The sequence below is a fragment of the Natator depressus genome, chromosome 1, assembly GCF_965152275.1.
Source record: "Natator depressus isolate rNatDep1 chromosome 1, rNatDep2.hap1, whole genome shotgun sequence".
NCBI classification, from domain to species: Eukaryota; Metazoa; Chordata; order Testudines; family Cheloniidae; genus Natator; species Natator depressus.
In genome coordinates, this window is record NC_134234.1 from 188,558,815 (window position 1) to 188,811,483 (window position 252,669).

The 252,669-nt window shown below is 41.7% G+C and overlaps 4 protein-coding genes and 2 long non-coding RNA genes across 6 annotated transcripts; 3 read left to right on the plus strand and 3 right to left on the minus strand.

Annotated features, from left to right (window-relative positions):
- Positions 1–67,381: 67,381 nt before the first annotated feature.
- Positions 67,382–81,807, minus strand: C1H3orf38 (chromosome 1 C3orf38 homolog). Its single transcript, XM_074972556.1, has 3 exons — positions 81,509–81,807; positions 77,576–77,796; positions 67,382–71,347 (listed from the first exon to the last, which is right to left on the minus strand). The coding sequence occupies exons 1-3, from the start codon at positions 81,630–81,632 to the stop codon at positions 70,742–70,744; spliced, it is 951 nt and encodes a 316-aa protein (XP_074828657.1). The 5' UTR covers positions 81,633–81,807; the 3' UTR covers positions 67,382–70,741.
- Positions 81,808–100,080: 18,273 nt separating this feature from the next.
- On the minus strand, positions 100,081–159,831 carry ZNF654 (zinc finger protein 654). The gene is made up of 9 exons (XM_074972583.1): positions 159,683–159,831; positions 139,904–140,049; positions 132,719–132,800; positions 130,436–130,571; positions 118,987–119,189; positions 117,924–118,063; positions 107,500–107,641; positions 102,374–104,672; positions 100,081–101,988 (listed from the first exon to the last, which is right to left on the minus strand). Exons 1-9 carry the CDS (start codon positions 159,812–159,814, stop codon positions 101,981–101,983), a joined length of 3,288 nt encoding a protein of 1,095 aa, XP_074828684.1. The 5' UTR covers positions 159,815–159,831; the 3' UTR covers positions 100,081–101,980.
- A 489-nt stretch (positions 159,832–160,320) lies between these two features.
- On the plus strand, positions 160,321–166,434 carry CGGBP1 (CGG triplet repeat binding protein 1). Its single transcript, XM_074972597.1, has 2 exons — positions 160,321–160,475; positions 161,969–166,434. Exon 2 carries the CDS (start codon positions 161,985–161,987, stop codon positions 162,486–162,488), a length of 504 nt encoding a protein of 167 aa, XP_074828698.1. The 5' UTR covers positions 160,321–160,475; positions 161,969–161,984; the 3' UTR covers positions 162,489–166,434.
- An 8,814-nt stretch (positions 166,435–175,248) lies between these two features.
- On the minus strand, positions 175,249–234,207 carry LOC141984064 (uncharacterized). Its single transcript, XR_012638632.1, has 3 exons — positions 234,175–234,207; positions 178,056–178,162; positions 175,249–175,481 (listed from the first exon to the last, which is right to left on the minus strand). It is a non-coding gene; the product is annotated as an uncharacterized LOC141984064 (long non-coding RNA).
- Positions 180,805–200,881, plus strand: BTLA (B and T lymphocyte associated). Its single transcript, XM_074946988.1, has 6 exons — positions 180,805–180,892; positions 193,126–193,446; positions 194,733–194,768; positions 196,953–197,108; positions 198,214–198,260; positions 200,540–200,881. Exons 1-6 carry the CDS (start codon positions 180,805–180,807, stop codon positions 200,879–200,881), a joined length of 990 nt encoding a protein of 329 aa, XP_074803089.1.
- Positions 226,383–231,197, plus strand: LOC141984056 (uncharacterized). Its single transcript, XR_012638630.1, has 3 exons — positions 226,383–226,501; positions 229,714–229,775; positions 231,069–231,197. It is a non-coding gene; the product is annotated as an uncharacterized LOC141984056 (long non-coding RNA).
- Positions 234,208–252,669: the final 18,462 nt, after the last annotated feature.

The following is a 252,669-nucleotide window of genomic DNA, read 5'->3' on the forward strand; positions in this document are numbered from 1 at the left end:
TGGAATCAAGCCTCTGATTCAGTCTTCCAACCTGACTGAGACAGACCCAGGATTGTTATGTTCGTGGCACACTGAGAAGTTAGACTTAAAAAAAGAAAAAAAAAGAAAAAAAAACGAAAAAAAAAACAGGCTGCTCCCAAAGGCAGAGAGGAACAACTCTGTAGAAAGGAGCATTCTCGCACAGCATACTTCTTTTGTCTTTTTACTCTTGCATTGTCAAGTGAAATGAAATCTAACAGTGTTGTGACTGAAGCCCCAATTCAGCAAGATACCTGTTTGTAACTTTAAGCATGGGAAACTCCCACTGGCTTCAATGGGACTACTCCAAATCTTAACATTACATACTTAAGTACCTTGATGAACTGAGATTTAAGCTGAGAGTTTTGGTTCAAAGCCAGTTAATGTAACATTTAAGTAATGGGTTAAGAGAGAAAAACTGGTCTTTTGTCCTGCAATTTTCCCTGCATGTTAAGTAAATAGAGATATAGGGGCTGATTCTGTCCTCATTGATGCTATTTATACCAATGTAATCCCTGTGACTTCAAAGGGCTTTACTCCTGATGTAGAATGCTGAAAGGGAGAGCAGAATCAAGTCCACGAGGTTGAAACCTCAAGAGATCCCTGCATTTTTAGCACTAGCCTTTTTGCACTAAGCAACATCTAATTAACCCTTAAACCATAACAACTAAACAGATGTAGCTCAGGAAAGCTTATGCTCAAATAAATTGGTTAGTCTCTAAGGTGCCACTAGTACTCCTTTTCTTTAAACAGATTTCTGTTGCTGCTGATGCTGCCACACCTAATTCATTTGCAAGAAAAATGTGGCAATTAAAAAACTGATGAGAAATATTATAGTTAGCGTATCCTAAACAGCTTTCTTCACAAGATTCAAGAAAAATTCCATCTTTGAAAGCATTGACATGGCTCCCACCGAAAAATAGAAGCCAAGCATATGAGAGCAGATGCGGCCATTACTTTTGTGTTTAAAAGTGCTATGGGGCTTAATACCCAGTTCATTTGCACTTCTCTCAAGTGCAACTCAACTGACTCGGAAGATTTACTTCAGACTGCCATTAGCATAACAGAGCAGGATGAAGGCCATACAATGAAACTCAAAAGATTTTGCTCAGCTCTACCTCTGAATTATCCAACAGCAACTGATGCATATGTACATATTTACCTGGCTCTTGCAGGAATCTTCAAACAAACACTGACCCCTCCCAGTTTGGAGCTATACACCAGGTTTTTTCCAAACTCAGTTTGTCCCCCACTCTATTCTCAGAATTAACGTTGGGTAGATACAGCTAGATTAAGCAACCCTTATTTTGCAGCACAGTTTTTACTGACCACTATAAAGTAGATTTAGTATCTGTTGCTGATACAGTGCTCATCAGTCACGAATGGCCTCCTCTCTGACAGTGACTTTACTCACTACGCCTAGGGAAGGGGAAATATATCTCCTCTTTGAGGGAGCTCGTAAAGAAGATAGTTATGATGTATAACCTAACCCTTAATATTTTAAATAATAAAAATAATTAATAATAAATGAGTGGGTGTATATTACTGGAGTAACTCAAGTAACCAACAGCAAACCAAAAAGCTTTTTAAAAAAAGCTAACCAAATAATTTTCCTTCCTGAAACATACAATAGTGAGAGAAACAACCATTGGTTCCTAGAGCTCACCACTTGTGTTACTCTTAGGTTTATTCCTGTATTCACTCTAATTTAGGCCCCCATGCAATGAAGTGTCAATTCACTATCTCCGAGGATAAAATAGTAATATAAATATAGTAGTGGGATGGGGGGGTTAATTTGTATATTTCCCTATATTCCATGTCTAGTGTGCAATGAAATCCGATAACCATTTTCAGCATTTTTCTTTGAAAATCTCCCTATTGAGTCTATGCACAACTGTCCCCAATACTTTATTATTCACAGACTGGCATATTCAGCAAATGCTGACACTGCACTGAGTGCATTCCTCATAGTGACACCTCAGTAAGCATTTCTGTACACAAGGGTGTAGCATAATCACTAGCAAATCTTCATCTACCTAGCAACACCCTAGCAAACAGTGCAATTATGAACATTAGGTAAACTCAGGAAGAAATACCAAATTATCCATCTCAGACTATTCCATTACTTCCAAGCACATTGACTTTTTTCCAAATATATCCAGATCTGCACTGTAAAAATACATTCCATGATCAGTATAATCCTCTGCTTAATATTCTACATGGCTTTCTCACATCAGTTGCCTGCTGTTTTCATTCAAACATTGTCTTATTTTAAAATGGAGGGGAAAAAAACAAACACATGAAATCCACAGCCTGATTTTGTGTTTCTTTTCCTTTCCTTTCCTTAAGGGAGGCAGAAATCCTAGCAGATGATTAGTGCCTACATGCTTATGGAGGAGATAAGTTAGAGGGATGTAGCCTAGCGGTTTGAGTACAGGGGATAGAGCTGGGAATGCCCAAGTTCTAATGCTGGCTATGAGACAGATTTCCTCTATATGCTTGGGCAAGTCACTTAACATCCTCTACCATTTCCCTCATCAATAAAATGGGGGTATAATACTGTCCACCTAGCTCATAGGAAGGTTTCCAAGTCTTAACTCATTTACATTTGTAAAATCCTTCAAAAAGGGTGACAAAGACTGTAGATTAGGCAGCAACTCTATACAGGACAGACCACTAAAAAATTTGCTCATTCGATTACAACACAACACACCCTTGCAACAGTATCTCAATATATAAACCCTGGTTTATTAGGCAACTGTACACATACTAAGAGGATTGTAATGGGGCAGGTTTTGTGTCATTTATCTTTTGAACTACACTACTGTAACTATTTTGACCATTTTTAAACTGCCAAAAGATTCTGGCCCAAATGATCTGAGAGGCAAACTTCCACTAAAAATTGTTTAAGTCACAGGAGCATAAAAAAAATCCATAATTATTCAACTCCTGTTTTATGCATTCATGTAAATTATGGTATCCCTAGAGACTGTTTTTAAATCTACACTATATTTTTAAGTGTTCAAAATAAATTTCTCCCTTTCCCACATCCTCATACTGAAGCAGAGGTTTCTACAAGAAATATTGACAGACGTCAGGGACACTAAAATGCGCAGGTTTCATCAAGTGACTTTGGATTTGAGTTTGTTTTTTTTAAGACAACTAGGAAGAGGAGATTTTTTTCCCCTTACATTAGTGTTAGGAGGATTGTACTTGTGTTAATGAGAAACATTATCTTACCAAAGAGAGCTTAGTATCCTCATTTCCATTTATATAGGAGATTGATTAATACTTGCTAATTGGCACATTGAAATAGGGATTAACTGAATTTGCTTTTCTTCACAACCCAACAACTATAATTTAGATCCTTATTTAGATTTCAATCTTATTATTTTTGAAGGTAATCATCTTCCTGTTGTTAGAAATAAAATATCAAAGTATGACATTAATTGTATTTTACTTATGTTTCAAATTAGCTAATTAACATTACCAGAAAATTAAGTACAGTGCGCAAAGCTTAAATCCCCAATTTTGGAGTCAAGTCTTCTTCATAATACAGTAGAAGGAGGTATATGTTCTTGAGGGTGTAAGGTCAAATAATTAGGAGCGGATATGAACTGTAATCGTATGTTTATAGTACTGAAGTAACGGGATGATTCACTACAATACATCTGGAAGATTTTTCTAATATTTTGGCTCTAAATCCACAAGTTGGCTGAAGATGTGTAAAAATCATATGCAGGGAGGTAGCTCCTTTCAGTTGACCCATTTAAAGAGATCTGGGTCTGCACAGTTGATTACAGCAAAGGTTTAACCCAAGTAACATGTATTACGTTTGTTCCAAAATTCATATCCTACCATCTGAAATAAGCTCAACTGGTGAGTAGGAATAATTATTTTGGTCTAACCATGCCCCATTTTGAAGCTCTTTAGACACAAAGATACAACTTTATGTAAACTGTGTGTGTGATCAGCAAGCTGTCAGGAAATGGCAGGATTCCATCAGAATAGTAGATTTGAAGGGCTAGAAAGAGACTCTTCACCAAAGCATCAACTACTCCACATTGGGTGATAAATTCAAGATTAGAGGCAGTATCAAGTTCTTAAAATTAAAGCCATCGGATTCCACCCCCACCACCAAGCATGCATGAGTGCACACTTGTTTGAGCAAGAGGGTAGGTGATTTGATGCAGAAGTTCAGAGAGCCCACATTACTAAAACCGTCCAAAGAATCCTGCATAACTCATAGTTACTGCTATGTATGTGGTTTTGTTGATTTCATGACCACGCACACATTTTAGGTAGCTCTTTTTTAAAAGACCTATCCTCAATCTTCCTACATGTTTACCATGATCTTTAAGATTTAAGTGGAAAAGGGGAGGCAGTGTTGCCTAATGACTAGAGCACTGGACTGGGACTCGACAGACCTGGATCCTATTATCAATTCTGCCACTGGCTTGCTGGGTGACCTTGAGCAAGTCACTTTCTCTCTCTAAAGCTCAGTTCCCCCATCTGTAAAAGGGGGGGGTTAATTATTCTGCCCTCCTCTGTCAAGATCTATTTATAAAAATGCTACATAAGAGCTAGATATTATTATTACCACACTTCTCAGAAGGGGTTTGTGTGTCTGAATTTTTCTCTTGTAAAAAATTTATTGAATGTTTTCCACAAATACAAATAGGCCAGACCAACAGTATCAATTTACCTTTAACATTTAAGCTCATATTTTAAGGTTTTGAGGGCAATCTTAACTGAATCCCCTTCTAGAAGAGGTAACGAGGTAAGCAGAGGTAAGAGGAATTACACCACATACACACACACAGGTAACCTGTAAATGATTCAGCGCCTTGCAGGCCCACAGTAGGATTATTTTAATTTCCTTAAATACAATGTATTTGGAGGATTCAGCTACAGTTCCCATCAGTCTCCATTTTTCACAGGGCACTCCTACTGTAAACTGGAGCATCCCACTTCCTATAAACCAACAACCTCAAACTGCAACCCTGCTTCTACTAAAGCCTACTCAGTTTGAGTAGAGGTTGGTTATCAGGCCCTAACTTAAACTCATAAAATACTGACGACATCCCAGAACATCTTCTGGACCAGCACAATTTAAGGCCCTCCCCACCAGTCTATACGAACACAGCCAGCAAGGTCATTTTCTTTGCCCATTAATGCAAAACACACATCGCCCCTCTCTTGGAATGCCTCCACTACCACACATTTGTCCACTGCAAGAAGTTCAGACTACTTGTCCTCACCTTCACAATACTGTCAATCTCTCGCCGTCCCTACGCCTCTGCCCTGATCTCTTTCAGTGATGCATCCACCTCCTCCACTCTGTTACTGATGCCTATTCAGGATGTTCCACTTTATGCTTTTCCAGTACAACCTCGTGGCTTTTTTCTGTGCTACCCAATGATTTGGAATGCCCTTCTCCAAAGTTGGACTACTAAACTATTAAGGAGAAACTTGAATGAGAAGTTACCACCCGGTTTCCCAAGTTTTCTAATATTTTGCCTCTGAATCCACAAGTGGACTGAAAGGGTGTAAAAAATAAATAAATAAAATAAATCACATGTGGTGAGAACTTCCTTTAGTGGACATGTTTATATAGTCATTAACAAGAACATAGTCCTCAAAAAACAAGCATGAAAAAAGTAAAATGTTTACTCCACTGCTGAATGCCTGCAACACCCCTAAATATTTTCATCCAGGCAACACCCCTTCTTCCAGTATTTGGGGGAGGAGGAATATCACAGGGGAATATAACTCAACCTCGGTTTAGGATGCCTAATTTCTCAGATACCCTTACATCTTGTCCACAAGACAGCTTGGGCACCACCCTTCCACTAGACTTCCTGTTCAGTTAGACTCTGCTTAACACAAACCAAGAATGCAGTTTCAAGGTAACCAACCCAAGGTTTTTGAATTAAACAGAGCACTCTAATTAAAAAACACAGCTGTAAAATGTAACAAGGAGCATGTGAAACGGAACACCCATATGGTTTGCTTCCTGCAGAAAACTCCATACACCCTCGAGGGTTGTGTTCTTCTCCCTAGAAGGTGTTAGCACATATCCATACTGCCCCAGAAGTTTACAAGAGCCATAATTGTGCCACCAGAGGAGAATTCTCTCAGGGCAATGAAAAGATAGGGCTGTAGTACTGAACCTTACTTTGCTCCCCACAAAAGCCCCAGGATGGGAGGTATCGACAGCAGGAGAGAGCGTCACTGTAGTCAGTGTAACGTATGACGCTACAGAGATCCTATGCTGTGATCATCAACCGGCAGCCCTTGAAAAGCTACCAAAATAGTCACAAGAACCCATAGGCCCACTCGAGTTCACACCAAAAGGCTACACCTCTCGCAACCTCCATCTCAGAATCCAGGCGGCATAAATATGGCTTAAAAACACATCTTGACCCTCATCCCTCCAGGAAGCACAGCACTGAATCAGAGCCCATTATTTAATATTGCTGCCCACCCATCCCTACACGTTACAGTCTAGGAAGGATCAAGCACAACCAAAGGATAATCACCTCAGGGCAGGGATTATGTTTTTGATTGGCCAGTAAAGTAGCATGCATGTCTCACTCTCTCTCTCTCTCTCTCTCTCTCTCTGAAAACGTCAAGCACCAACTGTCTTGACTCATATCCCTTTGCACCCCTTCTGCTCCCTAAAAGGTGAGTAGCTTATGCTGGCACATAGGTAGAGTCCTATAAAAAAAAAGAAGGAGTTCCAAATAAAGGAGTTTATTTCATGGTAAATGGGTGAAAAGACAAACAGTTCAAGGGAATTAGAACTAGACAAAAAGTAGAGATCCCATTCAGTTTCCATACACATAATCAGCCACAGCCGTGGTCCGAATTAAATTAATTTGTCACAGGTATTCAGAACAGATCATAACCAAACAAATCCACTCCCTTGAAAATTTTCAAGACTTCAGGAAAACACACATGGGTTTCCTTAGAGCTCTTTAAAATTAAGTAAGCAATGAACACTGAATAAGGAAAAAAGTCAGAATTTGTCAAGAAATATTAACATACCTCGGAATGTGCTATTGTACAGTAATCTTGCGTTGGTTTGCCAGATAGTTAACACTTCAAGTTTCTATTCTATTACTTCAGGCTTTTCTAGAAGTTCTTATATCTATGATAACAGCAATTCAGCATGAGGAGTAAGAAAAAGAGTAATGTTTTATCTCCTATTTAATTTCATTTTCCCCCCACAACGCATTCTATACCTGCTACAAATTTGAGTATGATTACAGCAACTCAGATAAATATGTAATAGTATTTACATTGTGTACATTTGGGGGATCAACTTTGTGTACATCTAGACAATAGTAGTTTTTAAAATACTTGGGTACGAATTTAATCAAGTCTTTTATCCCTCTCTTTCACTTTATTGAAGGTTGGATTTGATAAACCTGTGTCACCATATATCATTAAAAAGTACATGTTTCATCATTAATTTTTGCTGGTACATTTTGCTCCAATCCCACACGTGCTTATGAACTTTATTAAAAAGTTAAGCACATCTGTAGTTTTTTCCATGTAGTGGGGTGCATTTACAACATTTAAGAATTAAACAGATTGGAAATTAGTAGGTCTCTTGATGCCCTATGCATGCTACACACACACACACACACACACACCATATAGCCAACAAAAGGCAGGAGATTCTGCCAGGAAAGTGATCACAGTGGTTTACAAAACGTCTACCACATGCGTGAAACTGATGTTCAGTTGCACCTCACACTGTCTATCTCAATTCTTTTGTCTTGAAGGCAGGAAGATTTTGAACTGGTCAAACAGCAGGGAAGACCAAAAGAAAAATCATCTTACGGAACACAGAACTGACTATCCATAAGTATCTGTGGTACAGACACCATATCCCCAGAGGTTACTGGGCAGCTTGGCTGATAAGTCATGCTCTTTAAACCTGGCCATAATTTATGACTATTTTTTCTGGGAACCTGAATCCTGCGGCTGTGTTTTAACTCTCATTAACTGCACTATAAATTAGAATGAATAAATGGTTAGTTAAATAACTTGCTAGAAACCATCAGGGCCATTAGCCAGATAGCAGGGTTTATAACCTTTCCTCTGCCTCTGGGAACACAATATCAAATATTGTATTTTATTATCTCCTGCTAGTTAGATATTTATTCAGCTTTAAACACTGGTATTCTAAAGGTTGACAACAAGCAAAAAGATGACAGTCATTGTCTTATAGCCAGCTGTATTCACTCCACATTTTAAAAAAAAAGATACTTCAATTTACTTGAAATATTTTTAAAGCTTCCTTCCAAGATCTAACCCACTAATTAGATATCTCATGTTTGTTTATTAATAGGGAATAGGGTGCATGTTAGATGTCAGGTTACTATAGAAATAAACACCACCACTTGATTTTTGCTTCAGACTATAACACAGGAGAAATCAGAAACAAGCAGGTGACAAGTCTTATTAGCATCACACTCATTTTAAAAAGACTGTTGAACCAAATACTACTCAGGACACTGAAGGGGAAAAATTTTCAATAATGCGTAGCCTAAGTTTAATTGCAAGTCAGTGGAGTTTGTGTATTTGAAAAATTTACACGGTATACTTTTTAAAATAAATACACATACACACCCTGTACGTAACCTTGCAAGCACTTACTACCAGAGAGAGAACTTATTACACTGAGCAGTTCCATTCACTTCAGTGGGCTTACTCACAGTAGAATGCACTGTGCCTCCTAGAGTTGGCAAAATTGGACCCTTTAGAAGGAATCATGCCTCTAGAGTCAAAGAGCAAGTAACCTCAGATATAGTTCAGGTTTGAAACACTTGTAAGCAGAAGCAGGAAAGAGCTTAGCAGAGTGCATGAGCAACTAAAGAAGGAAATGGTGCCAATGCACTAGAGGGGGAAAAAAGGGGCTGGAGGAGTTCGTGGGGGGGGGGGGGGTGTTTGACATCATGAGAGCTAGATGAAGCTTTCGTTTCACCCAATAAAGCAAATTTCAGATTAACCTGAATTTTTTTCTTCTAATTTTTTGGTCTGGCCACTGAACCAACCAACCAGAACAACATGGCTATTTGCACAGCACTGCAAAGGATAGCTTCTGGCAATATTGAAGAGGAAGTGAAGACTTGTCGGGAAAAACTTGCTGGAGGAGGAGCTGTTCCATTGCTCTTACTGGATGCCCTCAGTTCCTAGTGTAAGGGACCTCTACCTACCAGCCCAGCAAACAACCTGGAATTTGTAAGTGAAGCTGCATTCTTTCCTCTTTATTTGAGCATGAGCTTTCGTGAGCTACAGCTCACTTCATCGGAGCTATGCATCCGATGAAGTGAGCTGTAGCTCACGAAAGCTCATGCTCAAATAAACTGGTTAGTCTCTAAGGTGCCACAAGTACTCCTTTTCTTTTTTCTTTTTACGAATACAGACTAACACGGCTGTTACTCTGAAATCTTTCCTCTTTGTGCATCATTGCCAGTAAGAGATGCAGTGTACCTTCACTTACATCTGTGCAACCCCATTAATTTGAATACACAAACAAATATAAAACCAAATTCTGCTCTCCTGTACACCCATCCATAAACTCTGGTTCCAAGACCAGAGGGTAGTATTGTAAGCATCTAATCTGATCTCATGTATAACACGCGATAAAGAATTATTTTGGAGATCTAAGAAAAACAATCTGGATTTTAAAAATTGCACATGATGGCAAATCCTCCATGACCCTTTGTAAATTGTTCCAATGGTTAATTACCCTCACTGTTAAAAGTTTACACCTTATTTTCAGTCTGAATTTGTCTAACTTCAAATTCTAACCATTGGATTGTGTTATACCTTTCTAAGAGAGAGAAGTACAACTGATTTAAATGGAACTGTACCAGTGGAACCAGGAGCAGAACCTAGCCTAAACAATATTAACAAACACTCCCAGGGGTTAATTGTTGGATTAACAAAAAGAAAAGGAGACTAACAAATTTATTTGAGCATAAGCTTTTGTGAGCTACAATCCACTTCATCGGATGCATTCTTCCCCCCCCCCCCCGCCCCCATCCTTTGCAAACCTGTTTTGCGCACAAGCACTAGCAGGGAGCAGGGAGAAGCAGGACCCGGCGGTGCGCTCCGGGGCGGAGACGGAGGCAAGGTGAGCTGGGGTGGGAGCTGCTGGGAGGGGGGGGAGGGGCGGCAATTATTTCAAGGCCTAGGGGCAGCAAAATCATTAATCCGCCACTGATGATTACTCTGCAATTTCACACACGCACACAGTTCTGTATACACTTACATTGGTTCTGATGATGTTTAACAGACTCCTAAAATCCACAGCAGGCTTCTGTCAGGCCTAAATACTCACAACAGCAGTGTTGTGGTTTTAGAGTCTAGTTTAAAGTAGAAAAGTTGCTTCTAGCAGATATTCAGTTCTACCTGGTCACTTGGATAATCATTTAAGACAGATCTGAGAATTACAGGACTGAAAAGACTCTTGCATATGTTTGTGTATAAATATACAGCATGCCCCCCCCCACACACACACACACCCCCACACACCCCACATTAGTTTTTATAGCAAGATTTTCTTTACCCTAAACATTCAATATTTGTCAGATAACCTCATAACAAATATTTCATATAACATCTTATTGATAGTATGTTCCTTGGAAACCAAACAAAAAAGTTACACAGGGAGAACAAAAACACCAGAGTTTCTTCCACAAAAATTCTTCCTTCTGTTTCCATCCTAGGGATGGAATGTGGGAACTGGACACTCTCTCATAGCGCAGTGTGAGGGCACAAGTCTGTTTTTAAGTCAGCACCAAGAAGAGAACAGGCTACAACCCAATGGTGTGTGAAATGCTGACTTGGGAGCATAGTCAGTTCTACTCAATGTATGGTACTATTTGCAGAATGTATTGGAGGAAAGGGCATACTCAATCTTTCTGGAGCTACGGTACAATGCACTTCACAAACGCCACCGTGCTTAGCCATCCTGCCCTGTACGTGACAGACCCGCAAATCTGATCTATTTTGCTGCAAACAGGCACCAGACTTTTTGTTTTTGACTCTGTGCCCTGCTGGGACCTGTATGCATTTGTCCCTCTCTCTCCAGCTTTCCCCACAAGAGGGTGTTAAGTTGATTTACAGACCATGCTTCCTGCAGCCAGAAGAGGATCAAGGAGCCAGAGCTAGAGCCTAGCTTCCATCCAGGGAGCAGGGTGGGGAGCCAGAAGTGTAGACTGGTAAACTAAGCTAGCAGAAGTCTAGGGAACCAGCGAGAGAAGTCCATGAAGCTGGCTATAGTCTCCTCTCTTCCCTGTCACACACAAGGAAATTAGGGGTTCTGAACTCAATTGGCTGGACAGCATCACAGGAGCATATGGTCTAAGCAAAATTGTTCAAGATAGTGGAGAAAACCCCCATCCTCAAAAATAATCACTTTAAAACAAAAGGCTTCAGAGTAGCAGCTGTGTTAGTCTGTATCCGCAGACGTGAAGTGAGCTGTAGCTCACGAAAGCTTATGCTCATATAAATTTGTTAGGTTCTAAGGTGCCACAAGTCCTCCTTTTCTTTTTAAAACAAAAATAGGCAAATTTTACATGTTAGTGTTTCTGAGAATGAGCTATAATTATGTGGGTTTGTGTGGAGGTGGAGAGGGTTGGGAATAAAGTGTAATTTCACAGCAATATAATAATGTATTACTGCTGAGGAATTGACGGTCCCTTACAGAGTCTCAAGTACTGTACAGTAAGAGTGGGATTTTACTCTGTGGTGTATACACTGTACATAACAGTGTATTTGGAGCCTGGCGGAGAACACAACAAACTCAGTAGAGGTTTGTTGTTTTACTGCCATCATATTTTTTTTTGAAGGGAGAAAAAGTAAGCTTCCCGCCCATCACCACCACAAAAAAGGGGGAAAAAATAAAGGTTAATAAAAAAAAAATTTACTGGAGTCTACAAAAAGCTACACTAATTTTTAATTTCAAATTTTTAAAACTTTTTTTTTTTTTGCAAAGCACTCATTTAATCAAAACGCCATTGCTGAATGATACTCTCTCTGCCCCCCCAGCCCAAAACAAAATATTTCAGCCAGTTCTACTAAATATTATTATGCCCTATGGTTCCCTCCACTGCACAGCACAGAAGGTAACAAACATGACATGTCTGGTGGAAAGCATACAAAGCAGGGGAGCATGGCATACACTGCCTATTACCCAAATCCCCAGGCAGGCAGAAATCCTCCCATGTGAAATCCACATAGTTAAAATGTTTAATTGGAAACAGCATGACCATCTGGATGACTGGTAGAACCAGAAGCAGCTTCTGTAGATGGCATGATTTACTGGGATACTGTGTACTCACCTACTGCACAGCTCCTCTCTCCTCGTCTCCTTAGTTCAATAGCAAAGCTCCAGGTCTGATGCCTAAACCGGACTCAGCTTTTCTCCTTCTCACCTCTCTTTTCCCCAGAGAGGGCTACTCCTTGACTTCTCCCATACTATTCACCAGCCTCTCCCCTTACCCTGGTTCCTCTCCCATTTCCCTCCTCACACCCTCTTCCATGGCCAAACCCAAACTTGCATGAAGAGATGCTCCATTGCACTGCTGTAATCCCAGAGGCAACCACAAAGTCCAGGTGCCACCATGGTTTTGGTAGTTTTCTGCTATGTAGGGAAGCATGCCTCACATCCATTCCCTAATTAAGCAGCTGATTGGGGGCCAGCAGAGCCAAAGCTAAGTAGTACAGTATCTGAAGAATGTCTGTAGGGAGGAGGGAGATCGGGGGCTGGATTTTATTTTTGATGGGCTTGCAAGCAGGATCTAAGGAAACTCTGAAGTCATCTTTAAGTCTTGGGCCTCCAGTATCCTGGGAATTGGAGTGTATGTATTCTATGCCCATAGGTACAATATTCAATGGCTATATGTGAACCATGACTCTCAGAATTTGTTCAATAGGCATTTTGTACGTTATGTTTTTATTTGTAAGAGAGTGTGTGCATTGCAATGCAAGTTTAATGTTTAGTATAGCTCTACGACCAGGCATAAGACAGCACAAGGAAAATCTCTATTTCCCCCCTCATTTAGTTGGTAGAAACAGCCACTTAATCATGCAAAGAGCTCAGATAAAGTCTCAAACATCTTTTCAGATAACAAGTATTTACCATTTCACACTTCAGTCACAGCTGAGTTAGCCCAAAGCTAAAAGAGTTGTCATCATACAGATAAGCAAAGGATCCAGAACCTAGACAAACATCTTGTTAACATTTAAAGTCAAGTAACACTTTCTCCTTTTAGAATGCCTTTTAAAAATGAACTAGCAAGCTCCTCATTAAAGATATACTTCGGGGAAGAGTATGATTTCCTGTGCTTTTGAGTAGCAAATTGGTGACCCTACGTAAGGTGCCTGGTTCTTCTCTCACTTATCTAAGTATCAGGACCTGGTCCTGTCTTGGATCTGCTAGCAAGGACCTCCGCATCCATGATTAGTTCCATTGATTTCAATGCAACTCCACTTGAGTGCAGAAGTCTGCATTAGTGGACCAGAGTGAAGGATTATGGACAGTTGTGCAAGTAAGCTGGTACGGTCAGGTACGCTGTACCATTAAGACATTTATTGCCGGTACACTGTAGCAGAAAGTCATTTTCAAGAATGAATTGTAGAGCCCAGCACAGATATAAATTTATACCCATGGATGCGGATATCAGCGGATAGAAATCGGTATCCACTAAACTGCAGGGCTTCCCTGGGAACCGCAGCAGTGAAAGGAGCAGAATGTGGGGCCGCCACTCCCGGGAGCCAGCGTCCCGCACTGGCAACTCCTCCAGTGTGGCTGTACAGTCCCAAGCCCTGTCCTCCGGTGGGGCTGCACAGACTCCAGAGAGGAGAGGCAGCTGCACGGAAGGAGGGCTGGGGGCAGTACAGCCGTGCGGAAGGAGCTGGCTCTTGGGAGCAGCAGCCCCATGTTCTGCTCCTTTCACCGCTGCAGGTCCTGGGAGAGCTCTGCAGTTCAGCAGATACTGATTTCTATCCACGGATATCCGCGTCCATGGGTATAAATTTACATCCGCACATGGCTCAAGTCACAGAACATTTGTGGGGGTGGGGGCGAGGGGGCCGGGCCATACCGGTATGAATTAATATCTACTAGCACCACTGATTATGGCCTAAACCAAGAATAAGTCTTTTGAATTCAAATATTTACACCAATATAACCCTTGTGCAAATAAAGAAATCAGGCACAATCAGTGGGCATTGAAACAAAAAATTTTTTTGAAGACCTGGATCTGTAAAGGAAGGAAGAATAGAGAATACAATTGCAGTTTCACTGAAAAGTTCACCACCACACTAACATGATGATATCAGTACTGCCCCCCGATTAACCGTACTGCACAGAGTCTGCCAGTGGAGATAAGGCAAGACTTATTAATTATTAAGCTGTCTTTTTGTTGTTCTTGAGCTGTTCAGGTTACCATTAATTTACTTGGCAGTTCTGCTGCTCATCCCAGAATTGGAAACCACCCCACCAGAGGTCACATTAACCTGCTTTAGTTTTTTTTTTTCCCCCTTTAAGAATATTCAACAGGCCAGCTTCAAAGATTTGTTTAAACACAAATATATGGACAAGATAAAGTGCACCAGAAATACAAATCTGTTCTGTCATTAACTATAGATGTCTTCGGTTTCTGTGTTTTTGCTATTGTGTCATAAGCTGACAGTTTTATTTTGTTTTTAAAACCAAGGTTCATTTTGGTGCCCTGCAGCATATTCTGCATGGACTGAAAAGATATATATAACTTGTGGTGAAAGACTTCCTGACAATGAGATCTATTAGACTACCACTTCCCTCAAGAGAATGTTTCGCAGAGACTCCATCACTTGTGACATTTAAATGATGCACTAACAGCAGGACGACAGAAATTAATAACTACATGCTTACTTCTTGCAGTAGTTACTTTTGAAATGTAAAGTTTGCCATGGTTACTCTCAATGTAGGGCCTGAGTAAACAGACACAGTGAAAGCCAGCTAGAGACCACAGAAGCCCACAAATTTATTTCATGGTTTCCACAGTCTAATAGGTTTTGTAGTGTAGGAACCAGATGTACTTCATTTTATTGAATTAGAACCTTAAATACTGTGTAATCTGTATGGCCAAAATAGCCACATAATAGTGGAATTACTGGGGAACAAATCTATTTATTATATATAAGCAAAAGCTAGCCACAACTGTCATTTTCCAATTTTTATTTTCATACATGGAATGAAACGTATGGAAAGTGGCAGCATGACTTCAAAGTGTGAAGGACTTAATCATGTTTTAGGAAGAGAGGACACGCTGGATTAATATTGCTGGGTCCAATCCTTCTGCCAAATGAACAAGGAGGAAGACACCTTCCTACCCACGCATCCCCACACATAACCCCTTCCAAACACCCATCTTCCCCTTCTTGTGCAGAGGAGGCATGTATCTTTGCAGCACCATTCCTCCTCTGGCCTGGACCCTGCACAGAACCCTTTGTAGAGTTAGGAGACAGGGACGGTTATTTGTATTACCTAGTATCTCGATATCCCAGCTGACAGACTGGGGCCCCATTGTGCTAAGCACTGTACAAACACCTTAAGAGACAGCACCTACCCCAAAAAACTAAAACAAACCAGAAGAAGGGTGAGAGAGAAGCAACAGGGGCAGAGAGAGAGAGAGAGAGAGAGAGAGACTTGGCACCAGGTCCACGGCAGAGTTCCAACTCCCAGTCCAGACCAAACGCAATGGATCACACTGCCTTCACAGTATGCATAAGGATTGGCCCACCATGCCATATCCAGCTCCCTGGGGAAAACGGCAGAAAGTTAAATATCACACTGAGATTGCCTAGACTTTTCTACCAGACACGGCAACTTCCTGGATCATCCTTGAAGGAGGATTTCTACAGCAGCCCCTGGTTCAGCTGGAGAACTTCAGTGGGCTCATAGAGTCTCCACACAGATAGCCATAGCATCCAAGTGCTTTGGTGCAAAACCTCAGCTCTTCCTGTAACAGAGACAGTGTTTCTTCCCCACCTTTTCCCTCAAGGAAAAATATATATCAGGGAAAATCACAAGGAGTTACATGGGGAGTGTCTTCTCCCCAGGGCTCTGTCATGCAGACACTTCTGCAGAAGGCAGCAATCCATGTGCCTCTGCATTGACAGTCCGTGCTCTCTGGCTTATTAGTGTTGCTCTTTGTGGGATACGCACCTTGCTTTCCTCATGTGCTACATTTCTGTACAACTTTCTAGGACTACCTATCTAGTTCAAATGAGCCTCTTATTTAAAAACTTTTAAATCAGACGGTATTAGGCCTAACTAATGCTTTTGTTTCAAATTGTGTGCTAAAATGCCTCAGCTGTATTTTCATCATTTAGATAGCAACCGTAGTATGTCAGACACTTCGCTTTCTGTTCTTCCTTGTCCCCTTTTACTTGCTCCTATGGGCATCAGTGGAAGTTTTTGAAGTAGTGACTACATACTAAAAAATTTAGAAAATTTGGCAGGAAACTTTCCCTCCGACGGCCCCACCCCCTGCAAATGCATAAAGGTCCAAATCTCTAGATGCAATTACAATAAAAGCATAAATACACATTAAGAGTCAGCTGAATTGGCAAGATGCCAGCAATTGGGGGGGGAACCTCTTTCCCTCACCATCTACAGAAACCAAGCCTTCCCACGAACTCCATCAACTCTAAAATATATATAAGCTTTGCAACATGCCCTGAGGTTATCAAATTGTGGTCAGACCGAGAAGCAGAGGAAGTAGTCTCCTGAGCTAGGGTTCTATTCCAAGTGTGTCCTGTCACCAGCTCCTAACTATACAAATGTAGGGAAAGTAAGCTCAAGCGATGCATCTTCAAACATATCAGGACAAAAACCCCAGAGAGCTTTATATGTCAAAGCCAACACCTTGATTTTTCTCCAAAACTAGTTGGAAGACAGGGTGCCCAAACCACTGGCATAATGTACTCCTCATGAGAATCATTACTCAATAATATTCTGCATTCACAGCCCTATCCAACTCCTATAGAACTCATTGGAAAGTCTCCCAATAGTTTCAATGTGAATTGGATGCGTCCACATGTGCAAGGTCAGTAGTCTTCAAAGTAAGCCCAAAGTAGAGTTCAACACAATAATCAAACCTGGACATGAGGAAGGCATGAACAACTGCAGAAAGGTTCACATCCAAAAAGTACACTTAAACGCTCCAAACCAGATGGAGCTACTGCTGCATTTGGAACATCCAAAAATAGCTGATGTTACAAAGGAACCCAGATATTATCTGTGTTGCATTTAAAAAAAAAAAAAAGAAAGTAACCATATTTATGTATCTCCACCTGAAACAGGCTAAAAACTCTAAGGTCCGCTTCCTCCTCCCCCTCTACTCCCACTGGTATGAAATGGGAATTTCTTCCTTTTTTCTTGACAGCACTGTTCCACTGTGAGCTAAAAGTACTAAACCAATTATTGATTTATTTCTGCTTTGCTTTATTCATTTTATTGAAACTAAAGTGAAACATTCTGACAATGAAGGCTGTCGGAGATCCATTGTTGTGTGAAACAGATTATGAAACTAGAGTCATTTTCTAGAAGGGTCTTTTCTAGTACGTTAACAATGTTTCCTTTTTAAAATAAACTTTAGAGCACGAGTGCCCACAAAAGGGGCCAGATTGACATAACTGACAACTGAACTCCTCTATTTAACCATGGAAGAGATAAGGCCAGAGTAACAGGAGTGCACATTTCCTCATGCTGGTCTACCAATCAGCCTCAATCCTACCTGAAAGATACCACCTTTACAGTTTATTGAATAGTCCAGGTTCCATGCTGACTCACCTCTTTTTTCCTCCCTGTTACACTACCAATAAGGGTGCCATCCACCTGTGCCAAGTGCGATGTAGCTACACATCCGCCATGAACCGGACATAGATCACCAGCTCATTTCACACAGTCAACCAGAGAGTCATCAAGAACTTCTGGTCACCTCACCAACCCACCTGGCTCTGACTCAAGAAAGCAGCCAGGAGGTAAAAGGCTCTGTATCCCAATGCCACTCCCCCGAGCCAGCTGCGCCTGCCAACAGCCACATATTTAATTGTGCAGCAAACACAAACAAGAGCCTGATTCTTTGTCACTATTCAAAAAAATCAATTCCATGGAGCACAACTAGACCCTCTAAAGAAAAGCTAATTATTCATTCCACATCAATGCCCTTCCTGCGAGCTCCCATACATCACGGAATGTTGGAGGCTTTTAATCAAAGTGCTTCATTATCATATTGCCATGTATCACTATTTTAAAAGGATGACATTTTTATAGCTGTAACCTTAAACTATTCAGCTATGCATCTTACTTGTTACGATAGTATTACAACTGATATGATAGTAAAATAAGTCACCCTTTAAGAGAGGACATCCATGTATTTTTAATCATAAAAGGACAGTGGTGAATCACTTTTGTTCATCACCACTGGAGTTGCTATGCAGGTGTTATTGATTTTAACCTAACTTTGCCCTTTTTCTTGTCTGACCAGGCTAACTAATTACTGTATCAGCAAGGAATCAAGCCACAGACCAAAAACATCTTCAAAAACAATGCTCCATGTTGAGCTCTACAGGAATCGCAAGCAGAACTGCTAACCACCAGGTAATGGATCATTCTACAACAACGGGGCTGGTGGAGTCATTGCCTTCAGTGAGGAGTGTAATTTGCGTTATAGAGCTGTGGGAGCAAAAGGGCTGTTTTACATGCATGAGTTGGGATATTCAGCCTCAGTGTACATTCCTCCTGACCACCAAACCCACACAGCCTAACCATTAGCTTCCAAGGGCTTCTAGCTACAGGGGAACAGGCCACCTAGCTACCCAGGCCGCACTCCTGCAAGATATTTCCAAACTTTTTAACTGTGTTCAACGCAGGGGTGGGGAGGGCAATTCACAAATTTACTTCAGAAGACTGATACAGTCATTATAATTGTTAGAATATGCACCATGTGAGCAATAGAAAACAGTGATTATTCTTCTTTTTGAAAATACACATTTTTAAAAGCATATAGTAGGTTAACATTACTTTGAGCAAATTTAACTTCTGTAGGCAGAGTTATGCACTGCAACATGGCCATCTGTAAACACAGTGTGTCTGACCTAAGTTCACTTCATGTTACTATAAACCAGGGGTAGTCAATTTTTTGCCAAGGTCCAATTTTCTTGGTCAAGGTATAATCGAGGTCCAGACTCCAAAGAAAATAATAATAATAATTAAGAAAATAAAAAGATTTCAGGGTCTTACAGTGGCTTCACTACAGAGCGGCAGTGCAGCCTCAGATTGGACTCCCAAAAACAGACACCCAAAGTCACTAGTTAATTTTGAAAAGCTTGGCCTAGAACTAAAATTTGTCACAGGTATAATTTGCACAAATGTGATGAACACTTTTTTGCATTGCAAAAAATCATGGGTCTGTTCCCCCCCCCCCCTCCAATCAGAGTCTTTCATTAATTTGAACAATTTGTCTCATTTTCAGTGGAGATTTTTGCTACCTTTATATGCTTTTACACTAAGAACAACAACTTACCACTTTTCTAACAGAAAATAAGTGTAACTGAAATAGTGTACTGTGACTATTCTTTTTTAAACTAGAATTCTTACTTTCCCTTTTTTTGGCAGAGCAAATGCATGCAACAGACCACTGAACACACTCCTTGAATGTGTATTGTTATCATCCACTTTCACATCCTTCACGATTGCCAGAAAAGTCATCAGTAGATAATATTGAAACCATAGCTTTACAGCTCCACAAGATTATCAGAGTACTGAAAAAATTACCAATATTTAGGCTGGACTGACCGGATTTATTAGAGCCACTGAAAGTAAGGAAGTACAGGATTTTTTTTTTCCAATTGTGCTACAGTCCAAACCCCACCCCCACCCCCACTTCTTCCCCAGGGAGATAGATAAATGGCACTTTACTTCCAGGCAATGATATGTTGCTTACAAAGTATTTTGTGGGGCTGATTATGCACAGGATCTGCATATTCTGACACTTTGCTAAAGTACATGGCTTTTGAGCATGTTACAACATAATAACTGGTGTTCACTACTATGTTGTACCATGTCAGTGCAAACTGTAGATCTATGAACAAGTAGGTCTTTGACATAATACTCTTTAGAGCCATTATGGGGTACTGTGGCAGTCAGTACTAGAGAGCCATTACAATGTGGATCTTTGACATGATCCATCACAAAGGCTCTGGAGGAGCCATTACAGTATGCCATGTAAAAGCTTTCTATGAAGCCATAAAAATAGATCTTTGACACAATACACTACTATGGGTTTGACCTCGGGGATACATAACAAACCCATCACCTGAAAATATCCTTTTGTTTAATAGCGGTTTTAAGTCACTGACGATCAAACAGTAGCTTAATAAAGCAATGGAAACAGGCTGGAACCAATACAGAAGGATTTGAAAAGTGACCTGCAAATGGAAAAAGAGGTGGATTTGTGCCCTTTTTCCTTCTGTACGATATAAAAAAAAATGTGTTATGGGGTACACTGACTGCCAGAGCACCATCATGTATCAGCACTCTGCATTGAATGGGTTCTTCCATTCTAGCATGCCCTTGTCTGTCCTCCTGGTTCCACAATGGTCTGCAGGTTCCATAGTCTAGCCTACCAGCCAGGTCATCTCTTAGTCTAGTCTCCTTCCAGAATTAACAGAAGAGTCCTAATCAGGAAAACCCAAAGTGTGGTGGCCTCCATGCCAGGTCTTTGGCCCATCTGGGACTAGTCAATCTTTTCTTCTGGTCCTGAAACCTGTTCTCCCTTTCTTGGTCCAGGGGAGCAGTAGGGGAACACAGGCCCACCTTGTCCTCTGGGTTCCATCACAAGGATCCTAATTTAATCAGGTAAAGACTATTCATTCAATTCCTTGCCACTTCCCTGGGCTGCTCCTGCCTTTTCACAGCTTGTCAGCATCTTCCAAAGGTTTGTGGACTTTATTGCCAACATGAATTTGCAGCTCCTCACAGTTTCTTCCCAGTCAGCTGCTGAGAAACTTCTGTCATGCTGCCTGGATTGGCCCTTGACTGAGCACGCCTACCTCGGGGCAGACTGTCAGAAACAAGTCAGAAACCCCAAGCTGGTGGTGTGTTCTATAATTAGATTTCAACAAGCCAGTAATGAAAGTGAATTTCTGGATCATAACAACAGTCTAAGGTGCCACAAGTACTCCTTTTCTTTTTGCGAATACAGACTAACACGGCTGTTACTCTGAAACCAGTCTTACCATGGAGTCACAGATAGTCCCCTTAGACTTATCCAGTCTATCTTCCCATCCAAACAAACTGGGCTTAGTGACAAATGGTCACTCACACCCAAACTAACAAAAAGATATTCAGGTTCCTTCCAGTCTCAAGAAACCAGCCACAACTGGTACTCTAGATCTTATGCCAAAGACAATGCCTGTAACCAATCCTGTAATAAACTATCTAAAAGTTTAACAACTAGGAAAAAGGAATAAGAATCATTTCTAGGTTAAAACAAGCAAACATATACACACAAATGAGTTACCATCTGAGAGTCCTAAAGAGGACAGATGTGGTAATCTGTCATCTCAAAAATGTCTTCCAGGGCAGACCATGGGATAACCCTTGGGGATATCTGCCTTTGTTTAAATGTCTCTGGCCTTGTGAGAGTTCAACCAGCAAAGAGATGACAAGTTTTCTTGTGACCCTGTCACATTTGGCCTTCCAGTCCATGAGACGAGCTCCTTTGCACATCGCATTTCCAAGGCACGATAGGGACATTCACCAATGCTTTCTATTATGATGTTTCTTAATGGCACGTTTAATCTTGATAGGCCTCCTTAATGGGCAGCAGGGGAGATAAGAGATCTTGTGCCGGACTTCACAAGTTCAAAGCAAACATTTTCAAAGTTATAAAGCAAAACTTTCATGCTATAAGAAACTACGTAACACAGGCATTAGAAGGGACTAACGCATGTAGCAAGTTAAAAGCATTTCACAGAGTCTAAATATTAAATACATTCTTGTAAGACTAATAGCTATCTGAACAAAACTAACATGGGGTGAGCTAGTTTGGTTTCCAGCTATGAGTTTGTCAGTTCTTAGCCAATGCCTGTGGCCTTGACAGAGCTGGCACTTGGTTTAGCAGCAAACAACATCCTTAAAGCCATTCCCAGCCTCTCCGGCAGCAGCTGGGATACATTTCCCTCTTTAAGAATAGAGTCTGCCCTGGCCCTCCTCCTGGAGCTGGGGTTGTGATTCAGAAAGTCCCTCAGTCTCTCCTTAAGGCAGGAGTCCCCACCAATTCTATTTCTTGAAGCTGGGGTTGTAATTTAGCCAACCCCTTTTTCAGTTGACCCCTTTCCTCAGTTAGCTCCCCGGCTAAAAGATGCTTCAGCTTCAGAGAAGATCTTCTCCTGGTGTACTGTGAGAGATTAAGCAGTATATTATGCCTGTCCCCTTCTCCCAGCTTGCCCTGACCATTTTGAAAATTTCCTGGCCCCAGACCTTAAAGCAAGAGTAATGGGATTTCCTCCTGAGACCTTTGCCTCTCTCCCACTATCTCTTAGGTGTGTAGGTGTGTGTGTGCACGCGTGCGCACACACACACGACCTAAGAGATAGTGGGAGATATATTATATCCCAAAACCTTAAAGGTTCACGCCACATGATGGGGAAGGATTGTCCCTTAGGAACCATTGCCCTTAAGGGGACAGACCACCCCATCAAAGTGACATGAAGGTGCTCTCACACCTTTCCTCACAAAAAGGGGAAATATCAGCAACTTTGAGTCTGTTTCTTACTTGAGAATAATCAAGAACATCAAAACTGGTCTTTTAGGTTTGCTAGGTGATGTGAGAAACCACACAACATGCAACATCACTGAAGATGTCGGTCTCTGTTAAAAATACTGTACCCACTGTGATGTTGTTTAATTAAAATATAACCATGCAAATCATTATTGCTACCACTGTTCTATAATTGCAACAAATCTTATACAAAGTGTAATGCATGGCCAGAAAGGGTTAAGCATCCTGCAGGCTAGTTGTCCCAGAGTCAACCTCTAAAGACATATTAGAAAGGCATGTAAACGGTAATTAGGGCCATTACATGTTGGATAGGCTAGAACTTTTAATTTCTAACAATATAGGTTTGCACTTCAAGGTAATACTAATTGTTTGCTTTTAAAACTTATATCTTGTTTAATGATTAGCTGTTGTGACAGGGTCAGGCCAGATGGCTACAGGAGAATAATAGAAGGCAGATATATTAGCCCCAGGTTAAGTAGGTCCCTTTTCCCTGGGTAAGGTAACGGGGAAGGTTCCAGAACAATCAGGAACCTTCTGGAGACAATTAAGACAGGCTGATTAGAACACCTGCAGCCAATCAAGAAGCTGCTAGAATCAATTAAGGCAGGCTAATCAGGGCACCTGGGTTTAAAAAGGAGCTCACTTCAGTTTGTGGTGCGTGTGTAAGGATCTGGGAGCAAGAGGCACTAGGAGCTGAGAGTGAAACACGGACTGTTGGAGGACTGAGGAGTACAAGCACTATCAGACACCAGGAGGAAGGTCCTATGGTGAGGATAGAGAAGGTGTTGGGAGGAGGCCATGGGGAAGTAGCCCAGGGAGTTGTAGCTGTCGCACAGCTGTTCCAGGAGGCACTCTAGACAGCTGCATTCCATACGGCCTTGGGCTGGAACCTGGAGTAGAGGGCGGGCCTGGGTTCCCCCCAACCCCCCCAACTCCTGGTCAGACACAGGAGGAGTTGACCTGGACTGTGGGTTCACGAAAATGGCCAAACCGAGGGCTGCAGTGAAGCTGCAAGGTGAGCAAATCTGCCAATAAGCAGAAGACCCACCAAGGTAGAGGAGGAACTTTGTCACACTATGTAAACAGACAGTTCCTGTCTGTCACCATAGCTATTGATTCAGCGATCAAAAAGGGAATATTAACATTTAAATGAACTGTAAACATAGGATATTGCTGTGTTAGTCTCTCTTTGAAATGTATAACAAATCTCCTGAGAATGATGAAAAATGGGCAATTGCCTTATGTTAATCTGTTTGGATAATTATCAGTGATGCTTAGGAAATGGGTCCACTTCTAAGTCCCCATGAGGCCTATTGTTCGCCTAAGGACTCCCAGCTGTCACAAGAGGGCCTGAAACTGTATAAAAGACCCCTGGGTCCTGTTCCTGTTATCTCAGATCTGCTTGAGGTTTCATGCAGGGGAAGCCGAAACTGTAAGGATCGAGATCCCAGTCCTGGACCACCCTGAATATAAACATTGAGCTGTAACCTATGAACTATTTATGAAAAAACTCTTTACAGCTACAGAGCTCACCATCTCTGCTATGAATCTGAATCTCAAGAATTGTACTCTTATCTGTATGCATACTGATCTTTTAACCAATGTTCTCTATCTTTTCTTTAATTAATTCTAGTTTAGTTAATAAGACTTGGCTGTAAGCGGGTAAGATCTGGAATATTCATTAACCTGGGGGGTAATGTGTCTGATCCTTTGGGATTGGTAGAACTTTTTTATATGATGAATAAGATTGTCAGTAATCCTCATCATATCTGACTTGAGTGTCTGGGAGGAGGCCTGAGGCTGTGTTGCTTTCAAGGAACTGTGTTGTTGGCTTCTGGTTAATCCTGAGGTATTATAGACACTGTTTTGTGCTAGCTTGGTAAATCTAAGTACTGGAATATCCACCAGCTTTGGGGATTGTCTGCCCCATTCTTTGCAGTTCACCCTAATTGAGTGACCTCAGTTGACTCTCCTGGGGCCCCAGTCACACCAACTTTCTCCCAATCTGGTTAGGCAGTGGAATTAAATGGGTGTTCACCACCACCACCACCACCACCCACAAAACACAAACACTTATTCTCACTGAAACTATTATTTGTCTGAGTAGTCCCATAGAAGTCAATGGACTACTTGAGTAATGGCTCACTGATGAAAACAGGAGGTTCAGAGTGTGCCCCACAGTGTATCCAAGAGTCCCCCCTTCCCTACCATGTGCTAAATTTTTCCAACAAAAAATTCAGCTGTTACAAAAAATTCAGTTGCAAGTTACGTGGAGAGGCACCTATTTACACCAGAGGACACCTAGTCCACGGTCTTGTGTCCCTTATGTTATCATAGTAGTATTTCTCCAGTCAACCATAGATTTCAAGAGTGGATGAGATGCAATGTAAAAACGTAACATAAAATGCAAGCACAAAAATTACTAAAAAAACACAAAAACAACAAAAAACCCACAAACTTTCAGGCTGTCTCCTTACGTCTTAAAGTAGCAAAAACAAAGCACAACCCTCCTCCCTCCCCCAGCACTTTGTAGGTCACCATTAAAAATATGTCATGATCCAAGAGTTGAAAAAGGACAGTTAAGTCAAATCTAATAGTTATGCTACAGGTTTAGGTTTCACAAGACTTCAAAGCAGGGTTTTTCCTAGAAAGCTTCAGCACAGACTAGCCTAAAAGAGAACACATTAAATAAGAAAGCATAGCGACATTTTTTGGTACTAATTAAAAGAGATTTCTACTCTGGTAAAGGTCTGCATTGCCTAAGGACCTGAAACAGATGTTAAGACAGCCGAACCTAGAACCTGTTGGAATTTGATTTCATACACAGTGTTCAAGCAAAGCAAAAATTAGTCAAACATTAATGAGGGCATTTCTAAAGTGCTAAAGGATTTCACACACAAAGTACATGGGTTGCAAGAATAAATATACTTCAGACAGGAGCAAAATAAAGCAATTTACAGAGCTATTAAAAAAAAAATCTAACATCACAGGTAAATTCTAAATATCTTCATACCAATTATCTGAATTTCAGGTATGTCCCTGAATCTGGGTTCACCTATACTTTGCACTTTACGCAGTGGCTTCACACAAAGATCTCACAGTGCTTTAATAAAGGAAGGCGGTAAGCATTATTGGACTAAAATCATCCCATATGTATGTTAGCTACTGAGATCCTAAACAAAGGAATAGTGCCCAAGGCAGCAGAAAGCGTCACAAATGGAAGGTGGTGGTGGTGGCACAAAACAGCTTCAACTTTCCTTCTTCTGGATTAGCCCAATGGGCTGCTAATGTACCTCTCGAGTATGCTGTGCTATCGAGGGAGCACAGCCAGGATCTCTAGGGGATTCAGCCCATATCCACAGCAGGTTCAATTGGCAGGCCCTGGCAGAACTTAACTGCCTTCCCACTGATATAAACCCTGAGCGCAGGTGATAGTGCAATCACCACATGTCTTTCCCAGGAGTCAACCCCTCAACTGCAGAAAGGTGTGGTTTGAATCTCTGTCTGAGAGGGCTGAATTCAGTTCCTTGGCCCCATTTTACAGACTAGGATGAGTGGTTCTTTCAATGTCACCCAGGAAAGTCAGAAACAGAACCTAGAAAACCTCTCCAACCACTAGACAAGCTGCCTTCCTAACATGTAAATGGGGCAGATGGAAAAGTTAACGTCCCATTCTCCCTCAACTACATACCAGCCAGCAGGGTGGGGAAGCTGCCCAGCCAAACAAAGTTTAAACAGCATGCATGTAGCCTCTTGGCATCTAGAAGTTGTGGGGAAATTTTTCAGAAAATGTCTGTGTTCATATGCAGTTTTGCACTGACCCTTGCTATGTACCTTTTAGTCGATCTAGCCCTAAGTATTAATATTTGTTTTCTTCACATTATTACTTTGAACACCAACTTCAAGCCCTGATTAGTGACTCTTTCACTGTCTTGCGCACCCTTAGCACAAACTGACCTTAATACTTTAACTGTGTCAGATGAACAAAAACAACATTTCACAATCTGAAAGAAGTTGCTATTCAATAAAGTACACTTTTTAAACATTGAGTTCTGAATCGTGAGTAAGAGGTTACTGCCACAGAACTGAAACATTCGGTGAAAGGTCAGCTAACCAATCACTGTCTGCATTATTTTACATTAAATGCTGCTTTACAGCTTACATTATTCATATCTTTTCAGGGTTCTCTTCTGATTGCCAGGCAGAGGACTATGAATAATTTTATAGAGCATAAGGCCAATTTTCAAATTGTTGGAAGATTTTGATGGTGAAACTCTGTTTAGTAAGCAATGATCCAGAAAATATTTATATTATTGAGCTAAATCAATTCTTCTATATTCTCTCAATATGAGGTAAGTCTGGCTGTGTTAAGGACAGTTTCAGAACAGTAATTAGATGTTTCTATACTGTTTGGTGTTTAGAGTTTGTAAATCAAGGAACCAGAACATTTGTTAACTCCAGATTTTGGTTTACAAACCTCAACTTCACAATAGCTAATCAACTAACATTGTTTAGCTGCAAGTTCCTTTCAGATGAAACTTCAAGTGCCATGCCTGTAAACAACAACTAGGACTAAAAGTAGTGACCCACGGGAAATGCATGCTATTACTTGATCTCAAATTATGTCTTGCTGTCCCAATAATTTGCATCCTTAATATGGAATTAAGATCATTATTAATATAAAGCAGACTTGCATCGCTATTATTAATATAGCATTTTAAACATACAGTGTTTAAAAAACCAAAGAACACAAGGTCTCTCCCTTGAAGAGCTTATGGTGTGTAACTGCCTATTCAACTCCTCTTTGTAATGAGCAAGACAAAGCTTTTAATTTCTTCCTGTGTTATAAGGCTTTAGCTATACTAACTAAAAATGTATTTTACCTTTCACTTAGCTAATGTATAGTAGAAATGCCTTAGATAAATCAGTGTTGAGATCTTGCAGCTATTTCATACTTTGGACATAAAGGTATTTTTTGTTTATTTGTACCTGAATGTATTACACTCTTATCAACTGAATAGTACATAACGCTCAGTATTTGGGGAAACTTCCTGAGATAATTGGATCTGTTTTGACTGGAATCTAGTATATAACCCCTGCATGAAACCTGAGAAAAAATTAAACACCCCCCTGCCCCCAGTATATTCTTTTGACTTGAGATGGCTATTTAATCTGAAATGCATAAACTCCAAGCAGGACAAGGAAAAATTACCCTTTAAAAAAAAAATTCAAACATTTTGCCTTCTTTCAAAAAATAAATAAGAAGAAGATAAAACTGCACTCAAGCCAAAAGGTTAGCTATTGGTATTTTTAAAGTGACATGAAATGTGACAAGCTTATCAATCAGTAGAAAAGACTGCATGCGTCTCCCCTTGCATTCATCCTGTACTGCCTGAGGGTTAATACAGCTATACCAAGTCCATTATTTTTGACTATAGGAATGAAAAGTGTCCTATTTAACAAAGTGAACATCAGCATCCTGAAGAGGTTCCACAGCTATCTGTCTTCCATCTTTAATTTTAATTAACAAAACAAATGGACAGTAAATTCAAAGCAAAGAATCAACATTAATCTCTAAATCAAAAGGATTTACACTGAGATTACAATCAATCACATGCATGAAATATTGTATTTAATAGGGTGATGCCCTCAGTTACTTTGGTAAATCACTAAAACAATTCAATTTCCAAAGTTAGAATTTGGATCCCTTCCAAACATATCCCATTAAGATTATCAATTCAGTAAGAACAGTGACACTAAACCTTTAAAAAATAAACTCTGAAAAAAAACTTTTCCCATTTGATTAATTGCTAGTGTAAAATATATTTTCAGCCACAACGGTCCTCAACGAAACAGAACCCAAACACCTAATGGAGGAGCTGTCTTGACCCCATGCAGCTCTACCGTTGGTGGCACATTAAATAATCCCATTGGACTTTCTCCTCAAGCACCGCACAGACCAATTTTATAGGACTAAATTTATCCCTCCGGTAAGCAGACAAACACCACTGATATATCAATGGAATTCCATCCATTCAGCACCAAATTTGGCCAATTTACTTTGATAGGATTCTTCCTGCATAACGGGTGCGAGATTGGGCACATCATTTATTAATGTGAGGTATAATTTTGTTCTAAATGCTATGTAGAACATTACACTGAGAAAAGAATTTGGCCCAGTTACCCGCACCTCAACGACAACTGAATTTAGCCTTCTATGTATTCATATCCCTACAGCAATCTGGTGTACTGTTATTCTTGGGAGCATTTTATTGTAACACCTGCCTGTTTCCCAGTGACCTTATCATTCAAGCACAAGTGGGAGAATTGCTTTCTATGCTCTTTCCCCACCCTCACCCCATATGTCAGTAAGGCTAGTGCACTAACCTCATGAACTCTCTTTTGTTCTGACACTATATCAGATTTTACAAACCCAGAATTGTTAGCATGGCAAATATATGAAACGGGGCTGGCTTTACCAATTGCCAATATAGGCAACTACTTAGTCCACCACCTCGATGGGTGGCCCTGAATAGCAAGTTCTCACAATAAAATTTTAGTTATTTTACACAATATTAAAATAAAAGTTATTTTACACCCAGTAAAAAGATCCCTGCCTTCACCCAAATGCCCCAGAACTCTTCATTCCTTTGCATCAGTTGTTGTGGCACTGCCTTTGGAACATCAATGCAATATCACCTCTTACCAGAACAAGAAGTCTGCCCTTCTTTCAGCCTTTGTTACTTCTCTCCGCCTACTTAACTTGAGCTCTGTGGAATGATTCATTTCTTAAAGGTACAGTACATGGTGGGCAAGATTGGTCTGATCATTTATAATGTGTTCTTGTACTCTTAACACCATGCCTTCTGTTGTGTCAACTGTACATTTGATTTGTTTAGTTATGCTGGGTCCACAATCATGGTGGTGGCACAATTTCACATTACCTGATTGAAAAAGCACTCACATATAGAGAAATAAGCAGGATACTATGACTCATTTAAACTGTATTTCTGCTCTGAAAGGTAACTTCTTAATATCTGCCAACTTCAGTAACTAAAGTTAGTTTTTACTACTATTTATTCCTGTTTGGCTTGCAGAGTCCCCCCAGCTGAGGAAAACTGAGCTGGATTCTACTAGTCCTTGTGCTTCATCAACGGCATTGTTTATTCAGCTCCAGTCAGTTACAAACTGCACAGACCCACCAAGAGCAGCAGAGTGACATCGGTGTCAATGAGCATAACCTGAATGCAGTGGAGCATGAAGACGAGGGCATCATTTGGCCTGCAGAACCTGACGTGCAAATAGTAAAGAATCCCGCTTGATGTAAAACCCCATATAGAGTTTGCAGGATCACGGGCTTGATAATATGCCAAACCTTTCACCTCTAGGTCACCACAGTTCAAATATAGCACATGCCGTAGTGAACAACATTTGTTACCAGAGCCATCTCTTTGATGGTAGAAATTTAAATCCTGGTGGATGCAGCAAAACACACTATTCTAGTTCAACTATTAGCAATCTCATTGTCAAGAACTGACTGGACAGGGACAGTCAACTACCTTCAGATGGCAGTTCCTCAGATTTAGGCTGGAGGCAAATTTGCTGAGTAGCATGAGGAAACCAGTGCTGCTCTCTGGGCTTTAACTGTTCGGTAAATATTAACTTCAGGTTCTAGGGATACAAATCTAGTATGTTTCTTAAACCCAATGAAAGGTTTTTGTTGTTGTTGTTGTTTTTTTAAATGGTTAATGGGAGATGAGAGCGCACCTCTACCCTGGAAATGGGAGATTTTCATAAAGGCACAACGTTTACCATGCACACACACACACACACACACACACACACACACACAGAATACTAGCTGTTCACTACATCACCCAATATAAATTGCGAGAGGAGCAGGAGAATTCCACAGGTGAGCTGGTTAGTGAGGTGGCAGTTACGCCACCTCGCAAAGCTTGTTTGCTTCACGTATAGGTGCAATGTGACTGCCACTACATTGCTGAAGTTCCATGAGTAATTAAAACTTTTCTTTTAACCTTACAGCTTTGGGGAAAATGCTATACTTTATTTGTAAATCTGAGTTGCCTCTGGCTGTAGATTCAGAGAGAGAGAGTGAGAGAGAGAGAAAATGAGAATTATATACATTGATATGAAAAAAAAAATTACATAATTCAGAGATGTAGCTCCAACAAACTCTACTGAAATCCTAAAACAGAAGAGGAAATCGAGTTTTCTTGTACGATATTGTTAATATAATAAAGCATTATAGGGTTTCTTTGAAACTTCTGTTTATTCTTGTTGCTCATTAAAAAGGTAATTAATATTAGATGGATACCAATGGCTTTCGGTACCATCTATTTAGGAAATTTTCAGAAGCCACCTATGTTCATATGAGGAGTAAGATTATTACTACTAGAGTGGATTCAAAAAAATTGAATTCCCATCTCCTGAGAAAGTCTGGGTTTTATTGTTTCATCCTGAATCAGGATTCAATCAAAATGTCCAAACTTTTAGTGGAATGAAAAGTTTTGCAAAGGTTCAGTTCAGAAGTGTCCAAGTGTTTTATTTATCTGGGTCAACCTGAGCTCCTGTAGTGCTGCACAGGAGTTGCGGTTTCAGGTCCCCCAGATCCCCATTCTCTTCAGCAGGACTGTGCCTCTCATCATGCATCACAATGTCTCGTGGGGCTGATCCACCACAATACCTCCTGTGACAGGAAAGTACAGCTTCCATGAGGCACCATGACAATGCAGGCAGATGGAGAGACAAGTGGCAGTTTGGAAATATATTTTTTCCCCCCAATGGAAAATTCTGCCTATAGTCTTATCTTTTACTGTACAATATTTCAGTTTCAAAGAAGCCTTGTTTTCCAATGGAAAACACTTGGTTATAAATTTTTCACCCAGTCCTAATAATTACAGTAGGTATGTGGATACATCATACGCCCTTGTGGACATTTCAAGTTATGAACAGGTCAAGTGACTTGTGCTTCTCAGGTGGCAGAAGTATCTGAAATAACTCTCTTCCAAAATATAATGTGCTTTATTGTCATCACAATTAGCTGGCTTTTGTTGTCATATCAGGTACCCACATTACTTACCAGTCAAATTAGTTTTCATAACACCCCTTCTCCAGATGTATGTACCACTGTGCCCATTACACAAAGACTTGGTTAGCCCTTTTGCTACTGTTTTCTGCAACAGTGGAATAGGCAAATGCTGTGTCTTCATTCTTGAGTGTCAGTTAATTTGAACCAAGTGAATGCAAGTGATATAAGTGATGCGACAAGGGCACCGCCATGCTTGTACTCCCACACCATATCACGCAGTATGTAGGGCCGTGCTCAAGGGGTTAATGTGAAAGCAGCAGTACCAATGTAAGAATATGAAAGAAAAGAGAGGCTGGTCTTTTAAGTAAAGCAACTTTCACAGCTAACTCTCTGCAGCTTATGTCCCTGATGCTTTCAGCCATTAGGCTGAAAATAAAGAATAGGAAATATATCAAATCCAACAAATGATCCTTTTCACATGCTTTTGGAGGAGTGTATAGAAAAGACAGTTTGTTAACTGGTTCTTTTTTGCTGCTAAGTTTTGACATGCACAAAGGCATGAGCACAGCACTTTGGGGTGCCTTAGAAATCACAAATGAAACAGGGGTTCAGAATCACAAGCGGCATAGGAACAGCACAAGAGGCATGAAATCGAGGACACAAAGACCTGAAGAGATTGCAGAACTCCCTCCATGTCACAGAAGAAAAGATAGTATATAATGAAAGAGCTGGATGGCAAAATGTATACCCTACGAGACTGTGAAGGTTGTACAGTGCCAGCACCTAAACTAGAATAGGAATAGGGGAGATATTCCCCTTTCAGTTACATGTATTCCATGTCTGTGGAATCTGTAGGATTTGTGATCTTCCTGCATTCTACTATAAGGATAAATTATTCTGTCAGCTAGCTTTTGTTTTTCAAATTGCCTTGGGAGGTGGGGGAGGGAGAGAAGATCGCCCCTTCACAAACACCTAAACTCACTCTCCTTTAAAGCTGCCCTCAAAACTCATTCACTCCAATAAAACCTTCACACCACAAGAGCACATATTCTCTCAGCGCGCGCGCGCACACACACACACACACACACACACACACACACACACACACAAAATCGGGAAGAGATTTTGAAAAGCCTTCAGTGGTGACCTAATGTTGCTCCCATTGAAGTCAATGTACGTATTACAGGAGGAGCAGTTAGGCAAACACTGAGGGCTTTTGAAAATATCACACTAAAGTGTAGTTTCATACACTTCTGGAATCTGTTGGTCATTAAAGTTAACCTCACCTGAGTAGTTGGGAAAATAAAAAACCACCTGGCTTTTAAAGTAAGTTGCAACTTTTCCCACAGCAACTCCCCTGTGCTGAATAATGTTCTAAAAATATACCAAGACAGTGCTAATGTTGAAGTATTTCCTTCCCCAGCTGGGCAGAGGTATGATCTGTTTCTCACAAAGGACTGACATATGGTGCTGATAGCTCTCTGATTATGTCAACGTTTATTAGTTAAGTAAAAATCACAAATAGTCTTTAAAGGAAGGACCCCAGATGCCTCCAATTAATATTTCTCAATACCACTGAAGAGAATGTAACTTAATTCCTAATGTCTTTACTTTAAAGAGCTCAAAACTCACAAATTATGTCATTAGGAACAGCAATGGCTAACAAGAGGATTCAGTATGATGTATTTTTGTTAGCTGAGGCTAATTGGAGCCAAATGAATAAAACAATGCTGTAAAGGCAAGCAGCAAAAATCCTTGGGTCTTTAGGAGCTGAAATAAATTAGGATAATCAGCGATGTATGCAGAATACGGCATGTTCAATTAATATAAATAGGACAGCAGTCAACTGCAAAGCTCCACCGATACACAGATGAGTTCTGCTGGGCAGCAGATGTCTTATTACATTGTATAAACACAAACAGCCCGGCCGACTAAGCCAGATCAAATAGTAGGCAAAAAGCAACAGAACCTGAAAGCTAATGACATGTAAAGACACAGGTAAAGACACAGGGGGTCTTTGCAAAGTTTACTGGTATGTGTTTAAAGAACATGGTATGGTTCTTTATTAAGTGGGGCTTGGGCAAAAGGGGTGGGGAAGAAGTGAAGGGGTAAAAGCACAGGAGACAAATGTCTGTCACATCGGGTAAAGCTAACAGTGTACCCGTGGCAGCTTGTATGCTTTAAAACTGCCACCTGCACATGCAGATATTCTGTGGGGGTGGATGATCTGATCCACCCTCTTCCTGCCGTCTTTTCATAGTGACAAATTAATTGTTACAGTAACTACAGTCAATTGATGTCACAATTTTAGCTTTCAGACCTTTCTGAAGTGTGAAGAAACAACTTGTCTTTCATTTCAATCTTCTGCTCAATAAGATCAAAGCTTCGTGTTCAAGTCCCTCATTTTTTCTCCCCTTTTAGCAAAGGGAATCATGACGACTACATCACAGACAAATGCTAAGGAGGTTATCTATAGTAGAATGCATGTTTTCGTAAGGCAAACCCCATTTTTGTCGTTTAATGTTAGGATTTAAGGGTTGTAAATTGTTGCATAGATCATAATCACAAGATACAAATATGTCTCAAGTTCCAACTTCCTGTAGGTTTTATGAAACAATGGCCCTTTAAAATAGAATTATTAGCAATTCTTATTCATTTCCCTCCGATTATTATAGTCAGCCCAGAGATTTGTGTGAATGTCTCCATGAGAAGGACTGCCACAAGTCATAATAGCCACTTGAGTTGATTGAGGGTAAATGTGGCTTTTATGAACAATCATCCATAATCACTGATGAGCAAGCTGTTTTAATCATTACTTGAGACAAAAGTTAAAATGATAGGATTGTCAAATAATGTGTTAGCTAAGGGCAGGTCCTCACTACAAAATCAAGTTGACCTAAGTTACATCCACTTACAGCCACTGCAGTAATTGAACTGCTTTTGAGCGTCCACACTGCGCTCTTTGCATCAGCGGTGCACATCCTCACCTGGAGCACTTGCACCAATTTAACTGTCAATGTGGGGTATTGTGGGACGGCTTCTGAAAGGCAGCAGTCGATGTAAGCAATGCAGTGTCTACACTGATGCTACATTGACCTAACTACACCTGCTTAAGCACCACACCTCTCGTGGAGGTGGAGTTATTAAGTCGGTGTAGTGGGCAAATTACATTGGGGGGGGTTGCATTCTAGAGCAGACACTTACACACTAGGTCAGTATAAACTGCCTTATGTCAACCTAACTCTGTCGTGCAGACCAGGCTGAGTCTCTATTGGGAGTCATCTTTGCTTTCCTTCAATAATGCCATGATGGCCTTTGGAACTCTAGTGTGCTCTATGTTACAATAATCACATTTTTATGTCATTATTTGCAGTAAATCCATATGCATTTGCTTTGTACCCTATGTCCAGTCTTGACCTGCAAGGCACATTTTTAGATGTCTGATTTCCAGACCTTGCACAAAAACAGAAGGAAGAAAATTCTGGAAAAAACTAACGATGAGATGTTGATACACTGCCTCTGTGTGTAGCCCCAAACTTGCCTTTTCCCCCGCCTTTTGTGCCCTATTGCATGGCCAGCACCTATCTAAAGCATAAAGATGAAAACAGACAGCAAATGATATAGGACCTGGCCATGTAACCTGGCCCAAAAGGGGAAAAACGGTCAAGTTTTGGGCAGCACACAGAGGCTGCATATCAAGAATTGTTTAGTATGTGGAATGTTTAGCACCAAGATATTACTAGGAATAGTGGAATGGAAATCAGAAAAGTAACCGTTTGGCTAAATCTTCTGGCATGACTTCCCGAGCAACAGAACATGTGTACCCCTTAGCTACATCTGATGCTTTCGGAGTTCCTACAGGTAGTCCACCAGCTACATTTGTGGGACCCAGTCATTAACATAGTGTGGTAAATGTGATTCTGGGGGTCTCCCACTCATACATGAGTACAGCAGCCTAGAGCCCAAGCTTACCCAGTAAGTGCAAATGAGCTCTGGTACCTACAGTTCTTCCCTTCAGGAACATAGGTGTGAACATAGTGACCAAACCCAATTATGGTTCTTAAATTTGAGTATTGTTTATTTTAACAGTAGGAATAAAGCATTGAGAAAAAAGGAGTTTAAAAAAAAGTCTACACATGTCTATTCCCCTTAAAGGCCCATCCCCCAATACCTAGTGGGGCCTAACTTCCTCAGACACCTGCAGTGGGGAATAACGTACCCCAAACTCCCCCCTCCCCACACACACACACACACACACACACACACACACCTTTGACAGAGTCCCTTTTGAAACTGCTATAGGCCTTTTGATCAATGCTTTCAATGAGCCTTTTCTCTTAACATCCCTCAAGTGTTTGCTAAGAAGGCACTTAACTTGAGCCATTCTGTTCCCTTTCCACTCGGTTTTCTTAACAGCCTACTATTAAACTCCACCAGGACAGCCATATAGCAAACATCCCAAACATCAGGTCAACACACCGTATTTATAAATTACACAGCACCTCCAAATCCATCACAGCAAGGCCTCTGCTTGCAAAAAACATACGATTATAACGTTCTAGATTCCGGTTCAAAGTTAATTTTTGTTGCTGCTGCCATCAAACTAAAATTTTAAGAGTAAGAATGCCCTGACCCCATTTAGTTCATTAAATGCTTCACCAACAGCAAGTATTGATCTTTTACTTGAGTTTTTGCTTCATTTAGCATGCGCAGGTCAAGCGATAATCCAAACCTCTCAGCACAGTTTGGAAAGGAAACTAGTGGACTCACCCATAGTTGTAAGATAATATTTTAACTAGTTTGTCCATCCAGTACTTGAATACAGGAATAAAACAGAGCGGATATAGGTATATAGGTCATTCCAAAATACCACAGGATCCCTCCCTGAGCTGATCAAGTTCTTCTCTACAAGAATAGAGATGGCTAGACTGAATCATTTGTCTTAGGTAAATTCAAGATGATCAAGGAGGACAAGTCTTTTGCATTAATTGGAGTTCACATGGCTGTAGTGACACAGGAGAGTCCCAGGTGCTTTCTGTTCAGCCCGTAGACTCTTGAAACTTTCCATGTACCTAAAATCAATGGCATTCTTGTGCCTAGCCTATATTTTAAGGAGTATAATTAAACTAAGTTAACGAGTATTACAGCCGACTGTTTGGATTGTATAGGCTAGGGACACAAGAAAGTAGACAATTAACCAGTAAAAATCAACAAACAAGATAGAGGTGCTGAACCAGTACCCTCACAAAAGCCAATTACATGACTTCAGATGGACAATTTAGAACTTGGTCTCCAAATGGAAATTTACCAGCCTATTTATACTGGTATCATCACACCAGTAAGTTTCCCCTGGTACAGAAGCCCTAGCTGCTCATCAGGCATTAAAGTAAAGCTGCACACACAAAAACGCTGCATCCCCTCCTGTGCTTGAAGAAGCTCAGCTCCCCCACCACCTTCTTCATTGGACTGATGAAATCAGGATTCTTCAGATGAGAGAAACTGATGTGGGAGCAGGAAGAGAACTCTTCCCTAGGTGGGCAGTTTCTCGTGTTCTTGCTCCAGTAGGTGGAGCATCACAACATGAAAGAAGAATTATCCAAGATGGGAATACTATATCCACCTCTTCCACACAGGAAGATCTGTCACCCTAGCTGATTTTCTCCACCCGCTCCCTGGAAGAGAGGGAGACTGTGCCACCTTCCCTCCCTTAGCAATAATCCAAGAGAAACAGAGCAGTCCTGCCAGTTCCCTGTCACCAGTATAAGCCAGAGAAGAACTGATGGCTACATTACAGTCTCTACCAGGATCTATCTTGCTTTGACATGTTTAAGAATTTCCCTTAGAGAATATATGGTAAATTTCAACATCATCAAGAAACACAGAATTTCTTCCTTCCGCTACTCAGGAAGTGCGGTGCTGCCATGGAAGGGTATACGGAGCTCAGGTTACAAACTTAGACCTTGGCTCAAATACCTGATTTGTTCTCAAGGTACTCACTGCAATGGTTTCTCAGAGCAACACTGATGGTTCTGGAGGGAGAAAGATGCCAGAGTTTTCCAGAAATATATATTACGTATTATGCTGCCTTGCTCACCTCATTAACAATTAAGTGGCTGTGAACTTTTGTGACATTATCCCACTCCTCTACATTGATTCATGTAGCTTATTATGTCCCTGAACTTGTCTCCCAATTAGGAGCACTACCTTGAAACCCATACTGCAGAGCAAAGGAATGTTTGTAATGTTGTAGTCATGTCAGTCCCAGGATAGGACATGTTGACAATTAATTTAAATGATAGGATGTTCTTTTGACTTCTGAATTATCAGAATACAGTATAGACAGGGACTGTTGATTACACTGTCGACCCTACTCATTCATATGTAAATACACAAAAACACAAACATTATGCCTCCACATGTCTTTTGGGATTATTTATTTTGCAGGATATTTAATCCTTTCTAGCCACGTGTCACACCCTGCATTATCACCTTGTGATGCCTGGTCACCTGAGCCAACCAAACCCAAATCCATCCGTCACCTGTGAAACTGATAACTAGGAAGAGGTGAGTCTGAGTCTTAAAGGGTCAGTCCAACTTGTGACACCAAATGTATGTGTATAGGGAGCAGAGTGGGAAGAAACTCATGCAGCATAACCCTCTCCCAACCCCAGATTTCATGGGGCCCAGAGGAATCCACTGCATGGGGAGGAGACTCTGAAATTTCACGTGAGGGAATTATGAAGAGGCTGTGGCTGGCAGAGAGAACAGGCAATTACTGTTTTGCATGGTCATCTCCCTCCAAACCTGCGGAATTTGCTGCACAAGTTAATGCTGTTTACTGCAGCACTAACTCCTGCATTTCCTGCCTCCAACCTAGGGTTGTCAGGTGTCCGGTTTTCAACTGGAATGCTGGTTGAAAAGGGACCGTTGACTCTGGTCAGCTGGCTGCTAAAAGTCCGGTTGGTCACAGCGGGGCAGGCAGGCTCTATGCCCAGCTCTGCACAGCACCCAGAAAGTGGCCAGCATGTCCCTACAGCTCCTAGGCGGAGGGCGGCCAGTGGGGCTCCACATGTTGCCCCTGCCCGCAGGTGCCGCCTTGAGCATCACCGGGAACCATGGCCAATGGGAGTTGCAGGGGTGGTGCCTGTGGGCGGGGGCAATGCACAGAGCCCCCCAGCAATGCACGGAACCCTCTGGCCACCCTTCTACCTAGGAGCTGGGAGCCGTTCAGATTTCCTCCATCCCTGGGAAACGAAGGGGCCACCTGAGGTCAGTGCTGCCCAGAGCCCAACCCCCTTGGCCCAGCCTAGAGCCCTCTCCTACACCCCAAACCCCCCATCCCAGGTCCCACCTACAGCCTGCACCCCCAAGCCCCCACCCCCAGCCAGAGCCCTCATCCCCCTCCCACACCCCAATCCCCTGCCCCAGCCCTGAGCCCCCTCCCACACTCTGAACCTCTTGACCCCAGCCCAGAGCCCCCTCCCACACTCCGAACCCCTCAGCCACAGCCCCACCCCAGAGCCCTCTCCTACACCCTAAACACCTCATTCCAGGTCCCACTCTAGAGCCTGCACCCCCAGTCAGAGCTCTCATCCCTTCCCACACCCCAACCCCCTGTCCCAGCCTGGTGAACATGAGTGAGTGGGGCGGGGGGGGGGGTGAGTGACAGAGAGGGCTCAGGGAAGGGAAGGGGCAAGGGGGTTTGGTTTTCTGCCATTAGAAAGTTGGCAACCCTACCTACCACCCTCCTGGAGGGGGGATGCAGGGGACAAGCTCAACTAACATCAGCTGGGGGAGGGGGCGGCTGTCCTCCAGACTGATATCCCAGGACAGTGGGACTTTAGGGCCAAGAACCCAGTGCCCTTTTGCAGAAAGTAAACTCTCTCTTCTTGCAGGAGGAATTGAGCAAGTTTAGACTCATTTTCCATAGCCATCTACCCCCTGGCATGGAGTGGGGGGGTGGGGAGGGGAAGGAGGAAGAGAATGATCAGTGCTTTAATTTCTGCTTAGTTTTCATGTCATGTTGCAGTTTGTCACAGCTATTGAAGAGACAGCCCTGAGTAGTGATGTATGATCTTAGGCAACAAGATACTAATGATTATTTCTTGGCAGGTTAGCGTATACACACACACGCCATTTCAGCCTCAAGAGCACTCTGCAAACCATTAACTAATTAATACTCAACATTCCTGCCCTTCCCTTTTACAGCCCCCTTCCTCCAGTCTTCCTCCTTTGTGTTTTCTTTCCCAGACGCACACTACTACCCTCTCTCTACCTTCCTACATCTTTCCCTCTACCTCCCTAGGGAGTCTCTTCCTTCTCCCACCTCAAGCCACCTCCTTGGGAAAGTCTCCCTTTCCCAGGCCACTGGTCCTCTCTTACAAGCTCATTCCTTCACCTTTAGTCATGTCTTCCATTACCCAACCCAGCTGGAGCAGCAGCAGGAACACTGAAGACCCTGAGAGCAGCAGGAAGTTGCAAAAGGGATGGGGGGGGGAAGATACGGGAGGGTAGGGGAGGTATTCAGTGCTGAAGGAAAGACAGAACAATGGGGGTGGCAAGCAAAAATGAGGGCAGTAAAATACTCAGCAAAGAAGGAGCCAGGGGACAGAGGAGGACACACTATGCTAGTTGGAAAATCGGTCTTTTTTTCTCCTGATCAAGAAGTTCCTGGGTGTGGTAACCTCCTGCAAGTCTATGTGCAGCAGAGAACTAGACCAAAGCAGAGAACAGCTAGAAGCAAGCTGTCTGGAAATATGACTCCCCCCCGCCAAAGAAAAAAAACACAACTATTTTCACTGAACCATGACTCTTTCTAAAAATGGACATTTTCACCAAAAATTATCTTTAAAATATTTTCCTTTTTCAACCAGACCTGAAAAGGAAAATCTGTTTCCCCCACCCCCTCAGTGACAACATGAACACACACACATACCCACTCCACACCAGGAAAATCAAAACCAAAAATTTTCTATGAAAAGGTTTGCAAAAAACAAAAACACACACACACAAAAAAACAAATAAAAGGTTAATCCTTCTCAAAACCCAGAGTGAAAATTTTCGTTTTCAGAAGAAAAAAAATTTCCCCTCCTTTCACACCAACTGTACTTCTTAATATTAATAAAGATGGCTTGTAAAAGGAAAAAATACGTTGCCCTCTTTTCTCATTATTTATGGTATTAAAAAAATGAAGCTACAAAAGGTTGGGTTCTTTCCCTTTGCAAGTATAAGGACTAGCAAGTCTGGTGGAAAACTCTTCAGTAATTGTGAACTTTTCCACAAGAGCTTTTCTCAGCATCAGAGCCCAAGCCTCAACTTCAAACAGCTGCCCACACAGTTATTTTTAGAGCACTCTTGTGAGCCTGAGTCTGTTGATCTTGATTGGGAGCATCGCTGCCCCGGGCTGTGTAGACATACTGTAGGAATCCTAGTCATGGACCAGGACTCCATTCTGCTAAGTGTTGTACAAACACAGAACAACTATAGTCCCTGTCCCCAGAGAGCCTACAAACCTCAATTTCTAATGAACACCCCCCCCCCCAAACACAGACACACAAAAACTGCTGTTTTTTTTTTTTCTTTTTTAGGAAACCTTGAAGACTTTTTAAAATGAATCATGATGTTTTCAAGTGTCTACAAGCTCTTTAACCGCACCTTTAAGGAATGGCAAGAGGAAGGGAATGAATAGAAAGCAATAGGAAAGGAAGGAGGAAAAGAAATAGAGAAGCAACAAGACGACAAAAACACCAAGAAAAAAATGCCTTTGAGTCCCTTGTAAACTGTCAGAATCACTCCGATATCACGCTGATGTGCAGGGGGAGCTCTGTCAAGAGAGCTATTGTCCAGGAACAATCAAATGGGTTTAAAATGAGGGATTTCAAACGGGGGGGGGGGGCAGGGAGGAAGGCCAACGTCAGCTCAGATCAAACCACTCGTCTTTGGGAGATGGCTAGGTTGTGTCAGGGAATGGCTCTCCCTTCTGAAGCTAGAAATCAGGCATTCAAATCCCCATGCAGCCTTAACAGGGGAGAATAAAAATTGTTGCCTTCTTTGAGGCTCCCTGACTCTTGGTGACTAATTCACTATACTCTCTCTCTCCCAAGTGACTCTCCTTATAAGGCTCTTTGATTTAAGCTCTTACCTACTGACCATGCCCTGCTTCAATCATCTCAACCCTTTCCACCAGTTTGGATGTCAGCAGCAGAAAGTAATCAGGGCACTAACTCCCTGCCCCAGTGCTAGGGAAAGATTTTTACAGCTTCACACACCCCTGCACCAGAGACTGCTCCATGTTGTAAGACTTCCCAGGTGTCTTTCTGCACAACTGACTTTGCTAGGGCCCACAACACAGAGAACTGTCTGCATTCTGGCCGTAGGTTGTCACTTTATTTCACATTTGTATCCTGATCACACAGATGCACTAATAACCAAAAAAACCCCACAACCCAACACCACTCCAACCTTATGCAGGATATTCACATTAGCAGTGACAGAAATACTTCTCTTTTGGAGTGGTAGCCGTGTTAGTCTGTATCAGCAGAAAGAATGAGGAGTACTTGTGGCACCTTAAAGCAGGTATGCTTTCTTGACTGGGCCTCTGCACGGAGCAGGCTCGACTTATTAGGGACTCTGAGGCAGGGGATTATAAAATTAGTGATTCTGGCTTAAACAGAGAACTGATGATTGAGAATTTAGGTCAATAGATCTCTCCCCCCTATCCACATCCCCCTATCCTCACCAAAAAAATAAATAAATAAATAAATCTCTGCATGTTGCTGGCTAATTACAGTAGCCAATACACAAAATCAACTCCTTTCCCTTCCTGTGTGTTAGATATATAAAGGGGTACAAGACCTTTGTGCCAGCCATACACAAGCCAAGTAGTGTGAAATTATCAGTCTTCCCTTCGCAAGAATTCTCATGTGAAAGGAATATTGTGAAGAAACTGTGTAGTTTGGAGAGGGGCAGAGGGAGGGGTGAGCCAAGGTGAAAGCTCACCATCTCCAGTGGTGAATTCTGCTTTTCAGTGTGAAAGTTGTGATATTCTACTTTCAGAATTGCCAGCTTCCTTTTCACAGCACCAGCGCTACTAGGATTTTGCAGTGGGATGAGGAATGCAGCGTGAACATTAGTGAGCAGATTTCAGGCTGATACTTCAAGCAATCATTTTTAAATTTAACTTTCATTTAAATAGTTGTCAATCACTTTAGCCTGTGGTGTATAAGCACCGTCGTAGGGAGATATACCAGGTATTTAACAGTTATTCAGTTGAGCAGAGAAAGGCATAAGATTCAATGGCTAGAAGCTGAAGCTAGATAGATTCAAACTAGAACAAATACAAATTTTTAACAATGAGAGTGATTAACCATTGGAACAAACTACCACAGGAAATGATGAGCTCTCCATCTCTGGATGCCTTTCTAAATGATATGCTCTAGTCAAACACAAGTCACTGTGCTCAATACAGGAGTAACTGGAGACATTCCCCAGCCTATGTTATAGAGGAGGTCAGAGGAGACCATCTAATGCTCCCTTCTGGAGTTAAAATTTATGAATCTATTGATCGTTTTCTTGGTAACCAAAAATGGGGGGGAGAAGCATTTTCCTCCCCCCCCCCCGCCCCCCCAATAGCTGTAGTCACAGACAGAGTAAAGAATACCCTTAGCAATGTGTGATATTGCAAAAGAACGAGGCTCCATAGGGCTAGAATTTTAGCAATGGTATTTGATATGGCCTCTTACTTGCCCTTATCTCCTCCTTCGTTGGTATACAGAGCCCTGATTGTTATCAGGTAAATATGGTAGATTTGTGATTATTCAAGATCATTGTAATTGTATTTGCTGAAATACACAGGCATAACAAATACAAACAACAAGTAACGTTGGAGGCAACGTTGCTGAGCAATTATTTAGGTCTCAGCAGGTGGGTAATATACACATGCTGCGGGGGCCATTCTGCAACTGGTTTTGCATGCTTCCTTTGGCCGTGTGGAAAGATGCCACAATTAGGCCTAACTAAAAGGTGTGGTCAGCATCCCTTCCTTCCATTCTCTCCAAAGTAGGACACCACATTCTCTCCCTGTGCTGCTGGTATCACCCTGCATGCCTGTCCTCCGAGAGTGCTGTCCTCTGCCGAGAGGATGCTGTGAAGTAACAGACCAGAACATCACAGGATGCACTGATAAAAATAGTTAGGCAGCATGATAGGTGTGAAGTCACAAACTCAGTTGACAGATTGTGATGATGTAAAGCACGCTGTTGTGAGGACAACTTTTAACCATGTTTGCAGTAACCAGGTCGGGTGACAGTCAGAAGCAGTTACAGAAATACAGTTGTACTTGCAGTACATGTGGAAGCTTAAATCTCCCCTCATTTTTCCCCCTTTGTGATAAGCAGTGAAACAAATTTGATCAACCATAGGTAGCAGTTCTCTTTATCTCATTCCAGCAGTGTTTATTGTTAGATCTCCTTAATTGCAAAAAAATAATTGCGTTTGGACTTATTCATGGTACTTTTTGGAGGCTGTTCGGGTTTGTCTGCTGTCTTTTTGCTCTGTGTGCCTAGCCCGATAGCCCTGAGCGGGGTTCTTTACACACAACTGCAGTACAAATTATAATAGGATTCAATTCTGAGCACCTGCTGTGGAGCCACGATTCCTTCCAAAAATCAAAAGATGACCCGATTCTCTCAGAATTTGACCCAAAAGCCTCACACACTGTTTGGCGAAAATAAAGTGTAACATTCAGGACACACAAAATTTGATGCATTTCAAAAGCTCTTTAATTCCCCAATAAGTCACATCTTAGTCTGTAAATGTATTTGAAAATTACTTTTAGAAGTTTTTTTTTTTTTTTAAAAAGTAATGCTCAAAAATCTTTGCTGCAAAAAGAGGGTAAAAACCTCAGAGGCACATCCAGTCACTTCAGTAAGATGCTTTAGTATGCAAAGTGGCGTATGGAGTTTTGCCATGTAGCGCCCATGATTTTAAATGGGAATTACATGGTTAAAAAACCCTGAATGATGCTTTGAAGGCATAGGGGGATTATGGCCTGTTACCAGGGTTGCCAAATGCACAAGAACATCTGTATTGTACAAAGGAAAATGTGTGCCATATGCATTTATTAGTTGAAACAGGAAAATAGAGCCATTTCTTTATGATAGGAAGTGATATAATTGACAGGAAAATCAGTGGGGCCTGTGACAATCCGAGACCCGACGAGACCATAGCGTAACTCAGACATTGCCTACGTGGGATTGTGTTGCAATAGCTCCACACAGCGGTTACGACAGGAATTGTTCACAATTACAAAGGCCGTGCCAGCACTTTTGTTGCAGACAGCTTTTCTCTCTATGGCCGAAGGGGAATGGAGTGCAGCACTCTCCATACACAATGTTCTGCTCAAGTCTTCGTCTTAGTAAGACCTACCAAATTCCTAAGCATTTGTACAGAATGCACTAGGCGCTACCAGAAACAACAATGAATACAACTGGCCTGGCTGGGAGCTTCTCAGAGTACTTTTCACCAAGACAGTGTGAGCTAGAACAAAGTAGTAATGTATTCTTCTGGTCTCTTCTTCTCCCATCCCTCTCTTTCCCTACACTATTTTTTCCTGCTTTTCTTAGTTCCCACTCCACCACTGATTATACACCTATTTATATTTAGAGTCAAAAATTCTCACACAAATTGCTCACTTTCCCACAAGTCTAGCTGTAGTTTATAATTCCTCTTTAGTTTACCAGGCAGCCTGGGATTTCACCATCAACCCTGATAAATCTCACCCACCTCGATGAATCATATCATCTTACCATAAATGACAAACAGGATACTCTGAGTTTGAACTTTCTTTTTAACCTTTATTGAAACTACTGTCTGAACTCTCCCTTGGTACAAGGACCACCCCCCTTGTAGCTCTGTCATCCCTCTTTTTTTTTTTAAACTGTATATTTATATACAAGACATTATATCATAAAAAGGGGCTTCACAAGACAACATCACTTATGCAAAAGAAATCTCACATCACTGAATGCTTTCTGCAGCCTTGTTTAGTAATTGCATCCCTCATTTTCCATCTTCGTTCCATATATGAACTTCAGGAACTGGAGATAAGTGTCTTTGATATTCTTCTGTATTCGTATGTGCAAAGCTATTCATTCACGAAACACCTATGGACTTCACGGTCATGAATAGTATTTAACACACATGATCTGCCACATCAAAAATATCACACCACCCAGTTCTGATTGTGTTAAAGGAATCACTCCCCTAGTTGTAATATATCTAGAAGCCCAACAACTAGTGTGTTGTACTCTCATCTACAATACTATGTACTTATGTTAGGATTTACATATTTCAGAAATTCTGCCCCACAGAGGGCAGTGATGTGTACACACACCACCCGTGAATGACACATTACATATGTCAAATCAAAGTTCAGCACTGGTACAAACAGGCACAATCCCATTAAGGGCAATGGAATTGTGTCCATTTATGTTGGCAGTCAGTATAGCCCATTCATCTTAAGTATTACTAACTTTTCCCCCATTACTAGATGACAAGATATTCCTCTCCCTGATAAATTACCATTTCCATTGAAATCCTCTATCTTCCCTGCCGCCTCCCCTTTCCGTGTAATCACAACAAGCCACACCCTCTTCTTACTCCTTCCTCAGGAAGCCGCATGCTTTTGTCATCATCTTGTTGCCTTCAACAGATCCTCTCCTGTATGATCAGCTGCTTTTATGTTTGAAAAACAACAATCAAACTCCCTAAACAACAAAGAGTCCAGATAGCTTTTAAACCTTAAGAAATAGAAAAGCTTAAATAAAGGGGAACGGTCAGATACTCCCAAGGATTGATTTTCCTCCCTTTCTCCTCCTCTCCCCAATGTGTTAAAATAAAACACAGCACTGATGGACACAACAAATTTTTACCGTCTGCTTGAAGACTTGAATGAGGGACAATAATGTTCCACCAGGACGGAGTAAAATAAATTCGTGAATTAGAGCACATGTCCCAAAGTGTAAAGGCCCATGTTTTGCATTAAAAACAGTGCTTTAAGAACACGCAGAGTACTCTAATTCCACCTGCACTAATTCGATTCTGCCACGCTAGTTGCTTTTATTACATTGTTAGAGTTGATCTTGAATTTGGTTTTCCACATCCTGAAGCACAGCCATGCTGTTTGCAGATCTCACTGCAGCTGTGTGGGAATTTGGCTTTGAACAGATAAATGGCTGAACTCGAGTCAGAATTCTGAGGTTTGGCTTTGACTGATATCTTTTAGAAACTGAATAGTTAGAAGAAAGCACCACTTTCCTCAGCCAGTGCTATTGCCAACTTGATTACTTCTTCTCCAGGGCCTCTTCTGATGGTGGCCCAACATGCCTTGGGATATTGAGGAGGCTTTTCAGTCTCTCCTCCTGATGGCCAGTCCTGGTAAGATCCTCTTCCAGATGTTTCTGCAATACCCACTTTTCTGGTCTCACACCGTCCCCTCTGCTTAGGGGTGAGTAAGAAACTTGAGATCACAAATTGGATCAGAACTCTGCTTATAGGGCCAGATCCTGCACCACTGAAGTCAACTAGAGTTTTTCCATGAACTTCAGTGGGAGCAGGATGAGCACCGAAGTCTTCAGAGCAGCTACTAGTCTCATTCCTTACTCTTGCAGTCTGCATGTTGATAGCAGCTCTTTACCACCATTAAACCTCTACTTAAAGGAGGCAGATTTGAACACCCTCATTTAAACTTACTTATATTAGCCCCCTACTTCAATAGTACAATCAGAAGAGCATTTTAAGTAAGGTCTTTGAACATTCCAGAGTGCATTAGTCTATTTTATTGATCAAATACCAAATAATCACAACATAACAGTTGTTTTTATAATTGATAGAATGATCAATTGTCTTTTTTCGGTAAAGGGTAATAATCGTTAATTGTGGTTAGGGGTGGTATGAACTTTCCATATAGCAAATCTAATTGGTCTTAAATTGGTATCTGCTATACATTTTTTCACTACATGTTACAATTACAACAGCAAGTTATTAAAGTATAATAGAAAGAATTATCCTGAATTCATACATTTGGTTTTGTGTGGTGATGTGGTTGACTAAATATTGACTGTCAGTCAATTGACTAAAGATTATATACCATGCAGGTGACCGTGTCAGTCTGGCCAAAACCAAATAACTCAAATATTTGAGATTTGGACAAATGTCACCCTAATTACACAAAGAAATGAACACGCAAACTCTGTGTAATATCTTTTCTATGAAATGGAGTTGAATTAGCATCCACTGCTACAACCTTTGTTTGGTCTCTCTCTCTCTTTTTTTTTTTTTTTAAATGTGCACATTTTGTTTTTCAGTTTTATCTACTTTGCAGTCAGAGAACTCAAGATGAACCAAAGCAAGAACCATTCCCCAGACACCAAGAAACAAAATCTCAGTGGTTTGAATTAACAGGACCTGGATCTGAATCACTCCCAATATAGACATTTGGATTTACCTTTGCCAACAAAATTTTACAAAACCCAGTTTTCTCCTTTCTAGTATAAAGGGGGTGGCATTCCAACCTTGTTCCTAGCATTGTATATGCCGACAGATCTCATCCAAACTTACCACTTTCCTTAAGTTTGCCTCTGTTAAGTGAAACAGCAATGAAAACTTCAGCTCACAATTTCTCCAGAGCATGGCTCTTCCTAGAGGTTCTCCCTGGCTGGACATCTCTATACCTTGCCCCTAATTCCCTGTACTTCCAAACATTCAAACCCTTTCATGCTCCTGGGTTAGAACTAACAGAACTACCTGGTCTGCATCTCTGTGCGGGGTCCTAGCATCTGAGATGAAATGGAGTCAGCAGAAGAACTCTACACATCACAATGCAGATCCAAATCTTAGCACAGATGTGAACTGTACAGCACTGGGAGAGGAGAAGAGAGAAGATATACAATAAGAGATGCACACAGCCTGGAAAATCCTGCATTTCTTGCACCCACATCGCATAGCTTCTTTTTAATGAGAAAGTGTTTATTGCACTTCAGTATTATTGTTTTCTCTACTTGGGGCGTGTCAGTTACTGGACAAACTGCACCTCTGACCTGCTTCCGGTCCCATCAAGTTCACCCCCTCTATGTCTCAAGCTTTGGGCCATCTCCAGCTCTCAGGGTGTAATCATGTTATTTTTTCCCATTCTCAGACTGGGCCCTAGCGGCAGTCCCCTGGTACCAACCATGGCGACCTCAGCAGATCAGGGCTCAGACTCTTACTGAGCTAGCACGAGTGTAGATAGCAGCGTAGTCGCAGTAGCAGAAGTGGAGGCATGGCTGAGCCATGAGCTAGCATGAATATGTGTATACAAGCAGGGGAATCAGACTCCTGGCTCGTAGTGTAGACACAGCCTAAAAAGAACAAAGTAACTAATGTGATATTAGGAGGTACTGCAAAGGAGAAAGAGCACAGCTCCTGTGAGTGATGCAATGACGCTACTTGATAAGTTTCTGATGTCTTCAAAGATGCAGACTGCCTACAAGAAGAGAAAGTAGACACACAATACTGTAAGAAAGGTGTCAGTAGGTATAAAAGGCAGGTTTTGCAAGAAGCTTGACTGACTAATAATGTTGGGACAATGAGGGGAATAGAAAAGTGACTGGATAAATTTACTATTTTTAAGATGAAAAATGGTGACCTAAGGCTGTATGTAGACTGCAAGGATCAGAAAACTAAGACAGACATTACCAGTGCTACAGCAAGACCAGACTTACTTCCTGTGTCACTTCCAACGTGAGGCTTTTATGATACATCTCTGGCTAAAAAAAGCAGAAAGCCAAATTGCTTTCGGTACACAATTTGGCATTGTGTCCTGAGAATGTTGTTTGGCATGCACCCCTCAGCTGAGATATTCCACAATAAACAGGTAGAAATTGGAAGAGCATATTCAGAAGATATTCAAGTCAATAAGAAACCCCAATCCAAACAACAGCAGATGGCACAAATCAAAAAAGCATGAAACCAAGAAAATAGATTTGAAATTAAGCCACATTAAAGACCAATCAGTTGAGAGTGCAGAAACTCATTTACTTCTGAGACAAGCTTGCAACTAAAAATAAATAGCTGGACCATGAAAAGTTAGCTGTAAAATAGACATTTAACTCAACAGCACTAAACAAACCTTCACTTTATGGCTTGGGAATTAAAGTTTATATACCTATGCTTGATTCGGATGTTTGTTCAGAAACTGTACGCGATTAGAAAAATCACCTGTATTGCTATATACGTCTACAGGCAACACAATTTACCCTTTCTACCACTCTTCTTGCTTTAGTGCAGAGGCTCTTAACCTTTCCAGACTCCTGTACCCCTTTCAGGAGTCTGATTTGTCTTGAGTACCCCCATGTTACACCTCATTTAAAAAACTACTTGCTTACACAATCAGACATAAAAATACAAAAGTGTCACGGCAACTATTATTGAAAAAGTTCTTACTGTCTCATTTTTACCCATGTAATTATAAAATAAATGGACTGGAATATTAATATTGTACTTACATTTCAGTGCATAGTATATAGAGCAGCAAATTTTAGCAACTCAAGGACCCCCATTTTGATTTAAAATTTTTTGCAGACCTTGAAACCCCCACTCAGCCCCAGGCCCAGCCCCCACTCTACCCCTTCCCTCAAGGCCCCACCCCTGCCCCACCTCTTTCCACCCCCTGCCCTGAGTGCACTCCATCCCTACTCCTCCCAGCACCTCCTTCATGCTGCTGAACAGCTGTTCCCCAGCATTCAGGAGGCACTGGTAGGGAGGGGAAGGAATTGAGGGAGGGATGGGGAGAAGTTGATCAGTAGGGCTCATGGACCCACTGGAGTACTCTCACAGGCCCCCAGGGACCCAAGTCTGCGGAACACTGGTATAGAGAGCAGTATGAACAACTCATTGTCTTCATGAAATTTTAGTTTGTACTGACTTTGTTAGTGTTTTTTATGTAGCCTGTTGTAAAACTAGGCAAATATCTAGATGAGTTGATGTACCCCCTGGAAGACCTGATGTACCCCTGGTTGAGAACCACTGCTTTAGTGCATCCGAGAAAGCTTCTCTAACCTGGTTCAGATTTTCCAGGTCAGAAACAGTAAAATTTTCAGAAGTGCCGACATGACTTGAAGAGTCACTGTTCAACTTTTCTCTCTACTCATACAGATGAGTGTGTTGTTTGTGTAACATGCCTCTGTGTGTTTTTCATGCCTCATTCTGACTGAGCAGTCCAGGTCAGACAAACATACAAGTCATTTTCTTACTGGACATGACATAGTGACTGAGATGTTATGTGAAGGGGAGGGGGAAAGAACCTACCGCCGTTGGCTGAAAAATTAAAACACTGGCGATCTTAGCCAACACCTACATTAGCAGAAAATGTGTGTGCGCACATGCGCGTGCACACACACACACACGTGTTCAATCAGATATATGTTCATGAACATAGCTGGCCATTAGCTAATTCCCAGTTTGCATGCACACAATTTGCACATGCATGCTGAAGTTAGGCACACACAAATTTTGGCATATACCTAACTGAAAACCCTGCCTACAGAAAAATACATATAATATAGCAGATAACTGTGGTGGATAGTAGCAGTTAAGAATCTCACTCTCTACCCAAAGTGCTACACTACATCCATCTCAGTAGCATCTGAATACCAGGTGATCAGAACTTACTTAATTACTCCCTGTTTATCACATGTTCATAACTTTCTAAGTAATTAAATTTAGAATTGAAATCTTTCAAGCTCTGTTTCAGCCCAGAGTGGATTTGGGAAAATTTGAGCAAAAACTTTGCACTTGATTATGACTTCTGTATTATTTGAGATTTTCAGAACAGTCCCTTTTCATTGTGGACCCTTTAATTGCTTACCATAAAAAAGAATTAATTACTGCATATGCTTTCAGATATCTGGTTTCACCAAAATGGTAGTAACTTTTAGTAAAATTCAAGGGTAGCATTACAGTGCAAGCAGAGTTGCTGGTCTAACAAAATGTTAGAAGCAGCAAACCAGTATATGATTGTGTTTGAATGATTGCAGCCAAGTAAGCAGCACACATTTGCTGATTTGCCTAGGTCCTCCTGCTAATGCTTTAACCAGGGAACTCAAACGCCAATTCTGGGCACCTCAGAACGCTTGAAGGATTGAGACCTACATTAGCTCTGAAGATAATGTTTACAAAGAGACACAGAAGTTTTCTCTGAAAACAGATTTCCATGCAGACACAAAGGTTCTGATTTTCCTCTCATTTATGCCCATGTAAAAAAGTTAAAATAAGAAAAAATAAGGGAAGGTTCCCCCTCCTCTACTCAAAACAGACTTCAGCTCCCTTGTTCTCTCTGGTTTAGGTAGACAGCATTCCCTTCATCGACCCCTGTTCCTTGACAAGTGTGGCAAGAACTTCCCCTCCTATCTCAATCTACTTTAACAGCCATCCATGGAACTCAGCTGACTTTGGTAGGTTTACACCTAACTTTACACTGGAGTGAGAAAAGAATCAGTCCAGATTCTGTTATGAAATCTTTATGTTCCTGCACAGATTCTAAACTTTGATACAAAAGGGAGGCCTTTACAAATGCATCATCACAGGAATAAAAGAAAACCAGAAAGAAAAAATAACAAGAACTCAGCCTACTCACCAGCAGGAAGGCACAGCCCACAGAAATCACATGCAATATGGCTACCTTAAGGTAGAAAGTGCCTGTTGCTCCCAAATTTAAAGGACTAGCAACCAGAAAGGGATCCTGGGAAAAGTTTTTAATAAGAACATGTAGGTATATTGGGGAGATTGGTACTTAGGGATGGGCTTGATTTTGAATCTTTCTCAGGCCAAAGTAGTTAGGTGTGAGGTAAACTAAAGCTTTAACAGCTGGAGCATGGGTAATAGTTTTGATTTTAAGTCTTCCTTTGATAGTTATGTTTCTGTAATAAAAACTTAAATGTTTTTTGGACTTTCCAGTGCTTCTTTTGCCAATAGTTTACCCCACTCTACTGTAGAGTATTTCCTCAGTGGTGCTTGTAAGCACTACTACTGAAGGAAGCTCTTTTGTGTGGCAGTTAGAAACTCCAGTACAGCCTTTTCAGTTTCACAGAGGTAATCACCTATTCCTAGACAGCCCATAGTATTAGGCAAGTGCAAAGCAACATCACTGGATCATCCTCTCTGCCATGAAGAGGAGGCATGCCTGCTACTACTTCCCTATGTGAACTCCCCAGGGAAGTAGAGTCACAGCAGGCCCAGTGTTGCTGATTCTTGTGATTTTTACCTGTCTCTCATGATAGTTGGTGTTTTTCTTGAAGCTGCAGCTCCTGAAGTCAAGGGATTACGTGAGAAACTCAGCTTTGAAATTGTGACCTAAAGGCTCAAGAAGTAGAAAGCAAAGCAAATAATAAATAATAATACTAAAAGTATTATTTTTAAGAAATCTGGAGATTTTAAGCCAATCTCGTGATTTTTGAATGCTTGAGGTTAACATTAGCGCAAGCCTGGTGGTTCCAAGTGCAGGGATTGTAACTCTGCCTGGCCTGCTTATAGGCTGTGTGAGGCAAAGGGAATATAAAAGTACCTGGTGTGTAACATTAAAACTTCCCTATTTGGATCCAACCATAACCCATTAAAGGGATGTCTGATCATGGTGATGACAGATGTGGGTAGCTGTCCAAAAGCACGATCTAGAAAACTGCAGTAACTCATTGCGGAGGCATAGGGGCTGCAACTAGCCTGTCAGTTGTATGGATGCTTCCATTTTTGGATGCCACACACTGGTGGCTCTGAGGCCTGGCCTACACCCAAAAATTAGATTGACCTAGCTACTTCACTCAGGACTGTGAAAAATTTTACACCAAGTGCGACATAGTCAGGTCAACCTAACCCCCACTGTAGATGCAGCTCGGTCGACAGAAGAATTCTTCCATTGAAAAAGCGGTCGCCTCTCCAAGAGGTAGATTACCTACATCAGTGGAAAACACCCTTCCAATACACCAGCATAGCTGCAGCACTGTAGCTATGTTGCTGTAGCTGCTGTCGCGTAGACGTGGCCTGAGAGATTAACTGAGCTCTGAGAGTGTTAGTGAGACCAGGTGGGTGAGGTAATATCTTTTATTGGGCCAGCTTCTGTTGGTGAGAGAGACAAGCTTCCGAGCTTACAGTGAGCTTCCAGAAGACGAGCTCTGTGTAGCTCGAAAGCTCGTCTCTCTCACCAACAGAAGTTGGTCCAATAAAAGATATTACCTCACCCACCTTGTCTCTCTTATGACCTGGAACTGACACAGCCACAACGACACTGCATGCAACTCTGAGCGTGCTGTCAATGTAATTCTGAAGGAAAGTATTGGAAAGGAAAGTTTTAGGACCCTGTTAATAACCAGGATCAGATGAACATCTAACATTCCGATTTGAACACGATATAGCAAACATTCCAATCCTAGAATGCAAATATATTTCTATCTTTGTGGGGACTAAGGGAAGTCTCCTCCCCTATCTTCTACCTGCAAACATTTCTTTTCCCTGTTCCTTTAGGAGGAGCTGTGAAAGCTAGATCTTCAATTCTCTCCCCTTTGAAGCCTAGGGAGGGGAGCACAAACAGACGGAGATGCCCTGGAGGTATTCTCTCCCCTTCTCCCAGTAGGAGAACCACCACACAGGCAGAGATAACAAGAGCGCTGACCTGAACTCATACATTGAGTTTGTTGCTATCAGCAGCAGACTGATGAATGGGTGACAAGAATATACAGCAGTCAGATATTTTCAGAATGGGATTTACTTATTCAGGCAGTCTAACAACATTGATACCCATGCTATCTAGCAAATGCATGAGTTAGCTCATTCACCCCTATTGATAAGCTAGAGGCCAGCCAAATGGGGGCAGTGATCTGTACTCATTTCACCTGCTCTATTGGTCTGTTTTACACGAAGGAAAATTTTTGAATCATCTTTGGCTCCTTATTGGATTAATGCGGTAGCATAATAAGCAGGTTCTCTTGGCTGCACCCACTCAGACTGAGCTTCACACAAGGCCTTCCTTTGCTGAAATGGGACAGAGAATTATGAGAGGGCAAATCAATCATTTGTATTCCTAGTACTAAGTTGCTTGAGGTTTGTTTTTCCTTAATGCAAAAAAATGTTTTACAATGTTTACAATGTTTTAATTAGTTCTTAACAAGAATCTTCTTATTATGACCTAATTGTTTTATTGTAATTGTACTGCATAATTGCCAGATTGCTTAAGTGTGTGGTTACTTGTTTGCCAGCCACTGATAAATAAATGGTACATTGGACTGAAATAATTGCTGTTTTGTCAATTGCTTTCTTCTAACTTCTCTCAGAAACGGAAGGTGGGGGGAGGAGGAGGCTATTTTCACTAATAACTGAACTGGTTAATTAGGCATCATTGATTTTAATTAGTATATAATAAGGCCTGATAGGCTCCTTTGAAACTCCCAGCCTAAGCCAATGGTGTGAGGTGCCTAACTCATACTGTTATTCAATTCACTGGGAGTATGGTCTCTAACTCCCTTCTACACCTTTGAAAACCCCAGCCATACTCATTATTTACTATTAGTTGACATTGGAATATGCTGCATAATAATTAATTGTAGCTGCAACAGGGTTTTTTTTTCCCTTCCTTGTGTTTTAATATTAGTGGTTGAGAAAGCTGGTGACTAAACAGCAGTGGAGGCTGACGACTTCTGTTTCTATAGCCACACACAATAAGGCTTTGTTGACAGTAGGGAGTTGTAGAAGAATATTCCGATGAGTTCCATCATTGACTCAACTGCACCAATGGCAGCCCTTGTGTAGACAAGACTCTGGTGGTTTATTGTCTGTATTTGTATGATGGGAGGGATCGTGGGATCCTATCAGGACCCCATGGTGCTAAGTGCTGTACAGAGACAAGATAAGAATTTGTTCCTGCCCTAAAAAGCTTCCTGCATATCTCCTACTGTGTCAGTTAAACCTTTTCCTCAGAAGCAAGTCTAAGTGACTGAGTACTGAAAACGGTGCAACAGCTGACACCCAGTCTAGACTGGGACACTCAACAGAACAAATGTTAGCAAGTGTGTAAAATGTTCCAAACGTTTCCTCAGCACAGACAGGGCTCCAAATAGAACAGCTAGTCCCTGTAATGCAGATGGGGCATGGAGATGGAACTTCCTGTTCCATACACATTCTCTGTTGAGACTGCCAACAAGGGGGACAAGTAGTGGTGGTAATTTTTTTATAATTACTTGTCCAATAGGAACAAGACTGACCCCACTGCCTTATTTCCTATAAGCCATTATAGAGAGTTCAGCAGCACATAATTTTTGCTCACAATCCATCTGGTTTGGATTTGAACGAACTATAGTTTACAACATTGTCAAATCCAGGTCCCAGCCCCAAGAATTTAAAAGTGAGAGTACTCAGTATCCTATAGCAAATTCTACACCTCAAAGGCCTGATGCTGAGCGATCTCCACTGCTCTTGACTTCACTATGAATTGAAGATGCCAAGACGCTCACAAGGTTGCAGCCCTATTTACAACATTTGCTTTTTTAATTTAAAACTAGCTCCCTGGGAAGCATGCCATCCATTTACCTTGGAAATAACATATTACAAAATTCTGAAAAATGTCTATTCATGTCAAATAATTGTCAGACACATGCCATGTCTTGTGAGTAATGCAAGACAGAAAGTCTATTTCAGTACTAAAGCTCTATGGTGAAAATGCAAGAATCAAATGGATTAAAGAATATCCTAAAGTTCAAGGTAATGCATCACACTAAGCATCAGAGTGGGGTTTTCTCACCATTAATCTTGTCAGTACTTGAGGCATGGTGTAAATAGATCTAACCAGTAATTACTGAAAAGATGTTACAGAAGACCAATCCATTTCAATAAAAAATGCAAACTGCTATAACCGTTCTTTAATACTTGAAATCAGGACCAGCAATAAATAATATTAATGAACTGAGAAAAGAAATTAACAGGTGAACAAGAACTGACATCCTGTCGCCTGCTTATTGCTATTGCAGAAGAATTGGCTATTACTGTGTTTGAAGTGAAGTTCTATTGAGGAAACAGCTGGGGAGTGGGAGTGAAGGCTCTTGTTAAAATAAATGATTTAGTTCAATATATATCAAGACTCAACTAAAGGGGAGGTCCAACTAATTAGACAGCCGACCAGTTGAGTCTTAATAAGAATATAATACAATTTTAGCATATTAAGAACCACAGATGGTTCACATCGGGGGCTAATTTTTTTTAGGCACAATTCATCATATGGCACAGAAATTTGAATGAACTCTATGTCCTATAGCATACAACCACATCAGTTGGATGTTCATATGATGGTGAAGGGGTTTGTAATAGTCTTTCATCTACTGAATGGATGTGGATATTGATGGAGAGCTGATGAGACAGATCAGAGAAGGCAGAATGATGTTTGCTCACCACCTCCAAATCCTTGTGGGAGCCTCTGCAGTGAGTGAATCCAGAACTAAACAAAATCTGGTCTGGTATTTTAGAAATAAAAAACGGCCCTATGTGATTGTCTTTAGATCTCCTCAAATTCTGCTCAATTGAGGAACACATTGGTAACTTGCCAGAGGCCCTTAGAACACACCAAGCTCTAATCAAAAGTCCATGGAGTCAATAGTAGTCTACGTTTACATCTATGGGTTTTGGATTAGGTCACTAATTTGCATAAAATAGAACTTGTAGTTGCTGTGCTCGTCTGCACTGCCGAGGCGTGGCGTGTGGCAATGACAGATCCCACGATGCGGATGCTCAGCCTTGATACAAGCAGGAGGATCACGTCATGCTGGGACACAAACTGTCTGTGGGACACGTTTTTCTGCTAAGGCTGGAGCAGCTGCGGATTGCAATGTAAAACGTTCTGTGCCACTTTCCTCCTTTCTTGAGAGCATGGGAGGATAGAAGTGCTGATCTGAAAAAAGATTGTTTCTGTAAATAGGTGAGAGTGGTCTATTCTTATTTCTAACACAAGATCCACTCTATCTTGTTCTGATTTATTTGCATTATTGGTGGTGCACAGGAATCCAATCAAGCAACAGGTCCCTCTCATGCTAACTGCTGTATAAATAGCAAAACAAACTGTCTCTGTCCCAGAGAGCTGAGTCTAGGATCAGAGGGGAAGTGACTGATGGACAAAAAGAAGAAGAACAGGGTGGGTTTGGGTGTGAGGTCAAGGTAACACAATGTAGAGGATTCAGCACACACACAAAAAAGGGAAAAAAGCATCTCTCTCATCCCTGCTCTCCTACGTGCCTTGTTATGCAAGATTCACCTCGACCACTTATGTGTATGCTATTGTGGTTCTTCTGCATTATCTCTGAAACACAGTTGCTATGTTATCTCTAAATGGTGGGTGGGGTGGGGTGGGGGAGGCATGGATCAGCATTCACATCGCACTCCCCATCAGTACCCAGCCTGGGCCGGGGAAGCTAATGATCCAACTAGGGGACCAAATTAGGTGATGAATCCTGGTCATGAGCCACCTGAGGCATGTTGCGCATATGCTAAGAAATGTGTGGGGGGGGAAGGGCTGTTTCAATACTTTATGGCATCAGCAAAGCTGGAAGGCTGGAGGTCCTCATACTCTAAGTACTATTCTGTGTGGTTTTGTCAGGGAACTGACCAAACTGCTTAGCGATGAACATAACTAGGTTTGCCGTTTTTAAGACTTTGTGTTTGTTTTCTCATTCATAGTTGTTGTGTAGTTTAGTTTTAGCAATTGTTTTTAATCACGGCTTGACAAGTTCACTCTCTCACATGTTAGTGGTGAGTAGGAAGATTCCTCTGGTGAGTGGGGAATTTACCCATCCATTTTTGAAGATATTAGGCTTTCATTAAAAAATAAAATTGAAAAATAAGTCTCCATCTCGTGCAGTTGTGAACAAAACTGACTGAGGAAATAGTGCAGGGTTCTCATAGAGAATCTGCAGAAAGACAACATTGAAACATTAGAGGAGGCAAACACTGATGACTCCAATTCACAGCCTGAGCACTACGGGTCAGATGTTCAACAGTATTTAGGCACCTCACGATAGAAATAGGCACCTAGTGGATTTACCAAAGTTCCAAAGTGGTTATGTGCTTAACTCCCATTGACTTCTCTGGTTACATGCTTTGTTAACCTGATTATGTACATTTGAAAATCCCAGTGGGAACCTACCTGAATCTTTAGGTACCTAACCTTTGAGAATCTGGTCCTGACGCCTCAGAGCTGCAGTAGCCTCCACAATACTTCCCTTGCAGTACAAGAGGAAGTGACTGGTGGATCCAAATAGCAGCATATCCACCTAACCTGCCCCTCACATCACCAGTGGGCTCTAGCACACATTCCCTGCACAGACCTCCCAGGCTGTGCACAGGACCCACACCTGATCTGCTACAAGAGGGCTGTCTGCTTGACCCCACCAAGGGACTATGTTTAGGGTCGAACAGAGATGAGAGCTGTTAACTCTGAAATCCCTGCATTTGTCTTAATTTTCCTTAAAACTGCTACATGTCTGGAACTTCCAGGTGGCTGCCATGTCCCCCTTCTGCACAACCTGAACCCAGCCTGCACTTTGAGCATTGGCAATTAATAGGATAAACCACCGAACTAATGACCTACTGTGATGATCTGGAAAATGTGTACAGTTCATGAATTCTGTGTGATATTATGAACTCTGTGTGCACCTTTACCAGACAGCAGATTCCATTTTGTAAATGGGGTTCTTCCCCTTCTTTGTTGTCCTGTTGCCGCCATGTTGGATTAAAATTCCACAGGTTGGTATCAATGAGCTAACAAAAGAGTCACTGACATTGGTAACCAACCCCTGAAAAGTAAACACACTGGATAAATGACTTGCCTTGACCAGGAGAAGCGATGTGGCAGGGGAGATTTTTCTAGAAATGAAGTTACTTGGTAGGACTTTACGGTCACCTCTTGAGCCTGACCAGGTGATTACCTGACTGAGGAGAGTCAAAGTTTATAAAGGTAGAAAATGCTCTGTTTACTTTTTCGGCCTTTATTTCACCAGTTTAAGAAGAGGGAAGCTGCTGCAGGAACTGGATGAAGCAGGGGGTGGAGGGTGAAAGCGATGGGGACATTGGCTGCCTACCTACTTGAAAACAGATGGTCCCCCAAGGACTTGCAAGGGAAGGATGAGCTAGAGTGAGAGGAAATGTGTGTGGGGTTTTTTTAAAGGATGTGTATTTCTCATGTGCTTACACAAAAAGCAGCAGGGTTGTAGAACTCTGTGCAAAGTGCCTGTATGTGTTATATGCTATATACACCATGTGCCCTCTGACACAGTTAAACAATAACCCAGAAGGATCAAATCTTCAGTGGATTTCTAGGAAAGGGTGTGTTTAAGCTATAAGGGGCTCTAAGGAGTCAGCGCTGCTCCCAGGGCTTGGACAGGGGACTGCTAGAAAGAGGATCTGTATTCCAAGAATGTGCCTAGGAAACAAGACTGGGAAGGTATCTTGGGCTCTGTTCAGACTCCAGACTTAAAACATGCAGGGATTCAGTGACTGGATTCCCCTCACAGCAGTCTTGGGGGCAGTCAGCTGGGGAATCTCAGAAGAATGGCCATACAGGGTCAGACCACAGGTCCATCTAGCCCAGTATCCCATCTTCCAACAGTGGCCAATGCCAGGTGCCCCAGAGAGAATGAACAGAACAGGTAATCATCAAGTGATCCATTCCCCATTACCCATTCCCAGCTTCTAGCAATATGATATTTTCTGTCTTGTTATCTATCCCTTTCTTAATGATTCCCAACATTCTGTTTGTTTTTTTGTCTGCCGCTGCACATTGAGTGGATGTTTTCAGCGAACTAGCCAAAAATGACCTCAAAAATCTCTTTCTTGAGTGGTAACAGCTAATTTAGACCCCATCATTTTGTATGTATAGTTGGGATTGTTTTCCAATGTGCATTGCTTTGCATTTATCAACACTGAATTTCATCTGCATTTTGTTGCCCAGTCACCCAGTTTGGAGAGATCCCTTTGTAGCTCTTTGCAGTCTGCCTGGGACTTAACTATCTTGACTAGTTTTGTATCATCAGCAAACTTTGCAACCTCACTGTTTACCCCTTTTATGAATATTTTGAATAGGACTGGTCCCAGTACAGACCCCTGGGGACACCACTATTTACCTCTCTCCATTCTGAAAACTGACCATTTATTTCTACCCTTTGTTTCCTAGCTTTTAACCAGTTACCAGTCCATGAGAGGACCTTTCCTCTGTCCCATGATAGCTTACTTTGCTTAAGAGCCTTTGGTGAGGGACCTTATCAAAGGCTTTCTGAAAATCTAGGTATACTGTATCCACTGGATCCCCCTTGTCCACATGCTTGTTGACCCCCTCAAAGAAATCTCAGCTGGAGCTGTGACACCTACAGTATCATAGAATTGTAGGACTGGAAGGGACCTCGAAGAGACCTGCACTCAAGGCAGGACTAAGTATTATCTAGACCATCCCTCACAGGTGTTTGTCTACATTGCTCTTAAAAATCTCCAATGACAAAGATTCCACAACCTCCCTCAGCAATTTATTCTAGTGCTCAACCACCCTGACAGTTGAGAAGTTTTTCCCAATGTCCAACCTAAACCTCCCTTGCTGCAATTTAAGCCCATTGCTTCTTGTCCTATCGTCAGAGGTTAAGGAGAACAATTTTTCACCTTCCTCCTTGTAACAACCTTTTTTGTACTTGAAAACTGTTATCATGTCTCACCTCAGGCTTCTCTTTTCCAGACTAAACAAGCCCAATTTTTTCAATCTTCCCTCATAGGTCATGGTTTCTAGACCTTTAATTATTTTTGTTTCTCTCCTCTGGACTTTCTCCATTTATCTACAGCTCTCCTGAAATGTGGTACCCAGAACTGGACACAATACTCTAGTTGAGGCCTAATCAGCATGGAGTAGAGTAGAAGAATTACGTTTGTGTGTCTTGCTTACAACACTCCTGCTAATACATCCCAGAATGATGTTTGCCTTTTTTGCAAAAGTGTTACACTATTGACTCATATTTAGCTTGTGATACCCTATGACCCCCAGATGCCTTTCCACGGTACTCCTTCCTAGGCATCATTTCCAATTTTGTATGTGTGTAGTTGATTGTTCCTTCCTAAGTGGAGTACTTTGTATTTGTCCTTATTGAATTTCATCATATTTACTTCAGACCATTTCTCCAGTTTGTCCAGATGGTTTTGAATTTTAATCCCATCCTCCAAAGCACTTGCAACCCCTTCCAACTTGGTAGCGTCCGCAAACTTTATAATGATGGTATGTCAAGGGCTGGTTTTCTGAATATGATGACTCTTTGGTAGCATGTACAGTAAAACTCCACTTATACAAACTAATTGTGGATTGAGGAGTTCATAAAAATGGAAAAGTTCATAAAATTGAACATCTCAAAATTTCAGTAGGTATGGACCTAGGGTGCACTATGGTACATTGCATCACTTTCTTTTCGTCTTTCAAACCACTGCAAAGACATTTTCAATGCATTAAAGACATCAGAACATCAAGGGATCTTCATCTATATTACCTTCCTTACATATTTTCCCCCTCCCTTCTCCAGTCAGGAAAAATGGTTCCAGTAACTGGTCATTTGTAATAACAATGTTTGTAAAATGGAGGTTCTACTGTATGCCTTTTACTGTTAATTAGTGTATTCAGTGACATTTTAAAATTCAGAAAAGGTAAGAAAATATTCAGAATAAAACTTATGCTGCAGGACAAGAGCATCCTGAAGCAACAATGCACACACACACCCCCTGCCTTGACTCGCAAACATTTCAGCCTAGTGACACAATAATACAACACAAGGATGTTGCATCAGCTCTGAAGACACTTCAGGCTGGCATGACCTACATCAAATCTAGCCTGCGGGGTGGAAACAACCAACCTTACATACCAGCTGGCAAAACTACACAGATATGAGGATTAAAAACTGGAACAACTCTGATGCAATTGTGCAGGTAACTGGCACGTTACAGGGCAGCCTGCTAGTGTGCCCTATACTTCAATTGCCTAACACTTCCCATTATAATTATCACAACTTTTTTTTTTTTTGAGGAATTTCAACACACTCCATTGTTTGCAGCAGTCCTTAGAAATCTGACAGGGAGACAGCCCTTGCACTAAAGAAAAGCCTTTGCTTCTTTCCATTATTCAGATTTAGCGGAGTTACAAACTGTTAAAAAATGGCCATTTCCTCATCTGTCACTTGCATTGCTCAGCAACATTTTGTTAACATGCCAAAATAAAACTGAGGTTACAAACTCAAGCATTTGAAAGCTAGGAAATGCCAGATTTACTTTTGCCCATGCAACCTTAATTTGCCTCCCTGGTGCATATGCATTGTAAGTCCTCAATTATAAGACATCTACTATTTTCCCCTGCACGACCTCTGGCTCCTTCAGTGCACAGGAAGGATGCACAAGTGGATAAAACTAAGACTGTCTTGGGGTCCACCTCCCCTTCCAGTTGCAGTCCCTCCCACATATCATCTCCCCTCCCACTTGTGATTGCAATTACAGCAGCTGCTTACATAGAAAAGTAATACTAGCGACTGTAAATTATTAATAATAATTGTAAAGTATTTAGTGTATTGTTAGCTGTCTTATAATGCAACTTAAAGGCTGGAAAGGAGCAGGAGCCAGTTCAGCTGACCACATAATTCTCCACACTCCTTCAGAAGACCACAATCTCTACATTACTATGATCACTAATGATCATATGGCACTAATGATCTACATATTACCTGCTCTCTCTCTAAATAGGCCTTCAGAGGACAGAACCTAGTAGCTCTAGTAAGTCATGGCTAAATTCTTTCTAAATCTACAGTCCTAAAAACAAAATGGAAAGGACTTAACGTGTCACAGTCTATCCTGAATGTGAGAGTATATTTTTTGTTAGGTGTTCCTGAGTATGTGTTTTGTCAACTTCAAATAGTGGAAGCATCACAATTGTATACCATATCAGGTACCCCAGCCACTTGCTACCACTGACTGACAGCAATTCCTCTTCCAATTTAGTTTGAGAAGCAATTGTGAAGATCTGCAGGCACGGAAGTAGGCAGGTGAAGGAATATCTATTCTATTGCCATCATGGTTCTCTACATTCAGTCCTGACATCCTAAACCTACTGAGAGCCAGACTCTAAGAAATGTGTTTAACAGGCCAGTTGAAATTTTGTTGCCAGGCAGCCCTCTCTTTGACAGCTGTCACAGATAACATTTCCCCACATGACCCTAGCAACACCATGTGTCTCCTGCTTATCACAGCTTGACTTCATTGACCAGAAGGGAGCAGGGCATATCTTTAAAACAGTGAGACAGTGTTATGATTTTTATCAATGGCAGGTGGCTTGCCTCCAAACGTTCGCTCTGATAGGGTAGAAATATCAGGCACTTGACCAACTGGAAGGATAAAACAGAATGTCGTTCCTGCAGAGAAGCCTCGTGCTTTTCTTCTGATCCAGCCTAAAGACATTCCAGTCATTTTCCTTGCTTCTGCTCTCATGTCAGCACCAGAGATTAAAGATGAGCCAGAAATATAAGCACACAATGAAACTGCCACAAGGTGTCACCAAAATACCATTATGCATATTGTAAACAGCTGGGGGTCAATTATTCAAGATTGCTTGCTCTCCATGCAAGGAGTGGAGGAATGCAGAGTACAGTACAACTGTTCTCCCTCGTGTGCATTGGGCCTATCTTCCTTCGTAGTTCTGACATTTGAAAACTGAATAAAAACCAAGTGTGGTTCTTTGCTAATAGTTTGTCCTAGCATTCAGCAACTCATTGCCAACTCATTCGGAGCAATTTACGTAACAAATTCTAATTAATTCAAGAACAATTAAATTAGTATAATGATAATCAAATCCAGGTCAATGACAATTTCAAAATGTTACAATCTGGGATGAACTATTCAAGGACAACGGGTATTTTGTTGGTATAAATAGTCCATCATTTAATCATTGTTCTCCTTCCCTCTATGATAAGAACTATTGTAATAGCAGCATTCTGATCCCCACCCGATCTTTCATTCTTGGTGGCATGTTGCCTACATATATATCACTTAAATATCTGATGTGTCCTTAATCAGAGAATGTAACTGCCCTGGTAGATGGATGGGCTCTGTGCTCTCAAGTCTTTTCATCTCTAGCTCCCAAGATCCTGCTGTTACCAGTGTGGGCTGTTTAGTGCTCTGTAAATCTGCCGTCTTATCTGTTCAAGTACAGCAATGCTTCTAAGTGTTGCTCATACAAGATAAAAAGAAAACAAAATTGCTTTATAACTCAATAGTTTGGGCTAGCTATGAAATATATAGAGCCCCATTTATTTGATGAAGTCCATGTCAGCATGGTGTAGGGGAGAAAAGGTACATTTTAGCCAATGCTTCAGCTTTGTTATTAAAAATAAGAAAAACTTGGAAATCACAGCAAGGCATCCCCCCACAACCACACAGCTCTTTAATGCTCACATGTTTAGCATGAGCCACCAGAGGCTCCCATTCTGGATTTTGTCCCCTCTCACTGTACAATAAGCTCCTTTCAGGATGTTTTCTCTCAAGGAAGCAGGATAACAGCTGTAAATTTAAAACCTGAAGGGCCACTATGGGTGAGAGGTAGTGAATGCTACCATATGTGAATGGTAATGCCAGCAGGTGGTGGAAGTGTGATGACAGTGGGAAATCTGACAGCCTCCAAGCACAGTGAAAGTGCTGGAATAGAAAGATGTCAGAATCAGGAAGATGAATAACCCTTAAATTTTTTGCTTTTAATTGAAAGGCTAAAGGAAAAAATCTTTTAATTGTGCACTTACTAATACATTGCTTTGGGGAAAGCTCACTGACACTCTGGCAGACCAGGTGCTAGCACATGCCAAGGCCCCTAGGCCTCACTGAACACTGACAAATGCATTGCTGGAAACCAGTCTGGCTCACCTGTGTGCTAGCATTGATAAAATAGATGTTAAGTTTATAAGAATGTGTATTATGTTTGAACTTTATGAACTGCTAGTGAGTTGCTGCATGCATTAATCTCTCTTATACTATCTGTTTGCCATGTTATAAGGGAATCTTTAAGTGTTTGCTTTGAAACTGGAAAGTCCCACAGTCAGGAGAGAAGCATTACCAAGTGTGAAATACTAGTTTAGGACGAGAGTTGTCATTTCCTGCCCCAAATGAGCAGATCTCTATAGATACCAGACAAACCATTGTGGAACATCAGTGGACAAAAGACTTTTTTGATAGCTCCTTGACACCCACGAAGAGGGGATATACACAAACCCTCATCACATCACAGTTTGAATTCTGGGGGAAGGGAATAAAAGTACCTGATCGGAAGGAATTGCATCACTATACTGCTTGGAATTTGGAGATGGCAATACTTCTAAGCTTAAGCAAGGAATCCCCCAAGCTGTTTAGCTTGGGTTAGCCCTAAAAGACATGTAGAGCTTGCATAATACAGCAGCTTCTATTACCTTTTTAAACCTAAGACTAACTCATTTCTTTATGTTTACTGGCTTTAACCTTGTAAACCATTCTCCTATTTTGTTTTCCCAGTTAATAAATCTTTAGATAGTTTATCACAGGATTGGCTACAAGCATTGTCTTTGGTGAAAGATCTAAGATACAAGTGACCTGGTGTAAGTGACTGGTCCTTTGGGACTCGGAGTAAGCTGAATATTATTGATTTCTGGTGTAAGGGAACATCTATCACAAAGACAGGCTTGCCTGCACAGCAAGACAGACTAGAGTGCCAAAGAGGACGGTCTATTACTCCATGTTAAGGCTGATATAATGCTTGAGGAGTTCACTCTTGATGCTTGGCTGGTGAATCAAATTATAGAACACACAACCAATTTGGGGTTTGTGCCCTGGTTTGTAAGTCTGTGCTGAGTTTGGCACCTATGTTTGTGAGCCATTCCAGACAGCCTGCCACGCACTTTGACACTCACCTCAACTATTGTGATGTTCCTCTCTGGTGTTATCTGGACTGGTGATCTGCTAGGTCACTCCAATCCTTGACTCTGGGAGCCAGCCTTACCCTGCTCTGCTGTGAGAACCCCCACTCCTGGGGTGTTCACGCACAGCCTCGGGCACATAAGCTGCTCCCAGCTACTTGTAAGCAAATGACACTCGCCAATATCTCCGGTCCCAGACCCAACCCTAGGAACCTCCGTCTTGCAGTGTCCAGTTATGCCCGCTGGATGCTGCAAGCTTATATAAGTTCGTCAATTTAACAAAGAAATTGATATGTACCGGGCTTGTTCTCCCAAGGGGAGTCTCTGACACATTGTAAAACACATGCACTGCTTCAGGGAGAACAAACAAAGAGATTTATTAACTATAAAGGTAGATTTTAAGTGATTATAAGTCAAAGTCAGATTTGGTCAAATGAAATAAAAACAAAACACATTCTAAGTTGATCTTAACACTTTCAATGTCCTTAAAAACTTAGATGCTTCTCACCACAGGCTGGCTGGTTACTTTTCAGTCAGGCTCTCCCCTTTGATCAGTGTTTCAGTCGCTTGGTGGTGGTGGCGGTGGCGGCTGTAGATGTAGGTAGAAGAGAGAGAGCATGGCAAAATGTCTCTCCCTTTTATGATGTCATTTTTTTCCCTGAATGGCTCATTTCTCCCCCCCCCCAGCCCCAGAGTCAGGTGGGCATTACCTCATCACAATCCCAAGCTGCCCAAAGGAAGGGGGTGACTCCCTTGAGGGTCTAACAGATTTGTTTGTTGCTACCTAAGCCAGTGTCCATTGTTCCTGTGAGGCTGGTCTGGTCTGTCCCATCCATGCCCTGACAAGGTGCAAACTGCCTCTCTGTTCTTGGAGAGTTTTTGCATGGGCTTGCTTTAAGCCACGAGGACACATTTTCAGCCTCGTAACTATGTACATGAAATTATAATTATAACCTATAACCTTACTATACTATTACTGTAACAAGTACTATAACCTCACTATAACAACCATGCTCGGGGCATTGTAAGCCTTCCGAAGGACACCCAACATGACAAACTTTGCAATGGATATCACACAATCATTTTATAAAGATGAACATGGGGGTGTAGGGTGTTCCTCCGAGGTACAGAGCATCACACCTCCCCTCTTAGTTTACTGCAAGAGGGTTAGTCACTGTTAGTTTGTTATCGTTCTCTTGGCATCCAGCAGTTAAGGCCATGAGGCAGTGTGCCTCAGTTTCTCCACTCTCACACAGCAAACCTGGGCTTTTTTTTTTTTTTTTTATAGTTTCTCTGCTGTGATAAGCTTTAAACCTGTTTACAGGTATTAATTGAAAAGTAGCATCATCATAAGGTTTAACATCAGTAACAAAATTATTATCCCAAAACTTAACATTAATACCAAAATTTTTATCTCAGCTGTGCGTTTACAAGTATCTTTATGATACCATGCCCTCTGTTCAGATATTTTAATTTGAGGCTAGTTTGTTCATTACCCATGGTGTCCTTTGACTCTTTCCCATGTAATCCGTCACTGACTTTTCCTTCCGCAAAAAGGTGGTTAGCAAAGCTGAAACTAACAGCAGACAGGCATATACAGAAAGAACTGAAGGCAACCACTCCCCCCTCAAGTTTGTATGGTAGTGTTGCTCTCTGCTTTCCCCATTCCCTCTTCCTGGGAAAAGTCTTAAACACCAGAAGGGGAGCATAAAATGCTTATAATGTTATGTAATGGAAGAGAGTTTTGTACATGCTTGTTAACACAAATATAATTGTACAACATGAATTTAATAGAGAAGTTCCGTTTGGCTGTATTCCTCTCTTCTGAAGTTGTTTGTGCACTTTCTGTCGATGTGAGTGAAGTGAGTTCATAAAGCATAAACACTGGTATAATTTTAATTTAGCAAGGACAACTAGTTACATTTTGAATGTAATGTTCATAAAGTCATGTTCATATTAGTGCATGTTTAGAAATACTATGAATTTTAGTAAGAAGGGAAAGCACAGTACACTTCTACAGGAAACAAAATATTTGCTTTAATTAATATTCAGCGAGGTAGTATCGCTACATAATCAAAAGAGGCACTGTTTTTAGTCTTTGGTTTGCAGTTATTTCCTCCTCTGCACTGCAAAAGTCAAAATTACGAGCATGTAGAGACTTCCCCCACTCTCTCCCCTTTCATAGGTATACATGGCTACCAATCAACTTGAAACCAGTAGATTACACATGTGCAAGGAAAGGGAAGTGCTTCACAGGAATTTCAGAATGAAAGCGACTTTTTCTTAATTAGGAGCTGAGAAAGCCCTCATCTCAACAGTTCACTAGGAAACAATGTTTCAAACATTGTCCTTCATTCAGTATATAATCACATTCTTTTTAAACAAATCTTGTTGTTGTTGTTGTTGTTATTAAAGGGACAACTAGAAATCAGTTGGTTCACAAAAGTGAGTTCAAGAGTTGTTTTTTTGGCACCACACTTGCCTCGTGTCTCCCTGCTAATTATTACTAGTTTTAACCACATTTAAGCATTTCTTTAAAGTGCATACTTCTCTCCCACGTTGTGTGAAAGACCACACAAATAGGAAATAATTATTGGAGAAATAATGAAATTGAGTACACAAACAACTGTCAAATACTCGAAGCAAGTAAACAGAAAAGATTTTACGTGATCTTTTGTGTTACCTTTAAACACATTAAGAAAACAGAGAAGTGTAGTTATTGAAGTTACCTGAATTCCCTTTAACCTCTGAATTGCTATTACTTGTGGCAATGGAAGAGCGAACTTATCTGGAAAATCTACTTCTTGTTCCAGCTTCCTTGTTTTAAAAAAACTGACATATCCAGTTTAATAAGTCTGCAGTAATTGGATACAATTCTTGATTTTGAGAGAACGTACAGGAACCACCACATGTAAGCTATTACATTAAACTCTCCTGTAAGTTGTATATAAAACAAATACCCAATCAAAGCATCTGGCTTTATATGAAGCTTAAATTGACTAAATTCCAATGTTAACTCCTTGATCCCACAGAGAGTCAGAGCAAGAAATGGATGCAATGGCAACCATTTAATTTTGGGAGCAGGGGTTTTTTTTATTGCAGAGGTGAGGTAAATGCTACTGGAAAATGAAAAATAAATGACAACTATTGATTCAGAACAGGAAAAACATTGCAAGCAGCAGGGCTAGCTTCCCCACATCATCTTATTAAGTTCTCTCTATTTTTTAGTGAAGGAATCAACTTTAGGACAAAGAGAAAAAATCTCTTCATGCATTCAGTGCTTGACTTCTCCCCTGAAACTGCCAACAAGGCTGCCAGTTTTCTGGGGGTTATTGGCCCATTAAGAAATTAGACCAAGAATCCTAATGCACTTTTAAGCGGCCACTTGAAGGCAATGACTTTCCAACACAGTTGGGGTCCAACTTTAACTAGTGGCCTCGGGAGAAGCCCCATATGCTGTAATAAGTCCCTGTGGCATCCAGTTCCTCATAATTGTCACAACCCACATTCCAATACAGCCACATTTTTTGTAAGTGAAGAACACATCAAATAGAAAGAAAAATAAAGTTACTTCATTTCTAAACATGTGTTGTGCAGTTCTAAGTCCTGAAGCAACTTTCTCAATTACATGTTAGTACGGAAGATGGGTACCCAAAAGCAGTGGAGCTCTTCAAGTGTATTTCACTCAGTACTTTGGCATGTCATCAACTTAGCAAATCTGACTAAAGAAACAGACATCACCACAAGTCTGAAGTCATTTAAACATTCAAATATGCACAACTGCTGTATTGTTTTTCAAACAATCGTTATTCCCCCAATTCTGTACGCACATTGCTCAGAATTTGAGGTTCAAGCAAGCTCAGTTCTTTCCCGTCGTATAGCTCTCGCAGTTCGTTCGATTCATATTTTATGGACGGCTTTTGCACTTGGGTCCCAGGCTCCAGAGCATTTTCTCCAACTATTTTAAGATTCACTAATTTTATTTTCCAGGTATTCTCTCTAACTGGACAGCGGATGAGTCCAAAGATTTGTTCAAAGATGCCCAAGCAAATGTTGCCTCTATGTACTGTGCCAGCTACAGCCACCACTACTAACCCATGTGGAGAAATTACACACTTCAGTCCACCAGCACCCAAGTTGGGGTTCAGTAAGAGATACTCTTCTTTCACCAGTGAGAGTAAACGGAGGCTCACCAATTCTGCACCAACGTATTCTTCCATGTTTTTTTCTAATGTGTTGTAACAAAATTTCAGTTTGACATCCTCCCAGAAATGCTGTGGTCCCCACTGTTCTTTGGATTGTCTCCCCAAAGGATGCTGAGAGTTGAGAAGTTCAAAGAACCACTGACAGAATTCTCTTCCTAGTCTGTGCCAATCATTCTCTTCCTGTTGTTTTTGTCTCTGTTCATAGCTCTGTAATCAAAGAAAAAAGATTTGCTTATTTTTCTTAGAAGAATTTAGCAGCTGTTAATACAGAAGCTTGGTAGTCACTACACACAAGTCTTTAATACAGCTCAAAAAATTTGATGTGCTAAAATTTTCTATTTTGCACATTCCTGAGTTTTTCAGACAGAATGCCTGAGAAGGAATAAAGCAAGGAAGTCCAACCTAAACCTCTATTCTTAAATAATGAAGATTCTGCGTGCTTGTCCATAGTTGGTGCCCAGAAACCTCTTTAATAGTCACTTTAGAAATACTTGAAGTAGTTACTCTTCAGAGAAATGAGACAGGTACTTAAAATTGGTTTGAGGAATAAGCTCAACAACTCTGGATGAAATCCTAGCTCAATTTAAGTCAATGGCAGTTCTGACACTTACTTCACTGGGGCAACATTTTTCACACAGTTTCTAAAGAGTATGATTTAATCTTGCTGCGTAAAAAGGAGTTGTCTGTACAAGTAAATTCTAGCTAAGATTTACACTTAAAACCTAAGATTATGGAAATACCTTGTCAAACCAAGATAAAATACAGAACCAAATGGCTTACAATACATATCCTCAATAAACAAATATCCCCATTTACTTGAGAGCAATGGTAGCAGTTCTCTTACTAAAGGTGGCCACAGTAATTAACTCTACCCTCAATGTCTCCCTTTATTGTATTTGTCTTTGACAGATACTAGCAAGCTACCTTTATGCTTTGGACCCTCAAATGACCAGATGGACAAAACAGTCCATCAGTCCTGATCAGTATCAGCCATTTTTTGTGTGTCCTTGATGCAACATTTGAAGCTGCTGGAGTATCTCAGAACCTATCTGATATTTCAACCCGAGGCAGTAGAAGATGCTAACAAAAAGAAAATCTAACCCAGGAAGAACTGGATAGTTTAGGATTATTGGGAGATAAAACTTTTCACCTCTAGATTACCTACTTGAACCTAGATCGGTTTTATTAGTGACAGAAAGTCAATACCACCGGAAAGCTGTCTGGTCACCTATGTGAAGGGAGTCTGATCTTCACCATGTTTCTAATAGAAAAGTGTCCAAATCACAGTCTCCCAGGGTATCATAACTGCACCCTCAACCCAGCTCTAAGACTACTGGAAAAAATATTTTAAAATAGTAACCCAAAACAAACACTGGCAGCATGAAAGAATACAAAAAATAGTCTGAAGCGATCAACACAGCTCCTCACACAAACTAAGTTTAATTTGTTTAAAAATCTCAAGGCAGCATGGTCCAACAGAGGACGGTATTAAAACTAGGTTCTCCGCTAATTCACTGTGTATCTTGGGCAAGTCACTCAACTTCTGTATCCCTGGTTTCCCGGTTTTTACAGGTGGGAAATTAAACTTACCTGCCTTTGCAAAGCATTTCTAAGACATAGAGGAGGAACCTATGTAACTGCTAAGTATTAGAAACAAATGGACTAAACCAATACTAACCTGAAGGGTTATTTCCTTGAAGCAGCCCGGCGAGGCTGCAGTCTGTCCTGCAAATGCAGCTGAGAATGATGGAGATGAAAGCAGAAACTAAGTTGTTATATGTAGCCAGTAGCAAGGGGAAGATCTCGTTGAGGATAGAATAGGGATAAATTGCAATACATTTAATAAAATGAAACCAAGAATAGCAACTGTTAAGAAAGGTATTGGGGGACAATGAAAATTGGAACTTTAAGTGTTTCATAGCTGTGTATGTTACCATGTACAGAGGAGGAAGAAATATGAAGACTTAAATATTTGGGAAATAAGTTGTTATATTTTAAGTACAGACTGGCGGGTTACTTTTAAAGATACATTTGGCTGATACTGGGATTCAGAAAAGGAAGTTTTCTGTCATCTAGAGGAAAAATACTTTCCCAGATAAAGGGAGAGTGAATTCATGCAAGTCAGGGATCTGTACAGAGGAGCACTAGACAGTTATCCATTTGTCGCCCAGGTAGGCACATCTCTCGAACCAACTTTGTTCTTAGGGACATATCCTTTGCTTTCTCTTACAATACAGGCTGGTTTTTTCACTGAATATTTTATGACTGAAACTTTGTGATGAAAAGATCCTTAATTTTCCATTAAGTTCTAGCCTACTAATGCCAAGCCCCATATTACGAACAGGAATTAGATCTATAGGATGAACTGCTCATTTTTTCGTCTGCATTTGTTGAGTGAGATACCAACAACGCACATCTACATCTTTTGGTACTTGCCAATTAACAGCATTCCTTAAAAGCAGATCAAGTCAGAAGCAAGTTCAACAAAGTTACTCCTAAGGTCGTGATCATTATCTTCTGGAATCAAAGTTCGGATAATAACTTCTGTGTTTGAATTTCATATTTTAGATTAAATATATACTCCAGATTTTTGATGCCATGACTTCTCACCCCCATTCCTGCCGCAAGGGGTAAGTGGAAGGAGAAGCCTGACCATAAAGCACAGCTGAATTTCCCATTCTTTCTGCATTTCTCTGAATGAGTATTTAACTCACTTTACTTTTACTGTATCTAATTTCCAGTCATGTATCCTTCACTGTCTTAAATATTGCAAGTTTTCACTTTTGCTGCTTTATAGAAAGCTTCCAAAACAGAGTCACAATAACACAAGCCTTATAGTATGGTACATTATTGAGACAACAGAAGAACTAGGTTCCTTAGCATTCCCATCTTCTGGGTCTGTCTTTTAGATTGTAAATTCTGTGGGGGCAGTGAGTGTTGTGCACAACAGCAAGCATATTTTTGCCACTTAAACAGTAGCATATATACATGACAAATTAGTTTCCCCAAGTGAACAAGTCAGCAAAATTGCACATCAGTAGCTACAGAGCTCTTTGATAGTCAGATTGATGACCATTATGTCTCTGAGTCACATAACTGCTTAATAGTAATCATGGCTACCTCAAGTTAGAAACTTTAGATCCAAGAAGAATGATAAACTAGAAAAAACAAACAAACAAACACAAATATTTTGCAAAATAAAATGAGGAGGAAGTTCAGATCACACACAAACTTACTGATAATGAGGCATATCTAGTCACATCATATTAAGCAGAGGTTAGAAAGAGACCTGTTCGGTAGCAGGGGTAGCGCTGCCGCCAGTCCTAAAGTTTCAGAAGAGTGACAATTTTTCAACATCCGTCGTGCATTTCACTCTCCACTTTCCATACATACCAAAAATGGAAAGGAAGATTACTTTTTGCAAGCCAACAGCAATTGGACCATCTAACCAAATGATTTGCCATGTGACCTGTTACTTAAAAACTAAGGGCAGCAGTGCTGTTTTGGTGCTATTGTCACTTGGCAAAGTGGGAGAAAAGCAGCTTAAAAAAAAAAAAAGAGAGAGAGAGAGAGAGAGAGAGAGGGGGGGGGGGGGCACAGTTTATTTTCCCAACAATTGAGACTAAACTTTCAGAACACTTCTCAGAACATTTGTGACCTTGAAGTTTATGGCACTTCCCATGTCCATTAACTTTATGGGAGTCACATGTTCATCTTTAGACTTATCCAGACTCTGATGTACTATTTTGTCTTAATTTGTGACCTACTGATTCCACTCATTGCAATTCAAAGTAGTTGTTGTGAGGAAGACACAACACGTTAATTATGTACTCAGACACCAATGAACAAAGGGCATTTTATCTATCAAGATAGTTACAGAATTTCCAGATATGAGATTCCGATGTGCAAATAGGAGAGGATAATTTTTTTTATTAAGTGAAGCTTTTAAACCAAGAAAAATTTCAGTTCCGCTACAAACACAGGAAAACACAACCATCCTCGTGCAAGTGCTGGAGGAACCAACTAGGGGCAGAGCTCTTCTTGACCTGCTGCTCACAAACCAGGAAGAATTAGTAGGGGAAGCAAAAGTGGATGGGAACCTGGGAGGCAGTGACCATGAGATGGTCGAGTTCAGGATCTTAACACAAGGAAGAAAGTAGAGCAGCAGAATACGGACCCTGGACTTCAGAAAAGCAGACTGACTCCCTCAGGGAACTGATGGGCAGGATCCTCTGGGAGAACAACATGAAGGGGAAAGGAGTCCAGGAGAGCTGGCTGTACTTTAAAGAATCCTTATTGAGGTTACAGGAACAAATCATCCCGATGTGTAGAAAGAATAGTAAGTATGGCAGGCGACCAGCTTGGCATAACAGTGAAATCCTTGCTGATCTTAAACACAAAAAAGAAGCTTACAAGAAGTGGAAGATTGGACAAATGACCAGGGATGAGTATAAAAATATTGCTCAGGCATGCAGGAGTGAAATCAGGAAGGCCAAATCACACTTGGAGTTGCAGCTAGCAAGAAATGTTAAGAGTAACAAGAAGGGTTTCTTCAGGTATGTTAGCAACAAGAAGCAAGTCAAGGAAAGTGTGGGCCCCTTACTGAATGAGGGAGGCACCCTAGTGACAGAGGATGTAGGAAAAGCTAATGTACTTAATGCTTTTTTTGCTTCTGTCTTCATGAACAAGGTCAGCTCCCAGACTACTGCACTGGGCAGCACAGCATGGGGAGGAGGCGACCAGCGCTCTGTGGAAAAGGAAGTGGTTCGGGACTATATAGAAAAGCTGGACGAGCACAAGTCCATGGGGCCGGATGCGTTGCATCCGAGAGTGCTAAAGGAGTTGGCAGATGTGATTGCAGACCCATTGGCCATCATCTTTGAAAACTCATGGCGATCGGGGGAGGTCCCGGACGACTGGAAAAAGGCTAATGTAGTGCCCATCTTTTAAAAAGGGAAGGAGGAGGATCCGTGGAACTACAGGCCAGTCAGCCTCACCTCAGTCCCTGGAAAAGTCACGGAGCAGGTCCTCAAGGAATCAATTCTGAAGCACTTAGAGGACAGGAAAGTGATCAAGAACAGTCAGCATGGATTCACCAAGGGCAAGTCATGCCTGACTAAACTAGTTGCCTTCTATGACGAGATAACTGGCTCTGTGGATGAGGGGAAAGCAGTGAATGTGTTATTCTTTGACTTTAGCAAAGCTTTTGATACTGTCTCCCACAGTATTCTTGCCAGCAAGTTAAAAAAGTATGGGCTGGATGAATGGACTATAAGGTGGATAGAAAGCTGGCTAGATCGTCGGGCTCAACGGGTAGCGATCAATGGCTCCATGTCTAGTTGGCAGCCGGTATCAAGCGGAGTGCGTCAAGGGTCGGTCCTGTGGCCGGTTTTGTTCCATATCTTCATTAATGATCTGGAGGATGGCGTGGACTGCACCCTCAGCAAGTTTGCAGATGACACTAAACTGGGAGGAGTGGTAGATACGCTGGAGGGTAGGGATAGGATACAGAGGGACCTAGACAAATTAGAGGATTGGGCCAAAAGAAATCTGATGAGGTTCAACAAGGACAAGTGCAGAGTCCTGCACTTAGAACGGAAGAATCCCACGCACCGCAACAGACGAGGGACCGAATGGCTAGGCGGCAGTTCTGCAGAAAAGGACCTAGGGATTACAGCGGACAAGAAGCTGGATATGAGTCAACAGCGTGCCCTTGTTGCCAAGAAGGCTAACGGCATTTTGGGCTGTATAAGTAGGGGCATTGCCAGCAGATCGAGGGACGTGATCGTTCCCCTTTATTCGACATTGGTGAGGCCTCACCTGGAGTACTGTGTCCAGTTTTGGGCCCCACACTACAAGAAGGATGTGGAGAAATTGGAAAGCGTCCAGCGGAGGGCAACAAAAATGATTAGGGGACTGGAACACATGACTTATGAGGAGAAGCTGAGGGAACTGGGATTGTTTAGTCTGCAGAAGAGAAGAATGAGGGGGGATTTGATAGCTGCTTTCAATTACCTGAAAGGGGGTTCCAAAGAGGATGGATCTAGACTGTTCTCAGTGGTAGCAAATGACAGAACAAGGAGTAATGGTCTCAAGTTGCAGTGGGGGAGGTTTAGGTTGGATCTTAGGAAAAACTTTTTCACTAGGAGGGTGGTGAAGCACTGGAATGAGTTACGTAGGGAGCTGGTGGAATCTCCTTCCTTTGAGGTTTTTAAGGTCAGGCTTGACAAAGCCCTGGCTGGGATGATTTAGTTGGGGATTGGTCCTGCTTTGAGCAGGGGGTTGGACTAGATGACCTCCTGAGGTTCCTTCCAACTCTGATATTCTATGATTCTATTATCTCAGTTTGGCTGAGAAAAAAATGTCAATGAACTTACAAGCAATAGTTGTTCCACATAGGCAATATTCTTAGGTCTTTCAGAATGTAAAGCTCACCTGTTTATTCGGATTAATATCCTCTGTCTCTGCAACACGATCTGTCAGCTGCCCACTCCAGTACTGCTTTGCATGATGAATGAGCTGGTGTTTTTCAGAACAAGGTGGCACCACAACTCCTTCTTTTGCCAGGTATTTAAAAATTATTTCTCGATAGACTTTTCTTCGTTTCAAGAGTTCTTCTACACTTTGACTGTAAACTAAAATTGCATGAATGGCTTCTGGAAATAAAGGAAGTTAAGTCAGCAACTGCTTCTCTCATTAGAAAACCAACCTGTTGATTTTCTGACTAAAGTAAAAATTTCAACTTGAACATTTTTCTCAGTGATGACCAGTATCAAACTCATGCATATATCGTTGAAAGACATTCAGCAAGCCATATGCAAAAGCCTGAAATGTATCTGTTGCCTCAATGGCCTAACAGAAACTGATCCTTGAATCAGACCTAACTGGCTGAAACTAGAGCTGAACAGTTTGTTTGGGGGCCGAATTGAAGATCCCCAAAAAATCAGTTGAGTTCAAACCTAAACTAATTTTTTTAAAACTTTCCTCACCAAAAAGAAAACCTAAAATATATATATTCATTTTGGATTAAACAACATATTTTTGTACTCAGAAGGATTTCTCCTCCCCACCCAGTTTTTGGGAGTTTACCACCATTTTGGCTGTTTTTAGTAAGTAAAGCTAAATTCCTAAATGAAACATTTTAAAACAAAAAATCAAAAAATTGTTTCAAAACAGTCAATACAGTTTTGATTTTTTCAAACAAATTCTCTTTTTTCCAGCCAGAACTATTCACCAAATTCCTCCATAAGATGCTAACAGTTTTGGTGCCCTGAAATTGCATTTTTGGGCAAACTATTTGCTGGAAAAATAATTCACTTGGGTCTAGATGAAATTCAAACCATGCAAAACAGAGACAAATGCTTATAGGTTGTGGAAGCAACTTGGCTGTAACAACTCCACTGGCTCAAATTCTCTGCTTGCATACATTAATCATGTATGCAAGCAGAGGGTCTTGCCGGAGCCCCCAGTTCCTTCTGGATGTCCAGTGACTGCCAAAGGGACTTTATTTGAGCTTGTCAAAAAGGACAACCCTTTTAGGATGTTTATCTTGCCATTCATAGAATGTGCTCCAAATGGGGCTACACTTTCAAGTGATCTGGAAACTCCAGCTGCTGCAGGACACAGCAGCCAACTTATTTCAGGCAAAGGGAGCCCTGCACATGTTCACTGAGATGCATTTGCTAACAACTTACTTTGGGTTAATATTTAAGTTGGCTTTGACCTAAATTATTTAGCTCGATACCGCAACCTTCCTCCCCACAAATGATACTGCAACAGCTGTGATCACTTGAATCAAATCTAAAGTCACTTCCACCATTGGTCTGACTAAACCTGGATCTGATGTCCTTCAGAACATGCTGCAAGGCTTCTTTGTGTTCCCAGGAAAGGAACAGTATAGATACAGGGTTGAAAGAGAGGAGAATTTAACAGAATAGAGGGCCTTTTATGGTCTTTCTGAACAGTTGAGTTTTTAATCAATGTATAATTATTTTACTAGCCTGGATAGATACTTTTTTCTGCGAGGTTACAGTCAGAAAAGTATATCTTCAAGAGGGAAATCCTAATGTTCTAATGTCTGCTTGCCCTCAACGACTTCCCTATTTACATTTTATCGATAATACATAACATTTTGGTTAACTACCAGCCAGTTCTGTAAACTCAAATTGGGATTTAAAAAGCTGTGTTCTTTCTACCTCACATGTCAACAATGCAGATTTCTAGAATCAGAACTTAGATGGTGATTCTGCCAGCAATAAACAGAACACAGTTCAGTGAGATTCGCCTTCCATAAGCCATTACAGGTGTGAAGGCTGATGAAAGTATAAATGTTTACAATGTATAATAACCAAATATTTAAGATCCAGGGGGATGCACTGTGCAATGTAGGAAGGTGCCATTTTTAATATACAATTTTTCTGACAGAAAGCACATTACGATTGGAAACGCTTATTTTTCAGGGGTTTATTGCTCAGGAAATATTACAAGCTGAAACTTGGCCTTTAAAGAAGTCAAAGTAGCCAATTCTAATTTTAGCTGATGTTACACATCAAGCACTTTAGTATTTGATTCAGAACACCTTATATTTAGGAAAAGACTGTTTAGTTAAAGTTAACTTTACTTATCCTTATTGTATTCTATAAGTACTACAAAAATCCTTAAGTTAAAGCAAAGCAAAACAGTCACATAAATAAAAATGAGTCCTCAAAAAGGAATGGAAGATATACAAATGAAAGATACTTTGCCCTATGGGCTAGTAACTTATTTACCACCTGACTGTGCATGTTTCTTTCAACAACTGAGAGTAGAAGTTACTCATGCCAGCAGCAGCATTAACTGGTGTTTCAGTTAGTTGTAATGCAGACCTGCACCTTACCCTCCCCCCCGCTACTTTTTTTAAAGGACATAGAACTTACATGACACACACACACTACTTCATAAAGTATGAAAAGGCATTTCATTGTCAAACATAGAAGACAGTAAGCGTTGACTATCTTGGTAATTTGTTCAGAAGTCTGAGTGCCTCTCAGAAGAGCACAATCCATGATTTTACTCATTGAAAGCTGCTTTTGGTATGAACATCTCTCCTGCTTGTTTCAGAGTAGCAGCAGTGTTAATCTGTATTCGCAAAAAGGAGTACTTGTTCACCTTAGAGACTAACCAATTTATCTGAGCATAAGCTTTCGTGAGCTACAGCTCATCGGAAGTGAGCTGTAGCTCACGAAAGCTTATGCTCAGATAAATTGGTTAGTCTCTAAGGTGCCACAAGTACTCCTTCTCCTGCTTGTGTAGAGCCTAGCATAATGGAGTACTGATGCTGTTTGGATACCACCACAATACACTAATAAAAAACAGACTTAACCCACAGAAAGATCCATGGAGGAAAGAGGCTCTAAACAGGGATACAATCAAATCAAGTCTCGAGGGCTCACACATGGTGTAATTTTTGGGCTACAAAAACAACTATGGCATTTACCTAACCAAGGAATTATGAATTATTATTTTCTTTGAAAGCGGCAACGACTCCTGTGGCACCTTACAGACTAACAGACGTATTGGAGCGCAAGCTTTCGCGGGCCGACCAAGTAGATATTCACCCACGAAAGCCCACGCTCCAATACGTCTGTTAGTCTTTTAGGTGCCAAACAGGACTCTTTGCTGCTTTTACAGATCCAGACTAACATGGCTACCCCTCCGACATTTTCTTTGAAAAATATCAGAAATCTACTTAGCAAATGAAAAAAAAAATCCAGAATGTCTGTTTACCCCCCCCCCCCCAGTGTTTCCTATTTCAATACCGCGTCATGCTTGAGAGTCTCAGGCACCCGAGCGGCGCGATGACTTGACAGACCGGCATGAAGCCAACAGCTGGGTAACCGCGCAGGCCTCAGAGATCAACAGAGGCTTCAGCCTCGTCCCCGCCCCCGCCCGGTTAACAGGCGCGAGGCAGCTGACTGGCCAAAGCGCGGGCCGCGCTGGGCGCTGCTCTGGGCGAACGCGGCAGGGCCGCCCAGACGCCGCGCACCGGGCGGGCGGGGGCAGCGGCGCTTGGGGGCACAGCTCGCAGCGCAAGGCTCGTACTGCGCCGGCGCCCAGGAGCCCGCGAGAGCTGAGCGGCGGCTGGAGCCCGTGACCGGCCGAGGCCTCGAAGCCCAAACCTCAGGGAGCCGCTTCAGTGGGCGGGGCGTTGGCGGCTCCGAGGGGCGGGGCACTGACCCGCCGAACCCGGCAGCGCGAGGCGCCGCGCGACCCCCCGGCTAAGGCAGGGCCCGCCTGACAAAAGGGGCGGGGCTAGCGCTAGGGCCCGCCCCTTCCTCCCCCTCAGCGGGCCCCAAGCACCGCCTCCGCCTCAGCCCCGGCCCCACCCGCCTTGTCGGCTCTGCGGCAGCACCAGGCGGTTGGTGATCGTGTCCGTCAGCGACGTCAGCTCCTCCGTCTCCAGAAGCTCCAGCAGCGCCCGGCACCCGGCCCGCTCCCGCTCGCTCAGCCCCATCGTCCGCCCAGCGGCAGCCGGCGCCGGGCTGTCGGCAGCCCCCGCGCTCCTCGGCTCGCGCAACCCTGACAACCAGCCAGCGGAAGGGACGAAGCTTCCGCAACCTGCGTGGGCGGCCGTAAACAGCCCCTCATGGGCCGCCTGGGAGCAGCAGCTAACGGGGCCCGGCTGGAAACGGGCACCTCCCGGCACTGTGGTTCCGCCCCTTTCCTAAGCCCCGCCCCTGGAGGCCGCTCGACGCCGGCTGCGGGGGAAGGAGCTGGCTGGGGCGGGGTGTTGGTGCTTTCATAGGGGAGGGGAGACCATGCAGACACCCCCACCCTGACCCCAAACCAGGGCAGCTTCTGATACAACCCCCCTGTCGCCTCTCACCACTAGGGGAGTGAGCCTCAGCTGCTCTCTCTGCGCAGAGAGTAGAGGTTTAAGGACAAAAGGGCAGGTCTACCCTGCCGCGCTAGACCGATGCTGGGCAGGGGTGGGAAGAAGCCACACCTTGGAGTGATGTAGTTATACCGACCTAACACCCCCTATAGACAGCCCTGGCAGCAGAAGAGCTTCTCCCGTCAACATCGCTACCGGCTCTCAGGGAGATGGATTAACTACGCCCAGGGGAGCACCTCTCCCATGAGTGTAGGCGCATCTTTACTTAGGGCATGGCTACGCTTGCAGTTGTAGAGCGCTGGGAGCTAAACCAGCCTTTGGAGACCGCAGCAGGGAGAAGGCTGCCACGTGTTTACACTCTCAGCTGGAAGTGCACTGCTGTGGCTATGTTAGCAGCACTTGCAATGCCACAAAGAGCAGTGCATTGTGGTAGCTATCCCAGCTTGCAAGTGGCTGCAGCGTGCCTTTCAAATGTGTGTGTGTGGGGGGGGGGCGGGGAAGACGACCGTGACAGGGCCTGTGTTGTGTGTATGTAGAGGGAGAGAGAGTGGGTTTTGGGGGAGCTGAGAGCAGCTCAGCATGCTGTCTTGTAAGTTCAGACAGCAGCAGACCCCCCACCCCGCCTCCCTCTCTCTCTCACACACTCAAAGCAAGCAGCATTCCTCAGTAACGGTTCCTTTGTCCCAGAGTAGATAAGCAGCCAGCTGTCAGAAACAGAGCTTTGAAAGGGCATATCAGCATTCCTACAGCACATTCAAAACAATGACAAGAGTGGCCACTTAAGGGGATTATGGGACATTTCCCGAGATCAATCAGAGCACAACAATGCAACACCTTGTTCACAATAGCGCCATGGCGCTCCAGCAGGGGGGGGGGGGGGCGTAGCAAACATTATTCCACTCGCTGAGGTGGAGTACCAGCAGCGCTGTAGCCGTGAAGTCAGAGTGCTCTACATACCTTGCCAGTGTGGACAGGTAGCGAGCTAGTGCACCCGGGGCTCCTTTATTGCGCTGTAACTCACAAGTGTAGCCAAGGGAGTAGCATAGGCGTACAGCTGGAGCACTGTATATGGAGACAAGCCCAAATATTCTCCTCTCAGAGCTTTGGGTTACGGGCCGAGTTCAGTTCTGCACAAAGGCAACAGGCAGGCACTCCCTGTGCCACTTCCCTGGGAAGCCAGAGGCTAGTCCAGACCCCTGCCTGACTCTCACCTCAGCCCTGCTACAGCTACCCACAAGGGCTTCATACCACGGTGGTATTGTTTTTGCTCACGGGGCTACTTGTCCTGGCCCTTGGGAGGAAAGAGCCACCTAATAATTGTAGGCTTTGAGGTGGCACAGTGCAACCTCTCTCTCACTTGTTTGGCTTACTAATTCTTGGTCACATGACCAGGGTCTAACTGATCACCATGTGTAGGGTAGGGAAGGAATTTTCCCCAGGCCAGATTGGCAGTGATGCGCAGGGGGGGGGGGGGGAGAGAAGAGAGAGGGGTTGCCTTTCTCTGCACTATAGGTCACTTGACAGAATTTAATGATTTTCTTTCCCTTGCAGGGGCCTTGGGCAGTGGTGCTTCTCGGTCCCTACCTGTTGCACGGAATAGTTTAGTCTCCTGGGGGTTGTACTACTTCTGTGTTCTAATTTCAGATGTTGGGTTAGTGTGTAGATGTTGGTGGCCTCTAACAGATAGAAAGTTAAACTTGCTGATCATGTGATCTCTTCTGGCCTTAACCTCTATGCATCTAGGTCACTTTGGACCTAACCTTGATTTCAAGCACCTCGTTTCAGGTATAGGCTCCATACCCCATTACCAATCCCTGGCAATAATGCATCTTCCTAATAAACTAAATTTTTAATCATTCAAATGGTCTAATGTTTAATAATGATCATTTAGAGAGCACCTTCAATCCAAATCTATTCCACAATATTTTCCCTACACATTTGTTCAATTATATATACACACACAGGAATCACTTCTTCAATAACTGAAATTCAAGTCTCTGGGTAGAAATTGATAAACTGGTAAAATAGGAATAGATTGTATCTTAATGTCACCTTTTCAGCACCAATGAAAACCATATGCAATGGTTTTGCTAGTTTAACCCAGTCTGATGATGGACAACGTAACTATACTACCTCATCAACTCCTGTTTAATTACTTCAGTTACCCTCTTTTTTGCCTCTCAGACATCCACGTTGCCTTTTCCATTGTATACAAAATGCCACTATCTTCCTTCCTCTCATTTCAATATGTCACATTCATGTACCTCAGTATGCCACACTACCAAATGAGTTAATTTGTGAAAACAATTAGAGATCATTGGATGAGTTGCAAAGTACTATGTATTATTATCTGAGGAGGATGCATTTTGACTATTACAGAAGTTGGGCAGTATGTGCCAAAAGCAGGAACAGTGGTTCTAACCAGGTAGTGCAGTCATCCATGACAGAACCAAAACAGAAATATAGCTCGATGAATAAACTGATTATCTGGTCATTATGGGAAGAGCACTCAATCTTCTATAGTTTAAGTTGCAACGTTCTTCCTGCTAAAGGATGAATTGCAACTCTACACTATTTAACCTAGTTTATTAGTGCATGTTGCTCTTCAGATGCTTTGGAGAGCGTTTGTAGATTGTACTGTATGTTCATATTCTGATGACCAGCCCTTGACACAAACAAGAATTATATACAAGATGATGGTTGAGGAAAAAAAAGGTTTGAGTAAAGAAATTCCAGAAATTGATGTTTTTATGGTTATAACTTGTTAATATTGCACATGAACTATGTTGCATAGTACAGGTTAAATTATAGACATATGGTTATAATTCTATAGCTAAGGCTTTTACTCCCTTTCCAACTAAATTTTGCAATCTCCTGCTACTTTATTTACAAAAAAAAAAAATCCTTTCCATCTTAAACTTCACATGTGTGGGCTCTACCAAGAGAATTTTGTAAGTAATTTGGGGGTTATCTAGATGAGGTATTGAGTTATGGGACCCTTCAACAAGTAAAGTGTACTTAACTGTTTTGTAAAACAAAGAGGTAAAATTTAAAATGAGTTTTATTCATTAGTCATGTATGAGATCTAGTTCTCATGACGTCGAGCACAAAATTTGAGTATAAGTATTTTAAGCATTGACCACCCATCAGATAATGGAAGGTTTTATAAGGTTTTTACATTTTGACACTGTGCTAATAGAGTTTGTAAAGCGTTCTGGCACTGGCTGAAATGCTCATGTTAAAAAGAAGTTACAAACTCTGTCACAGACCATGTGTGTTTCAGTGACTGTCCTCTCTTACATTTTAGTGATTACAACAGTTGTTTTCAAACTTTGTTTCTGGGGACCCAGTTGAAGAAAATTGTTGATGCCCATGACCCAATGGAGCTGGGATGAGGGGTTTGGAAGGGAGCTCTGTGTTGGGGTGCAGGCTCTGGGGTGGGGCCAGGGATGAGGGGTTTGGGATGCAGGAGGGGCTCTGGATTGGGGTGCAGGAGGGGGTCAGGGCTCTGGGCTGGGGAAGAGGGCTTGGGGGGCAGCTCAGGGTTGGAGCTGGGTGTCAGGGCTCTGGGCTGGGGCAGGCGATGAGGGGTTTGGGATGCATGAGGGGGGGTTCCAGGTTTGGGGGGGTGCTCAGGGGTGGGGCAGGGGATTGGGGTGCAGACTTACCTCTGACAGCTCCCGGTCAGCAGCACGGCCAGGGTGCAGAGGCAGACTTCCTGCCTGTCCTGGCACCGTGGACCATGCTGCACCCCAGAAGCAGCCAGCAGCAGGTCCAGCTCCTAAACAGAGGCATGCAAGTGGCTCCGCGCAGCTCTCACCTGCAGGCACTACCCCACTCCCAGCTCCCATTGGCCAGTTCCAGGCCAATGGGAGTGCGGAGCTGGCGCTTGGGGCAGGGGCAGCGCATGGAGCCCCAGGGCTCCCCTGCCTAGAAGCTGGACCCACTCCTGGCTGCTTCCAGGGTGCAAGGCGGTTTTGGAGCAGGTAGGCACTAGCCTGCCTTAGCTGCGCAGCACCGCCGATGGGACTTTTAACGTCCCAGTCAGCGGTGCTAACCAAAGCCGCTACGGTCTCTGGGCATACATACTCTGAGCAAGGCGACCCAGTGCCTTACATGCTGCCACCCAGTACTAGGTCGCGACCTGAACTTTGAAAAACACTGATTTACACAACCTTTCACAATTCTAGCAAAATACTTTAAGAAGTCAGTCTATGCAGTTTCCAGAAATGTTTTTAATTACTTTCTAAAAAAAACCTAAGAAATTCTCAGAAGTTGCATTGACGTAGAGCTGACGTAGAGCCACTACAAACTGTACCGAATAAAGTTATTACAAAAAACAAGCAATTGGTAACTTGAAAATTAGTAATTAAGATTGCACAGCCAAACTTTGTGTAAGAACATAATATAATCTGTATAGCTCCTCCCATGTTCAAAGCACATACATTAACTACTCTTCAAAGCCTTGTGAAGTAGGCATTGTTGAAGCATGAAGGCAAAACTGGCAGAGAAGTTAAGGGACGGCCCTAGGCCACAGAGGGAGTCTATCAGAGGCCGAATAAGAACTTGAACTCCTGATTCCCAGTCCTGTGTTCATACCAGCAGATTAACATCCCTCTCTATTTAAGGTAGATCTGTTTACACCTGTCCATAAACCATTCGTCTTACTCAAGATGTCTGTTATAAGCCACACTCCCTCCCTGTCAAGTTATCTGTTTCCCTGTGCCCTCTCTTCCCTGTGGACCTAAGCCCCTTTCTATCCCTTTTTGGATAGCAGTAGCTGTCTTCACCAATAGCTACCATATGAGGAGATAAGTCAATGACTGGGAGATTGAGGAGGCTGCCAACTAGTTTCCTTTTCCTGTGGGATCAAGAGAATCAAAGTCTTCCTGCATTGGGTAATGGGGATGTGCACAGGGATTTGCCAGCTTTGTCCAACGTCTACTGTTTCTGCTCTGATTAGGCTGCAACGTAGTGGAACAAAGTAAATGAGGCTAGTACTGGACAGCATGGGATGGATCATTTGATAATTGTCCTGTTCTGTTGATTTCCTTTGAAGCACTTGACATTGGTCACTATGGGAAGACAGGATACTGGGCTAGATGGACCATTGATCTGACCCAATGCCAATTCTTATGTCAAATGGTGAGGGAAAAACCTTGCAGCCAGATCTTGGTTCTTTGCTTCAGTAGGAGCCTCCTGTTGGGCTCCTGCTACTATTGTGGGGACAGGATTTACTAATGACTGTCCTTATGTTTTATCCTCTACCTATCTGCCATCAATCTACCTACCCGCAACAGCCAATCACCAAACGACCATAAGTGATCTACACTTCCCATACAAACCCTGAACTGCCACACTGAAAATATAATGAAGATAAAGAACTGGCACTGAGATTAGTTATCAGGATCAATACTGGAGTGACATTTTTGGCTCCATTTGGTCCAACATTACCTTTTATTACAGTAGATAAAACACCTACCCTCCCCTTCCACATATTTGTGAGCCAACTGACACACACTTGGATCTTCCAATCCTATTGCCCATTAACACAGAAGCTCACCACTTCTCTCTCCATTTATCAATATAATCCAAAAGTACCATTTCTTAGCCTACATTCTTTGATTTGATGAGGAGTCTCATTTACACATTAAAATACGCAGTCTTAAACACCCACATATTCTGATTCCAGTACCACAGTTAGCTTAATTTGGAATTTGATTTCTCAACTCAGTGCTGCCTATATTTTTTATTTTAAACTTACCTTTTTTCCTGAAAGGGAAGAGTGCGGCAAAAGCGTTAACTTCCAAGCCTTAACTGAAGACACTTGACATAATATGAAAAAACATATTATGCATTATACTAGGCATTTCACCTAGGTCTCAATGTGCTTCACAAGTATTATCACTAGAGCTAGTCCAAACTCAGGATTTCTGTTCTACAGGAAATGACATTTTAAAATTTCCCTTCCCTTCATCCCAAATCAGAACAAAAAGTTAAATTTCCTATCAAATGAAATTTGAAAACATTTTGTTTCAACAATGTCAAAGCATTTCATTCAGATTTTTATATTGTAAATTATTATCTTCCACAAACTGGAAATTTCAAAAAATAGTTTCGGAAATATCTAAGTGACCTTATTGAAGTACTCAGAAATGTCTCAATACTTTTTCATCAAAAATATAAACAAAATTAGTATGCTCCTACAAAACATTTCAATGTCGTCAAATCAGCATTTTTCCGTGGAAGTGTTTCCTCTGAAAATTTTCAAGAAGTTCTATCACCTTCTTACAGAATAGGAAATGGACTCAGCTTGCCAAAGTTCACACAGGAAGTCTTTTGACAGCTATTAGAAATAAATCCTAAGCCTTCTGACTCCTAGATATAGTTTAGACATAGTTATATCAGGTTATAAACAGATAATTAAATCAGTACAATCCCCTTACATGAACACAGTAATATCAATATAATGGTACTTATATTTACATGAATAAGGTATGGAGAGATAAGAACCTTTATACGCACTAAGGTCTCTATTGATTTAACTACATAGATTTCTAAACAGATTGTGTTTGTACCACTATAACACTAAGCATAGTCCTGAGTCCAGACAAGGGAATCTTCCTCCACCTTAAACCACTCCAGGTTAAAAGCAACAGGAAGAAATCAAATTGAAAATTCTAATGCACAGAAATGCTAAATCTTAAATAAATATTAAAAATATTAATGTGATAATAAAAGGCATTGCCTACCCTGAAGACTTTGTAACCTTCCATTAAGTTTTACTTAGACAAGTCAGATGTCTTCAAGTCTGCAGGGCCTGACAAAACGCATCCTAGAACACTTAAGGAACTGGTTAAGGAGATCTCTGAGCCGTTAGAAATTATCTTTGAGAAACCGTGGAGAACAGGAGAGATCCCAGAGGACTGGAAAAGGGCAAATATAGTAGCTATCTATAAAAAGGGGAATAAGGACAATCCAGGGAACTGTGGACCAGTAAGCTTAACTTCAGTACCTAGAAAGATACTGAGCAAATCATCACTTTGTGAGCACCTAGAAGATAAGGTGATAAGTAACAGTTAACATGGATCACATCAAACCACACTAATATCCTTCTTTGACAGGGTAACAAGCCTTATGGATAAGTGGGGAAGCAGAAGAAGTGATATATGTATACATTAGTAAGGCTTTTGATATTGTCTCACATGACTTTCTCATAAGCAAACTAAGGAAATATAGCATAGACAAACCTACTATAAGGGTGTGGGGGTGTGTGCGCACAACCGGTTGGAAAACTATACAAAGTAGTTATTAATGGTTTACAGTTGAGCTGGAAGGAAATATCCAGCAGGATTCCACAGAGATTTTTCCTGAGTCCTGTTCTATTCAATATCGTCATAAATGGTTTGGATAATGGCAGAAAGAGGACATTTTAAAAGTTTGTAAATAATACTGAACTGGGATGGTTTGTAAGCACTTTGGGGAACAGGATTAGAATTCAAAATGATCTGCCCAAACTGGAGAAACGGTCTGAAGTAAACAGAAATTCAATGAGGACAAATGCAAAGTACTCCACTTAGGAAGGAACAATCAATTGCACATATAGAAAATGGGAAATGACTGCCTAGGAAGGAGTACTGCAGAAAAGGATCTAGCAGGTATGGTGGATCTCAAACTAAATGAGTCAACAGTGTAATTCTGTTGCAAAAAGAGGAAACATCATTCTGGGATGTGTCAGCAGGTGTGTTGTAAGCAAGACAGGAGAAGAAATTCTTCCACTCTACTCAACACTGATAAAGCTTCAATTGGAGTACTGCATCCAGTTCTGGACACCACACTATGGGAAAGAGGTGGACAAACTGAAGAAAGCCCAGAGGAGAGCAACAAAAAAAGTCTAAAAAACATGACCTACAAGGAAAGATTGTTTAGTCTGGAGAAGAGAAGACTAAGGGAGGACACGATAACAGTCTTGATACATAAAAGGTTGTTATAAAGAGGAGGGTGATAAATTGTTCTCCTTAGTCACAAAGGTCAGGACAAGGAGTAACGGGCTTAAATTGCAGAAAGGGAGATTTAGGTCAGACATCAGGAAAAACTAAGTTGTTGAGCACTGGAACAATTTACCTATGGAGGTTGTGGAATCTCTGTCATTGGAGGTTTTTAAGAACAGTTTAAACAAATATATCAGGAATGGTCTAGATCCTGCATCAGTGCAGGAGACTGGACTAGATGACCTACTGAGATCCTTTTCAGTCCTACATTTCTTTGATTAGCACAAGTTGTTTGCTATATACCATGCCCAAACTTTGTTTAAATCTATACCTACTGTAAGAGTCTTTTCACTGTCAGGGCAGCATAAAGCAGCATTAGTGTAAATTAGAATCGGGTTCACAGTGTATAAAAGCAGCATTAACTCATCCACTTTGAGCACATCATACACATTTCACAACAACAAAAAAAGCTACAGATTCAACTGGAAAGGCAGGAATAGAAAACATTACTTATGTGCAAATGAGATGACTGCTGTTGAGACCTTCATTTTTGCACTTCCATACAGTTAAAACTAACTGTGCAGTCTTAAGGTTGCATTAAGAGATGGTTCTGCACAGTAATTTTATTTATATATATATAAGCACATATATATAAGTGCTCAATAATGTTTGCATTTAAATGTTTCCAGCTGGGTGTGGGTACTTACATCTAACTTTAAAAAATGAAGACTGATTCTGAATATTGTAGAATTCAGCAAAAAAAAATTAAGACCCCATTAAAAATCAAGTGATTTCTGGTCTTTCCACACCCATAATTTTCTTGTTCTGATAAAGACACTTTTTTCAGGAGAAGATTATGCAGTGTGTTAATAAGATAGTCATCTTCCTCATGCATATCGCTCCAGCAACACCCCATCCTTGCCTTATCTCACATAGGAGCTAACGTGCATTGGTGACACAAAGTAGGAAGAGCTTCTTTAAGTTCTTAGATGACCATTCAGCATGCTGATGTTCAGAAGTGATTTTTCTAGTGTTTTAGATAGATATTTGAAAGGCTGATTTAAAAAAAAAAATTAAGCAAGGGCAGTATTCCTTAGCAGGACTATGGCAATATCTACTCACTAACCCGGGGTGGGCAAACTACGGCCCGAAGGCCACATCCATCCCTTCAGACATTTTAATCCGGCCCTCAAGTTCTAGCCAGGAAGCATGCGGCTCCCAGAAGCAGCAACATGTCCCCCCTCTGGCTCCTACGGGTATGGCCAGCAAGAGGGCTCCGACACTGCTCCTGCCCCAAGCGCTGCCCCCACAGCTCCCATTGGCCAGGAACTGTGGGGGCAGCACTTGGGGACCAATGGGAGCTGCGGGGCATTGCCTGTGGATGGGGCAGCATGGAGAGCCACCTGGCCGTGCTTCCGCATAGGAGCTGGAGTGGGGACATGCTGCTGCTTCTGGGAGCTGCTTGAGGTAAGCGCCACCTGAAGCCTGCACCCTTGACACCCTCCTGTGCCCCAACCCCCTGCCCTAATTCCCCTCCCACCCTCCAAATCGCTCAGTCCCAGCCTGGAGCACCCTCCTGCACCCCCAACCCCTCATCCTCAGCCCCATCCCAGAGCCCGCACCCCCAGCCTGAGCCTGCACCCCAGTCCAGAGCCCCCTCCTTCACCCTGAACTCATTTCTGGCCCCACCCTAGAGCCTGCACCCCCAGCTGGAGCACTCACTGCCTCCCACACCACAGCCCTGAATTTCATGAACATTCATGGCCTGCCATATAATTTCCATACCCAAATTTGGCTCTTGGGCCAAAAAGTTGGCTCACCCATGTACTAACCTCAGCTGTTTCTGCTGTAGCCCTCTTAAAATAACTGGTTAAAATTTTTACAACATGAAAAGGATTTTCCCCCCACTTGCCCAAACTCAAAATTGACTATAAAGACTTTGCTCAAACTTTACATTAAAAATGCCTTTGGCTAGTGACCAAGAATGCAAAACATGTCCAAAGGTGAAAGCTATGGAAAATTATTAACCTGTAAAAACAAGCGTGTGTTGAAGAAGCTGTGTTGAAACTTCAAAGTGCACTTGTGCTCTGAAGAGTAATTACAAATGGCACTCTTATTAAACAGGTAATTCCTGTTCTTATTCAGTCATATCTACTTAAATGGTCAACTTGTCATTTATTCCTGTTGACGCTGCAAAGCTTACTCAGATATAGACTAGCATTGGACTTAATACTAATGCAGGAGAATAAATATAGTTCCAAATGTAGGAACAAACACTGCTGTTTCATGTGTACATCCCTAGTGACGTCAATAAGGTTACACAAATGTATCTGAGGGCAAAACCAGGCTTGTAGTATCGTATCAGTTACTGGTGGTTATGTTTGAGAAGAACCCAGCTTGACTAGGATGCCAGTTAGAGTGCAGACCTTGCAATTTGGAAACAGCTTTTTATTTGAAAATTAAGCAAATTTGATCTGGAAGTTACTGAAACTAAACAAATATTGATCATGTCAATTTTACAGTCACTGTTAGAGTAAGCATTGTACTTTACAGTGGGCACAATTAGGGACTACAACAAATGGCGTAAGTGCAAAATTTTAGGATATTACATGGGAACACATTTAAATCATACTGGGATTTACATTAACCTTCTCTTTACCGTTTTGTTATTCTATACGAAATGTCCAAACAAAATGGGTCATACATCTATCAGTCCACATTGTTTATATTAATACCTTATTTGTTGAAACACTGTATATCATCTGCAACTATGTACTATGTTAAAGCTCAAGATACACTACTTTGTTACTGTGCCCAACTTAACTTACAGACTTAACTTCTTTTTCATGTTCATTTTTAAATTGACCTATGTTTATAGCAGCCAAACTCTGACATTCTATTAACCATTTTTCCAGTATCAATGTTAATAGGCAATATAGAACACACTTTCAAAAACAACCTCCTTCATTGTATCAAGCCTAGCTTTTGCTCTTTTCACAACAAGAAATCTAGTCTTCTCAAAGCCATTCATGGTCTTCTATCTACCTACCCCACCTCCTACATCCTTTTTCAGATCAAGGCTGCATTTAACATTATCATAACTTTCTCAATATCTTTGATACTTTACTAATTGTTAAGAGCTCCACTCTTCCAAAACTCTACCACCTTCACCTCCTTCCTTGACTCAGATCTCACATTTGCCCCCTATAACCTGGAATTTAGGTATTTGAATCAGAATTAGAAAACATGCCTTATAGTGACAGACTCAAGCTGCTCGATTTATTTAGCTTAACGAAGAGAAGATTAAGGGGTTATTTGATTACAGCCTGTCTATATGGGGAATAATATTTGATAAGGGACTCTTCAGTCTAGCATAGAAAGGTATAACACGATCCAATAGCTGGACAAATTCAAACCGGAAATAAGGCATACATTTTGAAAAGTTAGATTAACCAGCCATTGGAACACTTTACCAAGGTCATGGTGGATTCTCCATCACCGGTAACTCTTAAATCAAGATTGGATGCTTTTTGAAAAGATCTGCTCTAGGAATTATTTTGGAGAAGTTCTGTAACCTGTGTTATACCAGAGATCAGACTAGATGATCACAGAGGCTCTTTGTGGCCTTGGAATCTATGAAAATAGGAACCCCCCACCCCCGTACTCTTTTGCCACATCTCTAACAGCTCTAGAAATCTGATGTTAAGTTAAATGGGAAATTTGGCATGCAACTATGCATTTGACTGTATGGCCAAGAGGTAGTTCATATTTTTTTGATGTTAAACTACTGTAATTCTTTTATATGCTTTTTTTTTTTTGGTGCATCTATATATTTATTGCCCTATGTATGTTGAAACTAAAGTTTTGTCCTTCAACTGAATCTAAAGTGTGAAGGGAAGATTAACCCAAAAATGAAATGTAATCTTTTAACCCAGCTTTTTTGTCCTGATTTTACTAATATAGTTCGGGAGCACAGGGAAGAGATCCCTCAACCTGATGAGAAGTGTCTACAGAAGGTTATAAACAAAACTGGGTGACTGAGAAGAGGTACTTGTTATTACAGATGATGGGTTTTATAATGGTTATGACCCTTGAAAGATATTTAACTCTTTAACTGTTGTTTGGCGCAGCTGTTAGTAATAACTGAATTGTAGATTCCCCTTTTTACTCAAGCAGGTAAACAGAGGATCATAAAAGACATTCGATGAGTAATTAGAAAAACAGTATACATGGTGAAATTAAATCATGGGAAACTATTTCTCCCCTCAGAAAAGGAGTTTGTCTCATACCTTATAAAAGGAAAGAGGATTGGAAAGTTAGTTTGGGAAATGAATACTGTCCACCAGGTACAGAGGAAGGGAACAAACGAACTTCTCTTCATCTACAGGACTTGGTAAAGTAGGTCTTCTTTCTGCGTTCTTTATTGTGCTCATTAATCTTTGATTAATAATCTGATTAAATAATTCCATTTGAGCCTGTTATTTGACAATCTCCAATCCTTATTAAATTCAAACACACAACAAGATCATTTTCATTTTTGTAGACAAAAGAGTGGGTGAGATAATTTGGAGATTAGAACTTCAAGAGGAAATATTCCAGTTAATTTTGCTAACCTGGGTTATTACTTTAGTGTTTGTTCTTCAGATGCTTTTATTTTCCAAGCCTACTTCAAGTTGCATTTTCCTAGTTTTGCATTCTCGTGAATAGGTCAGTAGCAGTGTAAGACTAAGCTAGTTAAATACTTACCCATTTTCCCCACCACAAGAGACTACTTTGTTTTAAAGAATGGGATAGAAACTAGAATAAACTCTATAAGCAAGAATCAGCAAGACTACCTTTACCAGGGGAAAATTTAAACACAGACTGTTAGGGAGCCATGAAAGCAAGTTATTTTCCCTATAGTAAAATCATCCAAACTATCATGCAGCCATCTGAATAGGTCATGGGCATGTCTGTCTCCAGAACATAGCCCATATGAAACACTTTGGTAGCCCTCTTCTGAGACTGGTTATTCAAGCCTTCCTCTGGTCTTCAGACAAACTCTGTAAAGACATGAGTTTGAGTAACTTCCTTTGTACACATGCAGAGAATGTAAATATCCTGCTCCCATTCTCGGATATCTATACTGACTTCCTTTCTATTTCACAGCATTAATGGAAAGATCTACTCTAAAAGATTCTCCCATTTGCCTCCAAATCCTCAATCTTACTTTCCTGTACATTACCAATGCTCTTTAAAAACTGGCTTTTCTTCACAGTGGGGAACAGATCATGGCTTTTCAATAGCCTTGCCTGCTGAAACAGCCTTTCATTGCAACCAATTTAATTTCAAGGCTATTCATATCTCAGGATTCATTCTCTCTGGTGTATAATTCTTTCCCTACCTACAAGTCAAATCTTATTCGCTTATCCTACTGGTTAACCTATGTTGACCCACTCTCCTTCATTTAGTATTCAGTTACCAGGCAAGCTGCACCTTAGTCCATTTTTGTTCCTCAAGCGTCTGGTGACAAACTTGGCTTCCTGCACCTCTCTAGACGGAAATATGCAACCCTACCACTGGATATCTTGGCCGCATCCCCCATTTCACAACTATGTTAATCTGACTGGCCCAAATGGGTATGACACCTGTAAGTTTTCTTCTTCAGAATCCTGTGACTGTGGTTGTTTAAAGTAACAAAACCCAGCTTCTTTAAAACCAAGCATTATTTCTTCACCTAAATATACACAGCATGCAGAGCAAAAAGTTAAAACAAAAGTCTACGTGCATGATTCCCCTTACCTAATCCTTAATCTTATATTGTAAACGTTAATGTGTTTCATCTAGACCAGCTACATCCATCTCTAATTGGAAGAAGTATGTGCATGTGTGATGCTCTGCATGCTTGTCAGCTCTCACCTACTCACTGAGCAGCTAAGCCCTGCCGCACCAACCACACATACACTTCCCAAAGGAACCTTCAAGGTTTTGGATCCTCTTTGATCCTAGTCTTAGCCACGGGAGAAGTAAGCCATTCTATTCTGAATGGAGCCAAATAATTGGCATTCGCCAATAAACTCTTTCCCCCTGTTTTTCCTCAAGAATTCTTATCCATTTTTCATTTTGTCATTCCTGTTAGGTTCATTTAACAACCCTTTTGATTCAACTCTATGCACTCAGGCAGGATAATATCACACAGGTAATCTGAGAGGTATATGACTTGTAAACACCAAACAAAAAGCCCCAACACATTCTCCATATCACCACTTTTCACTTCTATATGCCACAAGTTTGGTTTGTACTTGCACAATATACTCTAATCCAAATCTTGTGTTTGCACATATAAGTGCTTCAGTGTAGACACTCACAACCGGGTGGGGAAGGGTTCTCCCATTGCTGTAGTTAATCTGCATCCCCAAGAGATTGTAGTGAGGTCGACAGAAGAATTCTACCATTGATTTAGCAAGTCTACACTGGGGGTTAGGTTAGCATAATTACCTCACAGGGTGTAGATTTTTCACACCCCCTGACACACAAAGCTAGGCTGATAAGTTTCTAGTGTACACCATCCCATCGACCAGGGGCTCTCAAACGTCATTACACCGCAACCTTCTTCTGTCAACAAAAATTATTTTATGATCCCAGGAGGGGGACCAAAACCTGAGCCAGCCGGAGCCCCACTACCCCAGGTCAGGGGGCCAAAGCCTGAGCTTCAGCCCTCTGGGTGGGTGGGGAGGCGCAAAGCTGAAGCTCAAGGGCTTCAGACCCTGGTAGCAAGTCTAAGCCAGCCCTGGCGACCCCATTCAAAGGGGGTTGCGACCCACTTTGGGATCCCAACCCACAGTTTGAGAACCACTGCCAGACAGACAGACTGAGGAGTGCCGATTTAGTTTTGTATGGATGTTATACAATATAGTATCACACTGCGTGCCAGTAATGCTAGATACTGTGGTCAAATAATTTTATCAGGCACATTCCCAAAGAGATCACAAGCTCACTTAATATTAACAACAAAGACAATGTTTTATTGAACAAATCTATGTACAGTACAAAAAGTTTTTTAAAATGAAACACTACTGTTGATTTATTGCAGTTTGATGGCTCAGTTTTAATTTGTACTCTTATATAAATGAAAAGTAAAATAATTTAACATTCAACAAGGAAGCACTAATTTCCTTTCTTGCTGAACCTTTAATAGCTTTTACAAATTAACAGAGTCCCAAAATGCATACACTGCATTTAGTCAGAAAGGTGTTATACAGTACCAAATAAATTAAAAAAAAAAACAATACTACCCCTTAAAAGTCTTTCATCCATACCACTGATGTTAAACAATACAAGTAAATGAGTACAGCTGAACCTTCATTGTGATATTAAAATCACAAGTTTAATGTTATAAATTATCCAAACTATACAATTTATAGGTTTTTTTTTTTAAATGAATATGGCTAAATAACCCAAGTACCAGTAACCTTTCCCCACAGATATGACCATTTTCAACCTACTTAGCTCAATTATTTGTGGAGGGTGCCTATCAAGCAGCAACTTTTGAAAATTAGAATTTACATGACCTTTATAATGGAGTGTGTTCAAGTAGTAACAGATGAGCTCTAAAAAGCTAACTGCCAAGTCAAACCAAGTTTAGTCCACTTGGAGGAAGATGATTAAAATACGATAATCTGCACAAAAAGCACACAGACCTTGATCCAGCAAAGCACTTAAGTGCATGAATAACTTTAAGCACATCAATACTGCCATTAACTTCAATGGGACTATTTGCATACTTAAAGTTACACACATTCTTTGCTGGATCAAAATCAATCAATCAATGTTGGAGTAAGTATTTTAAATTACACAATATGACACTTAGTGTTGGAAAAAAACAAACCCTAAAAATTGCCAACTCAATTTAGGATGGTGTCTTAAATGTCTCTGAATCCCATAAAGCATGTATAATAATCCCACACATTAGAAATATTTTATTTTCAAATTATTGTTGCTTAATACTTCAACTGAGTATGCCAACAGGTAACATTTTACAGAAGGGACAACAACATGTCTTTTGAACGAAAATCTGTACTTCAAAAAGTTACCTGCCACTTACTCCTTTAAGTGTTTGCCTAAGTGAAATAAAAATCTAGATTTTTCAAAATTATATATACTGAACACATGTGATATGAAGACTGTTGTGTGCAACACAAACATCTTTAAACAAAAAATGAGTTTAACAGGTAGAAAAATTATGGTCACAGTTTTATGCATGTGAATAGATGCACATAAACGACACACTTTAAACCAAGAAAATACAAATCCCTATCGTGTTTTTGAAGCAACACATGGCGCTTTAGTACCGGCGAAAAAGCATCAAAGATTAAGTACACTTAAAGATTTAATACATTTTTTTTTTAAATCTACTGACCAAGTTTTCAAGTTTTTATAATTTAATACTCTAAAATAAAGGTTATTTTTTCGAGATGCATTTAAGCTAAAACTGAAGCTAAAAAACAAAGATGAGCCTGGGAATATTCTAAAGAAGATAACCAGGTTCTTAAAAGTTAGTTGGGTAAAAACTTTACAGTAGATAAGTATGGAAATACATTTGACCGACTTGTTTCCTTAGTTTCATTTATTTAAAAAAACCTAAAATTTTATACACGATGCACTTTATCTTTTAAATATAAAACAAAAAATGCATTCTTTGGTGCCTCAAATGTCATGCAGATCTTTCTAGAAGTGCCCCAGTCGTTGGTATTAATGTAATGCACACATACCTGTGATCATAATTTTATACCCTTTTACTTTTGGCCAAACCCAAGTTAGAGAACCATTTTCTAGGATTCAAGAAGTAAGAATCTGAGTTAGCATTCTTTTTTCCCCTAAGCAAGGGGAAAAGGAAGGAGAAGTTATATGAACATCTATTTGATTTTACAGAGGATTACTAGCAGAGTCATTTTTCAACTATAGTGTTTCAAGTGTCAGAACAGCCTACTTTACAATGAAACCTTTCTGTGTTTGCAAATGTGAGTTGTTGCTACAATGAACAGATCCTGTATCCATATTTTTAACTGGTATCAATTCTCATAATCTGTTGAGTAAGTGAGCCAACTGCCTTACTGTACTGTACACACATTGTGATGAATCACTCAACGAGCAAACTAACTGAGCTGGGAAAGCCCTTCTGTATTGTCCTAGGTTACTGTGAAAATCTGATTCATGCCTCCTGTTTTTATCAATGATAGCTTCTGCCTCTCTGAATGTACCCAACCTTCTAGTTAACAGCACCAAGCAGGGTTGAAATAAACATATAGTTTGTGTAATCTACAAAACAAGGTAGCATAGTGAGTGGGTAATTTTTCATTGCAGTTGAAAATCTGAGCACTTGCAACATTCTCCTTTGATGAAAACTCTACTCCTGGGGGAATTCTGCGCCTCTGTGCATGCACAGAATTTATGTCCCCTGCAGATTTCTTTGCTTCCCTGCAGAAAAATGACTGACAGGGAAGCAAAAAGAGCAATCATGAGACCCTGCCTAGCAATATGTTTCGGGTGCCCAGGGCAGCCAGCAGAAAGGTAAATCACTGTGGGGGAGGGGGCAGGACTGGGGAAGCCCCGGCTGGTGGCGCCTACCCTGCGTTGGGCTCAGCTGCTAGTCCCAGCTGGGTTGGGGAGGACGGGACTTCCTCTTACCCTGCATGGCATCTGGGGCCATGTCAGACCCACACCCAATTTCTCCCCTGGCTGTAGGAAGCTCTGAAAACTGTCCCCGCTGCGCTTCCTGAGCCCATCGCTCCTCAGCTGGGGGAAGGGGTGAAAGGGGAGGTTAACTATACAGGGAGCTGCTGCTGCCCCATCCACACAACTCCTTTGCATCCAGACCCCCAGAGCCTCCCGCCCCAGAACCCACTCCCTCTGCACCTAGACGAACCACCAACAGCTGGATCCCCACCCCACTGAGCTCCACTCCCCCAGCATCTGGACCCCCTGCTCAGCCTCCCACACCAAAACCCTCCTGCCAAGTTCTATTCCCTCCCCACACCCAGACCCCCCTCCACTGAGCCCCAACCACCTTCACCCGGACCCCGTGGCAGAGTCCCATTACTGTTGCACCCAGAACCCTCCAAGAAGCCCCTGTGCATCCAGATCTCTTCCACACCCGGATCCCCCGCTGAGTGCCCGCACCCAGAAACCTCTCAACCCAAACCTGGATCCCCACACACTAAGGCCCTCCACACTTGGATCCTGCCTGGCTGAGTCTGCCTGCCCACACCTGGTGCACCTGGCACAGAGACAGGGCCCTGGGCTGTTTCTGGGGCAGGTCCTGTCCTTGCACTATGTTACGAGTGGGTGCAGCCTCATTGCCGAGTCCGTATCCTGGGGTGGAGGGGGAGCTGCACAGTGATCTACCACCTCCGTGCAGCCAGTGGCCTCTGCTCCCCAATGCCATGCTGGAGCCTCCACATTTTTTTCACAAATGAAATCTGCAGAACATTAATATATTGTGTGCAGAATTTTTAATTTTTTGGCACAGAATTTTTGGCGCAGAATACTCATGAGTAAAACTCAGAAATGCCTTTTTGTTTTGGGTGTCTTTAGGTCTGTTAGGTGACATATTGAAACTTTCCATCCTTACAGACTCATTCTCGATGTCACTTTTACCAGCAACCTTTTGCTGGCCAAAGTACTTAAACACTTTGCTTTAAATTGCTGAGCTCTTTCATTGGTTTCTGATAAGGACCACCACCTTTTTCCAGAGAGACTGCTACTGCTGGCTGTACTGTGTTTTAAGGTTGATCTGTTAAGATTTTCCCATTCCTCCTTTACATGACAGAGCATTACTTGGTAAATCAAAACTCAGTGCTGATCACTGAGGGATGCTGAGTGGGTATAGAAGTTTCTTCCTGATCTATTTTTGCTAATAACTGACATTCTTTGCTTTGTTCTCTGTTGTTCTATCTTCACTTAACTCACATTTCTGAGAGAAAAGCATCTCTATTAAATTTTATCCATCAGTCATACTAAGAATTAAAGGACCTTTATATTTGGATATTATTTTAGCGCTATACTCCAGTTCAAATTCATCTTTCTTCACTCCGGGCATACATTTATTTTTTAGCCTCAATCTGTATGGGTTAGTACCAGCAGCTGCTCTACCCATACGCCTTGTGTTAAATCTCACAGTGCCTGTAATGGACTTTTTATTTAACATTTCCAAAAAGTCAGTATGTGTCGTTTTGCCCTATACTTTAAGTGGGCTTTTAAGTGCATCTGAATTGTGTCTTGTACAGCTGATATATCTAATATCAGACTGTATATTCTGTGTTTTAACTTTCTGGTTATTGGAACACACTGTCCATCTTAGACTTCTCTCTCCACTCTTCATTTTGGATTCTGAACACAAGTTTATTAAATGACCTCCGTGAGTTTTCGTTAAAGACACAAACTTTGAAAAAAGAATGTCCATTTCCTCTATCAAATTTTTATCCATACCATGAAAAAAAATGTAATGTTTCTTTAAATTAAATCTTTTTAATAATGTGGAGTGACACCCTCTGACCATGCATGGATAGGAAGGGTCTCTCATTAAAACTTTTTAATCCAGTGAACAGGTTACAGTGGTGTTTCTTTCTCTAAGGCAACAGCCACTTCTCTTCTCGGCCTGCTCAGCTGAGTGTTTTATTTTTCTTAAGCGCTCATGCCAGACACACTGTGCTGCTGTTCTTTGATCATACACTGAGAATTCATGGGGCTTTCTGGATAACTGGTACTTTGGGGAGTTTGTAGCAACCTTTCTGGACTCAAAACCTGCACAGCTCCTACTATTCCTGTGTGAGTTCTATCTCGAAAATGTGCTTTGTCTTTTATCAAGGTCACATTTTTCTTTAGTAATCTGAGTCTGCTTTATGATTAAGGCCATCTGGGAAACAGCAAACTGATGCTTCTTCATGTAGTGTTTTCTCACACCACTCCTCAATTGATACATCTTCCCGCAACATTTAATCAGGCACCTGTAAAACAGATTAAGTTTGTTAGGTTTCATTTTGTTCCCATGCAAATGGTGCTTTAAATTGGAATTTTGCTTGAGTTTGTCAACATGCCTAGTTTTGAACATGCAAGTACAAAATGCATAGATTAAACTACCCAAGTCTATCTTGTCTGAATGCTCTCTCATCAAAGCTGTCTGGCTGATTTTCAACTCTCATTTCTTTTCCTAAACACTTAGTTTGACCGAGTTTATCTTCTGGTTTATTAAAATACTTGGTTTTTATTCAGGTCATTACCACTCAATGTCTTTTTTAAAATCTGCTCTGTCTTGAAGCCTGTTTCCAAGGACCATTTCTCTGTTAGTTTCTATCTGTAAACGTATGCATCTAGAAGCATTGTAAGACTTACTTTCATCATCTGAATCGAATCCAAAGAGCGTCTGACATTTCTTTTGTGCAAGGTGAGCCTTAAGTGCTTCTGAGTTACAGTAGATGGTCAGGCAGTTCCCACATCTAAATCTTTCTGCTGATTTGCTACAAGCTTTATCTTGCTCAGAATGGGCATCTATTTTATCAGTGACAGTTTTTCTACGTTTTGGCATGCTAATGTATCGTTCATCAAGGTAACTTGGAGGCAACGGTCTAACATATGGTTTTGTCACAATTAAGCCATATGAAGTATTTTCAGTTGTCTGATTTGGTTTGGAAGGTGACTGAGAGACTGCAGCAGTATTGTTTTGTGGTATATCATTGCAGTTCTGTAAAACTGGTATTGACCCATTTTCTGTCCTTGTTTCATCTGCCACTCTGTCCAAAGCTGCATCTGATGAAGCTGAACAAGTCTGCTCTAGTTCCATGTGCCCATTGACCAGTTGGTCACGAACATTACAGTTTTCAGAATTTGGCTGTACTATAGGCATCTTTTGGTCTATCAAGCTTAAAACTGTAGCAGTAACATCAGATGAATTTTCACTCCCATTCTGAATTACATTGTATGCTTTCTTCTCAATACTCTGGATATATGTCTTTGGTTCTGTAGAGTCTTTCCTTGCCTTCCAAGTTGGAACTGGTAAATCTACAGCTTCTTTTTCACTACTAGATGCATCTTTTTCTTGAAAACCACAAAGTGACTCTGATAGCGTATCTGATGAATTTTTTTCATTTACTTCAGAACACTCTGTTTTGTTTAAATAATGCTGAGCCTCATGTTCATACAGCAAAGGAAGCTCTTCAAAAAGCTCACAGCACTCTGCAAAATTGCACTGAGCTTTAAAAACACTATGACTTTTTGTATGTTCCGCAAGCTCAGTGGACAGCTTAAATCTCTGATTACAGTTAAAATGTAAACAAAAGTAAACATTTGGATATACGTGTCGCTTCAGGTGGTCTATGAAATGCTGAGAATCTGCAAACTTTCTCTGACAGAACCGACATTTTCCTTTATTCCACTTCATTATATGCTGCTGCACCTTCAGATCAGTTGGGTGAGCTTTTCTTGCATGTTTATTGAGAAATCTTATCTTTTTAAACACTCTAATGCAACTGTTGGCAGGGCACTTGAAGTTACCTTCTTGATCCATAACATCCAGATCCTTTGGAGAGCACAGAGCTCCATTTACTTTGTGAAGTATAGGAGACTCTTGACTCGGGCTATCGCCACCCTCAGGCAAACTCTCCGTAGTTAAAGGTTCAGGAGTATTATTTAAACAGTTGTCACAACTGCCATTTTCAGTAACATTATCCTGTTTGCTTACATGATTTTCAGCCACATCCAATTCCTGGTCATGGTTTTGTACTTCCGTATCAGTACTTGGAACTACTGCAGCCTCTGGTTCATTATCTTTAGAACAGTTAGAATTCCCATTTTCAAAAGAGACAGATGCATGAGAGCAATTTACTTCACTTAAAGCAGGGGTTTCCTGATCATCATTATGGGTAGCAGCAAGATGCTGTCTTTGTATTTTCTTGACATGATTTCTTAAGTGCTTCAGCATGATTCCTCTTTGCCTGAATTTCCTACAGCATATTACACATGAAAAACTGCCCTTTTTCTGGTGAGCCTGTGCATGCCTCACAATGTGACCACCAAGAAATTCCCTGTTGCATAACGCACAACGGTGTCTTGGTACATTATGATCTATTTTAGATGCTCCAAGAGCTGCATGGTTCTTTCTGGCATGACCTTTAGATTGATCTTCAGAGGGGTCTTCAGGGTCAAGCTCCCCATTACTTAGATCTGTTAAAGAGACAACTTCTTCACTCAAAGCCTGATGTTCCATCGGCTTCTCTGTATTAGCAATAGAATTTTCCAGTGTACTTTCACCTAAGCCAACAGATGCTTTATCCCCCAACAGTGATAAACAATTCTGCTTGATCATCAAAAAATTCCAAAACTCAGGATCAAAAAACAAACCTTTCTTCAAAATTGGAAGCAATTCAAAACGTACACGGTTCTGAACAGAACTAGTGTGCTCATTATACTCTTCATCTGCACATTTATATAGATGTTCAACATTGTAATATGATTCTAAGGTGCGCTCAAGAAAAAAGATAGACAGCGCACAAATTCGGAGTATCTCCAAGTCATTTGGCAAAAAGTGAGCAATCGTTTTATATATGAGACATTTCATGATTGGATCATCACGAAGGTCCAACTGCAGAGCACATCCACATATTTCAACACAAATCTGCAAACCATCTTCTCCAACCTGCAGAAAAGAAATTAAGATTAATTATACATCATCCCCTGCTTTTATTGTTGGCTTGCGACAGAGGCATGTTTGAATGCAAAATAAAGCAGGAGCAACAAACAAAAATTCAGTTCTAAAACAATACTTGAATTTCAACATAACTTTGTTTTAAAATATTTCAAAGCTAAGCAGAATTCAGAAGGCATCTTAGTTGCAAAGTCCTCCAAAGCAGATTTTATTAAATTATATATAAATAAAGCAATAAAATAAACTACAGCTATGCCGAGCATAACATTTGGTTTGCACTGCAGGCTGCATATCTAGTGCTGTCAACAAAGCTTCAGATACTTTTGTACTGCACACTTCTGTAGTCAAAGAGACAGCAGTGTTTTGGTTAAGGTTTGCTGAAGCTTGGGCTCTCTAAATCGGTCTCCATCTTGACTCATTTAACTTGTACTGCATAAAAAATGAAAACTACAAAACCTTTCAAAGGTGAAAAGTGATTTTGGGTGCCCAACTTGACTTATCATAATGGCCTGACATTTCAGAAATGGTGAGCTATCACCCTGAAAAATACTAATCACTTGAAATTTAAACTAGGCCCTTAAGTGAAATTTATAATTAACATGTGTTTCTGAAAATTCTTCCTATCTGAGATAAGATATTTTGATAAAGGAAAAATTTGGGAACAAGTTTTTATTATAGCTATATGTTGCATACATCTTCAATATCTATGTATTAACAAGTATATACATATTCACATATTTGTTGGGGAATTTAAAAATCTAAATGGCACTTGAGTGTTTAGTTAAATCTTACTAACAGAGCACTACTAGATTAACCTAACCATCAGGGATATTTTTTGGAGTATTTACTTAGAGTCAAGACATGGTGAACATAATAGAATTGTTTCACTTGTGTATAACTATACTGTAACATTAACAAAATAGGTTTACTATGGTTCAAGTGAAAAAAATGATTACACTCTTCATGCACCTAAGTCTCAGAATGCCAGGAAGACCAAATACATTTCCACTACTATAAAATCTGCTGTCAGCTGTAAAGTCAGTCAGATATTAGATGTGGAATTTGAGCTATTTGGCACATTAGGATGTGCAATGCTGCACTTTATTACAAACTTCTGTGAGACATGGGAAAGCACATAGGACAAGTACAGGCTGAACCTGGTACCAAATGCCATCAAATGAGTGTCTGAAATACAATGGGTTTTAACATCTTGGTTTACTCTATTAGCTCTTTTGCATGGAGCTTGTAGTACTTTTTTTTCCAGGATCCAGGCTTGATTAATAATCCCTCATGACACTGCCACTATCATACAAACTCAAGATTCATGTTAAAAGAAAGAGAGCTATACCTTGGCTACAGATAAAAAGGCAGAGAACCAACTAAGTTTACCATGTCTTCTGCTTAGAACCTTGTTTAGCCAAAGGTAAGTAATACTACATTAAATAGTCCAATTCTTCAGCAGATATATTGCCAATAACAAGGCTACAATTAATCATGTCAGTTTCTTAATTCAAGGGGTCTCAAATGTACATAGTGTGGGACTTGTCTTAGTAGAGGCTGCCTCATAGATCACACTTTCTCTCATTTGAGATTGCATGGGTCATCGGCTCTCCCATCGGCAAACAAGTAACATCCCTCTGTCAACTGCAGCAATTGCTTACATTGCAAAGGAATATTAGAAAAGCATTTAGAGTATTTTTAGCTCCTTTTAATACAAACAATGAAAACAGCACCATGTAACCAGCCAGGTGTTTGCAGACCACCAGCAAGTGCTGCAGGAGCCACTTGTAGTGGATGGACGATAGTTTGGCAACTACTGATTTAACGGATAATACCTGCCTGGAGACCATTCAAAAATCTCTATTCGCCTCCTGAATGGTAAATATATACAGCTTGCTTGGGAAAGTACTTCAAAAAGCTTTAGCAGATGTGCTCTTCTGGAATTAGGATGCCAACGGACACAGGACAGATATGAGAGGCCCAGCGAAAGCCATTAACAATAAATGGTGACACATTTAATCCAAGCGGAAAGCAATTCTATGGAAGATACTATTTAATCAAAATGACAACTGAATCTCAGCCACAATGAAGAAAACCCAACAAAAATACTGCAAAATGATCTTCTACTAATCTTGATCTAATACAAAAGAAATCATCCAAACTCATCTTCTCGGTGAGAAATAAGTCTACAATGTTTTCATTCCCATATTCTTTTGTAAGTCTACAGATGCTTTGATCATTTAGGTCACTGGAAGTTTAACTCCCCTCCGTGTGCTACAGATAAGTTACTTGTATTGATCTATTGACACCTATTGTGTTGTAGTATCCCATTATAGCTTATTGTAGAGTGGCTGTTGAGGAAGGAACTCTTAAAGGTATCTGATTTCTGCATGTTACTATCGTTACAACACTTAAGATTATGAGAACAGTAATTAAATTAGAAAACAAGTAATTTTTCTTTTTCTAGTTTGTTTACTTTGTGCATTTATTTATTAGAAATGGCAACATTATGTTGTGTCAATTTCCTCTTTTATTTATGTGGGCTCCTCCCAACCCTATAGAAATAGGAGAGAAAAACAATTTAAATAATAGGAAAAAGTGCATTTGTAAAACCACAACAATGGACAAGGGAACTCAGGGTCATATGAAGTACCCAGAAGTTCTTTTAGCTAGTTTTTTGGGTCTTGACTTAATTTGAAATTAATGTTGTCTAGCTATCCCTTCTTTCCCCCTTTGCTGCAATGGACCAGCACACAAAAAAATGAGGTCGCAATGACTAAGTTAAATTGGTAATACAAGAAAAAATACCACCACTTACTTCATCCTTAATGACCTTCATGAAAGGGAAAATTACTCTGACATTCGTAGCTATCCTTAAAAGTTGGTAGCACTGATCAACAAATACTTGTTTCGAAGGGTTAGATTTAAGCTGCAGTTTACTCCACATAAATATCAGGTCCCTATAAATATAAAACAAAACAGCTTTGTTAAGCTATGTTTGAAATAGAGCTGGCCTTAAGCAAGATGTGTTTCTATAAGCAGCTTGACTATGCATATTGTTTGCATGCTAGTAATTCTGTAACTATAATCATATTTGACAGTTAAGAGCAAAACTAATTAAAACCACAAATATATGCATGAAGTTACATGATGGAAAATGTCATTTTTAAAGCATCTATGGTATACCCTATCACGGACCAACTGCAATATGCAACAGAAGATTAATGGATCCAGCTTAGTATCAGAGAACTGGACAACAAAACAAAAAGCTTATAGCATTTACCCCTCCTTTCCCAAGATTATAGGGAAGACGACGGTCAGGATGGCCATGCCAATATATCAATATATTCTGGGATTAAATTACATTCACTTTAAGGTGGGGAAGCTTTCAGGGGCACAAATGTCTGAGGGAGACAAAATGAAAGGATGGTAGGGACACGCTCTCTAGTCCATTCCATTATTAGGGGAAGCCTATGGGTTACCATTTAGAAGATATCGATGTTTTCCACGTGCAAGTCTATATCACTATTGTACTGTCCTTTTCTGACACGTGACATCTTCTGTACTATGCAATGTTGTTGTTGCCATGTCGGTCACAGGATATTAGAGAGACAAAGTGGGTGAGATAGTATCTTTTATTGGACCAACTTCTGTTGTGAGACACACAAGCATTCAAAAATTTGTCTCTCACCAAGAGAAGTTGATCCAATAAAATATTACCTCATCCAGCCTATCTTCTGTACTAGCCCTTTTAGCCTGGAACATGTATATGGCAATATCAGGCCATCTGTTGAGGATACATGGTAGGGGAAGTCTCTGGCCTGCATATTCAGGATGAATATAGAAAAAAAAAAAGTCTCCTGCCTTTACATGCAGCTTGACATCTTTGATGTTCTCCATCCCATAGTTGGGTGCAGGGGGAGTGGAATCTTGTGAAGAAGGAAATGAGGTCTGTACCATCTTGGTTGACATCCCAGTGAACCTCTAATGAGCAGGTACATTTGCAATTTACAGGATCCTATTGGGATCCAGGAAGTGGGAGGGTGGGAGCCTGCCCACCGCTAAGGGGTCCCCCCCCAGCCTAAGGGGGAGATCCACAGGACCTGAAAGCCAAGTGATTTCAGGGGCCAACTAATAAAACAGGATAGTAGGCAGAGTTTTCACTGGGATACAAGCTTCACAGCTGAAAACTGGTAGAGCACACAGGCAACAGGAAATAAAGACAATTTCTTCCAACTTTAACTATGGAGTCACTACTGTGACTTCCTGAGAGATAGATTCAACATAAGATACCTTTCAAAAGAAAGAAGACTAAAAATAAAGTATAAGGCACCTATACCCCAGAAAGAGGTTCTTGAACACCTAAGCAATCACCCTGTGGTGGGGCAGAGCCCCACCCCGAGAAAAGGGCTGAACCAGGCCAGAGAGGCTGTGCGAACCAGCAGCCAATCAGTGAAGGCCCGGAGAGAGCCAAATCAGGGTGGGGGAAGGGGCAGCCAATCAGGACCGAGCAAGGTCCTATATAAAGGCTGCCCAGCTAGGGCGCAGGGCAGTCTCTCCCTGACTGGCAAGGGAGGAGGACTAGCTCTTGAGTGGAAAGGTAGCACCTTGGACAGAGCAGTGCTGGGGAAGGGCAGAAGGAGCTGGGGCGCTCCAGCCAAGGAAAACCCCAGGCTGCAGGCCTTGCTACAAAGGGCTGAGCAGGTGCACAGGACCGAAGAGGAAGCGGCCTAGGGACAACAGTTTGATAAGGGGAGAGGAGGGCGGGCAGACAGGCTGCCACTAGAAGGTCCCTGGGTCGGGACCCAGAGTAGCGGGTGAACATGGGTCCCCCCCTTCCCCCTTGTACTACACCTGGCTGAGGAGGAGCATGGCCTGATACAGGCTGTGGCTGAACCCTGCGACAAAGGGGCTCGACTTTGAGGCTGCAGTTGGCCACTAGAGCTGGTGTAGACAGAAGACTGTTAACACCACCAAACCCCCGGAAGGGGGTGAGACTGGAGTAGTGGGCACTGCCGGATGGCAGTGTCCTGAAGAGGATGCCGCCGAGCAGGGAGCAACGCAGGTCCCCAAAGCAGCAGAGCCGATGAAGGGCAAGGCACCACACACAAAAGGTGCTCCATGATTGGACAGAGCTAATTCCTGGAGTAACCAGTGGGAGGCGCCAGCAGTGGGTCCTGACCCCGTCACACACCCTTAGTTAATAATTTAAAGAATTACACAGAACTACCTTCCAAATCTCATGGATTAAAAAAAGAGCCCAGATCGGCTGAATCTCAAACTTATGAAATGAGCCTTGTCATGACCAGGTTGCAGTCCTGTCAAACTAACGATGAGATGCAGTCAGGCCATTTGGATTTTTTTCTAGTGAATCCCACAGAACCTAGTGAATTAGTATAAAAAAACCAAAAGGTTTGGCTGACTTTTTAATCTGTGCCAGATGTAAGTCTAGCAAACTGTTTGACATCAAGCTTCTGAAGAACAGCCTCACTAAGCAGAGGAAAAAACATTGCCAGGATTGACTGAATATGGATAGAACACAGACCTCACTTGAGAATTTGGGATGTTTCGACAGCTCCACGGTACATTTAAAAAAACAATGCAAGTTGGTTCCGATACTAGATCTTGAATCTCACTTATTCAGAACTTAAGTCACTTCCCCCAGGAAAATTAAGTTCCAAGTAAAACCTGAGCTCACAGGTAGTGGACTAAATTAAAAATGAGCTTTCCTCAGTGTAATCGCATATCTTATCATTGTGTAAGTGCACGAAGCTTAAAAAAAAAAAGACCAATAATTTTGGCCTCTTTGCATTTCGAACTACCTATACCGTGAAGCCAGCCCCCAAAAAGAGCCTTAACTGATAGCCATTTTTATGCACAAAAATATTGTTCCAACAAATTTCACGAGGGGAAAAAACCTCCTGCCTTAAGGATTAAGCAAAATGTATGAACCACTCATGCTCAGCTTTGCCAGGATCATGAATATCTCACAAATACATCAAGACACTTGTAAAGCTTGTGAAAGCACAGAGAAACTGATTATCTTCTGCATAATCAAATAGCTATTTCAACCCTTCACAAACGTTGAGATGTTCAGAACCTAAACATCCAAGAGAAGAAAGCTGAGCAGCTTGTGTGGGGCATATAAAAGTATTCATATGGGCCTTTTAGCACAGGATTTTGAAACTTTTCCCCTCCAATTCCTATGTCCACCAAATAGAATACTCATTGTCAGTTTTCCTGCTATTTATAAACACCAAGGGTAAAATTTTCAAAAGCATCCAAAAGACTCAAGACCCTAAGTCCCATTTTCAAGCCATTTAGGCACATAGGAACTTATGTCTAACTGAAAGTGAATAGGATCTAGACTAAGTGGCTCGGTAACTTTTGAAAATGGGACGTAGGTTCTTAAGCCACTTGGATGCTTTTGAAAGTTTTACTCCAAGCTTCTATCCCCTTGGGGGCCAGACTAACAAGAAGTGTGAACATAGGATATGGTGCAGAGCTTCCCTGGTTCTCTGACCAATGTGGCCAGACATTCAGCCTGACGTGATCAGTTATCAGCATCCTTAACAAAATGCTGAAAACAGTATTTGCCACTGCAAACAGCATTTGAGGCTCTCTCTCTCTTGACTTAGACCTAAAACCTTTGCTACCTATGTTAAGAGGAAAGGCAAATGTGACCTATTTCCAGTAAATGGAAGAAACATCCCTGCACATAGATATTGGTAACACTAGATGTCCATTCTGAATGATTGTAAGTTGATCCCTCTGGTGTACCCTACACAAAAGATACTGAATTAACTACCAAGGAGCCAAAGGTCAACAGCAGATCAGATAAACAGATCAACAACTGTATTTCTTTCATGCCAAGCAAGTGACCATGACAAATGTCTGGAAACTACCAAATCACACACCTGGAAGGTGTGATCCTGTTCTAAGTTTGCTTAGGTCAACATCCTCGTTGTCAGTTTGAATCATGACTACCTTGCTATACTTAAAATGGCCGTAGAGCAGTTTTTAAACTGAGGGCTGGGGGAAAGCAGACAAGTGCAGAGGACCAAGATGGGTAAACTAGAGTTCCTCGTATTAAATAACGATATTGATATAACAGGCAACACAGAAACTTGATAGAATGAGAATAATCAATGGGACACAGTAATACTAGGGTACAAAATATAGCGGAAGGACAGAACAGTTCGTGCTGGTGGGGGAGTGGCACTGTATGTAGAAGAAAGCATAGAACTAATGAAGTAAAAATCTTAAATGAACCCATATACTATACCATCTCTATGGATTGTAATTCCATGCCTGAATAATAAAAATATAGCAGTAGGGATATATTAAAAACCACCTGACCAGGATGGTGATAGTGACTGTGAAATGCTCAGGGAGATTAGAGAGGCTATTAAAATAAACTCAATAATAATGGGGGATTTCACCTATCCCCATATTGACTGGGTACATATCACCTCAGGAAGGGATGCACAGATAAAGTTTCTTGACACCTTAAATGACTGCTTCTAGAACCCACAAGAGGAGAGGCAATTCTTGATTTAGTCCTAAGTGCAGTATAGGATCAGATCCAAGAAGTGAATATAGCTAGACTGCTTGCTAATAGTGAACGTAATATAATTCAACTTAACATCGGGGGGGGGGGGGGGGTAAGAGAACATCACAGCAGCCCAACACTGTAGCATTTAATATCAGAAAGGGGGATTACAGAAAAATGAGGTTAGTGAAACAGAAATTAAAAGGTACAGCACCAAAAGTAAAATTCCTGCAAGCTGCATGGAAACTTTTTTAAAGACCCCATAATAGAGACAACTTAAATGTATACCTAAATCCCACAAAGGGTAGGAATAAATGGTAAATTTTCAGAATGGAGGGGGGTAACTAGTGGTGTTCCCCAAGGGTCAGTCCTAGGACCAATCCTATTCAACTTATTCATAAATGATCTGGAGAAAGGGGTAAACAGTGAGGTGGCAAAGTTTGCAGATGATACTAAACTGCTCAAGATAGTTAAGACCAAAGCAGACTGTGAAGAACTTCAAAAAGATCTCACAAAACTAAGTGATTGGGCAACAAAATGGCAAATGCAATTTAATGTGGCTAAATGTGTAGTAATGCACACTGGAAAAAACCCCAACTATACATACAATATGATGGGGGCTAATTTGGCTACAACTAATCAGGAGAAAGATCTTGGAGTCATCGTGGATAGTTCTCTGAAGACATCCACACAGTGTGCCGCGGCAGTCAAAAAAGTAAACGGGATGTTAGGAATTATTAAAAAAGGGATAGAGAATAAGACTAAATATCTTATTGCCTTTATATAAATCCATGGTATGCCCACATCTTGAATACTGCATACAGATGTGGTCCCCTCTTCTCAAAAAAGATCCTGGCATTGAAAAAGTTTCAAAAAAGGGCAACTAAAATGATGAGGGGTTTGGAACGGGTCCCATATGAGGAGAGATTAAAGAGGCTAGGACTTTTCAGCTTGGAAAAGAGAAGACTAAGGAGGGGGATATGATGAGGTATATAAAATCATGAGTGGTGTGGAGAAAGTGAATAAGGAAAGGTTATTTACTTGTTCCCATAATATAAGAACTGGGGGCCACCAAATGAAATTAATGGGCAGCAGGTTTAAAATAAATAAAAGGAAGTTCTTCACTGAGCGCACAACCTGTGGAACTCCTTGCCTAAGGAGGTTGAAGGCTAGGACTATAACAGGGTTTAAAAGAGAAGTGGATAAATTCATGGAGGTTAAGTCCATTAATGGCTATTAGCCAGTATGGGTAAGGAATGGTGTCCATAGCCTCTGTTTGTCAGAGGTTGGAGATGGATGGCAGGAGAGAGATCACTGATCTTTACCTGTTAGGTTCGCTCCCTCTGGGGCAAATGACATTGGCCACTGTCGGTAGACAGGATACTAGGCTGGATGGACCTTTGGTCTGACCCAGTATGGCCATTCTTATGTTATGTTCTCAAATTAAAAAACAGCAAGAGAACCAAAGAAGTGCTACCCTGGCTTAACAAAGTAAAAGAAGCAGTGAGAGGTAAAAAGGCATCCTTTAAGAAGTGGAAGTTAAATCCTCATGAGAAAAATAGAAAGGAGCATAAACTCTGGCAAATGAAATGTAAAAAAATATAATTAGGAAGGCCAAAAAAAATCTGAAGAACAGCTAGCCAGACTCAAAGTAATAGCCAAAAAAAATGTAAGTACATCAGAAGCAGGAAGCCTGCTAAACCACCAATGGGGCCACTGGACGACTGAGATGATAAAGGAGCACTCAAGGATAAGGCCATTGCAGAGAAACTAAATGAATTCTTTGCATCGGTATTCACAGTTGAGGATGTGAGGGAGATTCCCAAACCTGAGCCATTCTTTTTAGGTGACAAATCTAAGGAACTATCCCAGATTGATGTGTCATTAGGAGGTTTTGGAACAAATTGATAAACTAAACAGTAATAAAGTCACCAGGACCAGATGGTATTCACCTAAGAGTTCTGAAGGAACTCATATATGAAATTTCAGGACTACTAACTGTCATCTGTAACCTATCATTTAAATCAGCTTCTGTACCAAATGACCAGAGGATAGCTAATGTGACACCAATTTTTAAAAAGGGCTCCAGAGGAGACCCCAGAGATTACAGACCAGTAAGCCTGAATTCAGTACCAGGCAAACTGGTTGAAACTATAGTAAAGAACAAAATTGTCAGACATAGATGAACATAATTTGTTGTGGAATAGTCATCATGGTTTTTGTAAAGGGAAATCATGCCTCACCAATCTACTAGAATTCTTTGAGGGGGGTCAAGAAGCATGTAGACAAAGGGGATCCAGTGGCTATAGTGTATTTAGATTTTCAGAAAGCCTTTGACGAGGTCCCTCACCAAGGCTCTTAAGCAAAGTAAGCAGTCATGGGATAAGAGGGAAGGTTCTCTCATGGACTGGTAACTGGTTAAAAGAAACAAAGGGTAGGAATAAATGATCAGTTTGCAGAACAGAGAGAGGTAAATAGTGGTGTCTCCCAGAGGTCTGTACTGGGCCCAGTCCTATTTAACATATTTAGAAGTGATCTGGAAAAAGGGGTCAACAGTGAGGTGGCAAAATCTCACATACAAAACTACTCAAGATAGTTAAGTGCCAGGCAGACTGTGAAGAGCTACAAAAGGATCTCCCCGAACTGGGTGACTGGGCAACAAAATGGCAAATGAAATTCAATGTTGATAAATGCAAAGTAATGCACACTGGAAAGCATAATCCCAACTATACATATAAAATGATGGGGTCTACATCAGCTGTTACCACTCAAGAAAGATCTTGGAGTCACTGTGGATAGTTCTGTGAAAACATCTGTGCAATGGCAGTCAAAAAAGTGAACAGAATGTTGGGAATCATTAAGAAAGAGATAGATAAGACAGAAAATATCATATTGCCTCTATATAAATCCCCTGGTATGCTCACATCTTGAATACTGCATTCAGATGTGGTCGCCCCATCTCAAAAAAGATGTATTGGAATTGAAAGGTTCAGAAAAGGGCAAAAAAATGATTAGGGGTACAGAACAGCTGCTGTATAAGGAGAGATTAATAAGACTGGGACTTTTCAGCTTGAAAAATAAGACAATTGGGGGGAGGGGATATGAGAGGTCTATAAAATCATCACTGGTGTGGAGAAAGTAAACAAAGTGTTTACTACTTATAACACAAGAACTAGAGGCCGCCAAATGAAATTAATAGTCAGCAGGTTTAAAAAACAAAAAATAAGTATTTTTTCACACAACACACCATCAACCTGTGGAACTCTTTGCCAGAGGATGTTGTGAAGGCCAAACTGTCGCAGGGTTCAAAAAAGAACTAGATAAATTTATGGAGAATAGATCCATCAATGGCTATTAGCTGGGATAGGCAGGGATGGTGTCCCTAGCCTCTGTTTGCCAGAAGCTGGGAATGGACGGGGTGGATCACTTCATGATTACCTGTACTGTTCATTCCCTCTGGGGCACCTGGCATTGGCCACTCTCGGAAGACAGGATACTGGGCTAGATGGACCTTTGGTCTAAACCAAATATGGCCGGTCTTATGTTCTTGGGCTCTGAAGGTCCTTAGTCCTCTAGTGTGTCAAGGACTGCCCTCTCCTCCACAACATCTATGTGCAGTTGATCCTGGAGAGACCAAGTGCAGCTTTGTGTAAAACACCTATACGTGGGTGTTTTTATTTCAGGCAGGATGCATCTGTATTAACTACATTTGGATCAGCAGACTTTGTTCATTCTTAACTGCAGATTAGACTGATGGCAGCCAAGAGATGGACTGGCTCAGAGGCCATCCTTCTGTGTGAGGGTATGAGAGTGAATGGCTCATATTAAGAGATCTCAGGATAGACCAGGCTTGCTTCAGGTGGAGGTGTGCCACAGATACTGACAATATATGTGGCCATCAGCCCAACATCCCTGCAGATACTTGTTGGTCCTGGCAAATCCTCTTTGCTAGATCCATAGTGCCCTGGATCCTGACTGGGGGCAAAATGGTTTCTTGCTACACATGACAAGCTGAGGCATTCCAGTAGCCTCAGAGAAAAGCTGAGACTTGGGTACTTTATCTTTATGGTCTCCAGCCCTCTAATAATGGCACTGTGAGTCTCAGATCTCTTCACAAATGTTGCCCGTGATGACTTAACTTTTTGAGGTCTGAAGAGTTATTTTGAAATGTGCGCAGCTGAGATAGCTAAGCGTTTTATAAACAGCACAGTAATTATTCCAACTGTGGACAAAATTATTTGCCCCAGTACCTTTAGAAAATTCAGAAGCTTTTGCTGCTTCTGGTTAAGGACACCAAGCACCAAAAAATGGTAAAGTGTTGCAATTCTGAAGACAAGTGATAAAGCATGAAGCACCTTTACTGGAATTTCTGACCCTGAATGCAGAAGCAAACATGAGGATGAGGAGATCTTTGGTTATAGTTTTTACAACTGACTAAGCACAGTGGCTAAGCCAAAGATCAATTGTATGAAACTTTTAAAAAACTTAAGGTAAAGGAAACAGAGTTAAAAACATGTCTGAAACCCAAATAGTAGACAAATTATTCATTTGTAATCATGAATTGTGGGTAAAGTCTGCATCTGTATCTTTGTATGAATGCCAAAAAAATAATTTCAGGTTCAGAATTAATTCAACTTTTTTGCTCCATCATAAGTAGTAACTTTTACATATGAGATATAATACAAACTTTAACCAGAAAAAAAAGTTTCCACATAATCCTTGTGAACTCCTCTTTAAAAAGGCAAAACCTTCTCTTGTCTTTCTCATCTCCCTTGATAAGACATGAAAATACTGGGATCTGAGGATCCATATTTGAATCTGATTTTAAACCCTCTTTTGATCAGTCACAAAGCAGATCAGTAGGATTCAGCAAAACTAACTGAACCTTCTTGCTTCACCACCATGTTAGACACACAAACTAAGTGTACTTTAATAAATGTGTCAAATTTTACCTGGTTTAAGAAGAAATTTCAAAAGTAAAACAGATTATTCTCTGCTCAGACACCTTTCAGACCTCAGAGGTTGGAGCAATACTTGCTTTGATGTATTCTAGAGAAAACATGTTATCAAAAAAATCTCAAGCCCTATCTTTTCCTCTGAAGGCATGGAGATTTTTTTTAATTATGTGAATCTTATCTAAATGGGTACATTTAACTGTATGATTCTGCAGGTTCTTTGGATTTGTAACACAATCACCAAGGGAATAAATTAAATTGGAATTAAACAAAATTCTCAAACACAGCAGATTTTCAGAACAGATTACAGATCCCCTGTTAGATATTAAAGCATACATCCATGGGATGCTATACGTAAATTACAATAATGTTGGTGCGGCTATTTAAAAAGCTGGATAGCAAAATACTTGTGGTGCCAGAAAATTTAGAAGTAGGTTATATTTACTGATACTGACAGCAGTGCAAGTCTCCAGTTTAGACACTCAGCCTTCTGCTGCTACTTTGAAGCTATCATCAAGTACAATGAATGTAGCATGCATCCACTACAAGAGCTACCTCCCATGTATAACTATATAGAGACAGGCTAGATATGCATAACATGCATACTAGAAAAGAAAGAACAGTTACAACTACAGTTTTAAAGTTTAGATGCATCTTAAAGTTAACACACTTCACTTCCATCTTGGCAATAAGCATTTATCTTCTAAGCTCCTTAACCAGAAAGAAAGTATTTACCAGATACAATACATGTCCCCATTTTGGAGCTGTGGGACCAGGAACGACTCACACAGCTGTAAGGCTAAGGTAGTCTTCCCTTCTTTTTCAGTGTTGCAGATGATCTCAATTCCACTCTTGCAATCAGTCCTCAATAAGTGCTATACAATTAAAATAAGACCAGTTTAGATAGGTTTGCTAATGCAGGGGGGGGAAGTTGATCACACCTTGCTATACTAAAGTAGTCACTGATATCTCCAGGAATTGCTACTGACAGGGATTCTTTGGCAAAGGTTTCGTGTTTTTCTGAAGATAGTCATCTAAGACAAGTTGTCTTATGCCCAAATAAATTTGTTAGTCTCTAAGGTGCCACAAGGACTCCTCGTTTCTGCTGATACAGACTAACACGGCTGCCCCTCTGAAACCTAAGACAAGTTTATCTGTTAGACATCAGATATTTAGGGTAAAGTTTTCAATGGGATTTAGGGGTTAGTACATATAAAACGTATTCTTTCTAGGCATTGTGTTGCACGTATCCTGGAAGCCCACCTGAAAGTTTCAGCTTGATTTTTGACAAATTAGACACAAAATGCACTCAGTTGTAACACGTACTATCAATATTACAAGTTTCTCCTATTAAAAGGAGAAACTATATAGTGCCATTTCACATACCAGCACAAACAAACAGAAAGAAACCACTTTTTTAGAAGTTTAAGAAATTTGACAAGGCAGAAAGAATTAAACTGAAAGTAATCTAAAATTAACTTCTTCTAGTATAGCCACATTGTTTAAAACAACTATTCTACTTTGTTACAAAACGTCTCTGAATCTGTTAGAGAATATCTGGGGAAAATTGTGCCTTCAGGTAGATATATGTAAACGACCAGTGAAGTCACTAGCAGTTGTAGGTTCAGACTTTAGCCCTCAGAAAATAAATTCAAGTGGATACCAATTAGGTCACCTGCTGTTCGGACATTTGGCTGCAGTATGAATAAAAAGTTTCATATGTTTCTCTTGATGACTATACAGGAGAAGAGTATAATATATTACTAGAGGCATAAAAATGTACACTGACACACAGTACCTCCTGGAATAGCTGATCTTCTACTGGAGACATATAAAGACAGGTGAAAAAAGCTTGATGGAAATACAAATCTTTACTGATTTCTGGATGATTTATGCAAGATTTGATAAGAGCCATTGCCTCTGGGATGCGTTCGCAGGCAATAAGGTATCTGGCACGTAGTTCAAAGAACAGTGGATTTTCAGAGCTTAAATATTTGTTAACTGTATGGAAAAGAAAAATTTAGAAGTAATTAGAATCTCAAGTCCCCATAAAAATATTTAAATTACACACATTTTTACAGGCCTTATCTACAAGTTGTATAATCAACTATCTGCAAATGAAGCCAATCATGTATTTAAGTACCATATTCTGGTATTTAGCTTCAAGTCTGGAGTGAGAGGCATTACTACACTGACCAAACTAGTGGTCTTACTCATTTAGTATCCTGTCTCCAACAGTGACCAGTATCAGCTGCTTCAGAGGAATGTGTAGTAAACCTTGCAGTAGGCAATTATGGGATAACTTGCACTCAGACTTTCTCCCTCACCCCCAATAGTTAGAGTGTGGCTCATGTCCTGAAGCATGAGGATACATCTACCTTCCAAAACATTCTTTAAAATGTCGAACAATCCTGGATGTTCTTGTTATTCATAAAAATGGGGAAAGTGAGAATGAGAGAAGATAATCAAATATAATTTAGTTTCAGTTCACATACTGCATGTTTTAGTTTTTAATACAAATGTATTTTATCTGCTTAGATAGATGGAAAACTATAGCTTCTGACAACTATTTTTAAGATTCTGATTTACACGGGGCTCTTTTCAGTAAATACGGTGGGGCGTGGAAACATTTTGAAGTTGAAATTCTGAACTGTTACAGAGAACTGAATTTAAATAAAAGCTAGAAACTTCCAGAACTGTTCAAGCTCTGTTATTCCCACAAATACATTCCATAAAAAGAAAAGTAAAAGCTAGGGCATTTGTGCAGTATTAAATGACTATCTACAATGTTATGCTGTGGTCACCAGATTTAATGAGTCACACAGCAATTCCAAAGCTAACCTAGATCAGTGGTTCTCAACCAGGAGTCTGGGGCCCCCGATGGGGCCACAAGCAGGTTTCAGGGGGTCCGCCAAACAGGACCAATGTTAGACTTGCTGGTGCCCAGGGCAGAAAGCTGAAGTCCCACTGCATGGGGCTGAAGCCTGGGGCCCTGAGCCCCGCCATCTGTGGCTGAAGCAGAAGCCTGAGCAACTTAACTTCATGGTGCTCCCTATGGCATGGGGCCCTGGGCAACTGCCCTTCCTGCTATCCCCTATCGCTGGCCCTGGCTTTTATATGCAGAAAACCAGTTACTGTGGCACAGGTGGGCCGTGGAGTTTTTATAGCATGTTTTGGGGGCCTCGGAAAGAAAAAAGTTGAGAACCCCTGATTTAGATCACCCCAGCTCTACTGTCAAAATGCATTTCTATTTGAAATTATAGGATAACCTCAGACTTTAGTCAATATATAGTTCTCATTAATATCTCCACAAGCCACAATTCCCTCACATATCATTTACAAAAAGACAAATGTTTAGATATACAGTTTATTTCATTACTTCATTGCATCAACCCAAGCTGTCCTTATAATTAGGATTAAGTTAATCTCAGCCTTAAAGGTGCACTAAACAACAAAGAGTATGTTATGGTTTACTTTCAACAAGGACACTAGAATACTACTTACGTGCAACACAACCAAGTTACAGTTGCAGTAGAAACCTTAGAACATATTTCTAAAGACATTTAGGAGCCTAAAAATGCAAAAAGGCACTTTGTAGACTTTCAAAAGCACCTAATTATCTTCAAAAATCTGGCCCCCTGAGTACTCAATTTTCAATCTGAAGATTGTTCTCATGCTAGATTTTACATTTAATTTCTTCAATTTGAAATGGAAAAAACTTAAGCGTGTTAATAAAAATAGGAAAAACTAAAGCACACGTGTAACATAGCAGATTTTAGATCAAAGCTTACATTAACATATTCTCTTTAAACTTGAACAGTTTAAGACTCATTCCAGACTACAAAATTGCAGTGTGATGCTTCTAGTTTGAGGAGCATATGTTACATCCTGTCTGTTGTGTACATTGCGAGTACTCTGGGGCGGAGACTGTGTTTGTTACATGTCTTGGACAATGAGGCTGATTTTTAGAGGTATTCTTAGGTGCTATCAAAACAGAGAAATAATAGGGTTTATCATAATAGTGAAGTAAATTACTTAAGTGTACACAGTTGTATGACAATCTTATATAATGCAAATAGACTAATTCTACCTCAACTTTAAAAAAAAAATCAAAGGTACCTGTATGAGAAAGTTATGAGCAAGTGAAAAAGGAGTGGGAAGGATTTAAATGGAAGGCAGAATTCAAGCATGAACTACAGTAGTTACTGCACACTACCACTAGAATCAAAATCACTGATATTTCCAATTAAATTAAAAACACTACTTGTGTAATGCTAAATCTGTATTAAAGGTAACCCAACCCTCAACCACCTATTTTACATGCAAAAAAAAAAAGTCCCTGACAAGCTATGAGATTTCATATTTAACTCCTACCTCTGCTCATGTCAAAAAGACTGAGCATAACGATTTGGTACATCATCCATTTTCTCTGAGTAACGAATGGAAAGTCTGCAGTACTATTTCAGCGAATTTATAGAGTTCCCTTTTTCAGATGATACAGCCCTGGGTCACCATGCCCCAACATCCAAAGGTGAGAGAGTTCAATTTCACAGCAGGAACCCTTGACTACTGACTGTCACCTACATGGGGACTGACCACAGCCATTCACTTCTCAGACTTTTAGGTGCTTTTTGGCTGATTAACCCCACCTGTTTTCCTTTCCTCTCCTCTCTAGCATAGAGGGCCCTACCTTCCCAGGCAAGAATATACATGTTGCTGATCCAAGCCCCAAAGCAACAGATAAATCCTAATTACAGGCGCAGTATTTTAACAGGTGTTAATTTAAGAACGGTAAGACAAAAATAAAATAAAGCATCTATTCTTGTCCAGACAAGGACTATGCAGAATCTTGCTTGAATTTATTGGATGTTCTGATTATAAAGGTTGGTAGCAGAAAGCTTTTATGTCAGAGTCTCTGCCCCTTTTAATTTTAACTCCTCCTGCAATTCATGGCAGGCTGCTTTGGAGACTCAATGGTCTGCCAAAAAGGTCTATGTATCTCTGTATCCAGGAAAGCACTTTCCCCCCCCCCCCCCAATAGTAAAGCCTAGATCTTTTTCTAAAGATTGCCCTTCTGCATGGCCATTTGGAAATACTGCTGAAATGCATGAGAGCAAGCAACCATTGCTTGTCCTAGCCTACTCCTCTGTCTACAAATTGGGGGACCCAACACAGCATAATAGGATTTATTCACACAGTACATACTGTCCAAGTGATTTTCATAGATGTAATACTTAATGATAAAACCTAAGTCCATAGACAGATGGATGACAGACAGCCGTCATGGGTTAACCAAAGGCAAAATGCATAAAAATCCATGATTTTAAAAAACAGGGCTTTTTAAATTTAAATTGATTTTTATTTATTTAAATACAGGTGCTTTTTAAAAATAAACCTACTTAAAGTAATGACAGCGTATAGAAAGATTTAAACTTATATGATCTATTATCATTTAAACGAAATACAAAGAATAAAATAAGCAGTAAGTTTTTTTTTAAACTATGTATTTAGGAAGTTTTAACCAGTTTACAAATCCTTGCCAAGTAAATATCAGAACAAAACAAAGACTTCACTTTTGTTTCAAGAGACATATAGGAATATAGCCATCAGATCTATTTAACAGGGTATTACCATATTACAAAGTAAGTATCATTACAATATCTATGACATTTCTAGTGATATTAAATTGAGTGAAATCTTTACACACACTTAACAGACCAGGACCAGGTATGTCTATCAAATGTTAAGATCCAAAAAACTGGATTGGTGTGCTGGGTTTTTTTGGCCACATGCATGCAATTTGAGTACTGACAAAAGGGTAACCAAATATCTAAGTATTTATCTGTCCTCTGCCTATTTTACTGAGTATATAAATCGTGTGAATTTTTCCATAACCTCCCATTTTTTGAACCATTCCATGAGAGGCTACCCAGAGCTGAGCAGCTACGAGCAGATGAGAGATTAATTCTTCTTGTTCTTGTGTGAGACCATTTCCACTAGGAAGCCCCAGGAGCATTATCAAAGGATCATTTGGTAATAAATATCCAACAAGTTGTGACAGATAGTTACCAATTGTATCCCAATACTCTCAAGTGACTGGACATGTCCATCATATGCATAAAAACTCCATTTTCACCACAATTTATTCCAGTTCGTTCAGTCTATTTATATTTTTTAACTTGGCTGGTGTGAAGTAGCACTGAAACAGTATCTTAAATACATTTTCTTTTATTGTGCTGCAGACTGAGGTTGCTGGTCCTCTTTTCCAGATCAAACCCCATTCCTTTGGCTTGATTTGTCTAGCCACATCATTTTCAAAGCATAGAGGGACATTTTTTGGTTAGGAAATCTGTCTGCACAGATTGATATAAATTAGTTACAATTTTCTGTTTTCAAATTGACTAGATGTCTTCGCTTCCATTAAAGTTAGCTTACTGTATAAAAGTTTTTTCTGGAAAGCTGATTAACTGTGTCTGACTTGAAAGTACTGGTACCAGGGAAGAGCAGACTAGTTAAAGTTATCCTTAATCTCTAAATAAGATAGAAAAATTTACTGAATAGCTGGCCAACCATGTTTATTCCAAGACTCACCCAATCTTTGAAAATCCCTGGTTTGCAATTTGAGTTAAGATCTGGTTTATTTGCAATGGGTGTCACTGATGAGGAAAAAGAACTGATCTTATCTCTAGTTCTATGCAAAACCCATACAGAGTAGCCTTTGCTAAGAGATGTGTGTAAATTTCTGGCAGATTTGATTTTTTATTAATCCATAATCGCCCAGCAATGTTTACACTGCCGCAATTTTCTTGTTCAATACAGACCCAGTGTTTGGCTGGGCTAGAGCACCCCCAATCCACTACTGCTTTGAGCTGGCTAGCTTGATAGTACCATAGAATATTCTGAATAGCCAGGCCATCCTGTTTAATGGGACCATACAAAGTATCTGCTCTCATTCTTGGTCCTTTCTGATTCCATATAAATTCTAACAACATCCTCTGCATTCCTGCTAGGGCTTTGTCTAGGATAATTACAGAAAGATTTTGAAATAAAGATATCCTTGGCAGAATATTCATTCTCACTGTTGCTATTCTTCACAACCAAGGAACTGCATACTTTTTCAGCAAATGAACAGAGATCTGGAGTGCTGGGATAGTGTTTGACATTTAAATCATCGAGCTCTTCTAGGTTGTTTTGAGACTTGAATTCCCAGGTCTCTTATAGAATATGTTGCCCATTTGTAACCAAATGTTTTCTGGAGGAGGAGCTTTTCAGAGTCTGGCAGATTTATAGCTTTATTTTCTTGAAATCCAGACAGTTTCCCAAAGTCCCGAATTTCTTTCTAAACTACTTTTAGGGAAATATTTGGTTTAGATAAAAATATTACATCACTTGCATATACTGCTATTTTCTGATGTGTTCCTGCAACTTTGATTCCTGTGATGGATCCATTGTCTGTTATTCTCTGTACGAAAAGGCTCCACAGCTAGTGCAAAAAGTGAAGGAGACAATGGACATCCCTGCCTAGTCCCTCTGTAATTCAAGAAGAGGAGATTTATTCCCATTAACTCACAAACTTTGTTGCCAAGTTTTGAAGAAAGTCAAACCACTGAATTGGGGAAGTCACGAGGTAAACTCCTGGAACCAGTCTACTGAAGTACTAAACTTCTGACAGAAGTAAAAAAAGGTTATCAACCTTTCGTAACTGTTGTTCAAGATGTGTTGTCCATGTGCACACACATCAAGCATTGAATGGACGCCATGTGCACAGTTGCCGGTTATATTTCTCTTAGTGGTATCCGTAGGGCCGGCCCTCACACTTATGTGCTGGTATAATGTGCACCACCAGCCCCGTGCCCTCTCAGTTCCTTCTTGCCGGTAACTCCGAGAGAGGAGGAGGAGTGTGGGTCATGGAATGGACATGAGCAACACATCTCGAAGAATAGTTATGAAAGTTTGGTAAAAGTTTTTCTTCATGTGCTTGCTCATGCCCATTCCATGTTAGGTGACTCACAAGCAGTACCACTGGAGGTGAACTCCATTCACGGACGTGCTGATTGCAACACTGCCCTTTCGAAACTGGCACAGTCCCGGGCCTGCTGGGTGATGGCATAGTGGGACACGAAGGTATGAACTGACAACCATGTTGCGGCCCTGCAAATGTCCTGGATTGGTACTTACATGAGGAATGCTGCTGACGAAGCCTGAGCTCTCATAGAATGAGCTGTCAGGATGGCCGGAGGTGGAACCTTCGCCTGCTCCTAGCTAGCCTGGATGCAGGTGGTTATACAGGATGAGATTCTCTGGGATGACACTGGGAGACTTTTCATCCTGTCTGTTACTGCTACAAAGAGTGTTATGTTGACTTGTGGAAGGGTTAGTCCTTTCAGTGTAGAAGGGGAGGGCCCGTCAAATGGTATGGTATGCAGCCAGCATTCCATATTGGTTCCATGAGCCTTCGGAAAAGACAGGGAGAAAAATGTCCTGGCTGTTGTGAAACTGCGATACCACCTTTGGTAGGAAGGCTGGGAGGGGAAGTAGCTGAACTTTCTCAGACACGGTATAAGGGGGTTCTGAGGTCAAGGCTCTGAACTTGGAGACCCTCCTGGCCAAGGTAATTGCTACAAGGGAGACAACCTTCCACAAGAGGAACAGTAGAGAACAAGATGCCAACAGCTCAAAGGGGGATCCCGATGAGCCTTGACAGCACCAGGTTTAAGTCCCATGGTGGAATCAGCTCGCAAACCTGCAGGTAGAGCCTCTCTACACCTTTCAGGAACCACACCATCATCTCGTGGGAGAAGACTGATCTACTGTGGACCAGAGGATGGAAGGCTGAGATGGCTGCCAAATGAACCTTGATCAACGATAGAACCAGACCTTGATGCTTCAGGTGATAGCCCAGAATGGACTGTAGGGACAACCGGCACAGAGAGAATTTCCATTATGAGGCCCAACAAGTGAAATGCTTCCATTCTGCCAAGTCAGTCACATGGGAAGAGTTTCCTGCTGCTTAGCAAGATCTGCTGGACCTGCTCCAAGCAGACTTGCTCTTCTGGGTTCAGCCACACAGCAGCCATGCCATGTAGGGAGGAGAGGTTCAGATGGGGTAACTGGCCTTGGTTCTGCAAGATCAAGTCCGGGGGTGGTGGGAGCCCCAGTGAAGCCGCTACCGAGGGGTCCAGAAGCATGCCAAATCAATGTTGACGAGGCAATGCCAGGGCTATTAAGGTAACCTTTACCTTGTCAGTCTTGATCTTTAAGAGAACCTCGTGAACCAGGAGTATTGGCGGAAAAGCATACAGCAGTCCCCCCACAGCCCAGGACAGCAAGGTGGTGTTGGAGAAGGAGCCCTTGCTGAGCCGAACTGATATTTTCTGTTCTGTCTGGTGGCGAACAGGTCCAACTGGGGAGTCCGCCACTTCTGGAAGATGGTGCTGACCACCTGTGTGTGAAGGAACCACTTGTGATGAGAGGAGAAGGACCTGCTGAGGTAATCTACTAGCACATTCTGATCTCCTGGGAGATGCGCCGCCTTGAAGTGGACTGCATGATCCACATAAAAGTCCCACAACCAGAGGGCCTCCTAACACAGGGTTGAAAAGCCATCTCGCCCTTGTTTTTTGATGTAAAACATGGCGGCCGTGTTGTCCATTAAGATCTGCCCTACTCCACCTGACGGATGGGGAAAGAATACCTAGTGGGCTAAGTGTATGGATCTGAGTTTCCTGACATTTATATGCAAGGAAAGTTCTTCCTGGGAGGAGAGGCCCTGGGTTCCGAGACTGCTGAGATGGGCTCCCTATCCAAGGTCTGAAGCATCTGAAACTAAGGTCACTGAAGGATACAGGGCAGCAAAGGGCACTACGTTCGTCACTGACCATGGGTCCACCCACCAAGTCCAAAACACTAAGATGGCCGACGGAATTGAGAGAATCATGTCCAAATGGTGCCTGCCTGGAAAACAGACTGAGGCCAGCCACATCTGCAGGTGTCTGAGATGCAGCCACACATACTGTACTATGTAAGTACACGCTGCCATGTGACCTAGCAACCTGAGCCACACCCCAGTGGTTGTGAGTGGGTGCGCCCTGATGAGGGGATTAGGTTTGACACAGTTTGGAACCAGGCCTCTGGTAGGTTGGCTCTGTTGAGTCTAGCATTGCCCCTATAAATTACCTGAACAGGGACTAGCGTTGACTGTTTCTCGTTTATTAACAGGCCCAACTCTTGACAGGTAGTCCATACTAAGTTGACGTTGCACTGGATTTAAGCTTGCGAATGGCCCTTGATCAGCCAATCGTCGAGGTACGGAAAGATTTGGATGCCTTGATGTCTCAGGTAAGCTGTAATTCCTTGGCCTGAAGCCCCTCAAGATCTTGCACTTGTCTTTGATGTTAGCTTCCCTGAGGCACTTTGGGCAAGCTGAATGCATGTCGCTCACAGGCATGGCTTTACTGCAGATGGAGCACGGCTTGAAACGTGGAGACCGGGATATGCCAGTCTTTGGGACAAAGTCCCTTAAGACCAGGACAACTATCTATACTTTAACACTTACTGTTTTAACTAAGATAACTAGAGAGAACTATACATAACAGAAACTGGTCCAAACCACCAGGGTCAGAAAATCATACGAGAGCAAGAAGCTGTTTCTGCAACAGTCATGGACAGTAAGAAGGAACAGAGGGGGGCCGGTGGCACCCCTTATAAGAGTGCATAAGTGCGGGGTTCCCAGGGGCGGTAGGGCCCGACCTGAGACCATTAAGGGGAAAATCTCCAGCAACTGCACACATGGCATGTGCACACCTAATCAACATGAGCAAGCACTTGAAGAATCTCATTTCTTCATTTCAGTTTATTCAACTAGTTCAGTTTGACGACTAGTTCATTCAAAATTAAGAAACCAACTGGGAGTTGAAGAAAATGCAGGAAAGCTTGTTTTCCTCTTCCAATCCTTATGAATAAAAAACTAGGTGTTGGTGAGATCTATGGGCTCTAAAATCTTGAAGGACATGATGACCAGAAACAACCAGTTCATTAACTAGAGATAATACTGCCTTTGATTAGTCAAGTCAGTTTTAAATGCAAATCATGTTAGTTCAACTTTTTGAAACTTTTAATGAATCTAACACCTTTATTTGAGAAAAATGTTGCAGTGCTTTTTGTGCATTTTTAAACTGAATTTGAATTCTAACTAGAGCTTAATATAAAATCACAAGAAAAAAGTTAATCTAAAATGCATGGTTTGCCATTTTGTAACAAGAAAAATGCAAAAATTAAGAATCTGAATAAAGGTAACGTAAGCTATTTAAATTGTTAACTAAATGTGTAAAGATAAAGTATCCTCCTGGTTAACAAAAAGTGTTACACCACATTTAGTGTAAAGGCTATATTTAGTTGCAAACATGTTTTAAATTACCAAATAATGAAAATAACGAAGTACAAAGACAAAACTTGGTTAAAATTGATTATTTAAATCAAGGTTTCCTGCTTCCTGATGTAACTCATGATTTAAATCAAACCACCCTGACCAAAAGTACCCGCTGCGGGAGCAGTTTGGTAATGTTTAGAAAGATAAATATAGCCTAAATGTATTATTTTTGTAGTACTGAATTGCTCACACTAAGGATTCAAAAATCCTCCTATGCTCACTGAAAGCTCTTTCCAGAAGATTTGGGCTTTAGAGGCAGCCAAATTTAAGTAGCAATATGTTTTTTTTTTTTCTTTTTTAAAAACAAGGAGATATTTGCCTGAAAGGAAATAGAAAACAGTATAAGGAAGTGCTACCACCTCAGAGATAGATGTGTGAGAGAAAGCCAGTAGAAAATATGAGCTAAAATACTTAGCAACAGGAAGGAAGGGAGATCCAGCCTGAAGTCATCTTAGGTAAAATGATCAGCTAAAGGCTACAGCTAATTTTATTGTGGGCGAGACAAAGAACCAGGTAGCAGGAAAGTATGCCGGGGAAAAGCTTCTACATAATGACTAGCCAGACAAATCAGAAAATAGATAGCTCTTAGGGAAAGGACTGCATTTATTTTATTTATTTATTTTGAAGGTCAAGAATTTGGACCAAGCCACCTGAAGTGTCCAAAATTGAAGTGAACGTGCTATGTATTGGAGCACTCTCAGAACATCCTGTTGATATTATAAAAAGCCCAGATCCTTTTGGACTTCTATCCCTTCCATTGCTTCTATTACTTCCTTTACCATCAGATCAGTACAAGCAGAAATCCTGGTGGAATTTGCAGCGTGATACAAAACTCTCAAACAACATTTCCATCCCACCCATCATTATTCCACTTTCAGACAAATTTACCTATAATGAAAGGTACACTACTGACACCTCTGAAGACCCAAGTCCTTTTGTCCACAGACAAGGTACAGCAGTCAAAGCTTCCCCACATTATCTTACTAAATTCCCTCCACTTTGTTCTGGAACAACCATCTATGCTTGAGGGAGGCAACTCAGTTTCCATGGCCTTTCTGTCTTTACCCTCTTAATTAATGCTACCATAAAAGGTGAGAATTATAATGTACACACTTGTCCATTGAGTGAACCAGTTTGTCTCAAGAAACTATGGTGACAAGTAAAAATTGGAAAACTAGTGAAAGATGGTGACATCCTTTAGTCTATATCAAATTGAGCCACTTTTGAACTAGTAAGGAAGAGGTAAAAAGGTGCCATAGACCACTGCTAGTAGACCACATTCCCTAGGTTAGCAAAGACATTTATTTAAAATAATTTGTTTAATATAGTTCATAAGGTTAGTGGTACAAACCTTTCACTAATCACCTCAAAAATCAGTTTTATTTTCTTGTATAAAGCTATGCATACTTCAATTACCTTGATGTCTTGTCTTGATAGAAATTTAATGAAGAGCTTGCCCCTCCTCCCAAACTATTGTGTTGACAGGTAAATACCTGGCTCTAACAATATTATATGTGATTACTTCAATTAAAAAAACAGCCTCAGGGTCTCTCGCATCAACATACATCAGAGTAACTGGCTCATTATTCCCCACAGGGTGAGCTAACAGTGAACAAGTTTTTCAAATTAGTACCTATTATATAGGACACCAAGTATAACATGTATAGTAAATTATATCAAAAGTACAACTTGAGTACCATTGACACCACACTTTCTCTGTCAGTATTGCCCCAATATGCAAAAGTATTTTATAAAATAATACTTAAACATGCATGTTCTAAACTCTTTTTAAAATGTGTGTGTGCGTTAAATCAAGTACCTAACTCCTGAGATACAGGCTTTGCTTTAAGAACTGCTTGTAATACTGGATCTTCCCAAGGCCCTCCATCTCTGATAATTCGAGTCACTAATTCCAGGTTCACATTTCCGTATCTGCTTAGGAGGTTCTGGCATTCCTAGGAGTAAAAAAGTGCATTAGATTTAAAACTGTCAAGAGGTCTGACAGACCTGGTTTAGTCATTTAATGGCTAAAAGAAGTCCAACTTCATGAGAAGGGTTTGAAAGTTACCATACAAGTTAAATACATTTTATAAAATATTGTAAACAAGTTTTAAGAAATACTTATTTTGAGTTAAAACTATGATTTAGCATACATGTTGACTGAAGCTATATATTAAAACAGTACCCATCTAGCTTTTCTGTAAACTCCAGGTTATACACAAACCCTGGTAAACATCCTAACAATGCCGTCAACTAAGTCTGACAAGTTTGTGCCATTTCCCAAACATTTGGGAAGCTGTCTTCTAGACTCCAATTAAGAGATATGTAAGTGGCACACATAGTAGGGCAGCTCTTCAGCTTGCATAAACCAGCCCTGATTTACAACAGGTGAGGTTTGGTTCAGTCATGCAGTCTATACTCTGGTAAGTTTATTCACTTCTGCCATTAAGATTAAAACAGTACAAAAAAAAAAGTTATCCTGGAACAAACTGGTGATTCTGGAATGTCCTAAAGCAGATAGGGTTTTAAAACCCTATAACTCTTATATCAAGCCAAGTTTACTTACTTCCAAACGTTTACTTATAGTATCTGATAGCAGCAGCCACAATTTTTATACTGCCCAAGTTATTCTTTCCTTGTGATTTACTGGTATAAAGTAGCCTTTGCCACCAGCATCAATTAATAACTTAACACCACAACCTGGTATCAGTCATCTGCGAAAAGAAACAAGGTACTAAAAGGAAAGTAAGATGGTAGCTGAATTTCTTTTCAGATCATTCTATTCAATAGGATTTATCTACCATTCCATTTTATTGCATACTGAAGTGTCTTTGGGACAATCCATATATTTCATGGAAGCTAGAAAAACAGCTTCCAGGCATTTACAATTCACTGCTTTAACATTCATTGCTGCTTTAGGTTATTTTAGCTACTACGCTCTTCAATTCATTCCTAAGTTTGTCTATTATGTTTGGGTGAGTTGTGTTTGATGGTCAAGGAACTGAAAATGATTTTCATCAAGACAATTTGCATGTAGGTGTTCGGTTGAAAAACAAATCGTACAAGTTTCCTCATTAAAAAGACCATTTTGACCATTAACGCACTATTGATTTAAAAGAAAATCAAACTAATGTGTGTCAAAATGCAAAATGACAACTGATAGGCAAATGGTTTAAGTAAATCAAATAAAAAGGGACAAACCCAAAAAGCGAAAATAAAAACAATTTAAGGGTAAAGAAAAAAAGGCCCATATTTTATCAGTTTCCTCATACATCCCCTCTCTATTTTATAAATTCTTTACGGCAAGGATTAGTCTCAACTTGAATCTGACATAGCAACCACACCTTTAGGTGCCCTAAATATTAACAAAAAACAGTCCCACAAAACTTAAGCAAAACAGACTACACCATGACATGCTGCATTCTTTAAGTGTCTAAACCGGCCCCACCCAATCCTGCAGCATGTGCCTAGGTAACTTATGTCAGATGGTTAATGAGAACATTACTGTTCAATTATAAAGCAGTTACTAGATGTTCGCATCCTATAATACTAAACACATAAGCCAATTAAGTGTGAACACAGCCTAGTCCTAAGCAATAAAAGAAAACAGTTTTGCTTTTTCAGTCCACTGTCTAAAATTGTGGATGAGGAAACTGTAGATTTAAATCATAACCTGGAACACCTGATTACTTGAATGACACTAAACTCTGGTCAGATACTTAAAGGAAAGCTGTCAGAAATTAGTCTGGTGATGGTATCTGTATTTGATTTTTTTTTCTGTCTCTTCCTAAAGAAATTCACAAAATAGAACCTTATTAATAATCAGTCATCATTACAAAACAAGGATTGTGCTCTAATTTATTTAGGCTTTTGATATGAACAGTAGTACCAATGGCAAGCGAACTAAAAGATTTTTCCTCTGATAAAATTAGAGAGGGGAAGTGTAAATAAAATGACTATCTTTCTTCACTCTACTGAAGTGTTCTACCAATGCTTGCATCCTCCAACACTCATGAAAGCATGACTTTCTACAAACAGGTTGATCTTCAAAAACCAAAAATTGTGTTTTACAAACATAGAAGCAAGCAGCAACTGTTATTACCTGGATTGAACCTAGAATATCTTTTAAAGGATCTTCATAGAATTCATCTTTTCCAAAGAACAGCAGCAATTCAAAAAAACTCCTACAAACACAAGTAATGACAAGTCAAAAACCAAACCAAAGCAAATCATTTCAGCTGTCTTCAGAGCTAGGGATCCTGAAATTATTTGGTACGTAGGCAAACTACAAAAACTCTATTACAAACAGTATTACATATCACAGCAGTTAAAATATAGAGTGTAGTGTTTTCCAAAGCACTTACCATTTGTTTGACTCTGACCCAATTTATACCAATAGTAAGAGCTAGGCAAAAAATGTTCAACACTGAAAATCCCACCCATAATGTATGAAAGCTATCCTCAGTTCTGCACCACTTAATACTTTTGGCTGTAAATGAGAAACCTCAGGTCTGGCCCACCCCTAAAAACTCAAACTACTGTGTAACTCATACGATTGTCAAAATCACAGGCATCATGTAAATGAAACCAAATTAATTAGAGATTTTTACTTCTAGTGTTAACTCGAACAGCTGCTGAAAGCAAGAAAATAGATTGAAGAGTTGATACTTCCTCAACTTTTGGATCTGAAAATTCCCAGTATGATTATGATCTCAGGCCACTCTTTTTGCTAGAGAACAAAGGAATGGACCTATCTGATATTTCTAAACAAACAGAAAAAACCCTTTGGGGACAGAAAATGCTTTTGATTTCCTTTATATATCAAGGTGATGCTATAAATTAAAGCAGAACTGTGTACAACACCTTTAACTTGGTTTCTGCTCACTCTAGGCATGTGACGTGGAGATGGAAATTGAATAGAATGAGGTGAAACTGTCTCCCTTCCAAATACATAATGTGCCATTGTAACAAAAACATGGCAATACAATTGCATAATTTATATTTGAAACTCAAAGCCACAACACTCAGGAAAAGATTCACAAATTTCTTATTTTCAGATTTTTGAATCTCATTAACAGCAGCTGCTAGATGGGATTAATTTTAATTGCACTGCACAAAGATTTAGCCCTGAGTTATCACTAGTCACAGCTAAGACTCCATGAAATCCTCTGAAGCTGTATTTCTACAAGTCTGAGTATTTGAGTGTAAGAAAAATTAGCAATTTGAATTTTCACAAATACTAGAATATACTTCCACGATGTGTAATTCAAGTCCTTGTGAAACATACAACTCTTGTCAGTTAGCCTGATAACTTTGCACAGGACTTTGGGTGATAGAGACTTAACCCTTAACATGTTCCTTTCTATTAAATGTCAAAGTCACAAGTAATTTACTCTCTCACCCACAAGTTTTCCATTCCTTATTTTATCTTGTCACTACATACTTATTAATTGTCAAGGTCATGTGTGATTGAAACTGTTGTACCAGAAAAATGACTAAACAGTTGATAAATTGTTTTGTATTGTCTATGGAAAACTTTTTAAGGTGTTTTCAAGAATAATGTTTTGTTTTTACAACCCAATGAGACAATTTAGCTTCTGTGTAACAAAATTCAAACTGGCATACAAATGAATACAAAATTGGTAGGTCTTAATTCTGACCTATTTTCACTGCTCCTCCCCTATATTTGTATAGTTTCTATGTCTTTCCCCTCACTCAATCCCTTTCCCACAAAAAAAATTGATTTAAAATTTCTTTTTGTAAGGAAAACTGCAGAGTAATAAGATACTGTGCTCTACTCACAGCTCAATCCTTGACAAATCCTGCAGTAAGTCAGTCACTAGCTAGAAGTAACCCACTTGCCACTATGTGAGCAGAGAAGGAGAGCAGTGAAGTATCCCGTGGCAAAGCTCCCACCTCTGCAAGATGCAGACTAACTTCCCTCCTGACACAGAACTGCTGGAGTACAGCTAAGCACTGCTCTGCCACTCTACTCTATTTTAGCTTACCACGTAACTTGAGCGGATTTCTGTAGGGGTCCACTACATCTAGTTCTAAAGAAGAGTCACTAAATTTTTTTTCCCAGTACCTTAAAGATAAAAATAAATGTACAGAAATTAACCATCTTAACTGCTAATAAAATTCTGCTATTTGATAAGGCAACAGGACTAAAAATCACCCTCAGTGTTAGAAATCTTGAAAAAACTCTAGCAGAATGGTTCAAAGATATATCAGAGGTTGTCATGAAAAATTAACACACCAATGAAGTACCCAGCAAAATAGACAGAGGACAAACATATTTGGTTTACCATTTATTCAGTGCTCCAACAAAGTACATTCATCAGCCAAAAAAAAAAAGCATAATTCTATTTTTTTTTGGGGGGGGGGGGGGGGGGGGGAATATTAACAGTCAATAGACATGCCTGGTCTGTTAAATGTGTAATCATTAGAAACACATTATGGACATTGTAATGATACTCACTAGAACATGTTACACAGAGATCCGATGACTATATTACTGTACAGTGTCTCTCAAAACAAATCTTACTATTGTAATAACTATTTTCTTTCTGATATTTACATAGCAAGGATTTGTAAACCTGTTAAAACTTCCTAAACAAACAGTAAAAGAAAAAAATAATGGCTTCCAAAATCAGGTTACTGGTATGAGAACTGTAGCAAAAGGGCTGAGGACCTGAATCATCAATTTGGCTGATTTTAAGATTTCATTTGAAGAAAGTTAAATTTCTAGCCTTTGGGGTTCCAAAAGTAACTTTGCCAATACAGCACACCATTGCTGTAACAAACCCAATGGGATCCATGCCATTTGTTTGTTATAGTCAGGGGTTCGTTATAGTGAAAGAGCCCCACCGCCCTGAGGGGTGGTACAGCTGATAGCTCCTCCAGCGCTGTTGCAGCCCTGGGGCTGGAGGTGGGATCCAGGGACCAGGTTTATTATAGCCGAAGATTCATTATTAGGAACAGTGTTATCAGAGTGTGAAACATCCGCACCCCTGAGTGATGTAATTATACCAACCTAAACCCCCCATGTAGACAGTGCTACGTCAACAAGAGGGCTTGTCCCATTGACATAGCTACTGACTCTCGGGAAGGTGGGATCACTACACCAACGGGAGAAGCTCTCCCATCGACGTAGGAGCATCTTCACTTAAGTGCTACAGTGGTGCAGCTGTGCCAATGCAGCGTTTTAAGCGTCAACCTGTTCTAACATTCTGGTCAGTTTCACTCTGCTGTTCAGAATTCTTTGGGAGTCAGAGGAATTCCTAAGAATCATGCCCATATTACATGCAGCTCCTGATTGGGAAAGTTATGAGGAGTACTAGAGCAAGACAGCTGAATTATTCATTCAGAGGATGCAAATTCAGAGTAGCATGGAAAAGGGAATAAAGTAATGAAGGCACTAAGCGTTTCAGCCACAAAGCTCTGGAGCATGGCCAGAGTAGCAGAGGTCCTTTCTCTCACACCCAAATAGTTTTATGTACCCAAGACCAGACAAAGCTCCATTTTCATTAGAGAAGCTAGTGAGAATGGAGCTTGAAGTTTATCAGACTGATGCCAATCATGGGCGGTCGTGAAATATTAAGGCCCAAACAGGGCTTCTGTGCAAGTCCCAGCATCCTCTGCCTTTGCAGCTGCTGAAGGTAAGAGGGGACTGATCTTAGAACGTACTGGTGGAGACAACTTATCCCTGTCTTTAACACTTTCTCTGCCTGGAACATTTATTCCTTCAACTGTAGGTATCAGATAAACTTTAAGTAGTGAAAGACTGTTTCAGAAAATTATTATAAAACAGCTTAGAAGTTTTGGTCAACTTAACAGCTCATAAGTTACCTAGAAAATAACCAATTAAAATTCACTTTCTATAGTCACTACTTTTGAAATTCATTTTCCAAATATCTCCTAAAGTAAAAGCAAATTGTTTTACTCTAGCTTCAACCCTAAACCAATTGAAAGGAATTAAGGTATGTACAAATGCCAAGAAAATCTAAGGTGAACAGTAAAGGCATATCTACACTACAGGCGGCACAGCTGCACTGCTGTAGCATGCCGTCTTTTCATCAATGTAGGTAATCTACCTCACCAAGTGGCAACAGCTAGGTTGATTAAATAATTTTTCAGTCTAGTTAAGTCATTTCTACGCTCGAGGTTAGGTCAGCTTAACTTCAGTGCTCGGGGTATAAATTTTCACACCCTTGAGTGACACAGGTAGGTTGATCTACATTTTAAACATAGACCAGGCCAACAAACATTTCTGTAAAAGTCATGTTCTTTATAAAGGGAAGTATGGTTGAGCTCTTTCTACACTAAGTTGCACCTAATTCTTCTCTATCCAATGATGAATCAAAAAGTTACTTTGAATTTGTCAAAAAAAAATATTTAAGATATTCTACATTAGAGTCTCTGTTTTTAAAAGGGCATGGTCAATTTTTGTACCTTCCTTCATACTAAAAGCTGTAGTGGTTCTTTTGCACAAGGGCCCTTTAATCTCAATCCTAAAGGAAAATCAGACCAATTTTGCTAATTGAAACAGAAATACCTCCTGCTAACCACAAATTCTCATTGCCAATCTGAAGTGAGATCAGTAAGTTTAAGTCACGTGTCATGTGACTGCTTGGAAAACTACCAGCCTCGGGAACTCTCACACTGCTTGGGAAAGACTACACTAACGCGAGCTAATTATCCGTTTTTATTTGGTTTCTGACTGAATTTGGGATCACCTGCAAATACCTTCATTCTAGTTTTTATTAAAAGTGAATCGTAGATATAAATTTTCACATTTCTTCACCTTCAACATGTGCTGCATGCTTAAATCAGCAGGCTCAGACGGCCAGTCAAAACAAGACTGAAAACTTCCTTCCCCATCAATCTTTTTACATACATATCAAAATTACAGTAGTTAATTTCATCTCTCCTGATGCTCCAAAATGTGATCTGACACACCACACCTTTTTTAAATAGGTATCTACATTCGTGTTGTTTACTGCAATTTGCCACACCATCTTTTCAGACAACATCGGTGCTACAAGTCAGCGCTTGTATACGTTTGTTTACCAACGACCCCAGTACACAGCTCCTGTATTAAAGTGAATATAGATGTTGCCTCATTTATTATGAATGGTTTGCTTAGTAAGTGCACAGAGAGAACAGCAGTCTCTGCTCTCAGTAGTTTACCATCTGGTTACCAAGGAAACCCTGCTCAAGTGTAGAGAAAGCCCATATGGGGTCAGGCAGATTCCTGTTTTTTCTTCTCTTCCCCCCCCCCCTTCCCTCCCTCCCTCCCTTTCTCTCTCCTTTCAGAGCTAGGACTTTGTATTATGTGTGGTGTATTTTCTGAAAGACTGAGACTTCAACACCCTTAGGGCTAGCATACTTCAGCAATGTTTCCTTGGTAACTGTTATGCCCCAGAATCATTTTGTGACATCACAGCAAAACTAAGCCAACCAAAGCATTTTTTTTTTGGGGGGGGGGGAAGGAATACTTTGTTTTGTGCTCAATGCTCCTAAAATTCGTAAGCTGGGGGTAAGCAAGCAATTAAGGACAATCCATTCCCAAACTCACGTGCATAGGTTTAACGTAAGGGGTGACAGATTGAGAAACTCATTCCACCCCCTTCTCCGGCAATTAGCCCCAATTTCTGATCAGTACCTAATCGAGACTAGGACAGACACTAAATTTGGTGTCACCGTTATTTATTATTTGTGTTGTAGTAGTACCCACAGGCCCCACTCAGGATCGAAATGACATTCTGCTATGTGCTATACAGACACGTATGAAGGTATTGTCCCTACTCTGAAACACTACATTTTTCTTAGAATGTATTTTGTTTTTACAAGATTCACAGTAGCTAATAAGCATCAACTATGAGCCAGGTATTAAACAACTTGAATCATGCTTCAGAAAATAACTGATCTTTCTCTAAAAGGCGATACTATGACTATATTCATTCTACTCTATAGGGGCAAGTAGTTTATCCTCAGGTACATGACCATCATACCTTGATAAATCTATTTTTTCTGGTTTCGCTCAACAGTTATTCACTTTTAAGAGTTATATTTCCACAAATCTACTCTATTCTTCAGTTTCACTTTTTTAAGTATATCATGAGTGCACAAAATAAAAGCTTCATGTCTCCTGGGATCAGTGATGATAGTTCAAAGACTAGGTAAAAAAGGTGGGTCTACCAGCTCACACTGAAGATACAAGCAGGAGATGTGAAGACCAATAAAGTGTTCCCCTACAGATATTTTTCTAACCCTCAGTTCATGGAGCTAACACAAAAACCCACATTGAGATGACTAATTCTGACCAAGTAAAACTAGTAACAAAAACAAACTAAGAACAGTTAAAACTAGAGATCAGCAAGACAGAGCTGTTCCACCTGCTGGACAAAATAATTAACTCATTTACTCAGCCAGAACTAGCTCTTATTTGTGAAAGCAACACTCAATATGCTTTCAAATTTCCTCTGTCCACCTACTGATGACAGGAGCCAATATCTACAGGATACAAGAATTGTTTGTTTTTATTTTGACATTTTCAAGTTTTTGGCATCTACTTTACTGAGTCAGAAAACAAATGTGATGGTGAGAAGGATTTTGTTAGGGCAAATTAATAGGATAACAAAATCAGTTCAAGATGTGTATATTAACCCTAAGCAAATCTTTTCCTCAAAAGAAAAATGTTTTCTTAACTATCTTATGTAACAAACTCTTCTCCAAAAAGTGTTTTGTTGAAGAATCAGATTTAGAGTCACAATTTAAAGTTTTTTTCCTGTTACATAAACCTTAGGCCATTACAATAATTTTTAATTTATTTACTTTTTGCATTTCACTGCTTGGACAACAGAAATATACCAGTCAATTTCACTTTTGTTCATAGCCATTTATTGCCACAATGGTTGGTTTGCAAATATTTCAGGAGAACATAACATTTAAAATGTCAGTGGAAATATAAAATGATCACAGGCACACTTCTATTGTTAATTAGGTGGTTTTGTTAAAAGAAACCCCACAACACTTTCACAAGTTTGACCTGAGCATGTTCTTTGAGTAAATGTGATACAAAAAGAACACGCTAAAGTCATCCCTTTCAGAGCTTCCTTTATTTAGTTCACCAGGGATAAGTTTGGTCTTGTGTATTTAAATAGTAGAAAGTAAGACTGCCTTTACAAAACAGGATCTCTTATGACATGCTGCTTTCACTGCAAAAGTAGAACACTAACAGTTAGCCTATAAATGGAGTTAATAGGAAAAAGGATGTACTTACAAAGCAAGGCTACTCAAAACATATTGTACGTGCTCACATTCAGCTGGGAATGATACACAGGCAGACGTGAAACAACAAAGAGCTGTCTGAAGCACCTGAAGCTGAGGCAAAGGAACCTGCCATCTTCCAGCATAGTCTTCAACAATCTATAGGGAAAACAGTCACAAACCTGTATTACAACAGAGAATGTTCTCTTATGCCAGAAATAGTAAAAAAGGTCTGTAGTTTAAAGGGAAAAAAAGGCTTTTAATTATCAGATTTAATAGAGGATATCAATATAAAACCACAATTCATTCTTCTACGATGCAACAGTTTTAAAATGTTTCATATACGTAAATTTTTTCGTGTTCTTTCATTTTGATAAAGCAAAAATATAAAGGAAGAAGTCCTGTCCTTCTTACACCACAAAATATGGACCAAAAATCATTTGACTGATTCTTTTCAAAAAGCAATGGACGAAGAATTCTTCTCACATGCTATCAGATTAGCAATTATGCTCTACGCTTAAATACAAGCTTTTGTTTTGCAACAGAAGAAAAAGGTATAGTCTGCAGCCATATTAAGACCTACCACTTTAAATGTCACTAAGTGGGGGAAAAAAATGGTTGTTTTCTGACTGACATTCCTTATTCCTAAAGTCAAGGACATGTCTGGACTTTTTCCCTGAAAGGCACAAATACATGGAGAATTGGAAGTCTCACCGCTTCCAAGGCAAGGGGGGCAGAATTTTAGCTAACGGGCTTTTCTTCCAAATAGACTGGACATTTCAGTTAACTGTTTATGAAAAAGCCCAAACAGGATAAACTATGTTTGTTGGTTGGTTTCATGGTTAGAAAACCCTTTAAAAAGAAGTTCACATCTTGTGTGCAACATTTTTTCTATGTATGTCACATTTAAACTTATTGACTACTCCAGTTTTGTAGGAGAAAAAGTACAATTAGAGAAAGGAAAACAAATTTAAGAGAGAAGTAATTAGAAAAAGAAATATATACTGCTAGCACAATGTACTTTTCTGCAGAAATGACTCTTTCCTAAATATGAAGTACATACAAGTAAAAATAAAGGGTTTGATAGCTAAATGTATTCATCATTATAAAACACTTCTTAAGTGCCCCTCAGTATAAGCATGAACAGGTTAATGTGTCCTCATGGTCAAGTCTTGTATGTTCTGCCAAAGCATTATTGACAACTGGTTCACCTTAAAAATACAAAGAATTCAAGTGTATGTACGCACACTATATACCCCTCCCTTGATAAATTAGTTTGAACACACCAGTTCAAAGCCTTGGCCAGTTAAAATATGAGGCCAAAATCATCCTTGGTTTAACTCCTCTGCATTAATAGAGTTATCCTAATTTTATTTATTCTGATTTGTGTCTGCATGCAACATGTTTACAACTGTTAATTACTGAATCCTAAGTAGTCCTGGCTTTTTATATTTTTACACTATTAACAACATTTGTAAAACGTAGCCCGTCCAAACTAAACCCCAAACAATTAAAATGGAGACTGTGGCCATACTAGGAACACAAAATAAACTCTTGATGAATCTTATATAGCACTAAAGTATTACAATGTTCTAAGTAGGCTTTAGAGAATTCTATTTTTTTTTTCAATTTTTATCAATGTCAGTTTTCACACTTGTGGGAAATTATGGGGAGGTAAGAATTTTTAATTAAAGTAGATATTGGGATTTAAAAAGTTAAAGCTTTATAACCATTAAAACACAAACTATCAACATCACATATCAGAATATACAGAGTAAATATCCTTGAATAAAACCCTAGTAAGTTCTTAAGTGGCATTTTTTTTTTTTTTGGTCTATCTGTAAATTTCTGTTATCACTGATGGAAATTTGTGTTTTGTTATTTTGTGTGTGTACAATGAAACTGACATTTACTGACATTTAATTGATAAAAATCTAATTCTTCCAAGCCTAAAGTTATCAGAAATGGAACTATAATGATATACTACTGTATCTAAGACTGTATGCAACACAAATTTACAAATACATCAAAAATATCCCTTAACTGATTAAACTTAGGATAGGTCATCAGCACAATAAAGAATGTGAGATTAAAATGAAGATCATTTAGTTCCCATCCAAGGCCATATCCATGCTACAGTTTTCAACTGTAATCCCCATATCAGGTAGAAGCATGGCCACATTAACCAGTGACCAATAACACTGTTCCATTTGTGTCCATACAGTACCATTCCTGCTACAACAGTATTCATGCATTTACAACTACCATATACTGTCTAACTATGTTCTTTTCAGGGCATCTGGGAAAAATCAGAGCAATTAAATGAAGAAAAATAGAATGTTCAGAAAACATGTACGCTGGGTGGCAGTGCATTCGGATGTCCTACCACTGTTCTCACAGCTCTGTGCGGACCAACCAGACCAGCTACGCAAATGCGAATAGGGTATCCATTCTACGATACAAAAAAAGGCATGACCATTTACAGGAAGCCAACCACGTGCCACCTACATCTCTGACAGGCAAAATATTGTTAGCCGATTACCATTAACAGTTCTAAATATGCTGTATGCAAATATAAATGGTTAGAGCCAAGCCAAAAATGGCAGTGCAGAAAAAAAAGGTGATGATACCTGGTGGCCAAAGTACAGGACTGATTTAAAAAATGCAGATTCAAAATGGGCTCTGACTCAGGCTGTATCTACACTGCCACTTTCAGCACTAAAACTTTAGTCCTTCAGGGGTCTGAAAACACCCCCCCCGAGCGACAAAAAATTTAGCGCTGAAAAGCACCAGGATAGACAGCTACCACCGTTCGTTCAGGGTGCGGTTTTTTGTTTTACTTTGGTTTTTTAATCGCTGGGAGAGCTCTCCCCCAGCGATAAAGTGTGTCTACAGTGCTGCAGCACCGTAAGGTGGGCAGTATAGACATACCCTCAGACTTCTCAGATACCTTTGGACAAATCACTTGACTGCTCTGTGCCTCAATTCTCAACTGTAAAAAGGGAATCTTACTTTTGTGTGTCACAAGTATGCAAAGAATAAACTCCTTTATTTTTTTTGTGGTGAGCAGATGTTACAGTGAATCGTAACATAAACAGCCAAGTAGAATGGATGAGGTCCAAAGCTGTGATGGGGTTCCTTTTCATTTCAGATTATAACACATTCAGAACAGATCGAGTCTAGAAGAAATTGTGTGCGTTTCCTACTTTACTTAAATTAGAGTGGACTGGGTGATGGGATATGAAAATTTTCACTTCTGCGCCTCTGGATCAAATCAGTAGTTACCAAAATCCATTCAGACTAAGATGTTCAGTGGCCTATGGGATATGAGTAGGTGGCATCGGTCCTGGTTGTAGCAGATATCTGTCTGCAACATGAACACCTCAGGCACAATTAGCGCCTTTGGCAGATGGCTGAAGGACTGAATAGTCATGGAAACTAAACTATGTTTTCAAATTAAGATTTGGTCGCATACAGATCAGGACTGGGATTTAAGGATGGTGTGGAGGGACGTTTTCTGTTTCTACTCTATAAGCAAATGAAGATCTTCCATCTCTAGGATATTACACCAGTATGTTTATTTACACTATTCTATTAACTTCCAAAAAATGTCATTCATTTGCAGATAAACCGATCGTAGTATTACACTTGTTTATAGACTTTGACAGAACTGGCAAAGGAACATATGAATTTTTCACGCTGGATCAGACCAGTCATTTAGTTCCATATCCTGTCTAAAACAGTAGCCAGTATCAGTTCCTTCAAACGAAGGTAGAAGAAACCCCATAGTACCACCTTATGGCATATCATGCCCAGGGAAGGTTTTTTCCCTGACCTCCAATAGTTAAAATTTTGATTTATACTATGAAACATGAGACACTGAATAGCTTTCAATACTTGGGTTTTTCATACTCATTAGATTAATCCTAGATATTTTTATCATCACTATAAATGATGTCTGACCCTTTGTGAATCCTGCTAAGCTTTTGGGCTCAGCAACATTTGTAGTACTGAGTTCCACATGCTATTGTGTTGTGAAAAAAAAGTGCTTTTATCCATTTTGAATTTGCTACCTTTCCATTTCATTCTAATTCACTTTGTCTCCCCTCTATTTGAAAGAATATGTATGCATAAATAAGCACGAGAGAAGTGAAGTACATATGTCTAGTGCAGGGATGGGCAAACTTTTTGGCCCAAGGGCCACATCTGGGAATAGAAATTGTATGGCGGGCCACGAAACTTCACAAAATTGGGGTTGGGGTACGGGAGGGGTTGCAAGCTCTGGGGTGGGGCCACAAATGAGGAGTTCAGGGTGCGGGAGGGGGGTCCGGGCTGGGGCGCTGGAGTGCGGTGGGGGGGGCCTCTGGGGTGGGGCTGATGGGTTTGGAGGGTGGGAGGGGGATCAGTGCTGGGGCAGGGGGAGAGGCTCAGGGGTGCAGGCTCCAGGCGACGCTTACCTCAAGTGGCTCCCAGAAGCAGCAACATGTCCCTTCTTACGCGGCTCCTTACGCGGAGGCGCAGCCAGGCGGCTCTACACACTGCCCCATCTGCAGGCACTGCCCCTGCACCTCCCATTGGCTGCGGTTCCCGGCCAGTGGGAGCTGCAGGGGCGGCACTTGGGGAAAGGGCAGCGTGCAGAGTGGACGCCCCCGACTGTCCCTACGTGTAGGAGCTGGAGGAGGGGGGCCATGCGGCTGCTTCTGGGAGCCGCATGGAATGGCCCGCAACCCCGTTCCCCAGCAGGACCTTGAGGGCTGGATTAAAACGGACAGTAGGCCATAGTTTGCCCATCCCTGGTCTAGTGAGTCGAGCATGCATTCATCACCTCCTGCCAAAATTCCTGTCCTGCCACCCATCCAAAGAGTAACTGTAAATAACCAACACTCAAGAACAGCGCAACCATCAAAAGGAGACATGCTTTAAGTACAAAGAGTAATATGCTTAGGTACAATCACTATCACAGAATAAAGGAAAAACATGATCGAAAAGGATGAAACGTGGACAAACAAGAGAAATGTAGACAGGAAGACAGAAGTTAGCTAAACAAAACAGAAAGACTAGAATAGCGGTCCTGTGTTCCTTTTTTCATTTTTCAATCTACAGTTGTAGGTCTCCATAAGCCCAAATCTATGAAGTTAGACATTTTCTTCACCCAGCTAACTGGAAGCACCAGTACACAGAGGGAAGAAATATACTGAAGTATTTGTTAAGGAAAGACATTCCAGACAAGATTGAATATTAGTTTTTTGGGGGAAATGATCCATATTTATTCTAAACTTGCTTGTATACTTAAAGTTTGAGCTTAAAGCCCTCTCAACAGCTATGCCTCCTATATAAAAAACCTGAATTTTTCAAGCTGAATATGCTGAATTAGCATGCCATACATTGCATATCTTGAAACTGTCACACTACTATGACCTTTAAAAATAAATTTGGACATACATTTATAACCCAGACTACAAAATGACTATTGGTTTACAAACACTGGAGAAAAGAAGAAAGCTGTAATTCATAGGGTCTACCAAAATTCCTGGACCAAAGAAGGTATCTGCTACCTAGTGTTTAGGCACTGCTTAAAACAGAAAGATTGGTTCTCCTGACTTCAGTATTCTGATCAGTTTCTCAAAAAGAATGACAACTAAATAAAATACCATCAGAGACTGCAGCAGACAAAAAAGCCTGGCTAATCACTTCAAATTCCTGTACTTTGGGAATGGTTCTACTCTAGTACCAACACTAATTTTAATTACAGTAACTGATGACTAATACATGGCCAGGTCAGCTTTATGCCGGAGTAAGGAATTATGGCCCATTTCCACTACAGGTTATTAAAAATGAACTATTTAAGTTTAACTGTAGTTTTAGTTGGAGAAGTTGCTCGTTGCCACTCCTAACATATGCGTAGTGTTGTCAGTGCAAAATGGATGCAAATTTTCACCCCGGAGTTCAGTACATTTTAGCGGTGAGTGAGCACTTAGTAAGACCTTTTAGGACCCTTAAGAAAGAAATGGGTATTATCTATGTACAACCAACTTTCAATTAATGAAAACACTGTGAGGCAGCGCTGCACCTTCCCTTTGTGTGCAGCAGTCTGGTCTGTGCCCACTGTGGATCAGCTTCCTGAAACCACCAGCCGCCGGCAACTTCCAGGCCTTGTTCTCTCTCTGTAGGCACACCACCCCCAAAAACTTAAGAGGATTCCCTGCAGCACCCACAGAACTCTCAGAATTACCAGGCTTACAATTTGCAAAGGAACAGTACATCACAGTTTGTAAGATTCAACTCAGGACCATTTTGCTTAACACCACAGCACAGATATATTTATTGTGAAAATGAGTAAGTTTCTCATCAAAGAAAAGAGATTTGAGTAACAGTGAGTAAGAACATTGGAAACAAATGGTTACAAATAAAAAAATCTAACATTTTCTGCAGACTAAATATAACTAACAAGTTACTCTCTTCTCTAAAGAAGCTTATCTCACCCAAAGTTCTCTCCAGCATTTTCAACCAAGCCTCGTTAAAATCTTTTTTTAATTAAGCAAAAGCGCTGTCCTCTTACTTCCTCAGTGAAGCATGTCTGGGTGTCTTCTAGGCTCCCAAATATAGTCAAGCAAACTTTGGTATGCACCTCAAGATAAATTTATCTACCCCATGCTGTTTTCCCCCTTAGTTTCTTTCTTACAATCCTACATTTGTATTCAGTTCAAAGGGGTGATCCAGGGGACACACTGTGAACAAGACAACAGTCAATTTAAACGTAAACAGACAGATGACTAAATACCTCCTCTGACAGAAAACCTGTTTTTCACCATTGCTCGTGACCATACCTTGATAAACTTTAAGAGTATATTTTCCTGTGCATACACACAACTTCTTATGCAGTATCTGTACATACACTGGTCATAAGTATAGTGAAACGTAACACAAGCTATCATTTGAGGTCCCACATGACATCACTTGATGGACTATAATGTACACACCAGTCTCATGAGATTCCCTCTGCATCACCTTGCGAATTGTCATTAAGAGGTCTTGGGTCACAAATTTTTTTAACAGTAATTTAAGATATTAATTTGAGGAAAAATCTTAACTTGTTAAAGTGCATGCAAGCTAATTCTAATAAATCAAATGCCAGAACATTTCCTGCCCTGCTTCCAATGCGAAAAGCTGCAGGAGGGAACACTTTCCACAGGATTCCTTCACGGAAAGGATTCCTGCACTTTCAGGTGAGGTTTGCCTTCCTCCCATAAAGGCTGAGCAGCTTGCCCCCAGCCTTAGCCTCCTGTGTAAAGGCCTTAGACTCTCATGCTGGCTCTGTACTCCAGGCAGCATGGCTCGATACAATATTACTACTAGGTGCTGCAAGATAATGAGTAATAAGAATAGTTCCAGTAACCAATAAATAGCAGTAGGTGGACAAAGAATATTATCCACAAGAGTGTTCTCATTTACTGGTGTTTACAATTACTTTTTTCATGACCGTGTACTTCAAATTATAATGGAAAATTTAAGATTTGATTTACTTTATTTTTACAGCCTAAATTAAAATTATAGTTCAATTTCTATTAAAAATTTTCACCTATGACTGTGCTGCTGTCTTCAGGAATTAAGAAAAAGAATATTGCAAACATTCTGACTCAGCAGGTATTAGAGGTCAAATTCTGCTCCTAATTACACTCGCCTAAATTACGAGTCAACTCTACTGAAGTCAACGAAATTATTCCACATTAACACTCCTTCACTATGGAGAAAACAGTGTTACAAGATACATGCTAAGGTAAATTTAACATGACAAAACAGAGGCACAGTTTACCTACGCTGTGCTGCGGCCGCAATTCTTTTTGGAAAAGTGGCATTTAATTTTAACTTGCTGTTCTACATGTAAAAATGAGATATACTGGTTAATCAGTTTTTAATTTGCCAAAGTAAGTCTCTCCTTTTGTACTTGAAAAAAGAAGTAGTTATTGGCTATTCTAAAAAAGACAAATTATACAACTAAGTTGTCATGGGTGCAGGCCCTTAAGGTATGAAAACTAAGTTTCGCCGTAAAAAAAAAAAAGCCATCCAGATGTTCATTGGCATGGGTATTTTTCTTGGGACAAAGTTTTGTTCAGTGAAAACAAACATGGATTTCAATATTAGTGTCATTTGACTAAATATTTATACTTCTGAAAGAGTAAAATCATATTTCCCCTCACCTTATTAATATTAATTTTAACCTTTTTTTTAGGCCCAGTTTGGATTAGAGAGCTGTTGACATTTTTATAAAATTGGCTACTTTATACAGAGTAACTGATTTTACAAAGATGAAAAAGGCAAATGCATCTGAGATCACCTCCAAATCAAACAAGAGGGTGCAATGAGATTGCTAGTATTCAGATAAGAGGTAGAGGGGAGGAATGGAGTCCCATGGGGGGTTGGGGGAAAGAAGAGACTGACAGGCCGAACCCCTCACTGTGGCAGGGGGGCACATCCCTGACTCCACTGGCTGCAGTGAGAGGCACAGCCACAGAGGGCACACAGCCCCTGCTCCAGAGCTGGCCCAGCTACGGGACAGGGGTGCGTGGCCCCCAATTCAGCCCCCGCCAAGCCCCAGCCGTAGTGGAGTGGGGGCACACACGGCTCTGGGAAGTCGCAAGGTGGGCGCTTGGCCTCCGGTTGCTGTCCCTGGTGAAAGCAGCGGGGCTGGGGTACATGGCCCCTGCCAAGCCCGGGATGCAGTGGGTCTGGGGTGCCTGGCCCCCGCCAGGCCTGACACATGACAGGTTCCGGCCCCAGCTGCAGCCCCTCCCCCCTGGATGAAACAGCAGGACTGCAGGGTCCTGGTTCCAGCCAGTCCATTGTAGGGCAGGGGTGTAGTCCCGCCTCCTCCTCCCAAAGCCCTAGAAGTCAGGGAGGTCTGGTAAAGTCACGGAATCCCATGACCTCCGTGACTAAATCGTAGCCTTAAACATAAGTAATGGTTTTGTAGAAACATTTGCTTCGGAAAAAAATATATTAATGTACTATTCAAGTTACCTTAGGGAAAAAATTCATTTTCCATAACTTTGGTAAAGGTTGCATTCGCAACCTTACCTCTGTACTACTTGTATATATCCATACTGTAGTTTTTGATTACATGATCACATGGTATTTCTGCTTAACTTCCATAATTTTCCACAACTTCATATATGTTTTTCATTCTTGTTATTTTGTTGCATAGTTGCTCAGTAAAATTTCTTTTAGACTTTTATGCTAGTTCTCTTCCAGTTAAATCATTGCAACTGTCACCACCTATATATTATGTTTAACATGATATTTTTCATTCTTTTGGGAACAAATCCTGTTATAGCAGAGATATATTTTGCAAACTGTTTTTCAAAGAAGCAATTAAAAAAATACAATGAAAGCGGTCTTAGAGCATATAGTTTTAACATAACCTAGCTTCTAATCGTCTCAAAGCCAACTGATACTTCTTTTGCATATAGGATATACTTTTACAAAAAACTGGGTATTCCTTCTTTAATGAGTATTTACATACAGAATACACGATTGTACTTTCACTGGAATGTTATCAATATCTGACTTAAAAAATAAACAAAAATGGATTTCCCCCATAAGGTGAGAATAATTTGTTTTCACACAGTAGCATTAAATACCAGTTGTTTCAGCAGCACCAAAAATGTACTTGACAGTTTTTTTAATTTAAAACCCATAATTTGTCAGCCCCTCTATCAAAAAGCTAAATCCTAGAATTTTACACCTATAACTGGTTAATCAATATTAAAATATTTTACACTAATAACTTATGTTAATAATACCCTAATGAATCGTCATTACCACAGCTCCCCCTAAACTGTGCAAGCATGTACTTATGCACCTTGCTGGAATGTACTACACGCTGAATAATGCAGTGGTTCTCAAACTTTTTTACTGGTGACCCCTTTCACATAGCAAGCCTGTGAGTGCAACCCCCTTTATAAATTAAAAAAACTTAAATATTTAACACCATTATAAATGCTGGAGGCAAAGTGGAGTTGGGGTAAAGGTTGACAGCTTGCAACCCCCCATGTAATTACCTTGCGACCCCCAGTTTGAGAACCCCTGGAATAGGAGTGTTACCACACAAACGAACTCTTTCAGCAGGAGACATCTACTTTGTAGCTGGGGAGGAGTTGGCTTTGGGGCTCATTTTCCTCCCATGCCAGCAGCTCCTGGCCAGGAAGAGGATGCTGGTTCACCTGCTCAAAGAGATGCCGGTCCCTTCCTCCAGCACCCATTGCGACCCCTTTTTCCCCTCAGCCAGGAAGTGAGAGCTGTAGACACAGGAGTGATTATCTAAGGCTTGATTGCCCCTTCCTACCAGACCTTGTGGGAAAAGAAGAAAAGATTCAAGCTTGACCTTTCCCTAAGCTTGTGGGATAGGAAATAAAGAGCGAAGATCCCAGTGCCAACACTATAGAACAGAAGAGGAAAGAAAATCCTAGCACACAGGTAGTGTATTTTTTGTCAAATCCAAATTTCAAGGTCAAGGTCTCGCCAAGATCCAAAACTCCCCCCGCCCCCCTCCCACCAGCTCCCCACCCAGAGAGTAAGGTGACCTTATTTCCCTAAACTGAAAAGGGGACACACGGGGCAGGCGCGAGCTGCCTGGTGTTGCCACTCCCCCTCCCTGTCCTAAGTTCCTCTGTGCCCCAACTGAGCCAAGTAGCAGAGATGGAGGCAGAGAGGAAGAGGAATGGGTATGGGCTGGGATCTGGCAGCAAAGCAGGATGTGAGTACTTTTGAGTCAGAGCCAAGAGATGAAGCTATTGGACTATGATCCAGCTAGCGGTGCAATGCCCCTTTGGGAGCTGGGATAGCAAAGGGGCAGGAAGGAATCTCCAGGTAGCAGGAGGGACCAAGGAGACTTCAGATACCAGCCCTACGCAGATGCGGGGAGGCCGGGATGTGGCAGAAGCTGACTGGAGGTGGATTAAGGAAGGAAAGAGACCAGTTGGGGTGGGTGGGAGGGACTGGAGAGGGCTCTGGGGACTGGCTCCAAAGGACAGGGGGTGGAGAGCACATGAGGACAGGGTGGTGGGCTCCAGGGACCACTTGTGGCTGAGGTGAGGGGGGCTCAGGGACCACATGGGGGCAGATGGCATGAGGCCAGGATGAGGAAGGGCCCCAGGTACCGCTCGGGGGTGGCAGGGGGGGGAGGGTGGGCATGAGGCCAGGATGAGGGGCACTGTGTTGCACTCAGTGCCCAGAATCCTGTCAGGCGCTTACCAGCCGGGTTGCCTACGGCCCACGAGTCGCAGCTCCATGGCCCAGCTGGCCTTGCTGTCTCCAGGGGAAGAAGACAAGAGTTTGAATGAGGGCCTGGACAACACTGCCCTCAGATCGAGCACGTGACACCCCACTGCTCCCTGACTGGAGGGGCAGGGTATATTGCAGACACATTAGGCTGTCTGTGGGGGAGGTGTGTGTGGAGACATCCCACTGCAAACATTGCCACTTATCCCTCCCCCACATCACTGTGCTGCTGCCCGTGGGGCTGAGGCTAAGGCTGCACAAACAGCTGCCCAGTGGACTGCATGGGCTGTGCCTGCTCCCCAGTGCAGGGCCTCCACCCCATGCCCCACAGCCCCGCCCAGTAGGGGGTGGAGGCCCTGCACTGGGGAGCAGGCACAGCCCATGCAGTCCACTGGAAAACATCTGGCGGTCCAGATCTGGCCTGCAGTCTGCCTATTGACTACTCCTGTCCTAGCAGCTTCCCCTGTCTCCTGGTACACAGAAGAGCAATAAGAATAGAGACTCCAGACACTCACTAAGGCCTGGTCTACACTACAACATTAGGTCGACCTAAGGCAGTTTACATCGCCTAACTCTGTACGAATGTATACTAAAAATGTAGATCCCACCAAAGTAACTTGCCCACTACACCAACATAACTCCACATCCAGGAGAGGCGTAGCGCTTAAGTCAATGTAATTAGGTAGACGCTGTGTTACTTATGTCGACTATTGCTGCCTTTCAGAAATCATCCCACAAAGCCCCACACTGGCAGTTAAATCTGTGCAAGCACTCCTGGTGAGGACACACACCATCAACACAAGGAGCGTAGCGTGGACACGTAAAACCAATTAATTCACTGCAGTGGCTGTATGCTGACGTAACTTAGGTCGACTTAATTTTATAGTGTAGACTTGCCCGTAGACTGGAGGAAGGACAAGCACTAGTTTATTTGGGAGTGGGAGTAGCCAATTACCAGATTTGGGGGGTGGGGGTGAGTGTACAGGGTCATCAGCAGTTAACTGACTTGGGGATAGGCATAAAGCAAAGATGAACTAGATGGTTAGGAGAAACAGTAGGAAGTAATTGAAGGGGAAAATACTAAACAAGCAAAAGATGAGTGGGCATGAATGTGGGGAGATGAGTGGGGAGAATGTAAACAAGGATAGAAGGACTGAATTCAGGGGAGGGTAAATAGGAGCAAGTGAAACAAATGAATAATTTGGTAATATGAATGTGAACAGTTAAGGGATTATGCCCACAGGTATTAAACATTTCCTGCATGATGTTTAGAAATCAGTAGTGACTACAATTAGGCCGGCTTTCTGGGAGGAGTCCCAACAAAACAGCAAACCAAACAAACTGCACCAATGTAGTACAGTAATTTTATTTTTCATATTAACAGTGATTTGCACAAGGTTTGCAAGTATCTGAGCAAGAAGCCCAGAGTTCTACTACACCAAGTTTCCTGGGCAAGTTATTAAATGGTTGTTTTTCCATTTGTAAAATGGGGCTGCTAATTTACACCCAAATAGTCATTGTTACGTAAAGTGCTTATATGAAAAAGGGTTCGTAATGGACATTTTCATACAATCTTTAAAAGTGGCGACAAATCTAAGTTTAGAAGAAGTAAGATTTTCTAAAATTTAAGACCAAAAGAAACAATTTAAACCAAAAAAAAAAAAAAAGAATCTCATTACAACCTTAAATACACCCGTACAATGCTTAACTACGCAGAACTAAAAAAATTGAATGTTTATTATAAGTGAAATGAACTTCATTCCTTTTTATTGACCAACCTGAGAAAAATGCAGCAAATATGTAAAGTGAACTGACAGGTTAAATGAATTTTTAAATTCCATTGGCTTCCAATAATCCAAGATGTTACACAGGTTTATTTGCAACATATGATTTTCCCTTAGTAGGTTTCAAACAACTGTATTAGATCCATTCAAAAATAAAATCCAATAATACTTATTCTGAAATTGGCAAAATTAGCTTCTATTGGACTTCTGCATATGAAACAGCCCGAGAATCAGGCCCCACACAAAAAGAAAAGCATGTTAACCTGAGTGAGTGGCTATAAGAACTTTGATAGATTTTGTATTATCAGATATTGATACATAATTGATACAAGGGGCTGTAACATACATTCTGAAGCCTTGAGAACTACCTTTTTATTATGTGAGAGGGTTAAGATGCAGAGTTATGCATAGGGATTGAGCTCTGTAACTCCCTAGAATGTCAGTGAGATTTCAGTGGTTAAATTGCAATGCATAACTTTGAAAAAATATTAGGTATGAGACTCATGAAGGCCCCCAAACACATGAAGGTAACTAGAGGTTGACATAAACCCACTATACTAAATTTGTTTTTTTTTTTTTGGGGGGGGGGGGGGTGTTGCATGTTTAAAAAGTGAATACACTGTTGAGTCTGACTCTCTAGTTTAAACTGAAAAGTTTTTTAAAAAGTTGTATTTAATAGAAGGGTAATAAATGATTTACCCAAAACAAAAACAACTCAAACATTCACATTTTTCCTACATTATGGACATATCCAATGTCTTTGTATCTAAATTCCACATGAAAATGAGGCACACTCAAAACAGATATAGATAAAAACAAGACACTACCGTAGCCATTTTATTTCCCGTGAAAAATGCAACAGGTTACACTATTTTGGCCTAAATGCTTACCAAATTCTCTTTTTAATCCCTAGCCTTTTATTTTTAAATTAGAAGCACTGACCAAGTTTTTCCAGTAGCGTCTTAAAAGGTTTTATAAACGGTATTTTCAAAATTGCTCCCTGGCTAAAACATGTATTAAACCATTTCAGCACGTAAGTTTTCACTACTAAATTATTATCTGAGAACAGAAAACCATCAGACAAGCTGGCATCTGCAAAAACAAAACAGAACCAAACTGTGGTGCAAATGGTGCCACCTCCCTCTGTGCAGTGCTGTAAATTGATGCCACAGTAGAGGATAGCAGGCACTGTTCAGTCCTTACACTCCTTTGCTATTTAAGACCAGTTTTCAGAGTAACAGCTGTGTTAGTCTGTATTCGCAAAAAGAAAAGGAGTACTTGTGGCACATTAGAGACTAACCAATTTGAGCATAAGCTTTATTTATTTATTTGAGCATAATCCGATGAAGTGAGCTGTAGCTCATGAAACCTTATGCTCAAATAAATTGGTTAGTCTCTAAGGTGCCACAAGTCCTCCTTTTCTATTTAAGACCAGAATCATTTAGTAATCATTTTAGCAACATTTAAAATAAAATTTAGTATCTTTACACAACCGTATAGACAACTATATAAACCCAATCACAAAATACTAGCTATGGTGAACTTGAATTTAAGTTATTAACATATATGCTGTAAACTGATCTACAGAGCTCCCTTTAACCAAGTCATTAAATAATAAAAGATTTCCACAAGTATTTCTTAGGAACACAGAAAGTAATCTTCTCAAATTTATACACATTAAGTGACCTGAAAAAAAAATCAAGTCAGTCACAGCAGTGTTGTGTAACATCAAAACATTACTATGCACTCAGGGGGGCTTACTCACTACAATGATAAGGCATATCTCAATATTGTTTTCACCATAATTGCAGTGATCTGTCAAGATACTTCCATTTTTATGTGCTTCCACAGTTTACCTTTAAGGTTTGTTTTCAAAGCAGCTACCACTGGAAATACTTTCTTTTGCCAGGACAACATCCATAAACACACTTATAACCCTCTAGAGAGTTGCCTTAACCTTCTACTTTAGCCTATCATTTGTCTGGAGCCACCATTTCCAGTTTTGCACCCAGAAGTAACAACTTCCAAATGACTGTTGTCACTGAAAAGAATAAAAACAGAAGTCATTGAAAACAAAACATGCGTTAACGACTTCAAATTTTATGTGCACCATTACTTGTTTTTGTAAAGCTCTTTCAGATAGTTAGAAAGATACTACTGAAGGGCCATGTATAAAATATCAAGACGACTTTCACAGAGGTGGTCACTTTCAGCCTGTACTGGTATACAGAAGCTTTGAATTATAGATCTTTAATTTTACACAGTTAGAAAGTTTGAATTAGCTCTTCTATACGAAGAAATCATGCTGTGCTGACATAAAGAACAAAAACAGCAATCCAGGGCACAAAAAAATAGTCTAGAAGCAATCCTTTGTAAGTAATCCATTGCAATAAAGGAGTGGTCCTAAATGAACAGTGAAACTAACAAAAGTGTTTAGGTCCTTGTATATATGTTTATTGCTTTACGTTACTAAATACATTCTACAGAGCTTGAAGAGTTAGTTGTACACTCCTTTGTTTTCTACCAATTTGGTAAATGAGCACAGATGTACAAACAGAGATATGCTATAGATCTGTGTATTTTAATACAGATTTAATGGATATGGGTGAGTATTGCAATAAGTCACACTGGAGTAGGACATCATTGGGTACTAGGTGCAGGCTACCTAAAAGGCTGTCTTGGGTACACTGTGAGGCACAAGACTGAATACCTTCAGCCACCCAAGAAATGCAGCAATTGCCTACTAATACACAATCTGGATGGCTGACTGCTATTGAAATATGGCTCATTCACTTCACATTTTTTAATTTATTTTTTCAAAAGCTTTTTTAACATGTGTAGGTTTAAGCAACTCATTGCCACCCTATAAAAAGTACTTCAGAGTGAAAGAATAAGAAATTAGCAGGGAAATTATATATACTCTCTCTACTATTCTGAAAACAATTATTTTCCTGACTTTTTTTTTTTTTAAAATACCTATTCACTATCACCAGAAGATCATTTACCCTTTCAGCAGCAAGTGTTAACTTGCTTTCTTTTATAAATTTAAGTCCCCTGGTCTGCAGCAATCTCCACCTACCCAGAGCCTTTGTACCCTGCAGAGCCCCTCGCAGAAATCATGACCTACATGTAGAACATAAAGCATCCATACTTTACCTTTCACCCTACAAAGTCTGGCACAAGTGGCTGAAATGGCTACAAACTGCTTCAGAAAAACCATTGTCAGAGAATGAGACAGTTTTAAACTGTCACTTACTACCTCAACCTCCTATTGCCTCCCACTCCCACCAACTGCTGGTTTTGTCTTTCCCCAACATTCCCCACCTCTATTCCACATAATGGGCTCGGGTATTTTGTGAGGAGCTTTTTTTTTTTCTCTGATCAGATCCCAGCTGCAAACTATTGCATGCTGGCGCACATCTATGACATCATTAAAAAAAATCAAGCAATTATGTCATTTTAGAGAATCTATGTACCACCACACTAATCCCTTCTTACCCTCTTAAAATGTAGGCACACCTATCTAGAAAAGCACTATTTGATATAGAATATACAACAGAGATATTGTCATAACTGCCTCTTAAGCCAATACCTTAAATTGAAATTCCAATACAATAAAGCACACTTCAACAGAGTAAGAGGTCCTTCTGTTCCAACACATGGTACCTCTTTATAACATATCCCAACCATAAAAATCAGCTGTGTACACATTCCTCAGAGTGCTAGGATTATACCTGAACCAGCAATAATATTATTTGGTGACGCTGATTTATACCACTGTCCATATTAACTTATAACCTAGTTATTTTAACAGTTTGCTTGCTATTTTGGAAAGGAACAAATAGCTTCCTTTAGACAGTTCAACCTCACAGCATCTTTTCTAAGTAATTACCCACACAGCTGCTTTTTCTCTTTGACCAAGGAACAGGAATATAGTGATATTAATTAAATTCCACACTACTGAAGAACTTTAGAAAGGAGAAGTACAAGCTTTTTTTATTGGTACAAACGGGAGGGAGGAGGTTGTGAAGTGACCTGTCTCTTGGTTGAGCACAAAGCTCAGATCAGGAGTCTAGAATGTTGTGATGGGTTCTGAACTGAGTGAAGAGAAGATATTGTTTAGAGAATGAAGAAAATATCTAAATGACATAAGGAATGCCAAAGTAACATAGCATTTAATAGCAAGATGGATTGTTTTTGAGTTAGTTTTAAAAGGAGAGAACAAATTGAGAGAATGCAAGTCATTGGGATCTAGAAAAGTAGTAGCAGGAAAACGATACATTTATATCATCATTCTATATTAGTGAGCAGTTCTGCTGCACACACACTGAGGTTGAGGGCTTTTTGCACCACTGCAAACCTCACTATAAATATTCCGCATTGATTTAATATGGGGCTTGTACCTATGCAACTTAATCTGTTTCCAAACTATGATAAATCATAGCTGCAAACCCTGCTTTACACAGCTGCAGCTCCTCTATGGTGGGGATTTGGAATAATGCAGCTACACAGGAATAGAAATCCCTTATGCCAGTGGTTTTCAAACTTTTTAGGCTGTGTAACCCTTTCTAAATAGTGTGGTCCACCTTGTACCCCCATCTGAGACATGTAATGACCCTAACAGTGATTGGATTGCCAAGTCTTACTAAATAAAGTACACTGTCCACCCATATAGGATTTTTTTCGCATATCTCTTGACAAGTGCTCAAATATCCCAGTGTGAAAACCACTGCCTTATGTTGACAAGCCTTGAGACTCAAGGATACTTCCACAACACGCCAAGGATTATACCTTGAATAAGAACACAAATTTGCATTTACTGTTCATCTGGCCAACACTAAAAATCAGATAGAATGAAAACAAGTTCTCACACTTTGATTTGGATTATTGAAAACTTGTATACTGCCTGAAGAAAAAAAACCTGAATCCTTCACACACTCAAAATTAGCACCCACCTCCACTCTTCAAACAGAAGAGTGAGAGGGTGGGAAAGTTTTGCAAAATCTCTAGCCAACAAAACTGCAGCAAAACCCAACTGTTTGGTGATTTAAAACACTGTATTGCTAATAAAATGGATTATACATTTTTTGTATCCAAGTTCCCTCTCTGGTCTTGGCCTCTTCCTCTTGTCTATTTATTCATCTCCCTGTGTGGGTGGTGGGATTAGCATATACATCTATCACCTCACCAGCACCTCTTCCTGAGGGAAGAGGGTGCATTACAAAACAAGTTTCACTGGAAAGATTTAAGACCAAACGCCTATCCTTGGATAAAGAAGTATACCATTCCCTGTCAAAATTAAGACAGCCCATCAATTTCAAAGTCACAACTTCTGTCTGAATATTTTCCCTACTATTGTTGCAAGCAACAGTTAAATTATTATAACTGAAATATTTGACAGATTTTTCAGTTTGTACTTTTGACATTGTGTGCTGGCAGTTTATGTTTATATGAGTGTCTCACAACAAAGGAGAAAAAAAGTTTGAACAACAGAAATATGGCTGTAAATCCACTACCAAACTATTTTCGACTCATTTATTATTTTTATTTATACTACCATAGCACACAGTCATGGACCATGCTGTGCTAGGTTCTGCACAAACACAGAACAAATGGGCAGTCCCTGAACTAAAGAGCTTGCAGTCTAAATCTCAATACACTCAATGTCAAGTTAGTGTCCCATTCAACGAAACAACAGGAAAGCAAATTACTGAAAACATAAATTATCCAGCATTCTGGCAATATCTGCTGAGAAAATATGGAACTTTGGTAGACGACCCCCCCACGTCCTAAAAATCTCCCGGAGCTGTATGTCAGAAGTTTAGAAATGAAATACATTCACGGACATTTTCTAGGCCAGATACTAGATAGCTGGGTGGCACTTAAATGGGACAATGTTTCCTCAGAAGGTACTGTCTGGTGTCCAATTAAAGGATACAGAAAAAAACTACCTGCAATTTTCTGGTTAGCTAGTCGGGAAGCTACTTCAAGATGAATGTCGGAGGCAACCCAACCATTATGAAAGGCGTTAAGAAGAGGCCCCTGGTAGTACGCTGGGAGAGACGCTACATTTAGACGAGTGTTTCCTACTGACGGTCAGTGTCAGAAATCCTCCCCGCAAGGATCCCCGGTCACTCAAAAGCCACACAACCTGTTTGGCCCCCATCGCAAAAGAAAACAACTCAGCACGTGCTGCCATTTCTCTGGCCAGGGGGGTGCCAACGTCTAACCTGGGGTGGCTGTACAGCCTCCCACCCCCGCCGCGGCCAGACCCATGACCCACCCCTCCTCCCCCCCCCAGGCCTCACTTCCCTAGCGTGGACACGCCCGAGCCCCGGCCAGTCCTCGAGCGCCCAGCGCTCCCCTCCGACCCCGCGCGTGACACCGGGGAAGGCCGCGGCAGAGCCACGGGGCGGTGGGGGGAGCAGATCCGGCAGCCAGGGGAGGAGGCCGCAGATCGGATGGGGAGAGGGGCCGCCCCCAGCCACCGCCAGGGCTCGGCCCCAAATCGACCCCTCGGGGGGAGGGCGAGACTGGGCTCCCCGCTCTGGGGACGGGACGACACCCGCCGGACGCGCCCCCTCCCCCTTCGCGGGCCCGCGGGAGGAACCGAACCGCCCTCCCCCCTCCGGCCTGTGGGAACCGAACCGGCCTCAAGCCACCGGACACCCCCCAGGCTGGCGGGGGGAGGGGCGAGGAGCAGCCCGGGGGCGGGGCGGGGCGGCGCTCACCTGGCAGAAGCGGCGGCAGTAATACTGGCTACTGAGCGCGGGCGAGACCCCGGCGAGGAGGCGCGGCCCCGCGATGGCCTCCAGCTCCTCACCGAGCCGCTCCGACTCTTGATCGCTCTCGTCTTCCGCCATGCTGCTCCGGCCGCCCTGCGCGTACCGAGCCCCCCTCCCCCGCCCCGACACACCGGATGGCCCGCCTGCTCGCCCCTACCTCACATCCGGCACCTCCCACCGGCCGCGATCTCACGGGCTACTGAACGTGCCAATCATCGGCAAACGGGAGGGAGGGAGGAAGAGCAGCCCACGATCTTTCACCCTTAACTCCTCCCTTCGCCCTGTCTCGGATCGCTTGCGCTTGATTGGATGAAAACTACCGTCGTTACTTCGGTTCTGCCTTGTGATTGGTAAGAAGTGAAGTCAATCAATTTCAGAACACAGTGTTTTTTTCCTACATCTGATTGGGTTTGATATCCGTCCCTCATAGTGAGCATCCCTCCCCCCGCCTCCAGATTGGACGAAAGAGCTCTCAACCATAAGATTTTTCCCGCCCCCAACTCTGCCAATGGACGGTAGCTGTGCCCATCTTTTTACAATCTCGCCCGGCGTCCAGTCCCTGACATGTTTCTTTCGGTTAACAGCTCACTGATTGGAGCAGACGTCGCTCGGTTGCCACGTCCCGCCTACCGCGGCGGGTTGAGTGGGTGAAGCGGTGCGGCCGCTGGTTGTGCAGTGCCCGCTCGCCAGGGGGCGGAGATCGGGGGCTGCCCGGCCGGGCCCCGGCCGCCCTAGGGTGGTAAGACGCGAGATGGGTGGGAGAGGGGGGCGCCGCGCTCTTGGCCTTGCGCGGGGAGCCGGGATCAGGGTCGGCTCGCGGCTGGGGCGGGTAACGGGGGGGGGCGGAGAGGGGGGCGGGTTGTAAATGGGGCGGGGGGAGAGACTAGGTGGGGGGGGGAGCATGGGGGGCCGGGGCTGCGGTCGGGCGGGGGGAGGGGTGTTTCATTCCGGGGTGCCGGGTCCGCTGCAGGAGCGGGATGGGCGGGCGACAGCGGGTGAGTGGGTGTTAGCGAGCGAGCCCCCTGCGAGAACCAGACACCTCGCCCCCCGTCATAGCTCTCAGCACCCCCTGTTTCAGTCTCCTTTCTTATCCCTCCCCCAGACACCCACCGTTTGCTGCCTTTGTGACAGCAAACTACTTATTGTGAAGGGTTTAGGCCAAACAGAGGTAACATCTGTGCATTCGTCTCAGAGATACATCACCCCATGCTTCAAAAACCTAGGCCCCACTTTTGCAATGAGATGGATGCAGGTTGTCTATTGATTTCAGTGGGGCCCTGTGAAGGAACAAGGGGTCGCCTGTTCCTGTCTAATGCTGTGATCAGTAGGGCTTTCTATTGGTAATCCCTTAACACTCTTATTTTCAGACTCTAATTTAAATACATACGTATTTGGGATATGAGTGGATATTCTCAAATTAGTTCTGACAAAGGGTCAAGTGTTTCCATTAGCAATTTTTGGCAATGTCTTGTTTATACTACATTGAGAAGGGTGTATTTTCTGGAATAAAGGGTATTGATTCGAAGGAGGTAAACAGAATGAAGCAATGTTTACTCTCAAAACAGTAGTTATGCATCAAAATCCAAAGTTTGTCTAATAAAAGTAGTTGGGAAGAAGCTACATTTCTCTAACAGTAAAAATCTCTTCTTAAAGTACACATCTAATTTCCAGTGATGAGCAGTTTGAATTTATTTAAAACTGGGTCCTGTCTCCTCTGCAGCTATAGAAACTTTCCAACATTTTACCCTCGTTCATGAGAAATTTCTGCCTCAACAGAAACCTTTTCACCATGGCATGAAGCTACACATTCTTCCATTCATGTAATTTTGTCTCAGCTCCTGGAAATTTGTCTGTTGTTCAAGATAAATACCATGTCAGCCAGTTGGTGTAAACATTTTAAAATAGATAGCTGTAGGTCCTTGTGTTTCCCACAGGCTGTTCAAGGTGACTTATTAACCAAACAAATCTGAATCATAAGTAAAACTCTGGATTCCCCAGACTAATGTAGGATAGTTGAGTGGGATATCTAAATTATCTTGACGTTTCTGTATGTTGTTTTTTGAGTACACGTCTCTCACATTGGCTTCCTGGTGGTCATATCTAGCATGTACAATATTTTGCACGACAGTTATATCTAAAGTGAATAAAATACATCTAGATATATAAATGTGGAGCCTAGGCCACTTGACTTACATGAATCTGATATGTATTTGTCTTGTTTTTTAAAAAAAGCGTGGTGAAAACAACAATGGAGCGATTTGGAGTGAAAGCTCCTCCTTCCCGTAACCGTTCTAAGACAGCTTTGTATGTGACCCCTCGGGATCGTGTAACCGAGTTTGGGAGTGAACTGCATGAAGATGGAGGGAAATTGTTCTGTACTTCCTGCAATGTGGTCCTGAATCACGTTCGCAAGTCTGCAATCAATGACCATCTCAAGTCTAAAACTCATACAAAGCGGAAGGCAGAGTTTGAAGAGCAGAGTGTCAGAAAGAAGCAGAGGACTCTGACTGCTTCTCTCCAATGCAACAGTGCTACTCAGACAGAGAAAATCAGTGTCATCCAGGACTTTGTGAAGATGTGCTTGGAAGCTAACATCCCACTTGAGAAGGCTGACCATCCATCGGTGCGAGCTTTCCTGTCTCGCCACGTGAAGAATGGTAGTTCCATTCCGCAGTCAGATCAGCTGAGGAAAATGTACCTGCCTGATGGATATGAGAATGAGAACCAGCTCCTCAGTACAGAAGACTGTTGAGAAGATGACTATTTTCGGGATGGAGTATTAAAGTTACATATTGGTGGTGTGGTTTATTTTTATATTCATGCATACACAGTGTTATATATTGGTTTTACAGCTTATTTTGTATTACTGTCGAAATGACAATCTATCACCAAAATTAATGATGTGCCACAGACTCTTGATAATCCTACTGTAGAGTTTATATCCACTGTGATTCAGAACTCATTTTCAAGGTAGGGAACATCATATTGCTGACTATGTAAAGGCCAACCATAACTGTGACATTAACAAATGCTCACTTGTGCATGGGAGACTTTCTATGCCAACTCAATCACCAACATGACATCTTCATTACGCAAGAAAAGACCAAACAGTAGGAATTACTTTACTACATCAGACCGATGGACCATCTTTGTCCAGTATTCTGTCTCTGTCAATGACCAGGAATAAGTCCTGTACTGTTAGAGTGCAAAAAGTCATATAATGGCCAATTACATAGTAACCTGCACACAGAAGCAAATTCTAACTGCTGGTAAAGGTTGACTTATGCCTTGCAGCATGGGGACTTATATCCTTTTTAAAAACACTTTTTATCCTATCTCATGTAACTCTGGATGTTCTTGTCTATCTAAATACCTAGTTATGGCTTCACTCTTCTCTTAAAGCAAGGAGTTCCATAGGTTTGTTACACATCGCATAAAAGAAAAAGCAGTTTCTAATCTCAGTTTTAAATTTGCTGTCTTGCAGTTTCAATGCGCCTCCTTATAGTAAGCCGACAGACTAGTGTCTTTGAGCAAGGTGCTGGCCTATGAAACACATGCCTGATCACAGTCACTTATACTGTATTTTGCTATGTGTTTTCCTAGCATGGCAGCAGAAGCAGAACATCTTTTTAATCTGTTACCTATAAACCAGAACCCAGCTGGAACTGATCAGGACAGGGGAGCTGCAGTTCAAGAGCCCTGCTTGAGGATGGGGTCACTTAAGCTCTTGCACTCATATCCTTTTCCTGGGTCTTGTGCTTGTCGCAGACTAAGTGACCTCAATGTGTTTTTTAAAACAGTTAATGTTGATGCCAAATAGCTCATGTAGCTATGAGGTAAGTGTACCGAAAAGGACGCAACAGTAGAATAAGTGTTACCTGGGTTTCAGTTCCTTTTCCAAGCCAGTGCCACATTCACTGGATCATAAAAAAAGGGAATTACTGTGTTTCAGTAATGTATTATCTCTTTCTCTAAATTGTGTAATTCTCAACCCTTTTCACATCTTTTTGGGGGGAGTTGTGTTATGCCTAAATTAAGTATGGTGGTAGCCCACTAAACTTTAGGGTCCAAGAAAGCTCTTGGGTGAGGAGAGAGAGAATATTGTGCAGAGGGAAGTAACACAACTGCCTTTTCTGCCTGCCTCCTCTGGGCTGGGATTCTGTGAGGTGCTGAGCATGTCCTAGGCAGTGCAGCATGCCCTCCACTCACCATAAGTGTGCTGTCTCAGGTTTAGCTCCTATTTTGCTGCTTTTTCCCTGTCTTGGTTTTCACTAACTGTATTTCTCATTTTTCTTCATTTTGCCCATTTAGTGCTGATAGTAGCATTAACTAATTGCGCTTACAGGTGGGGTTCTAGAGGGACACAGATTAGCCTATTAATTTGGTTGGTTTCTGCAGCTCGGTAGTGTAAAATGCACATCAGCTTGAAGAGAGGAAACAGTTTAACGTGGACTATTTTTATGCAATCTTCAAGAACTTGTCAGATGAATGGCTCAAAGTGTATTCACACAATTTAATCATTTCTTTCTTGCAACTGGTTGCCTACTGTGCAAGGTGTCTTTGTATAGACACAGCAAACTAAATGAATAGCGTGCAGGCAAATTGTTGCACCGGTGCTGAGCCCCATTGAAGCCAGTGAGGCTTGACACAGAGCAGTCTCCCCATTCAATATCAATTGCTGGCTTAGGACTTCAGAGAGAAATAGTAGTTGAAATCTTTCTCCTCATCTTGAATGTCTCAATTTGCCTTCACAAATGTGATTAGCTATGGGATGTGTTTGTTCCAACTTAGGATCATGCATTGTCTGTTTCATATAAATCCTCTTAAGACATGAATATAAGTCACCACTGCCAGTAGCCTTTTCTATTTTAAAAAATTTTTCTGTTCTTCCATGACAGCTCCTCTTCTTGTTTCAATGGAGTCGTGCTATCTGCACTTCATTAATCAAAGTTAGATATCTTTGAATTAATTTTCTACTCCATCCATACAGTTGTGGTAGGGTTGAATCACAGAGGGGAACAGTTGTAAGTATTGAGAAAACAGCTTGAGTATGAATTTTTGAAGTCAGTCTTCCATTAAAACAAAGAAAAAAGTGCAATTTTAGGTGCTAGTTTGAGATGACTAATTCTGGCCTTGATTTTTTAAAATCATTTTACAGGCTATTGTTGAAATTAAAGTCACTTTAAAAAGACCTAAACAGAAATGTTTTTTCTGCTCTCTACTATCAAACTAATAAAGCCGCTTCAAAAAGCTATGCTAGCATTATGATTAAGGATACACAGACTAATGAAACAAAACAAAAAAGGCCACTTCAGTCTTGTGTTGGAAGAAACAAAATGTGTCAGACAACTTTGGTAAATAAATTATGTTGTTTTTCAAGTATCTAAGGAGATTACTACAGATAATGGAAAATAAAGCTCTTGATGTCAGCCTTTTAAAACACTATATTTGTCTATATAATGTGATAAAAATCTGTGGTCTAAAATTAGACTTCCATTATATCAATTTACAAGTTTGATGTAGTTCTTCACAGGCTTCCTAAAATACTTCAGTGCCAATTTTTCTTTTTTAATGAAAAGTCAATGCTAGCAGCACACCCTTGTAACAAACCTTAGGCGTGTCCAGATATCTTGGTGTCATTAAGTTTTCACAAATGTCCAAAATAATAATTGAAATACAGTGGGTGTTATGAAAAGAATAAATAAACATGTTAACTACAAGGCACATACTGTCTATATAAGATAACAGGGGCTGTATAGTGAAACCTTTTTGAAGCTTCACTGTAGCTGTACTAGTGGAAAAATGATAACCATTTTTCTCTCTTGAAACTTTGGTTCAGAAATACCAGACATCCGTCTGTTATGGCAAGTATTCATAAACAAAAATATTAAAAATACAAGTGGCATTCCAGGCAAATTTGAGTCTTGAAAAAGTAAGTGTGACAGGCATGTGATATGGTAGAGCTAGGGGTCTGCTGCATGTGAGTTAATTTATTATGTTTCTTCTGTAATTCTAATCCAAAATGTGGATTCCATTTTAATCCAAATAGCCTTTGAGACACTTGTTTTCTTTTAAAATTAGAAATGGGTGCCATGCAAAGTCCCAGAAGACCCCTGCAAACTTTGTCATGCTCAGATAAAAATTTTGCCCTTGTCTAATTACACTTGATTTTGGGGGGAAATTTCAATCAAAACTTCAACTGGAGCTCATCTCTAACTTTCATAAATAAGAGACTATCTTAAGAATTCAGTATTTTATTAAATAGTTTATTTAAAAAATCCCATGGGTTTTCCTTACTTTTACAAGAAATCTGCATTATTTTTCCAAATGCTTCCTTGCGGGGAGAACTCTTAGTCAGTGGGGTGGGATGGTAGAAACTTCTGGTTTTCAATTACCTCTAATATGGTAGAGTTAGGGGTCTGCTGCAAATGGCTTTACCACTGTTAAAATATTTGCTTGTTGTGGTTGTTTTTTAACCTTGTAAATAAACTAGATTATCTAATTGGCATCTGGACACTACTTTGAAATGCATTTTTAAAAGCCAGTTTTCAGAGTAAGAAGGTAGGCAAAAACAACATTCCATATTTCACAGTCGTTTGTGTGTTTATGCACCAGGTTTATTGTAGTTTGTTCAGGCAGTTTGTGTGTCACCAGGACACAACCAATTCAAGTTCTTGATTTTTTTTTTTTTTTTTTAAGCTCTAATTATTTTAAAAGCATTTAGAAACCTGTAATTTGGCTGGTCATTAGTTCATAGGAATCATGAAACATTTTGCATAGTTGGAGAGAGAATGGTTTTCAATTAAAAAAGAAACTTGGTTCTGCAAAGTGTTGGACAATCTCATGACAGAAAAACTCATTAGCCTGAAAAGGATTATTTTAGTCTGGGTTTATTTTTGTATTTTATTTTTATTTTTTTTACTGCTTGTACGGAACTGAACAGTAAAGCACTCCAGCCCTGGTTTGTTTGATACCATATTGACCTAGTTTTCAGAGAGTCTCTGGAAGTCTGGCAGTGAGATATATTCCTTGTTTATTGTGTTCACTTTGTACTCATTGCTAACTTTTATTTGCGCAAGCATGTAACCTGAGCACTCATTGTCTGTGTAAGATTTTAAAGTTGTGTGTTGAATTCAATAAATTTTTAAGCAAAAAGAAAGTTGACATTACCAGCTGTTTGAATGCACCATTACATATGAAGTTCTTGAGTCACAGAAAGCTTGCAGTGATTACTAAAGAGGCCCTCCTATGCCTGTTTTTAAAACTGAAGATTTTATACTCAGTCAAAATGGCATGGAAAGAGTTTAAGAAGTTGATGTTCAAGGAGGAAGGATATCCCAGTGATTAGGATGGTAGCCTAGGACTGGAATTGGACTCAAGTCTGCCAAAAGTCACCTAGTCTCTCCATGCCTCAGTCTGCAGGTGTAACATGGCGATAATGAGTGTTGTGAGGATAACTATATTAAAGATTAAGAGGTGCTCAGATATTATGGTAATAGGCTATAGATATAGTCCTTTCGTTGCGTAAACAAACACACTTATGTATAACCTGCATTATCTTATACAGCTTAAATTTCTTCATTTGTAATGCTATTTATAAAATTATAAAGATAAATACAGAATCAACAAGAGTCACTAGATATGTAAATATGTCTGGGAATGAATAAAATATTCAGAAGTTGCTGCAGTTCAGTGGCAAGGAAAGGCCGCGGCCTGTCTCTGGAATCCTGAAAGAGGATGGCACCGAGGCTGGAAGTGTTACTGAAAAGTAAACGACATTGTCAAGTGGCATATCCCCCACCACAAGAATCACACGATTTGCTACATAATCCCATGACTGTTCTAATGCAGTTTAACTATTTGAGTGCCTATGCAATGACCTATGAATCAGATGTTTCATCCATGTTTATAAAAAGTCCTACTTCCCCATTATCATCATACTGTAGTCCTGGTAAGAACAAGTATTGTGCATTTGCTGAAGCGGACCACTTCTGGTATGACCCAGGAAATGTTATTTTAATTAGCCTGTGTTCTGCTTTATCTAGTGATAAATGGAAAGATTTTTATATTTTGTACTAGTTTTTCATAATGTAGTTAAAATAAAAGCAACGTTAAAATTACAAAAGAACGCTTTAAGAGCAAATACTTATACTAATAATACTAAATAATACTTAGTCCTGCCGTTAATGCAGGGAACTGGACTAGATGACCTCTTGAGGTCCCTTCCAGTCCTATGATTCTATGAAAGCCATCCCATAATGTGGGATTACAAGCTGGTGGTTATACCAAAGGAGGTGAGCTTGTGCACGCTGATGCATACTTTAAGCCTAGTTTTTATAGTGGTTCAAAAAATTACAACTATTGCAGTTTTGCTGGGTGATAATATTGCAGCAAAACAATAATATAATGCAAATAAAACAAACTGCAATATAAAAAAGGAAACCAAAAACAGTGGAAGGTAGGCCTGGCTTGACATGCATAACGACATGGGTGAGGTCTCATTTCTTAGGAGACAGGATTTGGGAGGTAAATGAATCAGCAGCCTGGAAACAGAATGGGTTTGCTAATTAGGATACATTAATGGGTCGGTAAGCTAAGAGACAGAATGTCTGAACTAGCTAAGATAAGGGAAGACACTCAAGGAAGCATTTATAATAGACAAGATAAACCTAGAACACAAGATGAGGTACAGAGAAAGTCATGCATGGACAGTGCTTCTATTGAGCATGCTATAACGGGCTGGTTCCTACAAAGTAACCAAGTCAGTCCCTAAGTGTGTGATGCTCTGTATATGCAATGTAGTGTGTAAATGTACACAAAGGAAGAGGTTTGCTGTGTATTTTTACATGTATGGTATGCCCTACACCCACACCCTATGCTTGAGTCTGATCAACTCAGCATAGCTTTGCTGTACGCCAAATAAAGATATCTGAGTGACAAAGTCTGGATTGAACTGACTTCTTGGAAAGCCGAGTGGAAAGAGGTGTTGGCAAGAATCCCAACATGTAGGTTCCTCCTCCTACTGTCAGAAGCAGTCCCTGAAGCATCACCTCCATCTCAACTGAACATTGAGTGAGTTAAGTCTAAATGCCTGAATTTAGGTCTGTTGTAAATGTTAAAAATAGTGTGCAGTGTAGTTGTAGCCATGTCGGTCCCAGGATATTAGAGAGACAAGGGGATGAGGCAGTATCTTTTACTGGACCAACTACTGCCTCACCTACCTTGTCTCTCTGATATCCTGGGACTGACCTGTCTACAACTACACTGCATACCACAATACAGAAGTTGGGCCAGTAAAAGATATTACCTCACCCACCTTGTCTCATTAAAAATAGTAATTAGACAAGATGAAGAATAAAGATTAACAATCATAAGTATCTCCAGGCAGGTGATGTGTGTACTCCTGGTACCTCAGAAGCAGTCATCTATCAAAAGAACATGTAACTCCATGTGGAAAAGATGTGTGATCAGGGGCAATTTAGTTCTTCATATGACCTGCCAAAAGCTGTTCATACCTTCATGACCCAAGTCTACTAAAGATTAACTTCATCCACTCGTAAATTGAACAGATATTTCAGCCAATCATGAACTAATCAAAGATAGGTTAGTGCCTCATCAACCCCGTGTTATGAACTTCACAATCTATTCCCTCCCCTCCCCTGTTTTTGTTGTTGTGGTATAGTAAAGTGCTTCTGACATAAGCTCTTTTAGAACCTTTCAATTCCTGTCAGTTTAAGTTTCTTGGAAGGTCATTCTCTTGGCGGCAGTGACTTCAGCTCCTCATAGAGGTCTTTTTTCTCTCACAATAAATTTTTCTGTTTTCTTTGAAGTACATTTTTAATTCTTACATTGATCTTATTAAATGTGCTACTTTGGGGGGTTGGTCTTCACTCACGGGTTGAAGAAACTAATTGCACCACATAAATTAGCAGGGAGTGTTGCTTGTGGCAGCCGGGAGGGGTCCTGACTTGTGTGCTTCTCCTATTATTGCTACTCTCAAGGTTCAAAAACATGAAGATCTTGGAGAGTTTTGCCAGTCTTATATTAAGGAGCTAGCACACTGGAGAGAGCATCTCCAGCAAAACTCAGTGTTAAAGAGCAAGGGGATATTTTCAGGGAAGCAGAATCACAAGGCAAATACTTGCTCCTTTTTCACATAGATTAATGCATAGTTGGTTAGGTACATTATGAGCAACAGTTCACTTATCTCTGCTAGATTTAGGGGAAGAGACTAGACAGACTACTGGCTTGAGCTGGTGTGTAAATCTTGTCTTTAGCTGAAACACTTAAGAAAAGGGGAACTTTAATCCTGATTTCGGTGTGCACAAAGAGCTAGGTATTATTATTTTTACTCTATTCATAACAATAAACTTCTCCATCCCAATACTACATAGGAAAAAAGTGAAGTTGGATGACAAAACATACAACAATGCTTAAGCCTCTCAGCTCCTCCTACTTTTTTGGTCTTTTTTAGACTATGCTATTCCAGGCAGGGACCAAGATATATCCAGTCTACAAGACGTGTCAGGAGTAGGCTTCAACCCTGCTCTTACTTTTGAATGTAGTATTGTAAGGAAAATGGCTTTTGGAACCGAACACCTTGGATCATGCCCAGACCAAGGACTCTATACACATTGCTGAATTCATTCTCAAACTTCATAGCATGATATGATTATCATGGGACAGGATTACAACTGACTTTACATTTGTGTCTTCACAGCACTAGAGAAAACTGTTGGTACTTCATAAATAAATTGAATGAACATGAGCTCATATTCTCTAGTAACACCCCACTCCCATTGAGTGCATACCAACAACATTTTTAACGGACCTCTAAGCTGTTTCACTTCAGTGAGACACGCTGCATGACTGGGAGAAAATAATGGCTTTAGTTGATCCATTGGATCACCTATGCTACAGAGGAAAAGTGCACATTCCTACAATTATGCTCTGGCAACATGAGAAAAATTGATTCTAAAAATTTTAGAGCTATTGAACTTTCTTGTACGTCCCTCAGTTTGACTCTTAATGTTATCTATCTCTACTGTCCTTCACTGTGTCAGATAGTTTCTTCATCATGAATCCAATTTTCAAATCCAGCTTTGGAACAGTAACAAAAAAAATCTGATACCTCCTTTTCTTATATCCATTTTGCTGGACTTTGTTACTGTAAATACAGTATACTACAATAATTGGTTTTAAATAACTCTTTTATTCTTCCACCATTTGTCAAGTTTGTATGGCTAACCTGCCAGGAGATAGGATGTTACTACTATAGAATAAGATCAATAATTCAAGTAAGGTATCTTATTAAATATTCAGGATTATTAAAGTATGTTTTCTGTGCAGTCAGCCCCTTCAAAATAACTCCCAAGTCAGTCTAGATTCTAAAAACCCACAAAACTTCTAAGTCACTTATGGAAATATTGTCAGATAAAATTGCCATTCTCAAGTCTAATGAAAACCTGCAGCATAATGCATGTGTAACATACTCTTGCATCAGAGTTTGACTCAACCAGGAGGGAGGATACCACTCACCCTGCTAAATACAAAGGAAGTTGGTTATATCTACTGAAATTGCTCAATATTAGCGGGGGTTGCAAAGTGGCCACAACTGTAGGGCAAGAAGTCGACGAGTCATATATAATTGAGATTTGTTGGAATTTGATGAGATCAGTCACCTTGAGATATAGCAGAGAAGGGATTTGCAGCTAGTGGTAGGCAGTAGCAGTTTTATTTAGCTTTTGAAAGGACTCTGCTTGAGGGCTTCTGATCAGTCCACATCCACAGTATCTTGTTTATCTCCTGCTTTTCCAAAGCTCCAAGTACAATTATCAATACAGGAACTCCTCACTTAACGCTGTAGTTCTGTTCCTGAAAAATGCTACTTTAAGCAAAATGATGTTAAGTGAATCCAATTTCCCCAAAAGAATTAATGTAAATGGGAGGGAGAGGGGTACGGTTCCAAGGAATTTTTTTTCGCTGGACAAAAGACTACACACACACACACACAGTATATGTTTTAAACAAACAATTTAATACTGTACACAGCAGTGATGATTGTGAAACTTGGTTGAGGTGGTGGAGTTAGAGCGTGGAATATTTCCCAGGGAATGTCTTACTACTAAATGATGAACTCGCTGAGCCCCAAGGGTTAACACATTGTTGTTAATGTAGCCTCACACTCTACAAGGCAGCAGGAATGGAGGAAGGAGATACAGCATGGCAGAGAGAGACAGAGACACACACAGTGTGTGTGTGTGTGTGTGTGTGCGCTGACTCCATGGATGCTCCAGGGCTGGAGCACCCACAGGGAAAAATTAGCACCCACCGGCAGCCAAGCTCCCCGCCCCACCTCACCTCCGCCTCCTCCCCTGAGCGCACTGTGTCCCTGCTCCTCTACCTACCTCCCAGCGCTTGCCGCCGTCAACCAGCTATAGCAAGCTCCGAGAGGGAGGGGGAGGAGCGGGAATGTGGTGCAATCCGGGGAGGAGGCGGGGATTTGGGGTAGGAGTAGCAATGGGGCAGGGAGGGGGTGGAGATGGGGGTGGGGACTTTGGGGAAGGGGTTGGAATGGAGATGGGAGGGGGTGGGGCAGGGGTGGAGTCGGGATGGGGCCGGGGGCAGAGGGAGGTCGAGCACCCACCGGCGCCAGTAGAAGTCGGGGTGTGTGTGTGAGTGAGAGAGAGAGGGACATACATCATGTGTGAGAGAGACGTGCATTGGCCCATTATGTATGCTGACCCCACTCTTAGTATACTGCCTTTTTAAGTAGATCAGCAAGTTGAGACAGCAGCTGCTGCTAGCAAGCTCCGACCTGAGCCCTGTCATATCCCACCCCTGGTCTGTGGAGATGGGGTACAGGAGCGGGGGGCAGGACAATTGAGATCAATTGCGAGATCAATTGCCTTGACATCTTCCAAGAGGGCACATAGCTCCAGGGACTGTCTGAGTACCTCCGATGCCAGAGCTAGATAAAGGTCTAAAGACCCTAACCAGTCAGACCTACACGTGTCAGCACCATCTCTTGGCACTGGAGACTGAGACACGACACCTTCAAGAATGGTGCCAACCGCCCAACCAGACCAACTTTGAGCACTACGGCACCGGCATCGACAGCTTTACCAGTGCTGACATCCATTTCAGCACCAAGCAAACCCTCAGCACCAATCAAGTCCTCAGCACCGAGAAAGTCCTACACCCGAAGCAAGTCTTCAACTCCATCTGCTGGCTGCTCAAGAGAATGCACCTTTCCCTCAGCACTGATACCTGTGCAGATGCTGATGATGCTCCTCCCTCCTCTCTAAGAGTTCAGATAGCCCAAAGACATACTTGTATCAGATATGCCTGAGTCAACACTACTCAGACACAACCTCCCTCCACTTCTGTGCTCCTCTCCGGAATCACACCATTCTTCCTTTTCCCTTCTGAAGATGGCACTGTCCTTCCCCAGCGATGCAGAGGAGGAGGAGTACTACGTTACACTCTCATACTTGGGACTGGCACAAAAGTCATCCTCTACACAGCTTCACTATCCACAATTCTAAATATCCAATTATGAGGCTCTCATGAACAAGTACAATTATCTGAACTATTATAAAATACAGACTTTCCTACCAAGACCTTCCTCAGGACAAAAAAGAGCAACTCCAGGCCCTCTTGTCTGAAGGACACCTCTCAGCCTGTACAGTTTACAAGACTCTTTGGACTCTGTGGATACTGCTGCCCATTCTATTAGAATTGCTGTATTCATGAGATGAGTGTCATGGCTGCACCTCTATGGCCTTCCTAAGGAGGTATAAACCACCATTGAGAACCTACTCTCTGAAGGTCCCAAATTACTGAATCTCCACACTCCCTTAAGGACTCTCGAGCAACTCTCTGCTCTCTCAGTATTTACACACCAGTGCCAAAGACATACCTGGGGAAATACCAACTTCCCTCATGACCCCAATCACCACAATACACTCTCCAGTGACACTACGATACTCAACACCGTTGGCAGCAGCCCCCTACCAAGCGCAGATATACGACTCTTCAAGGGGCTACCTCTCATGCACGATCGACCAAACAACAATTCTGAAGGGGTGGTTGAGGCCCCGAAAAGCCTCCTCCTGTTCCAGTCACAATCACCATCTCTCTGACATCTCACCAGTCTGGCGACCGCCCAGCCCCTTTCTTTCCATCATGGCAGCTAATTACCTCAGACAAGTGGGTCCTAGAGATCATCAAGGAAGGATACTCCATCCCTTTCCTCTCTCTGTCACCTCCCTCTCTTTCCCAGTCCCCCTTCAGGGACCCTTCTCACAAACCCATACAACGAGAATGGAACTGGGAGCCATAAAGCCAGTCCTATCCCAGCACAGAGGGAAGGGTTTGTACTCCCATTATTTATTTATCACAATACACCCTGCCCACATATGGTTCCTCTGATCCATCATGGGGATTGGTTTCTCTCAATACTAAGTACTGCCCTTCGGAGTCTCGACAGCCCCTCATGTGTGCTCTATGTCCTTGTGGTAGTGGCTGCCTACCTACGCAACGAGGGCATTGTCATCTTTCCATACTTAGATGACTGTCTCCTCAAGGCCACATCCAAAACTGATGCCCTGTATGTCGTCCAAATGACAACGGACCTTTTCTTGAGCTTCAGTCTTTGCGTACACCTAGAGAAATCTACACTAACAACCATGCAACACTGGAGTTTACAGTCAATTTTGTATCCAAGGAGAGAATCTGCCCTCACGTCTTAGACAGGACATGTTTCCAGCTACTCAACCACATGGCAATGGTCATGTTCGTGGTGAAGTACACACGGTTATACATGAGGCTTGGCTATGTACAGTCTATGTACCTCACAGACATAGCCTTCCCAAGCTCCTATCCCTGCTTATTAAGGTCAAGGACTCACCCCTCTGGTGGACACAGTTCAAGAACATCTGTGTTGGGGTCCCTTTCCTTCAACCAGTGCCATCCATGATTCTAACAACTGATGCCTCCTTAATCGGTTGCCTCATACAGTGCAGGGCAGATGGCCCTTAACCGAATCCACCCTACACATCAACCTCCAATGCCTGCTGATGCTTTCTCCCGCTGATCACACATTGCCACACAGTGATCACACATGATCACACACAGAATCATGATGGACAATATTGCCTGCATGTTCTACAGCAACAGACAAGGTGGAGCGAGTTCCCATTCTCTGTGTTTGGAGGCCCTGAAATTATGGAACTGGTGTATCCAACATGGCACATACCTTCCTGGATGCCAGAACACCACCGTGGACTCATTAAGCAGGAGATTCTCCCACGATCACAAGTGGTAACTAGATACGTTAGCCCTTCAGCACATCTTCAACCGCTGGAGATTCTCCACCATACATCTCTTTCCCACACTGGAGAATGGCCACTGCCCTCAATTTTGCTCAAGAGCGGGCTTAGGACACAGATCATATGTATTCCTCATCACATGGGATGCACTGCTACTTTATGCCTTTCCTCCCTTCCCCCTTCTGTTCCGAGTATTCCACAAGATCCCAGGGTACTGAGCCCATGTCATCCTTATATCTCCGCAATGGCCACAACAGATCTGGTATACTTACCTCATTCACATGATGGTATGCCTGCCAATCTCTCTCCATCCGACTCTGCAACTTCTTTCACAGGATCCATCCTCCATCCCAATGCACAGCTGCTCCACCTGAAAGCATGGCTCCTCCATGGTTCCAGGATTCAGAAATAACCTGTTTAGAAGCAGTTAAACAAGTACTCTTGAACAGCAGGCGTGATACGACTAGATGCACTTACCTCCACAATTGGACTACATTCCAGTCCTGGTGCACCTCCAATCAGGTCAAGGCAACAAGCGCTCCATTGCTACTTATCATGGACTATATTTTACACCTTAAACAATTGGGGTTATCCAGAAGCTCCATTTGTGTGCATTTGGCAACCATCATGACTTTTCACTATGAGATAGATAGCCACTCCGTCTTCACCCACCCACTCATGAAACTATTCCTGAAGGACCTCCAAAAATATTTACCCTCACATATGGGATCTAACTCCAGCTTGGGACCCCGACCTTATCCTATGCTTTCTTACTAGACCTCCATTCGAATCAATGGCAATGTGCTCCTAATGTCCATTAGGGAACTCAAGGGGAGGGGGGACAGTCCGACTGCACAGCATTTTATATATGTTCCTCTCATGGCGTGAGATGGGGAGTTGTGCACGTGTGGTCAGATGGGCCCTGCTGATGAAGATCCCCGATCCCAGGTGCAGAGGCACTGCCACACCTGCAGTGGAGCACCCATAGAGAGATATCTCCAAGAACCTCAGTTATTTCACAGGATGAGTAACCCATCTCTTTTAGTGTTTCACAAGCTGTTTTCTAAAAGAAATTCACATAATTCAGTCATTTACATTTAGAGGCCCAAAAGATGTAGAAAATGTCAGAGTCCAAACAGAGTCCAGAAATGCCTCAGGATGGGCAGATGGTCTAACAACTGCCCAAAATGGGTCAAAGAGATAATCAAATGCCAGCCCCCATACAAGTTAATGCAAAAGCCATCACGGAGAGAGATCCTCCACAGTCAGCTTAATCACCAGCTCCAATGTGATCCCCAATAATCGTCTTGAGCAACACAACCCAACAATCAACCCCCAAAATACTCCCAAAACCACACACGCTACACAGTCCAGGAGATGTCGCCCCCAAAAACCCACTGCCCATATAACCTAGTTCAAAAAGACCAAATGCTAGTCACTAAAAACTTCAAAAATAGCCTGGAAGACCACCCCTAAACAGCACAAAAGAAAAAGACTCCCACTGTTCCCTAAAAAAAAAAAAAAAATTAAAAACAGAGGCTTAATCAGTCCCCAAACACCAAACCCAAATCCAGCTCCAACCCCCCTTCAAAATGTCCCTATTAGCAGAACATTCCTCAAGTTACTTAAAGGTTAAACATGACAAAAATTCATCCAAAGAAGTTCCCCAAACCATTGAAATAGCATAAAAAAGTGAGCTAAAGCAAGTCAAAAAGGTACCCAGAGTATGAGTACAGTGCTTAAGAGTTTGAAAAGGTCCAAGAAGTGCCCAGAAATGCCCAAGAGGGTTTATTTGTTTTATAAAAATATCAGGAAATGGTCCAAAATGATTTTTTGTTTTCAAATGGGGTAAAGCAAGCACCCAATAGCACTCAAAGGGTCCAAACATAGCCCAGTGGGAAAGAAGGTGTCAAACCCTATCTAAATTGTATCATAAAAATGTCAAGAACTCATGCGGTCCAAAAGCTGCTCCAAAAGACCTTACCCTTTTACTTGCTGAATTGTTTGGACAAATAATTTTCAGGCTATGAGTTGCTTGCCAGCTGTTCACTTTAGGCAAGTCACTATTTGAATGGTGTGGTTATTCACTACACCATTCAGTTATATTATTTCTCCTCCCTAATTAGATAATTGAAACTTTAGTAGAAAAAACAGTGATAAAACAGCAACAGCAAATATTACACTTCTAGTATAAATAATCATTAACACTAAAATGCCTAGAATTTTCATGATCATGAGCATTTTCCTTAACATCTTTCTGTCCCATGTAATAATGTGCACTTGCAGTATATTATTTAGTCACTAGATGTCTTTGCGAGCCACACAATTCTAGATTGGGTCCTGTCACTGGTAGACAAGAGACAAAACTAGTATTTAAGCTAAGTGGAAGCCTTCTGTATGTGTCCATAGTCTGTGGTTGTTTTCTTTAATAAATGGGTCCTGTTTAGGATGGACTGAGATTCCATATTTCAGAACATTCCTCAAATGCACGTGAACAACAAATTACATGGATCGATAAAATCGTAAAAAACTGAGCTAAGCACTTTTTTCATGAACATTTTGCAAACTGTTTTTAAAATATTGGATTAGTATTATTCCTAAATATTTTATGCTATTTTTTTCCCCACTGAAAGATTGCCTTGAAAACTTGTCTGGATTTAGATCTTCATTAGTGGATCATCTACAAAAAGCAGTCTTTTCCTGCTGATAAATGTATTATATGCAGAGCGGGCAGTACTGCTTCTAGATATAGTTGCCTTACAATTCCCCTTATAAGACCATGTTTGTTCAGTTGCTTGTAACCATGCTAAAACTTTAACTGTTTGGGCTGAAATTTTCATGCCAGGTATCTGTCTTAGGTTGATTTCTTTTCTTTTTTTTTTTTTTTTTTTTTTTTTTTTGAGAAATTTCAGCTAAAATGGTTCTGTTGGTTTTGAGACTGAGGTTAGAAAAAAATAAGTTTTACCCATGTTAAAAAAAATTCTTACAATTTTTTAGTTGAGGAGCTCCTGCATCTCCGTGCTTGGAAGCAATGTCTTGAATTTGGTGCATCTGTGGGCAGGGTCTGGTGCCAGGAATATGCTTTTGGCCATCTCTGCAAAAATTCACCCAATATGGGTCAATTTATAAACCATTGAGAAATTGCTGTTCACACACACTCCAAACCTTGTCAGAATTTGGCAGCTAAATTCTCTGAAGATTCCATTTGTACTGAGCATGAGGAAACTTACGGTTGATAAATGCAAAGTAAAGGACATTGGAAGGAAAAAAATAAACCACTCATATGCCTTATGAAGTTCTAAAGTACCTGTGTCAACCCAAGAAAGGGACTAGAGCATCTCCGTAGATAGCTCAATGAAAACCTCTACTCAGTGCACAGCGCTGGTCACAAAAGCAAACAAGAAGTTACAATGGCTAAGAAATGGAATAAAAGATATTATCAGAAATATTAGAATGCCTTTATATAAATCAGTGGTGCTGCCTCATCTGGAAACTGTGTGCAACACTGATCACCCTATCTCCAAAAAAATATTGCAGAACTGGAGGGAGTTCAGAGAAAAGTGACACAAATGATCAAGGGCCTGGAAAAAACCTCTTCTCAAGAGAGACTGAAAATATTGAGTGTTTACCTTAGAAAGGAAATGAATAAGAGGGGACATACTAAAAATATATAAAATAATGAATGGTCTAGAGACATGAGACAGGGAATATCTGTTTTCCTGGTGTCATAACACAAGATCTGTGGGAATTTCAGTGGAAGTAAAAGGTGGGAAATTCAAAACAGATAAAAAGGAAATACTTTCTCACATGTGTGATGGTAAATGTAAATGGTGGAACTCCTTGCTACAGGAAGTCATTGTGGCCAAGAATTTAGCAAGATTCAAAAAGAGATTGAATATTTATATGGATATTAAGAATTTGTGGAGTTGTTATAATTAAATGTCAATGAATGTTTGGAAGGGATTTTAAACCCCCTGGCTAAGGGTTTAAACTAATCTCTAATTATCAGAGACCAGGATGAGCATATGTGGGGCAAGCAGATTATCCCACATCTGCTACTTCAGGGGTCTTACACCTTTCTCTGAAACTTCTGGTTTTAGCCACTGTCAGAGACAGGATATTGGATTAGATGGACCTTGGGTGTTAATGTTCGTGATTCTTATGTTCATGCTCCATCCCTTCACAGCTCTGACATGTGACTGCAAAATGCCTGTTTCATCTTCACAGAACAAGTGAGTATACTCCATCTCAGGGGCTGATATATATAACTGATGTTTCTACGTGCTGGGGGGCCTCTGGGTGTTGGAAGTGAGAGCAGGGGGACTATCACTTCTGTACTTTCAGTGGACCCCCTGCAGGCATCCAGGCAGCGAGGAGGCGAAGGAGGCACCTGCCTGATTGGAAAGCACAAGGGGAGAGTAGGTTGCAAGACCCAGAGGGTAGTGAGGAGAGAAGAGGGAGGCAGAACAGGAACCAGAGTTTTCAGGGGAAGCAGATGTAGAGGGAATGGAAGCTTGTGAGAAGTGGCTGGTGGATACGAACAGCATTGGATGGGGGAAGGGACTGTGGGCATATACAGGAGCTGAGGGAAGAGGGTTCTGGGGGGAAAAAGGTAGCATGTGCTCATGTAATTACAGACCGTATCATTATGCATATGTACAAGGGAGCCAAACTGAAGTTGCACAGGCAACCTTAATTCTGGCATTTCCTAAACTGAGTGCTTGACTTTGAAAGAAGAAGTTACTCACCTTGTGCTGTAACAATGGTTCTTCAAGATGTGTGTCCCTATGAGTGCTCCACAACCCGCCCTCCTCCCTTCTACTTCAGAGTTCTTGCCAGTGACTCTGTGGTAGAGAAGGAAGTAAGGGGCAGGGGGCCTTGCCCGTGCACGCTGGCTAGCCTCATGGCATGGCCCAAGGAGGGATAGCGCATGTGTGGGCCTAAAGGCTACTGGTACCAAAGTTATCAGTTCAGTTGTACAGGGACGCAAGCCAGAAGTGGCGGAAGCTCCCTAAAAGTGTGGGGGGGGGGGCACCAGAACCTGAACTGTGGCCCTGTACCCGCCACCGACCGCTCTTTCTCCCCAAGGCCCCGCCCCGCCTCTTCCCACTTTTAAAAGTGATGGGGCCATATCCATGTTCTGGTTCTCCTGATGCAAGCATACCTACAGTGGAGCACCCACTGGGACACTACTCAAAGAACCACCGTAATGTTCCTTTAATGTAGGGTTTTTTTTAAAATGTACTATGAAAATAAAATGGAATAAAGAAGCGATCCAAAAGGGTTGGAAAAAGTGTGGGGGAAGAAACCCTACTGTGCAGGTGTTAGCTTTGAATTTACTGATGTTTGTAAGATTAAAATCTCAGCCTTAGTGTTGCACTAACCGAGGATTTTCGTATAGTTTTAATTCTGTAGTTCCACTTACTGCACTGAAAAAGCACGCAGGGGAAAAAGAGAAGTTTTGCAGTTCAGAGATTTTGAAAGTAAGCAAGTGATGGATAATGATACAACCACATAAAAGTACACCATGTAACCTGTCAGATTTTTGCATAGTATGTTACAGAAAACTTCCCCGCCCTTTTCCCCACCCCCAAATCTCCTTCCCTGTCTAAACTTTTCAGTCAAGAGAATCCGTTCAGAGACACTATGGGCAATCACAGACGGGTGTAAGTATCTACACAAACTGCACTTCTTTAACCTCAGAGGAATTTCTCCCATCTCCACCATGCTGATGAAATGAAGGCTCCTCCAGGCATGCGGGCGAATAGAACTGTACTGCACATCCTTCTTGTGGTGCTATCTCTGGATCACTGTCAGGTTTATGGTAAGATGCTTTATCAATCTAATGTGACTTAAGTTACTAGCCTTCATAGACAGCCGTGTACTCAAGTGATTTTCAGTGCAGTCTGGGTGAGGAGAAATTCAGACTGTGAAACTATGGTATGCTGGATTATGATGGAATAAGATACAGGACGTGAATCTAATAAGGTAAAATAATGAGCACATGGATTATGGATATTAAAACCAGGCCTCTAAGTTACTGTCTTGACTGAAATTCAGCTAATTGGTACGGGGATCTCTCCAGTTCCTGACCAAAGCCTCTGCCAGCTGTGCAAGGGTAGAACCCAAGCACCTTGTTGAAGTCCTAAAGTTCTACCAGGTGTGGTTTGACCCCAGAGTGTTGGCAGAGTGCTTGCATGTCCATACCTAGAAGTTACCAATGTGGCCTCAGTCACATGTCCTAAAATATCCAGGGCTCTAATTTTCCTCTCACTTTCTGCAGTGAAACTGTTGACTTTAACAGTGGTTCTCCTGATTTATACCAGTATAAGGGAGAGCTGATCCCTGTATTTATAAAGACATTGTGCCTAATTCATCTATGATAATTTTTCTGAACTCAGTGGCATTACAACAGAGACTTTAGCCCATGGTGATTATGGAAAGAGAGGTTCTGGGTTATCTCACAAAGTAGAACAGCCCTTTAAATTTATCCTTTGTGTTCATGGTTAAAAAAGAATCTAGTCAACGATGACAAAGACAAGCACATCTATTACAACTGCTTATTGCCTCTCATGTGTTTGCTACTTTTAATTCAGTCTGGATTAGTCCAGTCCATTCCATTTGTCCAAAATAGTGTGAAACAGTGCACATAATATGCTGTAAGCATTAAACTGATTTTGAATAGTTATGCTATGTTAACCTTAAAGTTGTATTTCCACCACTGCTATAATTTACTGCAAGGTACATAGTCATAATATTGATGAAACACTCCTATTAATAGCATGAGACAACAAATTAAGTTAAAGTGCATGTCATTAGCAGTTTAGCCACAGATCATGGGAAAGTCAGAGGTGTGGGGTGAAGGACGTGCCCTGCCCGGTTAGCGATGTGATCGTCTCTACCGCTGACTCAGTGTGTGACCAGATTTTGGGCAAGTCACTTAATCTCTCAGTAGTTTGTTTTACCCATTTTAAACTAACAACTCTCTACCTCAAAGGTTTTGTGAGCTTCTACAGCTACTGACCATCTCCCTCAGGGCTCTGTGGAAGTCTACTCTTCCCTTCTTAAGCTTCCTTGTTGAACTTAGTGTCACTCTGCCATTGCCCACTCCCATGTCTGGCAAATGGCCAGTGTCTCAGATAATCACTTCTCTGCCTTATTCCACAAGGTCCATGTGCACGGGTCAGCCTCTCCAAATTCATCAGCCAGGCCCCTAGCCCCTCCACATTTAAGTCTTGTCAAAAATCTATTTCTGCTACGTGGGCTATAATGAATCTTGTTTTTGTTCCCTTTCCCTGACTCTACATCTAATGCTGTCTGTCTGTCCTTTGTGAACTCCTCAGAGCAGGGGCCATCCCTTCTTATGTACTTAGAAAGTGCCTTGCATATCATGCATGCATGCAAACAAATAACAGAAAGGCATCAGAAATATTACACAGTGCTGAAATTTGCAAAAGCAGTCTCCATTATTGCCCCATGATTTCACACGTTCATAACTTTCTGACACATTTACATTTTGGCCATGAATTTCTTATGCTTGTTCTTCGCCTAAAGGTGCATTTATCTGAAGAGTTTAAGCCAAATTGCTTCAGCCATTTTTGACATAGGACTGAAAATGTTTCCCCTCCCCTAACACGGACAAAGACTGACCCTTTTTGCCTCTACAGAGGCAGTCGACATTGACACTTGATGTAAGGAGTCATCAGTAAGGAGTGTATGCTTTCTTAAATTTGGAAAAAGTAGTATTACCTCACAGGCACAAAATGTCAAATGAGTGGAAAATCTCTGAACGTGCTCAGTATGCCTCTATTATTTTTAGCCTAATAAAACCACACCAACTCTGTGACATGAAAGTGTATTTTTTCCCCACCCAGCCTGATGGGCACAGGAACTGCTGCTCTCAAGCAGCTGCTGAGGCAATCTGCACGGAGAATACTATAAAAGTCTCCCTAAAACAGAGTCCTGCCAAAAGGATTGCCTTAACATCAGGGAAAGGAGAAGATTGGATGGAAAAAATGAAGGACTCATGGTTTTTGACTCTCATACCAGTATGGCTGCATTGTACACTACTCTGCAAATTCTAAACTTCTGTTAAAAAAAACAACAACTTATTATCAAGCTGCAGCCAAAGTGATTTCTTTCCATGGTTGACATGACCTTGCAGAGAACTTTTACCAGCCAGAAAACAGCAACGACTGTCTATCAATCAAGCACCTCAGTGGAAAGATGAATTTCAAACAGTAATTGTTATTGCTATTCACAGGAAAATTTCTCTTTGTAGATAAAGAAGTACGTTGATGAAGCATTAAGAGAGCTCTGATAAAAGTAAGCAAAGAAAGGCAAAAAATAAGCATCTAATAACAATATTAATTCAACCATGTTGCATTTGTGGAATATTTTGTGACGTTTTAAAAAATATCATATTGGATATTTAGCTATATAGAACACTACATTTGTGCAACATGACTGAGATAGTTCTGCTGTGGGAACCTTAATGTGTGCACTCGTGTTTTATCCATTAGTCCACTCCAAACGTCAAGGAAATCAACTAGAAGAGTGCCTTCTGCAATACTCCTCTCTTTGGTCCCCTTTCCCTGTATTGCAGATGGGAGCAGAAGCAGATTTGCGCACGAACTTCTCTCTCTCTCTCACTCTCTTTAAGGTAGCAGATTAGCATAACAAATTAGCAGATGTCACTGCCACTCTATATTCTTTAAACCAGAGGCTCTCAACTTTTCTAACTACTGTGCCCCTTTCAGGAGTCTGATTTGTCTTGTGTACCCCCAAGTTACACTCACTTCAAACTACCTGCTTACAAAATCAGACATAAAAATACAAAAGTGTCACAGCACACTAGTACTGAGAAATTGCTTACTTTCTCATTTTGACGATAAACTTATAAAATAAATCAATTGGAATATAAATATTGTGCTTACATTGCAGTGAATAGTGTATAGAGCTGTATGATGTAAGTTAGGTCGACATAATTTTGTAGTGTAGACATGGCCTGAGTCTTTCTAGAGTGCCTCTTGCCATAGTACCTCTCTCGACACTTACAGCTGTGCTGCTGTAGTGGTTAATGAAGATGCTACCTATGCTGATGGGAGAGCTTCCCCTATCAGCACAGGTACTCCACCTCCCCAAGAGGTGGTAGGTATATCAACAGGAGAAGCCCTCCCGTTTACATAGTGCTGTCGACACTAGGAATTCAGTTGGTGTAACTGCGTTACTCAGGAGTGTGGATTTTCCACACCCATGAACAACATAATTATACGGACGTAAGTTTATAGTGTAGACCAGGGCTGAGCATATAAAGAGTTTTACATATCAAGAACACAAATATTCAGAGAGTTGGCAAACTGGTTTTCCAAAATGTAAGATCACCCAAGCCCCAAACTTTTGTCCCAAACTTTATGTTTACATGTGATCTTGCAAAGGGGGGTTGGTTTGTGCCCTTTGTTGTTTCTTTATGATGTCTAAATGTGGCTCAGAAAGTTTGCTAAACAAACAAAAATGTTCTTGCTTTTGTTCTGCCTTAGAAATATCAATCATGTCATAGAATTTAAGGCCAGAAGGGATCACTGTATCCTCTAGACCAGGGGTTGGCAACCTTTCAGAAGCGGTGTGCCGAGTCTTCATTTATTCACTCTAATTTAAGGTTTCGCGTGCCAGTAATACATTTTAACATTTTTAGAAGGTCTCTTTCTATAAGTCTATAATCTATAACTAAACTATTGTTGTATGTAAAGTAAATAAGGTTTTTAAAATGTTTAAGAAGCTTCATTTAAAATTAAATTAAAATGCAGAGCCCCCTGGACTGGTGGCTAGGACCCGGGCAGTGTGAGTGCCACTGAAAATCAGCTCACATGCCGCCTTTGGCACGTGTGCCATAGGTTGCCTACCCCTGCTCTAGACTGACCTCATGTACAGCACTGGCCACCAAACACCACAGAGTCTGTTCTTAGAAACTAAGCAGCATCAAGTCTAATTAGTACTCAGATGGGAGACCACTTAGGTACTGGAAGACTCAGGAGGAATTGCTCTTCCCACCTAGTCAGTACCCCAGAATGGAACTAGGGGTTGCTAGCATTGCTCTTTTCTTTAGATAAAAGGTAAAAGCAAGCTCCTGGCCAGCTGTGGTTCTTAAAGGGAGTGATTTTTACAGGAGCACAGGGTCTTGGCTTCACTGTTTTTGACAACGGATTCTTACATGACTCAAATGTAAACTAGCACCAGCTGTTAATTGAAAGATCAGGATGGTCAATTTTTAACACAACTAACTCAACCCATGGGTAGAAACTCTAAGTGTTGCTATATCTCAATTAATCAGATTCCACCTGCATGATTAATCATAAACACCCAGTTCTCCTTAATGTTTTCCAGGACAAAAACAAGGGTAAACAAAATTGAATTTCTAATGTAACCAAACGAACAACAAAACAAAATAAAAAAAGTAGGGCTGTCGATTAGTCACAAGTTAACTGACGCGATTAACTCAAAAAAAAATGTATCAAGATTAAAAAAATTAATTGTGATTAATCACACTGTTAAACAATAGAATACCAATAGAAATTTATTAAATATTTTTGGATGTTTTTCTACATTTTCAAATATATTGATTTCTATTAGAACACAGAATAGAAAGTGTACAGTGCTCACTTTATATTATTTTTGATTACAAATATTTGCACTGTAAAAATGATAAACCGAAGAAATACAGTAGTATTTTTCAATTCACCTCATACAAGTACTGTAGTGCAATCTCTTTATTGTGAAAATGTAACTTACAAATGTAGATTTTTTTTGGTTACATAACTGCACTCAAAAACAAAACAATGTAAAACTTTAGAACCTACAAGTCCACTCAGTCCTACTTCTTGTTCAGCCAATTGCTAAGACCAACAAGTTTGTTTACATTTACAGGAGATATTGCTGCCTGCTTCTTGTTTACAATGTCAGCTGAAAGTGAGAACAGGCGTTCCCATGGCACTTTTGTAGCTGGAGTTGCAAGGTATTTACGTGCCAGATATGCTAAACTTTCGTATGCCCCTTCATGCTTTGGCCACTATTCCAGAGGACATGCTTCCATGCTGATGATGCTCATTAAAAAAATAGTGTGTTAATTAAATTTGTGACTGAACTCCTTGGGGGCGAATTGTATGTCTCGTGTTCTGTTTTACCCGCATTCTGCCATACATTTCATGTTATAACAGTCTCGGATGAGGACCCAGCACATGTTCATTTTAAGAGCACTTTCACAGCAGATTTGACAGAATGCAGAGACAGTACCAATGTGAGATTTCTAAAAATAGCTACAGCACTCAACTCGAGGTTTAAGAATCTGAACTGCCTTCCAAAATCTGAGAGGGATTGGAAGGATGGAGCATGCTTTCAGAAGTCTTAAAAGAGCAACACTCTGATGAGGAAACTACAGAACCCGAACACCAAAAAAAAAGAAAAGCAACCTGCTGGTGGCATCTGACTCAGATAATGAAAATGAACATATGTCAGTCCACTCTGCTTTTGATCGTTATTGAGTAAAACCCGTCATCAGCATGGATGCATGTCCTCTGGAATGGTGGTTGAAGCATGAAGGGACATATGAATCTTTAGTGCCTCTGGCACATAAATATCTTGTGACGCCGGCTACAACAGTGCCCTGCGAACTCCTGTTCTCACTTTCAGGTGACATTGTAAACAAGAAGCAGACAACATTATCTCCTGCAAATTGTAACCAAACTTGTTTGTCTGAGTGATTGGCTGAAGTAGGACTGAGTGGTCTTGTAGGCTTTAAAGTTTGACATTGTTTTATTTTTGAATGCAGTTTTTTTTGTCCATAATTCTACATTTGTAAGTTCAACTTTCATGATAAAGAGATTGCACTACAGTACTTGTAAAAGATGAATTGAAATATACTATTTCTTTTGTTTTTTACTGTGAAAATATTTGTAATAAAAATAATAATATAAAGTGAGCACTGTATACTATGCATTCTGTGTTGTAATTGAAATCAATATATTGGAAAATGTAGGAAACATCCGAAAATATTTAAATAAATGGTATTCTATTATTGTTTAAGAGAGCGATTAATCGTGATTGATTTTTTTAATCACGCGATTAATCACAATTAATTTTTTTAATCGTTTGACAGTCCTAAAAAAAAGCCTTTAAAGTATAAAGCATTGGAAGGAGGATTTTCCTCTCAGTGAGGTTATGGCATGTGCATTAATGTGAGTGGAGATATTTACCTCAGTGACACAACAGAAAAAAAATATCCTTATTTATGAAGAATTCATTCTAGCCAGAAATTAAAGTTTGGATCTCTGCATCCAAAACATTAGAGCAATCAAATGATCTAAAAGAATCTCTGCCTTTTGCAGTATAAGTTATTAGAGGACTACAAGGAGTAGTTTGATACACAAGCAATACATATTTTATAGATTCCTTTGTCCTCTTTGAAGTCTGGCATCCAAGTACTGATCATGTGTGGCCACCCCTGTTTAGCTTTTCAAGACACGAATTCCACTACATCTGACATCAACAGGCCAGCTTTTTCAAGGCCTCAACTAATGACTCTTGAATTACCATGCACTCACACATCTACAATATCATTTCTGGAGTTGGTTAGTTACACCACTATTGTGAACTGTTAATAAACCACAGCACAGGAAACAGGCAGAAATGTTCAAGAGATATACTCACAGTAAAAGGAAGGTGAGCATTATTCACTCTCAGTAAAGCTTGTAAGAGCTATATAAACTCTGTATAACTGCACTAAAGTCCAGAATTTCCCCTTGCTAATGGATACTCCGGTTAATAAAGAAAAAAAGTCTCCCACTTCCTAGGATGCTGTGTTTTATTTAGGCGCTTAAACCAAAACAAATCAAAACCCGAAGGCTTACCTCAGACTACTTCTTCCCTGAGTCAGAGGCCCACTACTGCTTTTTAAAGAGAACCTGCAAAGAACTTTTCAAAAATTGGCCTTATGCCCCTTAATTACATATAAGGCAGGCCTGAAATATATTTATGGTTTTTTTTTTTACTGCTTGTTTTTCCGCTTAGAAAAACCTGGAATGTCAGATCTGATTTTCCACCGGCTTTGTGGAAGGGCTATTGGGAGGTCTCAAAGCATATTCCTTGTAGGCTCCAACCATTTAACTGAAGGAGAGAGTATGCTGGATTTGAACAAAGACTTCCTTTATCCCAAGTGTTTAGTTATTGCAGTTAAATAGGTATAAACCAAAACCCAAAACTGGAGGAATTTTAAATAGTCTGTCCAAAATTGTCTTCCACTGCAATACCTCAGGTTTCGCTCATCTGATTCTCATGATGTTACCATTGCACTAGCTCTCCACTCTTCAATAGCATCTTTCAGCCTAGACAGGAACTGAATCTTTAACATTAAAAACCAAGCAGACGTGGCTTTTTTGTTTTTTTAAGGTATACACACACGACATTATGCAGTAAAGAAACAAAAAAGGGTACAAGCCCATTTTCTTTTTGCAGATCACTATTAGCAGCAGCTGGGTGACCTTGGGCAAGTTACTTCCCTCCTCTGTGCCTCAGTGTCCCCATCCGTGAAATGGGGATAATGATACTGACCTCCTTAGTCAAGTGTTTTGAGATCTGTTGATGAAAAGCACTAGATGAGAGCTGGGTGTCATGTTATTACTATGCCTCACACTTATGGGCTGAAGGAAGTGGGCATGGGAGAGCAATCCTTCTGGCCTGTGAGGAGTCAGTTTTGCCTCCCCAGCACTCTCATCACTGCAGCAAGCCTGATTGTTGTGGTTTCCTACAAGTGACGCTGAATGAGCAAATAGCAGTACTTGCATTGCAGCCAAGGAGAGCATCCCACTTCTCTGAACACTGACATCAGACAGGAAAGAAAAGGATACTGCCCATGTTCATCACTTTGTGCCTACAGAGTCCTATTTGTACAAACAAGGCAAAGAAATTGTTCCATAGTGAGGGCTTTCTGCTGCCCCAGCACTTGCTATTGTTCAAATGTTAAGATAAAGATGTTTTGTAGTCACAAACACACACGCTTTTTTTAAAAAAGAGGGGAAAACGTGAATCACATTCTCCTGGCTGAGAAGCAGATGAAAACATTTTATTCAAACTCGATCTTTAAAAAAAATAAATCACCTTTTGGATGAGAGAAAGTATGAGCACTCTCAATGCAAATGGAAATTTGTGTAAAGTTCAAAGCAAGTGAAACATTTGTGTTAAGCATGGAATGGCTCCTTCTGTCTTAACTGATAGCATTGCAGGGAGTTTACAGGAGGGGAATTTCCCTCGGTGATCATCTATGTAGGCTGGTTACATTTGGTCTGGAAAACTGAAGTCCTCAATCTCACAGCAGGTATGGCACAAGCAGCAGAAGTGCAAGTTTTCCATGTTTCAGTACCAACTTGCCTCCATCAGACTGCTTCTGTGTCAAGAGCTCCCTTTCCTGGCTTTTGCTTGTCAAACCCTGTTCAGGAAGACAGGACTGGATTAACTCTCTTGTGGGCCCGGGGCTATTAGATTTTGTCGGGCCCCTGGGGGTTGGGAGTGGGCTCAGGGCTGGGGCAGGGGATTGGGGTGCAGCTCCAGCTGGGGGGGTGGGCTCTGGGCTAGGGGTGCAGCAGGAGGTTCGGGGTGCAGGCTCCGGGTGGGAGTTTGGGTGCAGGAGGGGGCTCCAGGCTGGGGTAAGGGTGAATGAGGGGGTGCACGGGCGGCTCCTGGTTGGCAGCACAGCAGGGTCCCTGGATCCTTGCCTGCCCTGGCTCTATGCTGCTCTGCTCCCCAAGGTGGCTGGCATGTCTGGCTCCTAGGCAGAGGGGCCGCCGCTCTGTGCGATGCATGCTGCCCGTGCCCGCAGACACTGCCCCCACAGCTCCAGAGCTGCGGAGCCGGCACTGGGGGCAGCACGCAGAGATTCCCTGAATGCCCTTCGCCTAGGGGCCACAGGGCCATATTGGCGAGCCAACACTCGCAGCTCCAGCCCCAGGGGATGGCACTGAGGCTCGGGGACTGGTATCCGGCCCGTGGTGTGGAGACTTGCTGCGGGTCGGATGAAAAGAAGCAGCGGTCGCATCCGGCCCCATTTAACCTGAGGCTCTGGGCTGCAGCCCCTAAAGCCCCTGCATTAATCCGGCCCTGCAGGAGGATAGCTCAGCAACCTCTTTAAGGGTCTGAGCCCAGCTAGGCTCATCCACACCTCTTTGCCACAATCCAGGGTGGTCCTTCCACTGCATCAGGGTATCTTGTCCCGTCCTAGATGATTATTTGGGTGATGTCTGCTTTTTAGTTAAAAACGTGGTTGAAACGGAATGTGGTTTTACGAACATTTACAGGAATTAATCTATGTTGTTCTTTAGTTCCCGCTTAGAAGAGAGTCCCCTCAGCTACATACATCATCCCTTAGGGAGTGTTTATGAAACGTTAATTGGCTGATTCTTCCTCAACTAATAGTGAATGGTGATGTTTTTATTTCTATACCACCATAAAAATGCATGATGATTTGCAGACAAGGAGAATACCACATCCCTGCACTGAAGAGCTCAAGATCTAAGGCCCTATTCCTCCAGAAAAGTCTGCGTGGGCAGACCCCCGCGAAGCTCACTGTAGGATCAGGAGCTAATTTACAACAAGACAGGGAAGTTATTGCTGGTGTGAAAGGGGAAAGAAGAAAGAAAAAGCTACAGAAATAATATAACAACGTTGCTTTTGCTACTGATGCCAAAGTAGTGAGGGTTACTAAAGGTTTGTGTTAAAGCTGTGTCAAAGGAAGGAAAGACTAGACTGCGTAGGCCTCCTAGAAAAATAGATTTTGAAGAGAAAATGGCAGGAGCGGAGTTGGTTTGTGTTACTGACCATGGACAGCTATTTGGATGAAGGATAACACATTTAACATAAAAAGAAAAGGAGTACTTGTGGCACCTTAGAGACTAACCAATTTATTTGAGCATAAGCTTTCGTGAGCTACAGCTCACTTCATTGGATGTGCATCCGATGAAGTGAGCTGTAGCTCACGAAAGCTTATGCTCAAATAAATTGGTTAGTCTCTAAGGTGCCACAAGTACTCCTTTTCTTTTTGCGAATACAGACTAACACGGCTGTTACTCTGAAACCTGACATTTAACATATTTAGGGAAGAGCCATCAAGTATATGCAGTATCAGACAGGCTTACTACCAAAAACTATACAGCAAATTTAACATTCTGATATAGGCATCTGTCACACTCAGTGATAGCATCGAAAGGGCTGCTGGTAAGGTGTGATCATTGCAGGTATTTCTGGAAGATTATTATAGATGTTTTAATTATTGTTCTGGTTGAAACTTTCTGCTTTCTAATTCTAGCTCTTTGTTTTTATTTTCAGACTATTCAGCCACGCGCAGCTGTTGTGCACTGCACACTAACAGTCTATTTGTATTTTCCTTTCCTCAGAAATGGAAGGGTCCGAGCTACAGACAAAGATGATGATCTCACTTTCTGATTTAGGCTCCATTCCTGCAAACACTTTCACATGTGCTTAACTTAAAGCATATATTTAGCCCTATTGAGTTCAATGGGACTAGGACTGCATACATGCTTACAGTTATATATGTGTGCGATTGCAGGAGAATATTAAAAACAGATTAATATTTCGTAGGTTTAGAAGGTTAATAATTTATTTTATTCCAAGGCACCTGCTCTCAAAGTCCTCTGTGTGCCTTAAAAAAAGTAACCTGAAAACACAGTTTACAATAACTGGACACCAGTATTAGATAGTAAGCTATTTGAGGCAAAGATTGTTTTTATTTTTATATACAACACACTGGCAGCACGTTGTCATGACTAACCAAACCACCAGCACCTCAAATAAATTCAGAGTAGCAACAAAGTCTGAAAGGAAAAACGGGGGGGAACCCCTCCCCCCTAAACCCAACGCACATAATTGTGTCCTTTCTTCCTGACAAATAGGATTCCAAATTCAGAAGTAAAATGTGAGGGGCAAATTACACAACAGTGGGAGGAAGTGGGTTTAAGGGAATCTAAACTGGCACCACATTCACATTCTTCCAGATGGTATGCTCAGCAAGTTACCATAGCTTAGACTCATTCATACATCATCTGTAAGGGCTTGTCAACACAGGGGGAGAGCGGGAGGTTAAATCCACAGCTTTTTGAGTTTATCTGCTTTGACCAGACTTGAGTATACACAATGCAATTTATTGTGAGCACTGACTCTGCACTTATCTCAAACTCTGGATTCCTCTTTCAAAGTGAACTAAACTTTGCTATGAAGTGAGTTAGTCTAGTTTATTGTTCGTGTGCACACAATGCTGCTGCTAACTACTTTGGCAGTTTTCCAAAGGCTATACCACACCACTTTGGAGGCGACAGTTACTGACCTGTCTACCTCTGTGCCCTGCCCTACTCTGGAGTCAAATTGATCAGATGTCCCCTTCCTTGTTTGGATTTAGGAGTGGTGGACAATGTTGGGGGAGAAATGAGGCCAGATTTAAGATACTTTCCCCCTCTCTATTTTTCAATTAATGCACAAAACCTCTAAGTTGTGTGAGAGCTAAGGGGGCTCTATACATAACACACATAACAGAAAACCACAAAAGCAAGGAAATGAAGAGTTAAGGCATCTAATAGTACATTTCTCCAATCAGAGAGGCACAGCTCACCAGTAGTGCAGCCAGCATAACCTTAACTCTGTCCCAATTTTGCAGAAACTGCATTTTCCATCAAAAATCATTTTGACAGAGAATTCTTGGCCTACTGTAATGTCACAGCTGGGCTAGATTTGAACCAATAGACAAAAGTTGCATCACATTACCAGTCTTCTGCAAGAGCCAGTTCTGTGTCCCTTGAGATGAAATAACCCATACTCTGTGCTTTATCTTCTTTCAGTGACCCATATAGAAATAATGAGGAGATCCCATAAAAGCAGACAAGGCAGAGAATGGGCAATGACAGTCAGAAGAGTAACAGTAATACTAATTCATAGTAATAAAGCTATAGGGGGAAGAGACACTATGAAACAATGATAATCTTTCAGGTTTTTCTTCACTTCCAGGAGACGCGACTGTGAACTGTACTGTTGAACTTCTGGTTACAAGAGGTTACAGATACCCGGGAAAACCTGGGGATTCCCTCAGTATAGAGTGTCCAGTGAAGTACTGCACAGAAAAGCCGGCCATGAACTGGTGCAAGATACAGGAGATGCACTGCTCACTTTTGAAAGATGGGCCAACCAGACATACATCCTGGAAAGACGGGAATGTGTTTGTTCTGAACTTTGTACCTGTTCATAAGAACCACAGTGGATTATATCGTTGTCAAGCTACTGTGGGAAGTTTAAGGAGTGAGAGCCATGCAGTAGAAGTTCTTGTTCAAGGTAAGCATTAGAGGATAACTAGTTTTGAGGGAATTTCTCTTTATCAGAACTGATTCTAAAGGTTAAAAACTCATTCTACCTGGAAGTCTGTTTCTACAAACAAACACACTATTCAGTGGCACAGTAGTAATCCAAGTGGCCTTCTAAATATGCTGACCTTTCCCATTCTGCTCCTGTTAATGTCTGCCTTCCCTCTTTACAGTTCTCTTAATGGTCATTGGGAAGAAATCACGAAAGACCCAAGAGGATCAGGAAAAGAAAAACACAGTCATGGGGGATTCTAAAACTCTTGGGATTTAGGATGATCCATGAAAGGCCAATCTAGTAATAACAAATATAAGTCAGTCAAAGCCAACGAAGGTCAGGAAAGGTACAGTCTGGTCACAAGCTGCACAAATCAGTCAAAATGCAAAAAGGTGCATGTTACTGGACAAGGTCAACACCGTACAAGGAATGAAATGGCTTAGGAGAAAATTATGCTGAAGACAGTTGTCTTACAGAGAGTACAAAAGGGAGCGTATGAGTTTGTGCTATGCCTCTTGGAGGCATAGAATACAGTACAGTCCCAGCAGCAAGAGGGATATGCTGCCCTTGGGATCCGGGCTTGGTGCGGTTCCCAGAAACACCTCAGAGGTTTCCTCTAATTCATGGCAGCTCTGCCTGGGCTGCTTATAAGCAGCTCTGCAACCAGGAACTGCTCAGTATGGCTCCGGCACAGTCCTGGCCTGGTCCAGCTGTAAGGCTGTCTTACACAGTGCCTGCACCAGGAGAATTCTCTCCTAGCGTGTTAAGGAGCTTTAATGGCCCCTGTTCATTGCTGCAGCAGTGTACCTAGGGTGCAGGGATAGAGAAAATCCCTCACAGCATTTATTGCTGAACCTTGCGAGGAGGTTTAGCCTGTGCCCAGCTCACACTAGTCTCTTGGTGTGAGCTAAACTCTAATAGAAAGCGCTGAGCAAATAAGAAAAAAAAAAGTATTCACAAAAGTGTTTTGAAAAAGTGACATAATATCTATTTGCAGATGATTCACTTGGCTGGTTTTTTTAAATGTCAAAGAAGACTTTGAATAAAATGTATGTGTATTACTCAAGCAGCCTTAGGAAACAAGTTCTGTGTCCTCCCACCAACTGCCTTCTTTCTTGTTTAGTTGTTCCCCTTAATCGAAAGTAGAAGTCATGGAGACTTCACTATAAGATTGCTCTTTGAGTATGGAAAACATAACCGGGACATAAAGTTTACCAAGTTCTCAGCTCAGTTTCAATTCTTCTCCTGCTTTTCTTTTTCAGACGTGACTACAAATGCCCCTACAAATCCACTATCAAGTAAGTTATGATCTTCTCTTGTAAAATAGGGGAACTATCTCGTATTTATATGACTGTGTGTGGGGAGGGTCATATATTTTTGAACATACTGAAATACTGTTTAACCTCATCACTAAATCACTGTTGCTCACACCATAGCTTGAATGCTTCACTTGGAACTAAACAGCCATCACCTACGCCAGAATCCCCTGCTGCTGCTAATGCATGAATATATCAGCGTAAGCGAGACAAAGCGAATTAGACACTCCATCATAGTGTAACAGATTGTTCAGTTCACACATATTTCTCTAATACTGCATAATACATGCTACTCATGCTGTTCCAGGAGTCACACTGTATCAGAATTGTAGTCTTTGATTAATTTACAGTGCAAAAGGCACAAGTCACCGATAACAGGTTCTTTTACTCAGGTGACTACTTAAATATTTGTTAGAGGAAATGAGATTGGTGAATCACATATATAGAGACATGAAGACTTTATTTAGTACCCAAATGCAAGCAAGCAAGGATAATTACAGTCATAAAAAAGTCAGATGAGGATAGAAAAACAATTCCCTACAATGTGCATATTTACAACCTTATGGAGATCATCATGAGTGAAGATGGAATGAATAGTACATGGAGAAGCACTGTAAGTGGGAGTGATGACAAGGTTTCCAGCCTGATGTTCCAACTAAGGACTGAGTGTACCTTTTTTATACATCTTTCCATTACACCCACACATGTATGGGACCTTATTTGATAAAGTCTCAGTGCCCTGTCCTTGTAAAGCAGGTGTCAAAGGCTTGCTATGTGAAAGGGGTCACCAGTAAAAAAGTTTGAGAACCACTGTTGTATAGCATTCTAGGGGGCCAATGTCAGAGTTCGGGCTACTTGCATGGCCAATTTGCGTCAATGTATTTCACAATAGTTTTGATGGGTAAACTTAGTTTTGCTGCATGGTTACATATACCAAAAAGCCCCTAAAATGCTATTATTTTAAGTTTAGTCTATTCCTTTGCAGTTTACTTGTTTATCACAGGATACATATTGCTAAAAATTATAATTGTAGGTTAAGTACTTATGCTAAATATTTAAGCCTTATGCTATCTACTAGTCTCTGTTAGGTGTTAAACTTGTTGCAAAGCCTATTTCAACTATTTATACATGTTGTTCTTCCCTACTTACATTACAGCTTTAATATCCGCATTTATAAGCATGTTAGCTTTTAACATATAGATTATAGTTTAAACACAAGCATAAACCTTCCAAGATCAGTTCGGGGTCAAGGATCAACAGAACATAAATAACATCTTAAAGAGTGGTAGTGGACAATAATTACCCAAAGCCACAATTTGTTTAGGCCTATTCAGGGGTGTCACACCCACACACTATGAAGGGCCATACACTCTATAACCAATGATGCACAGCTGTGACCTTGTCAACAAAAGAGGATGTGTGCACCCTATACATTACATGGGTTTTAAAATAGATACGGGGGAAATAATCTTTACTATCTTTGTCACCCTCATTTAACATACTGTTCTCTTGAAATATTACAGGCAGCAAAGGTACAAAATCTCATAGTTCCCCACCAATCTGACTCCTCTGCCAAGACCTTCTACTTTCTAAGCTTTTCCTCCTGCCGTCCCTTAAAGGGAACCCAAAGCTCCTGAGTCCATAGTTGTGCACCTAGATATGTGGCCTGATTTCCAGAAGTTCTGAGCACCCAGCAGCTCTCATAGACTTCAGTGGGAGTTGCTGGGTGCTCAGCACTTCTGAAAATTAGGCTGGTGCCAAAGTCTGGACTCAGGAGCCTGTCTTTAGGAATCCATTTCAGAAAGTCTTGGGCTTTGAGTTTAGTTGAGAAAAAAATAAAATGGAACCTCCCAAGTTAGTTTTTTCTATGCTGCAAAAGTACAGGAAATGAAAAAGAGAAGAGGAGGAGAGAATCTGGAGCAGAAAAAGGAAGTTTTGAGCAGCCCCAACCCTAATCCCCCTTAGAATTTCAGACAGCCTTTCACCCCTCACTAAATATATTTCTAATGAATACTTCAAAATGCTTGGTTAACTAGCTTAATTCAAGTTATTCTAAAAAATGTGTGGTTAGCAGATTAAACAAATTGGTACATTGAATTTATGAACTAATCGGATGGCTCAGAATAATCCAGCCAACATCCTATATCATGTACTAATAAATCTTAGAGGAATTTGCAGGTGCCACTAATGTCACAGAAGCTCCTCAAGGACCTAGCAGCAACAATAAGAAGTGGATTATTTATGCCCTATCATCTCTGGGGGCATTGTGTCTCCTCATCCTTATCTGCTTATGCCTGTTGTGTTGTCTGCGGTGGCACTCAGGTGAGCTCTCATACCACCTCCTGTTCTTCCTTGTGCTCCTGCGGGCAGAGTCATTTTTTCTTCTTTGGTTTCCACTATTTAAAACGTCTTCTTTAAGTACTGTTAAAATGTCTGAGAACAATCATCCCCAACTGACAGTTGAGCTAGCACATGGCCAAGGCCTACCTGGTTATGATGATGATTTTTTGGCAGTTTTATTTGTCACCCGTGCTATTCTCATCTAGCAATAGTGCAATAGTTATGAATAAAATAAGAACCCACCCAAACCTCAAACTCCACTTCTTTAATAGTTTGAAACACTGTGATTTGCTCTTTGTCTCTCCCTATCCCCATTTTACAGAAAAGACATTAAACAAGAGTCTTGACCACTTTATCCCTTGCTACAGTTCATAAGAATGGGAGAGTTAACCTTGCAGTCCTGATCACACTCCAACTAATTACATTCTGCTTCCCTAATTTCTCTTTGTATTTTCAATTAGATACAATATTATTCTTCCCTTCTAAAATGTAGTGTCTTGGGCTGTTACAAAGATGCTATCTTCCACCTCAGAAATGGAACCTACAGTTCCACTACATTGTCATTTCGGTGGTGGGAAATGATGGGTCATTTCCCTTACCTATTTCTCAGTGGCTTTCTGAGGGTTAGTTGGTTAATATTCGAAAAATGCTTTGAGACTTACCAGTGAAAGGTGCCGTAATTGCCTACTAGGTGGCTCAAGTTTATCGAGTGTTTTCCATGCCTGATGCCTATGGCTAGTATGTTCTTGTTTATGACTAGAACCGCCTCCCCTCCAGGTAATCTAGGAGAATCTCTCCCCCCCTCCGCTCCCCAATATACTAGGAAGATATTTTTTCCACATTTCTGGGGCTATGGAGGGACAGTCATATTTCCCAATAAACTGTAGAATATGTTTATTACCCTTTGTCAAAATAGATCTTCCTGAATCCAACCTGGGCATACTCTAACTGGATTTTCATGTTTTGAGGTGTATCCAGTAAGGAAAGGGGTATTTTACTGATGTCCATTAACCCTTTTCTACTAGCAGAAAGACAATTCTCACAGTTGTTTTATTGATACACCATCTTCTTTTCTTTTTCTCTCCAGTGAAACCCAAGACAAGCCCAGTAACCTCAGAGAAGGAAATGAACATGGTGTGTTTGAGCTCTGTGCTACCAGGCCTTGTCATATCCTGTACTGAGTGCTGACAGAGTGCTTAGTATTGTACAAACATATAGGAAGACAGTCCCTAGCTCAAGGAACTAACAGTCTAAATAAAAGACAGAGAATACCCCTCAGTCATGTAACACCACATAGGCTGAAGTTTCAAAGTTCAAGTGAAGTAGTTTTGTTTTATTAGTCCATGTTCTATGGTTGTTGGGTCGCAGCTGTATAAGGACTAGCGGAAGAAAACTGCTTTGAATAGGGTTTTGAAGGGACAGAGGGATGACATTTCAAGTATATGGGAAGTGCGGAAGCAGATGCAAAGAGGATACAGATGGGGTTTTTAGGACAAGAGCCTGGAAAGGGAAGTGGAAATGCATAGAAGCAGAGATCCTGGTAAGGTTGGAGCTGGGTAACGCAGTGAAGGTGAGGACAAGAAGTTTGAACTTGACATGGAAAGTGAAAGAAAAATTTTTAAAAAATGTGGCTATATGTATTACCGTAGCAGTTAGGAACCCCAGTCGTGGACCTGGACTCCATTGTGCTTGGCATTGTACAAAGGACAAAAAAAAAGACGGACCCTTCCCAAAAGATCTTATAGTCTAAGTATAAGACAAGAGGCAATAAATGGGTACAGACAGGTGGGTACCAGGAAACCATATTCATTAGTATGACAGGCAATGGCCTCAACGCACCAAGAAGCCAGAGGCCAGTGATCCGATCAGAGTAGCAAGCGAAGGAAGATAGCGTTAGCAGCAGCAGCATTCTCTGCGGACTACTGGGGGACTAGAAATGACAGTAGGCAGCCAATGTGGAGTAGATTGCAGTAAGCAAGGTGAGGGAAGACAAAGTGGGAAGGAGTGAGAGGGAAGAGTGGATTTCAGAAATGTATAAGAGGAACCGATAGATTTGGAGAAGAGAGAGACATGGAAGAAAAAAAAGGAAAGACAGGAGTCACATTCAATAACTTAACAGGCTGATATAGAAGATGGCACAGCTGTCAAAGGTGATGGAGAAAAGAAGGGAGGGGGTAAAAAGTAAAGAAGGGGCGTTTCAATTTTGTCACTGTGAGCTTGATTTGTCAGTGGAACAGCCCAGAGATGGCATAAATGTGATATTGCAATGAGGGGAAGAAGGCAAGAGATTTGTGAATCATCCACCTAGTGATGGTAGCTGAAACTGTGAGACTGGATGACCTTGCCTAGTGAGAGTACAGAGGGATAAGTGGAGGGGACAAAGGACAAAACCCTGAGACAAAAGGAGAGGGGAGAAAGGGAGAAGTTACTCATGGAAAAAACAGAAAGATGGTGGAGAAGAAGGAGAAAATTGAAGCCCATGGAGGAGAAGTGTCAAAAAAAAAACAGTTTTCAGAGTAACAGCCATGTTAGTCTGTATTCGCAAAAAGAAAAGGAGTACTTGTGGCACCTTAGAGACTAACCAATTTATTTGAGCATAAGCTTTCGTGAGCTACAGCTCACTTCATCGAAAGATGAGTGAAGAAAAATGGTACTTAAATGTGGCCAGCATGAGGTCATGTGACACTTGCACGGACTGTTCCAGAGGAGTTGAAAGGTCATAAACCAGACTGCACAGGATTTAACAGGGTGTTACAGGAGAGAAGATTGAGATAGCAGGAACAGATGTCCCACTCAAGGAGGGAGATGGAATTTAGGTGGATAGGCAAGTGGGGTCCTAAGGAGGGTTTCTTTAGGAAAAAATATATGAGTGAACTTGTAAGCAGACAGAGATGCTGGACAAGGGATGAAAGAAGGAAAGACAGATTCGGAGATGGAAGGATGGGGGCAAATAGAGAGAGTCTTGCAATGTGAGACTGGATGGGTGATGGGCAGGCAGAGCCATGGAAGTGAGAGGCACAAAACGAGTGAGTTAGGAGAGCTCCTGCAACGCGATGTTCAATTTTACCCTGAAACTGATGAGATCACATGGAGAGAGGGTAAGGGGGGAAAGAAAGGAGACAGAGAGTTTGGGAAGGGAAGTAAAGTTAGAGAAAGGCTTAAAGATGCAATGATTTCTAACTTTATCCCATAATTTGGTGCATTACCCGAAAGTATATTCCAGGGAACCTGGTTGTCCACCTTTGCTCCAACGTTTATCCATCATTTTTAATGCAATTTTGAAGTGGTAGAGCCCACCTGAATGAAACCTTATGCCGCATCTCTGTTACATCTCACATGTGTGCTTTGTCCAGCTGACACATATCTAATACACAGTTCCACACAGAGCTGAACACCATTCTGTTCTCTTGCAGGTCAGCAGAGCTACATGTGCTCCATACCACACCGACAGGACCACGCATGCCCCCAGTGAAGGATCGACACTTTACTATTGCTCCATGGCTAGCCTGCAGCAGCCATTGGATGACAGCACAATTTATGATAATCATGTCCCTCACTGGAATGGTAGCAGGGCAGCAACTGGCAATGCCTGTGACAGTGCTGCTGTTGATTCCTACCAGCCCTCATCTGAGAGCGAAGATGTCCTTGTTTATGCTTCATTAAACCATTCTAGTATTATAGAAAAGCTCCCGAGAAAGGAGCAGAATGTGGAAATTGAACTTACAGAATATGCCACCGTTTGTGTGAAGAAATAGCCCTGGCAATGACATCTCTTTAACTCGGCCAGCACCGTAATGGTTCATGTCCTGCAGTGACTCAAGCGTTACAGCAGGAACATAAGTACACCTTCTTCTAAACAAAGAGGAATTCTCATCAATAAAAGCATACTGATTCTTATGATATGTTCTGGAATTCACACTTAAGCGAAGCCCATGTTCGTGGTTGGATATTAGCAACCACATGTTTGTTATCTTCCACATGGATTCATTTGAAGCTTTCATATTCCAGGAACGCCCCCTGCTCTGATCAAGGCACTGCCCAGAACAAAGTCAGAGTTTGGACAGGATCAATAAAAACTGAATAATAAAGGTTAGGAGCATTGGAAAAGAAAACAAATTTAAAAGACAATGAGCTCTATTAGGTCCACTGGGGGAAATTATGAATTATTTTTGTTGAAGAAAATTGTTGACAATAAGAATTTTGCTTGAAGAACATATTTAAGCATAAGACTTATGCACCACTGGGCGGTGTTCTGTGACTATGAAGAACATATTAACCTGCTACTAACCAAAAAGCAAGCTAATGGTTTTTTTTTTGTTTTTGTTCTCAACCAGCAGCCTATCCCCATCAGTGTAGGTCGGGTTATCTAGACAGTATGAAAAAAGAATATAAAAGAAAGAGATCATATTTGCAATGACAGACAAAAAAATAACTATGTGAGGTTAAAGAGGCAACAAAGAGGAGGAATGTATTGATAAACTGCAGGATACACAAACAGGGTAATAGATGCATACATTAATTTATGCATTTACTGATAAACAGATGTCGTGTTGATAAGACTCATTACAGATGCATGGATGGCTCAGTCTGTTCAGATGGAAGCATAGACTGTAGGTCAGGGTTTCTCAAACTGGGGTTTAGGACCCCTCAGGGAGTTGCAAAGTTATTATATGGGGGGTCGTGAGCTGTCAGCCTCCACCCAAAACCCCGCTTTTTATCCAGCGTTTATCATGGTGTTAAATATCTAAAAAAGTGTTTTTAATTTTTTTTGGGGGGGAGGGGCAGTTGCACTCAGAGTGCTATGTGAAATGGGTCACCAGTACAAAAGTCTGAGAACCAGTGCTATAGGTGAACATGGAATTCATTTTTCTATGGAAAATTCATTTCTGTGGAATTCATTTTTCTGTGGAAGCCAAACACCAGCAGTTTGCTGAATGCTGCTGTTCATCTTCTTACATGTAAAATGAACGGCCACCGTATCACCCGATTCTCACACAGCTCTACTAGCTTCCCATTTAGTTCAGGATCTGGCTAGAAATTGCCCTAATTTTTAAACACTTTCTATGGATTTACTCCGACCTACTTCTCTGACACTTTGTTCCTCCCAACCAGGCTCTTTTCATGGCCTTCTCCGCATCCCATCCCATCATCTCAAAACGGTTGGCAAAAAGAGCCTTCACCCTTCATAGATCCTGCCCTCTCCGTCCTCTTTCAAAATCCTATCTGAAACGTATTGTCTCCCTTGTTTATACCAACTGATTTCCCCCCACCTCTGATTTCATGTTTAACTGTACTGTTTATTTATGTGGAGAGCCTGGGACATGATTGCATGAAAGATATTATACAAGACCAAGAGGTATTGTGCTGCTGAGGTGATAAACAAACAGGAAAAAGGAGTAAGTGTATATCTACACAGCAAAGAAAAACCTGTGGCTGGCTCGTGCCAGCCAACTCAGGCTATGGGGCTGTTTCATTGCTGTGTAGACTTCCAGGCTCAGGCTGGAGCCTGAGCTCTGGGACCCTCCCATCTTGCAGACATACCCTAAGTGTCAGTTTATTTATTTCCTATAAATATTTCATTTGTGAACAGGCTGATTTTTTATTTATTCACTTTTCCATAACTATTTGATTAACAGTGTATGTGGTCAAATTTCAGCGTACAGGTTGTTCACAAATCGTTCCCTTAAAACAGTGTTTCCCAAACTTGGGACCCCGCTTGTTCAGGAAAAGCCCCTGGCGGGCCGGGCCGGTTTGTTTACCTGCTGCGTCCGGAGGTTCGGCCGATCGCAGCTCCCACTGGCTGCGGTTCGCCGCTCCAGGCCAATGGGGGCTGCGGGAAGCGGCGCAGGCCAAGGGACATACTGGCCGCTGCTTCCCGCAGCCCCCATTGGCCTGGAGCAGCGAACCGCGGCCAGTGGGAGCCGCGATTGGCAGAACCTCCGGACGCGGGAGGTAAACAAACCGGCCCGGCTTTCCCTGAACAAGCGGGGTCCCAAGTTTGGGAAACACCGCCTTAAAGTATTCATAATTGGCTTTCCTGGGATTCTGATTGGTTATTTAAGTCACATGATACTGCTTTTGTTCGCCGACTAAAAGATGGAACTTCTTTGAACAGGATAACAATGAATGATGAGGAATGAATGTTCTTACTCAGGCTTGATCAGCTTTTATTGGCAAGTAAGTGTGGGTAAGTAGCGTACAAACAGCTTTTCTCCAAACACTGGCACAAACAAAAAGCCATTCATGTCAAACTTTGTGAATACAAAGGGGACACCAGAATGCCATTTTAAATTTGAAAGAATGTTTGCAACATTTGATCAGCTCTTGCTCGGATACCATGCATCTGGTGCTGCAAAAAATGTACTTAGGAAGAAAATTACTCATAGCAATATTCGTATCAACAGATTAGTGCTGCAACAATGAGAGTCTTCTAGCTTGGTTAAAATTCAGACCACAATTCAAAAGGAAGGATGTACTACTTCTATCGTTCGCAGGGTGCAAGTAACATACCAGATGATTTGTGCTCAAGTTAATGGAAAAGAGAAATGCTTGTATCTTATCTCTGTACTATGTCAACTAGCACCACAGATATTAACAGATTCTTGATCATTCTTTTCCATTGCTAATAAAGAATATTTATTATTCTTATGGTACATTCTTCTGTGTTAATTTCACCTGCCTGAGCTAAATCTGCACCGCTAACAAAGCTCTCATTGAAGTCAGCGGCAGTTTAGCCTGCATAAAGATTACAAGATCAGGTCCTTAGTTTTTAAACAAACACAAGCCATAAATCATTGCTCTCCTTTGTTAAAATAGAGGTAACCACACACAGTTAATTTATTTGCCAGAAGAATTTTACTATAAAATGTTCTGTTTTATGCTGAGCCAGATGAAATAGTATCTATCTTATCCTGGGAGAGGGGCCACTGAATTCAATGGGACTATCATGGAGTAAGGTACACTCCTTAGGCTGGCAGAAGTGGGCCCCTAATGACATCAGGTGTTCAGTTAATGAAAGTAAAACGCTTTTCATGAGCTACAAGTAACTAGGGTGACCAGATTCCAAGTGTGAAAAATTGGGATGGGGGTAATAGGTGCCTATATAAGACAAAGCCCCGAATATTGGGACTATCACTATAAAATTGGGACATCTGGTCACCCTATAAATAACTATCACAGGGGGCGTAGTTACATGCGTCTCTGGAGTGAGTTCTGCCATGTTCATCTCAGGAAGCATGTGAAATGGGAAGCAGAAACTGCCATTAAATAAGATGCAGGTGCAAGACTGGGAGCTGTGGGTTAGTGTGCTCCCTGCAGCCCCACGTTTGCTTTGGAAAGTAAGATCTCTGCATATAAACAGGAAGTGCCTTACCACCAAATTTGCTAACTGCAAAAAATAGTAAAAGGAGCTGGCATGCACTTAAAATGGGTTCGGTTTTTAACAGAAGACCAGACATCCTGAAGCAGTGAAATGTAAAGAGCTGAGAGCACCTACTATTTAAGATGGAAATAATCTGTGCAGATAAAATGCAGTCTGCTCAGCCTCCATGGGCCTTTCTTCTCCTGGGAAAGATTGAAACTGATTTCCATTTTCAGTAATCCTGTAATGTGCCATGGCTCCTAATCCAAAACTAGAAGGACTATCCCATTCTCTGGTTCAGGAGTTAGTATATTCTGTTTTAATATCTACAGCACATGCCAATAATTCAATCAATCATTTTTAAGGCTCAGCTGAGAGCCCCAGAGACTGATATACTTTAGTTTTTTAAGGGTATATCTACACTGCAATTTAACACCTGTGGCTGGCTCATGTCAGCTGAATCAGGCTCACGGGGCTCGGGCTATGGGACCATACAAGCGAGGGTAGGGTCCCAGAGCCTGAATGTCTACACTGCAATTTTATAGCCCTGCAGGCCAAGTCCTGCAAGCCTGAGTCAGCTGACACAGGCCAGCCACGGGTGTTTAACTGCAGTGTAGACATACTTTAAGTCAGAGGCACAGCACCAGCAATGCCCGTGCAAGCTTCTTCCAATTTGTCAGACCCATGTACCTCAACCCTTGACTTAGAAGAGCCAGGTCTAGGGGCCAAAGGGTAATTCATGAACTTGTCAAAATATGGTGAGAGAGAAATATGAAAAACGTTACAGACAATGTTTACTTCGCATTCAACTTACACAGCCACTGTAGCACATTAAAGTAGGAAAAGAAGCCTAGGATCCATTCCATACATGATCAGCCTTTCTGAAATAAAATGTGAGGCTGTACTGCATATATTAGAGAGACAAGGTAGGACAGGTAATATCTATTATTGGGCCAACTTTTGTTGGTGAGAGACAAAACAAGTTTTTGAGCTTACACAAAGTCCAAACCAGAAAAGCTCTGTGTAGCTAGAAAGCTTGTCTCTCTCACCAACAGAAGTTGGTTCAATAAAAGATATTACCTCACCCACCTTGTCTCTCTAATATCCTGGTTACAACAACACTGCAAACTGCATATATCATGCATTCTTCTTCTTGATCTTCCTGGTTACTAGCAAGGTTTGTATCACACATACTGTATAGACTGTGTATTCAGACAATAAGCCAGAAACACACACACAGGGATGTATTTTGCCCTCTGTTACACCCATGAAACTCTGAGGATCTTACAGGCAAGTCTATGGAGTTGAGCGTGTGGGTCAATTAGAGCAGGACTGAACCATCACCTTTCATGATAGTTCATTGACCTCATTTGCACAAGAAGAGCTTGTAGTTACAGTATAAGCGATGCCAGGTCATCCTGGGAACAACAGGCATGGTATTCAACCTTTTAAAAGGATTATGTACTATGCAGCAAATGGGCTTTTAGGACAGGGAGTAAAATACATATGCCATCTCCTACTGTTTCATTTTTCCCTATTCCCTCCCAATCAAAAAATTTAGTTCTTTACTAGGAAAAAATAATAGTAAATAGCGAGGTAAGAACTGATTTGCAGATTTGCAGGCCCAAAGGTTTGCAAACCTGGGACTATCTCAAGTGAACCACAAGTTCTGTTTTCTCCCTTGACAGATCAGGAAGCTCCTCAATGAAGCAGAAGTTCTCTGAGGGAGCAGCAAGCTGTGTCTCTCCATCAAGCTGAGCTGCAATCGTCTCCCTCTTACTATATCCTATCTCTTGTTACTTACAACAAAGAGCAGGCATGAGGTGTGGGGACAAGAGCAATAGCCAAAGATGCCTGAGAAGCAGAGTTTGCAGCTCCCCAGGGGAAGAAGCATCTCAGATTGTTGAACCTTTTGGTTTGTCAGAGAGCAGCCCTTGGTCTGATGCACTGCCAAAGTGTGTCATTATGTTCACAGCATATTCACACAGCAGTTAAATTAACATTAAATACTCTTATTGGACGGTTGCAACATACCTACTTTATTTCTTAGAATTCAGAATCCTAACACAAGAACCCAAAACAGAGAGAGACAAAGCAGGCTGCTCCCTGTGAGGCACAACTCATCCCATCTTGCTCTAGGCTAGCTTTCTGCAGACTGACGCTGATCACATGCTTCACTACAGAGCCCCTCATCTGCAAGCAGGACCCAGAAACCTCTAACCTTTAAAGTGCTAATTTGTAATTTTAACACAGTTTTCAATACACCACAGTCATGTCTGAGGAAGGATGGAGGGCCATGAGGAGAGGGAAACAAAGGATGTCAGGGGGCTGGGCAGCCAGGCTCCTCACTGGACTTTCTGGCCCTTGTTGCACTGCTATCCCCCACACCACTGACCCATTTCTCTGACCCCAATTATCAACTAGCTCCAAAGTTCCATGGATCTCCACACCCATCAAAAGTTTTTCCACTGTGAATGGAATAGATAAGGGAGGGGAAGGGACAGAGAACCAGGGAACTGTGGAATAATGCTGCTTAGTGGGTCTGTGTACAGTTAGTGCCATTGTGCTGCCCCCAGTTCTGTTCCCCACCTTCCCTGCCCACACTGATTCCATTAGTCAAATCTCCAGTCTCTGCTCCTTAGGATGTGGGGAGGGTGTGCAAGAGACTACAGTAGCAGTAAGACTTTAGGGGAGGGAAGGGGGAGTGACCAGAAGGGGTCACAGGCAGTGGTGAGCTGGAGCCGGTTCACGCGACCTGGTTGTTAAATTTTGAAGCCGGTTTAGAACCGGTTGTTAAAGGGGTGGGCAAACTGTCCACATGTGGCCCACGGGACCGTCCTTTCTGTCCCGCCTGAGCTCTCGGCTGGGGAAGCTCCCCTGAGAATTTTTACTCACCCAGCGGCACTCCGGGCCTTTGGCGGCACTTCGGCGGCGGGTCCTTCAGTGCCGCCGAAGACCCGGAGCGACTGAAGGACGTGCCGCTGAAGTGCCGCAGCGACAGAAGGAACCAGTTCTTCAGCTTCTGGCAGCTCATCACTGGTCACAGGGAAGATGCTTTGAAATGGGGATGCAAGAATGTAGAGGGCAGTAAGGCGGACAACCTGGCATGAGTAGAAACACAGGTGGGGAGAGTCTCAGAATTAGGGCTGGGGCTTGCAGGTTGAAGACTTCCCTTAACGGATTTTTAAATAGCAGCAAAATTCCTCCACAAAAACACTACATTAATTTAGTGTTAAACTTGCTCAAGTGTGTTTCCTGCCAACACACTAACTAAACAAACCAAACAAAAAAAGATAATAATCAAGGACAGCACTAATTAAGGCAACGTTAACATCCCCACCAACTTGAATTCAGACATCAGAACACCCAAACCCTCAGCTTGATCAACTGCACAACAAACTCCATTTCAGTTTCATCACACAGCCAGCCACAGTGCACACTCCCAGTTCCTCACAACTGCATGCAAAGACAAAACCTGAACTCTGACCTAATCCTTTTCCCATCAACAAACACGACACTGAAGATGCATACAGGGGATCTCTGTAACTGAAACTGGTGTTCCGGCTGCACATTTGAGTGTGGTTGGGAAGAAGTCGATGCGTGCACTGTGGGTAGTTATATGTTAACATTAAAATAGTTTGTTGGAGGGCTGAGTATTATGACATTTGACTTTAAGTCATAGAATACCAGGGTTGGAAGGGACCTCAGGAGGTCATCTAGTCCAACCCCCTGAGCGGGACCAATCCCCAATTTTTGCCCTGATCCCAAATGGCCCCCTCAAGGATTGAACTCACAACTCTGGGTTTAGCAGGCCCATGCTCAAACCACTGAGCTAGCCCTTCCCGCATTCAGCTTCCCATTAGCTGAAGCTGGTATGCATGTTTACATTGCCCTCAGTGGTGGTTTCCTTGATTTTTAGCAATTGCGTTGGTAGAATTAAGTCTGATGAAGTGTATTTCCTGAGTTAATGGTGCAAGATATACAAAACAAAACTTGACTTCACTAAGGTCCTTGAGCTCTGCTATTGGACATTTCTCACCAACTCAATGATAAACTTTGCTGCTTTTCACATTTCCCTACGTGCGTTTGGTGCTTCGGCGAGTTTTCCATCCGCATGGCAGTGTTCGCAGCTGAGCCAACAGGAATGCTCTTTTCGAGTAAGATTGTGTGAGGTATAAGGGTATCAGGGCAACCCAGGCACATATTGGAAGTCATTGTGTGGTTGCACATGACAGTCTTTGAACCGAGCTCAAACCTTGGTGCTGTTTTCTTCGCAGCAGCTTTTGCTTTCTTCTGCTGATTTTTCCCAGACATATAAACCCTTATACCTGACAATGAATCACAGATAAATTTCCACACCACAGCTGCAAAAACAAAAAAGGGAGAGAGACACCTTGAGGAAAGGTTCAGAGTCACAGCCGTGTTCATCTGTATCCGCAAAAAGAACGGGAGGACTTGTAGTACCTTAGAGACTAACACATTTATTTGAGCATAAGCTTTCGTGACCTACAGCTCACTTCAATCAGATGCATTTTCCACTGTATGCATCCGATGAAGTGAGCTGTAGCTCACGAAAGCTTATGCTCAAATAAATTGGTTAGTCTCTAAGGTGCCAGAAGTCCTCCTTCACCTTGAGGAAAACATTACTACAGAGCACACGCGTCATTGGTATATGTAAAAGGAACATTAGGATGCTGTGGTCGGGAGCTAATTGCAGCAGAGAAGCACTCACTGCTGCATCCCAGCCGTGCAGTGCTGAGAGAGGCTGTGGTCCAGTGGCCCGAGAGCAACGCTAGCAGCCAATAGCTCCTAAATTCCAACCCATGCTGAACACCAAGTCTCCCTGTGGCCATCTGCAAGTTACTTAGGCCCAGATCCCTCAAAGGTAGGTAGGTGCCTAACTCCCATTGATCTTAATGGGCGTTAGGAACCTAAATACTTTTGAGGATATGGGCCTTAGCCTCAGTTTTCGCATCTGGAAATGTGGATACTATTACTTGCCGTGCAAGACTTGCTTACCAGTGGGGACAGTATTAGTTAATGCACACAGAGTACCTTGAAAATGCTACGTCTTGTTGTTAGAACTCTCATCGCTTGTACAGCATTTTGTTCACAAAGACAGCCCTACGGACATGTTTATTCAGATCCAGACCTGGGATTTTTGTCATCGTACTTTACGAAGTCTTTGTATGTTCCATAACCGTTCATTAAGGGCCACATCCTCAGCTGATGTAAATGGGTGTAGCTCCACTGAAGTCAATGAGGCTAGTCTATTTTACATTAGCTGATGATGTGCCTCTAGATGTTTAAATTCTATTGACAGATATTGTTTTAACTGAGTACTGTATCATTTCCCGTAGATTGGTATTTGTGGTCTGCGTAGTTCAAGTGGGCTCATTTCCTTCCTTTCTTGCAACTCCCATCTGCTGCTCTGGAACATTGTCTCTCTTGGTCTGATAAGTAAAGTCTTCACTGCAGAGTTAGCTGGGGTGTTGCCCCAAACTGCCCCTTCCATCCACACAGAAAAACCTCTAACCTGGGTTTGAGAGTGCTTTGAGCCTGTGCTAGCAGTCATGGCTGGGTTGGCTTCAACCCAAGCTGGCGACCCACCTACTTTGCCATGAGAATGCAGGCTAATCAAGCCCAGGCGCTGTTAGTCCTACAATACTATCTCACAATTCCATCTGGGTCGTACTTTCTTGTCTAGCTCCTCCCTTATCACCTACAGTGGCTCTCTGTTTCTGCTGCACTTCGACAGCATTTCATCCAAGAAATCCTCCTCCCAAGCGGCCAGTTGGCCAGACATTGACACCAGCCTTCTGATAAAGCTGTGATGTGATATCAGTAAGACCCATAATTTGGGGAAATGGATCCACAATGTCATTTTTATGTTAAGTGGACCAATGAAAAAACAGAGAGGCCCAGCAGTCAGTCAGGTGCACTACAAATCACGCTGTGGTTTGCAGATTGAATTCCTTAACAACGCTCTCATTTAAAGTTCCTGCCACCAAATGCCGTGCTTTCACCTTCAGAACTGTCTGCGTTAATAAGGAGTAGCTGCACTTGGAAATTAGTCACATAAAGCATGGCTCTCCTGTCACTCTCACAGACAGCTGCTCTGTGCTAGGCGAGAGACAGTGAAAGTACACTGCTAGTGAATTCATAGAGGAACCCAACTTAATGCACCACTGCAGACCATGGGCATCCCACCAGAAATCCTTGCCAGCACAGGCTAGTACAGAGCCATTGTGGACGCAGTTACACAGGTCTGGCATGGCAAGGGCTTTTTAGTGGAGATCTGCTGCCCAGGCTAACTCTGTAGTGAAGATAGTAGAGATGGGATTTGTTGACCTTCAGAGTATTCTACAAGCCTTATCTATTTTCTATGATTTTAAAAGGATGGTTAAAGTAGGGTAATTTTTACTGTACTATTGCAATTTACAGCTTTTTTTCAATCTGTTCATTAATAAGCCAAGTCATTTGTACTGGGGATTTACCCTCTGTAAAGATGTTTAAATAAGTCTGCTCTAGACCCTAAAGCCATTTGAGATGTACTTTCAATATAGGCGAATACGTATTTAGTGCCTGCCTTGGCCCAGTTGCTGGTCATTGCTATCAGTAGTTGTTGCCTGGAAGAAGTGGCTGACTACAGCAGAGCCATGAGTTTTCTTGAGGAAGCCAGACGTCTTAGGTTAACTATAGAGACAACCTCAGTCATAAAAGGAAAGTAAAATGAGAAGTTACCTTATGTAACTGTGGTTATGGTGATGATATCTAGCCTCAGCCCATGGCCTGATAAAGGGCATGCAATTGTCTGTTATTTAATGCATGTGGCTGTAAAATCCTTGGTGTCATCTATCAATTTCTTCTTCTCTACGGTCAAGAAGGGTCAGACTTTTACAAATGAAGTGATGACAGTGGTTCTTTATGCCCCCTCCCCACCTCCATCGCTTCTCACCCCTAGCTCATCACTCTTCTCTGCAAGGTTGACTATGCCCACAGCTTCCCATTTTAACCATTAATCTTTTATCAACATTAGAGACCATGACAAGAGACAGAGAGCCATGAGGCTGCAAATGGGGGAAGAATCAGTTGACACATGGGAAGTTTAATTTTGGAAAGCTACTGGCACGTGGTAGAATGAAGGCTGAGCAGAATGGTTTCCACCTCTCCCCTCACCCCCCAGTCTCTCACCCTCCAGCATGGTTTCCACTCTCTCCGCACAGCTCTGTCATTTTAAATCTGAGCATAAAGAAAAGCTGAGTCACACATGTTAAAATACTGTAGCTCCCCCATTTATGAGAGAGAGAGAGAGAGAAAGTGGAGAGCCACACTCCACACCCTCAACCCCACAAACCCAGTGACACCGGGAGCCTGACTGGCAAGACACTGACAACCACCCACTGCTCTTTTTAATACCACATTGTAAGGAGCAGCAGCTATTGAGAGAAGCCTCTGCCAGAATGCAGAATACCACAGAACTGGCTGACCTGATGAAAAGAGAGAGAGAGAGAGAGAGAGAGAGAAAATTTAAATTAATAGAATCATAGGACGGGAAGGGACCTCAAGAGGTCTTCTAGTCCAGTTCCCTGCACTCAAGGCAGGACTAAGTATTATCTAGACCATCCCTGACAGGTGTTTGTCCAACCTGCTCTTAAAAATCCCCAATGATGAAGATTCCACAACCTCCCTTGACAATTTATTCCAGTGCTTAACCAACCTGAGAATTAGGAAGTTTTTCCCAATATCCAACCTAAACCTCCTTTGCTTCAATTTAAGCCCATTGCTTCTTGTCCTGTCCTCAGAGGTTAAGAACAATTCTTCTCCCTCCTCCTTGTATAACAGCATTGTACGTACTTGAAAACTGTTATTGTGTCCCCTCTCAGTCTTCTCTTTTCCAGACTAAACAAACCCAATTTTTTCAATCTTTCCTCATAGGTCATGTTTTCTAGACCTTTCATCATTTTTATTGCTCTTCTCTGGACTTCCTCCAATTTGTCCACATCTTTCCTGAAATGCAGCACCCAGAACTGGACATAATACTCCAGTTGAGGCCTAATCAGTGCAGAGTAGAGCGGAAGAATTACTCCTCGTGTCTTGCTTACAACACTTCTGCCAATACATCTTGGAATGATGTTCTTGCATCAGTCTTACACTGTTGACGCATATTTAGCTTATGGTCCACAATGACCCCCAGATCCCTTTCCGCAGTACTCCTTCCTCGGCAGTCATTTCCCATTTTGTATGTGTGCAACAGATTGTTCCTTCCTAAATGGAGTACTTTGCATTTGTCCTTGTTGAATTTCATCGTATTTACTTCAGACCATTTCTCAAGTTTGTCCAGATCATTTTGAATTTTAATCCTATCCTCCAAAGCACTTGCAACCCCTCCCAGCTTGGTATCATCCGCAAACTTTATAAGTGTATTCTCTATACCATTATCTCAATCACTGTTGAAGATACTGAACAGAACCAGACCTAGAACTGATCCCTGTGGGACCCCACGCATTACGCCCTTCCAGCATGACTGTGAACCACTGATGATTACTCTCTGGGAACGGTTTTCCAACCAGTTTTGCACCCACCTTATAGTAGCTCCATCTAGGTTGAATTTCCCTAGTTTGTTTATGAGAAGGTCATGCGAGACAGTATCAAAAGCTTTTCTAAAGTCAAGCTATACCATATCTACCGCTTCCCCCTCTCCACAAGGTTTGTTACTCTGTCAAAGAAAGCTATCGGGTTGGTTTGACACAATTTGTTCTTGACTAATCCATGCTGACTGTTATTTATCACCTTATTATCTTCTAGATGTTTGCGAATTGATTGCTTAATTATTTGCTCCATTATCTTTCCGGGTACAGAAGTTAAGCTGACTCATCTGTAGTTCCCCGGGTTGTCCTTATTTCCCTTTTTATAGATTGGCACTATATTTACCCTCTTCCAGTCATTTGGAGTCTCTCCGATCTTCCACGACTTTTTGAAGATAATCGCTAATGACTCAGATATCTCCTCAGACAGCTCCTTGAGTATTCTAGGATGCATTTCATCAGGCTCTGGTGACCTGAAGACATCGAACTTGTCTAAGTAATTTTTAACTTGTTCTTTTGCTATTTTAGCTTCTGATCCTACCTCATTTTCATTGACATTCACTATGTTAGACATCCAATCACCACCAACCTTCTTGGTGAAAACCGAAACAAAGAAGTCATTAAACACCTCTGCCATTTCCACATTTTCTATTATTCCCCCCCCCCCCCAACTGAGTAACAGGCCTACCCTGTCCTTGATGTTCCTCTTGCTTCTAATGTATTTGTAGAATGTTTTCTTGTTACCCTTTATGTTTCTAGCTAGTTTGATCTCGTTTTGTGCCTTTCTAATTTCCCCCTTCATACTTGTGTTATTTGTTTATGGGGGATGAGGGGCTTGATTTAGTACTCTCTCTCAGATGGGTATTTCGGCTGGGTCTGCATTCTGTGGGGGTACTCCTGTCACAGGGGCTATCAGTCCTGCACCTTTAACCAGCACAAAATTCACTGAAAATGTCCCCTAACACACTAAAAAACGTTATCAATAATAATATAAATATAGACACGATGAAATATATCATTACCCCAATGTTATAGATGAGGAACCTGAAGCACAGATATGCTAAGAACTTCTTTAAGAGCAAGTACATGGCAGGCCTAGAACTCTGGTCTTCTGGCTCCCATTTCTGTGTGCTAATCACTAGACTGCACTGCCTTCTTAAAAGCTGTACATTTCAACTTTAAAGCCAAATATATGTAGTTTGCAGGTGTTTTGGTCTAGGTCCATCTGTGCAATAAAAAAACCCTTTACTGCGGCATTACGAGGTGTTAAGGGCATCATATCAACAGAGCAGCTGTTCTACAAAACAGATGCACACAGCTTGAAAATCTGTTCCTGAACTGAATGCATTTATGCAAGCACCATATGCATCAACCTTGGACCTGACTCAGCTGGTAACACCGGGTGTAAAGACTGTGGAAAGAAAAGAGGAACTGCTACCAACCTCCAAAACCCCCTATTGCCCATACAGTGAGATGTGAAAACACTCCGTCACTTCAGGAAGAAGCTGTAAGTATATCAGTCTGTTGCCTTACCGAAATGTCGCGGGGATGTACAGACACAAATTACTGGTGTAACTTAATTCCTTGGTCTGTGATGGAGTGCTGCAGAACTGTGCGTTTCAGTTTTCAGGAATTCCTGCAAACCTCAAACCTGAGTTCAGATCATGGAGCAGCTCTGTGTTTGAACAAACTCAGAAACTCCATGGACACCGCCAAGTAGAAACAAATGATCCCAGCACTACCGGAAACTAGCCTACGTTCACTGAAGCCTCTGAGCCTTCTTGCAAACCTGACCCTATTTTTGGATTTGTAACATGAATAGCCCAACTCAAATGCATAGCTACTGTTGGGCTACTGCGTCAGCAAGTGGGCCTCTAAGCCACACAGACAGACAAGCCGCCATGCAGCTTGGGTTCCAGCTTAGTTTCCTTGATATACCAGGCAGCACATCTACTCTTTACAACACACAGACATGTAGTGGCCGAATAATATACCACAAGCGCACTTACCATTGCAGACAAGTGCTCACTTACCCTTTCTCCCCACAACTGTTAAAGCTACCCATTGAACTGGTTGAAGGCATGAAAGGGGCAGGAAACAGGCCCTTTTTTTTTCTTCTGAGACAGCTAGAGAAAGAAGAACTCATCATCTTCACAAGAAGACTCATATGGGTTATCATCCTGCCTGAGCATCCCTGCAGAGAGAGAATGAGAGAGGCAACAGGGAGGACAGCATCTAACCTATCAGAACAACTTGCTGCCAGCCAGCAAACCCCATTTCCAGTCACTGCACACCACTTCCCATCTATGTGTTGGAGAGTAATAAACTTTCCTGTTATTTTAGTTAGAGGTAGTTAGGTTGACAGCTAATGGATATTACAGCAACATCTCCACTCTAAACAGAAAGACCATATGCAAAGCAGATTACTCACCACATGCTGCATCAGCACAATGCAGTGACTAAGGCCCCCAAACTATGAGTTATTACTATTTAAAAACTGCCCAAGTATCAAAGCTTTTTGGACAGATAGAACAGAGGTCTAAGAGAATAAAAACCCAGTGTCTAATGGCTAGATTTCTTCAATAATCTGAGAAAAACTCAGAGTTACTATAGATTTTTACAAGAGTGTGCTGCTGGTACAGCTAAAGAGACTTCTGCTTTTTCCCTTTCTATGAATGAATTAAATTTTTTAAAAATATTTTAAATTGATATCAAACATGGATATTATGTGATGTACCAGATATAGTAGTAAAACAGGGAAATTGATTGAATCTAATATTATAAATAAAATGTGTATAAAGGGAAGTCAACTGTAAGGGATATAGCTTTGGGCAAAATATTGTAAACTTTAAAGACAAGGTTTACCTCATGGACAATCCTGTTCGAAAAGAAAGAGGGTGCATTCATATGGATTTATTTTAGGTTAAATGAAGAAGTAAGTATAATGTGCTGTGTTGAAAGAGGCAGTAAACAGAAGGAGCTGAAACCAAATACTGTGTTTATAAGGACACTTGACCACTGAGTGGAATAAAAAGAAATGTAACTGTTTGGTTAATAAGGCAGAGACCCAGCTCAACGATACATACTAAGGTCCCACCATTATTGGTAAAATGAGGGGAACAGAAATGGAAGATTTATACAGCTACCTGGTCTGCTAGAGAACAACGGTTCTTGAAGTGACTTTGCATTCAATAATGGACTATTAAAAAGAAGTTTAAAGAGAATCAAAGAATATAGTGGGGCTTGGTATAAATTATATGACCTTTAAATTGGACATTTCAGCAGCAAGCAGAGTTGATGGAGAAACTGCAACCTGAGGAAGCATAGCTGCAAGGAGGGCCAAGAGATGCACTGCAAAGGGGCCCATGCAAAGTGACTTGGAGTGGTAATTTGCTAACCACAGTAAAACAGCCTGTGTTAAAGGTATGTCTCAAGATGGTTGGGCCTAACTTGCCTTACACAAACTGGTGTGACAGATGTGTTACACAAAGAGACTGGAATATTCCAGTTCCAGCAACAAGAACTCAAAATCTGATGTCTCATTTCCTGATTGAATGGTGAGAGAACACAACTCTCATTTTGGTTGGTCATTTAGCAATGCTGGAATAGATAACTAACTGGCAGAAGTGAGGCCCTGTTCTGAGGGACTCAGTCAAAAATCTAAACAAAATCACCTTCCCAAGATAGTAACTGAGCACAAGTGTTATTTTCTGTTGCGGTTATGTGATTTGATTCTGAAAACCCGAATGGCCAAATCATCCAATTTTCTAGTTTATGTTAGCCAAATCATATTCCAATGCTTTTTTGGGGTCTTTTAAAATTAGTTGCTGCTATTAAGGTTATTTAATAAAACTCTATAAAACAAAATTCAGCTGTGGTATAGGTAATCATTTAAGTAGTTGCTTAACTAAGGTGTGTTTTATACCCCATCTTTCTCACGACAGTGTGTTAGATATCACTTTTCCCTTTGCTCCAGGCACAGGTACCTTTTGACAGCCAGTTAGATTGAGAGTGAGGAGTTCCCATTGCCGTGCATGTGCAGTCACCTCTAATTACCTGCTGATATTGCTGGTTACTTGGCTTTCCTTTGGTTCGCATGAAACTTATTCAGAAAAGTCACATTCTCAGATCTGATTACAAAGCACAGCTAATTCAGTGTCCGTCATCGTTAAGGTGAGGAACACCAGAATTGCAGACAGGCTCTTTTATTTCATTTTCCTCAAACTCAGAACTTTTGGGTAAGTGTCTTGAAGTGGGCTCTCAAGCCATCTTATTTATTTAGGAACGATCCCCACAGTGTGATGGGTAAACAAAGATGGGTAACATTTCCAAATATTTCTCCAGTATAGACAAAGCCAGAATGAGTTGCTAGGAGGCTGACCGAGCTGAAGATGTGACAAGTGGAGACATGAATCATTGTGTGATAAACCTAGCAGCTTGGGTGACAGGAGAGAGGCAAGCAGACATTCAGGTGTAGGAGTTCTAACCTTACTCAGTTAAGAAACAGTAAGGTGCAGTATTTATCCTAACTGTTTTTTTTCATAGCATATTTCATTCTTGTTTAATTCTGTTTTTCTATGTCACATAACTCTTGCTTTATTTAAGTCCAGCGGTACTGGTGGTAGTTACGAGAGGACAATCACTTGGGACATTCCTGAGAGAAAGAAACTAAAGCAACACTAGAAGGGGTTAAGTGGGGAGAAAAGTACCAGCTTGAGTACTCAAAGGCAAGAGCCAGGAAGGGGCGGGCCACACATGGTAGACCTCAGGTAACAATAAGCAAGGGAATATTATTTTCTCACCTGACCCTAGCCTTTAAATATGACTGAGGCATTGCAACAGAAGTTACATGTTTTGTGTGGTGGGTTTTTCCCAACGCTAAATGACAGGTTTCAGAGTAGCAGCCGTGTTAGTCTGTATCCGCAAAAAGAAAAGGAGGACTTGTGGCACCTTAGAGACTAACACATTTATTTGAGCATAAGCTTTTGTGAGCTACAGCTCACTTCATCCCATCCAACGCTAAAATAAGTGAAAGGTTGTCTTTTCTCCTGCACCCACCAGGTGGCAGGAAAGAGCATACCTTCAGAGCTCAGGGACAAGCTCTAGTTTCTTTCTACACTGAAAGTGCCCTGCTCCAGCAGAGAATTCACGGTCAGACCCTTACACCTGATCAGAGGTTTGGTGAATTCAGTGGGACTCTGCAAAGGTATAGTGGGGCATCTGCCTGCACCTGTTTGCAGCAGTAGGGTCTAAAATTAAATCCAAGTCATAATAACCCCTAAGGCTTATTTAGTGGAAGCACCCTGACAAGTTCCCCTTTCTGTGATGTTAAGATTTTTTACTGTTGTTATTTTAAAAAAAACATTTCACCTGTTAATGTGTTACTGCACGATAGGACAATGCCCTTGAGTGCACAGATGCAAAATGCAACTGATTTCCCTTCTGAGAAAGATAGAGGTGTTTTTCAGCAGTTCTTTAGAAAAAGAAAAGATTATGCTGCATTTGGCCATGTGATCAGCTGGAAGCCACGTTAGTCTGTGTTCCAGTTACAGGGACTTGTCTGTTTCTGAGTTGCAGCGGGAGAGAGGGGAACAAATAAGAGCTCAGATACTAGGAGCCTTTTCTTTTTTTTTAGGGCTGTCAAGAGATTAAAAAAGTAATTGCAATTAATTGCACGATCAGTCGCGCTGTTAAACAATAATAGAATACCAGTTAAATTTTTGTGGATGTTTTCTACATTTTCAAATATATTGGATTTCAATTACAACACAGAATACAAAATGAACAGTGCTCACTTTATATTTATTTTTTATTACAAATATTTGCACTGTAAAAAAACAAAAGAAATACTGTGGTATATTTCAATTCCCCATTACAAGTACTGTAGTGCAGTCTCTTTATCATGAAAGTTACATTCTTACAAATGTAGAATTATGCACAAAAATAACTGCATTCAAAAATAAAACAATATAAAACTTTAGAGCCTGCAAGTGCATTCAGTCCTACTTCTTGTTCACCCAATCGATCAGACAAATTAGTTTATTTACATTTTCAGGAGATAATGCTGCCTGCTTCTTGTTCATAGTGTCACCTGAAAGTCAGAACTGGCATTCGCCTGGCACTGTTGTAGCCGGCGTCGCAAGATATTTACGTGCCAGAGGCACTAAAGCTTCATATGTCCCTTCACGCTTCAACCACCATTCCAGGGAACGTGCGTCCATGCTGATGACGGGTTCTGCTCGATAACAATCCAGTGTGGACCGACACATGTTCATTTTCATCATCTGAGTCAGATACCACCAGCAGATGGTTGATTTTCTTTTTTGGTGGTTTGGGTTCTGCAGTTTCCGCATCGGAGTGTTGGTCTTTCTAGACTTCTGAAAGCATGAGCCACACCTCGTCCCTCTCAGATTTTGGAAGGCACTTCAGATTCTTAAACCTTGGGTCAAGTGCTGTATTTTTAGAAATTTCACATTGGTAACTTCTTTTCATTTGTGAAATCTGCAGTGAAAGTGTTCTTAAACCGAACAACATGTGCTGGGTCATCATCCAAGACTGCTATAACATGAAATATATGGCAGAATGCGGGTAGAACAGAGCAGGGGACATACAATTCTCCCCCAAGGAGTTCAGTCGCAAATTTAATTAATGCATTATTTTTTTAATGAGCATCATCATCATGGAAGCATGACCTCTGGAATGGTGGCCAAAGCATGAAGGGGCATATGAATGTTTAGAATTTCTGGCACGTAAATACCTTGCAATGCCAGCTACAACAGTGCCATGCGAACACCTGCTCTCAGTTTCAGGTGACATTGTAAATAAGAAGCAGGCAGCATTATCTCCCGTAAATGTAAACAAACTTGTTTGTCTTAACAACTGGCTAAATGAGAAGTAGGACTGAGTGGACTTGTAGGCTCTAAAGTTTTACATTTTTTTTCTTTTGTTTTTGAGTGCAGTTATGTAACAACAAAAATCTACATTTGTAAGCTGCACTTTCATGATAAAGAGAATCACTACAATATGAGGTAAATTGAAAAATACTATCTATTTTATCATTTTTATAGTGCAAACATTTGTAATTAAAAATATAAAGTGAGCACAGTACACTTTGTATTCTGTATATATATTTTCAGATATATATTGGAAAATGTAGAAAAACATCCAAAAATATTTAATAAATTTCAATTGGTATTCTTCTGTTTAACAGTGAGATTAAAGCTGTGATTAATTGTAATTAATTTTTAATCACGATTAAATTTTGAGTTAACCGCATGAATTAACTGCAATTAATCATCAGCCCTATTTTTTTTTAAATGGGTGCTTAAAGAACTGCTTTCCTTGAGTTATATGAAAAGTTACACTTGCTCACCTCCCTCACTGCTTTGTCCTTCAGGACTGTTTTTCCAGAGAGAAGCTCATAGCAAATGTGTAAGAATCCAAGTTACATGGATCCTTTTAACAAGCTGTTTTCAAATGCTGCAAAGATAGCACCATTTTTTTTAAGCCTGCAATTTCACTTGGGGTTTTATTGGTTTACAGAGGAATCCCCACACAGAGCACACTTGGTTAATTCTGCCAAGTGCGTTCGGTTTAAAAATCTTCTCTCATCCTTTGAATTTTGAAGTGAATTTAGGGTTGGTGCAAGGTGCCAGCCTAGCAGATCCAAGAGCCTTCTTTTTATCCAAGGAAGAGATACAGCATAGGCAGAAGCACTGCGAATCCCCTCACACTGCTCCCCTCCCCACACGCCTCGTTCCTCACTTCAAGGGACCCCTTTCCAAAGCTCCATTCTACAGTCTATTTTATCCTTGCCCTCGCTGCTGGGAGCAAGTTATGCTGTGGACTGTGCATCCCTAAGAACCAATTACCAACCTGAAGTAATGAATATATTTTGGTTAGGTCATTCAAGAGCTGTCAGACGATGACAGCTTTCAGTCACTACTGTCTACTGATATGGCCAAATTCAAAGCACATTATGTCTACACTCAAGATTTTATCTTCAGTGGACTGATTGCCAGTTAACTTGAGGTAGTTAATGTATTTGTAAGGGCTAGTCTGGACACTCCTCAAAAGTTTGTGGTTTATCAGCTAGGGTAAACTATAGATAGCTGTAGCCCTGAACAAGTATTTAGGCTATTCAGAGCCAAAAATCATGTGGTTCCCCCCCATCCGCCCCTTCAGGCATCTAACTAATGCAGGTTAGTTATCTTACTGTAAAACCCTAGTGGGGACAAGGCACGGGTAATATTTACTGTAGCTAGGTGAAGTCAATGCTATAACCCCTATCCATGGTTGAGCTTGCCTAGCTATATCATGAAGAAGACTACAGTTTTACAGCAAGATAGCCCATGTGCATGAGTTATGTTGCTATAAACATACCCTTTTTGGGGCAGTGAAGATGAAGCCTTAAGACTAGTCTGCACTTGAAAAGCTAATTAGGATTAAGATTTGGTATTGTAGCAACCTGCCCAGAACCTGGAGGGAGGAGCACAGGTTACAAGTGGGAAGAGTAAGGAGAAGGCATCAGGAAGCCAGAGTGTGTGCACAGGACTTGATAAAGTTGCAGAATCTCTGTAAATAGTTCTGTTAATAAAGAGCCAATTCATTTTACAACCATGCAGTGGTTTTTGTCCTATGGGGGCCCCCTGCAAAATTCAATTCAAGGGCCCCTACCAGGGGCTGAGAGGAAAATGGGGGGAAGAAAGGGAGCTGAGAGAGGCCCAGGGAAGCAAGGGGTCACCCCCTCCCACAGCCTGTCCCATCCCTGCCCCACCCCGGTACTCAGCTCTGGTTCTGGCTCAGGGTCCATTCCAGACTCCCAGCAGCTTGGGCCCATGCAATCCCCCACCTAGGCCCAGCACCTGCCAGCTCAAAGGATGCTCTGCAGCAGAGGGAAAGGGACTGAACTGCTGGTGAGGGCCTTCTGTTTGGGCCACCAGGCATCGGCTGTTCCTTCCTTCTCCCTACTGGGAGCTCTGCTGTAAAGGCCACCCAACTACCCAGGTCTGGCTGGCCCAGGGCTCCTGGGAGCTCCAACACTTGTGCTTTCTGGCTGCAGAACATCCACCAAGGTGGTGGGTAGGGATGCGGTATGGCACTTAAAGGTGGTTCAGCCTGGGAATGCTGAAGCTAGGACTGGGCAGGGAAGTACAGGTGCCAGAGCCACCAGAAGCCCGAGCTGGAGCTGGGGAGAGGGGCAGTCCTTATGCGTAACCCCCAGAAGGGAGGAGATGGAACAGCTGACACACAGTGGGCCAAACGGAAGACCCTCATGGGCTTGATCTGGCTTTCAGGGGACTCCCTTGCTGCCTCAGAGCCCCTGCAATTGTTTGGGTTGTAGGTGCCTAATGCCGCCACCGCAAGCATGGAGTCCTTGCATCTTATTACCCAGGGTGCAGTACACGAAACAGATGTATACATTTAAAGCATAATAGTTATGTCTGAATAATTCCAAGTATGAACACTTAAGAACATAAGAATGGCCATACTGGGTCATACCAATGGTCCATCCAGCCCAGTATCCTGTCTACCGACAGTGGCCAATGCCAGGTGCCCCAGAGGGAGTGAACCTAACAGGTAATGATCAAGTGATCTCTCTCCTCCCATCCATCTCCACCCTCTGACAAACAGAGGCTACGGACAACATTCCTTACCCATACTGGCTAATAGCCATTAATGGACTTAACCTCCATGAATGTATCCACTTCTCTTTTAAACCCTGTTATAGTCCTAGACTTCACAACCTCCTCAGGCAAGGAGTTCCACAGGTTGACTGTACGCTGTGTGAAGAAGAACTTCCTTTTATTTGTTTTAAACCTGCTGCCCATTAATTTCATTTGGTGGCCCTTAGTTCTTATATTATGGGAACAAGTAAATAACTTTTCCTTATTCACTTTCTCCACGCCACTCATGATTTTATATGCCTCTATCATATCCCCCCTTAGTCTCCTCTTTTCCAAGCTGAAAAGTCCTAGCCTCTTTAATCTCTCCTCATATGGGACCCGTTCCAAACCCTTAATCATTTTAGTTGCCGTTTTCTGAACCTTTTCTAATGCCAGTATATCTTTTTTGAGATGAGGAGACCACATCTGTACGCAATATTCAAGATGTGGGCATACCATGGATTTATATAAGGGCAATAAGATATTAGTCTTATTCTCTATCCTTTTTTAATGATTCCTAACATCCCGTTTTCTTTTTCGATTGCCGCTGCACACTGCGTGGATGTCTTCAGAGAATTATCCACAACGACTCCAAGATCTTTCTCCTGATTAGTTGTAGCTAAATTAGCCCCCATCATATTGTGTGTATAGTTGGGGTTATTTTTTCCAATGTGCATTACTTTACATTTATCCACATTAAATTTCATTTGCCATTTTGTTGCCCAGTCACTTAGTTTTGTGAGATCTTTTTGAAGTTCTTCACAGTCTGCTTTGGTCTTAACTATCTTGAGCAGTTTAGTATCATCTGCAAATTTTTCCACCTCACTGTTTACCCCTTTCTCCAGATCATTTATGAATAAGTTGAATAGGATTGGTCCTAGGACTGACCCTTGGGGAACACCACTAGTTACCCCTCTCCATTCTGAAAATTTACCATTTATTCCTACCCTTTGTTCCCTGTCTTTTAACCAGTTCTCAGTCCATGAAAGGATCTTCCCTCTTATCCCATGACAACTTAATTTATGTTAGAGCCTTTGGTGAGGGACCTTGCCAACGGCTTTCTGGAAATCTAAGTACGCTATGTCCACTGGATCCCCCTTGTCCACGTGTTTGTTGACCCCTTCAGAGAACTCTAATAGATTAATAAGGCATGATTTCCCTTTACAGAAACCATGTTGACTTTTGCCCAACAATTTATGTTCTTTTATGTGTCTGACAATTTTATTCTTTACTATTGTTTCAACTAGTTTGCCTGGTACGGATGTTAGACTTACTGGTCTGTAATTGCCGGGATCACCTCTAGAGCCCTTTTTAGATATTGGCATTACATTAGTTATCTTCCAGTCATTGGGTACAGAAGCTGATTTAAAGGACAGGTTACAAACCATAGTTAATAGAATCATAGAATCATAGAATATCAGGGTTGGAAGGGACCTCAGGAGGTCATCTAGTCCAACCCCCTGCTCAAAGCAGGACCAATCCCCAATTTTGGCCCAGATCCCGAAATGGCCCCCTCAAGGATTGACCTCACAACCCTGGGTTTAGCAGGCCAATGCTCAAACCACTGAGCTATCCCTCCCCCGCAATTTCACATTTGAGTTCTTTCAGAACTCTTGGGTGAATGCCATCTGGTCCCGGTGACTTGTTACTGTTAAGTTTCTCAATTAATTCCAAAACCTCCTCTAGTGACACTTCAATCTGTGACAATTCCTCAAATTTGTCACCTACAAAAGACGGCTCAGGTTTGGGAATCTCCCTAACATCCTCAGCAGTGAAGACTGAAGCAAAGAATTCATTTAGTTTCTCTGCGATGACTTTATCATCTTTAAGTGCTCCTTTTGTATCTCGATCGTCCAGGGGCCCCACTGGTTGTTTAGCAGGCTTCCTGCTTCTGATGTACTTAAAAAACATTTTGTTATTACCTTTTGAGTTTTTGGCTAGCTGTTCTTCAAACTCCTTTTTGGCTTTTCCTATTACATTTTTACATTTAATTTGGCAGTGTTTATGCTCCTTTCTATTTACCTCAGTAGGATTTGACTTCAACTTTTTAAAAGATGCCTTTTTATCTCTTACTGCTCCTTTTACATGGTTGTTAAGCCACGGTGGCTCTTTTTTTAGTTCTTTTACTGTGTTTTTTGATTTGGGGTATACATTTAAGTTGAGCCTCTATTATGGTGTCTTTGAAAAGCGTCCATACAGCTTGCAGGGATTTCACTCTAGTCTCTGTACCTTTTAATTTCTGTTTGACTAACCTCTTCATTTTTGCATAGTTCCCCTTTCTGAAATTAAATGCCACAGTGTTGGGCTGTTGAGGTGTTCTTCCCACCACAGGAATGTTAAATGTTATTATATGCTTTTATATATTATATACTTTTATATAATATATAAAATATTATAATATAATAATATATTTATATAATAATTATTATAATAATTACAAATTATTAAATAATAAAAATAAAAAATATGCTTAATATTAATAACAATAATTATAATAATTCATATATTTAAATAATAATATATTTATATATTATATGCTTTTATATATTATATACTTTTATGCTGGAATATGAGTGCCTCATCCTGTTTTACTTGAACCAATGAACTAAACAAGAGCAAGGCACTCACATTCCAGAATAAGAGTGTTCACATATGGAATTATTCAGGAATATCTGTTCCTCAACAGCTATTCCTAAATAGCTCCATATGTTAACAAGTCCTTAGAGAGTGTCCAGACTAGCCTATACTTCAAATTAATCGGTCATTAATTATCTTGAGATTAAAAAAGAACTGTGAAGATGAAAGACCATTTACAATTCCCAGCTACTCCACCCCAACATGGTCAAGTTTCCAATGAAAAACACATGAAGACTTTTTAAAAGCAAATGTTTGTGATTTGAAAGAAAATGCAAACTCTGTCCCAAAGATTCTCTCAATAAAAGTTACCTGTTAGGGAAAGTCTATTGACTACTTTGTCTCTTTGCTGTCTGTGCCTCTACTCATCCTGCTCTGTGGACACTTTATTTTTGATTCCTTTGTAAACTTGGATAGTTTTAACTGTCGATTTTCTCATGAGATGATAATTAGATCTGTGTGTCTTTCTCCTATCAGGATTTAGACTTCTCTGATCCAGCATAACTTGTCAGAAACAAAGACAAGTTTTTCAACACTGAAGTCTCTTTCCTCCAAGTTTCTGTTCGGTTAAAAATAAATTAAACAAAAGGATGGATGTGGGAGGAGGGGGTGGGGGGATCTACACCTCCATCTCCATTCTCCCTGGGATCAATATTTTTCTCCCCCAAGGCCTGGGGAACAAATACCCTGATAGCTGCAATCTGGATGCCTCAAGCTTATTGTCCCCACATGATATTCCAGAATCTCATTCTTCTAGGATCACATCTGCTCCTTTAAACACTCCGTTATGAACCACACTCCCATTTTCCATATTGCTACTGCAATTTCCACAGCCCCAGTGCCCCCCTGTGATTTAATAAGTGAAAGTCTTTCTTTTACAAATCTCTAGGAAAAGGTTTCCTCAAATAGCTTACGAGTCCTGGTGCAGACCTGCCTCTGCCCTAGCAAGTGGCAGAGGCTGCAGCGCCTTTCCCGTTCCTGAGGCGGCAGTATTCTTGCCTCCCTGTCTTACTCCGTCGTGGGAGCAGGAACAGAAAAGTTCTCTTCAGCAGAGCATGGAATAGCCTCCCGTGGGAACGGATGGAAAGTGAGATTAAGCAGAAGAAAGGGAAGAGGAAAAAGGAGGCAGTGAGTCCTTTTTTTTTCTTCTTTTTAAGTGGGAGGAGAGAACGAAATGGTCGGGCCATTATGACTAGCTTAAGTGGAGCCTTGCCAATAAGAAATCCTGCCCTGTTCCTATTACATCCAGACTTCCAGGGCTCACATAGCTCATAGCAAGGTTACTAGTGGTTTAACCAAGGAGAAGCATGCTTTTGGCTCAGCTAGCATGCCTGCTTTTTATGGACTACCAAGGTCCCAGTCCAGCTATAGTAATATGTCAGGCGCACATACACCTGGCTAAATTCAGGCAGGCATCAGAGAGTGATGCAACGCTGACTTTCATTGACCTGCACCTGCTTTACACCATGTCTGAATTTGGTCCAGCGAGTCCAGACTCAGAGTGGAAGACCTCTCCAACTGGTTAAGCCATTCTAGTTTGCAGCCATCAGCTGGCAGATGCTCTGCAGTTAATTAACTTATTGTAAGCGGATAGTTACTGTAAACCACATGGATGAAGGGAATTACACTATCCATGGTAATCTAACTGGGGGCGGGGGGGGGAACTTAAGAAGTAAGAGACATTCCCTATTGTGGTTTACAAAGGAAGAGGGTTATTGTAGAGGTGGAGGGGCAGGCAATTATGATGTATGAGTAACACCGTGTTTTTTTAAGGAGGCAACAAGATTGGGGGAAGGGGGAGGATCAGGGTGAAATTTAAGATGCATCATGCAAAATAATATTTCTTGATTCCAGCCCTTAGCCTCCACCTCCTCTGCCCACCCCCAGAACATTTTTAGGAGAGATTGTACAACCTGGCTGGAAGTGGGAAATTCCTTGGGAACACAACATTGGTAATGGTCTGATAAAACAGCTTGCTCAGCAGCTGAAAGCTTGCGAGGAAGGACAATTGCAGGAAGATGTTAAATTGCAGCCTTATCTCTAACAGCCAGAAAGATTAACACAAAATATAAGCAATTAAATAAAATCATAACAGTACATCCTTTAAAAAGCGACTTTCCAACCATTTCTACTTCCCCCAATATCAGAGATAAAAACCTGCTGTAAAAACTGCCAGACTTATGGGAATTGGAGGTGGAGAGTCAAAAAGCCAAAATGAAACCGCATTTTTGGCTGTTTCAAAAAAGGTCCCGTTTCCCCCCCACCCCCAAATCACAGAACATGCCAGGGAATTGCTGGCACTTGCTCTCTGTCTGAGAGCAGCAGCTGATGTTTCTCTTCAGTCTGCAAGGGCTTCAGTCCACTTAATTTTGATCGTGAGAAAGAAAAGGTTACCTCCTATTTGACTGGGTCACGGGGGAGTTTGCACCCTACGGGCCAAACTCCTCCATGATTTACAGTCAGTACAAGCCTATCACAGTCAGTGGCGTTGCACATGAGAATCTCTGGCAGAATTTGGCCCAATTAGTGTAAGGAATAAAAGTGAGTGTAAGGAGTATGGTAACTAAGAGTCTTCTTCCCAGCTCTACATGCCTCTCTTAATTAAAGACAGAGTTAGCGGAAGAACCCCCGCGAGGGAATAATACCCCTTAGCTCTTATATAACACTTTTCATCAATAGACCTCAAAGTGCTTTACAAAGGTGGTCAGTATCATTCTCCCCATTTTACAGATGGGAAAACTGAGGTCTAGAGAGGTGAAATGACTTGCCTAAGGTCACCCAGCAGGCCAGTGGTGAGCCAGGAAGGAGAACTCAGGTCTCTTGAGTCCCACTCCATGGCTAGGATTCCTGTGTTCTGTTCCCCCACACTGCCACTGACTAGTTGACTTTGAAACTTTTGGCAAAAAACGTAACCTCTCCGTAGCTAATACACTAATCTTTGTGAAGTGCTCTGAGTTCATCAAAGGGAATACTTGCCCTATGCTAACCATGGAGAGAACCAATGCAGCCAAATTAATTTGGTCAACCCTAAACCTTTCTGGCATTTCAGGCTGCCCTCTTTCTTGCCTCATGCTTTCCCCCAGCTTTCTGCCATCTGAGCCTGCCTCTGTTCTAGCACTTATAAAAATGTAACACAATAAAAGAATACCTGCTTGGACCCGCTGGGAATCAGATTCAACCGCTCCCCCCAACCCTCACCACAGTGCTTGTGCACTGGCTATGAACTGAGGTCAAGGACCTACAGGCTGTATTCGATCATGAAGGGAACACAGTCATGCACCGCCCTCCAAATCTAGAAGGTACAGTCACTTATTTACCCGCTAGCTTTCACTCATGCTCTGAACAGAAGAAAATGGGAGATAAATGTGTTCAATGAGTCTGCTTTCATGCATAACCTAATTTCTCTCAGCCAATCAGCTGGGAGACTACATCATCTCCTCTGATCAGGGTATGTGTTCCTTTCTACAGTACACAGAGCCCAATGGTCCATATCTTGCGGAATGCTCAGATATATCACACACTCTCACCCGAGTGCAACCTCTTTACCTTTGCTCAGCTACAAGCTTGTTCTTTGCAGATACTGTAGTAGCATAGACAAAAGGGGGGAAAAGTTGCATTTAACATCCTGATATTGAAACAACTTAAGGGAGAATAAAACTCATAACTGGTATCATTGCATTGAGGAAGGACAGAAATACATTTAAATAATTGTCTGTGGTTTGAAATTAATAATATTTTAACCAGACATAGCTAGTTGATAAGAACATAAGAGCAGCCATTCTGGGTCAGACCAAATGTCATCTAGCCCAATATCCTGTCTTCTGACAGTGGCCAATGCCAGATGCTTCAGAGGGAATGAACAGGACAGGTAATCATCAAGTGATCCATCCTCCCCAGCTTTTGGCAAACAGAGGCTAGGGACACTTCAGAGCATGGTTTTGCATCCCTGCCCATCCTGGCTAATAGCTATTGATGATCCTGTGCTCCATGAACTTATCTAGTTCTTTTTTGAACCCTGTTATAGTCTTGAACTTTACAGCATCCTCTGGCTAAGAGTTTGGTGAAGAAATACTTCCTTTTGTTTTAAAATGGCTGCCTATTAATTTCATTTGGTGACCCCTAGTTCTTGTGTTATGTGAAGGAGTAAATAGCACTGCTTCCTTATTTACTTTCTCTACACCTGTCACGATTTTATTGACCTCTATCATATTCCCCCTCAAGTCATCTTTTTTCCAAGCTGAAAAGTCCCAGTCTTATTAATCTCTGAAGCTGTTCCATACCCCTAATCATTTCTGTTGCTCTTTTCTGAACCTTTTCCAATTCCAACATTTTTTTTTGAGATGGGGTGACCAGATCTGCACACAGAATTCAAGATGTGGACATACCATGGATTTATATAGAGGTAATATGATACTTTCTGTCTTATTATCTATCCCTAGCTGAACTGTCTGGGGTCCATTCGGTGAATTAGATTAGGAATGCTTATTTAAAAATGTTTTTCTAACCCCACTGAGCCTTTTTTCTCCATGGATCCTCAGCGGCATGATCCATTTAAGCCAAGAGAGCCAGATCCTGAGATGGCATAAATTGGTGCAGCTCCACTGAAGACAAAAGGAGCAATGCTAATTTACCCAGCTAGGGATCTGGGCTAAGAGTCTATGGTCTGTAAACCCAGAAACCATGAAGGAAAGAAGAAACCAGATGGGATGGGGAAAGCTTGAGTCAGAACCCATTGAAATGAGAACAATTGCAATGAAAGCCATTTCTTAGCCTGGTCTTTGAGATGCCTCATTCTCAAGGTGTTTGGCTCTCTGATTTCTTCCTTCCGCTGATGTTTTTTTGGCCAGTTTTCCAAATGGCATGCCTTTGTGAGTCAACACCACCATTTCTAGCATCAGATTTCCCATGTTTAGTACTCGGTCTTGGCCAGATGGAAGACATTCACCTACAAAGCCAGAGGCTGCTAGAAATGATGGGGTTTGACTCACAAAGGCAGGCTTTTTCCTCTCACTCAGTATGAAATAATGGCCTAGCATGATTGTCAAGACAGTGGTTCTCATACTTGCTCATAGCATGCAGCACATCTTAATGCCCTTAGGATCAAGGATGCCTTGACTGACTCAGAGTCCTTCCCTCCCATTCATGATCATGTAACACCCTTGTGGTAATTACAGCAACTGCTTACATGGAAAGCATTTAATATTTTAATACAGTTTAGCAGCTGTTGTCCCAGCTAACACCTTGTGAGTAAGCCTGCTCCCTGTGGGCCAAGGATTAGAGTTTGGGAACAGAGCTCATCAAAAAATTTCTATCCCATGAGAAATTCAGATATTTTTACATTTATTTTCCATCTCAAATCAGGATGAAAAGTTGAACTATTGACATTTGTTGCAGGATGAGAATTAAAAAAATGTTGATTTGGAAATGTTGATACACTAGATTTTGGGTCGGTTCAACATTAATCTATGTTTGCTTGCGATGCTACGGGTGCCCCCATCTCCCATTTTCCTCTATTGGCAAAAGGAAGCCAAATTAAGATTGCACAGGCACCCTTCATTCTGCCATTTCCTAACTTCAGAGTGCTTGGCTTTGCAATTTTAATAGTGTTCTTTTAATGTAATGTGTGTGTGATAAATGCTAAATATAAATCACTCATTTATTTTTTAATACCTCCTTGTGTTTCCTCTCTCTGCAGCCATCACTTGTTCTTGATGCTCTTGATCTTACGGCAAGCGCGCAGAGAAAAGCACCACAGTCAAAATGAGGCATAGACTCCATACAGGATCAGGTGCTTCAGAGGAACACTACAGTAGGCAGACACGGGATAATCTGACATCATGAAGGTCTCATCCTAAACTACAGTACAGAATGGTTACCACCCTGAAGTATGAAGTTTTTTCTCCTTTCCACAATTATTTGTTAGCATGAACTATAACAGTTCTGGCTATTGTCATTATCTGTATAAATGTCCTATACCTCTTTCAATCTCACTGCATTCTTGGTTTCAACATTATCATGTTGCAATATGTTCCACAGTCTAATTATGTGTTGTCTGAAAAAGTATCTCTCTCTCAGTTTTGAATTTATCACACTTTATTTTCATGTAACATCCCTTGGCTTATTACACAGGGAGAACAGAACCTACTCTCTACCTTCGTTAGGCCATTTATTATTCTATATATTTTTATCATGCCCCCTCTTGCTCATCTTTTCTTCGGTGAACAATCCCAATCTTTTCAATCTCTCTTCATATCAGAGTCTTTTCATACCTCTAATCATTTTCAGCTCCCTTTAATTCTGCAACGTCCTTTCTGAGATGGGGTGACCAGTGCTGCACATGAGGCAACACCATTGCATATTCTAACACCGTGGGGTTTTTTTTTTTTGTTTTACTTCAGTTGCACATTGACCAGCGGTCTTTACTGAGTTGAGGTGATACAGTCAATTTAGTACACTGCAATATGTATGAGCAGTTTAAATTTTTTCTTCCAATCTGCATTATTTTACGTTTATCAACACTGAACTTCATCTATCATATTGTCCATTCATGTGAGTCCCTCTGAAGTTCTTCACAATCTTCTCTGCACTGCAACTAAGTAATTTTGTGTCTACACTATCTACCACAACCTCTACCTTCAGATACAAGATCTCTGACTCCCCGTTATAGATTTTGTTAAATATGCCAGCCCAGAAGTCTCAAACCGTGTATGTCTAAATTTAGGCTCCTGAATCTGTATTTAGACACCTACATGAAGGTGGCCTGATTGTCCAAGGTGCTTAGCATCCGCAAATTCCACTGAAGTCAATGGGAGCTCCAAATACTCTGACTCTAAAAAACCAAGACGCTTTTATTTACATGCCTAAATACAGATTCGGATTCCTAAATTTAGGCACTCCAGTTTAGATATTTTGTGTAAAATTTTCAAAAGCATCTCAGTGACATGGGATCCTGAATCCTATTTTCAAAAGCACCTCAGTTGCTTTTCAAAGTATTACCTTTTATCCTTAAGCTATAAGAAAGTTGGATCCTGGAATGCAGAGAGAAGAAATAACATGAAGGCTACGGGGCTGTTAAAAATTGTGTACCAAAGTGCTTTGAAATGCGTTTGTGTTACTACAATATTTAAGAAAGTCATAATATAAAGAAACCTATAATAGCTCCTTTCTCCCACCTGTTGTTGGTTTGATCTATTGAGGATGTAAGCTCTTCAGGGTAAGGATTTTCTCTTCCTATGTGAATGTACAGCACCTAGCATAAAAGGGCCCCCATGTAATGTTGATGAGGACTCCTAAGTGCTACTGTTAGACAAATAAAACAGTAATCTGCATGGTACTGAACTGAATCTAAGACCTTGGCTATCAACATGATCGTATGAGAACCGGAATTTTACTCTTTTCATAAAGACCTTATGCTAACATCACATGCAAGGTATTTTAATACAGTAAGTGTCCTATTTATGGAGAGATTTCTCGCTAACAAGTAGGTAAAATTCTTATTCTTTGTTCTCACTTTAATTGAGCAAAACACACAATAGATACATCTGTTTTGCTTATTAGTTTGCATTCATGCATACTCATCTGAATGTGGAAACATGCTTCATTTGAACTCTGTACCTCAATAGACAATTTTTCCCCTTGTAATTTTTAATACCTTTTTATTCTAAAATAATCTCTGCAGATTCCCATGACTGCAAGCCAAATCTTGCATAACCCATTGGATGAAAAGCCCGTTTTATGGGTCAAAGTGACTTAGTTCAAATCTTTGAAGGGTTATTTTTTAGAAGAAATTCTTTGTAACGGGCCCCATGACTTCTATTCTTAGTGTCAAAATTAATCATTATTTTTTGGTACTTAGAGAGATAATCCACATTTAGAAAAAAAACATTTAAACAACTTTCAGTTTGAGCAGCAAAACATAACATACAGTAAAGAAAAATTCAGTGCAATAATTTTTGCCTGTGTACTAAATGGAAAGGAGCCAAATGAGGACCATATAGTCAAACCTTTTTGAACTTTATGGGATGTTTAACCTTCAGTATCTGGATGCAAGCCTTCCCACTACAGTTTTGGTTCTGACTGGACTGATTATTTGGTGACAACTCATCTGACAGAGATCTCAAACAGCTAGAACAAAGAAAACCTATTCACATGAATGTATCTCGGGGGGTTTTGCTATTCAGGATCAAAACCTCATGAGATTGCTTCATTAAATTACAGTGCCTTCCAATCCAGATCAAACGTGAACCATAGCCCACCCCACTGCAGCCAAATTAAAATATTGCCCTGAGCAAAGCATTCCTCTGTCAACCGCTGAACCTGCTAGTATGACACAAGAACTTGAAATGTGTGACAAATGAGATGTGGAACATCTGCAGGGGTTCTGCATGCCACCCTATATTACAGATTATATTTAACTATAAAACATGTTTTCGATTACATTTTCTTACTGTGTGAATTAAATAAACTAGTTCTATTTTGTGGAACCATAAACCCCATCCCAATACGGGTCATCAGCAAGGTCACAGACCTTAAACACAGGCCCCTACGCTTGAGCTAAGGATTAATTTATCTTCTCTGGGCACTGGGCACGAGAGGGGGATGTGACACACACTTTGCTTGTGGGTTACACAGTTATCTGTTAGACAGCAGTAGAACATTGGGGGTTAGGAGCCCACAAGCCTGAGTCAGCTAATGTGTGTAATATCCTGCAAAATTCACTAGATTTGAGAGCTCTGGATCCTGGTTATGAGAAGAGGCTACTGACACTGTTCAGTGAAGTATAGAGAGAAAAATTACTGTACCTTGAGTAAACCACAGGGACTTCGGTATGGTTCTGTGAAAACAAAGCAGCAACAGGAAGTCACAGGGGCTCCTCTGGAAATAAAATACAATAGCAGAAGCAAAGTTAAGATTAAATACGCTAACAGCTATCCTCCTGAGGGGGAAAAGGTGGCAGCTCTTGGGAGTGAGAAGACATACTCTAGTGAAGACATTTACCTCTGTCTACAATATAGTTCATTCGAAGCAGCCAGCACCCTGAATAGCCCCACGCCACTTGCTTCCCTTCTGGACTTGTGGCCCCGTAGCACCATGCTGTCTAGCACACTCCCCACTCAGAAGATGCTCTGGCTCCCAGAGCTAGCTCCACAGAGAAGTGGTGTGTGTGTGTAGGAGAGAAGGAGTGGGACTTAAGGAATATGAGAAAACATCTGCCTTAACGAGGGCTGGATTTCCAATTAGGCATATGCTTAGGGGCACCAGCATTCTAGGGGTGCCTAAAAAGTGGGTTAAAAGTTTCATTTTTTACAGAAAACATGAAGGTCAGCTGTAGGTGGGGGGAGAGGGGAAGCTAAAGCTGCTGTGTGTAAGGGCACATAAGGTGGAAATCCAGCCCTGGCCTTGACCTCAGGATTTTTGCGAGAATGGGGAAATTGGTTAAAGAAGGTTGAGAGCCACGCATTTTGTTTTGGGGGGGCAGTAGGGTGTATAGGATTTCTCAGACTCTAAGGACAGTTTGTGGCATCACAGCCAATGGTGCCCCAAGTGCCACAGGCACAAACAGCACAACTGAGGAAGTTATAATAAAGCACACAGAGTAAGAACAGAAAGCTGGTACCTGTCCAGTGTGGAGACAGGCTATGATTTACTGAGACCCACTGTTTCCCATAAAGCAGATCAGTTCTTACATTATGGAAGATTTATATGAATGAATATATCTTCCCCAAAATGGCAGAAAGGAAGCTGAGGAAGAGGAGGAATTCACCCCAAAGGAAAAGCTCAGGCTTTTCAGTCTCTTTTGAGGTAGATTTTTAGGACAGCAAATGCCTCTCCGTTGCTACTGCTCTGAAGACTCCAGCCAGAGGGACCCTCAGAACAGCACTCCCAGCCTCTGCCCCAAAAGCAGGGAGTGGAGGCTGAAGATAAGATTGGTTTTAATTTTTTAAAGGAAAAAAAATTAGAAGTCTGTATTACTTTGTTAAACAAGTATTTCACATGTAGGATTCTACACACTCACCAGTGCTTGTTTATTCTGTATGAGCAGTGCAACAGCTAACTTATTTTTAGTGAGGGTCTTTGCCTAAGCAATCTTTTAGGTTTTCACAGCTACTTTTCATCCAGGCACATCCTGAAATGTCTTACAAACTATCACAGGACATGCTCTCTTTCTTTCTTTCTCTCTCTCTCTCTCTCTCCCTCCAATGGTACAATGAATCCAATCCTAAATAAGGCACCTAGTTGTCCTCCTTCCAAGGTATAGAAATCCAAATCAAAGTCTTCCCTTTTATGGGCAAATAGACCCCAAAGTAAAAAGCCAGCACACTTTATAGTCCAAGCACAATTCCCTTCTTCCTTTGATTCTAATCTTTCCCAGGAACCAGCCACTGCCTTTCTCTTCCTCCTTTTATGCATAGCACCTGGGCCTGAGAGGATAATGAGCCCCAGCTACATTTTCCCCAAGCTACTTAACCACACCTGGTTCCAGGCCTGACAGAATTAAAGGTGTTTTGGTCTTGCCTCCAGCTATGGGGCCACTGTTCAGGCCCCATACCCTTCTCAAGACCAAGAGCAGTGGGACCGGCAGCTCCTTTATCTCCATCCGAGGGGTCTTCCGCGAGATCTCTCCGGGCTGCCGGTCTTCTACCAGGACCTCCTCCGGACCTGGAAACTCTTTGCAGCGACCAGGTCCGTGGCGGCCTCCGTGGGGGAAGACCTCCTCGCGGAGCCCCTGCTACACAACCCCTACCTCCGTGTGCAGGCGGCGGAGTCCCCCTCGGTGCGCCAGAGGTTGGTCCTGGCAGAAGTCACCAAAGTCGGAGACCTCCTGGACTACGACCGGAGAGACTGGCTGGATCCCCTGACGCTCGCTCAGCGCATGGGGCTCTCCAGACCTCATACTGCCCTGCGCGTACTTCAGGAGGTGAGGGCTGCTTTGCCACCCGCTGCTCGGGTTTACCTCGACCGGGTCCTGCGAGAGGGCGCGCCCTGCCCACCCTCCACCCCAGGCCCTCCAGACCTTTTCATCGGGCCCCTGCCCCGTGGACCCAACCGACCCCCCCGCCCCTTCACCGTGAGCCGGCTGCACGAGCTGCAGCCGGTCCGGTTCCAGACTGCGCCAAAACAACATCTCTACACGCTCGTGCTCCACACCCTTCATGTCCTCAGCCTCGCGTCCCGCCCTGACACAAAGTGGTGGGATCTCCTGCCACCTCTAGAGGGTGAGGAGCCCCGGTGGGCCAGCCTCTATTCCACCTCAGTCCCGAGGCCCGCCGGGGATATCAGTTGGCGGCTCCTACACGGGGCCGTGAGCACGGGCGTGTACTTGGCGCGGTTTACCCCAATCCCGGACACCTGCCCCTTTTGCGGCATGAGGGAAACCCTGGCGCATGTCTACCTGGAGTGCGCCAGGTTGCAGCCCCTATTCCGGCTCCTCACCAATATTTTGTTAAAGTTTTGGCTGCACTTTTCTCCTCACCTTCTTATTTACGCACTCCCTGTCCGTGGCCCTACTAAGTCGCGGGACCTCCTGGTGAACCTCCTCCTGGCTAAAGTGGCCATCTATAAAACCAGGGTGAGGCGGTTGGCCGATGGAGTCTCCTGCGACTGCGGGGCCTATTTCCGATCCTCCGTCCGTTCACGCCTCCGGGCAGAGTTCCTCTGGGTGGCGTCCACCGACTCCCTTGACGCCTTTGAGGAGCGGTGGGTGCTGTCCGGGGTCCTCTGCTCAGTGTCCCCGTCCGGTTCCCTTCTTTTGACCCTTTGACCGCACTCCCGTCCCTGTTCTTCATTAGTTGTCCCCCGTAATTACTTGGCTTCCAGGTCTTGTGGATCTCCTCCTTAGGCTGCGGGGGGGATCCTTTAGCAGTGGGTGAGCTTTGCCCGCCCACTTCCTGAATGCCATTAGGACCAAGAGCAGTGGGTGCTATCCAGGGTTCTCTGCTCAATGTCCCCTTGTTTTGACCCTTTGACCTTCACACCTGCCCTTGTTATATTTTCTGTTGTCCCCCGTAATCATTTGAGTTCCCGAGCTCAGTGGATCCTCCCCATAGACTGGGGGAGGGACCTTTAACCATGAGCCAGCTTGTGCCCACCCACCTCCCTGGAACCCAATAGGACCAAGAGGGATGGAATACCCTATCACACAAACTGCGTGCCAAATTCTCTATCAATCTCATTGACTTCAATAGAGTTGTACTGATGTAACTGAGAAGAGAATTTGACAGTTGATACACTGTCCTCAGGAAACACTTCACTATCACCGCAACTTTATGAGAATTAACAGATCTTTTTCTAACATGGCTTTAAAAAAAGAGAAAACACATGAAATGGTTTTGATTAGATCTTACTGAAAGTGAATTTTCTCACAGAACTTTCCTCTACTAATCTCATATCAGTTGGATCTGTCTCTCTACTAGGAAAAGATATCTGTGTCTACATGTATCATATATCAAAAACACTGGAAAAACGGAGCTGTCTCAGCAGGAAAAAAACAGCTATTAAGCTGAAAACTCATTTGTATATTTTAGAACAAAAAAGAAATTCCGTGGTTCTTTTAATTACTCTTTCCACAGTTGTTATCTAGTAAGAATTGCCCTGTTTTTCTTGGTGACAGAATATGAGTCACTCAGATAAGACTTACTAGTCAAATGTCACCGATGGTGCATTTTTCAGTAATTTCCTTTGTAGCTGTCTATTGATCCTGTTTAGGGCATGTCTCCCTGAAAAATGTTTTCACTGCTTTCTGTACATGTCTCTTCCAGTTTCACAAAAAACAATATTTTTACCTAATTTATGTAAACCTCACCTGAAGGATCTGTTGGCCATCTAAGCATATATCACTTCAATATCCAACCCTTCGCACCAGGTTTGTCCTCTGCTGACCATGATCTGTATGATGACTCCCTGTGGGCATTCTCCCCACCTCTAGCAAGTGCTCCCATAGATAAATACAACCACATGGAGGTCAGAGCCCAGACATTTCTGTGAATGGTGACGATTCCAATGGCAGCTCTGCCACATTGCCGTTATATATGCAGTGAGCTGGTATACCCAACCTGGGCTAGCATCTGCCCATCTCCACTACATCTCCTGTGAGCACTGAATTGTGCTGGGATACAGGGGCTGAGGGAAGTGGAGAGACAAAGGACAGACAGGTTTCAGACAGAATGTGAGAGAAAAGAGTGACTATGTGGGGGGAGAGTGAGCAGGGAGATAAGAATGGGAAGCCAAGGCAATAAGAAGATAGGGGGAGAAGACTAAAGCATAGGGGAATTAAAGAAATGAACAAAAAATAAAGTGAGATAAAGGAAAAAGAGACCGAAGCACAGAAATATAGAGAAGGAGTGGGGACCTTTTTCCCCCCTTCCCCACAGCTATCAAAATCCTTCTATGCTCATCTCCCTGCCCTTACCCAATGCCATTCCATACAATCCCCCCCTCACCCTCACCAACAAAAGTGTCCTGTTTTTTCACTAATGTTTTCTGATCTAAAATCCTAACCTGATGTTATTGTTTCTTCCTGGTGATGCTCATGCACATCCTGACCTGAGAGGTAGTGGGCCACATAATAAGGAGAACAACCCTGTGCCTGGTATGGGACCACTCCAAACCTCCTCCCCACAAAGTTCTGTCTTCAGGAAATTAAATCACGCTATAAAGGAAACCAGCTCACGGTGGTGCTCTAACACATCCAGCATGGGGTAGTTCCACCATTGTCTTGAATCTAGTTGCCTGGATCACATGATCAAAAGGAAGAATTGCTCACCCGGAGCGGCCAAGACAGTAGTCTAGTGTCTGACCTCTTCCTGCGTGATAATTTGGAAGGCATGAACTAGAGCGTGGAGAGAGAACAGCAGAGACTTTCTCATAGGCTTTATTGGGGTATGACTAAAAGGGCAGTGGTTGCTTGGAGTACTTCCCTCAGCGTTAGGGAACAGAAGGAAAACAGGATTCCTGACTTGAACACAATTGGAAATGTTTCACTAAGCTGTGTCTTTTGGCAGTGGCCACGGAAGCTAGTCTTTGCTTGTCTACCGCACTAAACATAACATTATATATATGCATGCCAAAGAGGGAGGCAAAACAAGGTCTCCATGTTATTCACCCTTCCAGGATATCTGGCCAAGTTGAGGGAGGTTACCCGCCATCTCATCATTCTGTACAAGCACATCCTCCCCTCCTTGTCTCCTTCTTCCTGGTCGGAGCCCCCTCTCCTTCTGTAATTAGGAGAGTGGCAGTACCTTTGGAGTTTTACCATCTACAGGTTGAAATTCATACTACACCTGGGATGCGCTGCTGAGAGATGGGGTAGTGGTGGGGAGAAAGGGGACTTTTTATGGCAGTGCTGCCAGTTCCTTTGTTCCTAGAAGACAATGCTGTGCCAGTGTTGTACATGTAGATCTTAATGTGGCCTGTCAGTTAGACTTCAGCATGTTTTTATATATATATTAAATGGGACGTGCAGATGAGAAATAGTTTGTGTGTTCATTAAAAAAATGGTGATATGATGGAGTTCACCAAGATAATATTCAGATAATCAACAAACGTGTAAAACCACACTGGTTGTAGTACAGAACATTAGTGTACCCACTGATAACCTTCTGCATGCTGAAAATGTATCACTCATTCCTACTCTTCATTTTCCGATTTCTTAGCCAGTTTTTGATCCATTCTGCACTCCCGTATCCTATTTCTACCAAATTTCCTTAATAGCCCCTTGTAAGGGACTTCGTCAATAGCTTTTTGAAAAGCCACATTGGTTGTCAGACATATTCTCTTTTTTCCCTGTTCTACTGAGCTGTTTAAAGAATTATAATAGGCTAGAGAAGTATGATTTTTCTTTATCCCTTTCAGTTCCTGTTCATCTAGGTGTTTTGCAGTTCTATTTAATTATCATTTCTACCACATTACCTGGTATGAAATTAAAGTTTACTTGTCAGTAATACCCAGGAGGATCACCACTAACTCATTTTGTAAAGATAGCAACAACTTCTGTCATTCTCTTGTGCAGTAATTGATTTTACTGAGAAAAATGCATATTTTTGTCAGCAACTCACCTACTTCTGTCTTGAATTCTTTCAGAATTCGTGGATGTACATCATCTGGCTGAAATAATATATTGCTCTTTAATGTGTCACTTTCTTCCAGCATCTTTTGACATAGAAGCATAGAGGTGTAGGACTGGAAGGGACCTCAAAAAGTTTTCTAATCCAGTCCCTTGCACTCAAGGCAGGACTAAGTATTATCTACACCACCCCTGACAGGTGTTTGTCTAACGTGCTCTCAGTCTCTAACAGTATCTTAATCTGTATCACCCAAAAAGGAGTAGGTAATCTAAGAGGGATACAAAGATGATATTTAGCATCTCTGCAATAACCTTATTTCCCTTTATTTGCTTTAGTAGTCTGACCAACAAACTGATTCTCTCACAGGTTTTCTTCTTTTGATATACTGAAATAATTTCTTATTTGTGTTTATATTGGAACCATCCAACATGCTATGGGTTGCATGTTAATTTCATCCCTGTACTATAGAGAAAAAGAGACATTTTACATAATAGATCCAACTACATTAACCATGTGAGAATTATATGGAAACAATCCCCATAACATGATAACTAGTGGTGGGTGATCCTCAAGAGGTTGAGTTTTGGTATTCCACAGCCAGAAACTTTTTGGAAGTTAAGCATCCAGATGCTGATCTGAACCTGCTAGAGTCCGCAAAATTAGGCTAGAAATTTTACAACATGCAATTTCTGATACAATATTACTACTTCCAGTGAGGCTGGAACAACAAACAAACAAATTGAGCACTTCTGTCACAGTATTTCAGCATTTCCATTTCTGGTGGGAATCAAAAGACAGTAGGCATCCTTATGAAAGCAACAAAATCAATGATAGAAGCTTGAAAAAGCAGCAAGCAAGTACTGCACTATTCTCAGGTTTGCAAAATAGCCACACCACAAAGTGAACAAACATAATGTGTCTTCTTTATATGCACCACTGGCTTAGTCCCTGGGTCACCTGGAAGAGCAGCATGGAGTTCTTATCCATACGCCAAGAAGAGAACCTAGAACACTTCAGTTGGGTCAGTATTAGCTCCCATAAACATTGCACACATTTCTCCCCTCAACCCCCCACCATACTTGGATACAGTGCTTGCTTCTCACTGGCTTATTTTATATCCACACACACATTTGCCTAAGCCACAGAATTTGGGTCTTGATGTAAACTTCTTCAACGTTCAGGGGTGTTCAGATCAGGGGGCCAGCTCAGGCTCAGTTTTAGACAAAGTGATGCTAGATCTTTGTGAGCTAGAGATTTTATTTACATTTTCATATAAAAACCCCTTCAGAATATCAGTAAGAAAGGGCCCATAGCACCTATAGGAAATACTAGCTGTTCTCTTAGGGTGCAAGAGCTAGCCTTGCTGAGGGTTATGAAAAGAAAAAGTATCTTTCACAGACCTATAATAATGTATGTTAATGACTTGAAGAAGAGCTCCATGTAAGCGCCAAAGTTTGTCTCTCTCTCACCAGCAGAACTTGGTCCAATAAAAATTATTACGCTACCCACTTTGTCTCTTTAAAACGGACTGGCATTTATATGACCCATTTAGTCCACAGATTCCAAAGTGCTCTGTAACCTGTTTTACCAGTTATACATAGAGGTGGGATCTTTATTAAAAATGCTACAGTGTTCTACAGTAGAAGTGTTACTATGGTATTTTAGACAATCTTCAATCTGCATAGTGCATTGTCCATAGAACAGATACCCTGTTCTTTCTGACAGGTGTCAGAGTGGTAGCCGTGTTAGTCTATCAGCAAAAACAACCAGGAGTCCTTGTGGCACCTTAGAGACTAAAAAATTTATTTGGGCATTAAATAAATGTGTTAGTCTCTAAGGTGCCACAAGGACTCCTCACTGTGTTTCCAGTTCTTTCTGCTGGTGAAAATGAGGAAGGAGAAAGAGTTCCTTGATCTCAGTACAACCTTCAATACAATGGATGAGTCAGTCCCCCAGGCCCATCTCCATAGACATGTAGGCATGTCTAGTTCCCTTCTATTTTCTGCTCCTGTTTATGAAGCTGTATTTTCTTTCACTCTGGCCCTTGGATTCTGCCTCTCCTTCTCTGCAGTTCCAACTCCCATAAAGTTTCCTTCCCTGTCCTTGCTATTTCCCTCCTCTTCTTGAGGAAAACAAGTACCGACAGCGTGTGGGGGAGGAAGGCGGCAGGAGCAGAGAGGGGGAGAAACATTCTAATGAATAAGAACACAGTGTACACGTCTGTGTCAGTTTAGCTTCTGACCTTTTGTTCTATTGTCAGAACATAGGGCAGTCTTCCATTTAGCTAGAAAAACTTTCTTTTTTTCTTTTTTAAAGAATCACTTATTTTCAGAGAAAGCCATCAATGATTTAAGTGACAGCTCACAAACCAATTAAAACAATCTAGTTTTTCTTTTTCCAGTTCCATAAATGGAAAAAAGCTAGGTGGTTTAGGAATATGCCCAGTTTCAGCTATCTCATAGCTACAGACAGCCAATAGATGGTGCCTCCTATGACACGAATGTTTAACATCTTTTGTGGCCTACAGTGACTGCCTCTGTGACAAGATGGATAACCTGCTTTTCCTCATTATTTTAAAATCAAGAATTTTGTATCTATTTATGGACAATTAGCCACCCTGCCTACTGGCAGCTGGCCCAAATTGATACAGAGAGCGTCAGTGAGACTTTCCATCACATGTTATTTAATCGCTGAATATCAGCCTTCGGGAAACAGGCTAGATCAACAATCCTGTTTTTGTCTAATGGCTGTCCTCCTCCATGTGAGAGAGTCCAAAGCTAAAGATAGCCTTCACACAGCCTTTGAAAGCAGCGCTACAGCTGAAGCAGCATTTTGCTGAAAGCCAGGAACCATGCCGCCTAGAAAGGCTAACCTTTACTGCTTACCTGATTCTGCACCTGTCATTCCATTTGTCTGGCGAGCTGGTTTAAACGTTAATATTTGCAAAGGTACCCGGGGGATTTGACACATCTTGCAAGCATTTCAATGGAAGATATACAGCTAAGTCCCCTAGACAGCTTTGCAAATCTCAACCAAATATTCTGGCAGCAGAGGAAGAGACGAAAATTTCAGACCTCATGCAGTTTAGCACATATAAACAATGGCTCGAGGGGAGCAAAAAATCTGCTATGCCCTCAGTGAGCTTTTATGTCCAAAATGGTTGTTAACAATTGTGCATTGTATGACTATTATGCGAACAAATGAAGGAAGCCAAGATAGTAAAATCAGCCTCTCTCTACCCCCACCTCAAGTAGAGGAGGAAGATCTGAAGAAATCAGGGTTAGGTCAGCTTTAAGAAATCTACATCACTTGTCAATAGCCTCAGGGTCCATTGCCTCACTCTAAAATGATAAAAAGACAGCTAACAAAATCCAGACCCAGAATTTGTGCAAATGTATCATCAGCTAGGCATGACCCACCCAAAAAAAAAATCTCCAGTCACATTTCCTAAACTAATCTACTGAGCTTTCAGCCAACAGAGACAAGAAATTCCAGCCCACAAGAAGACAATAGCGAGTCTACGTTAAACATGGTGAGATATATATTTGGGGCCAAATCCTTGTATGGTATAACTGGAGCACTGTTGAAGTCAATGAAGCTAGGGTGACTTGTAGGACAGCAATCATGCAGTCTTATATTTTTAAGACACAAAACATTATTCAGGACAGTTAGGCCATCTCCTAAGCTACTGTAAATATTGGTGTAGCTCCCCTGCCCTGCAGCTATAACTGAAGGCAGCATTACTGAACAATAATAGTTTCAATTCATTTCACTGTGACATGGGATTAAACATTTATTAAATCCAAACAGCATTTGTGTTTCAATGGAACAGATATTGTAGTGTAGTCTAGCTGCTGGCAGGGCCAGATTAACGCAGAGGCTTTAGACGCTGCAGCCCAAGGCCCCGGGCTAAGGAAGCCCCAGCGCAGCAGGGCTCAGGCAGCCTGCCTGCATGCTGTGGCCCCATGCTGCTCCTGGAAGCGGAAGGCTTCTGGCACATCCCTGCGGTCCCTGTTGCAGGGAAGGAGGCAGCTCTGCGTGCTAGCCCCGCCCCCAGCACCGTCCCCGCAATTCCCATTGGCTGGGAACCAGGCGTGGGCAGTGCACGGAGACACGCTGTCTCCCTCTCCCCAGGGGCTTGCAGAGACGTGCCAGCAGCCGGCTGTTTCTGGGCACGGTGGCCATGGCATGCAGGCAGGCAGCCTGCCTGAGCCCTGCTGCACCGCCCACCAGGAGCCGCCTGTGGTCAGCACCTCCTGGCTGGAGCCAGCACCTCACACCCCCTCCTGAACCCCAACTCCCTGCCCCAGGTCAGAATGCCCTCCTGCACCAAACTCCCTCTCAGAGCCCGCACCCCTCACCTGCTCCTGCACCCCAACTCTCTGGCCCAGCCTGGAACCCCCTCCTGCACCCAGACTTCCTCCCTCTACTAATATAACAGTTGTTCTAAGGTAAGAAGTAGGCTATTTTGAATTAACAACTATATTCTACATGTTTTAAGACTGGAATGTAACCAGAGAACGGCTTTATGTTAATTAAAAGGCAAGTTTAGTATAGCGTTAATATCTTCGATGCCATAATTGTGATCATTTTGTTTTAAGTTAGGAAAAAGACTTGTATACAGGGGCCCCACAGAATCTAATAACCCCGGGTGCACAGGAGAGTTATGCAATCCCCATGCTCTTGCCTTCTATAATCATTTTACCTCTAGATTCTTTACAGTTAACAGAGTGGCAGAAACAAAAGCTGTAGTATTCGCACTGGAAAAAAAAAAAAGCAATAGTTGTACAGACTGGTGCTAAACTACAAACATTTAAAATAATGTAGTAAAACCAACATTGCAAACTCTTTTTGTTATTGTGAGCGCATCGATTGCATTTTTAATCAGTTTGTCACTAGAAGCCCCTTGTAGTTTTTTTTTACTTTAAATAATTTTGCTGCAGTATAGCAAGCCATCTACAATAGTAATGAGACACACTATTGAATAAAATAATGTCTAATCCCCTGACAGTACACTGCACTGTCAGTGAGAAAAAGATATCCTCTTTTAGTTAGCAAAGATGTTCATTCTTTTGCAACTGCTGAGAGAATTTTTCCCATGATAGGACTAACATGCTAAAAATAAAGATTGTGATAAAAAAACAGACTAGAATCCCTTCTATTGATTTTTAGGAGCTATTTTCTCCATTACAGACAGTTTAACCCCTTTTTAGGTTTTAAGACCAGTTTAACATTTCTTACCCTAATTTCTTTTGCCAACATTAACAGAGATGAATCTGCAGGAGCCACCCTACAAGGGTGCAACTCTCTGATAAGCTTTCACAGCTGAGGTCAGTTGAAACATTCAGACTTTGTGGCAAATAATATTGGGAGAGTGCTCCTGAGGCATGCATCCCAGCTCTTACACAAGATTGAGTGCTAGCTGAAAAGTTATGGCCTGATGCTTTGTGCACTTTGTGTGATCATTACCGCCTGTGCACAGTGAGTGCAAAGGGGATACAAATCCTCCCCATGGCTGAATGGTAGCATTTTACGTCTGCTTTGCACAGGTATAAACAGCAACACAAAATGTTACACATCTAAGAGGCACAGCACCTAGTGCACTATGGGGCAGTGGGGACAACAGTGGTTTTGAGCCTTGCACCCTCCTAATCCTAGTTTGTTGTGTCTGGGGCCTGTCTAAATTACAGTAATCTCCTCAGGATGCCTCATCACATCCTATTGGGCTACATGCTATCACTCTGCCTCCAATATGATCCTCACATCCCCAGAACACCGCCTGCGCACTCGTATGCCAGCGCTTGCAAGCGGGTCCTAAGAAGGCAACTTCATGGCTGTCTTCCCTAATTCTGGTGCTACAGGACTTCTCCCTCAGGTAGAACCAGGGCTTTTAGAACCACTCTGTGCTGCTTTGGACCTCTTACATGGTGTACAGGGGCCAGAGTGGGGCGGGGGAGTGAAGAGCTCATTTCAGAGTTTGTCATCCAGGTAGACAGCTAATTAGTGCCATCTTCTCTAAAAATTGGAACTATGCTAGTATGAGTTCCAGCACCCCGTATTCACACCCTGCACTCCAAAAATCTTTGTACAACATATATCTTGTGAAGTATCATTTGAAAAGTAATAACTCGCTGGTCAGTAATATCATAGTGTACGTAGCAACATAAAGTTATGAATTTCCCCTGCATGAAGTTGATAGCACATGTTCAAACCCTCAGAGCTCCGATTAGGGAGGAATGGTTACGCAGGTCCGTCGTAAACAAAGGAACGTGTGTTCATATCAGTTTATATATAAGAAGTAAAGAAGGTGTGACACTGGGAGACCAAATGTCAGATACTGCCAAGACTTCATTGCTGGAAACCAGTGGTTTTCACCTGTGTGTTACTATGGTTAAGATGGGTATTGGACTTATAACAATGCATTTAGTGTTTAGACTTTATGAAATGTTTGTAAGCTGCTGCATGTATTAATCTCACGTATAATCGTTTATCACATGCTATAAGGTAATATTAAAGTTTTTGCTTTGTAACAGTAAAAAATGTTTGCTCTAAAACTGTGAACCCACTCAGGAGGGATGATCTCCTGCCCATCAAGCAGGCCTATCCAAACTAAACTGGCCTTTATGGGCCATTAAAATACAATGACTTTGTTAACTGCCCCCTCACACCCACAAAGAATCTACTGTGCAAAAGGGCTTCTCCCATCAGCTTGAATTCTGGAAAAAGGAAATAAAAATAGCTGACAAGATAATTGTTCATATTTTGCTGTTTGGACTGTCACAAGGCCGGAGCTTTGAAACAGAAGCGGAGATCCCCACGATCTCCTGGGTTAGCCCTAAAAGACATTCGGAACTCACAGGGGCGAGCAAGCCAACAATCTAAACTTTGGTGCTATGGACCTGTCCTGGGTGAAGCTTCAGAGGGTCCTTCAAAAAATAAATATAGAACTAGCTCTCCCTGTTCCCACACAGAAAGAAAGTGACTGTGGTTTGGTTAGAAATGTGTCTGTAAAGATGCAGTTAAGGGAAGCACATCTACAGGGGATTGGGGATGGCTTCCAGCCATAGGTCATTAGGTTAGGGCTTTGGAAAGTGTACTTGACCCATGCCAAAATGGCCTTCTCCTGAGAATGACCTGGCATGTGGGTCACAGTGTGGTCACAGAAAGCACTAATCTGCCTATAGGAAGTGAATGTTGATGGCTACTTAGGAGCAAAAGTGATGCACCTCTCTGTCTTTTGTCATTAGAAGCTCTCAATGGCCCTTTTGTGGACTGATGTGGTTACATCAGCAGTGGACTATTTTTCTGGTGAACTGTAAAACCAAGCAACTGACCGCTCCCAGTCAGTAAAGATCCCACGTGTTTTTGACAAGAATAGCCATGCTAACCCTGCTGTCCTGGCTAAATGCCAACTTAGGACATTAAGTTCTGCCTGTCTTTAAAAATATACATCCTGTTGTCGTTTTTAAAGTTAACTCCTCCTTATTCTCCTGCATCTTATTGTGTCGTGAAGCTGATAAAGAATGGCTGCTGTGTCCCATTCTAACCCTGACTGGATTTCAGTGGGTAGGTGAAGAGGTGTGTGTGTGGTGGGGGGGCAGTCAGAGGAGCAAAGCCTCATGGCAGTAAGGTGGAATGTCCAGACAAGGGCAGGTGAAGACAGGAGAGCAGAGGGAGTCAAGGAGATGGGGAAAAGGTCATTTGGGGGGCAGATGGAAAGGGCATTGTGTGGTTATGCAGAAGCCGAGAGGAGGGATAGTGAAAGCTTATGCTTCCTCTTTCTTGGAGGCTGAAAGAGTTGCTGATTTGTGCCTCATGGGTGGGGGCGGGGGATGACAACGTGAAAGCAGCACATTTACAAAAAGAAAAATGGGTCTTTGTTTTGAGCTGGTGACATGGGTGTTGTTTTTCCCTGCAAATTTAGCTTTGCCTTTGCCTGCTGGGGTTTCTCTGCCAACCCTCTTTAGTCACCAGTGGCATATGTGGAAATGGAAATTATCATCTCCAAATTGTTATCTGACCTCACCTTCCTGCCTTTATTATGCCACTGAAACGGAAGTGAATTCTCAAACCTCAGAGTTAAAGCATCCCTCAATGGGTGTCAGTCATAAAGACTGAAGAACTGAGAAGGGAAATATCTGTGGGCAGACACCAATGCCTCTGAACAGTACATTTACTGTAATTGAAATAAGCCACTGAGGGGAAAACAGACAATGAACAGACTGATCTACTGCTTCTGAGCAGTAAACATATTGTCACCCACAAAGGAGGGGTGGAACAGTTTCTTAAGGGAGACTGGGGAAGCACATGGGGAAGGGGGATGCTCTGATTGGCTCTGTTCTTGTAAAGTCCGGTATAAGGAAAGGAAGGGTGGTCAAGCAAACTTCTCCCAGGTCACTTGTGCTTGCTATTTATTGCACAGTGCACTTCAGTTACCAATCAGCAGTACCTCTTGCTCTTTCATTCCTACCCTCCTCTGCCAGTGCAACTCATCATAGTTTATATGTTGCTCTGGTTCTGAGCCCTACGCAGCTCTACCAAATGCATTTCAACTCTAATCCATATCACCTTCTGCTCTTCTAAACCAGGGAAGAAATATTAAGAAAACTGTAATAACAGAAGACAAGGGAAAGAAAAACATATACTCATGACTAACTGCATAGAATCACAGGGCTAGAAGGGACCGCTAGGGTCATCTAGTCTAACACCCTGCCAAGATGCAGGACTTGTTGTGGCTAAACCTTCCAAGACAGATGGTTATCCAGCCTCCTTTGGAAAAACCTCCAGTGAAGGAGCTTCCACAACTTCCGTAGAGTCTGTTCCATTGTCCTACTGTTCTTACAGTTAGCAAGGTCTACAGGTAGTTTACATTATAAGTTAACAAGTTGCAGATAGACTTAGGCCTCGTCTACACTAAACAGTTTTGTTGGCAAAAGGCAGCTTTTGGCGACAAAACAGTGGAGGTGTATACACTGCTATGCTACGCTGGCGACAAAACTGTCCTGTTTTGCTGACAAAATAACACCACCTTGACGAAAGGCACGGAGCTTTTTGTAGCAAAATTAGAGCGACAATGCATCAGCGTAAACACTGCGTTCGTTACGTCACCATTACTGGCCTCCACTCACTCTTCTGCTCTGCTCACTATTTTGAACTCCGCTGCCCTTCACCCAGCTACACAGGCATGCACTCCTCTCTTTCAAGCCCCTAGGAATTATGGAAATTCCTCAGGGTGCAGAGCTAACCGAGCTACTGCCCAGCTGAGCATGACAGCAGCAAATGCACTGCCGCCTGGACTGCAGGGGAGGAGTGGATCATCTTGGTCTGTTCTGAGGGGAGGCTGTGGGAGAACTCAGAGGGAATCACAGTGTCATTAATGTGGAATCCTGCTTTTCCCGGCACTAGGAACACAGCTGCAAGCAGGCTGGGCGGGCTGCTGCTGGGGGAAGAGACACTGTGCTGTGCATTGCAGAGCCAGGGAGGGAGGCAGGGGCTGATGGCCGGGGGGGGGTGTCTCCCCCTCTCCCTCCCCCAGAATTGGTTGCTTCAGTCTCCTGTCTGAAGTTGACATAGGGTTGCCAACTGTCTAATCACACAATCCCAAATAACCTTGGTCATCCCCTTCTCCGAGGCCCTGCCACTTCCACAAGGCCCCTCCCCACTCACTCCATCCCTCCTCCCTCCATCGCTTGCTCTCCCCCACCCGCACTCCCTTTCATCAGGATGGGACAGGGGGTTGGGGTGCTGGAGGGGGTGGGGGATGCAGGCTTCAGGAGGGGGCCCAGGGCTGAACCTGGGGCAGAGGTTGGGGTGCAGAGGGAGTGCGGGGTGCAGGCTCCAGGAGCGGGCTCAGGGCTGAGCCTGGGGCAGGGGTTCAGGAGGAGGTGCAGGCTCTGGAAGGGAGTTTGGGTGCAGGAAGGGGCTCAGGGATGGGACAGGGAGTTCGGGGTGCGGGCTTCGGCTGGGTGGCATTTACCTCGGGTGGCTCCCGGTCGGCGGTGCAGCAGGGCTAAGGCAGGCTGCCTGCCTGCCCTGGTCCTGCGCCACTCCTGGAAACAGCCGCCGGGTCTCTGTGGCCCCAAGGCACATGAGCAGCCAGGGAGGCTCTGCGCGCTGCCAGTGCCCTGAGCACCGACTCCGCATCTTCCATTGGCAAGGAACTGTGGCCAATAGGAGACGCAGGGGCAGAGCCTGCCTTAGCTACGCCGCACTGCTGACGGGGAGCCAGCCAAGGTAAGCGGGGCCAGGGGGCTCCACACGCCGTTCCCAGAAGTGGCCAGCACATCCCTGCGGCCCTGCAGGAGGGTCAGGGGATTCCGCGCACTGCCCTCGCCTGCAGGGAATGCCCCCGCAGCTCCCATTAGCTGCAGTTCCTGGCCATTGGGAGCTGCGTAATTGGCGCTTGGGGTGTGGGCAGCGCGGGGAGACCCCTGCCCCCCTGCACCCAGGGGCTGTAGGGACGTGCAGTCACTTCCGGGAGGAGCACAGGGCCAGGGCAGACAGGGAGCCTGCCTTAGCCCTGCTGCACGCCAGACTTTTAGCAACTAAAATCTCCCGGGTTGGCTTCAGTAGCCTCTGGGAGATAGAGCCTGATTCTGGGAGACTCATGGTGAAACCGGGAGGGTTGGCAACTCTAAAGAGACAGCATGTTGACACACTCACTTTCTTCCAACACACACACACTCTCACATACACACTCCCTCCCCCCCCACACACACTCCCACACCACACACTCTCTCTCTCTGCCCCCCCCACACTACTCCCCTTACACCTCCCCCCTTCCATTAAAAAGCAGCTGGCAATCTAGTAGGATGCCCATGGAATGATGGGATTGAGAACTCTGCATCACGTGACGCTGTACCTGCCCCATGTGGCATTGCAAAGCCTTCCCAAAGCACCCTGCAGCCACTTGCACAGTGGGATAGCTACCCACAGTGCACTGCTCTCTATGTTGATGCAAGAGCTGCTAGTGTGGATGCATTCTGCTGACACGAGGAGCATAGTGTGGACACGCAACAGCGATTTAAAGCGGTGGCTGTATGTCAGCATAATTTGTGGTGACGAAACTCTGAAGTGTAGACAAGGCCTAAGACTATGCCATTATCCTTCTAGTAAACTTCATCTAAATGCAGCCTTTTGATCTAATGACAATTTAGTATAGTTGCATACTTAATGTAAAGGTAATATAGAGTTACAAGACATGAAAAGGATTTAGGAACTACAGGTTAATTTGGTTACACAGATATACATTTAATAGAATGTAGGTAAATACAATTAACATTTATTTTTGATTTTTATCAGACAAGAGAATGGCCTGTGTCTGCTAAGCTATTTACATACCTTTGTTACCTCCACACAGTGAATTAACATTTCTTTGAGGTCATGCCCTGAGCTGACTAGCTGTCAGAACCACAGGGACATTTTGCAGAAGCCATTAACAGCTGTGGGAGTTTTTTTGAAAGGTCAGCAAGCGGGTTGGGGTGCTGCAAGCTCAGAATTCTCCAGGAGTCACCATCTGTCCCTCTCTACTAAGAGCTTGTTTACACTACCCAGTTTTGTTGACAAAACTTATGTCAACACCCAAAAGTCGACAAAACAAAAATCGCCAAAGGGTGTTCACACTTGCTCCCTCTGTCGACAGATCACGTCCACCCTGGGGACACCATCATCAACAGGGTGAGCAATGCACTGTGGGTATGTATCCCACAGTGCACTCTTGTAGGAAGGAAGAGCTGATCGCTGCGCATCTTGGGATTCTCTCCGAGTTCTCCTACAGCCCCCTCAGCTGCCGAGAGCAGCACCAGGAGTAGCTCTGTGAGCTCTCCGTGCTGAGGAATGGCAAAGCAGCTCAGCAGTCTGTCCCCCTCCCCTCGCAACAGCCGTCTGTATTTATATTTAATATAATATTTATACTGCTTTCTGTATTTTTCACTCCATGCATCTGATGAAGTGGGTTTTAGCTCACGAAAGCTAATAAATTAGTTAGTCTCTAAGCTGCCACAAGGACTCCTCGTTGTTGTTGCCTGCTGCTGTGTTCCTAGTGCAGGGCAGAACAGGAGAATTCCAATGATCTGCTCTTTGTTTGTTCCCCAAAGGGACCAGCCTTGAAAGGAGAGGGGCATGCAGAGATCAAAACACTGAGCAGAGCAATCACGGCAGGCATTGTGGGATACTGTCGGAAGCCAGTTCTGTCAACAAAACAATCAGCAGTGTCTACACTGGCTCTTTGTCGAC

What these genes read in the sequence shown, in the direction of transcription:
- CGGBP1 (XM_074972597.1), top strand. Translation starts at nt 161,985, where the DNA reads ATGGAGCGATTTGGAGTGAAAGCTCCTCCTTCCCGTAACCGTTCTAAG.
- C1H3orf38 (XM_074972556.1), bottom strand. Translation starts at nt 81,632, where the DNA reads ATGGGGCTGAGCGAGCGGGAGCGGGCCGGGTGCCGGGCGCTGCTGGAG. An exon ending in GCTGCCGCAGAGCCGACAAG is followed by an intron (nt 77,797 to 81,508) that starts GCGGGTGGGGCC and finishes CTTTATTTCCAG; the next exon opens with AAGCCATTCATGCAATTTTA. An exon ending in ATATTAATCCGAATAAACAG is followed by an intron (nt 71,348 to 77,575) that starts GTGAGCTTTACA and finishes CTTTGATTACAG; the next exon opens with AGCTATGAACAGAGACAAAA.
- ZNF654 (XM_074972583.1), bottom strand. Translation starts at nt 159,814, where the DNA reads ATGGCGGAAGACGAGAGCGATCAAGAGTCGGAGCGGCTCGGTGAGGAG. An exon ending in GCCTGTATCTCAGGAGTTAG is followed by an intron (nt 119,190 to 130,435) that starts GTACTTGATTTA and finishes TTTTCCATACAG; the next exon opens with TTAACAAATATTTAAGCTCT. An exon ending in TGAAGGTCATTAAGGATGAA is followed by an intron (nt 104,673 to 107,499) that starts GTAAGTGGTGGT and finishes TCTTTTCTGCAG; the next exon opens with GTTGGAGAAGATGGTTTGCA.
- BTLA (XM_074946988.1), top strand. Translation starts at nt 180,805, where the DNA reads ATGAAGGCTCCTCCAGGCATGCGGGCGAATAGAACTGTACTGCACATC. An exon ending in GGATCACTGTCAGGTTTATG is followed by an intron (nt 180,893 to 193,125) that starts GTAAGATGCTTT and finishes CTTCACTTCCAG; the next exon opens with GAGACGCGACTGTGAACTGT. An exon ending in CAGAGAAGGAAATGAACATG is followed by an intron (nt 198,261 to 200,539) that starts GTGTGTTTGAGC and finishes GTTCTCTTGCAG; the next exon opens with GTCAGCAGAGCTACATGTGC.